At 53.4% G+C, this 283,529-nt stretch overlaps 4 protein-coding genes and 2 long non-coding RNA genes across 17 annotated transcripts; 4 read left to right on the top strand and 2 right to left on the bottom strand.

Annotated features, from left to right (window-relative positions):
- Nucleotides 1–44,746: 44,746 nt before the first annotated feature.
- Nucleotides 44,747–54,355, top strand: LOC123385780. Its single transcript, XR_006598781.1, has 4 exons — nucleotides 44,747–45,347; nucleotides 49,127–49,201; nucleotides 49,518–50,873; nucleotides 51,486–54,355. It is a non-coding gene; the product is annotated as an uncharacterized LOC123385780 (long non-coding RNA).
- A 3,148-nt stretch (nucleotides 54,356–57,503) lies between these two features.
- On the top strand, nucleotides 57,504–98,931 carry TMC3 (transmembrane channel like 3). The gene is made up of 22 exons (XM_019831793.3): nucleotides 57,504–58,163; nucleotides 59,423–59,569; nucleotides 63,002–63,077; nucleotides 68,726–68,807; nucleotides 72,068–72,174; nucleotides 73,383–73,481; nucleotides 73,582–73,724; nucleotides 74,959–75,106; nucleotides 75,968–76,011; nucleotides 79,268–79,415; nucleotides 81,018–81,127; nucleotides 84,558–84,636; nucleotides 85,993–86,238; nucleotides 86,903–87,031; nucleotides 87,536–87,603; nucleotides 89,419–89,547; nucleotides 90,669–90,779; nucleotides 91,437–91,562; nucleotides 91,904–91,982; nucleotides 93,104–93,146; nucleotides 94,725–94,980; nucleotides 96,001–98,931. Exons 1-22 carry the CDS (start codon nucleotides 57,676–57,678, stop codon nucleotides 96,842–96,844), a joined length of 3,702 nt encoding a protein of 1,233 aa, XP_019687352.2. The 5' UTR covers nucleotides 57,504–57,675; the 3' UTR covers nucleotides 96,845–98,931.
- A 5,865-nt stretch (nucleotides 98,932–104,796) lies between these two features.
- On the top strand, nucleotides 104,797–112,902 carry STARD5 (StAR related lipid transfer domain containing 5). Its single transcript, XM_011282714.4, has 6 exons — nucleotides 104,797–104,988; nucleotides 105,635–105,684; nucleotides 106,035–106,167; nucleotides 109,648–109,765; nucleotides 110,679–110,772; nucleotides 112,229–112,902. The coding sequence occupies exons 1-6, from the start codon at nucleotides 104,890–104,892 to the stop codon at nucleotides 112,374–112,376; spliced, it is 642 nt and encodes a 213-aa protein (XP_011281016.2). The 5' UTR covers nucleotides 104,797–104,889; the 3' UTR covers nucleotides 112,377–112,902.
- Nucleotides 112,903–115,746: 2,844 nt separating this feature from the next.
- On the bottom strand, nucleotides 115,747–210,184 carry IL16 (interleukin 16). 7 transcript variants are annotated; one of them, XM_023254819.2, is made up of 19 exons: nucleotides 210,055–210,184; nucleotides 185,575–185,987; nucleotides 157,354–157,462; nucleotides 153,666–153,808; nucleotides 152,147–152,257; nucleotides 149,492–149,606; nucleotides 142,624–142,697; nucleotides 141,675–141,891; nucleotides 141,168–141,285; nucleotides 138,303–138,435; nucleotides 134,192–134,279; nucleotides 131,723–132,201; nucleotides 128,409–128,553; nucleotides 125,179–126,274; nucleotides 123,636–123,804; nucleotides 121,022–121,123; nucleotides 118,576–118,834; nucleotides 118,235–118,357; nucleotides 115,747–116,216 (listed from the first exon to the last, which is right to left on the bottom strand). In XM_023254819.2, the coding sequence occupies exons 1-19, from the start codon at nucleotides 210,092–210,094 to the stop codon at nucleotides 116,023–116,025; spliced, it is 4,128 nt and encodes a 1,375-aa protein (XP_023110587.2). In that variant the 5' UTR covers nucleotides 210,095–210,184; the 3' UTR covers nucleotides 115,747–116,022. The 7 variants fall into 7 exon arrangements, with proteins under 7 accessions (XP_023110587.2, XP_023110586.2, XP_023110585.2 ...); XM_023254818.2 differs by lacking the exon at nucleotides 210,055–210,184 and adding an exon at nucleotides 204,199–204,668 and having other exon boundaries at nucleotides 153,666–153,787; XM_023254817.2 differs by lacking the exon at nucleotides 210,055–210,184 and adding an exon at nucleotides 204,199–204,667.
- Nucleotides 210,185–216,616: 6,432 nt separating this feature from the next.
- On the bottom strand, nucleotides 216,617–248,558 carry CFAP161 (cilia and flagella associated protein 161). Of its 6 annotated transcripts, none has more exons than XR_006598779.1 (11): nucleotides 248,420–248,554; nucleotides 246,245–246,419; nucleotides 245,922–246,013; nucleotides 245,076–245,165; nucleotides 243,352–243,584; nucleotides 242,294–242,378; nucleotides 237,916–238,074; nucleotides 235,980–236,053; nucleotides 235,187–235,388; nucleotides 218,345–218,494; nucleotides 216,617–218,158 (listed from the first exon to the last, which is right to left on the bottom strand). XR_006598779.1 is itself a non-coding variant. In XM_045058722.1 (10 exons), exons 3-9 carry the CDS (start codon nucleotides 245,988–245,990, stop codon nucleotides 235,193–235,195), a joined length of 906 nt encoding a protein of 301 aa, XP_044914657.1. In that variant the 5' UTR covers nucleotides 245,991–246,013; nucleotides 246,245–246,419; nucleotides 248,420–248,554; the 3' UTR covers nucleotides 216,617–218,494; nucleotides 235,187–235,192. The 6 variants fall into 6 exon arrangements, 4 of the variants coding, with proteins under 4 accessions (XP_044914657.1, XP_044914658.1, XP_023110582.2 ...); XR_006598778.1 differs by having other exon boundaries at nucleotides 218,394–218,494; XM_045058722.1 differs by having other exon boundaries at nucleotides 216,617–218,494.
- A 169-nt stretch (nucleotides 248,559–248,727) lies between these two features.
- On the top strand, nucleotides 248,728–258,146 carry LOC111560772. The gene is made up of 3 exons (XR_002742755.2): nucleotides 248,728–248,789; nucleotides 248,991–249,134; nucleotides 257,306–258,146. It is a non-coding gene; the product is annotated as an uncharacterized LOC111560772 (long non-coding RNA).
- Nucleotides 258,147–283,529: the final 25,383 nt, after the last annotated feature.

Genomic DNA, 283,529 nt, shown 5'->3' with positions numbered 1-283,529 from the left:
TTCCCTTCAGTTTTTGGCACACGATGACATTTTCCCTTTGTAAGGACTTAGACTGGTTTTCCCCTCCCGTTTTCGTATTTCTTTGGTCATTTCAGTGGAAATTTGGAAGGGAGAGGCTTTACCCAGGTGGACTAAATTACCTCTCTTGAAATTCTCTGCATTACCTTTCCCCAATGTCATCTCAACTTCACTAAGTTAGTAAAAAGGTTTTGAGGTTTCTAGAATTCCAGTGATGGTGCAAACCTTTGCTCATCTATGGTCATTTTAAGAGGAATGTGTGAGAAGAATGTATTTGTGAATCTATGGCTTCCAATCGCCATGTTTTTCCGATTCCATAGATTTTTTTTTTTCTTTTTTTAAGTCCAGCTCCAAGTTGACGAGGGGTACAAAACATCTGTTCTGGGATTATTTCTGCTGTTTTAGGTAAGACTCATAGATGCTTTATGGAGATTTTTGATGTTGATAGAAAGAGAAAGAAAGAAAGAAAGAAAGAAAGAAAGAAAGAAAGAAAGAAAGAAAGAAAGAAAGAAAGAAAGAAAGAAAGAAAGAAAGAAAGAAAGAAAGAAAGAAAGAAAGAAAGAAAGAAAATGTAGAGAGTTAAGAATGCACTTAAGGATCTTTTCCTCTGCCAAATTTGCTTGCAAATTTTGCTCCCGCTGGAGGATAAAATGGAACCATCTTGACATTGCTGATGCTCCTGACTGTAAGATCACTTAAGATATTACTTTCCGACTTTAGCGATCCCTGAAAGTCGTTCGCCTCCATGATTTGAAACAGACCTTTGCCAAAGTGCTCTCTCTTTTTTTTCACTTTTTTTTTTTCAACATTTATTTTTGGGACAGAGAGAGACAGAGCATGAACGGGGGAGGGGCAGAGAGAGAGGGAGACACAGAATCGGAAACAGGCTCCAGGCTCTGAGCCATCAGCCCAGAGCCTGACGCGGGGCTCGAACTCACGGACCGTGAGATCGTGACCTGGCTGAAGTCGGACGCTTAACCAACTGCGCCACCCAGGCGCCCCTCTTTTTTTTCACTTTTAACATAGTCGCATGCAACATACAAATGCCCGCGTGCAAATTGCCCAGAATTATTCTCGTGTCCTAAAATAAAAATTCCTCCCCCCAACCCTCTCCCCGTGAGATCGTGAAGCTGAACGCAAAGTTTAGGAGAAACAGGAAAACAACCAACCAACCAACCAAACCCAAATGGATTGTTTTCATTCGTCCCCCGTAGCTTCCTAGTACGAGCACCTTGATTCAGTGGTAAGACAGGCAGGTTGACCTTGGGCAGGACACTCAGAGGGTCATTTCTAAATGTTGGCATGAGTGGCTGAGATGCTGATCATGAGTTCGGTTGTTAGGGTGGCTGTTCCTTCCTACTCCCTGACAGGAAGAAGTCCCAAAGGAGACTAAAGAGACTCTTAGCGGGTTGAGGGGGTGGGGAATTGGGAACCTCAATAGGGCCGACTGCCACTGGGGGTGTAGGGGGAGGGGACACCGGCAGAGCCTGGTGCCCACCTCTGAGTATCTCAGAATCTGGGGCAGACACAGGAGGCTCAGACCTGGAAAAGCTCAAAGGCAAGAGCCAAGAGCAAGAGGTCCGAGGTTATGGCCTTCCCACTGGGGTCAGCTCTCTGCCCCCCAAAACTCCCACGCAGTCCTAGGTCAGCTCAGCCCCAGACTCGACTGAGCCAAAAACGTAAGTCTTGGCTGCCTTCCTATGGACCCTGTCTTTCTTCTCCTTTCTTTCCTCATCCTATAGTTTCCAAGATTCATCGCTCCAGACTTATCATAAGCTGTTGTTGAGAGCTGACCTCCGTCGGGCGCTGTGCTAATTACTTACATTCCTGATCTCATCCGATTCTCACAAAAGACCCCAACCCCAGGGACCTTCGCTGCTCCCACATTACAAATGGGGACCGTTGGAGACACGTCCCGCAGCCAGGGTCCCTGACCGGGGAGGAGAGAGCTCCTCCTGAGCCCTAAGCTTCCTGGCTTCTCGGTGTGGACGAACACGTTTCTCTGAAAGTGCCTTCATGGGTTCTATCTCATTGCAACCTTTTTCGCTTTCAGGATTTCGGCATCCTTTCTGTCTCTCATAAATCTCTCACATGATCTCTCATAAAATCATTTCAAATTTGTGTCTATTTGTTCCTTAAATATTTTAGATCGTATTATTTACCTTTGAATAATTTAACACAGGCATACTTTTCACCTCCTTTGATGTTGGAGCTCTAATTACCAGGAACAAGCACTTTTCCCCCGCACAGAAAGATCCACATTAACACTTTCTGCATAATGAGGGACCTTCTGGCTTTTCCTAGTTTTGATTTGTTGATCTGCTTTATAAGTGGCCTTTTAATTATTTATCTTCTTTTCATTCTTATTAGTCACCCTTTTGTAGTTGAACTTCTGACGTAATTAGGTCACAGTAAGTTCTGAGCTAGTGCGTTGATCTATTGTGATTGGTTTAATGTGTCTATTAATTGTCCATATGTTTTAAAATTTCTATTTTACCTTTCCAGGTGCTGACTGATATTTCTTTTGCTTTAGTCTCCCTCTACTTAGCCTCTAAATTCTTAAATTTCTGGTTTTCTTAAACTTTCGGTTTCTTTCTTTTTCCGGGTTACCATGCATATGTCTCATCTTTTTACGTACTCATTTTTCACTGATAGTTTTAATTATTTCGCTCTGAATACGGCCTTTCAGGTCATAATTTAAGGTAGAATGGGAGATGAAATGTAAGACCTTTTCACGATCTTTTTCGTACATTCTCCCAGCCCCTTGAATTCTACTGAATCAAAAAGGAAAGAGGGAAGGAAGGAAGGAAGGAAGGAAGGAAGGAAGGAAGGAAGGAAGGAAGGAAGAAAGGGAAGGAGGGAAGAAGGGAGGGAAGGAGGGAAGAAGGAAGGAAGGGAGGGAGGAAAGAAGGAAGGGAGCAAGGAAGGAAGGAAGGAAGGAAGAGAGGGAGAGAGGGAAGAAGGAAGGAAGGGAGGGAGGGAGGAAGGAAGGGAGCAAGGAAGGAAGAGAGGGAGAGAGGGAAGAAGGAAGGGAGGGAGGGAGGGAGGAAGGAAGGGAGGGAGAGAAGGAGGGAGGGAAGAAACAGAAGGAATTATAATAACAAAAGAATAAGGAGACAACAAATATATCCATATTAGGATGACTATTAAACTCACTACCTATCAGACTAGACTCGTGCACCGTGCTGGTGTCTGCTCCCCACCCGCCAGGCTGCCCTGATGGGAACTGGCGGCCATTCAGGGACATGGGATCTGACTCAGTTTACCAGGTGCATGTGCGTTCTTAATATATTATTTAGTGTTTCCACTTTAAAAACAACTGTTTGTAAATGGATTTATAGTCTATGCATTTTCTGACTACCTTTAATTGACCAAGACCAAGACATCCTTGTTCCTGCCCATAGCTGTGGTTTATATCTGTTTATTCCTGGGTCGTATTTCCCACTGTGCCCCTACTCGACCGTATATTTACCCAGTCTGTTTGTAATGTGTGTATGGATTTTCCTCAGTATTTTTTTTTTACTAAGTTATGAACATTCTGATTCTTGCGTCCTGATGCCCGATCTTGAGGGTGTCTTTCTCATTGCCTAACTAAACAACCGGAAATGGAGACAGAATGCCAAATTGTGTTCAAATTGTGTGACACCGATTTACACGTCCTCCAGCGCAGCAAACAGTTCCTATTTTCCCGTGTCCGCGTCGACATTTGATTTTACACATTTAAATATTTTTGCCGGCGCGATGGGGGGGAAATGAGACATCATAGTTTTGCTTCACTTTTCCTGACTTACAAATACTATCGGGTATCTGTTCGTAAGACTTGTTGTTCATTCATTTTCTTCTTCTACATGATGCCTGTTCACGAATTTTGCCTAGTTTTCTATTGAGCCATTTTCTTTTTATGAGTCATCTGTTAAAATTATGTATATATTCAGTATATTATACATTGCCTCTTCACTTTATTTATGGGCCTTTTGTGAAACATAAATTCTTACGTAACGCAGTGAAATTTATCAGTCTTAGTCTCTGGAGTATGCTGTATGTGTCTTGCTTAAACATTCCCTCCATATGCCCCAGTCGTGAGTATATTTTACATCTTCCTCTAAAAGTTTTGTAACTTTGTCTTCCACATTTAAGACTTCATCCATGCGAGATCTAACTTTTGACCTTGTTCATCGCCTCTATTATATGCTTTATTTCTACTACGCGAAACTTCCCTTATCTGGTAAAGAGACTGATAATCCTAACATATTTAGGTAAAGTGAGCATGTGCGTGCATAGAAATTCTTTTTGCCAACCTCCCAGTAGTCGTTTGTTAGAAGACATAAGAAGGCTTGTCTTAACACACATATGCACATAGGTGATACATCTGTCTTAATTCTTCAGACCTCAGGAAACTCTCCAAACCTATCAAAGCTTTTGATGGTCAGAACCATGGCTGACGTAGGTGAGATCATGGAATTCTGGATGATGTCACCGACAAGAGGAATCCCAGAAGAGGGGTTAGCTAGGTCTTACCGGGCGTGGGGGATGCCAGAGAAGTGTCTAGGGTCAGTGTTCAGTTTCAACCTTACGTGGTTAGTGACTATCAACTGAGATAGGGAGGATTATGGGCTGAATGTTTGTGTCACTTCCAAAATCCATGTGGAAACCCTGTCCCCAGGGGGATGGTATTTGAAAGTGGGACCTTTGGGGTGCTTAGGTCACGAGGGCAAATGGGATTTGTGCGTTATGAAAGAGACCCCAGAGAGTTCCCTGGTCCCCTCTGCCCCACGAAGTCACGGTGAGAAGTCAGCCCACCTATCTCATCAGACCCCAGATCAGCCAACACATTGGTTTGGGGCTTCCCAGCCTCCAGAATGGGAGAAATAAATGTCTGATGCTCATACCAGTCAGTCGGTGGGACTTTTGCCATAGCAGGCCAGAAGGGACTGCTATGTGGACGTACAGTGATAAACACAGGCTCCGTGGTTGAGGATGGGGGTGGGCCAGTCGGGATCCCAGTAGGAAAAGAGGACACACAAACCGGCTAATTCGGGGAATCCGGGGAGAGCTGGGTCTGGCGAAGGCCGCCTGGCAGGAGCCATAACTCTGGCGACGGGACGTGGCCAACCCACTGGGACCCGACAGTTGCGGCTAAGGAGAGACATTTCCAACCTCCCTCTTCTCCCTCCTTCCCAGCTCTGGCTAATGCTCGCCGCCGTTTGCCAAATGCAGTTGGAAGCCAGAAGCCTAAAGCCAGCCTCCTCGGACCCCTAGCCGAGAGCTGGAAGTTAGGGAGTGCTTTGGCAGAAGCAAACAGATGATAGGCAGCACCAGAGGGCAAGTTCAGGGGAAGGAAACAGGATGGAAACCTGAAGGGAACAGTCTGGCGAGACGTTTGAAGCCACAGGGTGAGCTCTTCCCGAGAGCTCCTGATGTCATACCCCTCTCTCGGCACTCTTGTGTGGGTTTGAAACTTTTAGAACCGAAAAAGTAAAGGAAGAAGGAGAGGAAGAGAAGGAGGAGGAGGGCGCTGGCATTCTAGAGGTGCCAGTCGAAGTTAAGCCTTACATCGAAGTCATATGCGTTTTGCTTTCTTGTCGTGGGAAGCTCCTATTAGAGCACAATAGAGGGGCCGCAATAGCTGTGAAGACAAGAACCGGGCTCGGAAAAAAGGGGTGGGGAAGCAGAGACACAGCAGAAGACCGCCCGCGAGGCCGCTGGACAGCAGGCAGGGGCAGAGACGCCCGCGCAGGGGTGGGGATGACGAGCAGCCCCCCTGAGCGGCCGGCCACGCTCAGACCACGTCGGTGGGAAGGACAGTGACTGCCAGGGCAGGGAAGAGGGGAGGAGTAGCAGCCACAAAAGGCACCCTCCAGTGCTCCGAGGGGAGAGGTCCTGTGACCCTGGAGCCACAGTCCCTCTGGTAAGACTCCCCAATGTTTCCTGCCTCCTCCAAGCCCTTGATACTCACCCTCACAGGGGGAGCCTGGAGCATCCTGGACTATGCCATCATTTGACATTTCCATTTTTTTTTTTTTAACTAATATCTCCAGTGATCATTCAGTTAGTACATTTGGGGACTGTGGTTTAAGCCTGGGTCTGTTTGATTCCGAAACAGTTGGGAATTTTCACATCCTGGGGTTGACTTGTGTTTCAGACGACCCAGAGAATTTCCGTCTGAATAAAACACAGCGCCTAGATATGGGTCAAGTTCTTAGGCATTAAGTTCAATTTCTGTCTGTGTATTATTAGCTTTGCTGCTTTGGTAAGATAATAAAGACATGTATTGTTAAAGTAAAAGTGGGAAATTGGGCAGCAAGAAGAAACATATCATGGACTAATAAACAGGTTGAGTGAATCTAAACTTAATTCTTCAAAATATATTCTTTTTTTTTTTTAATTTTTTTTTGCAACGTTTATTTATTTTTGGGACAGAGAGAGACAGAGCATGAACGGGGGAGGGGCAGAGAGAGAGGGAGACACAGAATCGGAAACAGGCTCCAGGCTCTGAGCCATCAGCCCAGAGCCCGACGCGGGGCTCGAACTCACGGACCGCGAGATTGTGACCTGGCTGAAGTCGGACGCTTAACCGACTGCGCCACCCAGGCGCCCCTATATTCTTACTAATTTTCCATAGTTTTTCTTTTTTTCCCCATAGTTAAAAAAAATAAGTTCATGTATTTATTTTGAGAGAGAGAGAGAGAGAGCATGAATGACGGAGGGGCAGAGAGAGAGGGAGAGAGAACTCCAAGCAGGCTCCACACTCGCAGTGCAGAGCCTGAGGCGGGGATTGAACTCACGAACCGTGAGATCATGACCTGAACTGAGATCAAGAGTCAGACGCTTAACGGACTGAGCCACCCGGGCGCCCCTCTGCATATTTTTTTAAGAAGCAAGCATTTCCCATGGAGTCGAAGCCCTGTCCCATTGTCCCTCCCACTGGCCCACTCGAGTGGCAACAATTCCTGCCTGGAAGTTAGTACATATCAGGTTTCTCTTTGAAGACACAAACAGTATAGAATATTGTTTCCTTGATTTTAAATTTCTTATCAGCTCTATCGTACTGTACGTATCCTACAGCTGGCCTTCATTTGCTCGACAGGCTTTTGTGGTCCATGTATGTTCTTATATGTAATTCTAATGTATTCAGTTTTTACTATAGTATAATAAGCGTACAAAAACGTAGTATATTCGGACATCATGTTACAAATTAATTTATCCGCTCTCCTATTGTTGAGTGGCACTGAGGCTGTTTCCAACGTTTGCTGTTGGGAACAGTTGCGGCAAAGACTTTGGTACCTCTCCTTGAGCATGCGTCGCCAGGGGTGGGATTCTGGAGTGTTCCTATCCTCAGGCTAACTGAGCCTGCCCTGGATATGGCGGCCGCGTTCCAGTTTTCATCCTTATAAAGAGAACTGGCAACCTAGGTTTCCATGCACCTTTTCAACGAGTGTCTTGAGTTGTTGACTTCCTTTCCTTCCCGCCTCCTAACCTCTTCCCAACTGCAGATCTGACTTACTCTTTTTATTAGCTAATAATACCCCATGCCCCCACCGTACCACAGTTTACCCAACCACCCCCCTCTGGATGAGAAGTTCGCTTACCTCCGTGTTTCACTCGGCTGCTACAAACACCTTTGCAGCGACGTTTTCATTCATATACCCTTGCCTACTGGGTAGGCAAAAGATTGGATCATTGGGTCACAGGTGAAGGGACTTTGACGTATCAATACGATCACCAACCAGAAAGGCTGGAGCCATTTTCCTTTTCCATTCGGTCTCCATTGGTTCTCCCTCCACCTCTCCTTGCCTATTTATCTTCTTTACTGAGTCTTCCATCGGGCTTTTCCACTTACCAACTTGAAGGAGCTCTTTTTCATACGAAGAACATTTACTCCATCTGTTTTGGCAAACGCCGCGGCCGTCCTACGTGGCAATTACATCTCCGCTCACCCTGTCCCCCTTTGATAACAGAACCCTGAATTTCTTCGACGTCAGGTGAGAACATGTTCACGCCCAGGAAAGGACGTAGTGTAGGTCCCCATTCCAGTGATGGACATCCCACTACCATTTTCCAGTGACCGGTAGGGAGGTGGCCTTATGTCCTCATGTGCCCAATAAGATACAAGTGACATTCATGGGAGTGGAGGCCTTCCTAGGAAGGGGTGCCGCCTCTGGGGAAAGCTGACAAAGACAGCTCGGGGACCGAGGTAGCCATTTTGCAGCTGGAACCATCCTGATCAGAGCAGTTACACTCGCTGAAAATCTTCCCGTCTGTTACCAGTGAATGTTGATTCTGCTTCTATCTTTTGTTGTGTAGAAATAATGTTTGTCGCATTTTCAAAGAGGGTTATATTTCTCTTTAGAGATGGGAAACGTTCTGTGCTAATTAAGTGGTTCCTGTAACATCTAGGCCATAGAACGGTTGCTATTACCGTTTCACGCGTAAGTTTTACAGGGTTTGGAATTCATCTCTTATGAGAGAGGAGGTAGGGATTCTTTTTTTTTTTCCCAGATGAACAGCAAATTGTGCCAACATCACTGAGTATTAAATAACCTATACTTTCCCATAGTTTGCACAGTGAAGTCATGGGGTTTTTACCATGTCACGCGATAAATATGTGGATTGTTTTGTTACGACGTAGTCTAAGTAAGAGAAGGACACAGGGGGATCCCTGTGTCCCTTTAAGAGACGCCCCACTGACCGGGGGATCCAGCGTCCCTTTAAGAGATGCTCTCTGAGTGGCCCACGGGTGGCTTGGTCAGTGAAGCGTCCAACTTCAACTCAGGTCATGATCTCAGCTGGAGAGTTCGAGCCCCACGTCGGGGTCTGTGCTGACAGCTCAGAGCCTAGAGCCTGCTTTGGGTTCTGTCTCCCTCTCTCTCTGCCCCTCCCCTGATCATGCTCTGTTTCTCTCTCTCTCTCTCTCTCTCTCTCTCAAAGATAAATAAACATTAAAAAAAATTTTTAAAAAGAGATGCTCTCTGAGCTCTTGGTGGGGATGAGCAGCCCCGCCGTCCCGCTGAAGGGTCCTGAGCTGGGTCCCTCCTGGAAAGAACACGCTGTCCTTCACCCTTTAGAAAAATTACCGCGTTTAAATCCGCCGATCTAGCTGATCTTCAAACAGTTGCACGAAATTTCATCTGAGGAGAGTGGAATCTCTCTGGTGGGTAAAGGAGCTCAGAACGCATCACGGGCACACTTTTTCCCAAGCCGGCGTCATCTGTGTGTTGTTGAACATACTCTAAATTGGGCCAAAGTCAAAGGAGACCCCCCGGCGTGAATGTCCCCGTCACAGGCAGCCCAGCAGCTCTATCCCAGCGCCCTTCAGTCCTCTGTCTCCTCCCCGGGGCCAGCCAAGCTTGCTAATAAACACTTTCGACTTTATTAAGAAGTGTCACTTACCAAACAAAAGCTTTTCAAAAGCAGGAAGATCAGGGGTTTTGCTTCCCTCTGACTCCTGCAGGCTGGCGAAAGTGGACCCTGACTAATTACGTTTCTCCCACATGTATTTCTTGGAAACTTCGGCAGGGGTGTGTCAGATTTATAATGGCTATTAACAAGAGTGAGCACCCCGTGTCCATCCGCATACATAATTTCTGCTAATGGACGCATTTTCTGTGCCTGCACTTGAAAACAAGCAGGTTGAATTGTGTTAGTGGAATGGGTGCAATCAGGACATCACACGTGCGGCATTTTCCTGTCCTGCAACTTCAAGTTCGTCATCGAGAGCACCCAACTACCTGACAAGGACTGAATGCACGCTACGGTTGCAGAGCTAATTGCTTTTACATTTCCTCTGCTATTCGCCAGCATAGACTTCTTTATACGTGGATTTCTTACCAAATGGCTTCCAAATGAGTATTTAAAGTCCCCGTGTGGGATGAACTCCGAGCTCCCGCTTTGATGCAGTCAGGAGATTCTGGCACATTCTCTGCCTGTTTGTTTCCCCCCGGTCCGTCCGTCCCTGACTGATTGCTTTGGAAAATACAGCAAAAGTAAACTGTTGCAGATATGAAATTTCAAAAACACAAAACATAGTCGGTAGGATTCTTTCACATGTTTAGACTAGACATACATAAAATTACTCACTGTCAGGTCCATGTACAAGCTCTAACTCCCGGGGCGCCTGGGTGGCTCAGTCGGTTAAGCAACTGACTTTGGCTCAGGTCACGATCTCACGGTTTGTGGGTTCGAGCCGCGCATCGGGCTCTGTGCTAACAGCTTGGAGCCCGGAGCCTGCTTCAGATTCCGTGTCTCCCTCTCTCTCTCTCTCTCTGTCTCTCAAAAATAAACATCAAAAACAAATTTTTTTTTAAAAGCTCCCTCAATTCCTTTTTGTATGTCGTTGCAGACCAGTGACAAATAGTTCAGGAGGAAGGAACCCCTCTTCACAGACCCATCCTGAGTCTCACTGCCCCAGACAACAATTCATAAAGGAACGTGTGCCACTTTCAAGTTCGAAGATGCCTAGAAAGTTAATGAAAGCGTACCCTGACTTTGCCTAAACTGCGTGGGTTTATGGGAGCTGCTAACGTGCCCTAGATTTTATACCCGAAGAGTTGGCCCAGAGCAGAGGACCCATGAGCCCCGGATTTTCTTTTGAATCACATTTGGTTAATCACCGGACCATGTGGCTAAATGTCTTTAAGACCCCGTTAAAAAATCACAATTTAGGAAGTAGCTTCCTGAGGACGGGTGCTGCCCGGGTGCCCGAAGGACTTCACTCTGGCCTCTTCGCCGCCTCCCCGCTGCCATCACTGGTCTAAACCGGCACCTTCGTGCTGTCATCCAAACTTCTGCAAAAACTCTACCCGCGGTTCCTCTCTGCTTCCTTCCCCCTCACCCCGTGCTCAGGTCCCTTCCATGGCTCACCACCACCTTCGGGACCTCGAGGCGGCTCACCGTGGCATGAAGGTCTCGTCTCCCCAGCATCTTTGTTTCACTCTCTCAACCCTCCCTGAACACACAGTCGTGTCAGAAAAACTCCGAAGTCTGAGCAACCCTAGATCCACGCAGGCCAGACATCTTTAAACCCAATACTTTCAAAAAGCATCGGTCGTCTTTGGCAGAAGCTAGGGAGCAACTCATTATTCTGCAAATCAGTAAGGAAAGGGAAGACAGGCATTTATTCCCCCTGGGCTGTACGGAGCTACACCTCAGGACCATCCAACAGTTGATGGGGGACAGGGGGAGCAGGGGGAGCTTCTTTAAAGAATTATTCCAACCAGTGGACAAAGAAAATGCCATCTGCTCGCAACCCCCCAGTGGTGTAAGGGCTCTAAGCCATAGTCAGCACTGGGAGTATCTCACCACCTGAATCCGAGCAAGCTTCTAGATCTGGCTACGTGTTTCAGAAAGTCCGCCAGGTGGTGAAGTATCCTCTGCACGCCCCGAGGGTGCAGCTGGCAAAATTGAGACCATGGGGACTCTGCCATATTCCAATTTCTCCCCAGATAAAGGGCCGGGGGGAAAGAGAGACAGGGAGACGGAAACCCATAGACGAACGTGCGCGTAAACGGCGTATCGACCGGATGTCATCTGTAGACCGTCTTTGGCTTTCGACTTGGATTCACCAAGTTACCTCCCTACCCATCTATGAATGAGACAATTGAGACAGTTTGGACCTTTAATATCGGGGTTAAGTTGTGCTGACCACGTATTAGATGGATAGTGGTAGTGTGGCCAGTGTTTTAAGAGCTTCTCTCCTTTGGAGACGCATAATCAAAGGCTGCAAATGAAATTATGCAGTGCCTATGTTTAATTCAAAATACACCGGTTGGGGAAGAATGTAGATAAAACCAGGTTAAGAGTTAATAACTGACACTGGGTCCTTTATTCTGTTCTTTATAATGCTATGTTTGAATTTTCATAATAATTTTTTTTTAATTTTTTAATCTTTATTTTTGAGAGAGAGAGAGAGAGAGAGAGACAGTGTGTGAGCGGGAGAGGGGCAGAGAGCGAGGGAGATGCAGAATCCAGGCTCACAGAAAGCAGGCTCCAGGCTCCGAGCTGTCAGCACAGAGCCCGATGTGGGACTCGAATTCATGAATTGTGAGATCACGACCTGAGCTGAAGTCGGACGATTAACCAACTGAGCTACCCAGGCGCCCCGAATGTTTATTTATTTTTGAGAGAGAGAGAGAGTGTGAGCAGGGAGGGGCAGAGAGAGGGAGACACAGAATCCGAAGCAGGCTCCAGGCTCCAAGCTGTCAGCACAGAGCCCGATGCGGGGCTCGAACTCACAAACCATGAGATCGTGACCTGAGCCAAAGTCAGTTGCTTAACCGACTGAGCCACCCAGGCACCCCTAAAATATTTTTTTAATCACCTATAATTTCTGGATCTAGAAGAATCACCCCTTATAACTTTTTAGCCAGTATTTTTCTATGAATATGTATAAATATATGCATATAATACATCCATATAATTCATATCTAATTTGACTTTAAAAAGAGGCAATTTTATACCTATGCTTCTAGTCTACCATTGGCACACAACAGGACATCAAGATAATTTTTCGTATCATTAAATATTCTTCTACAATATTATTTTAATGACTTCAAAGGGTCCTGTTACACACGATAATTTTTTACTATGTGTACTCTATATTTTTTATCATTTATATTATTTCTCCTATGTTGCTATTATAAATAATGCCACATAGAACTTCCTTGTTTGTTGCCTGTTGGTTTTTAAAAACATTTTCTTAACATTTATTCATTTTTGAGAGTAAGAGACAGAGCATGAGCAGGGGAGGGGCAGAGAGAGAGAGGGAGACACAGAATCCAAAGCAGGTTCCAGGCTCCCAGCTGTCAGCACAGAGCCCGACGCGGGGCTGGAACCCACGAACCGTGAGATCATGACCTGAGCCGAAGTGGGACGCTCAACCAGCTGAGCCCCCCGGGCGCCCCTGTTGATTTCTTTTTTAATTATCAATTTTCTCAGGAAACAGTTCAGGTCGAGCGAAATGAAAGACACAAAGGTTTGCAGACTCCGCACACGGGTTTCTGCTTCGCCCCAGCGCGCATGCACGTGTGCCCATGTTGTCCACCACACACCCACCCACCTCCTCCCTCCTCCCTGCGCAGTGGATACTCTCAACGTTACGAAAGTGGATGAAAGCCTTTTTACACTGAATTTTCATCTTAATCCAGGGCAGCGCATCACCAGTGAGCAACCTTCCATCTAGAAGGGGGGATGTCGGTGGCCAACTGTTCTCAAAGCCGACCTTGCCACGCAGAAACTGTTGGGCCACGCGCCCTGGAGCACTGAGAAGTAAGTGAAACGGCCGAATAACCCGTCGCGTGCCACCGACCGTGACACGTGTCCTGATATCTGAGACCAAACACGTGGCCATTGTCGCGTCTTACATTTCAGGAGAGTTCGGGGCCTGCTTCCTCTCCTTAACGTATTTACTTAGCCACTTACTCAGTATATCATTTCCTCACTTGGAAATATTTTTCCAACCGCCTAATATTCAAGGAGCTGTCGGGAACTGACTTGTAAATTTGAAATGAGAATGGATCCGGCCTTCGGAAAGGCTGGGTGTAGATCTGTGTAGCCAGCCACACCACGTGTATCTTCATGCTAATCAGAGGGACACAGGAGACGCTACGGGGACAGAGAGATGCACACAATTGGTACTTTTCTGGGGAGATTGGAAAGCATTAGTGAAGGGCATGCAAACCCCACGCCCGTGAAGTAAGAGTCTATTTGCCGGGGGGGATGGAAGCAGATGTGCAAAGGCCCTGTGGTCCCAGCTCCGGTCACCTGCTCCCTTCACAGATGTGTGCCTCCGTCAGGTGGGGTAGTGAGGACTACACTTCGGTCTTGTTTCCAAAAATTGCAGAAGCAGGTTTTTTAAAAGGCTTCTGAGGGATTCTGGACGGCAGCGGGTTGTCTCTGATGCCGGAGACAGAACCCAAAATCAGTGCAAAGGTTTGAAAAAGAAAAAGTGTGTAGCTAAATCTGCCCTGGGGGAGAAAATTACATCTTTTTTTTTTTAATGACCGGGAGGATCTGGGCCTTTGAAGTTCCAAAGACGTGACTTTTTTCCTTCATTGTTCTATGCGTTTAAAGTGACGGCTTTTTTTTCCTTCTGACATTTGAGGAGGAGTCCTGGGGAAGGGCAAATGAGAAGATAAAAGGCCTCTCTGTGTCTCTGTCTCTTCTCTGTCTCTCTGTCTCTCTGTCTCTGTCTCTCTCTGCCTCCGCAGTCTCATGGTTGAATTTGCCCGAGTGAGATGCGCAAATATGACGCCAGTCCAATCACCCGCAGAATTTAAGGCAAGGAATAATTTAAAACGCTTAAAGGCTAGACAGCAAGTAATCCTGGGAGACGACAAGTAAAAATAAAACCCATGAGCCGCAAGTCAAGCCAACAAGAACCCTGAAACAATAGCCGTAAAGCAAAGGAAAGATACATTCGAAACGAACAAAGAACAAGATGAAAACTTAAACCAAGGGTCTGTTTTAAGTAATTGCTGGGCTGGAAGCTGGAAGCCCTGCTTTGAAAATATTCAGGTGATACAATGTTAAATTCAGTTAAAAATGCACATTCCCGAGGGGCGCCTGGCTGGCTCAGTCGGCAGAGCATATGCCTCTTGATCTTGGGGTCAAGAGTTCGAGCCCCACGTTGGGGGTAGACGTTTAATTAATAAATAAAGGCGGGGCATTTTAAAAAAAACTACAGGGGCGCCTGGGTGGCTGAGTCGGTTAAGCGTCCGACTTCGGCTCAGGTCATGATCTCACGCTTTGTGGGTTCGAGCCCTGCATGGGGCTCGGAGCCTGGAGCCTGTTCCGGATTCTGTGTCTCCTTCTCTCTCTGCCCCTCCCCTGCTCTCTCTCTCTCTCTCTCTCTCTCTCTCAAAAATAAATAGATGTTAAAAAAACAAAAAAAGAACGTTCCTGCATTCCTTTCCGTAGACACAAGCACCGTGAACAGTGCTTGGCATGTATGTAAGAGCATTTAAATGTGCTGACACGCGTTCCCTGTTTTGTTTCCTCTCGTGTGACTGCCCGCTTTTCTCCGGGGGAATCAGGATTTTCACAAAACGGGCCGGGAGAGCACGTATCCCCCTGCCACGCATGAGGAATTGGGGCAGGGTTTTGAGTCTGCAGCAAGATAAAGGTTTTGAAAGCCGGAGTTTGTCATTAGAGAAAGTATTTTCTCAATTAAAAAAAAAATGTAGGTGTGGCCTACTAATTTGGCAGTTAAGCGTTCTAGAACAGAAAGGAAACACAGGCGGGTGTGCACGCGGCGGAGGCCCTTGCCCACACCCGCCTGCAAAACCCTCTTTTCTCTTCCCAGAGGAGAGAGCTCAGACTCCTTCCCGTGGTCCCTCGGTCCCTCCCGGGGGACAAAGACTTGCGGGCTGGGTCACACATCGTGGCCACAGAACGTGGGAATCTAAGGAAAGTGAGGCTGATACCCCATCTCCGTGGCCCCGTTCACGAGTGTCACTGGGCTTGCAGTCACATCCCAAACCCCCCGGGGGCGTTACTAACACTGCACAGCCAGGCCAAGCCTACACGTGGGGGGAAGGCAACTAGTGACTTCCTTGTGACCTGGCCTGGGGACTCTGCCAAGGGGACAAAGAAGCCACAGGGTTAGGGGTTGTATGGAAGGACGTCACTGGCCAGAGTGGCGCTAGGCCTGGGATGAGGGGCCCGTGTCACGTGTGGCCCGCACATCTGGGGAAATCGGGGCGGGCCTTCTAGAAGACGGACAGCAAGCTCGCTCCCCCACTCCGCTCCCGATCATCAGGACCCTCCCACCGTGGGGACGAGGCACGGCTCCTGCTCAGCCCTGAATAACAGACCTCACTTCCCTGCCAGCTCGTGGAATGAGTCAGACCGGCGCATCACAGCCTCTCCAGGAACCCGGGGTCCCGTCGTTCCCCCGATCCCACAGAGCCTGCCTCCTACAGCCCCTGATGGCTCACTCGGGTCCTGAAGACAGGGTGGCCCAGGTGACATGCGGTGTCCCCCTCCTGGGAGCCGTGAGTGTATGCGATCAGTAGACCACCGTTGGTAACCTCTGCAGGCCGTCGAGTATATGTATTCAGCCAAGACGGGGTGTTGAAACAGCCCAGACGGCTTCTTCAGCACAAGGGCCGTACAAGGACTCCACGCCAGGCTCGGGAACTCTCTCTTGCCCCCCCCAGAAGCCACCGCAAGAATCTGAGGACAGTCCTGTCTGTGAGGTCATAGAGCCCCTTCTCCCAGAGCTGCGCAGGGAGCTGGGGAGGCGTTCTGTCCCCCCCGCTACTGAGTGAGAGTGGGGCAATGATACAAAGACCAAAGAAGCCACATTTTTTGCGCTGCAAATCTGAGTGTCATCGAGGAATTTCGAGACCTAATTCACACAGAGGCCTACCTAGCCAACCTTTAAAAAAATTTCAGAATAACAAATGTAAATGGATGAAAAGTTTTCTAGGAAAGACTTAACCTCATGGAGTGGGCAAAACAAAAACAAAAAAAAGTCCAAGTTGAGGCTATTTAAAAATGAATGGGGGGACCTCTGGGGGGCTCAGTCGGTTGAACGTCCAACTCTTGGTTTCGGCTCAGGTCACGAACTCACAGTTCGTGATATCGAGCCCTGCGTCAGGCTCTGTGCTGTTAGCACGGGGATTCTCTGTCTCCCTCTCTCTCTCTGCCCCTTCCCTGCTCTCTCTCTCTCTCTCTCTCTCTCTCTTTCAAAATAAACTTTTAGGGGAAAAAAACTAATAAAAAATAAAAATAAAAAACGAATTTTTAAAACCAAGCAAGATGAAACAATTTAGGTTAGACACGGGTGTATTACATTTGACAATTGATGTGAAAAATATTGAACAACACAAAATGAAGTCACATTTACAAAATGGAACTATTGGCATGAGGAACTATTGTCACAGACCTTTATGTGATGAACGATATATTCTCAAAATTAAAAAAAGCAAAAATTTTTTTTCTCCTTTTGTGAAAAATTCACAGCAAAATTTAATGTCTTGATTTTCCTTTTCTTCCCGGGGGGGAAAAGAAAATCCCCAAGTGTGTTTCTTTCCTGACATTTGCATGTCGTGTGTATGTTTACGTCCTGGTATGTTTTTGTCATTGCCATGTTCTGTTCTGAAATGCGTTCAGCCTTCGATCCGAGGCCAGGATTTTCTCGAGGAGCAGGTGCATCACGTAAGCACGGTTGGTGATCTCCGGGCTCGGTGCCATCTGACTAACGCCAGGGAAGGAGAGGGAGCTGGCACGCGGGGAGATGTCACCAGCAGCAACTCTTTGGGGGCAGTTTCCCCTCCCTTTTGTGCTACCCTTGGAGTGGCCAGGCCCCCTCGGTGCAGGAATGGTCTCCCTTCATCTTGGACCTGTGCCCCCAGGTGCCAAGCTTTGCAGCAAAATGTCTCCTAAGTGTCTGTCCATTGATGGATGAAAATGTGAGACACACGCACACACATACACACACACACACAGGAATATTGTTCAGCCATAAAAAAGAGGGAACTCTGGCCGAGTGCCACAACCTGGATGGACCTTGAAGGCACCGAAATAAGACAGAAAAAGACCAACGCCATATGATCTCACTTATGTGTCGATCTATATGTAGATAAAAAAAAAAGACGAAAACAAACAAAAACCGAACTCATAGATGCAAGAACAGATGAGTGGTCCCCCGAGGTGGGAGGCAGGGGTGTGTGAAATGAATGGAGGGGGTCAGAAGATACAACCTTCAGTTCAAAGATCGACAAACCCTGGGGGCGTAACTCCCGGGGGAGATTATAGTTAATAATACTGTCTCGTGAGTACAGAAAGTTGCTAAGAGAGCGGATCTTGAAAGTTCTGATCACAAGAAGAAAGTTTTCATGCGTGTGTGAAGTGAGATGCCAACTTAGACCCACCGTGGTGGTCATTTGGCAGTAGAAGCCAACCCTGAATCATGACGCCGTATGCCAACACTAGGATAGCATTATATGTCAACTATATCTTAATGAAATAAACAAATAAAATAAAATTCCAGGATCCCCAACCCCAGGAATTCTTATTCCAGAAGGGGCTGAAGACACGGCATTTTTGATAACCACCCTAGGGTCTAAGGCTCTCAGATACTGCTCCTCAGCCCCGGCTGCACATCGGGATCAGCTGGGAAAGTCTGGGGGAATTTTTACCGCCTGTGTCTTTCTCCCAGACATGCTGACGTGTCCGTGTGCTTGTGTGGCCCGGACACTGGGAGTTTTACAAGTTTCTGGGTGACACTGATGTGCAGTCAGGGGCTGCACAGCCCGGCAGTAAGCCAGTGTTTCTCAGAGTGTGGTCCAGGGACCCACAGCACCAGTATCCCCGGGAACTTGCTGGAAATTAAAATTAAAAAAAAATTTAAAAAAAGAATAAAACAAAGCAAAAGAAACCTGAGTCTCCTTGGAAACCATTCTCAGGAACCACTGTTTTGGCTTTGACTAGTTCTGTGCTATTGAAGTCAGAGTCCTTTGACCCCGCCCACAGCAGTAAATGTAAAAGATCAAAGATACCATGTAAAAGACAGAACCTCACAGAATGTAAGAGTCATACAAGATTTAAGGGGAAAAAATTAAGCCTTTTACTGGAGGACATAAAAAAAGATGGGCGGCAGGGGGAAAGGAAGGATTTTGATATGGGTATAGAAAAACACCCATAATCCTAGGTGGGGCTAGCCAATATTTTTAATCAATTCCCATTAAAAAAAAAAAAAATCTATCAGGGCGCCTGGGTGGCTCAGTCTGTTAAGCATCCTACTTCGGCTCAGGTCATGATCTCGCAGTTCGTGGGTTCGAGCCCCGTGTCGGCCTCTGTGCCGACAGCTCAGAGCCTGGAGCCTGCTTCGGATTCTGTGTCTCCCACTCCTCTGCCCCTCACCCTCTCTCTCTCTCTCTCTCTCTCAAAAATAAATAAACATTAAAAAATTTTTAAATCTATCAATTAATGCAACTCCAATTATATTCACAGGTATAATTTCTTTGGAGGGTAAGGATATAAAGGAGAGAATGTAGGGAGGTTGAACACAAAAGTTTTTACAAGTGATGAATCGCGGGAACCTACTCCCAGAACTAAGAGCACACTGTATACATTGTATGTTAGCCAACTTGACAATAAATTGTATATTTTAAAAAAATGGTTTTAAGTTAAAAAAAAACCGAAAGGTTTTATAAAAAGCAAAAATAATTATAGAACTGTTAACCAGGCAACGAAAAGAGTGTAGAAATTTTAAACTAAAGGAATTGAGAAAGCTATAACAAGCAAACACAAAGAAAAGAATAAGGCTAGCAGGAGGTAAAAAAGATTTCAAGAGAACTTAATTTCCTGACACACACTTGCAGTTGCAAATGTGCTCTTTACGAATCTTTGAATTAAATGGACTCCCTCTCAAGTGCTCGCTCCTTGAGATTGCTCCCCAGTCATGGCGGTCGCAGGTGTGGGTGTGTGGCGAATTTCGGGCACGCGGTCACAGGCAGGCTTGGGTTTCAATCCCCTTGCTGACTAGCGATGGCGGGTACAGGTGGGCTTTTGACCGGTTCGTATCCAGGTGTTGGAGACGGCGCCCCATTTTCTCTTCCAGTTCCAGACAACAGGTGTCGAAGTATCTGGGTGTTTTCAGAACCACGTTGCCCTAGTGGAATGGATCGGTCAGTCAGTCGATCAATAACCGATCTTCGAATAGCATAAACCCAGGCTGTGTGGCCCCTACGTTGCTGTTCTGAGCGGGAAGAGAGGAAGCCACAAAGAGGACGTGTTACAATTCACTTTCCCGGCTCCGCGGTCAGGGCCGCGCTGAGAGGGGCCAGAGGGAGTCCAAGAGAGAAAGAACAAAGAATTATCTCGGATTCACTGGGGGATGGGGGGCCGGTTGCAGGCAGCTGGGTCGACTGTGCAGAAGACAAACACTGTCTTTAGCAATGGCCACAAACAGTCCTCTTTTGCGCGATGGAAACACACTCACACCGTTGTTATCGCTGAAGTATTTTACAACAGCGGGCGACAGTTCCTCCAGGGAACATAAGCCTGAAAAGGGAACAAAACCCACCATATCTAGGTTAGGTGATCACTTAGTTTTTCAGCACACAAAAAAATTCAGAACAGTGAAAAAGAATCATGCTGGTCTTTTCATCCGTTTTCTCCCTTGTGTTGATTCCACCAGCTCGAAGAGTTATTTCGAGAACTGTTTTCACACATCCACTGATTTTGTTTCTTTTTTTAAGCTTTCTAGCGGCAAAACCCAAGCTGTCGATTGCAGCTATGGAGATAAACAGAGATCTGAAAGCCATCATTTTGAAGTCTTCTTCTCTTTTACCTTTTCTTCACAGGATGAAGCTACCCTAAGTGCACGATAGATCACCTGGGGGGCTTTTCAAAAACTCCAGATGCTCGGGACACATCCAAGGCCAATTAAATGTGAACCTTGTGAGGCGTGCACCAGGCATGGCAGAAGGGGATGCCTCCTGGCAGCAACATTGTCTTGGGACCCAGATTCGTGGGTATTTTCTAGGTCACCATGATAAGCCTTTATGCTGAAATAGCTTTTCCTTCTCTCGCCAATATTATCTCATTTGGTCCTCACCGGAAGCAGTGTGGTGGGCTTTGTTCCCTCTGTTTTACAAACGAGGACATTAAAGTTCCAAGGCACTGGTAAATGCCAGACCCAAATGTATTGCCCAGTGACCTGAATCCAAGGGAGAAGTAGATCTTTCTGACCTAGACCCTTCACCAGTCTCCCCAGTGACCTAACTCTCTTTGCAGAAATCCTGTAGAAGAGAATGGCTGGGTCCGAGGAGCACTGGTGAAGGCCCCCTTGCCATCCGTATCATTTTTCTTCTTCGGAGAGTCCTGTAGCTGGCGGTGAGTGTTGAATTCTTAGCACGATTATAACTTTTCACACAGTGGGAATTGTATGGGAAATTGTATAGGAAACACACAGACTCGCACAATCCTATGAGATGCTAGAAAATGTGTCTCGATTTCTGCCCCTGGCTCCTGACCTGGCGCTCCGAAAGCCCCTGTCATTTGCCGGGTGACAGGGACATCTTTGATTGTAGAGCGGTGACTCTGGGTGGCTCCCAGGCGGCTCCTGGACGGGAACCGGTCACGGGCAGACCCAGCCCTGATCAGAAACTTGGAGTGTCCAATTCTACCTTCCATTCTCTTAAGAAGGGAGAGCGGCTGGAAACGGAGTTCATGACTGATCGTGCCTCCATAGAAATCGATCATCCAGCCTCCATAAAAAGCCGCCAAGTACAGTACGCCCTTCCCCACACCTCGCCCTATGCACCTCTCCCATCTGATGTTCATCTGTATCCCTCATCATATCCTTTAATAAACTGGTAAATGTGAGTGAGTGTTTCCCTGAGTTTTGGGCCACTTTAGCAAATTAGTCACCTGGAGGGGCTCTTTGGAACCTCTGGTCTATACCTAGCTCAGGTGACAATCTGGCTCTGGGTAGACAAGTGTCAGGATCGAGTTAAATTATAGGACACCCAGCGTGTATGGCGGAGAATTGCTAGGAGGGGGGGAAAGCCCACACACGTTGGGGAACCACAAGTGCCAGAAACAAGGTGTGGATGTAAAATTAAAGGTGACATAGGAAAGAAACGTGGGTGGAAAAACTTGGATAAGTTTTTCCTTAACAAACCCATAATTTGGGGGGGGGAGGGAAACACTCGCAAAACTGGGGGGTCTTCAAATCATCACGTGGTTAGACAGGGTCTCGGTGATGTGTATCACTACCTCTTATGATAAAGCAATATGAGCCCTATAGTGTTTGGTCTATTTCAGAAGCTATGAAACACTGTTAACTTCATTATGATAATAGGTGTGGAAATTACCTGGAGAGGGTATCCACTCTTTCTTTCATTGTCAGCATTGATTCCATGATTGGCCAGACGGGGGGAACTTTTCTGCATAACCAAGTGCCTAGCTGCAAGATAGAAGAGTGTGCCCTGGGTAGAAGAGGACAGTTCATTGGGCCAGAATGTTAAGATTGAAAGCGATCAAAAACTGTGATGACTCGTAGAATTAGGATATTAAGACACGAGCAGGAACGGGGTCCTCTGAAAATCCTCGCCCTGAAAGGCAAAGGCAGTATTGACAAAATGGCAAAGTCAACTTCTTTGAAACTCTAGAAATTAACCAAAGGCTTGCAATGGACCGTTGACGCAAGAAAAATGGCGGATGGATGTTACACTGAATGTTAACTAATCGGGACTCAAATTAAAACTTAACAATTTTTTTAACTTTTTGGTAGAATGGTGGTTATGTGGTGGAATCGTGATTAAAAATAGTGAGCTTTGTGACATTTTAATTGGCCCTATTACTATGACATTTGCCCTATTACCGTGATCTCCTAAACTCCGTGGTACCCTTGAAAACGAGCACTCCGCAATCACAGTGAGACAAACAGCCTAATCAGGCACTAGAAGGGTGGAATCTCTTTCAAACACCATTCTCAGAGAACTATCACTACTTGGCCCATCTGGAAAACAGCACACGCAAGGCTTGTCTTTACTTGACCTGGCTCAGCGGTCACCCAGTGCTACTAACCTTGTACCCAGTGGCGTTTATTTTTTTAATAAAAGCAACAATTGTTTAATATTGCTGCTAATTGTTTAACATTATTATGGCCTCGGGTGGCAATAAAAACTAAAGCAAACAATAAGCAGGCCGAAATTTTGAAAGGAAAAGATAAGGAGTAAGAGATTTTCATAGGATGCTTTGAAAAGCTGCATCACATTCCTGGGAATCTGGAAAGCGACACTTACATGTAGGGCTGTGCCCGAGCCCACAGCGTGCACCCGCTCAGGAAAGACCTAAGAAGGTTTTGGGGCGCGTGGGTGGCTCGGTCGGTTAAGCGTCTGACTTCAGCTAAGGAGATGATCTCGCACTTCGTGGGTTCGAGCCCCGCGTCGGACTCTGTGCTGACAGCTCAGAGCCTGGAGCCTGCTTCAGATTCTGTGTCTCCCTCTCTCTCTGCCCCTCCCCTGCACATGGTCTGTCTCTCTCTCTCTCTCTCTCTCTCAACAATAAATAAATGTTTTAAAAAAAAAATTGAAAGAAGGTTTTAAGCTCTCGCATCTGGCTTACATTGAGGCTGTGTGCAAATAGGAGAGAAGACTAAGGCAGAGTTGTGAGCTATGTGGTTGCCCTGACATACACACAGAGCTCACAGCAAAGACAGGGACACTTACTAACTCTTGGAATTTGAGGAAATCTGTGTCCAATCACTAGCCGAACACTACATTAACTAAGCAAAGATGTCAGTGGTCACACATGAGAAAGCACACAGACTTTACAGAATTAATTCAGGAAAGAGATTTAAACACACACACACACACACACACACGCACCCATGTCAACAACAACAAACAGCAACAATAATAAATACACAGAAGGGGAGATTCTCTTTTCAAGAATTGCCACATTATATCATTTAAAACGTCCAGTTTTCAACAGCAAAAAATATGAGATATACAAAGACACAAGAAAGTGTGACCCATACAGAGGGAAAAGAAAACAGTCGATGGAAATGGTTCTTGAGAAAGTCCATATGTTGGACTTACTAATCACGTTAAATATTTTATTTGAAATGCATTAAAAAACTAGAGGTCAAAAAAAAGCACAATCTATCAAAGAAAAAAAAAGTTGATACATTGGACTTTGTTACAATTAAAACCTCCTCTGTAACATACATTTTTGAGAAAAAGAAAAGACACATCACAGACTGAGGAAAATATTTGTAAACTACATATCTGCTAAAGGACTGGTGTTCAAGATACAAAGTGATTCTTAAAACCCGACAGCAAGAACACCCAATTAAAAATGGGCAAAAGATATGAACAGACACCTCACCAGAGAAAACACACAGATGGCAAATAAGCATATAAAAACATCATATGTCACAACACCGAGATACCATTGCACAGCTAATATCACACTTACGGCGAAAAGCTAATACGCTCCTAGTAAGATTACAAACAGGACAAGGATGCCTGTTCTCACTGCTACTCTACATTGGGCAGAGTCTCTAGCCAGGGCAGTTAGGCAAGGAAAAGAAGTAGAAGGCATTCGGATTGAAACAAAAGAAGCAAGCCTACCGCTGAGATGACACAATTTTGTTTGTAGAAAATCCTAAAGAATCAAGAAAAAATATGCTAGAGCTAATAAATACATTCAGCAGGCTGAAGTTACAAATCAATATACAAAAATCAAATGTCCTTCAATACACTAGCAACAAATAATTCAAAAATAAAACAGAAAGCAGTTCCATCTAGAATAGCATCACAAAGGATAAAATACTTTATAGTGAATTTTTTTAAAGTGTATTACTTACACTCTAAAAACTATAAAATATCACTGAAAGAAATTAAAGACCTACATAAATGGGAAGCTATCTCACGTTCATGCATCTGAAGATTTATTATTAGTAAGATGGTAATACTCCTCAAATTGATCTACAGATTCAAGCCCTATCAGAATTCCAGCTGTCTTTCTTACAAAAAGTGACAGGGTGATAATAAAATTCACATGGAAATTCAAGGGACTCAGAGTAGCCAAAACAATCTTGAAATAAATACAAGGATAAATTTGGAGGACTTCCTGTTCCGTATTTCAAAACTTACTGCAAACTTACAGTTAAACAAGACTGTGCCACTGGCATAAGAATAAACATATAAATCAATAAGGTAGAAGTGGGAGTCCAGAAATAAACCTTTATATTTATGGTACATTGATTTTTGATAAAGGTGCCAAGACAGTCCAATGAGGAAAAATTCAACAAAAGTTTCTAGGTTAACATGCAAGTGCGTAAGTTGGATCCCTACCTCACACCATGTACAAAAATGAACTCAAAATAGGTTTAAAAAAAAAAACAAAATGTAAGAGCTAAAACTACAAAAATCTTAGAGAAAACATAGGTGTAAATCTTCACGACCTTACATTAGACAAACGGTTCCTTAGATATGATACCAAAAGCACGAACAACAGAAGGGGGAAAAAATTGGACTCCAATTGGACTTCTTTTTTTAACTGAGTTGTACACTTTACAAGAATTAATTATATGGTACGTAGATTGTTTCCCAATTAATTAAAAAAGAAAAAAATTATACTGTTGACCAGAAGAAGCCAAACCTGAGACTTCCATTTGTATAAATTTCAAAAGGCAAAACTAAACTATAGTGCCCAGGATGTATACTTAGTTGGTAAGACTACTACCAAAACACTTGTGTTTCAGAGGGCATTATCAACAAAATGAAAAGACAATGCACTGAATCGGAGAAAAGTATTTGCAAACCATATATCTGATAGGGGACTACAACCCAAAATATACAAATAACTCTTACAATTCAACAATAAAAAGACAAACAACCCAATAAGAAATGGACAAAGAATTCAAATAGACATTTCTCCAAAGACGACATACAAATGGCCAACAAGTACACGAAGAGACGCTCAACCTCATTAGCCATCAGAGAAAGGCGAATCAACTACAACCGTGAGTTACTGCTTCACACCCGCCAGAATGGTTATGATCGAAATGATAGACAACAATAGGTGTGAGCAAGGATGTGAAGAAGTTGGAACTATCACACCTCACTACCCAAAATGGGGTATAAAACGGTGCAGTTGCTTGGAGAAACAGTTTGGCAGTTCCTCAAATGGTTAAGCATAGGGTTACCATACGGTCCAGCCATAGACGCGTTGGTTAACATCTAAGAGAAACGTGAACACATATGCATCCAAACACTTACATGCAAACGTTCACAGCAGGATAATTTTCAACAGCCAAAGAGTGGACACAGCCCAACCGTCCCTTGCCTCATGAAGGGATGAGTAAAACGTGACTCACCTTGACACTGAAATGTTAGTTCGTCGTAAAAAGAAATGAAGTTCTAATGCATGCTTACTACATAGATGACCTTGAAAACAGTATGTGTCATGAAAGAAACCAGACATGAAAGCTACGTGTCATATGATCCCACTTACATGAAATACCCAGAAGAGACAAATTCGTAGGGACAGAAAGTCAATCAGTAACTGCCAGGGGTCAGAGGAAGGAAGGAATGGGGAGTGACCGCAAATGGGACAGGGCTTCCTTTTGGAGAAATAAAAATGTTCTGGAATTAGACAGTGGGGATGGTGCACAACTCTGGGCGGATACTAAAAACCCCTCAATCGTACACTTTAAATGGGTTAGTTTTGTGGCATGGGTATTATTTTTCAATTTTTTCAAAAAAGGAAAAAAACAACAACAACCATGTTGAGCCAAAGGAGGCAAACACAAGAATTCCACTTATATAAATTTCAGAAGACCAACCTTCACTACGCGTCTCAGGATTGCATGCTTAGGCTATAACAAAGATTTTAAGTGATTATTATAATATCTAGGATAATGATTACTTTGGGGGTTTTGGGTTTGAAGGGAACCCACGAAGAGAGCCAAGGGTTGTGGGTAATGCTTTATTTTGGGGGGTGGGGGGTGGTGATCTGGCTGTTCGCTTTATGATGGTGTCATAAGCTGTACATTACGCAGCGTGCACGTTCCTATTATACGCTATATATGTAATAAGTGTTCTTTTACTTTACTAGGAAAAAAACCCATGAATTAGATGCACTACAATTTACTTAATCATCCCCATATTGTCGACATTTCGATTGCTTCCAATTTTTCATTATTCGTAGCAACATTGCAATTAACATTTTTGTGCAAAAATCTCTTTCCATGTTTTTATTAACTCAGAATAGATTTACATGGGGGGGGTGCTCAGAGTCGAGGGATTCCAATATTTTGTCATTCATACGCATATTTGAGCCATCAAATACAGTTTGTTTTGTTACATGTGGTTTATTTCAACCCAATGTTCCAGTTTTCCAGGCCCTTTCTGGGTTCTAATTCTGCCTCTGGATGTGTTAGCTATCCCCGAGCCCTCTGAGACTTCTTCCTCTCAGTCAGGCTCACCGATCTCTCGCTGCAAGCCTAGATTTGTGCAGTGAGCCTTGCTCTGCTTCCTCGCAGATACCCCATCAATGTCCGGCACCGTGTTGAGAGCCCTCATGATAAGGAAGGAGTTGCTGGGCTGGAGATTTGTAGCCTGTGACTGCCAGGCTCTGTTCGGCATCACACTCCTGATGCAACGCGTCCTTACTGGCAAGTAAGTGTTCGTGACTCTCGCGCAAACGCAAATGAACTCGTGCCAAATATTTTATTCAACTCCATTAAAGGGGGATCAGTAGGATGGTCACAGGGGTTCAGAGGACACCCGAACGTGTCATTTGCATCATGTGAAGACGTGTTTAACATAAAGCTATTCCACCCTGATGGTAGATTTCGCTCTCCTGTGTGTGCTGTGAAATAAAAGTCCGAAAGCCGACTCGCGGCAGCACCAAGCCCGTGGGGCGTCACAGGTGTAATAATCAGCACTGTCATTTGTTCAGTCCTCAACAAATACCACGAGCAAAGCCAGTAAAGGCCACTTTCAACTCACCGATTTCACTCCAGTGAGAGATGGAGGTTCCTGGTTGCCGAAAGTCTCGTGTCCACGAAAGGCTTTATATTTAAATACACCCTGAGATGCTATTTTTACCGGAATGTTTTTTCCTTATTTGAATAAGAGGGACAAGGTCGCAGGGGACAAGGAGAGATAACAGAGACAAAAAGCCAGATTTGCAAACTTCTCTCCAGCGATTGATAAATAACATTTCACAGTTTACTAATGGATGCTGTTTACCGAACACTTACTACACGGCGATCACGTGCCGTAAGCCTTACAGATACTTGTTCAGGTAAGAACGCTGACATGAGCTCTACCTTTTTGGCAAATTTCTAAGTACGTAAAACAGTATCAGTAACTACGAGTGCTGTGCCCTGCAGTAAACCTCTAAAATTTGTTCATCTTAACGTAACCGAAAATCTCTACTCTTTGACTAATACTCCCTTGGCCCCTGGCATCCGCCATTTCACTCTCAGCATCTCTGAGCTTGACTATTTTGGATTTCTCATGTAAGTGCGATCGAGCAGTATTTTCGTCCTCTTGTGTCTGGCTTCTTTCACTCAGCTTAACACCCTCAAGGGCAATCCGGGTTGTCACACGTGGCAAGATTTCCTTCTTTTTTAAGTATTCCATTGTATGTACGCATGTACCACATTTTCTTTACCCAATGGTGCATCCATGGACATTTAGGTTGTTTCCACATCTTGGCTATCGTGAATAATGCTGAAGCCAACATGGGAGTGTGGATATGTCTTTGAGATCCTGATTTCAACCCTTTGGATGTACACCCAGAAGGAGGATTGTTGGAACACGTAGTAGGCCTAAGTTTTTGAGGAACCTCCATACTTTTTTCCATAATGGCCGCACCAATTTATACTCGTCTCAGCCGTGCACGAGGGTTCCCTTTTCTCCACGTCTTTGCCAGTGCTTGCTATCTTTCGGATTTTGGTTAATAGTCATCCTAGAAGATATGAGGTGATACTTCCTAATGGTGGTTTTTTGATTTCCATTTCTCTGATGATTAGCGATGTGGGGCACCTTTTCATATAACTGTTGGTCATTTGTATGTCTCCTTTGGACATATGTCTATCTCATTTCTTTGCCCATTTCTAATTGGGTTATTTTATGTTATTTTAAGTGAATTGAATTTTATTTTATGTTTGCTATTGAGTTGTAGGAGTTCCCCCATATATTTCGGATATTGACTCTTTATCAGAGTTTTGCCCTGGTTTATTTTTGTATGGTTTGCCAATATTTTCTCTTATCCTGTGGGTTGTCTTTTCATGCTGTTGGTTTCTATTTTTGATTGTGCAGAACCTTCTTTCGTTTGATGTAGTCCCACTTGCCTATTTTTGGGTTTATTGTATGTGCTTTTGATGTCATATGCAAGAAACCGTTGCCAAAGCCAACGTCAAGAAGCTTTTCCCCTGTGTTTTCTTCTAGGAGTTTTGCTGTTTTAGATCTTGCGTTTGAGTCTCTAATCCATTTGCAGCTAATTTTTGTGTATGATGTAAGATAAGGGCCCAGTTTCATTCTTTTGCACATGGCTGGCCAGTGTTCCCAACACCATGTATTGAAGAGGTTGTCTTTTCTGCGTTGGGTTATCCTTGGCACCCTTGACTATCGGATGCACGCTTGTCAACACACATTTGCATATTTAATTTTAGAACCTGAAACAAGCCTTGGAGAAAACAGGCTAATAGAATACAGAGGTAACCAGAGTGAGCTGGGGCAGGGCTATTTCGGCCAGATGGCCAAAGGTGTCTCCAAGGCAGCCCCACGAGGAGGCCTGGGGAAGAACTTTCTGAGCAAGCCTTTGAGCTTGAGTGGAGTTTGGCATGTTTGAGAGGCTCAGAAAGAAGACCAGGGGTCATATTGGATGAGGACAAAGACGGGAAGCAAGGAAGAGGCCGTTTCAGGGTTTAAGTAGGAGAATAACGTCTCTGATTCATTTTTCAAAGATCGCTCTGGAGGGATCGGAGAGGAATGTTGAAGCCACATAGAGCCTCTGTTCTCTCTTAACCCCTTTCCCATAATGGAAAAGTGGGCAGAAGATGATATCAAAAATTCACCATACCAGCCAATCAAGTGTCCCAAGACACTTGACTTGCCCAGACTTGTCCCAGACTTGCCTCTGGTCACGGTCTTTTTGTGATTTAAGTGGGAGTGTTTGAGTGGTAGAGTTAATTCACTGAGCCCAGATCACATGTGAATGCATTAGTAGCTGGGCATCCCATATCGGCCAGATTCCCTCACACCAGCAGGAGGAGAACAGAGGAGGCACCGTCTAGGTTACGGAGACTCGAGAACGTCAGAGCGCCGTTTTAGGGGAGTCGGGTACCCTTGGTTTTGCCACTCTCTCTGGGTTATCTCACTAAACCCGGGTGCCTCTTTCTCTAAATATGCATAAGGCTAAGAAACTAATCAAGCAAAAGGCACGTTAGCAAAATGTCCTGTCACAATGGCCACATTTAGCCAGTTACAGGAACACAGGGACGGCTGAGTAGTTGATATCCAAACAAAGACCAAACAACAAAGACCAAATTTTCAACCCATTTCGGAGACACAGTCAGACTTACAGGATCGTGAATGTTACGTTAGGAAGTTTTCCCAAAGGCTGTCACATTCAGTGACTCCGATCATCACTGTACCGATTTGCCAATTTTATTTAATTCTACTTTATTGAAGTCCTTTATGGAAGACGTTGCTCGCGTGAGTGTTGTGTCCCTTGTGGTGGTTGTGTGGTTTTTGGAAGAGAAGCAGTCTTACGGAGAGGTGGTCGCTGCGGGGCAATTTAATCAGCAATCTCATAAATTACACATGTCTTCTGTCTGATTTGCATAGAGGGAAAAGTCTTAGGGCAGAAAAAGTGTCTTCCATAGTTTAATTTGATTTCCAGCCCTAATTACATTTGCTTAAACTCAACACACTTGTGATTTTACAAGGAGGACGATGTTTCGTGATACTATTTCAGCTTTTTGAAATGTCTAAAGTTGGTTCTCTTTCCTGAAAATTAAGCCCCCCTGCAGTCTAAAGACACAAGCGTCCACGAGACCTTCTGTTGATTGCACATTAAAGAGACGATTGAATGTAAAGTTGATACATTCACGAAAGCCTCTGCAAAAAAACTGATCGTGTAAAAGGTAGCTAGAAGAATTATCAGAGAGCAAAGGGGTACAAAGGTGCCCTCTGTCGATTCTTCCAGATGTGCGAGCTCACCCAGCTCCCTAAATGCACCAGCTGTACCAAAACAGGTTCTCAAATCCTGTCTGGTTTTTTTTAACGCTTTACACAATTTTCTAGACCAAACTTAAGTCCTTTTTTTGGACAAGTCTGAAATATCACAGTATCTCTCTCCCTCTCTCTCCCTCTCTCTCGTCTGCCATCTACTGATCTCTTCAACACCCAGCTGTCACTTTTATTATATAAAATACCAAATTGAAATATTCACAATTATCTCTTCAAACTCAAACCCTCTTCAAACCCTTAGACTGATAGGAACTTAAAAATAACAATAACAATAATTATATATTAATAGTGGCTAATTTTTACTGATCACTTATGTTCCAGACACTTTTCTAGATGTGTCGCCTGGATGTAACTTTCTAGCTCTCACAGTAACCCCACGGGGTGGGCGAGACGGTGACCTATTTGCCAGACATGGGGACAGAGGGCAGAGGTTGAACTAGAGGACGCAGGCCAGCACTGTGTGGGAGTTTCAGGCACTGGAATTCTGGGCGAAAGCTGGGGAGTGAGACCGAAGGAGGGAGCCTGGGTGCTTAGGGCCACACGTTGTCACCCAAGTACTTAGTGTGGGCGGTTGTTGAAGTAGAAGCCAGTGGATAGTGCTAGAGAAGCTTTCAGAGTCTTTATTATAAAACGTTTTTTTAACATTTATTTATTTTTGAGAGACAGAGAGAGACAGAGCATGAGCAGGGGAGGGGCAGAGAGAAAGGGAGACACAGAATCCGAAACCGGCCTCACGATGGAGCGGACACTGAGCCGCGCAAAAGGAAGGAATGGAAGAAATCCACGCCCGCGAGCATGTTTTCCAGGCCGAGAATGTGCTGCGCCCTCACTGTTTCTCCAAAAGACAGATTGTGGATTCACTGTTGTGGAAACGGACGTCTAATTTCAAAACTTCTAACAAGAAAATGATAATACTACAAGAGTTGTGTGCAAAGCCATAACAGGGTGACTGTATTGTGATCTTACATAGTATAGGACATAATGGGGTTTCATACCTATGTTGTGCATGTTGCTGACAACCCAATTCCGGCATCTACTAGCTGTTAATTTTTTTTTGAATTTTTTCCAGTTTTTATTCTAAAAGTCCAGTTCGTTCACATACGGTCTTCTATGAGTTTCAGGTGTGCAATCCAGCGATTCAACACTCCCCTGCGACATCCCAGATTTAAACTAAAGATAATAGCTCTGACTTGTGATCGGCTGCAATGCTACGTTTCCAGACCACTTAAACTTTTAAAAACGGTTTTATACACACGCATTTATTGGCTGACTGTCTCACGGCCAGACCCCTTCATTGTAAAAAACGAGGAACCAAATGTATCCCTGGCGGAGTGAGTGAAAAAGAGGATGTAATCGTTGCTAGGTTATTCTGCGGTTTTAAACGTGGGCTGTTGGGGCGCCTGGGTGGCGCAGTTGGTTAAGCGTCCGACTTTAGCCAGGTCACGATCTCGCGGTCCGTGAGTTCGAGCCCCACGTCGGGCTCTGGGCTGATGGCTCAGAGCCTGGAGCCTGTTTCCGATTCTGTGTCTCCCTCTCTCTCTGCCCCTCCCCTGTTCATGCTCTGTCTCTCTCTGTCCCAAAAAAATAAATAAACGTTGAAAAAAAATAAAATAAAAAATAAAATAAATAAACGTGGGCTGTTTAGTACCTCCATTTTTATCTACCTGAAACGGATCATCTCTTTTCATGAGTGTCTGTGAGGACCGACCCCCAAGTTTGGAGGGTTTGTAAGGATCTGAGTCAATGTTGCCATCTGAGCTTTCTAGCATGGAGGTGAAGAGACAAGCCCATTTTATTCCTTACCTGAACTCGCAGGCTAAATAATTAAAAAATCATATCGCGATATATAGAGTTTTATTAGTATTCAATGCTGATGGGCTTGCATAGTTTCATTTCTTTATATTTGATTCCTGGGTTTTTAAACCCCTAAGCCCTTGGCGCATTCTTCATTAGCATTCCACCATTGCTTTCGAGCTTAAGTGCCCCACGGTGAGAAGGTGTGTCCTGTGTGGAAACAACGATTTCAAATGATTTTAAATACGTGGAGGCCCGCCTTGCGGCTTAGGGCTTATCCGAACGTTACAACGGTCCGTGTGTATTTGAGAAGAATCGTGTTCTTTAAGGGCTAGGTGTTGGTTTCATATATATGCTTTACATCTTTCTTATTAGCCATGTTATCAAATCGTCCGGCGTGTCGGCGTGTGTGTTTGGGTGTCTGTGTGTGTTTCTCCTGCAATTCCCGAGATGAGTGGTAAATACAAGAACGAATTGGTCACCTTCTCCTTGTAATTAGTTTTATAAATTTTGATGCGATTTGCGGTGATTATGTCGAGCCCTGATGAAGTGATGCTTTCATCGTAAGTTAGTAATTTTACACGCTCGTTGATGATTTGCCTCAAAAATCATTTTGTTTGATACTAATCTAGAGACATCCGCTTTCTTTTGGTTGGTATTTGCCCGGAGTATCTTTTTCCAGCTTTGACTTCTGGCATTTCTGTCATTGCTGTGTCCTCATACAATGCATCAGTCTCTCATAACCAGCACATGGTTACATTGGCGTCTTTTTAAATCTTAGAGCACAATTTGTGCCTTTTAACAGACGTTAAAGACCCTTTGCCTTTTTGCGTCATCAATTCACTTGATTGTATTTATCTTAAGTTATTTTGTGCTGTTTTAATACTTTCAAAATATTCTTTCTCTTTTTTGGCTTCCTTTTGGTGAGTTGCACACACATACACACACACGCACACGCACACCCCTGTTCTATCATCTTTTGTCTACGATTGGCAGATACGTACACTGTTTTTCTTCTTGCCAGAGTTCTACCAATCCTCGAGCTCACAGCGTTTGGTTTGGAAATGTTTAGTTTACGAGTTACTCCGTGGCCGCACTTACTATCTGGGAACCCCAAGGGCCCTGGGTGGAGGATCCTTTTCTCGAGAGAGTATCTGCATTTTCTCTGTGGTGTCAGGGTGCTACCAACCGGATTCCACGGCATTTTCCTAACTGGGGATTCGCGTAGCTGTGCAGCCGTTCGTTCACATCCCGGACTCAGATGGGTCCAGCCTTGCGTTACAGCTTTTCTCCTTGCAAACGTTCGGTTTTGCTTTGCTCTTTGGTTTCTTGACGGTCAGCTCGTTCTCCCCAGTCCGGGGCCGTGGGGAGACTGACGGGCTTCCTTGTCGATGCCCTACAACAGCAGGCACACATCTCCTCAACCCCCTGCTATGTGGGAACATCCTCGCTAAGGGTTGTGACTCGCTGGACTATCTCAGGTGCGGGCCCCCGCCTCCTGGTGCAACGACCTACGTTTTTACCCTCCCGCTGGCGATCGTGACTCATATCACTAGTTTTCTGAAACCCGCTGCTGCCTTCTGGGAACCTCTGGTCTGTGCGTTTGCTCACTCTGGATTCACCTCCCCCACCATCGTTGTAAGTTACCCTTTACCTTCTGGAAAGTTCAGCAAGGCACGTAAGGTCTGCTTGCTCTCATTTTTCCCCAAGTGGTCATTCTGCAGGGGCAGAAGGTCTCAGAACACCTAGACCACCACCGTGGTGGAAATAGAAGCTGAGGAGGTACGTTTGATCATATTGAATATCAATTTGATCAGATATGTTCTCATCCTCTATTGAGAGACGCTCTCTCTCCCTTTTCACCTGCTAAGTAATGCTATTTATAGAAAATTGGCAATATGCAAGGCCCTGTGCTGTGTGGTTTATATGTTTTGTCTTACCTGGTCCTCAACACCACGCTGAGAGCAGGACTAGGATGTTAGTCTCCGGTGATGCGAGATGCTTACAGACATTCCTTGGCCAAAACTTCTCTCTCCCGCAATAATTCACACAATTCAGTGACATATCACTTCAAACGGGCAACTCGTTATAGATGATATTGTTCAATTACTGTTTAACCACAGTACGTATTCTTTTTTTTTAATGTTGATTTATTTTTGAGACAGAGGGAGACAGAGCGCGAGTGGGGGAGGGGCAGAGAGAGGGGGAGACACAGAATCCGAAACGGGCTCCAGGCTCTGAGCCATCAGCCCAGAGTCTGACGCGGGGCTCAAACCCACGAACCGTGAGATCATGACCTGAGCCGAAGTCGGACGCTTAACCGACTGAGCCACCCAGGTGCCCCAGTACTTAATCTTTTTAAGCCTCAGTGTTTTCATCTGTAAAGCGGGGGTGAAACCAGTATCTACCAGACCAGATTGTGAGAGATGAAATGGGAAAGATGAGAAGTATGCAAGAATGTGTTATAGTTCCGGGAGCATCATTAGTGCTCAAGTACCCATTCATTCATTCAACAAATATTTGATTGTTTGTTTTTTTTTTTAAATATTTTTTTTCAACGTTTATTTATTTTTGGGACAGAGAGAGACAGAGCATGAACGGGGGAGGGGCAGAGAGAGAGGGAGACACAGAATCGGAAACGGGCTCCAGGCTCCGAGCCATCAGCCCAGAGCCTGATGCGGGGCTCGAACTCACGGACCGCGAGATCGTGACCTGGCTGAAGTCGGACGCTTAGCCGACTGCGCCACCCAGGCGCCCCTGATTGATTGTTTTGATTCACCAGGAATCACGCTAAGGGCTGGAAATGTAGCATTGAACAGGTGCGCACACAGTCCGCACCTCCGAGACGCTTACGTTCTGAGAGAGGTGACCGAGAGGCCAGGTGACAAATCACACGGCACATCACCTCATTACAGTTTTGATCACTTCCACGAGGGAGAAGTACGGCGCGAGAACACAGAGGGACCAGAGCTAATCTGGAAGCCTGAGAAAGCTTCCTCGAGGTCCTGAAATGATCTTTTTCCGGCTCATCTGGAAGTCGGTTAAAGATAATGCAATTTGCAAGTACAAGACTATAAATGTAGCGAAAATTCAAGGCGCCTCCCCACCCTGCTGGGTTGGTGGCTGAGCGGAGGTCCCATGTGGTTGTGCAACTCTGGATAAGATAGCAGGTACACTTGAGACTCTGCCGACTTCATTCTGCCCTGTTTGAGCCAGGCTGTCCTCGTCCTCCTAGAAATCGTACACCGGTAATACAATCGTCCAGCAGCAGGACTCCTGTGTTTTTGAGTTCTCTCTTCATCACTGTTCCAAAAATGGCCCAGTGCTTTCTCACCGCGGAGAATATATTCTTTTAGGCTATCCGTAATCCCCTCTTGTAACACCCCATCTTTGGCAAAGACATACTCAGTTATCTGTGTTGATACAATATTCTCTGGTAATGGCTCTGCTCCCACACTCCATTTTCGAATTCGATTTCAGAACCAGAAGAAAACAGAGAAACGGACCCGCCCATCGGTCACAATTCACCCACCCATTCGACCCACATCGAACCTTCTGCAACGGGTCACACGCTCTTCTGAAGGGTATACAGTGGGAGCCAGACTGAAAATGTTTCTGCCTTGACCATAAACTCGAGGGAGGGAGGGAGGGAGGCAGACGATAAGGATAAGAGGAGGTGATTTTTTACTTTGGAAGGTGCTGGATGTAAGTGAGCAGGGAGATGAGAGAGAGTGGCTGGAAATCTTTGTAGGAAGAATGATCAGGGAGGTCTCCCCACTGGAGAGGGAAAAAAATTTTTTTGAGAACACACACCAAGTTTCATTGGGGGAAGGGGAATATTTACAGGGGCAGGTAGAAGAGAGGGGAGTCACACAGGGTAGGGGCGGGGGAGATTGTGGGTCCAAGGCAGACAAGGGGATACAGAACGGCCCCTGCACCCACCCCAACCCAGGGAGGGTAGGAGAGCAGCTGGGGCCCAGGAAGACGGGTGGGAAAGGACAGCCCCCCTGGCCTGGGGGGCTCAGGGGCTTGTAAACATTGACCACTCTCGGAAGGGGCTGGGGGTGGGACAGGGCTCCCCCTACACTTCCTTACAGGGTAAGGCCTCTCCAGGTTCAAGGGACCCCTAAGTTCAAAGTCTCTTTAGCTGGCGGGGGGGGGGGGGGAAGGGAAGGAAGAAACAGGGAAGAGTGTCACCCCCCTCCCCTGCATTGGCTGCAGCAGGGGTGGGGCGGTTACATTCAGTCACAACAGTACTCCCCGATACCTCTAATGCTGTCAAAAACTGGCCTGAGGAAGGGGGGAGCTGAGACAGAGCCAGGAGGTGAGCCAGGAAACCCGCATCCGTGCCCCCAGGGGCGCACAGGGCTCCAGGGACAGCAGGTGCCGCCCTGTTGCAGAATGAAACCACCAGTTGCAGGATTAAAGGTGCTGATGGTGCTGGAGGGCTGTTGAGATATGACCCGAGCTTCCCTAGGCAGCGACGTCCCTTGCAAGGCTCCGGTGGGTCGCGTGACGGGGGGGCCGGGCCTCTGGTTTCTCGAGGCAGAATCTGTGTCTCTAAGATAAGCTGGTAACTGGTGAAGAAGTCAGGGTAGGTGACAATCATAGGTTAGAACGGCCAATCTCCCTGGCATCCAAGGAGCATCTTGTCATTTATTCGTTTAGGGGACAAAGATACCTTGGAGGCCTCTGGTTGCAGAAGGACGCAAGCAGACGAATCATCTCTTAGGTTTTGTGTATTTAACAGTTCGACGGGCTTCGGGTTTCAGTCTGGTTGTTTTCTGTCGCTTGGGAGCCCGAAGCAGGTCTCGGCGTCTTCAGACAGAGCGAGCCACCAAGCCTAAGTTCACGGAGATCTTTTACTTTCCTGCTTCTCCAGCAGATATTTTTGTATATCCGACCACTTTGCATCAAGAACTTTAACAAGTAAATTCTGTGAGTAACCCATCTGTGAGCACTCGCCCAAATTCCTTCTAGAGAGAGCCAGGGGCATCGCCCTCTGTACCTGTAGGGCCTCTGCGAGAACACAGGGCTTGTGTGTCTGCTTGAGAGATTTCCACGGTCGCGGGTCTGTCATGGCGCGGGGGCGTTGCGAGGGCATCCACACCTGTGTCCTGGAAGGGGTGTCACAGATGGTGACTTAGTGACCAACAGGGGCAGCTTCCCTCGGCCCGCCTGTCTCTCTTAAACAACACAAAGGCTCTTCAGAAATGGAATTTTTCTCAGTTCTCTGGTGCCATCTGGAGGTGGGATGTCAAATTCACATCCAATAATTTAATTCTGCAAAACCAGTCCAACCGTGTGGCCAGGAGAAAGGGGTACACGGTTCATAAATTAAGACTCCTGTCTACACACAAAGACGGAGTGACGTCCGTGTTCTCCACGGCTGTTATAGAGGAACGAGGTCGGGCCAGACAAGGGCAAGTGGCTTTGCTTCTGAACGCAAACTCCCGGAAGTCGCAGGGGCCACTGGTAATCGTGCCAATGCGGTTCTAGATACTTCAACCCACGGGTCCTCAATGAGTGGGGTGCTGGGTGGCGGACGAGACCAGGCCCTCGCAAGGAGAATTGTTCTTGTGCTTTCCAATCTAACTGGGGACACTACCCAAGCACATGCAAAATCCGGGTTTAGTATGGAGGATTTGGTCATGGTCATAGATGCACCAAGAGAGCTTTCTGGACACGCACAGGAGGGACACTTCCAGACCGGCATAACTGGGTTTCTGGAGCAGTCTGGTCTGAACCCAACGCAGCGGGGGAGGGATCCCGTTCCTCTCTAGTCTTTGCTTTCAAACTGGTAAGTTGTGTCTCTCCTTTCCATCACTTAAAGACGGTTTGGGCAAGCCCCATAGCTTTTGCTCCCTGTCTGGTAGCCAAGTGACTCGGGAGAGGGCACCCTGTCCCATTCATGGTAGACCTCGATCGGTTAGGGGATCTCATACGGCGCCCGCCGCTCCCCAGAACTAGCCAGGCCTCCGAGCCACGCGTGAACAGGATGCGCCTCTCCTGAACCCTTCTCCCCTCTCCTCTCTGCTCCCTCCTGGCAGGAGAGAGGCATTAGAGAAAAGGTACGAAGATGTGCTTATTTCATTGGCTTTCCCGCACGTCCCGGCAGCAAATGTGCCCTGAGTAGGAGGCGGGCGACCTGGTGAAGCACAGGTGTGTGCTGTAGGGGACCCTGTAGGCGGCTTCCCCATTCGCCCTGTGTTTCCTTGGGAGAGTGAGCCCAGCTCAACCCCCCAGGAAGCCCCCTCCCCAACTCCTGCCTGCAGAGGGATCCCCTTGTCCTTGTGTTCTCTGGTGAGCCCACGTCTCCTCCCACCGGACTGACAGCCCTCTCTTTGGGGAGGTGCCATCAGAGTGACTCATGCCTGACGCCTTGCCGTGAGATGCAGGAACCCACTCATCCCGCCGCACTCGATTCAGGGGACAGGGCGGAGGGTTCCGGCTGAAGCCCCTCTCTCTGCTGTCTCTCTCCTCTCTTTTCCCTGCCTCGTGGCCACAGATGGCACAGAGAAACTAGTCCCTGCCTACGCAGATGTCTTAGCCACGGATTGAGTTTCCCACTGCCCCCGCCGCTGCATAGACATTGAAAATCCACGTCTCTGAAAGAGGCTCTTAGAGCATTTCCCATATGGCCCAGAGCAGAAGAGCAAAAACCCCCAGCCGGTGACTCTGCAGGGTCCCTTCTCTTCCTGGGTCCTGTTCCTACAGACACTGAGCAATGAGGTAGGCGTGTTCCTCCTTCTCTTAGCAGCTCCGGGGCAGCCCCTCCGCCCTCAAGGCCTCCTGACCTCTGAGTTCAGTCGCTAGAGATTAGTTTCAACACAGTGATTTAAAACCACAGTTGGACTCAGAACTAATTAAATACAAATCACGGGGGAAACATGGCACTCTCTAGCTGAGTGACGGCCGGGACACTCATCAGTGCCACTCTCTGAGCGCTGGAACGACATTTAAAACACAACAGTTAGCGGGGGCGTGCGGGTGGCTCCGTTGATTAAGCGTCCGACTTCAGCTCAGGTCATGATCTCGAGGTTGGTGAGTCTGAGCCCAGCACCGGGCTCTGAGCTGAGTGCTGGGCTCTCTCTGCCCCTCCCCTGCTTGCTGGCTCTCTCTCAATATAAATAAATAAAGCCAAGAAAATTAAAACATGCAGTCATTAGGAATGCAATGGAATGTGTAGGTTATGACTAATATTACATTTCAAATTTATGAAACACACGGGAGTACGATTGGTTTATCACTGCTTATCATGCTAAGCAGTCATGTCAGTGGGACCCAGGAATAGAGTCGGGATTGCAGCAGCAGAAACACCACCAGCCGGGACTCGGAGACAGAGCAGGGTGGGGTGGAGGCAGGCTTCGAACATGCGTTACTCAAGACGAGGGGAAGAATGACCATGAGGACAGTTCGGAGATACCCCGGCCGCGGCCTCAGCTTTAACAAGCCAGCCAGCCTCTGACCAAAGCCCTAGGCATGGGGTGTCCTGGATCCATGGGGGGGGGTGCCACCCAGGGCCTCGGGTGCATCTTTGAGGGTTTCAATCTTTGGAATGGGACCATCCACGACTGTTCCAGCTTTGCATTTCAGAAGCATGAAACCCTCGATGACGTCACAGGTTAGCAGCAAGGGTTGGGAGGTGAAGGGGGGAGGAATTCGGCCTCAGGATGAGTCAGACCTCGAGTCTCACCTGGATCGGACGTAAATGATATTTAAATGAGCCTCTGGGCTTTAGACACGAGGGTACATGCTGGAGTTAAGACTTTGGGGCTACTGAAGGCAGAATGGATGTATTTTGCAGGTAAAAATGACATAATTCGAGGGTTGGGGGGCCGGGGGGTGCACTGTTAGGAACTGACTGTTTATGCTCCCCCGGAAATTCGTATGTCGAACCCTAATCTCCAGTGCGACGGTATTTGGAGGTGGGGCCTTCAGAAGGTCATTGGGCTTAGCCGAGGTCATGAGGGTGGAGACCCATGGTGAGGCCCTTACGGCACCCCATGAGGACACAGCAGGAGAAGCCGGGAAGAGAAACTTCACCAGACCCCCCACATCTGCGGGGGCCTTGATCGGGGACTCCCAGCCTCCTGCACTGTGACAAACACGTACCTCCCGTCCAGGGGGTCTTATTATACAGCAGTCTGAGCAGACTAAGATAACAGTGGGCATGTGGGGAGATGGGGGGGTGCATATGTGCCTTTTTCTGGGGAGAAGCCATCCCACGCATACACGTCAAGGTGGTTGGAGAACCGGATGGGGGGGGTGGTGGTCAGTGCAGCACAACTGATCTCAAATTTCAGCGAAGTGAAGAATCATCTCTTCTGGCCCGGGCATGGACTTCATCCCCACAGAGTGCAGTTCAGCGAGTAGAGGGCCCCAGTTTCAGAGTCTTTTTTTTTTCTGTATTTTTGAGAGGGAGAGAGGGAGGGAGACACAGAATCCAAAGCAGGCTCCAGGCTCCGAGCTGTCAGCACAGAGCCCGACGCGGGGCTTGAACCCACAAACCGTGAGCTCATGAGCTGAGTCAAAGTCGGACGCTCAACTGACTGAGCCACCCAGGCACGCCCGGGTTTTGCAGTCTTAAACATCCCCAATGACTCTGATGCAAGTGACCCACTGACCTCACCTTGAGAAACACTCCCTTCCGTCATTTCTAAGATCTTTGATCCTAAGAATCTGATTCTGTAAATTTCAGTCCTGACTTTCCTGTAACTGGAAATACTTCGATCCAGGACGGCGACATGTCAGGGGTTTCCTGCCAGGTGGTTCCTCGCTCGGTCAGATGCTGGACTCGCCAATCTCTAAAACGCTTTCCGATTTTTAAAGTTTGTTCCTTCACGGTACACAGCTGTGGGCACTGTTTACCTCGGACCACTGGTGTCCCTGGAGAGAGATGAGCTGACAGGTGGAGACACCACTGTCCTCCTCAGGAACAATCTGTCACTCCACAGTGACGGAACCGGGGGACAAGACAGCAAGAACTAGGAGAGAGATTTGTTTTTCAGGATAACGAGGAAGACAGAGGATTGTCCCTCAGACCCAGACGGCTCCAAGGTCAAAGCCGGGGAAATGGAACATGACAGGTGACGGTCTGAAGGCGATTGGATGAAGCTGGTCCCCAAGAGATTCTGGGTTGGAGCCCATGACGTCATAGCAGTTTCTGAAAAACACAAGTCCAGCGAGGACGCCCTCGGGCCCTTACGAGGAGGCTGGAGCGAATAGAAGCCGCTCCCGTTAGTGCTAGAAAGTGTCCGATAAAGAATGTTATGTCACAAATAATGACAGGAGCTCTCCAACCAGAGTCACCCAAGAAAAACACAGTTTTGTCAAGTGTAACTTTGCTACTTGCTTTTATAAGAAGCCTGAACTAGAGCTAAACTGAGCCAGAAAGCATCCAAAATGAGCAGAAAAAAAACAAAAAAACAAAAAACAAGGATGGCCTGTACTTTCCCACAATGATGTCCTCAGAGTATCCCATCGAAACAATATTTGTTGGAGTCCACATGCGTTCGAGACAATGCACTTTGAAGTCAAATAAAAAATAAGAATACTAAAACTAAGGATACTCTGAAGAACACATAGTCCGTACTCCGACGTGACACTTCGTTTGTTAGCTGTATCTTTTAAATCAGGTCATCTCTTCCACTTCGGTTTTAAAAAAACTCTCCAAGTAATTCACGCACGTGCTTGGAAAAGTCAAATAGTTGGGGCACCCGGGTGGCTCAGTCGGTTAGGCACCGACTTTTGATTTCGGCTCGGGTCACGGTCTCACGGCTCGCGAAATTGAGCCCTGCGTTGGGTTCTGTGTCGACAGTGTGGAGCCTGATTGGGATTCTAAATAAATAAACAAACAAAGTTAAAAAAGAAGCCAAATGGTGCTACCAGGTTTGCAATGGAAAGACGTCTACGATCCCTTGGGCTTGTCCCCCCCCCCAATTCCACCCCCCCAGGAGAGCTGACGAGGTCCAGGAGAGAGCGACCCTCTTTCTGCAAGTGTGGAGATAGAATTGTAGGCCCTGAGCTGGTCTGGATTATGAGTCAGTTCAAGTGACCCTCCCTGAACACGTCACTAAGATCGGGGGGTGGGTGGTAACAGCAACGGACTTGCACCAGGGAGGGCCCAGCCCCGGTCCTGGAGGAAAGTCCCACGTCTCTGCTGCTATCCCGTCATGGCAGTGGAGGAATAAATGCTGGGCAGATCTGTGACGGTGTCCACTAAGCCCCTGGTGACACTTTTCTCAAATCCCCTTTGTGTCCTCTCTGGAGCGAGCTGTGTGATCGTCACAGAATATCCAGATCCTAATCCCTGGAGCTGTGGGTGGCAAGCCCCTCGCCCTTCTCTGGACAATGGATTTTGCTGGTACGATTACGTTAAGGATCTTGAGATGCGAAGATTCTCCCGGTTTTTCGGGGGGGGGGGGAGCCCGATGGAACCACAAGGGTAAAGTGAGGCAGCGGGGGATTTGACATGGAAGAACAACGCAGTCTGTGGGCCGGAGCCGGGTGCCGCCCTGCTGGCTCTGAAGGTGGAGGACGGGGACAGGAGTGGGCGAATGCGAGGAACTGGGCTCCGGAAGCCGGAAAGGGTAAGGAAGGGCCCTCCCCCGGGGGCCTCCAGGTGGAGTGTGGCCCCACCAGCACCTTCACTGGGGCTCGGAGAACCGACCGTGGACTTCTGACCTTCGGAACCATAAGAGAACAGATGCGGTCGTTTGTTACAGCAGCCACGGGAGACTGATACGCACCCCCCCATTCCTTGATTGTTTTTAATGTTTATTTATTTTTGAGAGAGCGAGACAGAGCGTGAGCAGGGGAGGGGCAGAGAGAGAGGGAGGCACAGAATCGGAAACAGGCTCCAGGCTCCGAGCCATCAGCACAGAGCCCGACGCGGAGCTCGAACTCATGGACCGTGAGATCACAACCTGAGCCGAAGTCGGACGCTTAACCGACTGAGCCACCCAGGTGCCCCTCCTTGATATATATTTTTTTAACCAGAACATACTCAGATCTCTGCTTCTTTCCCCACCCACTACCTTCCTGACACAGATTGTCATGCTGCTTCCGCAGCAGGAGAGTCTAGGCCCCGGGCCCACGGGGAGGGGAGGCGGGCTTTGCCAGTGAGGATTCTCTTTGCACACCGAGGTGAGCCGCGGGCCCGGAGATCTCCGTGCACCTGAAACCTAATGCTTGTATCCTGCCCCCAAGAGCCAACAGCACAGAAAATAAAAGCAAGTTGCCCGGATAAAGAAGGAAATACAAAATGAAGAAACATAACTGGCTGATGAACATAGAAGAGGTTGTATGTTTACCTACTAATAATCAGACAAATGTGAATTTCAATCACACCGTGATCGCGTTTTTCACCTAATTGTCCAAGATTGAGAGAGCTGCCTGGTGTTCGGGAGATAAACGTTCACTCTCGTGACGTCCTTCCCGAGGGGCGAATTGGGGCAGTCTGTTCCGAGGATAATTTGCAACTCCAGAGTGAGTCTCTGCGCAATACGCCTCCGGCTGACTCAGCGATCTCCCCTTTAAGAGTTTATCCTAAATCATGAACGTCTGTAGCATCTGACTTTAGCTGTAAGGGTGTCCTCGGCAGGATGTTTAGAGTAGCAAAAAAGAAAAAAACAAAAAAACGAAACAGTCGAACGGCAGAGCTCATCTATGTGTGGAATAATTTATGCCGCGTCCTCACGGTACGCTGTTTAAGTCTTGTGCAACAAACGACGGAACAACACCGTTTTCCTCACTGTCCCTCCCTTGGGTATGATTTACGTTAGTCTTAATATCGGGTATGATTTACGTTAGTCTTAATATCGGGTATGACTTACGTTAGTCTTAATATCGGGTATGACTTACGTTAGTCTTAATATCGGGTATGACTTACGTTAGTCTTAATATCGGGTATGACTTACGTTAGTCTTAATATCGGGTATGACTTACGTTAGTCTTAATATCGGGTATGATTTACGTTAGTCTTAATATCGGGTATGACTTACGTTAGTCTTAATATCGGGTATGATTTACGTTAGTCTTAATATCGGGTATGACTTACGTTAGTCTTAATATCGGGTATGATTTACGTTAGTCTTAATATCGGGTATGACTTACGTTAGTCTTAATATCGGGTATGATTTACGTTAGTCTTAATATCGGGTATGACTTACGTTAGTCTTAATATCGGGTATGACTTACGTTAGTCTTAATATCGGGTATGATTTACGTTAGTCTTAATATCGGGTATGACTTACGTTAGTCTTAATATCTCAGTTCCCCACTTTTTCTATTCTAAATCAATCATCCGGACGCAATCGAGTAAACTTTCCAAGTGTTGACCTCATTTTCTAGGAAAGACTAAAACCAACTGCCTCAGCCCTTGGCCCCAGGACTGCCGCATTTTAACACTCCCCTGAGCCTCTTTTTCCTTTCTCCTGGGACCGGTGTCACTTGTCTGTTCTCTCACCAGGACCGTATGTCACAACGAACACGACTCGTCACTTGGTGGGACCACTCTGCTCGCAGTGAAGAGTCTGTTGGGAAAGTTGTCCAGACAGCAGGCGCGGGGCTGTGCCAGGTTCACGGCATCACGTGGGCGATCCGGTCCCCCGTCAACTGTGCACGTTTCACACCTGTGGCCTCGTGGAAGGTCTCACGGCTGACTGCCACCTTGTCAGGTGACCTTGACCGCAGCTCCTATTGGGTTTTGTCTGGATTTGCCTTGGGGGTATGTGCCCATCTCTCTGCCTCAACCTGTCCGTCTCTCACGAGCGTGACAGCCACCTTTGCTCTCGATCTGACGTAAGTTTTTTTCTCCTTATAAGTTAGTTAAGCCCACATATTTATGGCACATTTCGTCTGAGTTCTGTCGTCTTATTTGATGGTACAGTTTCTGTTCAGTAATTTTAAAAGCCTCTAATATGGGGTGTGTGTGTGTGTGTGTGTGTGTGTACTTGTGTGCTCTTTCCTGATATCTGCGATGGCTTGTGCGTGAACTCTCCTGGTTATCAACGCAACGTCCTTTAATACTCCTACTTCTTGATTTCTTTGCGCAGTATCACCATAAACAGTGATAAATTCACCAGTTTCTTTTTCCCTTGCCTGTCCTACAACCCCACTTGAACTTATAATATTATGTCTCTGGGTTGCTCTTGAACTTTTTTTTTTTTTTTTTTGGAAGTAATCTCTACGCCCCATATGGGGCTTGAACTCACATCCCTGAGGTCAAGAGTCACATGCTCTCCTGACTGAGCCGGCCGGGTGCCTGATTTTGAACAATTAAGTGATGTCATTACCTACTTGAGACTAAGATTTGAATTTACGCCTTAAGGGGCGCCTGGATGGCACAGTCGGTTAAGTGTCCGACTTCAGCCAGGTCACGATCTCGCGGTCCGTGAGTTCGAGCCCCGCGTCGGGCTCTGGGCTGACAGCTCAGAGCCTGGAGCCTGTTTCCGATTCTGTGTCTCCCTCTCTCTCTGCCCCTCCCCCGTTCATGCTCTGTCTCTCTCTCTCTGTCCCAAAAATAAATAAAAGTTGAATTTACGCCTTAAGTTAATCCCTTTCGCTCCAACTTTTACAGAACAGGTGACAAGTATACTTCTTTTCTTTCTTCTTTTAACATTTATTTATTTTTGAGAGGCAGAGCATGAATGGGGGAGGGGCAGAGAGAGAGAGGGAGACACAGAATCTGAAACAGGCTCCAGGCTCTGAGCGGTCAGCACAGAGCCCGACGCGGGGCTCGAACCCACGGACCGCGAGATCGTGACCTGAGCCGAAGTCGGACGCTTAACCGACTGAGCCACCCAGGCGCCCCTCTTACATAGTTTTTTAATGTTTATTTATTTACTTTGAGAGAGAGACGGAGAGAGAGAGAGTCCAGGAGTGGCGGAGGGACAAGCTCTTGTATTTATTTATCGAAGGCTTACTATCGCTCTCATCTCTGCGGCGTGCGGACACGGCTGCATCCTGTGTCCAAGGGTCCCCCGAGTGCCGCCTTGAAACCCGTTCCCTCTGCTTCTCTAGAGCAAGTCAGTGCCGGGCTGTGTCCCGCCACCACCCCGCTCCCTGCAGCCCCCACAGCTTGCACAGACGGTGCGTGCTGTTCGTCCTTCAGGGGACCCCGCGGACTCCCGGGAGGGACGTCACGCCGCGGTCTGCGGTCACGGGGCTGCCTCACCAATCCCTCCAGTCCTTCTGCTTCTTCTGTGTGTGTGTGCGGCTTCCGCACGGCCTCACCTGCTCCCTAGATTCAGTGACGGCGGACGCGGTAAACCCTGCCTTGTTTTCCTTTTCGTGGGGTTATCTCCACGGAGAGACTTCACAGCACAGGAGTGAAATTTCTAGGGGAGGGGGAGGAGTCTAGTTGGAAAAAAACAAAGTTGTTCGTTTGTACAAAACAGCATTTCACATAGCGCATTCCAGAGACGACTACTTTATAGGGCAGGGGGTCGCTCCAAGTAATTGGTCGGAAAAGTTCGGAAGACAGGGGGCTAAAGTCACGTAGAGAGACTTCTCTCCTATAGATCGGGCTCAGAACGTTTTGCGGGCTAATGAATTTGCCACTCCCCGGCAGGTGCTGCAAGACTTCCCCTCGCACACCGACGACCATTAATAAACCACTACGTACGATCTGGGAAGCCCTGACCCAAGACGTTCCCCTCAGACCTCACTTGACTTGTTAGCCTTCGACACTGTTGCTGGGGTATCTGCTGACAGGGGAGTCGCGGCCTGAGAGCAGCCCCCTCCACCAGGCTCACAGCCTAACCTCAGAGGAGTCCAGCAGGCGGGCACAGGATCCGATCCGGGGGGTCGGGCGGCAGGGACAAGAGTCTTCTCTGGGAACAGCAAGTCCTGTGTTGGGGTAAACAGACCCAAGGAAGGGAGCGATGGCACGGACGCAGGCCCGGGCGGCCTCTGGGGAGATGTGATGTTACGCTGCGTGGACAGGGCCGCGTTGGGATCTGAGGTCGAGATCAAGGAGCCACGAGCAGATTTCATGAGGTGCCTGAATGTCCTAGGTCCTCGCAAACCTGTCTCCAGCCGCTGCTCCCACCAGCGAGCATCGAGACCTGACTGTCCACAGAGAGGAAAAGGCAGAAAGACCCTGAGTCTTTTGTTTCGGAGGCTCCCAAGCCCTAAGATGTCTAGCTTTCGACGCTAGAAATGTCATTAATGTGGCTTAAAGCTTCACTTCACTTGTGGGGGCAGAAAACGTCCACATAAAAGACACAGGTGCTGATATAAGAGATAGTTTCTGTTTGGAAAGAGAGGTGGCGGGAGGTGACAGACAGCAGACCTGAGCTGGGGGGGGGGGAGGTCACCCCGAACGGTGGCGAGGTGTCGATGGGTGCGGCTGGGCGGAGGGACAGGGCTGAGCGGCACTGGGACTTCTCCCGCGATCCCCGTGCCACGACATCCAGGACCCCCTAAAAGAGAACAGCCTCCAACCGCCTTGCTCGCTTCTCCCGGAAGTAAAGTAGAAATCGTACAAACCACCCCCCTCCGCCACGATTGCACTTGGGTCCTCGGCACATGGGGAGGCCGTTCCCCCGGACAGTCCAGGGAGTCCTGTGACTGCCACCTCTCCCCAGCCGTCACCTGGGGATCTGCCCCCTCCTGACCTTTGTGGCGAGCAGAACTCGGGGGTGGCCCCCCAGAGTCCCGCCTGCTGGTGCACACGCCTGGACGACCCTGGCCTTGAGTGTGGACAGACCCTGTGGGCATGTGTGGCCACAGCCCGGATCGCATCACACCGTGTAAGCCCCCATCCCAGCAGACGCGAGGGAGAGAGTGGCCGGCTGACCTCCCAGAAACTGCCTGGGGAGGGGCCACCCGGCGGGGGACTGCCCAGGTGGCCGCCGGGAGCTGAGCCCCTCCATCCTCCGACTGCCAGGAACAGGATTCTGCCAGAAACCACGAAAGCCGGAAAAGCCACCCCCCAAGAAAAGAAATAATTAAATAGATGCATAAATATAAAGGGCCCCAAGGTCCCCAGGGGAGACCACCGCCAACTGGCACCGTGGCTGGCACCCACTGGGTTTGCGGTCATTTGTCACACAGCGGTAGGAAGCTAATGCGCCTGTGATTGCCGGCTTCGCCCACGTCCACAAGAGCCACCCTCCCACCACCCAAACTCCCGGTCCCTTAGGACCGTCATAACCCCAGTGACTTCATAAAATCTCTGTTCCACGAGAGCCACCGCTATGATGATGACACCCGGGGCCCCCTCACATCCTGGACCTAAGCCCCTCTGCACACTTTTCTTCAGCCTCCCGCCCCCTGTCCCTGCAGCCACTGTGACCTTCCAACCCCCCTTTCTAGTCCCTCTCACTCGTTGCTTCAATGCTTCAGGTGACCCCAGGACAAAATCCAAGCTCCGGGCGGTAACTTCCTCTGTGCTCTAAGATCTGCACCTTCTCAAATCCTTTTAATGATCAGCCACCTCCTCCTCTGCCCTCCCCGCTCTTCCCTTCTCCTTCCCCAAGGCAACTTCTGCACCTGCCTCAGGTGTCAGCTCAGAGACCGTCCTCTCTAGAGCGCCCGCCTGACCCCTGGCTCTCCCCCGTGATCCCACGGCACAGGTGTCTGCAGAAGCGTCTCGAACGTGCACGTACCTGCCCGCCTGCCCGCCCCGCTCCACGGTGACCTCCTCCCAGGTAGGCACCGTGCCTTGTCCACCAACAAACCTTCACTCCCCAGCACGCGGGGGCCCTCTCTCCAGGAAAGGAACAAAGGAATACCTTTGCGCAGTTCATTGTCAAGTTGAAACCCCCTCCGAATGGCCGCGAAGGAAACAGACCTGGTTTGAAGTGAAGAAGTGGGGGGGGGGGGCCTACGGGGACTCAGGGTCACGGGGAGAGGAAGAGTTCATTGCAGAACTGAATCCAGCCACAAGGGGGCGACTTTGCCCTAGTCCTGGAATTTCTGGACTCCGCCTTTCAGAATGAAATACCTCCAATCATTTCTACCCAGCCTCTGGCCCTGTCTGTAAGGCCGTTGACCTGCGTCCCAGAGAGGTCACAGAATCCGTGGTCAGCGGACGGGACAGAGAGATTCTTCGGCCGAGCTGGAGGAAACGAACAGCTGGAAGGTGAAGCGTTCGTGAGGGGGGCCCCGCAGCAGAGGACCGGGCAGACCCAGCCTTCCTCGGGAGCTCAGACGGCATCTGCAGGCACCCCGACTCGGACAACGCCGGCCATTCAGTCTCCCACGCCGGCTCGGGTCCTCGGGACGTACCCTGGGTGAGACGGGGGGTAGGCTCTTCTCTTGAGAGGGGTTGATTTCTACGTGCTGTGGAATTAAAGACTAGGTTGGAGATACCATTCTGAAGGACCGGCCTCCTGTTCCAAACCACGGAAGCATTTCGTTGCTCACGTAGACAAATCTCTGACTGGCCCACGTAACTAGCCCTCCCAATATGCCTGGTCACAGCCCCACGGTCGTGGGGAGATCTTGGCTGGAGACTAGGTCTCCGGAGACACAGAGATGAGGGAGGTTATATTGAAAGGGCTGCCCTGGCCTGGAGAGCCAATGGATTATTCACTGGGAAATCAGAACGCTGATAGAAATTTATAAAAGCTCCGTTCCCAAAGGAGCTTGGTTTGTGTTGACTGGTCACGTCCATTCGAAACGGCTTTGCCGTGATCCCTGTTCTCCAGGAGGTGAGGCTATCGCTGGAGCAAGGCCGAGCTGTGATTGATGGTTCATCCTTTCTGTTCTCAGTAAGACCCAGGCGGAGGGCTGAGGGTTGCCCTGGGGAGGCACTGGGCGAGACTTCCACATTTATCTGCATCAGGGCCGGCAGACCCAGTAATTTCATTTGCTCCATTTCCTATACAATTTATAGGACGGTCATTAAGCAGCAGGAAAGGACAGAGGTCAGAATATGTGAGAACGTCAGTGAAAGTTCTCGGCTGGCCAGTGGGATCAAAAGGAATCCGAAAGGTCCGCCGCAAGGACTTACGCAACGGTGTGAAACAAGGCCGTAAACCCCTCCGTGATGCGTCATCCTTTGAGCCAATGTTCTTCAGGAGATTTTGTTACAAAACCGAGACGTCAAGCCCGTCAATAAAGACTGCCTAATCACTCTGTCGCCACGTGGTATATATCACACGTTTAAGTCTCAGCCTCACAGGAGTCCGCATCGAAGAGGTTACGTCCAGCACAATCAAGATGAATGTCTGGCCCGTATCGGACGCTGATGCGTTTCCAGTGACGTTCCAGGAAGCTCTCCTCCGTGCTGACTTAGAGACCCTGCTTCCTTCCTTCCTTCCTGTGGCCCTACCATGTCAACCCGTGACCCCCACGATCATGGCCAGAGGGGACAAGGTATGCGGATGGGTTGTACCAACCGGTGAATGTCTTGCTCTGCGCAGGACACATGTTACTTAACCGGGCGCAGGACCTGGCCTCACCGTAAAGGTAGCTAGAAAATATCGTTTTCCCCACATATCCAGGAAAACCAGATATGAGTGAGCCTGGTTGTCCCCTTCTTATTGTCCGGCGTTATTGTCAGGGTTATAATGGAGACACTCTGCGTAGTTAGTACGTGTAAATAGCACACACGAGGTGGTCGGTAAATGCTAGCTTTTGTCTTTATTAATTATTCCGTGTCACCGGAGTAAGCGTGTAGTTTGAGCAAAAGAAAAGGCATACAGGTAGAAGCAGGAGACATTTAGAAAGGCAGCTTAGAGCTCTTTTTGTCTGCACTTGACACTATTATATTTTTTTTTAAAGCCCCTCATTTTAGAATATGCCCCTCACCCAGCCTCCACCGTGCTTTTGGAAGAGTGATTTACCTTCCGGGGCCCAGACCAGGCAACGTTCCCTTCCTCTCCTCTACCCTTCCATAGCTCCAAGCATCCACGTAGCTGAAGGGGTTCAGGACCCGTCACTCCGAAATATGCCACTCTGGGCTTACGGATTGTTTTTGAATTACAGGTACTTGGGAAACAGCAGGTGCAGGAAGGACACTTTGCACCCGCTTTGGCCCCAGATAAGACAACGAACCATGTCACTTCTTCACCATTTACTACCCATAGCCCAAAGCCCTTTGTCTTATCAATTCTTCACAAATTTACTTTTGGTTTTTGTTTAAAAACGGATTTGTTTAATGACAGACGAGCAAACACATGAGGGGCACCCGGGTGGCTCAGTCGGTTAAGCGTCCGACTTCCACTCGGGTCGTGATCTCACAGTCGGTGAGTTTGAGCCCCGCGTCGGGCTCTGTGCCGACAGCTCGGAGCCTGGAGCCCGTTTCAGATTCTGTGTCTCCCTCTCTCTCTGCCCCTCCCCCGCTCATCCTCTCTTTCTCCCTCGCTAAAAAAATAAATAAACAGTAAAAATAATTTTTTAAAAAAACAACACATGAATGGATGTGCTAATTCATTCCATACCATCCTAGCACATTTGCTTACGCTCCCTGGCCCTGCCCTGACAGCTCATCCCGGGATAGGTCAAGTTGGGAATTCTAGTCTGGGAATTCTACATTATGTTGGCTTGGAGGGGACAGAGCAGAAAGGCTATGGACAGCAGGAGAGGAATAGAAAGGTTTTAAATGAGGATGGCCACGGGTTTCTGCCAGGAGAGAGGAAGAACAGGAAAGGGTCAGCACAGCTTTCAGAATAAATGATCCCAGATTTTCGCCAGCACAACGTGGTTCGTGTTATCCCCACATCTCTGCCGATGGCCTTCTCCACTTCACGGCCATTTGGACATCATTTGAAGCCCATTCCGTAATTGTTCTTGTGCGAAGCTTCCTTTATGCAGAAAAACGATAATGCAGTTAGGATGCTCTCAAAAGTCCTGGGGGAAATTAATTTGTTTACAGGATTGTGTTTCATCGTATGGTGAAACCAACAAGGAACGACCGGCCCTCTCTGAAGGGCCGAGTGGAGCCACCAGGCAGGCGACGTTTGCGGGGTCCATCTTCAACCACGGCCGCCCAGACTCGTCATTCTTTGGAGCGCTGGGTGTCGTGGTCAAATCCTCCCACGCTGCTGTTCTCGGTCACACGCGCTCGGCTCTCCGTTCCGGAGTCTGTTAGCCTTCCCGGGCCCGATGCGTGCCGCACGGACAGACACCCTTCGGCAATCAGTCCCTGCCGTTTCCCTGTCCACGTCCTCGTGGAGCTTTTCTCTCTGTTTTGCCACCGCCCAAGTGGTTTCCTGACGCTGGGCGTTATTCCTACTCCCTGCGCCTTGCTCTGGAAGGGAATCGGGGACAGCATTCAAGCGGATGGCACAGGGGGCACCGAGGTGAGATACAAGCTCAAGTCAGCGAGAGGCCTTGTATCCCGTGAGAGCGCACCCAACAGGAAAAATCTCCAAGGGACGGCACCTAATGGCACCTCGTCTCCTCTATCACGTAGTCCGCATTATCACAGTTTCCAAATTAGCAGCGTAGAAACGTAATAAGACGCTATCATAATCAGCGACGGTTTGTCTTCCTTTTTTAACCCCGGGAAAAGTACCGTTTAACAAATTTCTTCTCTCCTGCAGTTGGGCTGGGCCCGCACGTTCAATTCCACGGCACCGCCCGGTTCAACGATCAGCCGGCTTCCCCGTGAGCTCTGGGAAGGAATCCCTGGATCTCTGGGCCTTGGCAGGCTTCTTCCCCCACCCACAGCCGACTGCGGTGAATGCACACAGTTAGATGCTGTACGGGCGATCGGCCACTGCTCAAGCTTGTTGTGGCTCCTTAGGAAGAAGGAAGGCAATTTTGAAGTTTTATTTGTATTTGCGGCAATGTTAGAGAGCACACAGAGCGTGTCTATCGGGCAGTTAAGAAATAGCCTTGCAAAAAAAACAAAAAGAAATAGCCTTGCAGTATACCCCCTTTGCAAATTCTTTACATGAATCAGGTCAGTCATCATGAAATAAACAGTTCTGAAACCACTCTAATCACACTTTGATGCTGAAGTTACAATAAGGTTAATGATCGCGGTAGTAAGGGTCATAACACTTGTTCGTATAGAATCGCTAAGCTCGAACCATTCCGGCCACACTTTCACAGTGAGATTTAAGTCGCAAGACGATTTGGAGCCCCTGGCGGGGGGAGGTGGGGGGGTTGCTCTGTCGATTAAGGGTCCGACCTCAGCCCAGGTCATGATCTCACAGATCGAGAGTTCCAGCCCCGCGTCAGGCTCTGTGCTCACAGCTCAGAAGCTGGAGCCTGCTTCGGATTCTGTGTCTCCCCCGCCCCCACAAATAAAATAAATAAATAAATAAATAAATAAACAAACAAACATTAAATCACAATACAATTATAGACATAATGATAAAACAGACTTGCCAGTTTTGAGCTCCTACTACCCTCCAGGCACTGTGCTAAGCCCATCACACACAACGGCACATACAACCCTTCGAGGTTACTTCTACTCTGTAGGTGGAGACCTAAAGGCTCGAGGACGGTCTGTGACGGCTCCAAGGTCACCCAGCCAGCAGACAGCACAGCTGTGTTTCATCACTAGACTATCCAACTCCAAGGTGGTCGCATATTATCGTGGTTGATGAATTCGATTCTTAGCGGAAACAACAAATGATAGACCCAGCGTTTACTGGTCACACAAGTTAGAGTAAGCCGTGTCTTTCTTAGAGAAAGATGTAATATGTAAACCATTTTTTTTTTTAGCTTCTATAGAAAAGTGTAAAATCCCAGAGTTGTAAGAAAGAACTTCACAGCATTCGTGTGATGGTATTTAAGATAAGAATAGAGGGGCGCCTGGGTGGCGCAGTCGGTTAAGCGTCCGACTTCAGCCAGGTCACGATCTCGCGGTCCGTGAGTTCGAGCCCCGCATCAGACTCTGGGCTGATGGCTCAGAGCCTGGAGCCTGTTTCTGATTCTGTGTCTCCCTCTCTCTCTGCCCCTCCCCCGTTCATGCTCTGTCTCTCTCTGTCCCAAAAAATGAATAAACGTTGAAAAAAAAATTTTTTTTAAAAGATAAGAATAGAATTCACGTGGGACACCCGAGTGGCTCAGTCGGTTGAGCGTCCGACTTCACCTCAGGTCATGATCTCACAGTTCATGGGTTCGAGCTCCGTGTCGGGCTCTGTGCTGACGGCTCGGAGCCTGGAGCCTGCTTCGGATTCTCTGTCTCCCTCTCTCTCTGCCCCTCCTCTGCTCTCTCTCTCTCTCTCTCTCCGTCTCTCAAAAATAGGGGCGTCTGGGTGGCTCAGTCTGTTAAGCGTCTGACTTCAGCTCAGGTCGTGATCTCACGGTTTATGAGTTCAGGCCCCGCGTCGGGCTCTGTGCTGACAGTTCAGAGCCTGGAACCTGCTTCGGATTCCGTGTCTCCCTCTCGCTCTGCCCCTCCCCCACTTGCACTCTGTCTCTTTCTCTCTCAAAAATAAATAAACATTAAAAAAAATTATAAAAGGAAAAGGTTTTATGTGTGAATACTGCTTCTGGGCACACACAGGCAAATGTGAACTCTTCTCATTGAAAAATCAACAGAGATGGGGTGGGCCCACGAAAATATGCTTTACCCTCACAGAAGGAGACAGAACACTACAAGAAAAGAAGGAGAAGAGGAGGGCTTGTCCATTTTTAAGTCTGGAAATGTCAAGGGAGAAACTGCTTTGCATTTTCAGAAAGGATTGTTAAAGGTCGTTATAAAGCAAGAAACGATGGGTCAAAACAAGATGAAAAGGACCGTCAGTGAAATTGAAGGGGGGGGGGGGATGAAGATAATTTTTTTTTTAAGAGAGGATTTAAAAAGATCACCCATGGACGGAAGCAGGAGCACGGCCAACCTGGGGGTAGGGCAGTAGGTCCATATACGACGAAGACGCTGTGTCCCACACCTGCTGTGCTCTGTTCGCTCAGCCCAGCCCCAGATGCTCCTGGGGCTTGCGTCCGTTGACTGATGCACAGTGCCTCTGCAGGGGTGTGGGGGAACCGCTCGCAGGAGGCTGTCCCACCCCCAGAGACAGCTCTGCTGGACTTTCTCCAAGTCCCCGAATATCCGGGTAAATACAATCTAAAAATCATTAGAGGAGAAACCGCAGCCAACGATTAAGTGGCTGCTTGACAAGGAATCTATCTCAGCCTTGGAGAAAGTTCGATTTCCTTTTCCAGGTCCGAGGGCGGTGGATATGTTTCCATGCGGTCCTGTGCAAAAATGCACGTCTGTCCTTGAGAAAGCACATGAACCGAGCAGCCCAGGGCGACTCTATAATTTGTGTCTCAAGGGCATCCCACCCGGTGTTCAGCTCCCCCTCGGAAGGGCTTCCGTGGGCCGCTGACAGTCCCCCCTTAGCTTCCCGCAGGAGCAACCGTCACGTGACCCCCGATGGAAATCTCAGGGTGTCTGCTCAGTCTCAAACTTACGGGCAGCTGATGATGTCATGAGGAATTCACCACCACCAAGAACACGCACCCTCACGTCTCAACAAATTCAGCCGTGACTCGGAAAATTGGAAAACATCTTTTCCAGGGCGTCCACCCCGAATGACGTTTCCCAGACCCCAAAGGCATTTCTAGACTTCAGACAAAAGGCCTTAGACTCCCTAGAACAATCTCCCGGGCGTGCAAACATGTCTCAAAAACGGAAAAGTCTCTCTTGCAAAATGCAAAGGTGAAAGAAAACTTGCTGACCTCAAGAAGGGGGGGCTGGCATTGCCGATTCTGTGTGTCCCTCTCTCTCTCTGCCCGCCCCCCCCCCATGCTCTGTCTCTGTCTCTCAAAAATAAAGAAACATAAAAAAAAGAGGCTTAGAGTAAGAAGCTTGTCTATGTTCACGCAAAGGAGTCCGGGAGAGGCAGCTGTAACATCTTATATGTTTTTTTGTTTTTTCTGCACTTTGAGAAAAGTCAGATCTACAGAAATGTTGAGAGAACAGCACCACGGATATCGCTGACCCCCAACCTGGACTCACTAGTCGCTAACATTTGCTTTCTATCTATTTACTTTTCCCCCAACACCATTTACAAGTGTGTTTGAGAAATAATGACACGTTGCGCAGAAATATTTCAGCGTGATGTTAATAATCATCAAATTAAGATTTTCTTACATTTTATGCTTCGTAAATGTGGCCACATCAATCGGCATGATAATGCTGGGTTGGAGAGAGGTTAAGAGGCTCCCTAGAGTTTCATAATAAGGAGGTAAGAATTGGAGGGGCGCCTGGGTGGCTCAGTCGGTTAAGCGTCCGACTTCGGCTCAGGTCACGATCTCACGGTTCGTGGGTTCCAGCCCCGCATCAAGCTCCGTGCTGACGGCTCAGAGCCTGGAGCCTGCTTCCGATTCTGTGTCTCCCTCTCTCTCTCTCTCTCTCTCTGCCTTTGTCTCTCTGTCTCTCTCAAAAATAAATAAACATTTAAAAAAAAAGAATCTTAAAAAAAAGTAAGATTATTGTTAGTCCCCTGGCTTTTTTTTTTTTTTGTGGCATTTTTTGAGAGATCTTTACCTGTAGGTATTATTTCTGAGCATTTCAAAGATTTTTTTCTATCCTGCTTTTTCTGAAGCTGTCTGTGCAACTAACATTTTGATCATTTTGTCTCCTCTTTGCATATATATGTGTGTGTGTGTGTGTGTGTGTGTGTGTGTATTTATGTATTTATTTCTATATTTATATGTGTGTGTGTGTATTTGTGGTTTTTTGGAGTAGAGACAGAGGTAATAGCACATCTTGAGGTTCCATGGGGATTTATTAAAACAAATTAGTGCAAACCAGTGATTTGCTTTTCAGATTTATTGAGATCACTTTGCTTAACTGTACGGCGGAATAAAATGGATTAATCTGAACATATTACCTATTTCTAGTATCTAATCATATATTATGACAATTAGATAGGAGGAATTACTACTTTTGATGTGAATCATTCGTCGCAATTTTTGGACTAATTTTTCAAAAATGTTGATTTCTAAACGTTAAAAAAAATTTTTTTAATGTGTATCTACGTTCGAGAGAGGAACAGAGCACGCGCAGGGGAGGGGCAGAGAGAGAGGGAGACACGGAATCCGAAGCAGGCTCCAGGCTCCCGGCCGTCTGCACAGAGCCCGATGTGGGGCTCGAACCCGGGAACCGCGAGAGCACGACCCGAGCCCAAGTCAGTGCCGGACCGACTGAGACGCCCGGGCGCCCCTCTGAGCCGCTTTCTCGAGACGTAAACACAGAAAGCCCTAAGCCATGCCTTGCCTTCTCCCTAATTATTTTGTGGACACCAGTCATGGGGATGGAGACGAAGCACCGTGCAAACCACTGCGGCCCGTCTGGGCGCGAGGGGTCGCAGATGTGATCACTGGGGGGGGGCACCTAATGAGCCCTGGCTCAGCCCGGCCGAGCCACCCGCCTCTGCCGGCCCAGACTCCGGCCAATCGCGCTGCGGCAGGCGCCTTCGCATCACACACGCACAGCTGGCCTCCTCGCCGGGTGCCAGCTGCACGGTCGCAGTCCTGCTCCGGAGATCAGGAGGCAGGGCAAGGAGGGGCTCCCCTCGGGAGACCTCCGTGGCCCAGACCTCCCCCCCTCCCTGCTTCCCTGGGACCCTGCCGGCCCCGAGGGGTCACTGGCAACGGCTCAGCCCCCATGAAGCCCGCCAGGGCGTCCCAGCGCTACAGAAGCATCCGGAGAAACACCGGCCAGCGCTGCCTGTACCAGGAGTCCCTGCTGCTCGGGTGAGTTGGTGTCCCCCACCCGCAGGGAGGAGGACGCAGGTGTGCTGAGGAAGGGAAGCCTGGGTCACCCCGAGCCTTGCCCGCGTCCGACCTGAGGGCCAAGACCCCGCTCCGTCCCCCTCTCCTGGAGAGTGGACTCCCAAACTCCTTTCTCTGGGCTCTCCACACCCGGGTTAGCCATCTCGACTCCGTGCCCAGAGGGAGGCGACCGTACCTGCCGGCTGACCGGGGGACCCGAATCTGGCGTCCCCCAACCCGGCCGAACCCACGGGCGTGCGCCCTCTGTTTTCTGTCTGTTTACGCAATTATGCGATGTCAAGAGGGAGTGGGCAATACATCCATCATAATAAATAAGGTGCCTGTTGGCACAGGCTTCAGCCCAGGGAGAAGTGAGGGAGTGCCGTTGGAATCTGTTAAATATTTATAAAGGTATATTAAGACCTCCATCAGTTTGTTAAATATTTATAAAGGTATATCCAAACCTCCATCAGTTTGGAGAAATTGAAGGAAATCCTCCTGGGGGTAAATGAAAACCGTCGGAATTAGCGAAAAGCAAAGGAATGATTTTCTCTTTACTTCTAAGCGCATCATTGATCAAATAGCTGTCGCAGAAGACTCTTTGCCCTCCTCCTGAGAAGTCACCTCGGATTTAATTGTTAGGGGGAATAAGCATTGCTACACGTTGACAAATTGTTCTCCTCCGGAGTCACCGTTTCCCTGAAAGATTTGCCCACGTAAATCCGCTTGGCTAAACTCTTGCTTAAAGAAATCGCTGACTGTCCTGCCTCTCCGTTTTAAAGAGGCAGGAACGCGGGGAGGGTCTCCGGATGACGACGTTGGGTTTCTCTTTATTTCACCTCCAGAGTTGGGGGACGAGGAGGAGCCCCGTCTTTAAAATTAGCTATTTCAATCAGCCTGAAATAGAAATTGTTTTGCCCACAACGATGGTGCTCTTCAGGAATTGTTCATAAGCACCCTCTTGTCTCTTGGTGTGACGTCTTCTGATAATAGATTTCACGTTGCGAAACCGTCTTCTTTTCCCAAGCCACTAAAGCCACAGGCTCCACTGCATGCATTTCGGTGGCTGCCAGGACCACCACCTTCTCTCTCTGCCTCCCTGGGTCCCTCATCCCTCCACGCATAGAAACTTCATACAGATGACCCCGGGGCAGCGAGATGTGGAATGTACCCTGGGCAAGGTCCTTGCTGGAAGCAATTCTACTAATCAGATTTCCTCCTTAATGTCCTGATCCATTCAGCAAGTTGGACGACAGCTTTAATGCTGATGAAACAGGGGACAGCAATGATCCAGAACAAATCTTCCAGAATATTCAGTTCCAGAAAGATCTCATGGCAAACATTCGCTGCAGACCCTGGACCATGAGGCAGAAGCTGGGAGCACTGAGGTAGGGGCTTCCCTTCTCATTACTGATTATTGTCGGTGTGTTTTCCACGAGGCCGCCCGGTCCCGCCCAAGGGGATGAGCACTGAGACCCACTTGACGGTGGTGACCAGGCGTTCCAGACGTGACTCTGAGAAGCCACGGGTGCCTCCAGGTGGCCAGTTTCTGTGTGTGTGTGTGTGTGTGTGTGTGTGTGCGTGTGCGTGTGTGTGTGTGCATGTGTGCGTGCTGGTGGAGAATCTGTGGTTTTCTACCTCCCTTGCAAACGCTAGATCTTAGCATCGTGTGGAGACGTGAACAAAATAGCCAGACTCAGCAGAGACAAGTGTATGAGCCAGACTGAAAATAGACATTACTTTCACCGGCGTGGCCATGTGGACTCGTTTTTTATATACTTTCTACTTCTTTGTCTCCCGTATATGATCACACACACACACACACACACACACACACGCAGCCTGATTAAGTGGCCTCATGTTACAAGGTCATGAGGGAGGTTATGATGCAGGCACAGAGCCAGGTTACCTTGAGATTTTTTTTCTTCCTTAGGGAGGGGACCCTACCACGATGGGAGGGGCCCAGGACTTTTAACAGGCATTCTAGCAGATTCTGTCACATACCGAAGGTTAAGATCCACTGACCCCTGTTCCGGGGTTAAACGAGGTGAACCGGGCAAGCGACTCGCATTGTCTCTGGTCCCCGGCGGTCAGGCCCCACCAGTGAGGACTGATGGACAATGCCGATGCCCGGGAGCACAGCAGAGGGGGTTAATCGAATGGCCTTAATGAGCTCCCCTGACCTGTCAAGTGGACCTTCCCGGAGAAACAGACAGTAACCCTGACCAGCAGGCACCCTGCGTGGACAGGATTAGAACCTTCTCAGTTCTAAGGAAGGAAGGAAGAAAGAAAGAAAGAAAGAGAGAGAGAGAAAGAAAGAAAGCAAAAGAAAGAAAGAAAGAAAGAAAGAAAGAAAGAAAGAAAGAAAGAGTCATGTGTTGTATCACAATTTTTAAAGTTATTTATTTATTTATTTATTTGGAGAGAGAGAGAGAGAGAGAGAGAGAGAGAGAGAGAGAGAGAGGTGGTGGGGGGTGGGGGGCAGAGAGAAAGAATCCCAAGCAGGCTCCATACCTTCAGCGCACAGAGCCTGAGGACAGGCTCCAGTTCGGGAACTGTGAGATCACAACCCGACCTGAAATCAAGAATCAGACACTTAACGGACTGACTCACCCAGGCGCCCCTTCCTCACCCCCTCTTTTTTTTAAGTTTATTTGTTTATTTTGAGAGCGTGTGCGTGGGGAGAGGCAGAGAGAGAGAGGCAGTTGTATCCGGATTTTTAAAAATCGTACAGAAACGCTGTTAAGGATTGATGGCTGATGGTTAGTGGGAGGAAGTAGTAATTAGTAATCAGTAATTCATAACCATTAATTACTAGTAAGAGCCTAAGCCATTTTAACCTGCAGGCAGAGCGCAGCAAATGATAACTTTTTAGTCGATACACTTCCCGAGCCAAAGGGCAAAATCCGGGCCCTCCGCCCTGACGCCTGGCCAGCGGCCGGGCCACACGGCGCTGCCTGGGGCGGAGGCGGTCAGGCTCTCAGACGGGCTGGTCCTCTGAGCACCTCCATAGATCATCCCCTGGACCCGCGCGTCTCCTCCCTCGTCACCTTCAGGAGCCACCAGAGCGATGCATGCCTCCCTAATTGGACCCGCTGAGGCGTCTGGAAAGCACAGAGGCCACCGAAGCCTGACCGCGTGGGGACCCAGGGAGCGAGGCGGACGCGGAAAAGGGCCGGGGTCCCGGCTGGGTCTGGGGCAACAGCCACCTGTCAGGGAGGACGGGTCTGTTCACCTCGCAGGGGAGCCAGCGGCCGGCGCCCTAACGGGGCCGGGCTAGCTCGGTCCCCCCTGGTTCCTGAGTGCCCGGCCCACCCTGTCGCCCTCCGTTACTGTGGCTTTCGGTCTCTTTCACGCTATTAGAGAGGGGGTGCCTTCCAGGACAACAACTCCGTTTCACGCGCCTGTGTGCCCCAGTCTGCTTGCCCCAAGGAAGTGTGCAGAAAATGTCTGCCGGAAGAAAATGATAAATGATTAGATGAGATAAATGATGTCACTTGCACAGACCTCTATCTTTTAGGTGCTCTGCAGAGCCGGGCGTCAACCCTCACCCTTGCCTGCTTTTCTGGTCCTGACCGGAATGAAGCCAGGGCATTGGCTGGCGGGGCCGGGATGATGGGGCGATCGCAACAAGGGCACCGGGCTCCAGATCCCAGCAAACGCTCCAGTTCGGTCACGTTTCGCTCGGAAAAGGGAGTCAGCTAGTTCCTGGGGTCTCAGGGAGGGACTCAGGACCCGGGAGGGGGCCGCTAAACGGCTGTTGAGAGGCGTGTGCGAGACCTTCCTCACCAGCGAGCCGGGCAGACTGAAGGTCGAGGGGCTCTGAAGAGGCACCGAGCACAGTCAAGGGGAGGGGGCTGGTCATGGATAACGAGGGTCTCATCAGCGCAGCGTCAGACGAGGTGGCCTCGAAGGTGACCTTCATCCCCAAGAGTCCTCGACTCCCCTCCGCCCCATCAGCGCCAACGGGGATTGTCTAACCCCACTGTTCATTTAGGTGTGGGTTTGCAGGGATGAATCATGTAGGTGGAGACATCAGGTCAACCCACCACACCGGTCAGCGTGTGTCAGTAGTTTGTGGGAGGGAAGACACAGCGGTAACCAGACACCCACGACCCCCTCCCTGAAGCGGGCTCTCCGAAACTAAGTCTGACCTTCAATTCCAGACGCGAGGGCTGCAGGGACCGGCCGCCGAGGTTAAGTGAGGGGCCGAGGCACTAGCACCCGCTGCCGGGACTTCCAACGCTCACGATTCCCGGCCAACAACCGGAATCAGGGGAGGGCTTTAAGAATTTCAGTTGTAGGGCGCCCAGGGGGGTACCGCCCGTTAAGCGTCCAACTCTTGATCTCGGCTCAGGTCGTGATCTTGCGGTTCCTGAGTTCGAGCCCCATGCCGGGCTCTGAACCGACAGCCTGGAGCCTGCTTGGGATTCTCTCTCTGCCTCTCTCTCTGCCCCTCCCCTGCTCACACGCTCGCTCTCTCAAAATAGGTGAAATTTTTTTAAAAATGTTTAAAAAAAAGAAATTCAGTTGCAACTCATTTGGGCATTAACTCATCATTTTCTGTAAACGTATCCTTTTAAATTGTTTTGTTTTGTTTTGTTTTGTTTTGTTTTGTTTTCCGGAAAATATTTGGTAAGGGAGCCCTCTGGTCGCTGGACTCCAGGAAATGAACGGTTTGCGTATTTTCATAGCCGGCTCCCTGCCACAGTATCTTGTCCCTCACCTTTGGCCACCCGCTCCTGTCACGCTTTCACACGTTTCGCCACGATGCCAGCGGGGCCAAAATTGTGCTCACTGTCATCGCTCTCTTGTCTCAGGCGAGCGAAGGAGATTGTGCTGAAGTTCGAAGGGAGGCTGACCAGGACCCGAGGATACCAAGCGGCAGGTGCAGAGGTGAGAGCGTGTACGCATGGCGATCCCACCCCTCCCTGTGGCCTCGGGGCCAGGAAGGTGCGTGACACTGTGCTCGCCATTACGCATCGGCTGTGCGCATCAGTCGTTACAGCCGTAGAGCGATGCTGGTCCCTGGAGGGTCTGCATGTCCCAGAACTTGGACTTTAGTCCCTGGGGCCAACACTCACCATTTGTACATGACCCTGGGTAAACCTGACTCATCCCAGAAAGGCTATCTTCCCTCGAGAGAATGATCTAGCATTTTTCCTGACTTCCTCCCATACGTGTAAGTTTTATTTACAGCGTGTCTTGTAATGGGAACGTTCTAGATCTATCCCAGCGCTTATTTGAGAACTCAGTGCTATGTTTTTTGTTTGTTATTTTTCCCATTCAGCCCCTTAAAGCTAAACTTTAGTATCTAATTGCAGTGATCTGTTTAGAGAGACGTTGCGATCATTCCCATAAATGTTCAGAAGCCAAAGAAAAAAATCATCCTCGTATATAGTATCTTTTTCTAGAGCTCACATTTCAGTCACTGAGTCTATAATTTTCACACAGAGTAATCACAGCGTACAAACGTTTTTTCACTCAACCCCATAACACAAGGATTTTTCCGTGTTGTTCTGAACGTTTTACACATGTTGTCTCCCGTGACAGACAAGTACATTAACTCAATTGGTTATTTGTCTGCTGTTAAATTAACTTAATTTGTTATGTGTCTGTTGGTGTATATTTAAATTGCCTTTAATTTTTCATTATTATTAGTAACCCTGCAAAGACTATCTTTGCACATAGTGCTTTTTCTATCCTTTAAAATTCCTCTCCTCGGATAAATGCCAGAAAAATTTGTTTTTTGGCTCTTGATAAGTATTTTTTTTTCCTAAAGTTTATTTATTTACTTTGAGAGAGAGAAAAAGAGTGTGTGAGCAGGGAAGGGGCAGAGAGAGAGAGGGAGAGAGTCCCAAGCAGGCCCCGCACTGTCAGCACAGAGCCCCGTGCAGGGCTTGAACTCACAAACCGTGTGATCATGACCTGAGCTGAAATCAAGAGTTGGACACTTAACCCACTGAGCCATCCAGGTGCTCTGGCTCTTGATAAATATTAATAAATTATTTTCCAAAACCCTTGATAGTTCCCCTTGCCATGCATGACAAGTTTTCCTGCCTTCATATTTTTTGCCAATATTGGATATTGTATTTTTTTAAGTTGGCTATATTTTAACAGATAAGAGTTGACAAATACACTCTTTTCAGAGTCTCTGAAACAAACCAACAAAATCCTTAATGAAGTTTAAATTAAAGCTGGTCACGGAACACCTGGGTAGCTCCGTCGGTTGGGCGTCCAACTTCGGCTCACAGTTGGTGGGTTCGAGCCCCGCGTCGGGCTCTGTGCCGACAGCTCGGAGCCTGGAACCCGCTTCGGATTCTGTGTCTCCCTCCCTCCCTGCCCCTCCCCCACTTGTGCTCTGTCTCTCTCTGTCTCTCAAAAATAAATGTAAAAAACTTTTTTTAATTAAAGCTGGTCCTAAATTTTACTTAACTGAAAAATTAGATAAAGTCGCGAAGGGTCCTCAAGGCTCTGCCTTGGCTTTCTCCTTCCTTTGCACAGACTGTGCCTGAAAACTCTAATCTATTCCTAGGACGAAAATTACCCCTGAGTGCTTATGCCTGTCAGGCGATGATGGGGCTCATGCAATAAATACATTTAACAAAATTATCTTTTTAATGCTAAGCATATGTGCCGCCCGGCTCCCTCATTTTCCCTAAACAGATGGCCTGCGATGCAGTGGGAAGTCTCTTGGAAAATGCTAGAAGGTCCTATTCAGACAACCTGTAATGTACATGAGCGAAAAGCACAGCAACTTTTAGTCACAGTGACATCAGTAAGGATTAAAGGTGTAATTCGACCAGGGGCTGACTTACTAGACTCAGGGTTTCCAGAATGAGAAGGAGAACCGGAAGTCCCAGCCTCACCTAGAGACGGGCTGCCCAAAGGTGCTCGGTGGCACCTTTGTAGGAGCAATGGCCCTGCAGAAAGGGGTTCAATCCAGTTCAGTTTAATCCACGTGCCACGCTTTGTCCCAGGCCCTGGGGTCACGTCCCGACTGGGTCACTTCCGCCTTCTGGGGGGGTGCAGTAAAGTGTCAAAGACAGGTCCCCCTTTCGCGTGTCTTCCTCACGCTTTGGTTCCTCCCCTCCCTGTTCGGAACAACACTCCTCCACCTTTTTATGTGTATTTCTTTTTTTGTATTTTGAGAGAGAGAGAGAGTGGGAGTGGGGGAGGGGCAGAGAGGGAGAAAGAATCCCAAAGTAGCCTCTGCACTGTCAGCACAGAGCTCAAGGTGGGGCTCGAACTCACAACCGTGAGATCATGACCTGAGCCGAAATCAAGAGTCGGCCGCTTAACCGACGGAGCCGCGCAGAAGCCCCTATAATTTTTTACAGTGGAAATTTTGACATGAACCACGGAGGACCAGCACCCACTCCAGCTGCCGCGGAGAGAAAACAGAAGCCATCTAGCCCGCAGCTCATCTGTTTATAGTCCTTGGTTTGTCCTTCGAAGATGCGACTGTTTTCCAAATAGTACGTTTTGTGTCACGGGCTACCCATTCTCTCGTGACTCCCGGCACTGAGATCCGGTCACCACTCCCAGGGGCTCCACCCTGTCCTGTCCTGGGAGTCCCGGCTGCAGAGCACAAGGCATCCTGGGGGGCCCTCCCCGGTGTCCGGCCTGTGTCCTCGCCCCCCTGGGTCTCCACCTGAGCCTGCTTACAGGCAGTCCTCCTTCAGAGCCAGCAGGTGTCCCTGTTTCTCACGGAAGCAAGGTCTGAGTGGGTGGGGCCTCTGGGACCCGAGAAGTCACTGTGGCAGGAGGGAGGACACCCAAGTCTCTCTGCCATCGTTTCCCTGCCCTGACTTTGGTTTTCATGTGTGATTCTCAAGATTCCTTCTGGTTCTAATAGTCTACGTCCTTCGTTTTTCACGCAATACCCACCAGGGAGGTCACCCTTCCCTAGAGCCTGCATGGCATGATTTGGCACCTGCCTATGATGGTATATAGGCTGATTGGCCTCCTGGAAGGCCCTACTGCTTTCGCACACGTCCCCCTATAACCCACTCTCCTCCGTGCAGGAGCCCGGGCAATCCTTGAAACAGTAAACTGTTTACTTAAACTGTTTAAACTGTTTAAACTGTTTCCTTACTTAAAACATAGATAGTTAGATAGATAGATAGATAGATAGAAGATAGATATAGATAAATAGATGGGTGGATGGATGGACAGATGATGGAGAGATGATAGATAGATAAATAGATAGATAGATGATAGACAGACAGAGAGACAGATAGGCATTCATTACACTTAGAGTTAAATCTCACTCCTTCCCATGACCCAGCTGATCTCGCCATTGCCTACCTGTTGGATCTACCCCACCTCCCCCCTCCCATCCTCTGCTGTAAAATGTCCAGCACGTGCTAACTCGCGGATTGCGTGCTGTCCTGCCCTCCTAGAGAGCTCCTCTACCGATTTCTCATTTTCTGAAGTATTGGTTTCTTTTCATTCAAGTCTCAGCTCAAGTATGACCTCTGCAGACAGACCTTTCCTGACCCCCTTGTCTAAAAGAGCTCTCTCCTCCAGTCCTAAGGGACCACGTCCCACGGTGGCGTTGACTCTTTCGTTGCCTTCCCTCCATCTGGATGCAAGCTCGGCGCCAGCTGACGTCTCACGTGTCTTGTCGACTTGCATCCGCTGTACGAGAAACACACACAGTGCTCAGGACGTGCTCGGGATGAATGCATTTTTCATAAACTAGCATTCGTGTGGTTAGAACGCCCTTATTCCAGGTGAACTTACAAGACTTCCCAAAGAGGCAAGAATGAACTTATTTGGTACGGAGTCTTACCAGACTCAGTAACCCAGGCCCACAATTAAGACCCATTTCTTCCAAGTCTGGCTCCTGGTTTTGCTTTGTTTTGTTTTCGCTCTGCTCTTAAAATCTCAAATCATTTCAGAGTTTCAGGCTTTCCATGGAGATTTGATGCACATCATCAGAGAATCAGGTGTTTTTTCCCATGCCTTATGGAATCTTGGTCATAACAAATCACATGTTTCAAGGAAGCTCCTTTAGGAGGCTAGGGCAGACCGTCGTCACCAGAACGAGCGTTGAGGGTCTGGCGGCCTTGAAGCTGAGTTCGGGGCCCCTGACTTGCCACATGAGCACCAGAGGCGGGGGGGGAGGAGGGTTTGCATCTCCCACTTAGAAAAATTGCTCTGCGTTAGTCTGTTTCATGCACTGAAATTCTCACTGGAAGAGTAACTCTGAATACCGCTGATCAAAGCCCACTTCTTGGACCGATGAGGACCTTGAAAGAAAACGCCTTTCCCAGGAGCGCGCGGTAGGGTAGAGGTTGAACTGGAGCTGGCATCAGGTCTGGGGCCCTCCTCCAGGGCTGCTTACACCGCAGGACTTTACCGCGGGCCAGAGGCTCAGATGCTTTCCAACACCAAACCCTCCCCCGAGGATGTGTGAGCACCCTGCCTCTGCCTGCTGCAGGGACGACAGAGCGAAAGCTTTGGTCTTCGCCTCCGTGCCAAAGGACATAAGCCACGGGGGGGGGAGAAAAAAATAGAAGGGCAGCACGAGGTAGGATGAGCTGGGCATGACGAGAATGTCGATGGCCAGGAAGTTTGCAGGGAGCAGGGTCTGCCTCTCTCCAGAGACCCTGTGCGGACGCATCACGGGCGTGGTTAGGTCTGAGCCGCGTCTTGGGCCATGAACAGAAGACCAACAATTACAACGTCTGGTGAAGCTCGAACAGATTTGTGTTTCACGTGTCTGGCCTTGGCAGGCACGACCCGAACGGCACGGTCGTGCGTTCAAGCATCAGGACCGCGCGCTGTCTCGGACTTCAGGATCCTGTAATTGCATTTGGAGCCCTTCTTTCCGCGGTGATATCATTTGCTTCCCACACAAGCCCAGATTGTTTGTGTGTTAAAATGGACAGCCTGCCAACATCGTGAGGGAGCGGCCGGAGTCCCGGCGCGCTGTGCTTTATTCTCCTCAGAGGAAAGAGAGAGAGGAAAGAAAAAAAGAGAGAGAGAGAGAGCTTGAACTCTTGGCAGCTGCCTCTTAAACACACAAGACGAATTTGCACATCTCCCTGCCGGCGGCCTCTGCCAGGAGAGAGGGCAGGAGACCAGCACAGGTGCGGGACGGGAGGCACACGGCGGGCAGGGCTCGTGCTCGGCGTATGTTCTAGACTCTCATCCCCCAAGCGGGGAATTGTGGTCACCGGGGCAGTTTGCTGGCCATGCGGACTCCTGGGCCCCAGCCCCAGAGTGGACATCACTCCTCAAGGGATTTCCACTGTTGTTAGTCCCCAGGGCGGGAACGATAGGAATAAGGCAGCCTGTGACCCTGGACCATACGCACGTCGATACAGACGCCAGCAGCTCAGGTCCCAAGCAGGTGTCGTCACCCTAACAAGAGCGGACAGGGGCTGCTCTGGTCCTAGCGTGGCCTCAAGTCCTACGACGTCATAATCACAGGCGTGTCTGGGAACCTCTCCTCCACCAGGGACCTTAGCGTCACGATGTCACTGCCATCCTGACAAATGTGAAGCCCGCTAACCCTGCTCCCTCCTTTCCAGCTCTGGCGGAAATTTGCTCGCGGGGCCTGTAACTTCATGGTCACCTTCATCCCCTGGGAAATGAGGATAAAGAAAATCGAGAGTAAGTGTGGGCGCTCGGGGGGTGGGGGGGGGGCAGCGGGGAGGCCCTGCCAGTGGCCAGACGACAGCGTGGCCCGAGAAGGGGCTCCGTGTCCTGGTCCTCGCCCCGCGCGTGGTGAGGCGCCGGGCTGGACGCGGGACGGTGGAGACAGAAGGCATCTGTCCGCCGCTTCCCTGGACGACAGCCGTCCCACATTCGCTGCGGCTCACAGGTCGTTGGTGACTCGGACCCGACACAGACCCAGAAGGAGCAGGTGGAAAACTGCACAAGGTTAATGTGAGCATTTGCCAAACCAAAACTCAGAAATCTGCATTTTCTTAGGGGTGAGTGGCACCATTTAGAAAACATATTCTAAACTCGTTCACACAACACACACCCATAACACAGAGCACACAATGCCAGGAACAAACTCAACAGTGGGTCTGAAATGCAGGAAGCTGTAAAATTGGGCCACCACATATCTCAAGAGTCTTGTGAGAGGCACAGGTGACTTCACGTTTGGAAGATGTGGGCCTTCTTAACGTCACTTTACAGGTTTCCAGCAATTGCGGCAAAAACCTCAACGCAGTTTTTTAATTTTCTGTACTTAACAAGATGATCGTGAAACGTTTATGGAAGAAAACCACCCAGAAGACGCGTCAAAAAAAATTTTTTTTGACGATGCACATGAGCTTGCGTAACCAAAGGGTTCAAGGACATGAGGAACACTACCGCCCTTGAATCTGTAGCACAGCACTGCAGATACACTGGATTCTTACAGACTTCTGTTAGATCCTCCACTTAAAGTCCCATTAGCTATTAAACATAAAATAGGGAAACCACGAAAGAATTAAGAGAGAGCGTGTGATCTCCGAATGGATCAGGACAGAAGCCCGTCCAATCCCGAAGGTGAAGAAGGAAATCATCAAGGAAGAGAGGGCTGCGTTTGGTCACCTATGAAGGCAACCTACATCCTTGAGACAGCAAAGCTGAGAGTCAAAGGGAGAAAAGCCCATTTTCGGCATTTCAGTGGAATTTAGCACCGGCACACGCGATGGGCGGGACTGCCCACTGGGAAGGCGTCTCCGGGGGAAAGTTAAAATTTGTAGCAAAAACCTTCATGCTGTTTGTGCCCTTCGATAAAACTCCCCCATCCCTTAACGGCAGAAAAAACGAGAACCACGACAAAATCAGCGCGCAGGCGGATAAAGTCGGTGCCCCACCCGGATTTCTCGACTTGGCTGGTCCAGCTTTTTTCCCAGCAGCTCTGGGTGTGGATGCTGTGACTCACGGCTGCCCCTCCCCCGCCCACCCCTCCACCCCACCCCCCACCCCAGGTCTCCGCAGCGCCGCCCTGGGCCAACGCTGTTCCAGATGCGGGGCACACATCACCTGCCCCAGCCGAGGGCCCAGAGGCCGTGATGGACGAAGTCCAGCTCCTTGTGCCAAGTGGGGCCAACCCACCGTGTTGTGCAATCTACCTTCCAGGATCCGCCGGGGGATCGACGGAAGCCAGGCTCCAGCACCGTATCCTTGCTTGGCCCTTTCCCCTGACCTGCCCTGACCCCCACACTCCCTTTCTCCAGAGAGCACTTGCCCAGTGTGCCCTGACCTTGGACAGAAATGGTCTATGGCCGACTTATTCACCCCAGTGAATCCCCCACCAAGTGAAAAGTCAGAAACTTCCGAAATGGTCGGGAGTGGGGCGAGGTTAAGTAAACTACGGAAAATTCAGCTGACAAAGCAATACAATTTATTTCATGGAAGAATTTTTTTTTTTTGCGTGAGAAAATGCTGATAATAATTAATAACTCAAGATGCATGTTGTAGACAGATGCCAATTTTATACAAAAAATCTATACGTGGAGAATAATAATGAGGGGTCACACGAAAAGCTTGTTAGAAACTCTAATGGTAATTAAAAAAATTTTTTTAACGTTTATTTATTATTGAGAGACAGAGACAGAGCATGAGCCTGGGAGGGGCAGAGAGAGAGAGACACACACAGAATCTGAAGCAGGCCTCAGGATCTGAGCTGTCAGCACAAAGCCCGACGCGGGGCTCGAACTCACAAACCGCGAGATCATGACCTGAGCCGAAGGCGGATGCTTAATCGACTGAGCCACCCAGGCGCCCCAGAAACTCTAATAGTAATTTTAATTTAGTGTTCTAGAATAGGTAATGTTTTTTTTTTCTTTGTGATGTTTTGTGTTTTCCTATTTATTGTGACCAACGTAAACTAAATTTGAAATACAAATTCAGGGGATTTTTTTTTTTTTAAGTATGGTACAAATCACACACACCCTTATCTTCTTAATAGAAATTAGGTTTTGAATACACTTTTTATTTAGAATAAAATATGTAGGAAAGTGTAGGTATATAGGAAAGTTGTAAGGAGTTTCTATAATTCCTTTACCCAGTTTCCCCTAATGTTAACATCTAGCCAATTGCTATATATCTTGAAATTAAGACAAAAGAATTCTAAGAAAAATCCTGGGAATTCTCAAAACTGTAACAAATGAAATATATATATATATATATATATATATATATACATATATGTGTATGTATATATGTATATGTATATATATACATATATATGTATATATATATATATCAAATTCTCAAAAGATGTTGATTCTTTTTTTAAAAGAGTTGGGTTTTTTTAATTTTATTTTTATAAGGAGAGCGCATGAGCAGGGGAGAGGAACAGAGGGAGAAAGAGAATCCCACGCAGGCTCCCAGTGCAAAGCCAGATGTGGGACTCGATCTCACCACCCTGGGATTATGACCTGAGTAGAAGTCAAGAGTCAGACCCTCAACCGACTGAGCCACCCAGGCTCCCCTCAAAAGATGCTGATTCTTCTGAACATACATGAAATGTTGTAAATTTGACGAGTATTTGAGAAGTATTTTGACATAATGAATTTGAAGTATAATGACATAATGAATATGTCATTAGGGAAATTATGAAATTAGGGATTTTTTTTTGTGCTTATAACTGGAAATACCAGGGAACATCTTGACCCACGTAAATGACTATTTTGGGGGAACACCCCAGTTGGCCTTCTTGGTCTGTGCCCCGATACACGAACAACTGCAAGGTTGCTTACAGAGAACTTTGCACCGTGAGGGTTTTATGTTGTTCATCCTGTTTATACTGTTTTGTTTTTTGGTTTTTGGTTTTTGTGTGCGTGTGGGGGTTTTTTGTTTGTTTGTCTTGGGTTTTTTTGGTTTTTTGGTTTTTTCTTTAATCGTTCTTATTATCTTGTCTTCTTTAGGTCATTTTGGATCTGGTGTTGCCTCCTACTTCATATTCTTGAGATGGTTATTTGGAATTAATATTGTGCTCACAATTATGACAGGTGCTTTTATCGTCATTCCAGAGGTAAGAAATAGTCCGGGAGAGATAAAAATGCCAGTTGTTAAAAGCAAGAGATGTCAGAGCAGTTCCATAACACGACTCCCCTCACCATCCTTGTATTCAAGCAAACTTTTTCTGTGGAGGGCCAGCTAGTAAATAGCTCGGGCTTTGCGGGGCCACGCGGCCCCTGTCACACCCCTTCTGTCTGCCCCGCGGTGTGAAAGTGGCCACGGACGGCACATGAACAGTGTGGCTGTGTTACAGTAGAATTCTATTTTTTTTTTAATTTTTTTGATTTTTGTTTATTTTTGAGAGAGCGAGAGTGAGCAGGGGAGGGGCAGAGAGAGAGGGAGACACAGAATCCGAAGCAGGCTCCAGGCTTCCAACTGTCAGCACAGAGCCCTGATGCGGGGCTTGAACCCATGAACCTCAAGATCACGACCTGAGCTGAAGTCGGACGCTCAACCGACTGAACCACCCAGGCGCCCCCAGTCGAATTCTATTTATGGATACTGAAATTTGACTTTCGGATCGTTCTTAAGTGTCACAATATATCATTCTTCTTTTAATTCTTTTCCAACCATTTAAAAATGCAAAAACGCTTCTTAGCTCTTAAGCTGTTCAAAAAGAGGTGACAGGCCAGATTCGGCTTCTGGGCCAGGGTGCAGACACTGTTCAAATAAAACTCACTTCTCAACTAACGTTTGTCCTCCCAAAGTAAATGGGGTTATTTTCCGTGCCATCAAAGAAACCCGGTGACCTCAAAAACCCATCTGTAGGGGCGCCTGGGTGGCGCAGTCGGTTAAGCGTCCGACTTCAGCCAGGTCACGATCTCGCGGTCCGTGAGTTCGAGCCCCGCGTCGGGCTCTGGGCTGATGGCTCGGAGCCTGGAGCCTGTTTCCGATTCTGTGCCTCCCTCTCTCTCTGCCCCCGCCCCGTTCATGCTCTGTCTCTCTCTGTCCGAAAAATAAATAAACGTTGAAAAAAAAAAAAAAACCCATCTGTAGAAGCCCCGTCCAGCCCAGCGACAGAATACCCGGGCGGGCTGATCAAGCGAAGAGAAGGTCTGCCCACCCAGGATTACCTCTCCATCAGTGAGAATCAACAGAAATCCAGCCCCTAGAGAGCTCACACGTGCAACGCCTTCACAGGCCGTGGGGATCGGCCAGCCCTTTTCTTCTGGGCCCCTCCCCTCACTGAGGATCCCACGACGTCCTGTTCTCTCCCACCAGCTCATTGCGGGCCAGCCCTTCGGGAGCACGGACAGCAAGACGATCCCCAAGGAGAGTGTTATGTCTGCCCAAGACCTGGACACCGTCTGGTCCCTGGGGGTGAGGTGGAGGCTGGGTCGCCCTCTCATCTTGAGGGAGGGCCGAACGGGGGCCACGGTTCTGGAGCCCGGAAGTGACGCTGAGCGCTCTCTCTTTGCAGGGTTATCTACAGTACTCTGTCCTCTTCTACGGCTATTACGGCAGGGAGAGAAGGATCGGGAGAGCGGGCTACCGGCTGCCCCTGGCGTACTTCCTGGTGGGCATGGCTGTGTTTGCTTACAGCTTCATCATCCTCTTAAAAAAGTACGGCTGCTCAGTTTCTCCAAATACATGCCAAGAGTGATACGCGTGATCGCAAGCTGGCCAATACCGTGTAACGTTAAGGCAGAACTGTACCCACTTTGTAGGTGGGGGGACCAAAGCTTAGGAGAGATGTGCTCATTTTAACCAGCAGCTGTGTGCCAGGCTCCGGGTTGGGTCTGGAGAGACAAGAATCCCACAGACTTATCAGTTAACATAATTTCAGGCAATTTAGTAAGTGCGGTGACAGAGATAGGAACAGGATGGTCTAAGTGACCAGAGCTTGCAGAAAGCCAAACACTCTCCGTTGGCCGCACGTCGGCCTGTGACCGAGCTACGAGTTCGGTAAGGGACAGGCTCGTCCGCGTCATGATGCGGTTGGCTCACCCGGTCCATCACTGAGAGGAGACACGGTGGGAGGAAGACAAAGTGGCTGGGGGTGTGGCGTCCCGCACCGTCCCCACCGCGAGACCCACAGCCACTCACTTCCCCTCCTTGGGCCTCATTACTAAAATGGGCGGGTTGGCTCCCAAGACGGCCGGGTTCCCTGCCAGCCTTCACACGCCCCGCTTCTGTATTGGGGCCAGACACAGCGGACTGACGGACGGGCTGGGAGTCCAGGGAGAACCCGGCCCCACCCTGCGTGGCTCACCGGCAGCTTCTGTCAGCCTCGTGGGCACCCTCACCATCACCATCAAAAAACAAAAGCCTAAGGAGGTGCACAGTGACCCAGGGGCCTCCACTTGGCAAGGAGCTTTCCAGCGTGGCTTCTGGGGGGTCCTCAAGACCCCCACCTGGAGGACAGGCCGTTGGCTCGATGTTACAATCTAAGAGACGGCTGAGAGCAAACTCAGGAGCAAGGGCTGTGGAGAGAGAACAGATAGATAAAAGCTTATCACCAGAGACAGTCTGAAGGCAGAGGGACTTTGACCTTCAGTCTGAAGGAAGAGGGACGGCGGCTCCCGCCTTCAGAGGCATCTCAAGGGTGTCACGGGCAGGAGGCACCTGACAGGCTCCCTTCAGTGGGCAGGAAGACGAAGTCAGCTCCAGGGAGAGTTCGATTTCACAGTCACACTGCCCGGCCCCGGGCACACATGCGTTCAGTGCCCTCCCCGGCCACCAGAGTGGCCAATGCCATTGGCACAAGAGGGGTGCTGGACCCACCGGTGCCCCCCAGGGGCGGCCGGGGCCCATCTGACGCTGCCCTCACACGCTCGTCCCGGCTCCTCTCTTGCAGGATGGCCAAGAACTCGCGCACGAGCCTCGCCAGAGCCTCCAATGAAAACTACACGTTCTGCTGGCGGGTGTTCTGTGCCTGGGATTACCTCATCGGAAACCCGGAGGCCGCCGAGAGCAAAACGGCCGCCATCGTAAACAGCATCAGGGTGAGTGGGGCGGCGCGGGGGGCGCTGAGGGGGGTCAGGGGTCCTCCTCCGACCTCGCCCGCAGCCTTGACCGCGGAGCCCCTGGGCCTCCGCGAGAGTCCGAGTCCTCCTCGGCGAGGGGACCGGCCCCGTGCACCCACAGTCCCGTGGAATACAGAACGGGGCATTGAAAAACTCTTTATTTTAATTTTCTAAATTTCATCCCCCGAAAATTTCAGTTGGTGCATTGCTGGTAATTTGCATAAGGGATTGCCGCCATATTGCAGGTAATTTGTGAGTGAAAAAATACACGCGTGTTGGCGACGTGAGCTTTAGCGGTAGCTCAGGAGAGGAAGCAGTTAGAAGCTCGCAGGGACTCGGGTCTACTGAGCAACCCGACAGCTCCATGCTGCCCCTTTCGGGAAACACCATTAGATCATTTCATTTATTAAATAACATGCTCTGCCCCCTCGTCTCCCCAAGCCCCCATCTGCATTTATTTTAATTTAATTATTTTTTAATATTTATTCATTTTTGAGAGAGAGAGAGAGAGACAGCGTGCAAGCAGGGGAGGGGCAGAGAGAGGGAAGACACAGAATCCGATGCAGGCTCCAGGCTCCGAGCTGTGAGCACAGAGCCTCACATGGGCTCGAACTCATGAACAGCGAGGTCCAGACCTGAGCCAAAGTTGAGCAATTAACCAACCGAGCCACCCAGGCGCCCCTCCGTTTTCATCTAATTATTATACAAAGCACTGATGTCAACAACGTCTCACAGAGCGGTTCCAGATACTGACTCATCATTTCTTATCATGAAATAATTCTAAGGACTTATGATTAATGGTAACGCTAAGCTTCTAACTGAATGTGTCTTTCCTTAAAGGAGGCCATCCTGGAAGAACAGGAGAAGGAGAAAAGTAAAAACCCGTACGTATGGAGACTCCCCATGCTTCATTCGTTGAAATGCTACTTTAATTTGGCACAAAAATGATCCAACTATCTGTATCTGATTTTCACACATCGTCAGGTAGCTCTTCTTCGTTTTTAAAAATATTTTTAAGTTTATTTATTTGTTTTGAGACAGAGAGAGAGAGAGAGCAGGTGAGGACCAAAGAGAGAAGGGAGAGAGAATCCCAAGCAGGTTCCCTACGGTCAGCATGGAGCCCGATGCAGGGCTCGAACTCACAAACTGCAAGGTCATGGGCTGAGCTGAAACCAAGAATTGGACATTTGACTGACTGAGCAGTCCAGACGCCCCTCTTCTTTCTTCTTAAAATCCGTCTTTCTAGTAATGTGACACGTGGGAAGCCTGTAATCTAATCGGTCAGTAGCAGTAGTCAAGAGTGGCTCCTTCCTCCTTAGATCAGGCCACAGGGTGAGAGTTCTTTTACTTAGGTAATAAAGGAGGTATTTTTAGCACCAATTTCTAGCTTGCTAAATTAAGCAAAGAGTACTTTATTCTTTTTAATGGTTATTTATTTTTGAAAGAAAGAAAGAGAGACAGAGCATGAGCGGGGGAGGGGCAGAGAGAGAGGGAGACAGAACCGGAAGCAGGCTCCAGGCTCCCAGCTGTCAGCACAGAGCCCGACGCAGGGCCCAAACCCACAAACCGCGACATCACGACCTGAGCGGAAGTCGGACACCCAACCTGCTGCGCCACCCAGGTCCCCGAGCAACAAATCCCAGAAGTCACAAGACGCAAATAGTATCCAATTCTTGTCGACAAGCCTTCCAAGGTGATGGCTCAGATCTGAACTTCTCTGGGATTTGAGGGCTGTCTGGGTGAGGTGAGGCCCTTTAGCCAGAGAGTTGACACGGAAGGGCCAATCCCCCAAGGGACAGTGACCTGTCCTCATGGGACAACTCTCTGACATCCTCCCTGGGTCTTTAGCCCCTGGATTCGTTTCCGTGACACAGAAAGCCTGTCGGAGCCATGCCGTGGACATGGGGAGGTGTGCAAGCCCACGCAAGCCCCTGAGGAAGCAGGTGGGAAGGATTCCCCCCAGGGAGGCGGGGGAGGGGCGCCTACTCTCCCTTCGTCCTTAGCTCCCACGACCCGGGACGGTCCCCTGGCCCTTCCGGACCTCCACTTCCTCCCCTGTGAAACGAGAATGGGGCTCCATAGAAGCTTCTCAGAGGGCAGAGAGCACCCACCCATCACAGTCACCCCCCGGGCACAAAACATGCCGACCACTTTGGGGCCCACCCCGATTCCCTGAGTTAGACCGTCTGGACGTGGGGCACCACGATCCACATTCTTAGCAGGTGATTTTGCTGTCCCCCACATTTAAAAACCGCAGCGTCTGACTGCAAGATAACGCACGACCCGTCACGATAAGCAAATACATCAGCAGCAAGAATAGCCTGTTCCCCAAGTCTCTTCCACAAGCGACTCCCGAATCCTCCCTCGGCTGCCAAAGCCTGGGGAGAATAGGCCCGCGATAGGCCTTCTGGGATATCCAGGATATTATCACAGGACGCGGAAGGATTGGGTAGAGACAGGGGAAGTGAACCTTTGACTGGCGACCCCAGCCTGTGCCCGTCATGTGCACTGTTGGGCGCAGTCAGCACGGGGACCAACAGGTTGCTCCCCCCCCCCACCCAATGACCATAGCGTGGCCTGGGTGCCCTGGTTGGCCCCCACCCAGGACGGCAGCGTGGTCTGGGCACAGGAGCAGGTGAGAAAGCACAGGACGCTATGAACGGACCTCACCCTCTCTCAGATCTTCCATCGGCAGTGTTCTGACTCTTCATCTAAAGTTCTGCACAGAAAGACAAGGTGACGTTCATCAGATCATTTGTACAGATGATGAAGGGCCACCACTGATGTGGAGGGGGCTGTCGTGACCAGCCCGAGGTCATCCGGAGGGTGGAATTATGCTTTACAGAGAGGCTGGTACACCTCTTCTGTGCCCTTCACGTCCTCCTTGGCCACGCCTCTTCCTCCAGCACCTGCTGCGGGGCAGGGCCGTGGGGGCGCCACAGCTGTGTGCACACAGCCCCTCGCACCCCTCACCCCTCACCCCTCACCGGTACCCACTGCTCGGTGGCCCCCACGGCCCCTCTGAGGCTGCAGCGTGGGGCACCCACCGAACCCCGGCCAGCCTATGTGCACGGGAATCTGACAGGCTAGGGGCAACGCCGGGGGTTCACTCTCGGGGAGCCACCCTTGACCAGCAGGGAGGAGAGCGATGACAGAGGCTTCCCTACTTCTCGCCGGGCAGACCGTCCTGAGACACAGCTCGCAAGCCCCTCAGAAGGCCCCGCCGTTGCCGCGAGCTGTGGCCAAGTCTGTCACGTACCCTCCTCTGACTGCTCTTTCTCCCGTCTCCCCCATAGACCTCCTGGGATCACATCCCGAGTAAAGTACTTGCAAACAGGCCTTTGCCTGATGCTCTGTTTGCAGGGAAACCCAGGCTAAGTCTGGCCCCAAAGTTGGAAGAAGACGCCTTCAAAATAAGCCAGTTGGTTGGGGCGCCTCGGGGGCTCAGTCGGTCGAGCGTCCGACTTCGGCTCAGGTCGTGATCTCACGGTTCGTGGGTCCGAGCCCCGCGTCGGGCTCTGGGCTGACAGCTCGGAGCCTGGAGCCTGCTTCGGATTCTGTGTCTTCCTTTCTCTGCCTCTTCCCCTCTCATGCTCAGTCTCTCTCTCTCTCTCTCTCTCTGTCTCTCTCTCTGTCTCAAAAACAAGTAAACACTAAAAAAAATTTTTTGTTTAAATAAAAACATAAAAAATATATATAGAAGCAGTTGGAATCAGTGAGTTTGCCCCCAGAGTTAGCAAGGAAAGACCAAACCCCTGTTCCATTCCTTGTTCATCATCTAGAAAAGAGCTAGGATGTGTTTATACGCGCTGGGCCCGTTCCAGGAGCTGAGCATACCACGGCGAGGAAGAGTAAACCATCTCAGAGCGTATGTTCTCGAGGGAAAGACAGCTGATCACCTACCACATGGACCTGTGCACAGTGTCAGATTTGCAAGACTTGTCTCGAGTCCCCGAGGGCAGTGGGGTGGGCTTAGAAGTCCTCGTTGATCCCTCAGGAGAGGAGGAGTTTGGGGGTGGGTAGGGAGAGCACCGACGCTTCAGGGCAGAGGGTTCACACGACACGAGGTGGGTCCCGTCGTTCACGCGGCGCCCGGAGCGCGGCCCAGCGCCCCGTCCTCACGCCCGCCTCTCCCCGCAGGGCAGTGACCGTGTGCCTGAGGGTTATTGCCAACATCCTGGTGCTTCTGTCGCTCGCCGGGAGCATCTACCTCATCTACTTCGTGGTGGACCGGTCCCAGAAGCTGGAACAGTCAAAGAAGGAGCTGACGCTCTGGGAGAAGAACGAGGTACTCACCGCCTTCCCCGCAGGCGCCCTCCAGGAGAGACGCGAGAGCAGCCTGCCCTCCCCTTCCCGGCTGTTGCTTAGGCAGGTGGGCTGGAAATATCCCCCCGGACAACCTAGTCCCCCTGTCTGAGAACACCGACTGCACGGGCTCTGAGCCACAGGGGCCACACCAAGACCTGGAGGGATGGTTTGGTTGGTCGCTGTCGGGAACGGTTCCGATTCAAGGTCACCTTCAAGCGTTCGTTTCCTTCTTCGCCTTTGGGTCTCTCGGACTGTGGTTTGCTGCTCTCTCGTGGTGGTTCTTCGCACACACACGTTTCCAGACACAGACATCCCCCACAGCCTCGCTTTAATGACCAAATCACAGTCCGTGGCACCTGTCATAGCTGACCACACGCCAGCTTTTAAACACTTAGGTTGTTTCTCTATGTCTTTTTTTTTTAACGTTTATTTATTTTTGAAAGAGAGAGAGAGAGAGCACAATTAAACGTTTATTTATTTTTGAAAGAGCAGGGGAGGGGCACAGAGAGAGGGAGACACAGAATCCGAAGCAGGCTCCAGGCGCTGAGCTGTCAGCACGGAGCCCGACGCGGGGCTCGAACCCACCAACCGTGAGCTCATGACCTGAGCCGAAGTCGGCCGCTTAATGGATGGACCGGCCAGGCGCCCCCTCCGTATTTCTAAATTAACAAACAGGGATTTCTAAATCCCAAACCAGGCTTGTTTGCTAAAAGGTCTCTTCTCTTGGTCGAGGTGAATATTCCCATGACGGAAGCGGCCGAGAGAAACGTTACGACCACTCTCCTAATTCTTAGTATCTGTTGTGAGGCCGCTGCCTCCCAAGCCCCGTTGGCTTTTCCCACCAAGGTCTAAAAGGCAGCTGCGGAGACTGTCCCGCCGACTGCTGTTGTAGAAACGAGCGCCATCCTTGGAATTTACGGAGCAAAGTGCGTAGGGGAGAGGCCGTTCTCAGGTTTTCCTCAAGCGACCCTCGTTGTTCAGAACCTGAGACGGCATCAGGTCAGGTTTTCTCAGGCCTCTTATTTCATGCCAGGTGAGTGGGTTACCTGTGTTTGCAGATAGACCAGGTTTTTAAAGGCATATTCAGATATGGCACCTTTCCTTAGCTCACACCGCCCGGGTACCAGCTAAACGTCCTTCTTTCGTCGTCAGAAAGGCAGATAAACAGGACCCAGGCGTGACCCTCGAGCTATTTACTCTTCCGTGTGCAGAAAGCGTATCCGATCACCTGTGGGCACCCCCCTTTCCTGTGTGTAATAGTTGGGTCGCCTCCACCCGCCACCCAAGTGACCAGCAGGGCAATTGGGAGACGTGGCGGGACTGCTCACAAATCCCCGGTGGCAAACGGCAGCATCTCGGATTAAAGCCGGCTCCTAAAAGGAGTAAAGCCCGCGACAGGGTGGCAGGGGCCTCTCCGAAACATCGAATCGGCAGGGATCTGGGGGAGGGTTTCCACGTGGGAACCGCACAGCCCTCCGGGTGCCCAGCGACCGCACGGAAGGCCAGGAGGCCAGCGGGAGGCACGCGAGTCCGGGCCGGGGGGGGACTGGGGACTCACGGCCGGCTCGCGCTCTCTCGGCAGGTGAGTGTGGTCGTCTCCCTGGTCACCATGCTGGCGCCATCAGCCTTCGACCTCATCGCCGCCCTGGAGATGTACCACCCGCGGACCACGCTGCGTTTTCAGCTGGCAAGGTACGGGAGCCCCGTGGGAAATGCCACGCGGGGGGCACCCGTGTGCCCCCCACACGGGGGACCCGCGTCCCTCAAGAGCCCAGCTTGTTCGCTGCCCTTAAAGCTTAGCACAGAACTTCCCCGGGGGTGCCTCTCAAGGAAAGAAGGATGCACAGGAGAGAAAGGGGGAAGGAGGAGGAAAAGGAGGCTGGGAGAGAGGGGTGGACAGGGCGTGCGAGGCTGGTGGCTGGACGCGACGGCTGGGGGTGCTGGAGGCCCGAGGCGTGGCAGCTGCTGGGTCTGACGGGGTGTCCCCATGGGGGCAGGGCACCCACATCCGTTTCTAGTGCTGGCTTCACCCCGTCTCCCTGAAAACTCCACGGCCCCCAGAGGGCAGTCCCCTCGTCCATGCGGTAGACCAGGAGCAGCGACTGTTGGCCGAGCGGGGCCGGGGAGGCGCCACACAGCCCCGCCCCTCATCTGCCTCTGCGTCGTCTCTTGTGCCGCTCGGTGACATTCTACAGAACCAGTCGCCCGCCAGCTTCGGGCAAGGTTGCTCTCGTTCAGGGGTGGCGAAGGTTGTCCCGAAAGACCAGAGGGTGAACGGTTTGGGTCTTGCGGGATAGGTCTCTGTGGCTTCTGCTCAGCCCCGAGGTTGTTACATCAGGACAGTGGCCAGGGGCCATTTGCAAAGGAGCAGGCGGGTGTGGCCGTGTCCCTCACAACTTGACTGACAACAATAGGTGAGGCTAGGATTTGGCCTGAGGGCTGTTTGCCTCTTCCTAAAACCCAACTGTCATCTCAAAGGCAGAAAAACACTACCAGAAAGATCGAGGGGTCTCGCTGTGGTTTCGATCTGTATTTCCCTGATGATGAGTGATGCGGAGCATCTTTTCATGGGTCTGTGGGCCGTCTGGATGTCTTCTTTGGAGAAGTGTCTGTTCATGTCTTTTGCCCGTTTCTTCACTGGATTATTTCTTGGGTGTTGATTTTGGTAAGTCCTTTATAGATTTTGGATACTAACCCTGTGTCCAATATGTTATTTGTAAATATCTTCTCCCATTCCATCGGTTGCCTTTTAGTTTTGTTGTTTCCTTGGCTGTGCGGAAGCTTTTGTATCTTTTTTTAAAAAATGTTTATTTATTTTGAGAGAGAGGGTACATGTGCGTTAGCGGGGGAGGGGCAGAGAGAGAGGGGAAGAGAGAGAATCCCAAGCAGACTTCTTGCTGTCAGAGCAAAGCCTGATGTGGGGCTCCATCCCACAAACTGTGAGATCATGACCTGAGCCGAAATCGAGAGTCAGACGCTTAACCGACTGAGCCCCCCAGGCGCCCCAGAAGCCTTTTACTCTGATGACGTCCCACTAGTCCGTTTGTGGTCTTATCTCCCCTTTCTCTGGAGATTGTCTAGTAAGAGGTCGCTGCGGCCTGTTTTCTCCTGTAGGATTTGGATGGTGTCCTGTCTCACATTTAGGTCTTTCACCCATTTTGAATTTGTTTCTGTGTATGGTATATATAACAGAATACTACCCGGCGATCAAAAAGGAGGAAATCTTGCCATTTGCAACAACGTGGATAGAACTAGAGTGTATTACGCTAAGCAAACTAAGTCACTCACGTGTGGAATTCGAGAAACATAACAGATGAACATAGGGGAAGGGAAGAAAAGTAAGATAAAAACAGAGAGGGGGTTAAAAACCGTAAGAGACTCTTCAATACAGAGAACAAACTGAGGGTCACTGGAGAGGGGTAGGGGGGATGGGCTAGATGGGGGATGGGCATTAAGGAGGGCACCTGTTGGGATGAGCGCTGGGTGTTGTATATGTTAACTAAGTGGAATTAAATAAGAAAGAAAGAAAGAAAAGAAAGAAAGAAAGAAAGAAAGAAAGAAAGAAAGAAAGAAAGAAAAGAAGGAAAGAAAGAAAAAAGGAAGGAAGGAAGGAAGGAAGGAAGGAAGGAAGGAAGGAAGGAAGGAAGGAAGAAAATAAAGAAAGAGCCCACAAGGGGTCTGCAGAAACCTCCCCACCCAGGGTGGCTCCAGGATGAGATTCCAAACCGGCCCAAACCCGGTCCTCCTCCTGTGCCCAGCCCCGATCTTGACCTGAGAGAGAGAAGTGTCTGCCTCAGCTCTGTCCTCACCAGCAAGCATTGGGGAGGATCAATTCTATTACTTCGTTGGTTCTAACAGCAATCGTATTATACAGATCGGTCTCGTTATTCACGGTCAAGGCTAGAGAAAGAGTCATCAAGAGACTCGCCCGAGACAAATTAGGGCTAATTCTGGTCAGAAGAGCAAGACGTGTTGTTTTGGTCCCATTAACTCACCACAGCAGATCATGTCACCTTTTGTCCAGGGCCCGGGGAGGCCCAGAGCAAAGGGGGACCAGGAAAGCACGTGTTAATCCTCTGTTCTCCTGTCGGGCAGCACTTCTGAGCATATTCGGAGGGTCCTGCCCTGTGCAGGTGCCCCAAATGCAGAGACAAACGGGTTCTGGCTGGGTGCACCGGGAGTCGAGGGAGAGCCAGGGCTCCTCTGTGCAGGGAGTGGAGGGGTGAGCCAGGGCCGGTGGCAGTGATGCCCCAGACCCCCCTGCTGGCTCCCACCCATGTGTCTGAACTGCACCTGTGAACAACTGGGCCTTGGGGACCGAGGGGCGACGCCAAGCATCAGCTTGGAGTCTGGTCCTCGGGATAAAGCCGTTTCTCTTCTTCATGCACCTGTACCGGTTTCGTGACCCCCTAAGTGCCAGTCAGGGTCCCCGGGAGGAGCTGGTGAACCCATCGCTCGCCTGTCTGGCCTCGTTGTCCCCGACGCGCGTCTGCCAAGGCTCAGGCCGTGTGCTGGGAGATCCCAGGGCGTGTTTGCCCGGCCGGGAGCGCGTCTCTGATCGGTAGCCGGCTGACCCCCCGCTCACAGCTGCCCAGAGTCCCCTGAGCGGCTGGCGGCCTGACCCGCGTGTGGGAAGCAGACCCCGCGGCGCTCAGGTGGTGTTCCGCCTCTGGAGAACTCTGGACCTGAGCCGCTCACTGGGCCCCGTGTTGCAATCCACTTGTCCCTTCAGCGCGCGCCTGACCGGTTGGGAAGCTCGAATGAGATCCTGCCTGGAAAATCACCTTACGAACCAGGAATAGGGACACAAGAACACGTAATTTACACGACCCTCCAGAGCCCCACCTCCTCAGCTCACACGCTTCCTGTGACACTAGCGGCTTTAGTATGCTGCCCCCAGGACGGGGCCTGAAGGGGTCCCCAGGCCCCATCCAGACCAGCTGAAATTTTTATTTTTACCGCTCTAGAATTTTTATTTCCCCCCCCCCATATGATTCTGAAGGGAACCGCGTGGGGCAGCCACTGTCTCGGGGTGACCATGAGATTCCCTCCCAAATGGGGCACGTCCAGAACCTCGGGCTTGTGTGTGGGGCTGTGTCTCGAGGCGGGCATGTGTTTTCAGGGTCCTCGTGCTGTACCTGGGGAACCTCTACAGCCTGATCATCGCTCTCCTGGACAAAGTTAACAGCATGAGCGCTGAGGTGAGTGCCATCCTCGGCAGAGGCCCCCGTCCCATCCTCGCTGCCACGCCTGCACGCGCACATGCACACACACACGCGCACACACACACGCATGCATGCCCACTTGTGCACACACGCACATGCACGCACACGCATGCCTGCACGCACACACACAAACACACGCACACACGTGCAGACACGTGCACACACACATGCATACACACATGCACATACACGCATGCATACACACATGTAAACACGCATGCACGTACACACATGTACACATGCATGCGTGCACACATGGGTGTGCGCACACATGTGTGCACACACATGCCTGCACGTGCACAAACACATGCACGCACATGCAGCACACATGCACATGCATGCACACATGCATGTGCATGCACACAGATATACACGTGCACGCACGCACACATACACATACATACACGTACTCACACATGTGCACACGTGTACACACACGCACACACACGCACACCCACCGGGGCCATCACCCTTGCAGACATTGTCACCACTTACTCTTGCCCTCCATTCGTCTCGTTCACCACTCAACTCAGCTGTGGCCTTCTCAAGGTAAAGAGAGCAGAATTAGCCCCGTTTCCAAGCTAAAGAAACTGAGGCCGGAGCTTATGGCTGGCGAGTGACCCAGCCGGGAGAGGGGAGCGGGGCGTCTCGACTCCCGCTCCCTTGCCCGGGGTGCCCCGCCTCTGTGAGCTCCATCCATCGGGACGAGGCGGGCATCTGCGGCGACAGCGGACGATCCCGGGAAGGGAGGCTGGCCGTGAGACTCGCTGAGGCGCTGGGGAGAACGCGAGCACGCGTGGGGACAGTTCAGAGGGGGCCCCCATCCAGGCCCCGCCCAAGGCAGCTCCGGCGCCCCTTGTAAGCCCGCGACACCAGTGAGGCGCCCCACGTGGTGGGGGAGGGGGGAGGGGGGAGGGGGCGTCGGCCGGCGCCACCTTCCGAAGGCTCCCACTGGCAGAAGCGGCCGTGGCGCCACACGGATGGGTCCCTTACTCGCGATGCGCCCGCACACCGCCCCGGAGCATCCCCGTCAGCCTCAGCCTGCTCCTCCGTAACACGGGGTGACGACTGTCCCGACGCGCTCGCGGGGGCGAGAAGATGCGCCGGGTGTTAACCTGGACGGTGTCTGGAGGCCGGGGCTGAAGGGGCCAACCACCCAGCTAGAGAGAGAGAGAGAGTGGACAGATAGACGGAGACGGACAGGGAGACAGACACAGTGAGAAAGAGAGAGGCGGAGGGAGATCTTTCCCAAGCAGCGCTGTTCTGGGTGTCTACGATTCTTATTTACAAACACGCAGCAATCTTTTTTGCTTCCTTCCGTCGCCCCCGCAGGAAGCTGCCACCAGCAGTAATGCGAGCCACTGGACGGGGTCTACTGTCTTCTTTGCCGCCAGTGCCGCCCCTGAAGGGGAGAAATGGGCCACGCGTGGGCCCGGGACCGGGCTCGGGAGAAGCGGAATGTGGACCCCAGAGGAGGCTGGCCTGCCGACTCCCCCCTTGCCCCTCGCGGGGGCCAACAAGACCGCCATCCACACCCAGAGTCTTCAGGACCAGTGCTGGGAGACATACGTCGGCCAGGTGGCTCCCTCGGTCCCTCGTAAAGCCCCTCCACAGCCATTCATCACTTCGTTCTGAAGGGTCACTACCTCTGTTTCATAGGAAAGGAAACTCAGGTTCAGTGAGCGTTTGTCCGATTCGATTTTCTCCGATTCGATGGTAACAATCGGCACAAAGACCCGTGCAGTGTTGGCTACGTGCCGGCCCCGTGTTAAGCGCTTAGTCCTCATGAGACCCTATCGTGACCCTCCTTGTAGACACACGCGGGGAAACTGAGACTCCAGGGGTGAAGGTACTTGCCCGTGGACACAGACAGTAAAGAGCAGAAGGCAGGTCTGAACCCGGGCATCCGCTCCAGGCTCGGCCTCCCCGTACGGGATCTCATGCAGAGAATCTCAGCAACCCCCCCACACCCCCCAGGTTATTGTCTGTCCTGTGAACTTGAATCACTGGCCCCAAGTGGTCTCCAGTGCCTCAGAACCACAGACCTCAGGTTCTGTCCTGGTTTCGTGTCAGGTTGGACTCAGATACCAACATTCAAATTCAGATGCACAAATATTCGTTGAACGCCCATTAGGCACCAGACGCGAAGACGCCACGGTGGGGGGGTGGGGGTGGCGTGGGGACCGGCAGAGGTTGGGGGCCCTGCAGGAGGAGGTGGCCCCAAGGACCCCCTGTGTTCCAGGAGATGCTAAAGCTTTCCATCATCGACATGCTTTTCACCGTGGCCAGCATTCTGCTCATCGACTTCTTCCGAGGACTTTTCGTCCGGTACCTGAGCGACTACTGGTGCTGGGACCTGGAAAGCAAGTTTGTAAGTGAGATGCTGGGTCCGCGGGGAAGCTCCTATGGCTGCACCCTCCTCTCCTGATGTGGCTGAAATGGGAGGGAAGAGGGGAGGGTGCACGGGGCTGACTTGCCTTCTCGTTCTCAGCCGTACTGTTTCCTGGGGTGGCCACGCAGACCGCGATCTCTCTCTGCCTGTAACACCAAAGAACCCTTTGCACGTGACTATCGTGAACTGGTTCGCGCAAAGAACTTTGGAACCGTTTATTTATTTTTTTAACATTTATTTATTATCTTTGAGAGAGAGAGAGACAGAGACAGAGTGTGAGCAGGGGAGGGGCAGAGAGAGAGGGAGGCACAGAATCCGAAGCAGGCTCCAGGCTCCGAGCTGTCAGCCCAGAGCCCGACGCGGGGCTCCCACTCACGAACCGTGAGATCATGACCTGAGCCGGAGTTGGATGCTTAACCCACTGAGCCACCCAGGCACCCCTGGAACCGTTTTTTTAATGTGAAAGTTCCTTTTCTCTTGTAGCCTGAATACGGGGAATTCAAAATAGCAGAGAACGTGTTACATTTAGTCTACAACCAAGGAATGATTTGGTAAGTATCGAAGCTCCTTCTTACCTTTGTGTACCTCTCATCCAGGCTAAGATTTTTTTTTTTAAGTTTATTTATTTATTTTGAGAGAGGGAGCGTGAGCGGGGGAGGGGGGCAGGGAGAAAGAGACAGAGACAGAATCCCAAGCAGGCTCCGTGCCGTCAGCGCTGAGCCCGACGCGGGCCTCCAACTCACAAACCGTGCGACCGTGACCTGAGCCGAAATCAAGAGTCAGACGCTTAACTAACTGACCCCCCAGGCGCCCCCGGACTAAGATTTTGCCTTACTCGGTCTGGACAGGACACGATTGTAACAGTCATAAGAATTAAAAGCGACGTAAACAGTTCCTAACTAGACCATCTTGCAAGTGTAGTTAATTTTACTATGGCTTTTTAGCAATGGCTTTCTAAACATTTTGCAGAAAGGAACGAGAAAAGAAATAGTCTGTATTTAGGCCACTATTAGTCACAGCCCCCCCCAAATATATATATATATATATATATATATATATATATATATACACATATATATATCTGCACAGGACCCATTAGAATAAGCTGCTAGGAGGTTGAGGGACGGCTGGGAACACAGTCTGCTGAGCCCCCAAGAGTTCCAGGAGTGGCTGTGTCACAGCTGGGTCCAGGCCCGCCCTCAGCCCCCCACTGTCCCTCCCATGTGCCTCTATATTTTCACGGAGACACTGAGCCCAGAGCATGGCCATCGTCCAGACAGAGAGACCCATCCTGGCATGAAATCCATTCACGCGGGGCAACTCCCGGCCAAGGCAATCTTTTTCCTAAAGACACCGAAGACGCAAAGGGACCCCCACATACGCGCGTGTCTGTGGGAGCACGGCGGGGAGCTCCCCGAGTCAAGCCTCCGCCTCTGGCTTTGCCTGTCGGACCACACGCGGTGCTGTCTGTTCAAACACAGGCAAGGAAAAGAAGTTTCCATCCTTCTTTTCGGAGGCTCCGTGCATTCAGAAAACACAATCTCTCTCCCTAATCATTCAGTAAAAGGCATGAGGCATAGAGAAGCATCGAGTTACGTTTTCTCAAAGTCTGTACCCTTATAGTCTGCTCCCTTTTGCAGTTTTCACAAATGCAGTATTTAAGGCCACACCCGACGCTTATTTAATATTTTGCTCAGCATCAGGCACTTTTATAACTACAGTAATCTCGCATCATGGCAAGAAGGGTGAGTGCAGTTCATAAGATAGTTTGAGAGGGAGGCCACTTTCAAAGACCTTTTGTGACATTATCTTCTAATGGTTCTGTTTTACTGGGAGTTCTTGTTAATCTCGTAGTGCCGACCTTGCAGGTTAAACTTCATCACCTGGGCCGGGGGGGGGGGGGGGGGGGCGGGGAATGTGTAGGAAAAGCCAGTGTATGCAGGGTTCAGCACTCTCCCCCAGCGCGGGGGTCTTGGAACAGAGCCCGGCAGACCAGGAGGGGACTGCCGTTTGGGCAATTTCGTCAAAGCGCGAAAGCAAAGATTCTCTTGGGATTTCTATTCGCGACAAGAGGTACTAAGGCGGGTCTCTCGGGAAAGCGGGGTGGCCCGAGGCCGACTGTCAGGTGTTGGGGCGAACGTGTGTGCCCCCCCGCCGCACGAGGAGGCAGACACAAACGCCGAGCACACCCGCGCGGCCGGGGCGGCGTCACAGGGTCACTCCTCGCCCGCGGGGGTGACCGGCCCTGTCCGCGAGCCGGGCGGCCGGGCTCCCGGCCCCTCCGGGGTGTCTCCGGTTCCTTAGGCCTCGCGGGGACGCCCCAAGCGTCCGAAGCGGCACAGCTCACCGCCTCCCCTGTGCTGCAGGATGGGGGCCTTCTTCTCCCCGTGCCTCCCGGCGTTCAACGTGCTCAAGCTGATCGGGCTCATGTACCTGAGGAGCTGGGCCGTGCTCACCTGCAACGTGCCCCACCAGCAGGTGTTCCGAGCCTCCAGGTGAGTGGGAACCGCGGCCGCTGCACACGGAGGGCCCGTCGGGCCTCCCGCCCCCGGGGCCACGTGCCGCAAGGGGTGTCCCAGCGGCCGCCTGGCCCGGGCCCGTCCGCCCTCCGGTCGCACGTCCCCTGAAGCCCCTGCCCGTGCCCCGCCCTCAGATCGACTCCGCTTCACTCCTCCCCAGCTCCTCACATTTGTTTTGAAACGCCTTCCTGGTCTAAGAACCATCTAGAAAAGGCACAAGGCGTAAGCGTGCACGAACCGGATGCGAGTAGGGAACCAGCACCCAGATCAAGAAGCAGACCCAGAGTCCTACCCGGAAGCCCCCCTTGCACTCGATTCCCCTCGTTACCGACTCCTAAGGGCGCCGCGTTTCCCGGTTTCTTGCTTTGTGTACCGTCAGCCCTGTGCTCGTGCGGTGCTTCCTAAGGAGAGCACCCCAGGGCCTTTATCCCTGATCCTGTCGGTGGGCGCGTGGGGTGTTCCCCACCCTGCTAGGAACAGCGTTGCCTTCAACAGTCCCCTGAGCGTCCTTTTAAACTTTTTAAAAAATGTTTCTTTGTTTTGAGAAAGAGAGAGCGAGCGAGCAGGGGAGGGTCAGAGAGAGAGGGAGAGCGAGTCTCGAGCAGGCCCCGTGCAGCAGCACAGAACCTGACGTGGGCAGAACCCACGAACCTTGAGATCATGACCTGAGCAGAAATCAAGAGTCAGACGCTTAACTGACTGAGCCACTCCTGCGCCCCCCCGAGCATCTTTTTTTTTTTAATTTTTAAAATATTTATTTATTTTTGGAAGAGAGACAGAGACAGAGTGCAAGCAGGGGAAAGGCAGAGAGAGAGAGGGAGACACAGAGTCCGAAGCAGGCGCCAGGCTCCGAGCTGTCAGCACAGAGCCCGACGCGGGGCTTGAACCCACAAACCGTGAGATCACGACCTGAGCCGAAGTCGGAGGCTCAACCGACTGAGCTCCCTCCCCCCCCCCCAATGCCCCGGGAGCCTCCTGCAGGAGGAGGATTTTTCTGTCTAAAGAGTCAGGGCCTCGGTGTGGGTGTCGGTTTGGGCATATCATCGTGTCAACTGTCACAGAAGGGACTCGGCACGCGGCACGCGGTTTCTTCGCAGATCCAACAACTTCTACCTGGCGATGCTCCTGTTCATGCTGTTTCTGTGCATGCTGCCCACCGTCTTTGCTATTGCTCGGTACAAGCCGTCTCTGAACTGCGGGCCCTTCAGGTAAGTTACTTCGGTTCTGTCTCCTCTGCCCTGAGCGACTGAGCTCTAGAGGAAGGGCCCCTGCCTTGAAGGGAATTCTCTTCCTGGCCGACGGAACAGGTCAACAGCAGAGAAGGGTCTCGAACCCACAGCCTGGGAGTCCAGGACCGGTGAGCGCCCTTTCCCTGACGGCAGGCTGGGAAAGCATCTCCGTGCTCTTCTGGAAAAGATAGCGCCTATCGAAACAGTACAGCCTGCTGTGCGACAGAGGAGGTCACCTGGGCGCTCGTCCCTTCCAGAGCTCAGGAAGCCGTTATCAAATGCTAACCCACGTCCCTTTTCATTCTACGTTACTTCTCTAACTGCATCAGGGTAGCAGGGCCCAGAGCGCTCTGCCTAGCTTTCCCTTCAGGTCGGGTTCAAAACTATCGGGGACATTTACCGTCCTTAAAACGCACACGCACACACGGTGATCGCTGACTCCACCTTCAAATCTCCCATCAGTCGGACAAGTCATACAAAAGCTTAGGAATGTTGCATGTCTTACACCTTGGGGTATCTACCCTCCCTTGGCACCTGACTCCGAGGACGGGGCTCCGGCCATACGGCTGTTGCTTGACGGTCCGTAGAGTCCTCCTGCCAAAAGCAACGCCATCTGGGGTTCTGTCTTCCTCGCAGCGGACAAGAGAAGATGTACGACGTGGTGTCGGAGACCATCGAGGAGGACTTTCCCGCGTGGTTCGGCTCCATGGTGGGGTACGTCAGCAGCCCCGTGGTCATCCTGCCGGCCACACTGCTGCTGTTGTGAGTACCACACGCGACGCGCACACCCCCTCCCCGCCAGGCTTGGGGGACTTCTGCAGCCCTGGCCACCGAGAGAGCGCTGCTCTCCAATAACCCAATAAAAGCCACGAGTTCATTGCAAAGTCCCGCGTAGAGCCTGATGACCCAGGCGGGAGCCGCGGAGGGAGGGACGGCGGGCTTCGTTCCGCCGAGGCCGCTGCGATGGGGCCGAATGCCGCTATCGTCGTCTTGTCGGACAGACGCTGAAATCATCCCGCACCAGCTGGCCGCCAGCGCGCCCCGGGCGGCCGGCAGCGGGAGGCGAGGGGGGCTCACGCGTGGCCTGTGTTCTTCCGTCCCAGCATGGTCATCTATTACCTTCAGAGCATCGCGAGATCCTTAAAGCTCAGCAACCAGCAGCTCAGAATGCAAATCCAAAACGTAAGCACCGCCTCGTCTCTGCCGTCGTGACTGCGTGTCCGCCGCGGGGCAGCTCTCGCCCGCAAGGGACTACCGGTGAGGTCGCGTTTCCGGATTCCGAGGACTCTTGGCCACCTCCGGGGCACAAGGCCACGCCTCCCCCAGGCTCCAGCAGAGTTCTTTCTAAGAAATCCCAGGGACAGCTCCCATTGGCCCAGGAACTAGCTGACCCCCCCCCCCCCCACCAAGGCCTTGCTGATGCCCTGAGCGCGTCAGCGCCCTCTTGTGGCTGCCCCAGGGACTCAGGGTGCAGGGCTCTTCTGTGGGCCGCGACCCACTCAGAGGAAGGAAAAAGGGCCCCTTTCCCGTTCTGTGTCAACTTGGACTTCTGAGCCCTCGCACTCTGTTTGGACCCAAAGACGAACCTTTTTCATGACTCTCAGGCTCCGGGTGTCGTCACCCCCTCTCCCATCTGGGACTTAGCTCTCAGGACGGTCAGAAGGAGACTAACAGGTCCAGCGTGGGCACGGTGTCCCCTCTCTGCACACCGCCCCGGCCAGGACGGGGTGAGGCAAGGGAGGCACGGGCTCTCGGGCTCCCGCTGACCCTGCCCCATGCAGCCGAGAGTGGGCGGTGCCTCCCTACGATTCCACTCCTGGGTGTCTCCTCGCCCCACCCCAGTCCCAGAGCCCCACGCAAAAAACATCCGCCTTTTTCAGCTTTGAAAACCGTAACTCCTGTGAGTATCGGCTCAGGCAAAGAAACAGTTCCGTGAACAATCATAAGAAACGGATGTGGAGCTACAGAAGGCGTTTTGGGGAAACATACACGTCCGATGTTGATCTGTATTTTCTCATCTGTGTCTCAGGTTGACCATATTGGCAGAATCGACACCCGGTCTGTCGAACAGCTGGCCCTAAAAATAAAACCCGCTGGGTAAAACTTCAGCTCTGGGGTGTCGGCGTTTATTCATTTAAGCAAGGCCCGAGTCCCTGAGTACGCTGTCCCCAAGTGATAGCAGTCGTAGGCTCTTGGCCCAAGGCGTGAGCCGTCACACGTGAATTCCCCCCCTCCCCCACAATAGTGTTCATTACTTCTTCCTGCTAAAACCAAAACAAACATGCTTATTATTTGTATTTTAGGCCAGATCTGAAGACAAGAAAAAGGTTGCCCAGATGGTAGAGGGTAAGTAGAAACAAAAAGGCCTCATGCCTCAGTTGGGGCGGCGGGGCGGGGGGCATTTAAAAATACAGCAGTTCGGGGGCACCTGGGTGGCTGAGTCAGTTGAGCGTCCGACTTCGGCTCAGGTTGTGATCTCACGGTTTGTGGGTTCAAGCCCCGCACTGGGCTCTGTGCTGACCGCTTGGAGCCTGGAGCCTGCTTCCAATTCTGTGTCTCCCTCTCTCTCTGCCCCTCCCCTGCTCGCACTCTGCCTCCTGCTGTCTCAAAAATAAACAAACATTAAAAACAATGTTTGAAATACAGCCGTTTACGGTGTGCTACCAATACAAATGCCTGATAAACTGTGGTTTTCACAATGAACTAGGCACAATAAAATAGGGCTATAAATATTGGTTTAAACTTAGAATTTTTCCGTCATACCCAGGCCTGTGAATAGCACCGAAACATGTCTGAAATCAGAAGGGGAGTTTGAGTCGGGAGAGAAAAAGTAGCAGAGAAATCTGGAGCAAACCCATACGGACGCCCTTGTCTTGTTAACTTTTCTGTACTTCTCGATGGCCATTTGCTCCTCGCGAGACCCCCCTCCCCACGTCGGTGCCCCAGGTGCAGCCTTCTGAGGGCACCCCTCGTCCCACTCCCGCAGGGCAATGCCAGCTGGGCCTGGCCTTCCCTCCCCAAATTCTCCAGGGGCCCCGACAAACTTGTTCCCACCCAGGCTCCCCCTCCTGCAGAGAGCTGGTGTGGCCGGAAGGAAGGAGGTGAGCCCCCGGGGCCCCCCGTCTGCCCCCGGGGCCACGAAGAGACCACGGAGGGATCACCCCGCAGTGCTGAAACGGCACAGGCCACGTTCTCCTGCAGAAAATGAATGAGATTGAGGCCCTAAAAGGCTCCGCGGGCCGGCTCTGTGTCTGCTGTGCTGCAGAGCTAATTAGATCCGTCCCCCTTGTGGGGGTGTGGGGGGTTGGGGGGGCGCTGAGGAAGAGCCAGGAGGCCCAAGGGTTAGCCTTGCCCCTCCCGCTTTTCAGAAAGCACCCTATGTATGAAAATCCGCTACAGAAAGAGACTGAAGCTCACACGATCAAACCCCACTGAAAGTCAAGGACTACTTGCCAACGGGACATAATTTAGTTCGGGTGGTCCTTAAAACCGAGGGCCTCGGGAGCTCTCTCGGGAGGGCAGTGGCTTTGTCCGATGGCCCTCTTTCAGCTCCAGGCTACGTCTTCTTCCAGAATGCTCTGCGAACTGCTTCCAAAAGCTCTTAATTGTCGTATAAGCTTTATGATATGCATTGTGTAGGTAAACGACCAGAGCCCTAAAGCTGGGCAACGACCCGCTTTGCCTCTGGGGGGGGCCTCACATGATGCATCTATAAAGCCTCGGGGTTCATGGGAGTCCACACTCCCTCCCAGCTCCCCGTGAGGATAGGATCGGGGTTACGAACGTTGGCTGCCCGCGGGATAGGTGTGTCCCCAGGCACACAATGGTTTGCACACCCAGCAGCTGGAGGTCCTGACGTTCCTGCAGCTAAACCAGCCCGGACGGGTCACCCCTGCCTTCTCACGTCCCACCCTCTTCCCGCAGCCCGAATCCAAACCCAAGACGAAAGCAGCAAGAGGCTTCCCAAGGACGGCGACCTCAGCAGCCAGCTGTCCTCAGCTCACTCGGGGACACCCCAGAGCAACGGCGCCGTGGTCAATTGGGACTCATGCAGCAGTGAGAGTGGCAGGGTAGAGGCCGCTGCCCAGCACACACCCCCGAGTCCCCAGCCAGGCCCCCGCGGCCCCAGCTCGCCTCTTCCCGGCACGTCCAAACCCAGGCCGGGGCAGGACGCGAACAGGTGAGCTTATCTGCGGACCAGCTGGAAACCTGCCTCCCTGACCGTGACACCTGCCGGTGATGGCCGGGGCCGTGAAGTGCAGGTTGAAGAACCTTAGGGATCTTAGGGCCTCAGCAGTTTCAGGAGGCCAGGCCGTCGAATTCCAGCTCTGCCAGCCGGCCACGGGGCCAGCTGGTACTGAGAAGAAATGGGGGGACAAAGTGGGTCAAACAGGACACATTCTGCCCCCTCCGCCTTTTGCCGGATCACCTGTAAGCAAACATTCCTGCCAACCTAGGGTAGGTGTTTCTACAGCCTCAGGGGAAAAAAATGCCTTTTATAATTGTTGGTTCTTTTATTTTTTTAACTCCACACTGGCCATATTATTGGCAAGATCTTTTATATTTCAGTTCCGGGCTGGCCAAGTTATTGGCAAGGTCGTTCTGTGTTACCTGGGGTCCGTTGTCGTTGTTTGAGCCTTCCTCACACATAAGACAGCAGCGGATGCGCTCTGGGAGTGCGCACTGACCCCAACTCACGGAGGATGTGGTTGGAATTGATCGCGACAACCGTGAAAGCAATTCAGATAAAATGCTGGGGGGAGGGGGTGGGGTTTGTTGGGGTTTGGGCTTTTTTTTCTTAAAGACGGTGACCAAGTTCACGGAGGACTTGAAATCTTGCGATAAGAGAGTGTATCTACGGGGCCTTGACAGGGAGGAGTGTTCCCGACACGCGCTGGCCTAATATTAGCCCCACTGTGTGCTCCTGGACAAAACGGGGGCTCAGGGTGAGATATGTTAGCAGAGCGCCCTCTGCCCTACTCCCTCCATGGAGATGCACCGCGCACATCATTCCGGTAGGTGTTCTAGAATTCCAGGAGCAAAGGCTTCTGTTTCTCCCGGGTCCCCAAACCATCCTGTGCGTGCATCTGCAGAGGACATGTTAACACTCTGGAACGTGGTCAGGGAAAGGCCGAGAACACGGCCTCCCTGGCTGGCGGCGCGCTCGGGAGGCAGGCGCTTACCCACCTCTGTCTTACAGGCACCCGCGTGGTCCTTGTGTGAGCACCGGTGACCCGCGCAGGAGCAGACCCCGCTCACCTGTGATGCTGACAAAGCCCATCGAAGACGCTCACTCAGAACCTCTTTTCCGAAAAGGCTTTCAGCACATCAGCCCTCCCCTTGGCGGACCGGGCCCCTCAGCCTGGGCACCTCGTGGTCGCAGACCCCAGACCCCCAGCTACTACATCATTAATGAGCAAGACTCTCACAAAAATTCCCATCCAACTTTCTGGCCAGAGAGACATTTCCGGATGGATGCCCTGGGGGACCTGGTGGAGGTGTACCCCAGGAGCACGCGACAAGCTGTGTCCCGGGGCCCCCGGCAGGGTGGCTCCCCGCAGCTGAGTGAGGAAGACGAGGATGCCCCGCGGAGGCAGCTGATGGAAGGTTCTTTCCACCCACACGCCCCGGCGGGCCTCCGAGGGCCTCCTCACTTCTATGTTGGCGAAAGGTCAGAGAGGCAGACCCCGGCCCCCAAGCGCCAGGGAAGGGTGCCCCACGGGTCCTGGAGTGACGGCTTGGAGACTCAACTCGACAGGCCGGTGTACGTGCACAAGAAACCACGCTCCCGGGGCTCCCGGTACCCACAGCACCCCCCGAACCTCAGGGACAGGCCCGAGTTTGAGCCGCCCCTGACGGAATCGGACTCCGTGTCAGCAGCGTCCAGCAGCGATCAGCGGGACAGCAGCCGTGAGCGATACTTCTGGGTCCCCCACGGCCAGGGCAGGTTCCCAAGGCCTGCACTCCAGCTCGGCAGGAGAAAGGCCACATCCAGGCAGGAGCTGATCGCGGATCTGAATGACCTGGTTTGTTCTAACGTCTAGAGACTTTGTCCTGTTGGTTCGGAGCCCAGTTGGAGTGCTGGTCTGCTGGTCTGACGGCGAATGGTCCCCCCCCCCCCACTTCTGGAAGGAGACTCGAACACACAGCCCCAGGACAGGGCTACAGTTCCGGTTTCTCCAGCAACTGCCTGCGCTGGGCTGCGTCCACGGGTCTCTTTGTGGCCAGCACGTCCGGAGCTTCAGGCTGTCGTTTCAAAAACTTCCATCCCCTCCTTCCGTTCAGGGCACCCACAGGTCACGGGCAAGCCAGACAGCTCAGCCTGACGGCAGAACCCCTTGTGAGATGTCTGTGTTGTCCTTACTCACGCGTGTGCACCGTTTGAGCCGTGACGCCCGTCACGTCTGTCTCGGCACACGGAGCTCCCTCCAGGCTCCCTGATGACACCCAGGAACGAGGCGCCTGCCCTCCAAGACTTCACGGCGCTTAATTAGTTCATATGAACCGTCAGTCTAGGAATGGCGGGAGTGAGTACGGTGTGAGAAATTCTGCCGTTTACCGGGCTGCGTGAACGTCCGTATTAACGAGGACGCAAGGCTAGGAAGTAACGGGATCCCCGGGGTTTATTGGTTCCTTTAACTGGGAAGGATGGGAATCAAGCCGGCTTCAGGCTCAGCTGGACCTGGGTGTCGAACGTCTTCAGGATCCCGTGTCTTTTTACCTCCCAGCTCTCCCTGTGTGTCGACCTCATTTTCTCCCACTGGCGACAGGCTTCCTCCAGGTTGTAGGTGGAAGAGGAATTCGCGGAGGCAGAAAACGCCAGGTGGAGACCAGCCAGCCGATGGGCCCGGGGGAAGGAAGGGAGGTGTCCGTCCCGTCACGTGATCTGCACCTGTGGTGGCCGACGCCGCATTCGCGGGCACTGCACAGGGCTCTGTAGCAGTGGGGGTTCAGTCGGCCGTGGCCAACCGGAGGCCACCCCCTAGTCCTATCTCCATGACCCCTCTCGCCACTCCAGATTGTGTCTTTCAACTTCTCCGCCGCCTCCACCAGCCTGTGGAACAAAGTGGTGTTTGTTCATTTCTGGGCCCTCCCCCCGCCCCCAGAACCGACACGTGACAGGGCTTGTCCTCCTCTTCCATTGCTGTGTGACACTTGGTGGCTTAAAGCAGCACACAGCTTTCATCCTATGGTGTCTGTGGGCCGAGCACAGACGCAGCTGGGTGCTCCGTCCAAGGTCTCCGCCAGGCTGTCCATCGCGGCTGGGGGCCTTTTCGGAGCAGCTCGCGTGACTGTTGGCAGAATTCATCTGCTGGAGGCTGTGGCCGGCCCTCCGCTCCCGGAGGCCGGACACACGTCCCCGCTGCGTGGCCCTCTGCGCAACGCGGCCGTCTGCCTCACCGAGCAGCAAGAGGAAACCCCATCGGCTCTGAATCTCCTCCAGAGAAGTCCCAGACGCTCTTGCCAAAGAGCCCACCTGATCGGGTCAGGCCCCCCCAGAGGGATCTCCCTTCTCATCACGTCAACGTTAACCGGTCAGAGACCTCCATTACATCTCCAGAACCATCTTTACCGTGGAACAGCACCTGACGGTGGGAGGGAGAGCTCATCATATTCGCGAGTGCCGGAAACGTACAGCAGGGAGCGGGCGACACAGTTGACCTGGGAGCCCGCACTCAGTATAAGATATAGATTAATACAAAGCCCCGTGTGGCGAGCACCCCCACCCCCGCTGGGTCAACGACCGCTACGATTTTGCTTGATTTCCATCTATCACCGTGTTATCAGTCGTGAGAAAATATTACAGATACAACCAGAGTGCATTGTAATCCCTACACAGAGGTCCACGTCCACACCCCTCTCGCCCTGCCAAGAATTTGGTATACGTCCATAGTTGTTTACAGCTACGTGTGGGGTGTGTGTGTGTGTGTGTGTGTAAATATGTGTGTAGAAACATCCGTAACCATACGCAAGCGCGTTTTGCTTAAGCAAATACTATCGTATTGCCTGTATCACTTTACATCTTTATGTGTTTGAGGCCTATCAACAAAACATAAAGATCAAGTTCAGTTGTAACTTCTGCCTAGTATTTCACCGTAGGAATAAACTCAGTACCGTTCCATTTCCTGTCGATGGGCGTTGAAGTCATCCCCGCGTCAGCTAAAGATCGTGCGGCAATCAACAACATCTACACGGTCGGCTGCCCCCCGTGCTGATGCTGAGTGACGGGGGTGCTGGTTCTCCCGAAGGGCAGGTCCCTGGTGCACAGGGCAGGTGTGTGTTCACTTTCACCGGCTGCTCCTCTGTGAATCCCCGTGCGCCCCGACCTTCATGCCAGCCCCCTCTGTGGATGATGAGGGCCATTTTACTTACCGTGTCACCAGAACTTGGTATCGTCACCACATGAGGCAATTTTTGCCACCTGCCGGAAAAAAAAAAAAAATTCCAGGTTAATTAAAAAAAAAAATTTTTTTTTAGTAGTTACATATTTTTTTTATTTCATTTTTTTTTTATTTTTTAAAAAAAATTTTTTTTAACGTTTATTTACTTTCAAGACAGAGACAGAGGACGAACAGGGGAGGGTCAGAGAGTGAGACACAGAATCTGAAGCAGGCTCCAGGCTCTGAGCTGTCAGCACAGAGCCCGACGTGGGGCTCGAACCCACGAGCCGTGAGATCATGACCTGAGCCGAAGTTGGACGCTCAACAGACTGAACCACCCAGGCGCCCCAGTGGTTACATATTTTTGAGAGAGAGAGGACAAGCGGGGAGGGGCGGGGAGAGAGGGAGACACCGAATCCGAAGCAGGCTCCAGGCTCCGAGCCGTCGGCACAGAACCCGACGCGGGGGGTCAGATTCACAAACCGCGAGATCGTGACCTGAGCGGAAGTCGAATGCTTAACCGACCGAGCCGCCCGGGAGCCCCAAATTCCAAGTTATTTGAATTAATCCGCATTTCTCTGGTTGTTAGCCTCTTTCCCTGTGTTGACCGGTTGCTCGCATTTTTTCATCTGCGAACGGACAGCCTGTCCGCCTTTTGCTCGGTCTTCTGTTGTCAGAGGCCACCAGCTCTGGCCCTTACCTGAGCCGCAGCCAGCAGAAAGCCCCAGTCCACGCTACCAAAACACCTTCTCGTAACTGACCCTTCACAGCACGGCTTGGGCTTTCGGGGACGGTCCCTGCGGGCGGTGGGGGGCAGGGGGCGATTCACATCCACCCTCCAGTAAAACTATCACTGAGGACATGGTCCACACCGTTATTAAAAATCTCTCCTGGGGCACCTGGGTGGCTCAGTCGGTTAAGCGGCCGACTTCGGCTCAGGTCATGATCTCACGGTCCGTGGGTTCGAGCCCCGCGTTGGGCTCTGGGCTGATGGCTCGGAGCCTGGAGCCTGTTTCAGATTCTGTGTCTCCCTCTCTCTGACCCTCCCCCGTTCATGCTTTGTCTCTGTCTCAAAAAATAAATAAAACATTAAAAAAAAAAAAATCTCTCCTAACCATGTCTATGCAACAAACTCCTCTCAGGTCTCAGAGATCGGGACAACGGTATCCACTAAATCGAGGTGCGTGAATTCCTCTTGATGGGAACAGTCTGGCAAATGTCTTAGGCCCCTAAAGGCGCCTCCCTCGGTCACTGCTCCTGTCTCCCAATTCGCGAAGGCCAGAGTATTTAGAGAGCAGTTTCTGTGCATCTCGAAAAGACTGACTTCTGTAGGCTCGGGTGGCCCTCCTGTTTGCCGGCGACTCCGCGGCCGTGTTTGCGTGTTTTCCCTCTTCAGGATTGCCTCGGTTTGGATTTTACTCGTTAAGTAAACAGAGCCTGGGCGTGTGCCACAGCTCTGCCCCTTACTAGCTACGGGGCCATGGACACCCTAGGGGATTCTCAGTTTCTCGACCTGTGCAATGGGACGGTAGTCAGCATCGCCCAATGCCGTGAGGGCTCAAAGGCACCACCCAGAGCAGGTGCTGGGGACAGTGGCAAGTAGGACCCGCCCAAAACAACCAGCTGCGGCTAAGAACAAGCAGGTGCGTGCTTACAGGTGACAACTCGCCTGTGGGGACAGCACCTGCCGGAAGGAACGTCAGAAATGCACACCCGATCCCTCGCCCTCGTCCAAGTAGAAAGCAAATACCCCGTTCGGGAGCTCTTAGGGTTGGAGGGTGTGCACACAGGGGCCCACCCCTCCGCGGTCTGGAGCTGGGGTGGGGTGGAGGCCGCCGGGCTCCCCCCACCCCACCCCCCCCCCACCGCGCCATCTACACTGATTTAATATTCAACTGGGATTCCAGCACGATCTGCTCTCACAGCTGGGTTACTCAGAGGCCTGAGGACGTGGTGGGCGGGGCTCTGATCAGTGGGGACGGCAGAGGGGCTCCATCCTCCTTCCCATCAGCCCCAGGCCCCGTGAGCGGCTAGTCCTGTGGGTCGACCCCCGCCCCTGCCCGGCCCCCACAACCTCCACAGGTCTCCGGGCTTCTTGTTTTCTCGGAGCAAACATTAAACACTCTTACAGTGTTAACTCTTTTTTTAAAAAAAAAAACCATGTTCCATTTATATAAGAATAAGTCTCTTAAGTGTTTGATGTCTACTTTAAGCCTGGGTGTCTCAGTCGGCTAAGCATCTGACTTCGGCTCAGGTCGTGATCTCATGGTTCGTGGGTTCCAGCCCCGCGTTGGGCTCTGGGCTGACAGCTCGGAGCCTGGAGCCTGTTTCGGATTCTGCGTCTCCCTCTCTCTCTGCCCCTCCCCCAGTCATGCTCTGTCTCAAAAATAAAGTAACACTAAAAGAAATTTAAAAAAAAAGAAAGAATCCGTAACCTTATGGGGCACCTTGGTGGCTCCGTTGGTTGAGCATCTGACTCTTGATTTTCACTCAGGTCACGATCTCACAGCTCGTGGGTTTCAGCCCCGCATCAGGCTCTGTGCTGATGGCTCAGAGCCGGGAACCTGCTTCGGATTCTGTGCCTCCTTCTCTCTCTACCCCTCCCCCACTCATGTTCTGTTTCTCAAAAGTAAATAAACATTAAAAAAAGAAAAGAAAATCACTTTCTACAGAAAGACTGACTTTCCCCGAGCTATGCTTTCACTGCGTTTTATCCCCAAACAAAAAATCTCTGACAGGTCCCAGCTGACAAGGTCTCGAGTTGCAGCTTTACAGAAAGTCTACACTGAATTTGTCAAGAGGCTTTTATTAATTTAAAAAGGCTTACATGTTAGTAATTAGAATAATTGCACACAGTGTATGAGGATACAAAATAAAAAGAGTAACGGCCTTTGGCATCACGCCCTCCTGCTCGCAGTTTGTATCTTTCTAGAAGCCAATCTTCTAAACACATCGATGTATAAACATACACAAACATCTCTAGTTATTTCTTTTTTCTCACTCAAGACGCATATGATATGTTACACATGAACATTCATGGTACGCCAGCCGCCATTCCGACTGCCAACCCATCCGTTAAAACCTTCGGCTCCTATGTCAACCCCCGGAGGTAGCGCTGTGATTTTTCTCATTTTCCCAATGAGGACGCTAAAGTCTGCAAGGGTCAGTGACTTGCCAGGGTCACAGCTAGTTACGTGGCGATGCTGGGATCTGAATCCAGGCAATCTGAGCTGTGCGCTGACTCTCCTACCTACAATACCCTTGTCTTTTAATATATATTTTTGGCAAAAAAAAAAAAAATATATATATATATACATATATATGTATATATATATATTCCCTGTCAGTGCACATTACACATATAAAACATTCATAGGGGAGAGTTAAGAATTTAAATAATACTAAGCCAATTCTTAAACTGAGTTTTTAAAAAATATATGAAATTTATTGTCAAATTGGTTTCCATACAACACCCAGTGCTCATCCCAAAAGACGCCCTCTTCAATACCCATCACCCACCCTCCCCTCCCTCCCACCCCCCCATCAGCCCTCATAAACTGAGTTTTCAACACCATTTTTTTCCTTCGTAGAGAATAAATTGCTCTTGGTTAGAACAGCCGACTTCCCATCAACCATTTCCAGCCTGCTGCCTGTGCTCCAGAGAATATTTCCTGTCCCAGCAGGGCTCCCCTTCCTCTGTGTCTCACTGTTTTAATGGCTACCTAATAGTCCACTGAATGAATACCCTGTAACTTTCTTTACTCTGCCAACAAACAGATTTGTTTCCTGTTGCATGATCAATCTTTGGCTTGTGCAGGAGTTTCTGGGTCAAAGCACAAGTAAACACATTTTGATAGGCTGTTCTCCTCCCAGAAGGTTACATAAATTTAGACTCCTGCCCGCAGCGTATTAAAACATACACTCTCCTACCCGGAATTAACAGACCTCTTTATCTGCCGGGCTGATAGGTGTGAAAGTGGGCACTTGTTTTAATGTTTTAGTGACGGATTCCCTATGAGGGAGGTCCTGCAACTTTTCACTGCCTTCTTAGCCCTGTTAATTTTTCTGCAGAGTATCTGTTCCCATCTGATGCATTCGTTTTGTCTGTTCGGTTGTTTGCAAATATCCTAGTAATTCGTAAGAGCACTTTGTACATGACAAAAACTTACTTTTAGATAAACAGTGCTCCAATTTTTCCTTCAGATATTTTTGTGGCATTTTTGATGTGCTTAATTTTTTTAAAACATCTTTTTTCCCTATGTTTAAAAATTATTTTATTTTTAGAGACAGAGCAAGAGAGTGGGGGAGGGGGCAGAGGGGCAGAGGGAGAGACAGACTCTTAAGCGGGCTGCATGCTCTGCACAAAGTCCAAAGCGGGGCTGGATCCCAAGCCCTGGGATCATGACCAGGGCCAAAATCCAGAGTCCCAAGGTCAACCGACTGAGCCATCCAAGCGCCCCTGTGCTTAATTCTTTTTAATGTGGTTACCTCATTGGTCTTTCCTTTGCTGCCTCCTAGGAATATCCATGTGTGACTTCACTTGGCACGGAGACATTGATTAGTGTCTCACTTCATCTTGGAACAAACTGAGGCTCAGAGAGGTTAAGTGACTTGCCCCAAATCACACAGCCACTACGGGGTGAAGCCGGGTCGGGAACCCGGGAGTCCCTAAGTCCCCAAGTCCCCGTCCAGGGCTTCCTTACAGCCCGGCAGCCCATCACAATCTCCGAAAAGGATTTTCAAGTCGTCTTTTGGTTTACAACCATTTTTCACACCTTTACAAGAAACAACAGGCACAGGGACGCACGCACACACAGACCTCAGTGCTGACCTCTTCACACATTTTGGTTGGTTCCAGAAGAGGAGAGACCGAGGCTGCCCTTGCCATTCGCACCAGGGGTATGTGGCCCCACTCGCTTCCCAAGATCGAGGCCACCCAGATGCGCAGAAGCCTGTGCCTCTTACCCGGAGCCCCACTCTGCCCCAGATGCCCCCGCATCCCACGCCTCCTGGGCCCCTCCACTTAGGTCGTTCAGCCCTCCGACCCCAAGTGCCCAGAACTGAGGGCACCACGGTCCCCAGGGACTCAGGCCGCAGGGGCGGCCGCCGTTCTGCAGCCCCCACGTCACTGGCACAGACCTCCAGCCTCCCCCGTCTGGGCACCGGCTGCGGAGCCCTCTCCTCCCCGGCCCCACCGTCTCCCCTCCGCGGCTGCGGCCCCTACCCCGCGTCCCCGCGCACCCCCCCCCCCCCCCCGCGCCCCCGCAGCAGCCGCCCCAGAAGCTCATCTCCCACGCGAACTGCACGGTCGCCCGGCCCGGCTGCAGGCCTGCGGGCGCTCCGAGCACCGGTGCGCGCTCCCGGCCCGCCTGGGCCTCCGCGGGGCCGCCCCGAGCTCGGGGTGCAAGGCGGCTCCCGAGACCCGGCGGGCGGGAGGCGGACCCGGCAGGTCTGCGCCGCGCTCCCCGGACCCGCCCAGCCGGGCCTGGCGCTCGCGGGCCCTGCCGGTCTCCGGCCGCCCGTCTGCCGGCCTGGGCCAATCCCGAGCGCGGGGCGGGGCCCGTCTGCCGGCCTGGGCCAATCCCGAGCGCGGGGCGGGGCCGGGGCCCAGGTTCCGCCCGGGCCCGCGAGCTGCGGCCTCCGGGACCCGGCGCCCGCCGCCGCTCAGCCGGGACGCGACCCCGCAGCCACGCGCGGCCCTTGGCGCTATGGACCCGGCGCTGGCCGCGCAGATGGGCGAGACGGTGGCGGAGAAGATGCTCCAGTACCGGCGAGACAAGTCAGGATGGAAAATTTGCCGGGAAGCCGTGAGTGAGGAGCTGGGCAGGAAGGGGTCGTGGGGCCTTTGCTCCCTGGGGCCGGGGTCTCCGTAGACCCCAGGCTCCTCCTCTTCCCGCTCCTTTCTGCCTTCCGATACCCTGGAGCTGGATTGGGAGGAGATTCCCTTGAGGGTTGTTTCCTTAAAAAAAAAAAAAAAAAAAATCCTAGGCCTGTTGTGCGCACTATGACCCCGGGAGATAAGTGTCTGTCCCTTTCCTTGTGTGACTTGTCCAAGGCCACCTGGCTAGCACACGGTGGTTTGGAGTCGAGCCAAAACACCAGGTTCCAAAGCCTGCACCTCTGTCTGTGTTCCCGGGAGGGCGGCATGGGAATAGTGTTTGCCTGCGCAGCTCATGAGTTTTAAGGGGCAGACTGACATTGCTGGAGGAAACAAAATGCGAGGTGATTTGGAGAGGCTGGAAAACCGACCAGAGCTCTTGGAATCCAGTTAAGAGCCCCTGCTCCATCTCGTTCAGCTTGGTCCGGGACCCCCGCCCTGGCACACGAGTGGGGTCACGCGCCTTGGAGAATCCCACCTCTCGAGGCTCCAGACTTCCAGACCAGGGGAAGGGGCCGGGTGATCCCCCAGAGCCCTTCTAGCTCTAAATTCTGCGATTCTGTGCCTTTTGACAGAATGGAGTCTCGGTTTCCTGGAGGCCATCTATGGAGTTTCCAGGGAACCTGTAAGTGCCTTGTCCAAGTTCATCAGAAGTGCCACGCCGTTCTGGATGTCTCTGTGGGTTTGCTTCCTAAAATAATTCCAGTCTCCCCTAGCACCCTGGAATCAGCTGGCCAGTTGTCGTCCAGAAAACCTTCCTGTTTTTATCTCGACCATTTCCAGCAAACTCTCCCGCGCGAAAGTCACTGTCCATTCCTGCAGGCCTGAGGGGAGGCGGGCTGGTAAACCTCAGCCCCCAATCTGCGAGGCTGTCTCAAAGAGCGGTGACAGATGTGGCACCGAGTCCTTGTGTACGATCCCAGGATAAGAAGGGTTTGGTTGATGCCTGGCCTCACCCTCCTCCTTGTGCTCCAGGTACCGGGGAGAAGGCATCGTGAATGGGACGCCAGACAAGGTGTGGGGCTGCGTTAAGCCACTTGCTGGGACCCTGAGAGACCAGTGGGATGAGAATGTGAGCAGCTTTGAAATTGTCGAAAGCATCACGGATGTAAGTCTTTGCGAGCGCTCTTACCTTGGCAGTCACCTCCCTCTGGAGCTGGTCAGCGGCAGCTCTTGGCAAGGGGAGGACCCTGCAAACCCCTGGTACCCAGCAAACACAGGCTGCCCGCTGGCCAGGTCCAGGTAGGAGACGGCGTGACTGGCGCGAGACGGAGGAGCCCTGAGCAGAGTGCAGAGAACGCAGCAGCTGATGAAAAAGTGGGTGTGAATGTGGGCCCTGCAGCTGCCTGGATTTGACCTTGACCTCCCAGCTCTGGTTTGAAATATCGCCCTCTGATGGGGCCGTGATCATGAATCCAGAGTCCTGGCCCCAGCGTCGGGGTTCCCTGCCAGTTGCGGGGCTATGCCAGGTCGTGGCTCTGGATTACAGTTTCTCCGTTGGTGAGACGTGTGTCCTCTGAGCTAGCCCCGCCCAGTAGAACTTTCCACCATAATGGAATTGTGCTGTAACCACGCCTACTACAGTAGCCACTAGCCCCGTGTGGCCACAGAGCCCTTGAGACGTGTCAAGAAAGTGAAGGAAATGAATTGTTTGAGGAAGTGAATTGCTCATTTTGTTTGTCGGTCGTTACTCTCGATGTCAGTTTAAACAGCCACAAGGAGCTATCAGCCACCATAGGGACACCATTCTAGATGGTTGTGTCTTCAGAACATTAAGCCTCAGGAGCTTGTAAGCGGGAAGAACCCACCTCATCCTGATTATGGAAGTTAAGGAAACAAAGTCGTAGACAAAACTAATAAGCCAGTTGCCTTGGGGGGAAATGTTGCCAGCCGGTTTGATTTTGCCATCTGTGGACGTGACCGCCTCTCGGCTGTTTACACAGACGACGCTGTGAAACCTTCCAGACATAGTGCGGTGTGTTGGTCAGTCGGTAGGACCCAGGTGTTCTCTGCCTCGGCCAAAAGTCACATTGCAGTCCCTTGTCATAGTGTATGTCCCCGTTTCCTGAAGGGCGGGGCACACACCCCTGGGATACAAAAGACGTCAGGCCAGAGCTGAAATTGAATCCCACATGGTGAGATCGCCCCATCTCAGTTTACTCTCTGACAGTCTGAAGAGGGGGGTCTCGGGGACTAATGTGCCTTTGACCCCCGTTTGACATCTGCTAGTCCCCTTAGAATTATAATCCAACAATCCTTTGCCTGTATATTTTGCGGGGGCCTTTATGCCAAGTGATATTTCCACCCCCCGCCCCCCATCTTGGGATAAATAGCTTCATTTTATCTTTTTTTAATTTTTTTTTAATGTTTATTTATTTTTGAGAGAGACAGAGACAGAACGCGAGTGGGGGAGGGGCAGAGAGAGAGGGAGACACAGAATCCGAAGCAGGCCCCGGGCTCCGAGCTGTCAGCACAGAGCCCGACGCGGGGCTCGAACCCACGAACCGCGAGATCATGACCTGAGCCAAAGTCGGACGCTCGACCGACCGAGCCACCCAGGCACCCCTAAATAGCTTCATTTTAAAATAAATTTACCCAGGGATGCCTGGGGGGCCCAGTTGGTTAAGCATCGGCTCAGGTCATGATCTCACAGTCTGTGAGTTCGAGCCCCGTGTCGGGCTCTGTGCGGACAGCTCAGAGCCCGGGGCCTGCTTCGGATTCTGTGTCTCCCGCTCTCTCTGCCCCTCCCCTGCTTCAAAAATAAATGAACGTTAAAAAAAATTAAAAAGTACATTAAAAATTTTTTAAATATGGACTGAGGATAGGATTATAATTTAGTAAAATAACATGATTAGATTACCATGTTGATGAAGGACTATAAACTATAAAAGTAAACTATTTTACATCTCTCATGAGAGGAACAGGGGGTCTTTTCTCCTTGAATTAATTCACGTGTCCGTGAAAAGATAAGACTTGCCACTTAGAAAGTTAGAGGGGACGCCCCTCTGGCTCAGTCGATGGCACGTGTGAGTCTTGATCATGGGGTTGCAGGTTCAAGCCCCACGTTGGGTGTAGAGATTACTTAACAATAAAATCTTCAAAAAAACCAAACAAACGAGGAAGAAAGAGCCTTTAGTGGACAATAGCTACAAAAGAGGGGAACACGCGGGCTGCTGGTGAGCTCAGCGGGGGAAGCGGCTGACCACGGCACCTCCTGACCTCTCCGTGAAGCAGTGAGAATGGGGGGACGGAGCCCTCCCCTGCAGGGCGGTGTGGATTAGCCTGATTGTGACGAATCTCCGAGTTGATAGGTAGATGATGGATGGACAGACGGATGGATGAGACACAGGGCCACGCCGCGAGCTTGTGGCATTGAGGACCCGTGCCGACACCTTCAGGGTCTCTTACCCGTGTCCTCTTTATCTCCGTCCCCAAACACCCTCCTTCAGGGACGAGGCATCCTGCGGCAGGAATCGGGAGTAGAAGCCCGCCGTCTTGTTACTAACTGTGCTGGCGCAGTATGAGGACTCAGACAAGGCCGGACTGCCTTGTTTCTAACAGAAGCTTTGGCCTTTAGAAAGAATATGTTTTAAAAAAAAAAAAAGAATCTGCTCAAGAGAGGGGAGGGCAGGACATTCTCACTCCTGCGTGCCCTCCTTTGCTGTTGGAATCAGCATCCTGACGTGTCCCTTTGGCTCCCTGGGGAACTCGGGCGCGGGGACTCGGGCGCGCGTGACAGGATTCCAGACGGGTCGAGCGTGCTGTGCCCGTGTCTCCAGTGGGGAGGGAGGGCCTGCGTCGAGGTGAGCCCGTTCTCGGGCAGGTGGTTTTAGGAGGCACACGGGGGAGGCCGGGTCATCTGGAAAAGGATTCCCGGTGCCCCCCAGGGATTGCCTGCCCGGCTGCAGACTCAAACTCTGGGGGCAGAGGTGGCTGAGAAAACACCTGCCAGTCGTGCTGTCCCTCGCCCCCAGGCGGCCCGCCCCGTCCTCCACCTGGTCTCCTTTGTGAGCCTGAGAGGGCGGGGCCCTGCCTCACCAGGGGAAAGTGGGCTAGAGCCCGGGTGGGTTTAGGGTGACCTTGGCTTACAGGGTGGGAGAGAGGACTGGTGGGGTGCTCTGGGACGGGGTGGGGTTCCCAGGGCATGTCCTCCAGGGCCGGGACGTGGGGAAGCAGAAAGCTGCCTGGCTCAGCCTCTCAGGGTCAGGCAGGTGCAGGGTTAGCCTAAAACCGGCACCCCTCCTGCCTCTCAGGCGGTTCACAGCTCCCCGCCTGAGCTTAGCGGTGAGCTGCTTCACCTCTCCCAGCCCCCGTGTCCTCACCTGTCAAATGGGTTCATGACACCCAGTTCTCAGAGCTCGGTTGCGGGGGGGGGGGGTGCCCGAGAGCTTTGCCCAGCCTGGCTCTCCCTGGACGCACAGTCAGTGGCAACTCTGGGGACCCTGAGACTTAAGCTCAGAGTGGCCCTGATCTAGGGCCTGCGGTCCATGGTCAGCGCTGCCCCCTCCCCAGTTTCCCAGACCCCGGGGTGTGGGGTGGGAGCAGGGAGACCTCCGGCCGGCAGCTGGACTCCCCTTGGCTTTGACAGACGCTGTGTGTCAGCAGAACCGCCACCCCCTCGGCCGCCATGAAGCTCATTTCCCCCAGAGATTTCGTGGACTTGGTGTTGGTCAAGAAGTACGAGGATGGGACTCTCAGCTCCAACGGTGAGTGCCGGCCGGCCGCCCCGGGATCACGTCCTGCATCCCTTGTGCGTGGGCCTCTCCTCGTCGCCTTGGGTGGGATCGTGTGCCACGGAGGGCCGAGGGGGAGGGCCCACATGCTAGTAATTTCACATATATGTATGTTTTCCTTTAATAAATGTTTATTCAAGAGAGAGAGATAGAGTGCAAGCAGGGGAGGGGCAGAGAGCGAGGGAGACACAGAATCCAAAGCAGCTCCAGGCTCTGAGCCATCAGCCCATAGCCCGACGCGGGGCTGGAACCCACAAACCGTGAGATCACGACCTGAGCTGAGGTCAGACACTTAACTGGCTGAGCCCCCCAGACGCCCCGTAATTTTACGTCTGAGTCTCAGATGTGGCCAGCGCCCCGCTGGCCGCCAAGGCTCATCGTCCACACCCGACACGTGCTGCCTGGTTTGACTGCACGGAGCCTCCGTGTGCAACGAGTCGCTGGGCCCGTGGGGCCGCATCCCCGAGGGGCTGTGGGTTGTCCCCTCCTTCCCAGCGGGGAACAGAGTCCCGCCACGGCGTATTTCACCCGGGGAACCCGCAGCCCCTGCCGTTCCTCCGGATCCCGGCGGGGGGGGGGGGGGGGGGGGGGGCTCGAGGGGGTGCCTCTCCTACCACCGTGCCTCAGGCCGTGCAGTGTTCTTTTCTCTAAGAAGCTGGCAGGCTTGGGGAGGCTGTGCACGTGTGTGGACGCCCATGAGCGTGTGTGCACGTGTGTGTGTGTGTGGTTGTAAAGGACACGGGTTGGGGGGACGCTCAGGGGCAGGTCACGGGGCGCCCGTGCTGACTCCTCGGGCCCCAGATGGTGGGGTCTGCGGGCAGGAGGGGCCACGGTGCCCCGACTGTCTGAGGTCACGGCTCACTGACCGCTTTGTGCTGTCTTCCAGCTGTCAACGTGGAACATCCGTCGTGCCCCCCGAGGCCGGGGTACGTGAGAGGATTCAACCACCCTTGTGGTTGCTTCTGTGAACCTCTGCCCGGGTGAGATTAATCTCCTGCATGGAATTACGTGCCCAGACCCACGCGTAGCTTAATTGTGGACCTTTCGTTCACGGGGCACGTTAATTACGATTTGCAGTCATTAAAATGCCTTATGGCTCTGTAGGCTTTGACATTACTCGTCAGTGATGCAATGTCCCAAAGCACCAGGCCCAGGGGAAGGGACCGTGGGAGGCCTTGTTCTTGCTGTTGAATGTGGACTGCTCCCTCCCGCCCCATAAGACAGGCTGGGCAAACGTCATGGTCCCATTTAGCAGATGAGGAAACTGAGGCCGGAGGAGGTCAAGTCATCTCTGTCGGGTGAAAGGTTTCAGAGACTGGCGGTGCAGAGTTGGAGGACCCGGAGTGGCTGAGCGGCTGGCCGTCCCCACCCCGTGTCCCACACAGGGCTTGGGTCCCCTCAACACGGAAGAGGCTGGCAGTGCTAGGGGCTGACGGGCGATTCTGAGAGCACACGTGAGCCAGCCCTGACCCTGCACTCAGGGGCAGTTCTGTCCCATTTTCTCATAGCTCGGGGCAGGTTTTTACTAGAACTTTCTGGGTAAATAATAACTGAAGGTCAGTTGACAGTGAAAGAAATTGCACCCGAGATTGTGACCCACAGTAACGCTTCCATTGGGGACGGGCGGCAGGATGGGGTGGGGGGGGGAGCGTGCCTTCACCACACAGTTCTCGAAGGGCCTTGCCACAGGGTTTTGCTAAAACTCCTTCCGGGAGTTTGAAAATCGCTTAGTCACACGCCCCGCGACACACACCTGCATGCGGTTTTGGTCCCCCGCATGCACAGGTGCCCTGACTGAGACCATGAACTTCTGCCTTGTTTTCTTGTCCTTGTTTTCTTGTCCGTGGCCTCTGGGGGCTGCCTCTTCCCGCCCGGCCTGGCGTGCGTTTACCTCCCTCCACGCCCAGCGTCCCCCCAGAGGTGTCTCCTTTACCTGCTCAGGTTTCCAGGCAAAGAGTTCATGCGGAGGGATGCTAGGGCTCAGGCGAGCCCCGGGAGGAGGAGCAGACAGAGGAGAGGGGTGCCACCCGGGCTCAGCGGGCGGGGGGCGGAGGATGTGAAGCTTTGAGACAGAGGGAGTCGTGGCCCCAGACTGGATGGTCCGCGCAGACCGGAAAAGCCACAGCCCAGAGCAGCACGTGCTGGCCGACATTGCTTGTCTGCTCAGCCCATCTGTCTCCGGGCCTCACTTCCCTTTCTGTACATCTGGGAGGAGGGCAGGGTTTTAAAGGGTCTCCTCCTCCAGGCCCTTGACCTACATGACGTTGGAGCAAGTCCGATGGGCAGGCACAGAGCTGCGTGGGGTTCCTGAGGACGAATCTCCACGTCCCGGCTGTTTCTCCGGGGTGGGGGGGCGGGCCCTCCTCGCCGGCCCTGCCGTGCGGCCCCAGGGCCCTGCCACGGACACGTGACGTGACCCTGCTCTGGTTTCTCCAGGGAGCCCGACCGGACCCACCTGGTCACATTCTTCCAGACTGACCTCAGCGGGTACCTCCCACGGAGTGTGGTGGACTCCTTCTTCCCCCGCAGCATGGCTGGCTTCTACGCCAACCTGGAGAAAGCCGTGAAGAAATTCTACAGCTGACGCGCTCGCCCGCTGGCCCAGAACTTGCGTCGCCCGTCACAGAGCTCCAGGTGCTGGGGTACCGCTTTTCCCTCTGTGGAAGCCGCTTGGGGACCGCTCGTCTCCCAAGAGGCCGGCCAGAGAGGCCCCCCTGTCCCGCTCCTTCTCCTCCCACTCGGGGCCCTCTGGGGGGACCCGCCCCGGCGCCCTGTGTGCCGGCTGTCTGCACACCTCCTCCAGCCGGCGCACCCAGCCCTCCAGCCGCCGCCCACAGGGTGATACTCCGCGGTCCAAATTTCCGTGCCAGTCACTGTCTGAGACTTCCTGTCCCTGTTGGTCAGAGGGAACCCCTGTCGGTACCGGAAACCAGGCTCTCCCGCCTCTTCAGCGTCCGGGACTCTGTCCGACCTGTTGCCGCAGACCTGACATCTGTTTTCCTGATGACACCGCACCAGGGTCTCCCCTTTAAAAAGATGTCCCTGAAAAAAAAGCTCTGAAAATACTGCTTTAACGATGAGATGAGCGTTAAGGAAAAATACGTCCAATATTTCGTTTGTGGTATCTTCCATTTGAACGGGTTGTTTTCTCTCTTTCCCCTGAGTTAACTTCTCTTACCCTCCGTGCTAGAGGCCCGGGTCGGGCCGTGCCGGGGTCAGCAGGAAGGCTGAGAGAGCGGGTCCCCTCCAGCAGCACCGGCCAGAGTCCCCGCACGGGTCTTGCCCACCGCGGTGGGCCGTCGGACCCGGGGAGCCCGGCCTTGCCACCTGGGAGGGGCCTCAGCAGCCCCACGAGGTCCCTTGCTTCTCCCCGGTCAGGACCACGCAGTCGTGTGGAGTTCTCCAGCACCCCCTCCCCTGCGGTCCCCCGCCTTGTTGGCGCGGAAGATCCCTGCGTGTCTGACCAGAGTCCCCTTGTGTGGCAGCTGGAAGTGACTGCAGAAAGTTTCCAGAGTCCCGCGCATCGTGTCCTCACATCTGCCTGGCCCGCCCGTCCCCTGAATGTGCCGAAGCCCGAGCAGCCTTTAAAATGGGAGGCTCCGTGTCCGGGGCTGAGAAAGCCCCCTTCTCCCTGGGTGGTGATGCGACCACAGATCCCACGGTCGTGCCGTCAGGATCACCCCGCTAGCTTCCCGGGAAGTCGTCATCAGACTCTTGACTTTATTTCGATTCCCTTCCTTCGTGAAGAACTGCCCGGCACTGTCCTGTGTCAGCGCCTCTGAGTCGCCTCCGCAGGTGCAGCCAGGTCTGGGCGCACCGGCTCAGGAGTCCCCGGGAGGCGGTGGTCTTAGCGAGACGGGGCTGCCTGTGCCGGGCCGTCCAGCGATGTGGAGAGCCCTGCTGCCTGGCGCACGTCTCACGGGGCCCCCCGGGCATACTGCCCACCTGCCGGCGTCGGGGTAAACTGAGCACTGGACTAGGAGTCTGAAAGCACGCGTCTGGTCCCGTGCCTGCCACTCAGACCCCTCGCATCCCTGCGCGTCGACTTCCTGTCTCTAGGACGACACGGGGACACGAACGCCAGCCCCAGCCCGCTGCTCGGGAGTCCGTGTGGATGGAGGGACGGGCGAGGTCACTGCGCAAAGCGGAGGGCCGGGGCAGCCGGGAGAGGCCCTCGGGGAGGCTCGTTTCCGTGCCGCGTTGACGAGGTTGGGAACCGTGACGCTGGGGTCCCTGTGGGTGGCTGGAAACACCGTCTCCAGAGGCTGTTCTGGGCCAGGCCTCGTGGCCGTTCCTAACGAGCCGGGGGCCCTTCCGACACCCACAGCCGCACCCCAGCCCCGAGACCAGCCTGCCCCTGTCGCTCACTTGGCTTGTCCGGCCCGGCGGGAGGCTTTCTGTGTGTCCCTGGCCCCGGCCGGCACCGTGCTCATGCGTGTCCCCCCTCCCAGTCCCGACGGAAGGCCGCGTCCTCCTTCCCTGCGCTGGTCCACGTGCCTGACCTGGCCGCTTGCCTGACAACGGCCCGATGATCGGGATCATCTCTGCGCGAGGTGGTGGGGGCGGGGGTGTGCCTCCGGGTCCCCGTGGCCTCGTCACGCAGGTGGGACCCCGCGGATGGCTGCAGGACTGAGTCACGCCTTCCGGGGCTGCGTCTTCAGGGTTTCTATTAAACCAGAAAAACTGGTCCATGTGGCGGCTCAGCTCCTGCCTCCGCCCGGGGCTTCACGGGATTCACAAGGGGGCGCACGGGGGCAGCAGGCAGGACACGACCACGCCGAGCCCAGCGGCTTCCCGGGGTGAACGGGACGGTGAGCGGACAGCCACTGCCGTGAGGTCACTGCAGCACTTGTGTGAAGAGGAGGCCCTGGGGGCTTTTTCTAAGAGTTCACTGCCCCTGAGAAGCCACCAGGTCCCGCCGGCATGGCCCGGTGCTCCTGGCCCGGGAATAACTAGTGTTCCTGTTGTCCGTGGTTTTCGCGATAGACGTGGGGCTGGGACGGGGCTGGAACGCCGCCCGGGGTCGCGTCAAAGAGCGCGCTGGCTGCTTGTAGGCATTTCTTTGTCCTGAGCTTGGCAATCAGGCGTGAAGAGGTGACTGAACCACATATCCCTCTGGTTATGGACCTCATCGTTTACCAGCGTGGACAGGTTACCTGCCGTCTCCGCGTCCTGGCGCCCCCCCCGCCACCCCCCCGTGAATACGATGGCACAAACCATGCTCTGGAGGCGTTACTGTCATTAGGAAGACAGGGCCCATTTAACACCAACCCAGTGCTGGGCGCGTGGTAGGTTGGTAGCAGTTTCTTCTACTCTCTCTTGCTCGCGCTGGCCCGTGCTCTTGGTACACCTGCCCGTGCTCGGAGTTTCACCTGTCCTCTGCTACCCTGCCCCCCCCCACCAGGCGGCACCCTCGCTAGGATGAGTCTCCAGCCCAACCCAAACCAGTTTTGCAAATGCCGCGAGTGGTAGACGGTGTTTTCCCCAAAGAGCCCAGAAGCATCTCCCCTCCCCTCGCACCCGGGCCGGCCCCCACGGGTCAGGGACTGAGGAAGACACCCGTGTGGCTGCACAGCCAGCGGAGCGTGTCATAGAAGGGACACGACTGCCACCTGCCTCTCACTCTCCGGGGACACTCACCCTGGCACCCGGCCGCCGTGTTGCGAGGAAGTCCGGGCCACGGGGCGGGGCCGCCTGTGAGCGTCCGGGCTCACGGCCCCCACTCGGTTCCCGGCCACCAGCCAGCGCCAACGGCCAGGTGTGTGAGACGACGACCCCTGGGGGGGCTGTGGCCCCCAGCCTTTGAGTTGCCCTGGCTCGTGCCCAGTAGGACAGGATGGCCTGTCCTCTCCCAGCTTGCCTCGAGGCAGGCTCGCAAGAAACGCAAACGCTACTTGGGGAGTCGGCCATTCTGCCGTTCTAGGACGTGGGAAATCTGCAAAGCGGGACACGGGTTTCATATCAAACTGTAACGTGTCCGTTTTATTTATAGCACCACAGTATTACCGTTACGCTCTCTGGACATAGTCTGTAGACGGTGTCGGCCTCCCCGGTGTGACCGGGCCCTTCCCCTGGCTGGGCGCGTCCCAGAAGGTCTGGACCAGGGCGGCAGCGACCAGGAAGCGCGACTCTGCTGCCTCCCCCCTCCAGGCAGGGGTGAGCAGTGACCCTGAGAATTAGCAGTTGCGAGGAGCTGTCTGTCCCCGGCTTTGGTGTCGGCGCTGGCCTGCCTAGGGGTCCCCAGCCGCTGTGGTCCCCGAGGACTGGACGCTTCTCCTCCTGATGACGATCGTGATGGGGCCGTCAGGCAACGTCTTGATAACGTTCCAGGCTTCAAACCGCGTGAGCCCCTGCACGGCAGTGCCGGCCAAGTGTAAGATTTCATCTCCCGGCTGGATCGTCTCGCTCTGTTCCGAGGCTGCCCCTGAGAGGAAGAAAAAGATAACAGGTTGCTCGGGTGACAGGGGAACAAGGAAGGTTACCTCCTAGCCTCGGTCTCTGGGGAGCCAGGACGGCTCAGAAGGGAACAGGGGGGCCCATCCCTCAGGGGCTCCGTGCTGGATCTGGAATGGGGCAGCTCATCAGTTGGTGGCTTTGAGGTCGGCATGCCAGGCTCCTGCTCTGTGGCCCTTGGGAAAGGTGTGGCCCGTTGTATCCCCAGAGGAGGGCGGCCGCGGGCAGCTCCGAGCCCAGAGCCCGGCCGAGGAGACTTCCGTGAGTTACAGAGCCCTCTGGGGGGCCGATCCCCTCCAACCTCGATGCACACCAGCCCAGCAACCTCCTTCCGCATGTGGTCTCTCCCTTCCGACGAGCTCGCCAGGCATTGGGTGGCGTGGGGAGGGGGCCGGTGAACCCCCCCGGCACGCTGCCCCTGAACGGCCTGGAGAAGACCCCTGCGTCCGTGTGAAGAGGGATGTAATCCTATGTGGCTCCCACTCTCAAAGCTGTGTCCGGGAGGAGCGTTACCGTTCATATGGAACGCTATTCTACGGTATTCAGAAATACTGAATAAAAGATAATAGTAATGACAATGATAAGAAGTTGCTGAGATGTGCCGGGCCGTTGTGCACATCAGGTTCTGCGCTGACGGCCCGCGAGCGTGTCAGTAGCCCCGTTGCGCACGCGAGGAAACCAAGAGTTCTGCAGCCCAGCCGAGCGTCAGAGCCGCTAGGTAGCGGGGTCTGGGTTTGAGCCCAGACTTTCTGGCCCCGGCGTCCGCATCTCCCAACAGCTGGCCGGCCCGGCCCCACGGACGCAGACAGGACGAGGGTGGAGAGCGGTCTCCCTCGGAAGCACGGCTCCCACTAGGATCCAGGTCTCTTGACTTTGAGCCACACACTCAGCCCAAGTCGACCTCCAAAGGGTCTTTCCCAGAGGTGGAGTAAACACGGGTTCCTGGGGGAGCCCCCCCACAGTGACCCTCGGTGCACCCCGGGGCCCAGCCGCCACTGCGGGGCTCCGTCTGACAAGCCCAGACACACCCCACACCTCCGTGCGGACGAGGAGCCTCGGGCCCTGGGGGGCAGCGGTCACTCAGCAGGTGAGAGGCAGAGCCGGGACTAGAACCCGGGTCTCCAGACTCCTGCCCAGGGCCCCACAACGCGGGGACTCCAGCTAGAAAAGCGGTGAAGACCCGGGGGGTGGGGGAGGGGGTTCTGTGGTAGCTGCGGGCCATTCACGCTTTTCACAGGGAAACCCGAGCGACCCCCGCTCTAGTGCACCTCGACCCCGTGACGAACGAAATGTCGAAATTTTTAATAAAGGCAGAAGCTGACGGGACCAGGACTGAAGGGAGCCCAGGGAGGCCGAGCGTGTGCAAGTAGAAAGTCAAGACTGTGTCCTCATTTTAAGCTCTGGTGCTTTGTTCATTATGGATTTTTAAAAAATTAAAATTAATTTTAATTTTTTAAAAACATCACATTGGGGGCGCCTGGGTGGCTCAGTCGGTGAAGCGTCCGACTTCGGCTCAGGTCACGATCTCACGGTTCGTGAGTTCGAGCCCCGCGTCGGCCTCTGTGCTGACAGCTCGGAGCCTGGAGCCTGTTTCCGATTCTGTGTCTCCCTCTCTCTCTGCCCCTCCCCTGCCCGCTCTCTGTCTCTGTCTCTCTCCCAAAAATAAATAAATTTTTAAAAATTAAAAACAACCATCACATCGATTACTGTGGGTTTCGGGGCCTCACCTTGGCCCAGGCCTGCCCAGCTGAGCCAGGCCCAGGGCTCAGTCACTGGCGAGGACCCAGGGAAACAGAAGTAGTAAGGGGACGCCCGAGCCAAGGAGAACAGGCGGCAACCGCAGAACCGAGTCCCTAAATGGCCTGCCTGCCTCCTAGAGGGCGTGGACTTGGAAACGGCCATGGCCCAGAAGGTGCTCAGAGGCCTTTGGGGGCCTGGCCCGCCACTTGCGGCCGGAGGGAACCCCCGAGAGCCAGACGCACAGCTCACCTTTGAAAATCCTGTTCACGGTGAGAGGCTTGTCCCCGAGCAGGGAGCCCTTGCCGCCTTCCAGGCTGAAGCCCAGCCCCGCGGACGTCTTCTCCAGCGTCACCGTGTGCACCGTGGCCTCCGCTGCAGGGGAAGCACGGGGACCGTGTTAGGGACACCCTCCTCTCCAAGCCGCGTACGCCTGGGCGTCACGCCAGCCCCGCGAAGGCTGCCTGCCGCCCTCGCACGTGCACGGGTAGACACAGACGCGTCTCCTGCAGCCCACGCGTTCTTAGGGCCGCGCGTCACTGAGCAGCCCACGTGGCCAGGGGGCTTCCTCCCCCGGGCTGGGGGGCACTTACTGGAATCCCCAGAAACGTCGCTGGCCACAGAAGCCGAGTTTGTAGAATCTGTGGATGAGTTCAGGTCGGGCGCGGCCTCCAGAGCCGGCTTCCGTGTCACAATCACAGCTTGCCTGGGGTCCCGAGCTTGGCGGAGGATGGCCAGGGCGTCGTTGTGCGTGGCCCCTTTGAGGGACTTGCCGTTGATGGAGAGAACCTCGTTGCCCTTCTGAATAGTTCCTTCCTGGGAGGCCAGCCCGTTGGGGAACACTCTGTGCACCTGAAAAGCCACAGGAAGTCAAGACCCAGAAGTCCCCGGCGTCAGATCCAGACCCTTCCGGCAGGAAGGTCCCAACCGGTCAGTCAAGGCCTAGAGGCTGCTTAGGGGAAAGAAAATTAAAATAACCGTGTCTCAAACCAGGGCTGCCGGCTCAGGACCTCCTTCGGCGGCCACCCCGAGCAGAGATCACTCAGTGATGGCCAGCCTGGTCCTCAGAACCCCTCCTAACACAGCGTCCTAGACCACATCACCACAATCCCAGTTCCACCTTTCCTTCCCTGCAGCATCGCCCCGAGGGGTTTCCCTGAAGCCCCGGTTCTGTGCCACGTTCATAGGCATTGTATCCGAAAAAACAAAAAAGATTTCCAAGGTCTGACAAAGTGAAGAACGCTGGAGAAAACAAAAGTTCTGAAAAACGTCTACACAGCTTAAGAAGGTATTGGAGAGCTTGACACCTCCGTAAGAACGGGCAGCGGGATGCAGCGACCCCCGACAGTGTTTCGGTACAGAATCCTCTTCTTCCGGGCAGAAATCCTCGGGCCTCCACCTTCCGCAGAATACGCTTTTTGGAGAAACGCTCACCTGGGAGGTCTGGACATTCTCAGAGCTCCTCCCCCAGAAATGCTGATCCAGTTAAAAGGGACAAGCCAGTGAGCGCCCAGCATGGCCTTGGCCGTGGACGGAGCTCAGGGTTAGTTCTTTCAATGACTCGGGAAAGGTACAGAAGTGTCCACACCTGGCCCGCGTGAACCGCTTCCTCCTGGGGTTTGAGTGGCCTCAGCGTCTCAGGCTCGCCGGCCACGCGGGGCGGGGAGACGTCGCGACTCGGCAGACAAAGATCCCCAGTGCTATTCCCGCGGGCCGGCTCTCTCGTCTCTTCCAACAGACAGTGGACTGCACAACCAGGGATCACGGTTCTCTGCTGTGTGCTCAGTGACAGAAATCGGGCCTCGGTGGTCCTGTGTGCTTTCGTGTGCGGTAGAGGGCCTGCTGGCCAAGAAGGAAGTCACCGTTCACACCCGGGCGACTCCGAGACGACCAGCAGGACCCGGCCGAGTCACCTGCCGGGCGGGGTGCCGTGTTTAATGCTGGCTGATGCTGAGCTGGGGGGGCCGTTTCCAGCCGGATGAGGAAGTGCACGCGAGTCCGCATAAAGACCACGCTGAGACGACACGGCCGTCGGGCAGGAGGGCGCTCGGCTTTGGGGCCACGGAGCAGCCAGAATAACGGGGCCGGCGGGAAGGGGCGCAGGGGGTGCCGGCTGCCGTCTCGGGCTCTCCCCGAACAGGGGCGAGCCCCCAAGACCCGAAGCCTCGGGATGCAGCCGGGGGCTGTGCTCTGCGGATCTTGCCCAGGAACCGCTCTTTCTCCTTTCCAGCATGGCCCCAATGCCCCAGCCAACCATCATCGGCCTCTCTGGTGTCCAAGCCAACAACCCCCAACTCTCCAAGTGGGCACAACCGGGGAAGCAGCGTCCTCGACAGAACGCGCCTTCTTCCCAAGGCGCCTTTCCATCCAGGTGAGGCCCCCCTGCCTCGTGGCCTGGGCTAGGTATCACGGCCAGGTCGTCAACCTCGAGCCCCGGCGGTGCGGCCTTCCAAAAAGGCCCGGGGTCATAAATCATTCTCGTCTCGACGTTTAGTAGTTGGCACCTTGCTGGTCTGCTCGCCCCACACGAGAGACGTCGGACAAGATTTGCTTCGAATTTCTGCTGTTGTTGTTGGCCTGAAATTCCCATAACGTGCAACGAAACATTTTGAAGCGTCCTATGCAGTGCCATTTAGCGGGGTGGGAGGGTTTTTTGGGAAACGCTCCTCCAGACAGAACCTGCAACAGTGCAGGCGTTAAACCTTGCAAGATTCCGATCCAGCAGTCCTGGTGGGGCCGAGACCCCTGTGATTTTCTTAAGGTGATTCCGAAGCCTTTTGGCATGTTCACGTTGCCCGGGGTACACGGAGCCCTTCTTCGTTAAATTAAGGATCGAGACGAAGGTAGGCTATGGGGCCACACAGGCGATCGTTACTATGCTTCCTGGGAAGGGTGGGTCCTGACAGCCCCCCTTCGGAACCCCGCACGGTGGCCTGGTGCCAGGCACTCCTCCGGCCCCCTGTGTGAGCTGGCACGTGTTCTCCCTCCGGGGGCCACTGCCTCTGGCTCTCACGCACCCCCCAGCGTCGGGCCACTCACCGTGATCACCTTGTTTTCTAGATCCGCTCCTCCCGCCAGGCTGAACCCAAGGCCGGCCCCTTCCTCTTTGTGCAACACGGTGACGTGGATGCTGTCCAATTGCTGTGGAAGGAAACACATACGTTGAAAACGTCCACCGCGCCAGCCTGAGCAGTTTAACGAGCGTGGGACCTCGGGCTGATTTGATCTCGAGCCCCGTGGGGCTTCGCCACGTGCCAAGTGATGTCACCTCCTCAAACCTGTTCTATCGTGTGGACAGAGAGGACTGTGCTTTCTGGAGCCCTAGGAAGCTTAGAAGAGAAAAAGCGTGTTATGTCAGGTGCAGTTCCGTCTCCTCCCCTGGCCGCCCCACCCTCACCCACACCTGTTCCAACCCGGCCGGGGGCCACTAAGTCGGGGAAACCCCGCGTGTGGGGTGACGCAGCTCTACCATTGCAGCGTGGGGCCAGGCCGGCCCCTGGGACGCTGGCAACCCCAGAGGTCACGGCTGTTCTGCAGGGAGCGCCTGCTCCTCTCTTCCTGCTCCTCCTGGGGGTAGAGCAGCACAGGAAAGAGCCCAGCGGACTCCCGGCTGCAGCACGCGCGCACGCCCACGCACACACGCGCGCCCACAAGAGCCCACTCACACCCGCAAGAGCCCATACACATGCGCGCGCACAAGAGCCCACGCACACGCACGCCGACGCACACACGCGCGCCCATAAGAACCCATACACACGCGCACCCACGCACACACGTGCGCCCACAAGAGCCCACGCACACGCGCACCCCTGCATGCACACGCGCCCATAAGAGCCCACGCACACACGTGTGCCCACACGTGCGCCCCCACAAGAGCCCACGCACACACGCACGCCCACAAGAGCCCACGCACACACACCCACAAGAGCCCATACACATGCGCGCCCACAAGAGCCCATACACACTCTCACCCACGCACACACGCACACCCACAAGAGCCCACACACACGCGCGCCCACGCACACACGCGCGCCCCTAAGAGCCCACGCACACACGCGCGCACACACACGTGTGCCCCCACAAGAGCCCACACACACGCGCACCCACAAGAGCCCATACACACGCGCGCCCACGCACACACGCGCACCCCTGCATGCACACACGCCCACAAGAGCCCACGCACACACGCACGCCCACGCACACACGCGCTTCCGGCCTGCACGTGGGCTCACAGGAGCCAAAACAATCCTCCTGCGCTGTCTGGAATCAGAGAAGCTCCTTCTGGTCTTGACCCGAGGCCCCAAGCTGAAATGCATACGGGGGGCCGGGCAGACCGCTTACAGGAGCAAACTGTGCAGACGTGAGAGATTTAGGGGTGACGGGAACTGCCGAGGACCAGGCAGCACGTCCCCCCGCCCAAAGGAGCCTGCTACGTGGCCACGTAGACCCAGCGCTACCCGACCGGTCCCTTTAAGCAAAGAGAGAAGCCGGACAACCGGGTATCAGTTCAGGTTTCAGAATATTCAGACTATGATGATTTATAACATCCCCACGCAGATCAACGAAAATACACCTGCGCTTGCACGTGGCTCCCGGCCCACGAGTCAGCCCTCGCTGTGAGGGAACGACCTCACGTGAAGAATTCACTCGCTCTGGCACCACCGGGGCACCTGTCGTGCAGCTGACTCTGTGACCCTTGGGTTTGGAGCCCCCAAGACCCAGAGGAGGAAGGGATCTCACCACCCACCTCCACCCCAGCACTGGCCCACATCTCCCCACCTTGACCCAAGTATCAGGTTACTGGCCCTGTAAGGGGCCCTCGTCCGGCAGAAAAGCAAATGGTCTCCCGGTGACACCCTGCACAAGACAGCTCTCTGTGTTCTACACACTTTTGCCTGAGCTATTTCGTGTGAATAAAGCCCCGGGGGACCACGGTGCCAGGGTACTACGGGTGATGGGTGAGTCGTAGCCCAGGGCGTCTTGTGCGGCTCAGGCTAAGCCACACCCTTGACCTGGAGAATTCCGACTATGATGCCTCCCTAATCGTTGCAGAATCTTGGATGATTCTGGTGCGGAAAGCCTTTGCAGATCTGGGGCAACGCAGGAGGGGGCAAGCCCTTGAGCGCCTGAGCTGAGCGGACCTCAGCTCTGCCTGGCCACTTCCTCTCCACACATCTTGCGGTTGTGCTCAGAAGCCTAAGGGAAGTGGCACTTTCGCAATGACTTGAGTGACTTTGGGGGCGGGGCCTCACAAGCCCTGGAAGGAGCCCCCTCTCTCTGTGGGCAGGAGAGGTCTCCCGGGTCAGAGCTCGGAGATTCCCGCGGCTTACAACAGCACGGTGCCCTGAAGCATCTCCTGGACGTGAACGCCAGGCCAGCAGGCCGTGGGAGATGCACGAGGCACAGAACTTGGGGACAGAAAACCTCTGTGACCTTGAGCTGAGCTCACCTGGCTCCTTTATAAAATGGCTCAAAAGATGCAAGGAGCCAATGATCGCAAGCACTTTAGAAGCCACCAAGCTCCGTTCGAGTGGCGGGTCGGGTCTCGGGGGTCCAGCGAGGCCCTGTCCCGCCCCCATGGGCTCCGACCCCGCTCCGGCCGCGGCTCGGAGTACGGCCTTGGTCCCTGCGGGCGCTTGCAAAGAAAGCCTACCTTTAAGGTCGCTTCATCCAGAACCTTCACTTCCTCGATGAGCTTCTTTAATTCCTCGGCGCTCAGCAGGGAGATAACCGATTGGCCAGACTGAGGGGAGCAGTGGTCCCGGCTGTCGGCTTCCGTGGGCTCCCCGAGCCCCTCCGTGTACTCTCTCAGCTCTGAAAGGCTTTCGTACAGACACAGCGCGCGGGACGGATCAGAATATAGATGGGAGCTCACATTTAGCGCATGATCGCTCCGCGGCAGATACGGGGCTGAGCACTGATGTGCATGCTATTATTTGGCGCAAGAAATCCGAGCAGATGCCGGCACCCCTCCACGACAGCCGTGAGGAAACTGGGGCTCCCGGAGGGTCGACGCCTCGCCTGTGGTCACACGGCTACAGAATGCCCAGATCTGGGACTCACAATCGCAGACCGTGGTGCGTCTGACTCCAGAGTCGGTGTCTCCAAACCTCGGCACCTCCCCCCGGAGCGTAGGGGACGCTTTGGACAATCTGCCCCAACGCTGGCAGCCCCGGGGCCTAGAAACACACTCCCCGCCCTCCGTGACAGCTGCCCTCAGCACCTGCGTGTCCCCCATCGGCACCTGCGTGACCCCCCTCGGCACCAAACGACCACAGACAGCGCCCACGCAGCCAGCATCTGGCCTTCCGTTTTCTTCGGAACTCGTTTTGATATTTGTAGCCGGGTTTTTCCAACTACACCTCATATTTTGCAGGAAACTGTGGTTTCACTGACAGGCAACTACGGCTCCCTCTGGCTGGTAGATCTTCACCGCCAGCAGGGGGAGACAGGGGGAGACGTCCCGCGGCAGTAAATTCTAACGGGGAGCCTCGGCGAGAGCTCCCGGCCGGGCACCCTCAACGTTACGGGGTACCTCCACAGCTACCCGCTCTGGCTAGCGACCCGTGCGTCGGTCTGGCCGTCTAGACCCTGCTCTCAGTGTTTCCAGGGTCACCCCTGCTCCTTCCCAGGCTGTCTGCAGCGGCTGCCACACGAGACGTCAGGGTCAGCGGGTCCCAAGCGCTCCCGGGCGGTATCAGAATAAGAAGTAAAGCCGGGCAAACGCAGACTTGTTCTGATCCGGGACGGGACCGTGGGGAGACCCCCTCCTAATCTCAACTGAAGAGCGAACTGAAGGGGCCAGGGAGTCAGCGCTGGAGCCAGACCCCCCCCGGCACCCGGTTCCGGGGGCCTGAACCCCCGTGCAGGGTGGGCCTGGATTCCTTCCGGGGCGGGGAGGGGGGCGGTCGTCACCTCCCGGCTCCAGTCTGGCCTTCCGAGCAGGAGCATTCGCTTTCCAAACCTCCCTGGGCCACCGGCGCCTCCCCCGACCCCATCCCCCCCAGAACAGGTGCCGTGAGACTCCTCCTTCGCAGGGAACGTGTAACGCTTACGCACACGCACAGAAAAGAGCAGGCAGAACGGCCCTTCGGTACCCCCGCGACCAAGTTTCAAGGACACGCGCAGATGCGAGAGAAAGGACGATGGGGAAGCAGAGAAGACGGGAGGGTGGGGCGGGCACCGGCCGTACTCACTTGAGGGAGAACCCCATGTCCGAGGCAGGCGGTTCTGCAGCACTGCTCGCGGCCGGGGCGTCGCTGGCCGACGACGCGGGACAGCCCCCGTCCTTGGGGGTGAGGGCAGCCTGGCCCCAGGAGACAGAGGACGGGAGGCACAGCAAGGACTTCATGACAGCCGACGACACCCGGCTACTGATGGAGTAGAGCTGACTGGTCTCCTCGCCCGGCGGCTTCACCTCGCGGGACTGGGTCCTGGACAGCGGGAAGCTTCGTGCCCGCTGGCCGGGCACCTTGACCACCGGGCCTCGAGGTTCCTCCGCGTGTGTCGACAGCAGCCTCAGGAGAGGGTCGGGGTCAGGGAGGGGGGCTTTCCGGCTGGACTGCCGTCCCGGGAGAGGGGACCCCGACGCGCCCGGGTCCCCGGGCTCGGGGTGGGTGGGGGGGCCCCGTGGCACCTGCCCTCGCTCTGGCTGCTGCTGCTGCTCGGAGGTGGGGGCGGCCCCTCGCCCCGAGAGGCCAGAAAGCCGACCTCCCTCTCGCTCCCCCGGGGGCCGTGCTGCCTCCCCGACGGAGGCCTCGAGGCTCGCCCTCTGGGCTCCTCTGCTGGGCAGCTGACAGGAGCCGAAGGTCTCAAAAGAGCTGATTCTCTGCCTGATGGAGGAGAAGGCCCGCGTGGGCGGCCCCGGGGGGCGCTCCCTGGAAGCAGGTGCCGGCTGGGCGGGGGAGGCCGGGTCGGGCGGCCGCCTCGGGTCTGCAGCACGCGTCCTCAGACTTTTCAAGCTGTGGCGGAACCAGGCCGGCTTGGGGGCCACGGGAGGACCCTTCTTCACGGTGCCGCTGTCCACCGACTTGCAGACCTTGGGGGCAGCCCCGGTGGCGCCCGGCTCCGGCGGGGTCCCGTCCGGGCGGCCCTGCACCCTGTCTTCTTCGCCCAGACTGGCACCGGGCTGCGGCGGCCTGTGGCCGTGGCCGTCACTCATGATGGGGCTGAACAGGTTCTTGATGCAGTCGGAAATTCTCACCCAGGGCTCTTCGGCCGCGATGTCGAGGCTATAGTCCATCCGGGCCTGCCTCTTGAGGAGCGGGTGTTTCACCGGGGACGTCGGGACCCCTGCAGCGCGGTAACGTTGCCCCTGAGTTCTAGTCTCAGAGCGAGACGCCAAGGAGGCCTCGGGGGCTGGGAGGGACGGTGAGTACCCACGCTGGGCCCTGGGGGGTAAGCCCCCCCTAGCAACCCCTTCAGAACCAGAGTTAGCTTCTCAGCATTTCAGGGCCGGACGCGTTTGCAGGGCGCCTCTGGGCCTCTGTCTGGCATCTCACAACCGAGGAACCCGGCATTCAGGAGGGTAAGGGACCGCCTGCTGGCCCAGCCAGGGCGAGACCCCAACCGCTGGTTCCCTGTGCCCTATCTGTGGCTCCAAGCAGCCCGCCAGCAAGCCGTCACAAATGGAAAAGCCGAAGCAATTTCCCTACCTTCCCAGCTTTTCAGCCCCAGCTCACGGATTGGTGGCCGGATCCGGTTTGGACCGCCCGCCTCGTTAAGAAGCAGCGAGGACAGGCCTTCAGAGGGGGCGCACCCGGCCACCTTGGTTCTCCGCCCCCCTCGCCGGTCAGCGTCTTACATATTTGCGCATCCCTTCTGGAAGGCTGGGGACGCTCTCTTACCCAGGGACAGAGGGAGGCCGGCCTCCGAGCCCCACACAGCAACAAGGCCAAGTGGACGGGTGACCCTTCCGTGGCCCCCCAGGCCCGCCCTTTCCCTGGTTAATTTGCACTCTGGGGGCGGGGGGTGAGGGGTGACACGGCCCAGGGTGAGGAGGACTGACCCTTGCTCTCCCCTCGTCCCAGTGCCCGGCTTCAACGAAAACAGACCGTGAGAGCATTAGTTGAGCCCCAAAGATACCAGAGGCGCCCCGCACAGTCGGGAAGACGTGCGTGGTTACTGCCGACTCCAGGGCTCTGCCGAGGGGGCCCGGCCCTCCCCGCCCGGTTCGGGTTCTGCTTTTAAAAGTCGCTCTGCTGCAAAGGGCTGTCAGAGGCTCCGTGGTCAGAGTGTCCGCCCGCAAGCCCTCTGCACGCTGGGGTGAGGCTCTCTTGCAGGCAGAGCACCGAGGCGTTCCCTACCGTGTTCCTCTATCAGGGTGACTAAGGGAAGGCGGAGTGCGGGGGGAGCCGGCAGCCGTGGGGCACCTGCTCCGGGCGAGACGGGCCAGACGTTTCCACCCATAACGCCCCCCGACCCTCCAGGAGCCCATTCGTGTACTTTTCACGTAGCGCTTCTCAGACAGGGAAGCCATCTGTGTGGCTTGTAGCCTACAGATTTGTTTCTCTGCCACTACCGGGGGCTCCTTGGTGGCAGGAGCCGGTCAGCCCCCCTGTCTCTGTCCCCCCCGCCCCTCCCTCCGTCCAGCACCTGGCACTGAGCCGCACGATGCCAGCGTGCAATGCACGTCTTGCTGATGAGTGGTTGCAGCTCAGAAAAGCAAAGAGGGCTGTCCGGAGGGGCAGAGCCGGGTGTCCCACGGGGGTCTTCCTGACCCCAGGTCCTGTGCCCATTCTAGCAGGCTGCACAGGCCACCACGCACACAGCCCACGTCTCAGCAATGGCAGGGCCGCCACGCGAGCACAGCCACCCCCACGGGCACAGCGCCCAACAGCACGAGCCATGCTGCCCTCAGCCAGGACGGGCTGGACGCTGTGTGTGACAGCCGGTCACCGTCTGTCCCCCAGCTGACTGCCCACCGCATCATCGGCCTGACCACGAGCTCCCCAGACCGGCAGTGACCCCCTGTCCTGCCGCCCGGGCGCCCAGGGCTCCTGCCTGCTCGTCAGCCTGAGTGCAGCTGCTGTGTCCATGCTCAGGGTCAGAACCCTATGTTTCTGGGGTCAGAACCCCCCCTCCCAGGGTCAAAACCACCCTTCCCCGGGGTCAGAACCCCTATCCTCGGGGTCAGAACCCTACATCCCCGGGGTCAGAACCCTCATCCTTGGGGTCGGAAGCCCCCCCCCAGGGTCAGAACCCTCCCTCCCTGGGATCAGAACCCTACATCCCCAGGATCAGAACCCCTCCTTCCCAGGGTCAGAACCACCCCTCCCCAGGGTCAGAACCCTACATCCCCAGGGTCAGAACCCCCTGTCCCTGGGGTCAGAACCTCCAACCTCAGGCCAAACCCACAATCTTACCTCGTTCCCCGGACCTTTACTCGAGAGGTCCTTCCTTCCAGAAGACCGAAACGAAAGCCTACCTGGGCTGGCTCCTCTCCTCCCCGGCTCGGCCTCCGAGGACGGGCCCGCCGCGGGCCCCTGGCAGCAGGCGAGGGCGCGGGGGGCTCTCCCTGCCGTGTCTTCCTGCCCTGGCGGCCGAGGCGCTGGCGGCAGCCCGCTGGTTTCCTGTAGCGTAAACAGGAAGTGAGGCCACGTGGAGACGGTGGCCTCCGGCCGTCAGAATGCAAGGTGCACCCGGGCTGGAGAGCCCCCCGAGGTGCTCCCACCACAGGCTCCCCGGCGCCCTGGGCCGCCCGCATCGTCGGAGGCCCACCTCCAGGGCACACCCCTCCTTACGGACCGTGAGGCCCCCCGGCCCCCGGGACAGGGACAAGAAGCAGGGGTGTGGAAGGAGCCTGGCCCCGCCGCATTTGCCCCTGCAGCCAGCCGGGCCACGGCCCCGGGAGGGGAGGGCGGTGGGGGGACCGCCAGTCTTAGGACAAAATGGGAGTCGATCGCCTTCTGCACCGTTATGCGCAGTGATGTTTCGTAGGCGCGTTGGGAGGACGGCGGAGCCTGGGGACCCGAGCCATCGCCTGCCCCTGCAGCACCGGCCCTGGCCCCGCGTCCGCCCAGGCAGACGTGTTGTCCCCACTGAGCCCAACGCGGTCCCGGGCTCCCTCATGAAACAGCCTCGGGACGAGGCGGACGGGGCCCCACGCGCCCGTCTACCACCTGCCCGGAGTTTGCCTGTCCGCGCGGCACCAACGAGATGCTCCTCGGGCCCAGAGGAAGCAGAGAGCTGAAGGAGGCTTCCCAGAGAACTGCTTTCTGTCTGGTTCTCGAACAAAGCGTGAGAATTTTCCAGGCAGAGAAGCAGAACAAGAGCGCTCCAGAGAGCTGGACACCCGCGGGGAGAGCAACGGCAAGATGCCAGCCGCGACAAGAAGGACAAGAGAGGGGTCACCAGGGCGACGCCGTGGCCGCCTCTGTGTCCTTTCGGTCCCGAGTCAGGCGGATGGCCAGCTGGCTATTGGACAAGGCCACGGGCCTCCTCCCGGGACGAAGGACGGAACAAACGCATCGCTTGGGACTAAAACAGGAACGGCAAACGTCCGGGGCCCGAGACTAACACCTACGTGGGCAATGAACGGTCTTCGAGAACGTGAGGGCTACCAGAGTGAGAAGTGTGTTCGCAAAGCATCGCCCCCGCCCAAGGTCCCGGCCGGAGAACGGAGCTCGGGGAGAGACCAACCAACCCCGGAGTCAGTGCGCTCCTTGAACTAGACCTTTGAAGGAGCAAGGCTTGGCCATGGCGTTCAAAGCTTTACGTACTAGGCGGGTGGCTAGAACTCAGCTTTGCTCCTCTGGGGGCTCCTCAAGGTGACACTTGTCCCCGTCCACGAGCTGCTGACAGTGTTACAGGCTGACACTCAGGTACCGAGCCCAGTACTCAGAGCAGACACAGACCTCGTCTGTTGTTTTCATTGTCCCTTCTGTGAGGGAGGTGATTTTTTATTTATTTTTTCTTAAATGGCCCCTGAATTCAGTTCAGTTTTACTCACGTTTTCCTCCGAGGGGTCTTCCCTAGCACGGTGCTCGGCAGGCGAGGGAGAGAGAGGGGAAGGGAGGAGAAAAGCGTGGGCTTACAGGGGAGACGGGGGGCGGGGATTTCAGTGATGGTTTGAGCTCATTAGATAGGAGAGAATTGGTCTCCCCGAGGTCATTTTGGTTGTGGAAGTTAAGTCCCCGTGAGTTACAGGATGGGTGAGGTTTGGGGGTCGTCCTGGGGAGGACGGACTGCAGGGGGGCGGGGCGGGGGAGAAAAGGACAGACAGATATTGTACACTGGGGCCACGGAGGGACACATCCAGCGAGAAGTCCCCAGAAACCGTCGAGGGAACTTGAAGAGTGACATCCAGCTTTGCGTCCTGGTTTTGCCATTTCTCTGCGCCCTGCCCCTGTCCTGGCAAAGCCGCCCCCCTCTTTTCTCCAGGAACAAAGCAAAGAGCCTGGCTCCTCAGCCTGTCTGTCCCTCATCCGCCCTTCTGGACCCACAGGGAAATGTGACATTTGCCTACGGGGGGCGGGGCGGGGGGGGGACCGGACCCACCTGGACAAGCCCACCAGGTGTGGCTAGGGCAGCCACATCCTGCAGCTCTCCGCGGGACCGTGCTTCCTCCTTCCGTCCCTGTCACCCGCCCTCTCAGAACCTTCCTCCCCCACCTGCCCACCCCACCGCTCCGGCGGGGGGGGGGGGCCCTTCCCTTCCCGGAGTCTGTCATCAGCCCCAGTCACAGACGGGCGGAGGAGTGTCCCGGGGCCCCACGCCCACCTGCCCGGCCAAGGCGGGGATGTGACAGGCAGCGTAGCTGGGGGTCGACCCACTGGCGGTGGGAGCTTGTGCTCGGTCCACTCTTTTCGTGGTTGGGACCCTCCCCTCCGGGTGGGGTAGGGCTGAACTGGGGCGAGGCACCCGCAGTGCTCAAGGGAGGAGAAAAGTGTGGGCTTACAGGGGAGACGGGGGGCGGGGATTTCAGTGATGGTTTGAGCTCATTAGATAGGAGAGAATTGGTCTCCCGGTGCTCGACGGTGCTCCCGGCCGTCGGTCCGCCTTCCCCTACGGGGCGGCGAGGGGCAGAGGAAGGAAACTGAGGTCCCGAACAGATGTGATGGAGGGACAATCACAGCGATGACGCTCGTGCACCTGAGGTTTGCTAGGTGGCTCCGTTTAATGGGCACCACAGCCCTCGCCGGGAGCCGCTATACAGCCCCAGCGAACAGCTAAGGAAACTGAGGCTCTGAGAGCTTGGGATCCCCCCCAAGCCGCACCTACGAGGAAGTGAGTGGGCAGAGCTGATTGGGAAAGAAGCCCGAAACAGTTTCTCGCCGTCACATGGGTCGACTCACTAATGACGCCAGCTAGCTCTTGGCCACTTCGAGCCTCACGGTAGGCCAATCTCGCAGCAAAAGCACCACGCCTGAAGAAGCGTGTGCGAAACACCCCCTGCCCGCCCGGCACGGAACGGCCTTCTGGGGGCGCTGCTGGACTCCATCGTAAATTCCAGTATATTCTGGAAGGGAGCCCGGAGGCCAGCAGCAGGAACGGGGCTTCAGTTCTGGGCCTGGCAAGCCTCGAGTCCTTGCACAGGCAGCCCTAGGCTTGAGCTGAGCCCCTTCTGTCTGACGGAGCAGGAGAAACCTTCCCTCCCCACGGCCACCACCGCTGCTTGGTGCTCGCTCGGGAACCACCGTGCAAAAAAGCGAAATTGAAACAACCAACAACAACCACAAAACCAACCGCTCCTCCCGACTCTGGCACTCGAGAGAACATTCGACGCGTCCGGCCCCTCACCTGGCCACACGCCGGCAAAGTGGGCCCAGAAGGGCATGGGGAGTTCTCTCTCTCTTCCAGACTCTTCTGAGTGTCGCTGTCACTTTTAAAGTATTTTCTGGGCGGAGGCTTGGGCTTGGAGGTCGTGGGTTTTCTCACCAAAATCTCGAAGGATTTCTTCAGTCTCAGTGGTGGGTGGCTGTGCGGGACCCCAGGGCGGGGCGGGCTCTCCTGGGGCGGCCGGGACGGAGCCACGGGAAGCGTCCCCGGCTCCTGCACTGGGGACAGGCTCGGGCTGGGCGTGTGGACTTCCGGGTCGGAAGGCTGCTGCTCGCTGCCGCTGACGGGGCTTCCCCCGGGGGACCCGGACACGTAGCTGCTGTCGCTGCTGGAACGGATCATGACCTTCTGAGCCCTGCGATTAGGGGCTGCTGAGTTCCTCTCTCTCTCCTTCTCCAAGGTCGGCCGCCCATGCCAGCTGCTCTCCAGCCTCGGGACACCTGCAGGGGAAGCACGAGGAACCCCCACAGCTGGGCTTGGGAGGCAAACGCACCCTTGGCCGCGCTCCCGACCGCCCCGGGCTGCACGCTGCACCCCGGGCTGTCTGCTTCCCATCTGAGGTCACTGGGGATTTGGAGCCCGGCCGTCTCGGGTTTGTCCCAGAAAAGCTGTATGACTCCAGGGAAAATCACTCAACCTGAGTCTCCGTGTGATGGGCACGGAGACGTGTCCCCAACTTGCCCGTCAAAGAAGGGCTTGCTCTCCCATCTGTGGAAGGGCTGGTGGCAGATGCCTGCCACTCTCCGCCCCTCTAGGGACTGCCTACAGGAGCTGTCTCCCCAAGGCGACCTCGCGTCCGATGACCGACGGAGATGGGCTGTAAAGGGGGGGTGGGCGGGAGCGCCTGCCACCAAACCAGACAATTCTAACGTGTCTTTTAGCTCCACAGTTCCAGGGCTGAAGCTGGCATCTCAGCTCACCTCCTCCCTCTGCCCAGCCCTCTTCTCTCCTCCCCTCCACGGGCTCCGACCCCTTGGACCCCTCCGAGATAGCACCCTGCATGCCAAGCTGGCCTCCTGGGAAACCCAACCAGCAAAAGTCCATCTTTTCACCTGTAAAATGGGCATAATAGTTATAGGGTCACCGAGCTTGTTTGGGGGGCTCAGCATCGAAGAGAGAGAGGACGCCGGCCAGTGTGCGTTGAGCCTTGTAGCAAGAAGCTACCATTTCCTCCGGCTGAGGACGAATCGACAGCTTCAGGACCACACTTTCTTAGCCATAGTACCCTCTCTCTTCCCTCCCATCCAGCCTTTCTTCCTGGGTCACCCCCGCACACACACCCATTCTCAGCACCGCGTCCGTCCACACAATCCTGAGAGGCCCTTTTCTGTAGCGGCAAACCGCCCCCCGTGTGTTTCTTTTCTACAATCAGAGCTCAAAGGAGTGGGAGCAGACTGAGACCCAGCCTCTTGCTCAGATTCCAGCTCATTCCGGAAGGCCAGGAGAGCGAGGAGAGCCCCGTGGAAGAGAATCCTAGACCTTAGGAGAAAACCAAAGTCAGCCAAGCTCACGGTTTGAATCCTCGATGAAGAACAAGATTTCTTTTGCTCTTTCCTGGTCATAAAATAATGCAGCCTCATTAGAAGGAACTCGGCCCCAAAAAGAAAGAAATGAAAGTCAAGATCCACCTGCCGTCCGATCCACTGGAGAGAACCACCGTCCAAATATGTGTGAGTTTCTCAGTGATATTTTCCCGAGCATAAATGTTGAGTGGGTAGGGAGGGTAGAACCTTTTCTCTGAACGCTTTCAGCCTGTGTAGCCTCCTTGTCAATATTTGCATGTTGTTCTATCACACACTCCACGATGGCTTGGCCGATGCCTCTCAGCCGAGCACAGAGGCCGCTAGCACCCAGGGACTGAAGTCAGTCGACCTGGTTCCCGTCCAGATGCTCTGGGCACCACACAATGTGATTTTGGGTGAGAGAGCCTCTCAGCGGCCCGCTTTTTCCTTAGAAACGTGCATAAAAACTATATGTAAGGATCCAGTAAAATAATGCATGAATTAGTTCCAGTGTCTGACATGACAAGGCCTGAAGAAAGGTTAGATGTTATATTATTAGATATTTTTTCTAAAGAGTCTGTTATTATGAACTTGTGATTGAAAACTCAACTGTGTGTAGGGGCAACTGCCAATGACAACCTGATATAAGATGACAGGGGATGGTGGGAACAACAGAGGCCAGAGGAGTGCCGGCCCAGTGAAGAAACATACAAATTCAGATGCTTCGAACATCGTGTGCCTCCCCAACAGAGCAAACACGTGAGCCGAGCTCAGCCGGTAGGCTGCTAGCTTTCAGCCTTTGTCCACGTTGCGGGCTCGTCGGTGATGTGACAGTCACATCGCTGAGGTAGAAGGCAAGTCAATGGCTCAACCCTGAGCTGTCTGAGAAGGCAAAGACGTTCAAGTCAAAGTTCACTGTTTCTCTTACCTTCCAGGCTCCACTGATGCCTCTCCTTTCCAAACTTGACATTCTCCACAGCCTGGGCCACAGCTTCTTTGAGTTGCATTTCAGACACCTAGAAAATACCAGTCACCTCCTCAAGTAAACGGCAGCAACGTCTGCATCAGGCTCTGAGTCCTCTAGCAGCTCCCAAGCGTGGCCCCCGGATGCCAGGATCTGTCCTTCCAACCCACTCTGCAAATAGCTGACAGCGTCCACTTCTGGAAACACCCTATTGATTCCAGGGCATCAGTGGTTCTCTAGTATATTGTCAGTAAAGTCCAAAGTCTGTCAATAAAGGGGATCCTGAGGTGGCCACTCTCGACTCTCCAACCTTCTCTCCACAGCTTGCTGAAAACCTCCAGGCAAAGCTACCACTTGACAGTTTACCTCTTGGAGCATTCCACTCTCGGCAATGCTGCCATGACATCATCATCACTATCTTCATCACCATCATTGCCATCATCACCATCACCACCACCATCATCACCACCATCATCATCATCATCACCATCATCATCACCAATATCATCTTCATCATCACCATCATCATCATCATCACCATCATCATCACCACCACCACCATCATCACCATCATCATCACCACCACCATCATCACCATCACCACCATCACCACCATCACCATCATCATCATCATCATCACCACCACCATCATCACCATCATCATCACCATCACCACCATCATCTTCATCACCATCACCACCACCATCATCACCATCATCATCACCACCACCATCATCATTACCATCACCACCATCATCATCATCAACATCACCACCACCATCATCACCACCATCATCACCACCATCATCACCATCATCTTCATCACCATCATCATCATCATCATCTTCATCACCATCATCATCACCATCTTCATCATCACCACCATCATGACCATCATCATCATCACCATTACCATCATCACCATCATCACCATTTTGCTGTAACAGGTCACTAACAGTTAAGAGTATGACTTTTGGAGCCACAGTATATATAAAGAACCCCTACAAACCAACAACCAAAACCAAACAGCCCAACTAAAAAATGGGAAAAGAACTTGAATAGTCTTTTCTCAAAAGAATGTATACAGATGGCCGGCGAGCACCTGAAAAGGTACTCAACATCACTAATCACTGGGGAAGTGCAAATCAAAACCACAATGAGATACTGCCTCACACCCATAAGTGCTATCAAAAAAACCAGGAAACAATATGTGTTGATAAGGATGAGAGAAATTGGAAGCCTTGTGTGCTGCTGGCGGGAATGTAAAATGGTGCAGCTGCTGTGGAAACGGTGTGGCGGTGCCTCAAAAAATTACAAATATAATTATCACTTGGCCCAGCAATTTCACTTCTAGATACATGCCCAAGGACAATGGAGAGCGGGGATTCGAGTAGGTACATGTACACCCCTGTCCATAACAGCATTATTCACAATAGCCAAAGGTGAAGCAACCCAAGTGGCCATTGACACACGAGTGGATAAACAAAATATGGCACGTACATACAACCAAGTGCCATTCAGCCTTAAGGATATGCCGGCGTTCGCTACAACGTGGAAGGACCTTGAAGACATTTTGCTGAGTGAAATAACTCGGTCACAGAAAGACAAGTCCTGTACGATCCCACTTACAGGAAGTACATACAGGCGTCAACACTGTAGAGACAGAAGGTAGAATGTTGGTTTCCAGGGGCTCGAGAGAGGGCGAATGGTGAGCTGTTTAATGGATACAGAATCCCAGCTTTACAAGAGGAAAAGCGATCTGAAGGCGGCCGGTGGTGCTGGTGTCCACCCCCCTCATGCCATTGAACTATATGCTTGCGAATGGGGAAGATGGTCAGTTTCACGTTAGATGTATTTTACCACAACGACCAGGTAATAACAATACGTGAATCACCAACAGCACTGGGCATGTCGCCCGGCAAGCGGTAAACTCTCAGTACAGGAGAGTTAATATCGCCGGCAGTTCTGCAAGGGCAAAGACCGCTCCCCAGTTTCAGAGCTGAGACACCAGGGGTGCTGGGAGATCAGATGAATGTCCAAGAGGTCACTGCGAGTGAGACAGGAGCCCGGCGTCCCTCTGTGTGCACACTGGTCGTCCCCACCTGCGACGCCTTCCAGGCTTCCAGACCCGGCTCCGTTTTCTGGGTCGCCGGCACCCTGACTCCCTCAGCCTCCGTGGCCTGTCTGTGTGCGCCCCGCCCCACCCCTCCAGCCGGCACCAAGCTCCTCAAGGCCAGGGCTCCGGCCTTGGCCCCACACCCTGACTCCAACTCCACTGCCCTCTCCACACGGGACCCCAGAGTGGCAAGAGTCGTTGAGCCCGCCTCCTTTCCTTCTGTCGCCCAGAGCTGTAGACGAAGTCCTTGTTCACCTGAGTGCGAAGCTTGCTTCTCTCTCGGGTGCTCCTCCTTCGTCTAGTGCCACCACGGAACAGAGCTGGGCTCGAGCCCCACTACGCCAGCTGCGTGTAGATCTGCTTGTCAATCTACCTCTGTCCTGTTTCCGCGGGGAGTTGGGAGTCTGTTAGCTACAAGCGCAGGCTTTGAAGCCTAGCGTCTTCCTGTAGAAGCTCCACCACGGGGCGAGTTCCTTTTTCCTTTCTGAGCCTCGGTGCCCTCCTCTGTGAACTAGCAGGGAGCATCATACTGACTTCAGAGGGTTCTTCGACAACTAAACGCTGCTGCGCTTGTCACGTCTTTCAGCAAATATGCCTGATACACTCAAGGATTCCACAGTGACTATCACCGCGTCCCCAAAGGAACCCCAGCAATGCCCACAGTGTCCACTCCCAAGGCTCCCTCCAACCTGGGCTCCACTTCTCCGCCATCATCAGCCCTGAATCTCACCGCCTACTGGACACCCTGTGGGTACCTCAATCTGCTTACGCCCACACGAGACCACTTCCTCCCTCCCAACCCCCTCCTCCTTCCCTTCTCGCCACTGGGGGGTGCTGTCGCCATCGCTCGGTCTTCCGATCCCCAAACACCCCAGTCATCCTAGACACCCCTGTGCCCCAGGCTAATCAGCCAACAGTACGACCAATTCTTCCCCAACTGCCTCCATCCCTCTGCCCACATCTACTGTGAAGTTCAGGCCCTCACCATCTGGTTCCTTCCTCTTCCAAACTCCAGGATATACCCACCGTCCACCCCGTCCTCCAGGGCACAATCAACAGTTAAAAAAATAGAATCTTGCCTGTTTCCGATTCTGTGTCTCCCTCGCTCTCTGCCCCTCCCCCACTCACGCTCTGTCTCTGTCTCTCTCTCTCTCAAAAATAAACATTAAGAAATTTAAAAAATAATAAAATAAAATCTGAACATTATTACACGAACAGCCACACACCCTCCCCTCGCTCCTCACCCCCCGCAGAATGCCACGCACGCTCCTAAGCATCCCGCGTGACTCCCGTGCCATGCCGACCTGTACCCTTAGCCTCTCCACCTGCGCCCGCACCCCAGCCCCACACTCCTTCCTTCCATGGCACGTCCCTTCCTGACTCTGTAGCTCCACGGAACGACCTTCCTCAAATCCTCTGCCTGGAGACAACTAACTTCTGGTAATTCTTGCTTCATGAATTACCTCCCTACCTTCATGCAACCTTCCTTTCTGTCTCCCTCTGTTCCCAGAACACTTCCCACCCTGTATGGTAATTATTTGTAGGTCATCGTCTCCAGCCAGACGCTGAGCCCCAGAGGGCAAGACCGTGTACCATGATCGTGTTCATCCCTGTATGCTGGGGTGCGCAGCTCCCGACAGTCGCATAGTGAGCGGGTCCCTACTCGATGCACGGATGAATTGGCCCCTGGCCTCCACGTGCAGGGATCCTGGGTCTGTATTTTCCTGCCCGAGAGCTTGTAACCAGCTGTGAGAGCTTCCCTAAGCTAATGCCAGTTGCCTCTGGCGTCTAGGAGTCGGCCAGTGGACCCCCGCTGCGTTCACTCGTTATTACACTTGGAACAGGTTCCTGGGAATTCGGGTCCAAACCCAGAGGGCATCACCCGCGTTCATCCATTTCTTGTCCCAAGTACGGAAAGAGTGAGCCTGGGAGGAAGAAGACGTCCCGGTGGGGTGTTACCTGTGGGTCTGGATGCCGGCTGACGATGATGGGGACGGGCCCAGGACTGCAGTGACTCAGGATCGCGTAGACTTCATTGAGCGTCAGGCAGTGCACAGGGGAGTCATTGATTTCCACGATCTCGTCCCCACACCTGGGAGAGCATACACGGGAAGCCGTCAGCGAGCTAACCCTCGTGGCGTTCGGACGCTCCCTTCCCTGACGCCCCACTCAGGGACTTCGCTCTCTGACGGGACCTAAAACTTACACCAATAAACAGAGCTCCTTAGCCACCCGACTGACATTCAGAGCAGGACGGACCGAGGCAGTGCACGCTCACTCCTCACTGCGCGGCCACAGCATGGGGGACGTTTCATACCCATCTCGGGGGTCAACGTGAACAAAAGTTGGTCTGAACTTGCCTCTTCGTCTTCCCCATTAAACTCTGTCTAACCGAGATGGGGGGGGTGTAGGTTAACCCGATTTAAGCGATTAACCAATGAACTGTGATATAAGCAATCACATCCTCTCCTCGGGCCTCAGTGTTCCCGTCTGTAGAATGGTTGGGAGGAAAGATGGATGCTTTGCGCTAACCGGTGAAGAAGATATAACTGGGCTGGGAGCAGCAAAAAGAAGGAAGGAGAGAAAGCATGGAGTTCATTCTCGTTGGAAGATGGGGATCGAGTTATGGAAAATTTAGGTGTGTCCTGTTACCTACCCAGAAAAAAAGAAAAAACACAAGGGAGGTAGAAAACATAGGGATGTATCCGTACTTGGAGGATTTGGGCAATCCAACCCCCTTGTCTCGGAGCTGGGGAAACCGAGGCACAGAGGGTGAAATATTCTCAATAAGACCTAGCTTAGAGTTTAAAAAAAAAAAAGGCTTTTTCTAGAAACAGCCATGTAGTAAATGTCTTAGGCTTTGCAGTTCACACCCTGTTGCAATGACCAAACTCTGATGTTGCGGCGCAGAAACAGCAGATGTAGACGACGTGTCAACAAACGAGCGTGGCTGTGTTCCGATAAAACTTTCTTTAAAAAAACCAAGCAGGTGATGGGCCCCAGTTTGCTGACCACTGGTCTGGCGGGTTATCAGCCCAGCGGGGATCGGAACGCAGGTCTCCAGGGCTGAGTTCGCCGTCCCTCCCGCTGTGGTCTGCCGTCTCCCGTCACAGTTCCGCTCAGCCGGTCCCCCTTCCCCTTTGCTAAGAAAGCACGCATTTTGGGGGCGCCTGGGTGGCTCAGTCGGTTGAGCATCCGACTTCGGCTCCGGTCATGACCTCACGGTTCGTGGGTTCAAGCCCCGCGTCGGGCTCTGTGCCGACAGCTCGGAGCCTGGAGCCTGCTTCGGATTCTGAGTCTCCCTCTCTCTCTGCCCCTCCCCTGCTTGTGCTCTGTCTCTCTCTCAAAAATAAATAAACATTTTGGGGCGCCTGGGTGGCACAGTCGGTTAAGCGTCCGACTTCAGCCAGGTCACGATCTCGCGGTCCGGGAGTTCGAGCCCCGCGTCGGGCTCTGGGCTGATGGCTCAGAGCCTAGAGCCTGTTTCCGATTCTGTGTCTCCCTCTCTCTCTGCCCCTCCCCCGTTCATGCTCTGTCTCTCTCTGTCCTAAAAATAAATAAACATTGAAAAAAAAATTTTTTTTAATAAATAAATAAATAAATAAACATTTTAAAAAATTAAAAAAAAAAAAGAAAGTGCACATTTTCTATGATGTAACTGAAGACCACCGCAGAAGCTTCCAGAACAATCCCTACCCAGCTGCAGGTCTAGGGGGGAGGACTCTCTGTCTGAAGGGATTAGGGCGAAGGCCATTGTGGTGACTGTGCAGTCACGTCCCAGGTGACAACATGGCAGCTCAGCAAACGGCTGTCGCCATGCTGCACGTGACAACAGCAAATCCGTCTCGAATCTAAAGCACCGTCGAGACGGCATCCCGAGCAGGCCTTGCCCTTACACGGACTGCAGTGGTGGGAAAACCTTCAAAACTATGACCAAACTCTCCGGAGTTAGCAAGCCTCGAACCCAGTGAGAGAAGGGACACGCGAAGATGCGTGAACCGGAAACATCGTGACAGGTGAAACCGGGGTCAATGGCACCGAAACCCAACTCGCTTGCTGGAAAGGAGATTCAGGCTCGGGCATCCGTTAGAAGTTATCTGCAGGGACGTAGGTCTGGGGCGTCCGCAAGGATCTGGTTTATACCGTCAAGAAACTGAGTTAACACTACTGATTTGCTTCGTAAGTGAGCGTCTTTCTCCATCCAGGGTGCACAGGCAAACCTCCTCGGGGTTCCTATGTATGTCACCGTAAATTCTGTGCTACTTAGATCTGAATCAAGGTGTGTTCACTTCCTGTTTCCCATTCTGGACCGGCATTCCCTGAGGCAATGCCTCTTCTTCCCTTTTTTCTTTTTTCTTTAAGGACAGCGCAAGGAGGAGAGCCAGAGAAAGAGGGAGCGAGGATCCCAAGCGGGCTCCGTGCCGTCAGCACAGAGCCCCACGTGGGGCTGGATCTCACCAACCGTGACCTGAGCTGAAATCAAGCGTCGCACGCTTCACCAGCCGAGCCCCCCAGGAGCCGCGACAACGCCTCTTGAACCGCAACGTGCACACAGATCCCCGAGGGTCTTGTGACAAGGCGGGTTCCGCCGTGGCAGGTCTGGAGAGGGGCCCGAGACGCTGCATTGCTAGCAAACTCCCGAGGGATCTCGCTGCCACTGGTCCGGGGACCACAGCTGGAAGAACGAGGCTCTGAGCCACGCTTGGGTCATTCTAAATATCTCGTCTCCAAATTAACCTGCTGCCTTCTAAGGAATTCCTTCCCCCGATGGAAATCAGGGCTGTTGTTGTTATTGTTGTTTTCAAACAAGAAATGAGGACATACCAGAGCCGTCCATCCAAGTGTGCCACAGACCCCGGAGAGAGCGTGTGAACGAAAATGCCGGAGATGCACTGGAAATAGGGCACACTGCACAGGCCGATGCCCAGACCGACGCCAGCCTCTGGAAGGCAGAGCAGGAGGGAGGGCGGGGGGCTCGGGACCGAGCGCGAAGGACCTCGGCTCCCCTGCCACGGTTAAGAACGACGGTGCTCAAGGAAGGGTCCCCGCCCCAGACCTCACGGCATATTTTGCTGTGCCCGCAGCCCTGGCCCCGGTTCCCATGTGTGGTGTCGCCTTGTTGGGGTATGCTCTGCCCCTCGCCCCACAACCCCAGGCTGAGCGTGGACGGTGCGTCCTGGGCTTCTGCAAACAGAGCCGCAGGCCTTGCTGCTCGACGGTGGCTGCAGAATGTGCTTGTAGGCGACGGACACCCTGTCCTGTCTCGGAAAGTCTCGGGGGGGCCCCCCGGTGGCGGGAGACCCAGGCAGGAGGGCAGGGGCGCAATCCCACCTTTCTGCAGAGAGACCTCCACCATGACTCTGTAGTTGGGCTTGGCCGTGCTGGGGGGGGCGGCGGGGCTCCCCAAGCCGAAGGGCCCGCTGTCCTTGGTGGCACAGGTGCCGGAGCTCAGGGAGCGGCACAGCGGGGGCGACAGGTGGCTGCTCGGCGAGTGGGGTGCCGTCAGGCGCGTTCTCACGGTGAGGGTCAGGAGCCCCTTTTTGGCTTGCTGAAAGGAAGGGGCCATGTGTCGCAGCGCTCGGCAGCTGTGTGAGCGTGCGTGTGCGTGTGCGTGGTGTGGAAGTGTGTGTGCATACGTGTACGGTCTACATCTGCACGTACACACAGATACGAAACATCGTATACGGAACATACACACGTGCATACATGCGCCGGATGGGATTGAACTGAACCGATTACCCAGAGACTTAAAGCATCTTTTAGTGACTGCCTTAAAACTTAAAACAGATTTGGGGCGCCTGGGGGGCTCGGTCGGTTGAGCGTCTGACCTCGGCTCGGGTCACGATCTCGCGGTCCGTGGGTTCGAGCCCCGCGTCGGGCTCTGTGCCGACGGCTCGGAGCCCAGAGCCTGCTTCGGATTCCGTGTCTCCCTCTCTCTCTGCCCCTCCCCCACTCACACTTTGTCTCACTCTGTTTCTCAAAAATAAATACATGTAAAAAAAATTTTTTTTAACTCAAAATAGATTTGCAAATATATCGGCATAACTACGCTGAGTGTCTTCAAACAGTTCTATAAATCTTCAGTGGTTGAGACACGCCCGCAGCAATCCTGATAACATTCTTATTTCTAGAGCTGGGCCCTTTTTCTCAACCCTGTGCCCAGATGAGCACCAGCGGGGCGCCCCATGAGAAGGACCCCACAGTTTGAGTCTGCGGGTTTGAATGGAGGAGGAGGCCCAAAACCCCGGGGTCTGGCCGTGTACCGACAACGAGCGGTCACCTTGAACTTGCGCAGGGCGTCCTGGTGTGTTAGTCCGGCCATCGATTCTCCGTTGAGCTCCAGAATTTCATCCCCTGTTGGGAGAGGGAGAAATCACAGTAGAGACACGTGTGGCCCACGGGGGACAGGCGTGTATGCAGCCCGTGGGGAAGCCTTCCTCGCCCGGGACTCTCCCCCCGGAGGCAGGCGGGCCCCAGCTCTCTGAGGCCCCTCCAGGGTCCTCGGCTGGCACACAGGCCTGGCCTGACCCGTCCGGCCTGCCCGCTGGCTTTGCCCGCCTCCCCCCTGCCTCCCTGACCCTCCCGCCAGGTGTTCCCATGGCTCATTTCCTGATGCAACACCGCCCGCCTTTCTCAGGATGTTGTCTGCCTTCAGGGCCCTTCTCCCACCTTGTTCACCTGCCTCGCTCAGTCTTGCGGTCCTGCCGGCTTAATTTCCCATGTGTCCTCACGGCATCTGTGTCCACCACTAACCATCACAGCTCGGCCCCGTGGGTGGGTGGTGACCAGTGACCCGGGGAAGACTCTCCTCTCCGGGCAGGTCGCTCCCCGGCCAGGGGATTTGTCTGATCAGACGGTGTGTCCCCAGGGCCAGTTCTGGGGAGGAGGGGCCTGCCCGGTGCTCAGGACACGTGAGAAGGAGGTGATGCTTCCAGAATGCAACATAGCCCCGTTTTGCAGAAGAGGAAAGTGAACCCAGAGCCGTCCCAAGCCACCCGGTGAAGAGAATTCGGAAGCTGGCCCTGTCACCGCGAGCCGCTCCCTCACAAATATGCCTAATAGACCCATTTTTTTCTGTATCCTGAAGTCCATCTTTATGGGGACAGAAAACCAATGTCTCCCCTTTACTGAATGTGCTCAACAAACGGGGAGCGTTTGTTCTGCGTTCAGGGCTGTGCTGGGCACGTCGGACGCCCTGCTCGTCACGCAGCCGTGCGGTCTGGTTGTTAGTAGGTGTGTCTGCGGTCACCTCACTATGGTCCCCTCGCAGACAATCCAACCCTCTTCCCCGGTTGTTCGAAAGGTGGTTCTGCCTTTGCCTCTGAGAGTCGGAGGCTCCACTGCGATGCCCCTGGGTGCTTCCTCACCCTGAAATGTGGTGCCTTAAAATGATTCCAGAAAATTCTTAGCCACTGTCTCATTGCCCTTTCGCTCCCCTCTTTCACGCTGTTCTTTCTTTCTAGAACGCGTCTCCCCTGTGGGCCTTCTCGCCCACCCTCCCTCTTTCTCTAACACTCCTATTCTTCTCCACGGCTCCGTGCAGCCCGCCGGACCACTTCCAGCTCCCGACTCCCCTTGGGGCTGTGCTGTGTCTGCTGTCGACACGTCCACTGAGTTGACAATTTCAATCACGTGCCTTTTGTACAAGTTGCTTTTTTCACCACGTTCCGTTCTTTCCTTGTCGTTCATATGCCCTCTTTTGCCTTTTCAAAGCTCTCTTTAAACACAGTGATTCTAGGGGCGCCTGGGTGGCGCAGTCGGTTAAGCGTCCGACTTCAGCCAGGTCACGATCTCGCGGTCCGTGAGTTCGAGCCCCGCATCAGGCTCTCGGCTGATGGCTCGGAGCCTGGAGCCTGTTTCCGATTCTGTGTCTCCCTCTCTCTCTGCCCCTCCCCTGTTCATGCTCTGTCTCTCTCTGTCCCAAAAATAAATAAAAAACATTGAAAAAAAATAAAAAATAAAAATAAAAAAAATAAACACAGTGATTCTAAACAAATACAAAAATTCTAATGCAAAGGGGTAGGTGTATTTACAGCATTATCTACAACGGCCAGATTGTGGAAGTGGCCCACGTATCCACCAATAGATGAATGGATAAAGAAGATGTGGTGTATATACGATAGAATATTATTCAGCCATTAAAAAAAACCACGAAATCTTGCCATTTGCAACGACCTGGGTGGAGCTGGAGTGTATAATGCTAAGCGACATAAATCAATCGGAGAAAGACAGATACAGAAGCATATGATTTCGCTCACGTGCGGAATTTAAGAAACAAAACAAACAAAGAAAGAAAAAGAGAGACAGGCCAAGAAACAGACTCGTAACCGTGGAGAACACACTGTTGGTCACCAGAAGGGAGGGGGGTGGGGGCGGGAGAAACGGGAGACGGGGACTAAGGAGGACACTTGTCGTGACGAGCACAGGGTGACGTATAGAAGTGCTGAATCACTGTATTGCACACCTGAAACTAATATAACACTGTATGTTAAATGCACTGAAGTTAAAATGAAAACTTAATTAAAAATTGCATAATACAAAAGCATAGTAATTCTACAGTGTCTTTTAGACTGCTCTGTGATCTCAGGGTTTTGAGGGCTAGTGCTCGGGTGGGTTATTCCTGCCAACACTCATCGACAAGGGATATTTCCTAATGTCCTGTGTGCTCTTTGTGTCGAACTCCCTTTCCGGGGGCCAGTGTTTCTCTGGGGGTTCCCAGAGAACCCCAAGAGGCAGTCCAGAGCTTTCACTGCTTCGGGACAAGTGTTGACATTAGGTTCTCGGCTTGGAGCGTCCTGCACTCAGTAGAGACTATAAACGTGGCCAGAACACTCCCACACGACACGGGTCCTTCTTTTCCTGTGGGAGATGTCTCTTCCTCACACCCAAGAGCCACAGGCAAAGGTAGGTTTGCTCACTGCTTCCCTGGGGCCCGATGGCCTTCCAAGAGGGCAGCTCGTGAGGCTTCACATGGACCCACGGCCGTGTCCCCTGTCCCATGTGGGCAACTAAGTCTGGGTCCCTGGCCCTTCAGCCCTTTGGGCACCAGTTCCACGGGCCATCACACCCTCAACTCCTAAGACTGCCATACTTATATTTAAAGTCTCCATGGGGCGCCTGGGTGGCGCAGTCGGTTGAGCGTCCGACTTCATCCAGGTCACGATCTCGCGGTCCGTGAGTTCGAGCCCCGCGTCAGGCTCTGGGCTGATGGCTCAGAGCCTGGAGCCTGTTTCCGATTCTGTGTCTCTCTCTCTCTCTGCCCCTCCCCCGTTCATGCTCTGTCTCTCTCTGTCCCAAAAATAAATGAGCGTTGAAAAAAAAAATTTTTAAGTTTCCATGTGCCACGTTACCCAGCATGTCTACGTGTCGAAAATCAACGGTGGAAGTGGGCTGGGGACAGGATTCAGATCAGCGTCACTTGTGAGGTTGCCAGAATTGGACCAAAAATGAAAGAATCAGTCCTCGCACCTACGACAGTCCAAGCTGAGTGGAAACGGACAAGTTTTAAAAATAACTAAAATATAACTATTATGTCGGAAGGAAGAATACACAGAGGACGTATTTCAGAAGTGGTCATCCTTCCTCTCCTCCTCATGGGCAAGAGATTGAGTGATTGGTTACAGAGGGTGGAGCCTAAGTGATCGCTGGGTGTGCCATCGGTTACAGGCTGGGTGTGCAACGTAATGATTTGACAATTACATACATTACGAAATGTTCAGCAGGGTGAGTGGACTCACCCTCTGTCATCACCCAAGGTTACTACGATATCATCAACTACACTCCCTAAGCTATACTTTCATCCCACGACTTCTTTCTTTTGTGGCTGGAAGCGTGTCATCTTCCCCATCACCTAATCCATCCGTCTGACCTAATCCCGCCCCTCTGACGGCCACCACTTTGTTCTCTGTGTTTACGAGCCAGTGTCTATTTTTGTTGTTATTGTGAATCACGTGGTACTTTGTCTGGCTTCTTTTACTTAGCATAACACCCTCTGGATGCATCCACGCTGTCACGAATGGCAAGATTTCATTCTTTTTGTGGCTGAGTAACAGCCCACTGTAGACATACACCACACCTTTGTTATCCGTCCGTCTATCGATGGACGCTTGAGTTGCTCCCATAACTTGGCCGTTGTAAGTAATGCTGCAACACACAGGGTGCTTATATCTCTTTGAATCCGTGTTTTCATTTTCTTTGCATAACTACTCAGAAGTAGAGCTGCTGGATCACAGGGTACTTCTATTTTTAGTTTTTTGAGGAACCTCCGCACTGTTTCCCATAGCGGCTGCACCAGGTTGCATCCGCAACCACGGTGCACGAGGGTTCCTTTCTCTCCACATCCTCACCAACACTTGTTTCTTGAGAAACGACCATTCTCAGTGACGTGAAGGGCTGAACTTCCCTCGTGAGCCCCGACAGAACTAGTCTTTGGACAGTCCTGGTCCTCGTTGGGCCATATCTGGTGGGAAGCGATTAAACTAAATCTTACACAATCGTTTCTTTCGCAAGCAGAATACAAATAAAACATCATTAGCCTTGATCTGTGCTCCAAACTTTTGTTGCAGCTGGATGTACCTCCCATCCAATGGCAGATTCTAGAACTTTACTTTGAAGGAGTGACAAACGGTGATTTTGTTAATCATTAGAGGCTAGAATCAAGGACTGCGGTAGATTCGCTGAACGTCTTTCCCACCGAATTTTTATGATTGGTATTAACGAAAAGGGGAGGGGAGAAAAAGAAGCTTGACAGGGCAGGTTTGCATTCTGGAAAGAAAACAAGACACAGCACACTGTTTCCTGCCACCTCCACTCAACTCCCTCATTTTTTGTTGTAAGTAAAGAGAAGTCCAAAACATAACCAAACAAAATATAGTACATTCTCAAGATTCTGATGCCCCGTTTCTCCCTTTGTCTCGTTGATCCCTTTTCTTTCCCTGCCTCTTGACTTAGCTACTCCCCCCTAGAGCCTGCCTCCGCCCTCCTCTCTTCCCTCCCTCCTTCATCGGCCCTATAACTCAAGTGTTTTCCAAGCGTCCACAACCCCCAGTCTACACCCAGCCCTCCTCCCTCCCTGGGCTGGAGACAGTGACACCGCCTGCTGGACAGCGCCACCTGGTGGCCGCCAAGAGCCAAGCCTCTGCCTTGGCCTTGTTCCTCCTCCGTATGTCCTGCTCCAGGTTAAGTTCACTAAGACCAGGAACACTTTCTCGGACCCAGGGAGGCTGTCTCATCTGCACCTGCCTCCTCCCAGGAAGACAGGCTCAGGCAAGACCCTTAAGAGCTGGAGTCCGGCCCTTAGGACAGCCTCTCAAAGGGCTTCACAGCCTCTGGGCTCTTGCTGGCCCGTCTCATCCTGCCTTCTGCTTCCCGAATCACCTGAGAACCCTGGTCATAGCTGGTCCCTCCCAAATTATAAAAACATTCAAAGGTTCCCCACTGCCTCCCCGATAAAATCCGGAAGCGGAAGCGTGCATGAGGTTGGGGTCGGCAAACTTTTTCTATGAAGGGCCAGGTAGTAAATACCGTAAGCTCGGCCGGCCGCAAGCCCTCTGCTCAACTAGGCAACGTTGCACAACTACGCAACACGGCTGTCGTGAACACAAAAGCAGCTTCAGACAACAGAATGAGCCGCGAGCATGGCTGGGTCCTCGTAGAGCTCGTCTCTGGACCCTGAAATTTGCATCTCATTCGGTTCTCTCTCGCCACAAAGACTTGCAAATTCCTCTGACTTTGCTCAGCCACTTAGAAATATGGGGTCCAGCACGTACGCTTTTAGGGATGCACCCAAAAGATACAAAACGACAGAACCGAAGGGGCACACGCACCCCAGTGTTTACAGCAGCGCTATCAACAACAGCCAAATTATGGAGAGACCCCAAGGGTCCACCAACTGATGAACGGATAAAGAAGATGTGGTCTGTGTACACGACGGAATATTACTCGGCCGTCAAAAAGAATGAAACCTTGCCACTTGCTACGATGTGGATGGAGCCAGAGAGGAGTATTATGCTAAGTGAAATCAATCGCTCAGAGAAAGACCAATGCCAATTGATCTCGCTCACGTGTGGAATTTCAGCAACAAAACAGATGAAAATACGGGAAGGGGGGAAGGAGAAGAGAGGGCAACAAACCGTAAGAGACTTCTGAAGACAGAGAACAAACTGAGGGCTGCTGGAGGGGGGTGAGGGGGGGACGGGACAGACGGGGTATGGGCATCGAGGAGGGCACCCGTTGGGATGAGCACCGGGTGTCGTGTGTAAGCGACGAGTCACTGGGGTCTACTGCTGAAGCCAGCACGATACTGCGCGTTAACTCAGTAGAATTTAACTTTAAAGAAAGAAAAGACACACAAGAACCAGTCTCTATTTGTGAGCAGGATGAAGATAGGCCGTGGGCCTGAGGTCCCCAGAGTTTGCTATCCCTGCCCTAACCAAGGTGGGTCCTTACCGGTGGCTAGGCTCCCAGCGCGACTCACAGAAACTGTCCTGACAGGGAGGGTGGGGACACCGAGGTCACCTCTCTTAAGCATCCCGCGGGCCCCCCCAGTGTCTGGCCTCGCCTGCCCCTGAATTTTGACCCCTAGTTGAAGTTTGGGAGTGTCCCCGGGCCAAGCCTGTTGGCCAATACTCCCAGCATGATGGAGGGGCCCTCAGGAGGCAGCTCTGACCCCCGGGGACGGCCAGGGGCCTGTCCCAGACGGGAGAGCGGGCGGGCCATGAGCTCCTCAGAGGAGGGATCATATCTGATCAGCCTGTTTCTGGAGCCGAGAACACAGCGGGCTTACAGAGGACGTTCATCAGACGCATTAGAAGCACAGGGCCTGTCGCCCCGTGACTGTGAGTCGGGAGGGCAGGAAAGAAGGGAGAGGGTGGCGGGGACACCAGCAATGGAGGGGGGGGCGCCTTGGACAGGAAGGGAGGGGAGGCGGACACCTCGGCCTTGTGTCCCAGGCTGGCTACGGGACCTGGGCCATGGGCAGACACACCCAGCACCGTGCCGGTCACGACAGAGCCGTCGGGGACGTGTGCCGCGGACCCCAGAATCCACGCCGGCCGAATTCCGTAGGCTGAAGACACAGGCTGCCCTGCGCTGTCTTCTGTGGGCCAGTGACCCCTCAGACGTCACCCGGCGAGAGACGAGAAACCTACCTTCTTGCAGCCGTCCGTCCGCTGCCGCCGCTCCCCCCGCAAAGATGGTTTTGACGTAAATTCCGATGGGGCCGTAAATGCTGTCCCTTCCCCCGACGATGCTGAAGCCCAGGCCCTGGGGGGAAGAAGAGGAGACTGGCATTAGGGACGTTCCAGGCCGAGCGCCTGCCCCAACCCCCAACCCCCAACCCTCAACGAAGGAGCCGGGGAGGAGAAAGGCACCCTTGGTGTCAGACACCTCGGGACCTCACAGGGGAATGGGGAAAGCCATGACCTCCAGGCCGGACCGGACCGTGTGGGGCCTGGGCTCTCACACAGAGTCGTGTCCCGACACAGAACTTGTGCCATGGCCGGAGAATCCCAGACGGGGCCGAGCCCGGGGTCTGCCCGTCTGGCTGGCAGCTCGGGGCACATCACCTCCCGTCTCCGAGCCCTCGCTTAGCCCCTTGTAAGATAATGCTCATAACCTCACTCACAGGATTGTGTTAGAAAATCCAGTGAGGGGCGCCTGGGGGGCTCCGTCGGTTGAGCGTCCGACTCCGGCTCGGGTCACGATCTCGCGGCGCGTGGGTTCGAGCCCCGCGTCGGGCTCTGTGCCGACGGCTCGGAGCCTGGGGCCTGCTTCCCATTCTGTGTCTCCCTCTCTCTCTGCCCCGCCCCCGCTCATGTTCTGTCTCTTTCTCACAAGTAAACAAACACTTTAAAAATCTAAAAAGAAAAAAAAGAAGGAGGAGGAGGAGGAGGAGGCCTGGGGGTCAAGAAGTGTTGGGTCACTGTCCGAGTTCCACGGCCAAAGAACCAGGCGCCCCCGGGGAAGTCCTGGGGCTTCCCAAGCCCTCAGTGTCCTCAGCCAGAAAACGGAGATGCTAACAGGCTTTCGTGAGCATCAGAGGAGACACTGCTTGCAAAGCCCTCGGCCCAGCACCTGGCCTTGTGGTAGCTGCCTTCTTGCCTGATTCGATTTTGACTCTTCCTCAAGCACTTAGGGATCCTTCTGGCTCTGCCTCGTCCTCCTCCTGAACTCCCCCCACCCCCGACCCCACTCCAGGTTGCCACCCGGGACACGCGGCCTTCCTTCCGTGGCTGGGTCATGCGGGTGGACGGTGGGAGGCCCGCCCGGCCTCTGAACCCACCGCCCTGCCCTGCACGCGGGCCTCCCGCACCGAGTGGCTCGCCTCGCTCGGTCCCCGGCCCCCGCGGCCCGGCTCAGTCCGCCCAGAGACACGGAACGTGGATTTAGTGAATGTGCCTCTACAGACACCGAGATACGTTAAACTGTCTTCGGTGCTCTTTGCGCTCTTCTGGGCAGGGCCGACAATTGAAAAGCCAACCATGTCTTAAATACCTTCCACCGAAATCCAGGCAGGGGTGCGGGGTGGAAAGCGCTGTGATTTACTAGCCAGAAAGTCGGGCCATTAGGAGAGAAGTCAGCACCGGAGAGGATTTCTCCTTTGTAGGGAGAGGACCGGTCGGGTCAGCATCTTGTGCTTCGTCTTACTCACCGGTCTGCTGTGCTCCCGGGAGCGGGAGGCGGTGAGGGCCGGGGAGGAAAGACCCAGCGTGAGGAGACCCCCTCCTCTGACCAGAGCGGAAGTAGCAACAGCCCTTTCCCCCCAGGCCACGTGCCAAAGTTATATGAGGTGGGTTTGAAAAAAAAAACAAAAACAAAATCAAAAACAAACCATCTGATTTACTTGGGCTCGTCTGGGAACTTTGCAGCAACTGCCCGCGTCTATTCCGGAATGTTCCGGAAGCAACGCAAAAGCCATTCGGGATGCCCCCACCCCCCCCACCTCTGCCTCGTCCCTCCCTTCAGGATTTCTCAGTTGTGGGGCGGAAATCGGCATGAATATATCCACCTGGGGGACACACGTGGCCTGGACGTGTCCTCCCCAAACTTCAAAGACTGCAGCCGTTGGGAGGTGAGCAAGTCGCATTGGTGGTGCCCTCGGGATGGATGAGGGGCCCTTATAAAGGAGACCCAGAGCGCTCCCTCGGCCCCCCGCCATGTGCCCTTGCAGACACAGAGAGAAGACCCCGTCCACGAACCAGGAAGCCGGTCCTCCACGCACAGCAAATCTGCGGGCACCCTCATCTTGGACTCTCCAGCCTCCGTAACCACGAGAATGTGCTATTTAAGCCACCTCGTCTGGGTTTTTATTACAGAGGCCTGAACCGACAAAGACACGACGTCAATGATTTGAATTTAACCGTCAGGTAAAACTAACTTCTAAATTGTTTTTGGTGTTTACTTATTTTTGAGAGAGAGAGAGAGAGAGATCACAAGTGGGGAGGGGCAGAGACAAGGAGACACAGGATCGGAAGCAGGCTCCAGGCTCCGAGCTGTCGGCACAGAGCCCGACGCGGGGCTCGAACCCCTGAACAATGGGATCATGACCTGAGCCGAGGTCCGACGCTCAACCGACTGAGCCACCCTAGAACTAACTTCTAAAAACATCATCCCAAAACCAAGTTGGCGAGCAGTTGCCCTGCGGTGGCCCACACAGGGTCCCCCCCAACCCCCCACGGGTTCATCTCGACTCTCACACCCGCAGCCAGAACCCCCGTCCCTATCTGCCTCCTTCCCTGGACGGGACGGCTCGTCAGGAGCCGGTGTCCATCCAGCAGCTTCTGTTGGCAATGGCCCTCGCTCACCTTGGCCTGGCCCTTCATCAGCACGATGTTGGAGATGACGGAAGCCTGGAGGCCCCCCGAGGGCTGTGCCAGCTGAGCTGTGCTGAGCGACCGGGTGGGTCTCGAGCTGCCCTGTGGGAAGGAAGGGGGTGGGGAGGCGTGAGCCGGGGGAACAGCAGCACCCACCTCAGGGGGCAGGGGGGACCCCAACCCTCTCTCCGGGGGGCCCACGGCACCAGCCCCGAACTTGGTCGATGAGGCACGGTGGGAGTCTGGGGGGGCGGGGGGCTGCCTTCAGTGGTCTGGGGCTTTCAGCCTTCTCCCTGCAGCTGGAAGCTATAGAAGGCTTGTCCACACAGCAGGTGCAGACTACACGACAGACCACAGCGGCCGAGAACGACGCGTCCTAGAACCAGGGTCTCCAAGAATGCCCTCCCCAGACTGTGTCCAATTCAAGACACGCGTACCGAGCACCCCCCTTGGGCCCGGCATGGGGTGGTGGGCAAGGAACCTGAAGATTTTCAAATGCGGGGCATAAATCCCCGGGGAGGCAGACAAGCGACTTGCATAAGAGAAGCTGAGTGTGCCAAGGAGACGTGCACCCCGCGTGCCTCGGGAAGTCTCCCCCGCCCCCCACGGTAGGGAGGGTAGACAGCCCGGACCATCCATCAGACTCTGGGGCCCTGCCGCCTGGGTTCCTTTCCTGGCTGGTGACCTTGAGGAAGCGACTCAACCACTCTGTGCCTGTTGCCTCTTCTGTAAAATCACCTGAGCCCACACGGTGCTGGGGACAGAGGCGCCGGGTGGTCTTGGGGGCAGCCTGAGTCCCTGCCGTGCAGGGCCCGGGGCTCGGGGACACAGCAGGAGGGGACGGACACTGCTGGGCTCCCGGCCCGCACCCCGCGCCCGACGTGGGAAGGACGCGCGGTGTGGGGCCCGCGGGGCTTGGCTCGAATTCCGCCTGGTCCCTTAGCTTCTGAGACGTGTGAACTCAGGCAGCCCCTCGCCTTGGCCAGCCGCCAAGTTTCGTCGGCGTGAAACGGGGCCGACGCTACCTTGGTTTCTAAGCCTGTCTTATGAATTAGAGGCACAGGGTGCAAGGCAGGTCCCGACACCACGGGGCTAAGAGCGCGGGTGTTGGCGTCCTGGAGGTCTGACCCTGAGCCCCCGGGCTGCCCGCCCTGGGCGATGCCCCCTGGCACGCGTGCCCTAACCTGTCCGGGAATGGCTCCTCACCCACCTGCTGGACCCCCGGTGCAGAGGGAGTAAAGGGCCCACAGAAGGCCTCAGCTTCCGCTCACGTGGCTCGTCAGCTCCCAGCAGCACAGACGGGCAGTGGCCGCAAGGGCCGGCTCGCGGGGCGCTCCGCGATCACCGTTCCCGGTGAGGGTCTTTCTGTGCCCGGAGCTGCCCGCTCCCAGCAGCCAGCCCCTCTCCTCGGTAGTGCCGGGACAGGGACAGGACCCCACCGGCTGGCCTCCGCAGCCAAGCCCGGGCCCCTCCCGCGTCCCCTTCCCCGGCTCCCTCCCTTGGTTCTTACCGCAGACTTTCCCGCTGGGCAGTCCAGCTGCTGAGAGAGGGACTTCCGGCTGCCACACAGGGGGTAAGGCTGCCTGTCCGTGCAGGCCGCAGAGCTCTTTATCGTGTGAAAGTCGATCTCCCCTGTGCAGTAGGGATTAACGCCTAAACCCCGGGGAGGAGGAAAGGAAGAAGCCGTCTGTGCTCTCAAAGCACAAAGGTCAGCGGAGAACACCCTTGGGTCCACCCCAAAGCCTTGGCCTCTCCAGCCCCACCCCAGCCCCACCGGCAGGGCGGCCCCAAGGCCCTTCTCGATCCCCCTGTGAGTTCAGATCAGCATGCACGCAGGCCCCCAGGTCGGGACAGAGCGGGTGCCCCGAAGCACGGGCTGGTCTGAAAATGACTAGTGGGCGTGCTCCAGCCACAAGGACATCGATGAAGGTCAGCATCTCAAGTCGATGGGGAGGTGGGGGGTGCTGAACGCAGTCAGACACACAGCCATCGATTGAGTTCGTTGACGATGCGGTTACGAGAGCCAATGCAAAAGCCAAAATAACTTTTGAAAGGGAAACTACATATTGTGGTGCTTGTATAATAACATGAGTTTGTAATTAACGGTTCAGTTGAAATATGGAATGGAAAAATCGGCGGGGAGGCAGACTAAGGGTAAGTAATTCCACTTTTCCGGGGGAGGTCGGGGGAGGGCGACTTGGAAAATGCCGTCCCAAATATTCATCAATTAATGACACCCAAATGATTAGCTAATTGATCTTGTGTTAAGGAAACCGGAAGTGCAGCTGGAAATTGAACACATCTCCCAAATCACTGCAAAACTCGAACACACACCCCGAGCAAGAGGCAGGGAACAAGGAAGTGACGAGTGACCAAATAACAAAGCGTAGAAAGCAGGTAAGGGAACGCAAACGTTATCCGTGAAACCAGCACCGATGGCGGGGCATCTCTCTCTAAAAACGTTGCCCCCGTTTGTTTTCGAGATCTTACTGCGTATTCTTTGCAGGACATGAAACAAACGAACAGTGAAATGAAAGGCAGGCAGAGACTGGTCACCCATAAGCGGTGCTGGAACCAAGCAGCCACTTAAAATAGCATTTGTCTCGGGGCCCCTCGGTGGCTCAGCGGGTTAAGCGTCTGACTCTTGATTTCAGCTCAGGTCATGATCCCAGGGTCTGTGGGATCGAGCCCCATGTCGGGCTCTGCCTGTGCTCACAGCGTGGCACCTGCTTGGGGTTTTCTCTCTCCCTCCCTCTCTCTGTCCCTCCCCCTCTGGCACATGCCCTCTCTCTCAAAAGAAAGAAAAAAGAGAAAAAAGCTTTTATCTAGATTCTTGCTTCACGTCAAACAACAAACATTACTGATGGGTATAGTAGGCATTTTTTTAAAAAAAAAGGCATATCGTTTAAAAATGAGAAGGAAATACAGCCCAATATTTAGTAGTGATTTCAATAGTTCTCTGGATGTGGAAGAAACTTTAACATGATTAGGAAGGAAAAAAATATATAGATGTGATTATATAAAGGTGTCCTTATCTTTTTTTTAAATTTTTTAACATTTATTCATTTTTGAGAGAGAGAGGGAGGGAGCATGAGCAGGGGAGGGGCAGAGAGAGAGGGAGACACAGAATCAGAAGCAGGCCCCAGGCTCTGAGCTGTCAGCACAGAGCCCGACATGGGGGCTCGAACTCACGGACCGCGAGTTCATGACCTGAGCCAAAGTCGGGCTTAACTGACTGAGCCTCCCAGGGGTCCCCCAGAGGCTCCTTATAAACTAACAATATTACTGATCACACCAATAAAAAAAAAACAGGTAGACTCCCCAAAAGCAAATGAATGAACCAAGAGACGCTTAGAGTCGGCTGTGTGGAGGGACTCCTTCCACCTGCGCTTGGGGCCAGAGCACCGGGCAGGTCAGGTGCCAATTGAGGCGGAGGGAGAGGGAAGAAACACTCAGGAGCGTCTCCTCCGCCTCCAGTCCCCTGGTGGCGCTCCTCGAGGACTGGGCTCCCCCAGCAACCTCAGGGCCAGGGGCAGGGAGCAAGCAGGGCTGGGCTCGTGGGCATGTGGCCTGTGAAGTCAGCCACGCAGACCCCCAAACGTAGAGGGAGCCTTGGCTTGATTTCTAACGCATCCATTTTGAAATTCTTAATATTTGAACAGGGGTCCCACGCTTCCATTTTGCACTGATCCCCACAAATTGTGTGGCCCTTCCTGGGTGAGAAGTGGGCTAGAAAAAAAGCAGAGGAAGCAGGAAAAATCTGCAGAAAAATACACATTTATAAATTTTAACACAGTGTGGGCTGTGATTGAGGAAACAGGTGCTCGTACACGTGACTGGAGTATCGGCTACTTAAAGCTGGCAGCACAGATCAAAATCTAAGGTGCGTTTTCCTTTCGAAACTCCGTTTCTAAGAAATTATTCTAGGGGGCGCCTGGGTGGCTCAGTCGGTTAGGCGGCCGACTTCGGCTCAGGTCATGATCTCGCGTTCCGTGAGTTCCAGCCCCGCGTCGGGCTCTGTGCTGACGGCTCAGAGCCTGGAGCCTGTTTCGGATTCTGTGTCTCCCTCTCTCTGACCCTCCCCTGTTCATGCTCTGTCTCTCCCCGTCTCAGAAATAAATTTTTAAAAAGTTTTAAAAAAATTTAAAACAATTTAAAAAAAAAAGAAATTATTCTAAAGGAGGCAATAAGCAAAAATGTATGATTAAAAACAATGTAAGTATCAGTCCAAAAATAGGAATGAGCTTGGGGAACAACGTTTTAGATGGTGCATCCTGCGGCAGAATTATATGCGACAAGAGTTTAAGGCACTTGCCCAAGGTCACATAGATAATGAGCTCTGGGAGCAAGTGTGAGCTCCAAACCCTACAACGCGTCCACTGCCCTCTGTGTTTCCCTCAGAAAATCATCACAGACGCAAACAAAATTTGCAGTGCAGACTCAGCAATGCTGATAATCTTAGTGGAAAACTGAGAATAACTTAGCTGTCTAACGGTAGGGAGTTAGTTACCTAGATCGGGTACATCCGTACAATGAAATACAAGGCACCCACTGAACATGGTGTGTAGGAAAGAATTTCCAGGGACTCGAAGCCACGTCATGCTGTGCGTGAGCACGCGTGTGCGTAGTCTATAGGCATACGCGGGCACAAAAGGGAAATAACGAAAATGTTAACATCGATTATCTCTAACGGCGGCGTTTGGTGTGGCTTTCGTTTCTTCATGCCCTTCTGCGTTCTTCAAACGTCCTCACTTTGGATTACGGCTATTCCATTTATAGCAACCAAGAATCATGGCGGCCACCAGCCTCAACTCCCGCCTTGTGACAGATGAGGTGATGGAGGCCCCAGGAGAGCAAGTAGCCTTCCTGAAATCAAGGAGCCCATCAGAGTGGGAGGAAACCCTTTGTGTTTTATCCCCTATAATGGGTCTCCCCAACACGGCGCTGGAGTCCAACTAGAGGCAGAAGTGTCAAAACCATAGAGAGCCCCCCCCCCGCCCCACCACCACCTCTGGCTGGCCAGGATGTGCACGCGCAGTGACAGGTGGTCTCAGAGAGGCAAGCTGACCGCAGCCGGGTTCACCCCAACCGGACTAGCAGAGACCCGCCCTTCTCCAGATCTCCCCGCGTCACTCCTATTCCCGGTCCTCAGCGACAGCGAGGCTCCGCTCCTGAGGACAGTTCGATGACGCACTTACTGGTCGAGTTGCTGCGTGTCCTTTGGTGACAGGCTTTGGGAAGCTGGCAGTTACTACTTTGCGGTTCTACTTTCCCAGACTTTTCTCGAGAAGAAGTTGTGGAAGTTTCCTGCAAAACAGTTCCCACCGTTTATTCAGCGAGTTCGCCAGAACAGAAAAAGGTGCACAGAACACCGAGGTTTTGACACTGACCATGTGGACGGGCTTGTGGGGTTGTCTGTCTCCCCCGGTAAATTATAGGGTCTATGATGGCAGACGTATAGACTCATTGCCACCCGTTCATCAATAGCTTCACCCATCAATTAATAAAAATTGAATGATAGATATACCGCATAGGTACTGGACAAAGGCAACCGATGTCTAAACACCATGTCAGCCATTACGTGTCCTTTCTTTGTCAAGTGTTGGGGAAACAGGTGTGAATGAGCCAGACAGGACAGGGATCCCAGGGCAGTGCTGTCCTCGTGAAGGAAAAACAATGGGAAATAAACAAACGAGAGTGACAGATCATTACAGAGAAGGGCAAAGGTGGTGGAGGAGAGAACTCAAGAGAGACCCAAAAGGGGAGCCTAGAAGGTGGTTTCAGAGAAGAGCTCAGGTCAGATCCTGTCGAATCCCGTCCAATGAATGTTACAGGAATAGGTTTTTAAATGTGGAACCATCCATGCATTCTTGAGAGTATTATGATTTTCCCATATTGCTGATTTCCATCTCCGAAGATTTAACTGAGGGCTTTTAAAATCAACATTCTCAAGTTAAATTCGGTTATGGCTCTTGCCATATTGGTCACACGTTCCGTGTTCCTTTCTTAAGCTAATAATTTGGAGACCCTCCCTTTGTGCTGAGTTTATAAGCAATATGTAAAACAGTACATCCTTGGACTCATTTCTCCGTCAGGGTGAATAATGAAACCGAAAGCATAAGAGTCTGGGATTTTAGGGACAGAGAGATAGAGGTTGACAACGAGGTTAATGGTATTAATGATTTCACTTCCCTTCCTAAGTGTTTTCATATTAACGTTATTACCCACAATGATCTTGACTTAATTCTTGACTTATGCTGGTTTCATTACTCGGTACCATAATTCTTGAGTGCGTGCGTGTGTGTGTGTGTCTGTGCGGGTGTGCTTTTTCTCAAGAAAGTTACACAGATGGAAAGCTCTCGGAATATTTGCGTGTCTGAGAATGTTATGTTGTGGCCGTCACGCTTAAACGATCGGCTGAGTGTAGAATCTTCGGGTGTTTGTTATTAGATCTGGAAACCACAGTTGGTTCAAATGCTCCCTGGGATTTAGTGTTCCAGGGTGGGGACCTGTTAGGGGCACCTGCCACCTCTCCTACCTGATGTGCCCGCCGTTCCTCGAAGCCAGCCCTGTCAGCGCCTGGCTAATGTCGCGTGTCCGGTGTGTGCGTGGACTTCCAGCACCTGGAACATTTCCCAGGGTGGAAGGAACACCTACTGTTTGGTGCCTCTCGCTTTGGACCCAGCGACCCAGCCTCCCCTCCAGCCCCTGGCACCGTGAGCTGGCGGGCTCTGGGGATCTGCCTCACTCACTTTCCGGGTGTTTTCCTCCCACGTGGTCAGCGGCAGGCTAATGAGCCCTTCCCCCGATCCAGTGCCACCTGTGCTACGTCATCCAGAAAGTTCTCATGGGTTCCAGAACACGGTGGGCCCCTTTCCGTGGCTTCCTGTTCTGACATGCATCTCTCCCTGTTTGTATGTATATTCTTTGAATTGGGGTACAAATTTCCAAGAGGTGGGGAAATTAATAAAATGTACTCTGCAGCCCTTTGGAGCCAGAAGTCCACTCCCGGCCTTTTTGATGTTTAAAATTGAATTCGGTTCTCACCCAAGTTGGATCCTGTAAGGGACCACCTACCCGTTCCCCGTTGTTTCTCGTACCCGTCGGTGTATAATGCCAGACCTCCCCTCCGTAGCTTTCTTTTTCAGCAGCAGGTGGTGCTATACGAACCCAAACAAAACTGCCTTCTGTAATGAGGCTCCCCTGAGAATTTTCCGAAGGAGGCAGAGCACCGCTTCTATGGAAGGTGGCTCGTGCATTCGAAGTTTTGAGACTCTGTATTTCTAGGACTCAGCATAACGGTCTGTTCTTTGAATCAATTGCTTCATGCGATAGAATGTTCTAAAGAATATTTCTTAATTACAAGAGTCCCTGAGGCTTCATCCTAATTCTAATAGCAAGACTCCCTTCCTACATTATCCCCCCTTCTCCATGCTCCCCAGTGAGACTATGGAAGTAAATAATAAAATGTGACCTCAGTAGCTCTCTTGGCTTCGCTGAATGTAGAGAAGCCTAGTAAAACAGCCGATATGTCTCCTTGTCCAAAGCGAAGCCGTATTTGCAAAGTACCTTTGTAATGTGGGTTCCCCCCCAAATTTCTAGTAAAATGGAGATAAGTAAGTAAGTGAGGCATATACAAACACGAATCCTAATCGTCTTTAAAAATAATGTTTACATAGATTGGAAGAACAAGCGTTGTTAAAATGCCTATCCTCCCCAAAGCAATCTACATATTTAGTGCATCCTTATCAAAATAGCAACAGCATTCTTCACAGATCTAGAACAAACAAACCTAAAATTCGTATAGCACCAGAAAAAAACCCTGAATAGCCAAAGCAATCCTGAAAAAGAAAACTGAAGCTGGAGACCTCACAATCCCGGACTTCAGGCTGTATTACAAAGCTGTAATCATCAAGACAGTGTGGTCTTGGCACGAAAACAGACGTAGAGACCAATGAAACAGAACAGAAAACCCAGAACGGGGTCCACAACTCTATGGTCAATTAATCTTTGACAAAGCAGGAAAGAGTATCCAACGGAAAAAAAGAGTGTTTTTAACAAATGGCGTTGGGGAAACGGGACGACGGCATGCAGAAAAATGAGCCTGGACCGTTTTCTTACACCAGACACAAAAATCACCTGAAAATGGATGAAAGACCTAAATGTAAGGAAGCCATCAAAATCCTAGAATCCTAGAGGAGAAACTCTGCCTCCCCCGACCAGAGCTGTCTCAGACGTAGGTGGCAGGCGGTCGGTCCCTTCCCTCTGCCACGGAGCCAGGCTCTGAACTAGCCGGAGGTTCTCACAACTTGCATCTACCCAGGCACCTGCCAAGCTCCCCGAAGTTGTGTGAACTTGATGTGTTTCGCTCTGACGCGGTTGTGGGAGTAGCTGACTCACTGGACAGCTACTGTGGGGAAGAATGGAAATGTGCTACCACGAACAGAAGGTGACGCCCAAGAGACAATTTTCTATCAGACGTGTGAACAAACCACCAACAACCAAAAACAGAAACGACACGGCCCCTGAAATTCCCCCAAGCAGAGGCAGTGTATAAGTCCTGCGGACTTTCTATCTCCTGGATACCAACAGGGATCCAGCGCTCATCCACACTCTGGGATTATTCCAAGGTTTTGTTCATTCTTTTTCATCTGTACAACTGTGAGCTTAGTGGTTTCTTGAACAGAAATGCACTGTGGGAGAGAGTGGGTAGAGCGTATTACCCTGGGCTTGTCGTCTAATTGTTTGGACTCAGTTTCCCCCTTTGTAAGCCAAGGAGGTCAACTCAACAGCCTCCATAATCGCTTTCAGCTCCATGCTTTTGAACGCAACTGATGGCTATGTTTAAAGATCTAAAGGGCTACTGTCCTCTCAGAAATGATCACATGTTAGAAGGTCGCTCACAAGAACAAAATATCTTTCCTTGGCTCCCAGGGGCGCCTGGTCACTCTTGGGCAAGGATGTCCTGGGTGGAGTGGTTTCTCATCAAAGGAGTCTCTGTGGGATCCCCCATGAACATTTGCTCAGTACGGCGCCCTTCCAACACACAGAACAGAGCCCTTTTGTTCCTGCTCCCACGGTGGGCCTCCCCTTGGAGCTGAGGACTTGTCACTGAGGTCAGGGGCTAGCAGAGACATCTCAGACACATTTCCCCTTGTTCCCATCAGAGACGGCAGCATCGAACAGCAGCTCTGTGGGTAGCGTGCCCATCGTTAGCTGGCCTACAGTCTCTACGTTGACCAGTCCCACTGGCGCCTGAGTGCGGAATGAGGTAGACTGGCAGCTACCCGTCTTTGAGGTATTTTTCCCAACAATGAAGATCAGCCGTGTAACTTCAAGAGTTAAGCAGCCAACCCTCAAATATGGAAATACCCCACGACCCCCAGAAAGTAAACCCAGGATGAATTTGCAGAGTTCTGGGACACTGTGTCCTATAAAGCGAGATTATTCTGGAGACGAAACTCCTCCCCAGGGGCTAGAAGGGTCCGTTGCTCTCTTAGGGTCACTGATCTTGTCTGTAGATCCCTGATTGCTGGCAGAAGGTTCATGCTTCTGGAGTTTTCTGACCGCCTCCCACGTAAATATGAGCCTTTCCATTTTTTCTTTGAACTGAAACACCATAGTGGTTCCAGTCCAAGGCAACCACAAAATATAACCCTACTGTCCTCCAGATCTGAGGCTTGCTTCCGGTGGTTGGGCTGATGACAATTCAGCAACAGGCTTTGATCTGTATGTCACAAGGATGAGCAACCAGGCCTGGCACAACAGTTCTGGGATGGTCGTGTGGGATGCTGAGGTCACACACCTCCTGACATGGAGAGGAAGGGTAGGAAACAAAAACCTAGGGGTCCTTCTCAAGCCCTCCTGTCCCTGTGACCTCAGTCACCTGTATTTCTACCTTTCCAAACACCCCAACATGCCCATTCTTGTTGGCTATGCCCCAGTTCAGAATACACCCCCTACATTGGAATATACAAAGCCCTAGGGACTAGAAAGGGTATATTTGAAGAATATTTTTAACAAATGGGGGCATCTGAGTGGCTCGGTCAGTTAAGCATCTGACTCCCTCTCAGCTCAGGTCATGATCTACTGGGTTTGTGGGATTGAGCCCCATGGTGGGCTCTTCACTGATGGCACAGTCTACTTAGGATTCTCTCTCTCCCTCTCTCTCTCTCCCCCCCTCCACCCCTCCAATACTTTCTCTCTTTCTCTCTCTCTCTCTCTCTCTCTCTCTCTCTCTCTCTCTCATCTATCTATCTCTATCTCAAAAAAAACTAAAAACATTTTTAAAAGAATATTTTTTTTAATTTTTTTAAATTTTTTTTCAACGTTTATTTATTTTTGGGACAGAGAGAGACAGAGCATGAACGGGCGAGGGGCAGAGAGAGAGGGAGACACAGAATCGGAAACAGGCTCCAGGCTCCGAGCCATCAGCCCAGAGCCCGACACAGGGCTTGAACTCACGGACCGCGAGATCGTGACCTGGCTGAAGTCGGACGCTTAACCGACTGCGCCACCCAGGCGCCCCTTAAAAGAATATTTTTAACAAATAGCTCTGGGACAACTGGATATCTACATGAAAAAGAATGAAGCTGGACCCCTTTCTTACAACACACACAAAAATTAACTCCAAATGGACCATAGACCTATGTATGAGCTGCAACTAAAAAACCTCTTAGAAGAAAACACAGATCCTTATGACCCTGGGTTAGGAAAACACTTCTTAGACATGAACCAAAAGTAAAAGTGACAAAAAAAAAATGTAGAAAATGGGCTTCCTTGGAATTACAAAATTTGTGCTTCAAAAGACGCCGTCAAAGAAGTGAAAAGACAGCCCACAGAATTGGAGGAAATATTTGCCACTCATACCTATGATAAGGGACTTGTATCAAGCATATATAAAGAACTCCTACAACTCAATAATAGAAAGACAAATAATTTCAATTGTTTAAGTGGAAAAAGGGTCTGAATAGATATCTTCCCAAAGAAGTTACACAAGAAGCATCTGAAAAGATATTCAACATCATTACCCATCAAGAAAATGCAAATCAAAACCACCGTGAGGAGGCGCTGATTCAAGCTGGCAACTAGAAGGATCCTGAACTCACTTCCCCCAACAGACACGTGAAATCTACTGCCACATGTGGACCAAAAACAAAAACCTAAAAACTGGCAGAGACACCGCTTTACATCAGACAAATGAGGGGGGGGGGGCGGATAGGAAAGTCTGAGACACAGTCCCATAAACCCACTCATGAGGGGGCGACCCACAATCAGGAGGGGGCCCAAAACTTTGAGCTCCCCACTGAGGAGTGAAGAGCTTATACCCGCCACATCGGACACCCCAACTTTTAAGGCTCCTGAGAGATAAGCCTTCAAAACACCTGGCTTTGAAGAGCCCTGGGGTTCGTGTCCCCTGGACCCCCGGGGTTGTGGTGAGCTGAGGACCAGCTGCCATCAGGCTGGCACACGCCCATTGCCCCAAGGCCCAGACTTTACGCGAAAGACACTCATTTTTTTATTTTAAAGCGTTGGCCTGAGGGTCAGGGGTCTGTGGGAGTCCAATCAGGGGACAGAACTGGTGGGCGCCCTCTTCCCACCCCATCTGCCGGCGGGCACTATTTTTCCTTCTTCTTTCTCTCTTTTCTCTTTTCTTTTCCTTCTTTTTTCTTCTCCGTTTTCCCTTTTCAGCAGGTGTCACCTCTGTGCTCCCTCTGTGCAGAGAGAGAGGGAGAGACAGAGAACCCCAAACAGGCTCCACGCTGTCAGCATAGAGCCCGACATGGGGCTTGAACTCACGAAACCTCGAGATCATGACCTGAGCCTAAACCTAGATGCTTAACCGACTGAGCCACCCAGGCGCCCCAAAAGTACGTTTTAATTGGGCGAATTGTATGGTGTGTGAGTTATATCTTAATAAAACCATTTTCAAAAGACTGTTCATTTATTCATTCGTAATATCCCTGTCCTCCACGGCTCCTCCTGCCGGCGTGATGTCGTAAACATGCAAGTGCTATTCATGAGGCTGACTGAATGTCTGGTGGGTCTGCCTCTGACAGCTCAAGGTCAAACGTGAGCTCCCCGGCGCCTCGTCCTTGCCCCCAGTGAGCCACACTCCCTGCCGTGGACCCGCTGCGTCCTGTCCCATCTTGCTGCTGCTTATCCTTGCTCCTGGTCCCTTTTCAAGAGTAAGTTTAGGCGTCACGCCTCCGTAGTGACGTCTCCATGCAAAACAGCTGCCTCCAGAACAAATCCAGAACTCTCTCTGCGAAGCAGACCCAAGGAAGTCTTCAAAGCAGGAAGGCACTGAGGTGGTTGTCGGCCATTGTTTTAACGCCTGGTAGGACAGCCCTTCATCACATGCTGTTTCACATGATAACACTATGTTGTCTAGTTAACAAGTGATGCCTCCCTGCTAGCTGTGTAAGACCTCTCCTAAATTTAAAAACTCCCCCCCCCAAATTTGAATATTCTTCTCCCCAAACAGGGTTTATATTTCCTCTCACTTAATAGAAATGCCCTTCCGTAGAGTGTTGTCGTATCAGGTCTAGTGGGACGGTCCAAAGAATTAAATGAACTAATGTAAGCAAAGCACCTCCGTCGGTGACCAACAAGCACCCCAATGTTCCAAACAGTCACCGAGTAGTGCCAATCTGTTTCCCAGATAGTCCTCCGTTCACATCCTCTTCTTCAGAGACTGGAAATACGCTACGGGAAATAACTGGGAAAAATGCACGAACGTGCGTAGAGATATGTCCACCTCGCTGTCGGTGGGAGAAGGCGATGGTGAGGTGGCACCGAGGGTGTTTCGGCAGTAACTGAGTCACTTTGATCCTTCTCAGTCACTTTGATCCTTCTGCTAAAAACAAGTCAAAGGGTTGGAGGGGATGGGAAACAGCAAATACCGGTGAAAATAGCAAAGGAGTAAAAACACCCAGGGGCCACGCAGTGAACAGAGGCTGCCCCTCAAGTTTCCTGGCAGGTAAGCAGCCCAGAAGCCGGCTGAGGCCCTGCGATCATTTTATGAACCGGCTGAACTTGAACTTCACCTTCTAGAGCTTTATGGGATATCGGGAGCAGAAGGGAAGTCCCGGCTTCTTCTCAAGATGTGAAGCTTAAAAGGACGCAGAGGGAGCTTCCCCCCCTCCCCCACATATTTACATCCTCAGTTAAAAGGTAAACTGGAAATAAGTCCGTGCCCCGCCTCGGGAACTGCACGAAAACTGCCGGTCTGGAAATGGCCGTGAACGGAAGAGGGGGAAGCCTTCCTCATTTGCTGGTGATTAACAATTACCAGACGGCCCTCGCAAGAGCTGGCAGCCCGAACTCGTACCACATGTGTCTTGAAAGAAACCTCTAGACCAGAATTTAGTTTAAAATGGTTCCAGGCTGGTGGTGCCCCAGCCACCTGGCAGGAACAAAATCGAAACTTCTCTGGAAGAATGAGCTTTAACTTAAGTCACAAAGATTCCCACCGAGACACGAACAAGATGTATAAGCTCTCAGAGAAAAAGGTAAAAAAGAATAAAAATAAAATAAAATAAAATAAAATAAAATTACATATATATACATATATACATATATATGTATATATACCTATATACATATATATACAGGTATACATACATACATACCTATATATATACATATATATATATATATATATATAGGCAAATGGATGAATGAATGCATAACTAACTAACTAAATAATACATACATACATAAAACACATACTAGAATAGGGGCGCCTGGGTGGCTCAGTCAGGTAAGCATCCGACTTCCACTCAGGTCATGATCTCATAGTTTGTGGGTTCAAGCCCCACGTCAGGCTCTGTGCTGACAGCTCCGAGCCTGGAGCCTGCTTTGGATTCTGTGTCTCCCTCTCTCTCTCTCTCTCTCTCTCTCTCTGTTCCTCCCCCACTTATGCTCTGTCTCTCTCAAAAATAAATAAAAACATTAAAAAAAATTTTTTCAAAACACATCCTGGAATAGGCACCCTGAGAGAGAGTCAGAAGGAATAAGACACACAAAATCAAACCTAGAAAGACTTCACAGTGTGGGAAAAAACAGACACAGAAAGCAAAGTAAATACGTTTATATTTTCAAAGAAATAGAAGAGACGATAGAACAACTTAAGGAGAGAGAAACCATGAAAATGTTCTCAGCAGACTTGAAAAAGTACCAAGAAATTTAAAGAAATAATGATAACGTTATTGAGATTTGAAAGTAAATCGGCGGGTTGGACAGTGGATGTGATGGCACCGGAGAGGGGCAAGAGGACTGAAATACAGACCTGAAACAGATGTCCCGACGGCCACCAAAAGGGACCAGGAGCATCGAGGAGGGTTCAGACCATGGAGGAGGAGTGGGGAGCCTAGCATCTAATCCGCGTTCCAGGAGGACAGTCCCTCCCTGCACGTGAGCCTGGACGAGCTTCCTCCCGCCCCGAAGAAATCATCCGTCCACAGGGTCGTGAAACCCGACAAATCCCAAATAAGATGAATAAAAGAAAAAGCGTACTTAGCTCCTAGCTGAACCACCGAACGTGGAAACATAGAGCGGCTCTTTAAATCAGCCAGAGAGAAGACAGATGGTCTTTAAATGAGCAATGATTAAACCGGAAGCTCCCGTCTGGGGGGCAATTGTGAAATAATTAGTCCCATGTGGCAAGAGAAAGCGACCATCGGCGTAGACTCAGAGACCAGGTAACAAATCTTTAAGAGTGAAATGAAGTTCTTCCGAAGAGAAAACCTGAGGGACTTTGCCACCAGTGTGTCATCACCAGTGCAATTCCAGAGAAGGGGGAGGGGGAGAGGGAGGGCAGGGGGAACGGGGAGGGGAAGGGGGAGGGAGGAGGGGGAGGAGGAGAAAGAGGGGGAGGGGGAAGGGGAAAGGGGTCATAGGGAGGAGGAGGTGAAGGAGGAGGGGAGAGGGGGAGGAGAAGAAACTCCACGTTGAAGGCCTGTGATACAAAGAAGTCAATAAAAAAAAACCTGGATATTTGGATAAATCCAAACAAAAATGGCTGCGTGGAATAATAACCATACCTTGTGGTTTCGCAAACGAAAGCAGAGCTAAGTTACCTGAAGATAATAGGATGTAAGCCGAGAGAGTACTGTTGGGATGAAAATATTCAGTGGTTTTTTGTACCGTTCGGAAGGTAAAGACGGATAAACTTAGCACTTCGAAAACCTGAATGTGCGTGCCAAATTTTCTGGGATAGTCATAAAATTACAGAAACAGAGTTATAAACAGAAACAATAGAGGAGAAGAAGAACGAGAAAACATAACCAACAAAAAAGGCAAGAAAGCAGGAGGGAAAAAAAAACAGGAAAAGTAGAAAAAATATTTAAAATGACATAATTTTACACGCATATGTGTGCGTAATTTAAGAGGCCCTATGATCCAGCTAAAAGAGAAGGATTGTCTGGGGCACCTGGGTGGCTCAGTCGGTTGAGCATCCGGCTTTGACTCAGGTCATGATCTCACGTGCCACGGGTTCGACCCCCGTGTCGGGCTCTGTGCTGACGGCTCAGAGCCTGGAGTTTCAGATTCTGTGTCTCCCCTCTCTGCCCCTCCCCTGCTCATGCTCTCTATCTCTCTCTCAAAAATAAATAAACATTAAATTCTTTTTTTAAAAAAAAGACAAGGATTGTCAGGATAGACGTCCTTTAAAAAAATTTTTTTAAATTCACTTTTAAATAAAAACTTAATTTTTTGGAGAAGTTTTAGGTTTACACCGAACTCGAGAGGGAAGTACAGAGATTTCCCACACGCTCTCTGCCCCCACACGTGCACAGCCGCCCCCATCGTACGCACCTGCCACCAGAGGGCATGCTTGTTACCAGGGATGAACCCGCGCTGACGCATCATCATCGCGCAGAGCCCACAGTTCACCTCCGGTTCCTTCTTGATGGTGTACATTCTGTGGGTTTGGACAAATGCGCAATAACATGCCCCCATCACTGCAACCTGATGCAGAGGATGTACGTCACTGCTTCTGTTGATGCGCTCATTTCTCCCTCCACCCGCCCCACCCGGGGCAAACACTGATCGTTTACTGTCTCCATAGTTTGTCTTTTCCAGAAAGCCATGTGGGCGGAATCGCATAGAGGTAACCTTTTCAGACTGGCTTCTTTCGCTTAATATTATACATTTAAAGTTCCTCCATGCGTGTTCATGGCTCGGTGGCTGGTACGTCTTCAGGGCCGGATAACATCGGTTGTCCGAATGGTCCACAGTTTGTGTTTCCATTCCCCTCCTGAGGGACCTCTCGGTGACTTCCAAGTTGGGGCGATTATGAACAAAGCTGCTGTGCCCATCCGTGCGCAGGTTTCCGTGTGGGCACGAGCGTTCAGCTCCTTTGTAAACGCCAAGAGCCCAAGCGTTGATCGGACGGTTAAGAGTATGGTTGGTTCTCTGAGAAACCACCAAACTTGTCTTCCAACGTGGTGGCGCCATTTTGCATCCCCACCGCAGAGCATGAGAGTCGGTGCTGTTCCCCATCCTCGCCAGCAGGTGGTGGTGTCCGTGTTCCCTATTTTGGCCATTCCAATACGTGTGTGGCGGTCCCTCATGCTTGTTTCCCTTTGCACGTCCCTGACGACGTAGGAGCATCTTTTCATGTGCTTACTTGCACGTGTAGGTCTTTGGGGGGGGGCGGGTACCTGCGAAGGTCTTTGCCCACTTTTTTACATGTGGATTTAGTTTTGAGAGCGTGCAAGCAGGGGAGGGACAGAGAGAGGGAGGGGCGCAGAGGATCTGAAGCGGGCTCTGAGCTGTCAGCACGGAGCCTGGCGGGGGACTCGAAATCACAGGCCGCGAGATCACGACCTGAGCCAGAGCCACCCAGGCGCCCCAGTCCTTGCCCACTTTTTTAATTAGGGTTGTCGTCTCAGCGTTGGGTTTTAAGAGTCCTTTGTATACTTTGGGTCACAGTCCTTTATCAGATGTGCTTTCTGCAAAGACAACAGATACGGAGCTGCCCCACCTCCCCCACACCCCCCTACAGCTGTAGTCACACCCAGCCTCCTACTCGGTGGCTTGTCTTCTCATTGTCTTGACCGTTGTCTTTCCCAGGGCAGCCTCGTTTTCCTTTTAAAGAAGTCCAGCTTATCAGGGATTTATTTTAACAGATGCATCAGACGAATGCTAATCAAAATAAATCTGGCCCCAGTTTATGGAAAAAGCAGATTTGAGCAAAAATAATTAATAGAACCCAAGTCACTATAGAATGAGACCTGCTTTAAATCATGAAAAGGATACAATTCCAAGCTTGTTGGCACCTTCAATCAGCGCCCTCTGTACTGACATAACAAGGGACATGTAGCCTGGGCAGGCGCCCCAGTGTATAGACTTTTTAAAGAATGCAATTAGCAGGAGACGGATACAGTGTTTCCTCAAACAGACATGAACTATTTACCAAGAAGAATCAATCGTAAACAGGGCCATCAAGCCACCTGCAACAACCACAGTGGCCTGGAACAGGACCACAGGTTCTGACAACAGCACCGTTAGCCGTAAAGCCCGATAAAAGGATAACCGGAGAGAGAGGAGACAAACTCGTGTTGCCCGAGGTTAGGGGTGGCTGTAAAGGGACAGCAGCAGGGGGGCTGGAGGGAAGGTGGGGCAGCTCCATATCTCGACTGGGGTGGTGGTTCCACAGAGCCACACGGTGGGACAGCATAGCACCGAACTGAACACTTGTAACAAGGTCAGACGTCTGGGGTTGATGTCCTACAGTGGCCACGCAGGGTGCAGCCACGGGGAAAGTGAGGCTGTGCTACCGGGGCTGTCCTTGTAACTCTGAGCCCATCTACAATTATTTCAAAAATAAGCCAGGAAAACTTTTTAAAAGAGTAACTGGAAAATACCCATGTGTTTGAAAAATCAAGAATCACGCCTCCTACATAACTCGTGGGTCAAAGAAGCAAACGATACCGGAAATTTTAAAGCGTTTCGAGCTGAACGATAATGCGAATTTAGATGTCAGATCTTGTGAAACGCGGCTAAAGATAAAGCAATACTTTAGAGAAGCTATCTTAAATGCTTCTATTTAGAAAGATAAAGGCTGAAATTAATTAATGAGCTAATCATCAAAGGAAGTAGAAAAGGGACAACGATAGAGGTAAGAACAAGATTTATGACACATGTAATAGGGGGACTGACAAAATTAAAAGTTGGTTCTGGGAAAACACTGGTGAAACTCCAGCGAAATTAATCAAGAAAAAGAAAGAGAGAGAGAGACAGAACACACATAACAGGAAAGGTTAAGAGGGGACATGATTACAGATTTAAAAGGTAAGAGAATGTAATAAACAACTTTATAGAATAAATATGAACAACGAAATAAAATGAAAAAATTCTGAGAGAAAAAAAAATCTTTATCAAAATACCACCAAATAAAATTCACCAATTCGTAAAAACAATCATACATGATGACCATGTGGGATTATTCCAGGGATGCAGGGAGAGTTCATTCAAAACTCAGTTATGGTAATCTACCGTATTCACAGGCTAACAAAGAAAAATTACATGGTCCTATCAATCGGTGCAGAAAAGCATCTGACAAAATTAAACACTGAGTCATAATGTAAACTCTCAGTGCACTAGGCCTAAAACAAGAACATTCTCAACTTCATAAAGGATGTTGGCAAAAAACCCATAGCTAACAGCTCTCTTGATGAGGAGAACCGAATGCTTTGCCTCTGAGGTCGGACACAAAGCAAGAAAGCCTCATCTCAACACTCATTGGACTTGGTGCTGAAAATTCTGGCCACTGCAATAAGGCAACACAAGGAAATAGAAGGAGTTCAGTTGAGAAAGGAAGAACGAAACCTGGTCTTTATTTACAGATGACACGATTGTCTACATGGGACATCCCAGGGCATCTTTGAAAATAATTCATAAAATGAATAAGTGAGTTCAGTGATTTGCAGTAAACAGATGTGCAGTATGTTTATTTGCAATAAACATAACAAAAATCAATTAGATTTCTTTCTACTGGCAATGAACACACAGATACTAAAATCTAAATTTAGTATTGTAATACCATTTACAACCGCTCAAAAAAAGAAAAATCCTTAGGCATAAATCCAGGGAAACATAGTCGGGACCTGTACAGAGCAAACTACGAAACACTAAGGAGAGAAGCCAAAGATCTCAGTAGAGAGATACACCATATTCATAGATTGGGAAACTCGGTAAAGATTAGTTCTCCCCAAATCTATATATAAAGTTCATGTGATTCCTACTAAAAATCCCAGTAAGACTTTTTAGATAGATGAAATTATCCTAAAATCTATACGGAAATGCTAAGAGACTAGAGTAGCTAAAACACCTTTGGAAAAAGAACAATAAAGTAGGAGAAATGAGCCAACCTGATTTCGAGAACTGTTACGTAGCTACAGTAACCAAAAATGTGCGGTATTGGAGGACGGATATACATATGGACTAGAGAACCCAGAAATAGACCTACACAAACATGCCCACCTAATTTATAACAAAGGTGCAAACGCAACTCAATGGGGGCAAGAGAGCCTTTTCAGCAAATGATGCCGCAGCAAGTGAACATCGATGGGGGTGGGGAGGGAGGTGAGAGACGAGGAGGCGTGGCCCGCATCTCTTAGCTCTTACAAAAATGAACTCAAAAAGGACCGACCCATAAAAGGTAAAGTTATAAAACTTTTAGAAAAAATAGTAAAAAATGGCGGCATCGAATATTGTCGAGCTTGCAGACAAACTGGATCACTCATACTTTATGTGAACGTAAAACGGACAGCCACGCTAGAAAATTGTTTGGCAATTTCTTTAGAAATAAGACATACAGCCATTGTAGAACCCCAGAACTGGACTCCTGGGCGTTTATCCCGGTGAGATGAAATCATATGTTTCAGCTGCACAGGAGTGTTTGTATCAGCTCTACTCACAATGGCCAAAAAGTGAAAACAACACGGAGGTCCTTTCATTGCGAGTGGGCCATCCATACAAAGCAACCCTACTCAGCAATGAAAAGGAATTACTGATACACACAACAGGCTGAGTCGACCTCCAGAGAATTCTGCTGCGTGAACAAAGCCGGTCCCCAAAGGTTACACACTGTCTGATGCCATTTATACAACCCTCTTGAAATGGTGAAAGTTTAGAAATGGTGGCCATGGGGGAAGGTGGAGTGGGGGTGGGAGGGAAGTGAGTGCGGCATAAAGGGGCAACAGAAGGAATCTTTGCCGTAATGGAAATACAGCAACACCTTGGATTGAGAGTAACTTGTTCTGCGAGTGTGCTGCAAACATTTCCAATAAATTTGAACTTGACAAACGAGCGACGTCTTGCAATACGAGTAGCATGGGACGCCGAATCTCACACGATCACAACGGAGCCAATGGTTCTTTGAAATTCACTTTGACATCCAAGTGCTTTGGATTACGAGCATGTTTCCGGAACGAATTATGCTCGCAAACCAAGGCGTTACTGTATTCCGTACGTTGATTCCATCAATGCCAATAACCTGATTGTGATATCATACTAGAGTTAGCCAAGATGTTACCATTGGGAAAAACTAAGGTATACGCATCTCTTTGTATTACTTTCTTACAACTTCTACGATAATCTTGAAGTAAAGAATTTAATTTTAAAAACTATTTAAAAATTGCTTTATCAATACCCCAAAATAGCAGTTAGAAGATGGAATTATTTTAAAAGGTTACCTTCACAAAGCTCATGAAAGATATGTAAGCTCCTTCTGAAGAAAATTACAAAACTTACTGAAGGGCATTAAATAAGTCCAGAATAATGGAGAGAGAAATCATATACACAAAAATGGGAGACACACAAAAAATCATATGGATGTCTGTTCTCCCCAAAGTCTTTTAAAATTTAAGGCGGTACTAACCAAAATTGCAAGTGTTTTTTAGAACATCACAAACTGATCCTTAAATTTTTATCAAGAATCAAATGGCATTAAATAGACACATACTTAACTAAGCACAGAGAAACTTCCATACGAAAGAAAAATAATTATTTTTAAATGTAATGATTAAGAGAGTAGAGTTTGACATTAGGATAACAAACTGACAACAGAACAGAACAGACAGCCTGGAGTAGCTTCACGTTCATACGAAGAAACCCAATTTGTGAGAGAGCGAACACTGTACACGGTGGGGGGGGGGGGGACAAACACTAATTGAGGTGTTGGGACGATAGGTCAACCGTGTGGAAACGATGTAATGGACCAGTACATTCACAAATATCAATTCCAAGTGGATTAAATACATACATACAAAAGTCAAAGCTATAAGATGTTCAGAAGACAATGGAAGAGGATAGCCATGATAACAGAGCATGTTTAGCAAAGGATAAAAGTTTCAAACCAGATGCAAAACAGCACAAACTGTAAAGGACTTGATTGGTAAACTCCCACTACAATAAAGAACTCCTACTCGTTAATTAAAAGAGTAAAACGCCAAGTTAAGAGCTGGAAAAAGAAAGAGACCAACAACCCAGAAGAAAAACAGAAAAAGTTCGGCTGGGCGTATCACATAAGAGGAAATTCAAACATCCCATAAATATGGAAATATGTGCAACTTACTAGCAATTAGGAAAATACAAAAATAAGTTATTGTGAAAAATAATTTAATAGGCGCCAGACTGGAAAAAAAGTTTAAAATCTTGATGATACCAGGAACTGGTGAGGATACAGACCAACCGAGAAATTTACACCTGCTGAATGAAGGGTAGGTTGGCGTAGCATTTTTAAATTCTTTTCTTAATGTTTATTTATTTTTGAGAGACAGAGAGAGAGCACAAGTCAGGGAGGGGCAGGGAGAGAGACACACACAGAATCCGAAGCAGGCTCCAGACTCCGAGCTGTCAGCACAGAGCCCCACGCGGGACTTGAACCCACGAACCATGAGATCATGACCTGAGCCGAGGTCAGGCGCTTAACTGACTGAGCCACCCAGGAGCCCCTCAAGCACTTTAGAAAATAATTCAACAGTATCTAGTACAAATGAAGATAATGATGATGTCATACCTGAGACTCACTGATTTCACATCTAGCTTTATACCTATTGAAACCTGCAGACGCACACGGAGACAAGTACAAAAATGTCCACAGCAGTACAGTCTCTAAGTTAAAGAGGAGTAGAGGCAAGTAACCCAAATGTCTATCAATAGTAAAATGGATAGTGAAGTCACACAATAAAATACCGTAAAGCAGTGGAAAAAAAATCATTGAGTTACAACAAAATGAAATGAGAGGCGCCTGGGTGGCCCAGTCGGTTAAGCGTCCAACTTCGGCTCAGGTCGTGATCTCGCGGTTCGTGGGTTCGAGCCCTGCGTCGGGCTCTGCGCTGACAGTGTGGAGCCTGCTTGGGATTCTCTGTTCCTCTCTCTCTTTCTCTCTCAAAATAAATAAACTTTAAAGAAAAAGAAGGGCACCTGGGTGGCTCAGTCGGTTAAGCGTCCGACTTTGGCTCAGGCCATGATCTCGCGGTTCGTGGGTTCGAGCCCCGCGTTGGGCGCTGTGCTGACCGCTCAGAGCCTGGAGCTTGCTTGGATTCTGTGTCTCCCTCTCTCTCTGCCCTTCCCTCACTTACATCTCTCTCTCTCTCTCTCTCTCTCTCTCTCTCTCTCTCTCTCTCTCTCTCTCAAAAATAGATAAACATTAAAAAACCAAAGAAATGACATGAATGTATTTCTGGGGCATAATTTGAGTAGCAGAAGCAAGCCTACCAAAAGAGCAATCACTGTGCAATTGCATGTGTATTATCGTCGAAAATAGGTAGAGCTGAGGCCTCCAAAGTTCCTTGACGAGATGGCATTGACTCACTTTCTTCCTCCCTGCTAAACACAGCTAAATACCCCGGAAATTATTCAAGATAGCAACGAAAGGATTCTGAAAGCCAGAAAAAAAGATGGCTAGGTGGGTAGGAGACTCAGGACTTGCAGAATAGCAATATGGTGAGTTCCCGGGCTTTCTTTTTACCGACCATATACCCGGGAGAGCCCTCTAACCCAGAACTGCAGACAGGCAGACACAAGGAGTGAACAGAAAACAACGTTCTCTCTTGCCTGGCCAGAAGGCGGGGAAAGGGGGGAGATCAGCACGACCCAGCAGAAGCCCCAGCCCCTTCCCCACCACCAGGGCACCAGCAGGTGGTCCGATCTGCAGCCCCAGGCTGACCCAGCCCCCACTCCAGAACTAGGGCACGAGCAGGAAGTCCGTGCACCTGCGGGGACGGCATCAGCTGAGCGCTTCATTTTCCTGCCCTCCACCTACTGGCCAAAAAGACGGAGGCCCAGCCGCTTCTGCCCATCCCACCCTGAGTGGCAGATGGTCACCTGTGATCCCAGGCAGGCCAGAGAAGCTCTTTCCACCCCAGGAGGCAGAACTGGAAGGAATATGTACCAGCAGGGCCAGAAAAATCGAGCGGGACCAGAATAGCGCTGCAAGGACTCTGGAAACTGAAGTGTCCTTACAACAGAAGCCCAGAAAAATAGCCCAGAGCCACATGCTACGTGGAAGTAGGTATTGCCTGCTGAAACACGCGATTTAAGTCGGACCAAGAGACTCTGAACATGATAATGAAAATATCCGAGTTACAATTAACAGTCACTTTAAAATTTTTTTTTTAATGTCTATTTACTTTTGAGACGGAGAGACGGAATGTGAGCAGGGGAGGGGCAGAGAGAGAGGGAGACACAGAATCCGAAGCAGGCTCGAACTCACAAACCACGAGATCATGACCTGACCCGAAGTCGGACGCTTAACCGACTGAGCCACCCAGGCGCCCAAGATTCATTCATTCATTCAAAGACAGAGCACAAGCGGGGTATGGGCAGAGAGAGGAGACACAGAATCCGGAGCAGGCTCCAGGCTCCGAGCTGTCGGCACAGAGCCCGACGCGGGGCTTGAACTCATGCACCGTGAGATCATGATCTGAGCCCAAGTCGGATGCTGAACCGACGGAGTCACCCAGGCACCCCTAGAACTTTCCTCTTTAGTGGAAGATAAATAAACATTTATTTATTTTTGAGAGAGACGGAGACAGAGTGAGAGCAGGGGAGGGGCAGAGAGAGAAGAAGACACAGAATCTGAAACAGGCTCCAGGCTCCCAGCTGTCAGCACAGAGCCCGACGAAGGGCTCGAACCCGCAAACCATGAGATCAGGACCTGAGCCCGAGTCGGACACTGAATCGACTGAGCCACCCAGGTGCCCCGCCAGATTTGTTTCTTAAACTTGATGATTGATATGCAGATATTTAGGGCAGGTTTCTCTTTTTTTTAGAGTGCATATACATTTTATAAATTTCTTTTTACATTCCCAATATTTACTAAAATATGTTTTCAAGATCGGGGAACAAAACAGTGACGGTACGTCCCTGTGGCGGCTCCTCGGGCAGCCGTCGTCATTTTTTCAGACCCTGTCCCAAGCCGGTGGGGGAAGGGCAAATTGACACAGTGAATCCTTCCCGCCTGTAGCTGGCGCTTACGATTCACTCTGCGGCGGGAACTTAGACATTTGCGTAGCTGGGAGAAATTAATGCAGAGCAATCGGGAGGCACAGCCCAGATAAAAGCCCCTAAACCCAGAGGGCGAAGGCTGTTTCGAGCCGGGATGGCTGAGGCTCCGGGTGGGGGGCAGGGTCAGGAAAAGCACCCTGCAGATAACCCCCAAAGCTGACGGAGATGTGGGCTCTTGGGCCCGTCAGGAAGGTATTCCGGACAGGGGTGAGTGCGAACAGCACGGAGAAGCCTCCGTGCGTTGTAACGGACACGCCAAGGGCCGTATTGACAAGGATGAACCGCGAAGGCAGGTGGTTCACCTCTTCCTCCCGATCTCCCCTATTCTCCGGCTTCTTCCCGCCAAACCCCTTCTCACGAACCAGACGGGGTCCTCGCAGGACCGAGATTCCAAAGACCAGCTTCCAGGCAAATGTCTTCTGAGCATGGAAATGGGGACCAGAGCTCGCGTGGAGTCCGGAGGCCGGAGCAGGGGCATGTGATCGCGCCCGCGGGCCTGCCCTCCCAGTCCCTCCACGGGGACCCCCCTGCCTCCCTCCCACCGTGCCCCCTACACCCCGGGGCTCCGTGGGAGTCCCCCAGCCTCCCTCCCGGCGGCCTCCCCGAGCTCCTCTTCTGTGCGGCAGGAAGAGGCAAGCGGCCAAGGGATTGGGTTTCCCGCTCGTCGAGGAGGCCTGGGCCTCAAAGCCGCAGCAGAGCGAAGGGGCTCATCTGCTCGCCGAGGCCCCGGCCACCCTCCCTCCACGCACAGCACAAGCCGGCGATTCAGACGGTTGTTCTGACCTCATCTATCCTGAGTCACCCTGCAGGAGTGCTGACTTAGCCTCACCAATATTTTGAATTTGTAGAGAAAAGCAGGACTTTCCACACTCCAGCGGCCTTTCCCATGCGGATCAAAGCATCCTGCACTCTTTGAGGAGGGCAGCCCCCCGGGGAGGACCTCCCACGCGTCTGGTCTCATCTGCCAACGTCCTCGCGGACCCAGGGCCATGACCCCAGACCCCTGCGGGAGGGAACGTCCAAGTCGGCGCCCCGTGTAAACCCACGTGTTGGCTCAAAAACCCTCTGCAAGGTCAGGCTATGTCGATAGGCTCTCTGCCGTAAGGGTGGCCTCGCGATACTCATTTATGCAACCGTTGTCTCCACGGGTATCTCTAGAGCCATTACTAGGGGCCGGTCCCCGATCCCTCCCCCCCCCACCACCACCACAGTGCCATGAAAGGAGTGCCAGCTTCCGAGTGAGTAAATACAGTGCTTGAAGCCTAGGTGGCAACCTGCTAATATTTAGCTGGAGAGAAAGTAAGAAACAAATCAGAGGGCATCCAGGGGCGCTCGGGCCCCAGCCCCAGGTGGCCCCTCTGTCTATCCCATCGCTGGTGTGCGTGGCCCTGGGCTGGAGGGCTGGTGGGGTGGCTGTTTGGGGAGGGCAATGACTAGAGAGCCGGGGGTGTCCCCAGGCTCGCATGCGGGGCCCCTGTGTTCAGGAGCAGGAAGACAGAGGGACTTGTGGCCAGTGGCCGACAGCCAGCAGATGGCTCTGTCCACGGCACCGTGTCCCCGTGCAGATCTCCGAGAACTTGTCTGAACTTGACTCTCCAAGTCCTTACAGAGGGACATTTGTCCAGGTAGGAGGACAGAACCTCTGAGCTGTATGTGACCTTGACTCATGACTCTGAAATATCTAGACGTTGGGCACGTGGAGCTCCTCTGTGCTCCTGGCCCGTCCCGTCTGGACTAGAGGCGGCCCTGAAGGACAGTGATCGCCAGGAGAGACACAGAAACGCAGGAAGGGGCACGCCTCGGAGGCTCAGTCGTCGGTTAAGCATCCTTGATTTGGCTCAGGTCCTGATCTCACCGTTTGGTTGGTGGGATCGAGTCCCGCATCGGGCTCAGCGCTGACAGTGTGGAACCTGTTTCATATTCCGTGTCTCCCTCCCTCGCTCTCTGCCCCTCCCCTGCTTGTGCACACGCAGGCACTCACTCTCAAAAGTAAATAAACTTACAAAAAAGGAGTGCAGGAAGGAATCAAGAATAACGGAGAGGGTTAACGTGGGAATTAATGTCAATGAATATTGACTCTACAGAACAATGATTATGATCTATTCTTGGGATCTGCTCATAAATAGAATTAAAATGCACAACGGTAATATCAAAGAAGTGGGCAGGTGCATAAGGAGTTGTGTGTTAAGGTCTTAGTATTGTCTGAGAGCCTCTAAAAGTACTAATTCATATAAGACTCTAACACAGAGTTAGGTTGTATATTTTAGTGATTAAAAGAATAATAAAAAAATGTATAACTAACAAGCCAACTAAAAGAGAAATGGAATAGTAAAAAATATATATTAACCTGAAAGAGGGCAAGAAAAGAGAGAAAACCGAGTTTTAATAATACCCATAATTATAAGATAAAGATTGTAAGCCGGAAGAAAATTAGCCTAATTCTATGCTAGTTACATGAGACACTCCTTAAATTTTTTTTTTTCAACGTTTATTCACTTTTGGGACAGAGAGAGACAGAGCATGAACAGGGGAGGGGCAGAGAGAGAGGGAGACACAGAATCGGAAACAGGCTCCAGGCTCTGAGCCATCAGCCCAGAGCCCGACGCGGGGCCCGAACTCCCAGACCGCGAGATCGTGACCTGGCTGAAGTCGGACGCTCAACCGACTGCGCCACCCAGGCGCCCCAAGACACTCCTTAAATATGTGAATGCAGGTTGGTGATCAAAAAAAGAGGGGAAAAGTAACCAAAAGACAGTAGATTAGGCTTTACTAATAGCAAAAAATTTTTAAGCGAAAATTTTAAGCAAAAACTAGACAAAAAGATAGAGGTTTCCCAATTACAAAGGTGATAGCCCACCAGGAAAATACTTATTTTAATTCTAAATGTCTATGCAAATAATATAGGCCTTCAAACTGTAGAAAGCAAAAGTGGACAGAACTAAAAGCAGAAACAGATCCACAATCATATTTGGAGACTTTAACACACTTCTGTCAGTAACTAACAGAGGAATGGGATCAGAAAAGAGGAAAAGATCTGGAAAATGTGATTATTGAACTGGATCTAACAGGACAGACACGCATAGAACACGGCATCCAGCAACAACATGTATATTCTATTTCAACAAATTTCCACTGTTAACGTTATTCACGATACATTCTCTTCTCCGACTGTAGAATAACCCATCTAGGAACCAATACAGAGACAGAGAAAGTAGAAATTCCCCACCTGCCTGAAAGTTAACCAACACGTTTCCAAATAAACCGCAGGCCACACAAGAAATCACGAGAGAACACGTACGCTATTTAAAATAACGAAAATATGGAATATGAGATTTTGGAGGCAGCTGCTAAATTTAGAGGGAAGTTCATAGCCACAAATTAGGAAAAAAATAAAAGCCATAGATCGGCGATCCAAGCTCCCATCTCAAAAAGTTAGAAGAAAAGAACAAAACATTAGGCGTGAAGAATGGAGAAGACAGGAATAATAAGGATAAGGGCAGAGGTTAATTAGACAGAAAACACGGAACAGAAAAATCCAACGAAATCAAAAGCTGATCCTTTGAGACACCGTAGACTTGATCCCTTTCTGGAAATGGCAGATCCATTAAAAAGAAAGAGGGAAAACAAAGTATCAGTATCAGAAAAGGACAATGGTTCCTGCCATGTCCAAAAATGACATGTACATGCACAAATGAGTGTAAATAAAACTGGGGAAGTCACAGTAACCTGACTTGTCACTGTCATGTGCGGGCTGTGACACTGGACCGCAGTTTGGCAAACACTATCTTCGGGAGAAACCGGGAGAGTTTACCCCAGGATCTCTCTGTATTGTTCTTTACGACATCATGTGAATCTATAATTATCTCAATAAAAACTCCAATTAAAATGTAGATTAGATCGGATTTTAGGAACAACTTTGTGCTCATAAATTCAGAAACGCAGATGAAAAAAAAATTCCAGAACAAAAATGTATGTTACCGGAGCTGATACGGGAAGAAATAAAAATCTCAAATATTCCTGTATCTATTAAATGGATCCAATGATAATTCGAGACCTCCCCACGAAGAGATATCCAGGTCCAAATGGTTTACAGGTGAATTCTCCCAACCATTCAAAAAAGCATAGCTCCAGGATTAGTCCAACCATTCCAAAAGATGGAAAAGGGGAAATGTTTCCCAAATCATTTCGTGAGGCCAGCACACCCACAATATGAAAACCAGACAAGGGCATCACAAGAAAAAAAGTTGAGGCTAATCTCTCCCACAAACACAAATGGCAAAAGTTGTAAGCCAAATAGTAACATACCAAATCCATAGTTATATCGAAAGGATAATAGACCTTAACTAAACCGGGTTTATTCCAGGACCACGTCGTCTTAACATTTTAAAAAGTCTATCAGTGCAATGCACCCACGTTATTAAGAAGAAAGCAGGAAAGACCCATATGATGGTCTCAGTAAATGCAGAAAAAAAGTCATTTTGAAAAAACTTGACAATTGATGTGGGGAAAAATAAAACCTCTCTTCCAAATGCAAATAGAAAGACACTTCCTCAATTCAATAAAGAGTATCTGAACAGAACAAAACTACAGCAAACTTCAGACTTATTGGCAAAATAATGAAACTTGCCTCTTGAGACTGGAAGGAGACACGGTCGTCTCTGCAGAAAAACAAACCCAGACGCTGGAGTCAAACTCTGGAGAGCTCTATCGGGCAAATGGACCAGAGGATTCAATATTGGAAAGGTACCAGTTCTCTTCAAATACACCTACAGAGTCGAGGCAATCGCAATGAAAATCCCAACAGCATAACCAAGTCTCGTTTGAAGAACAAAGCTGGAAGACTCACCAGAGACCAAAAATATATATATTATGAAACTATCGTAATTAAGACTCTGTGGGGCGCCCGGGTGGCTCCGTCGGTTGAGCATCTGACCCTGGATTTCAGCTCAGGTCGTGATCCCAGGATCATGGGATCGAGCCCCGCATCAGGCTCCGCGCAGAGCACGGAGCCTGCTTGAGATTCTCTCTCCCTCTCCCTCTGCCCCTCTCCCCCCGCTCATGCTCTCTCTTTTCTCTCTAAAACAAAACCAAACCCTCTGTGATATCAGTGCAAAGAAAAAAGAGACTGATGGATCATAATGGGAGAACAGAGAGACACAGCTAGGGACGTGAGACGTAATAGACACATAGACAGCAGAGAGGTATGGTGGTTCTTGAGTTTTTTATGACACGACTTCTGCTCAGTAGAGCCAGACAGGCTCTTCAAAAACTGTTGCTGGATCAATTAGATATCCACATAGGAAAGAATTTTAAACATCTATTTCACAACGTGTACAAAATCAACTTCGTATGAATTAAGGATCCAAATGCGAAAGGCAAAACAACACAGCTTCCAGGAGAGACGCGGGGGAAAAATCTTTGTGACCTCGCGGCAGACAGCGATTTCTTCGAAAGGACCCCCTTGCCCCCACCCCCTGGGGGACCTGGGCCGTTTGGTTTTTTTCGTGCTTGACTTGCTTTATGGATTCTGACACGTGTGAAACTGTAAAGTCAGCAGAAACATCAGAAGACTGAGAAACGCAAGTCAAAACCACAATGAGCTATCGCCTCACGCCTGTCAGAACGGCTAAACTCGACGACACACGAAGAAACAAATATCGACGAGGATGCGGAGAAAGGGGGACCCCCTCGCACTGTTGGTGGGAATGCAGACTGGCACAGCAAACGACGGGGTTCCCACCAGAGTGGGCGGGGCCTCAGCCCCACCTGCCTGAGCTTCCTTGCCTCTGACCTCACACCCTCCCTAAAGGGCCTTTAAAACCCCCTTTCCCTTCAAAAAACAGTGGGTCTGGAGTGGCCAACGAGTGCGTGCATTTCCTCCTCTTTCAGGGTCTATCTGACCCCCCGAGTGTGGTTAGGTGAGAGAGTCTGGCTTTCAACATCCTTCCACGTGAATTCATCCCCAGGGGCCCCGGACGCGCCCCCCCGGAGAAGGGGGCCCGCAGGCGCCTGTACGGCCCCCACAGGTTCTCTGTGCGTCCCCGCGTGGCTCTGGCACGACCCTGGGCAGTGACTTCCTCAGTCCTCCTCGTGCCAAACGCAACGCAGCCAGAATGGCTTGTTTCTCATTTGGCTGTGTATCGAACTTCCTCTTCTTTAATTTTTATATTAGGCGTTTCTAGAGCAGAGGCTGATGTCACAGGAACTCTTTCCAGATGTTGTTTTGAAATCAGTGTAACCATGGCATTGCTGGAGGCTGAGACGTCCATCGGGGCCAACGGAGCCGCGCCTGGGTGCAGGGCGGGGCAGGAGCTGGGGCGGGGACGAGAGTGTCCCTGGGAGAAGGTGGGGAGCGGGGGTGTTATTCGGTATTGAGGTTCCCCCAGGAAGGACCCTGGGACAGCTGCCACCTTTGACCTTTATGCCCTGGCACTTTTCATATGAAACCCTCGCTTGCTTAGAATGCGCTCGTGGATGGTTTGAGATCACCTGTGCTCCTGCGAAAGGAAACCGAGAAAGCTCGGGTTCCAAGCTTGTCCTTCCCAGTTCCCTTCCCTTCCCTCTCTGCCTTCCCAGTTCACCCTTGTCTCCAACGTGACTCAACTGTGCACTTCACCCCATCCCCGCCTGCAACAGGTGCACCCCTTCCCCACCTCCCAGCCTCCGCTGACGCCCCTCTGCTCACTCACACCACGCCCTGCGATCTCGACTTCCTTACTTGCATATCCTGCCTTCCACAGACACCTCCTCCAGGGTGCCCGTCTACAGACAGAGCCGCACATCCCGTGACCCCCCCCCCCATGTCTGCACCCACACCCTGAAGCAGGACACATGTGTGCCGTCCCTGCCTCCATGAGCACCGCAGAAGCTACGACTCTTGCTCACTCCCCCCACCCCGTTCGACCACAACCCGCCCCCCCTCCAAGGGACACTCTTCTCACCGCTGCAAATCACGCTTTCCTTCGTGACTTTGCGCATGCTGTTCCCTCCGCCTGAAATGCTCTTCCCTGCCTGAAATGTTCATATGACTCACTCATCCACCTCTCCCAGGTCCCTGCCCACATGTCACTTCCTCACAGAAGCCTTCGTGGGCACCTTCTAGAAAAGGACAGTGAGCTCCCCTCGTCACCGTCTCCTGCTCCCGCGTAAGGTTTCTTCAGGGCCCTTCACTGCGTCACGTCCTATCACAAAGGTGTTAACATCTGTCCCCTCCCCACCCCCCGGGCCAGAATACAGTTGTGTGCGGCCAGGGACTGAGCCTGCTGGTCTCCCCTGCCGCCCCCCGGCAACGGCCTGGCCTAGTGGGTGCTCTGCAAACACCGAATGTGCGATTCCAGCTCCGGGGACGCCTCCCTCCTTGGGAGCCTCCTTACAGCCCTTTTTGATCCGCTTTAAACACGATCCTTGAGGGCGGCGACTGGATCCCACAGGGCCGGGCGTGCAACAGGTCACAGGAAATACTTGTGCGATTAATGAGAAGCACAAGAATTCATTCATTCTAGGAGCCTGTTGGAATCTCAAAATGATGTCTGAATTTCACTTATCTGGGCTCTCACCTGGCTACCGTGGTATCATCGTTAATAAACTTGACGCTTAGGGGCGCCCAGGGGGCTCAGTCCGTGAAGCGTCTGACTCTTGCTTTCGGCTCAGGTCGTGATCTCACAGTTTCATGAGTTCGAGCCCCACGTCGGGCTCTGAGCTGACAGCGAGGGGCCTGCTTGGCATTCTCTCTCCTCCTCTCTCTCTCTCTCTCTCTCTCTGCGCCTCCCCCACTCTCTCTCTCTCTCTGTCTCTGTCTCAAAACTAACTAAGTAAATAAATTCTTGGCATCATTCATGGCAAACGAGGAGCCTGGCCAGGCTCCCCCAACCCCAGTGGGACGCTGGTCGCTCCTTCGGCCCTACTCAGGTCGCACCTACAGAAGTCACATCGTGGGTGACGCAGCAGGACGGAGCATGCCGGGCTGGGCGAGGCCTTTGGGGAAGCAGCTTACGTCTGGACATCCCCACCACGGGGCCGGACCTGCTAGCCTGCCATATAATGTTCCGTGATCCTGTTTATCGTATACACGTTAAGCTATCACTTTCCTCCTCAAGGAAGCAAGTTGTGCAAAGGTCCTGGACCCCCTCCGCGGGGAGTGGAAGGCCTTCCCTGGTCTCTGTGGACAATCGTATGACCGTGCCCGGGGGGACTCAGCAGTAGGCGTGGGAGAAACCCTTCCGGGCTGGGTGAGCCGCACGAGCTCCAAGGTTCAGGGCCGCCTGGACCCTTGGGAAAGGCCACCTTCGATGGAAGGCTGAAGGCACAGTCCTGGACAGAGTAAAATACCTCGAGCAGCCTCCGTCCCCCACAGTTTCCATCTCGCTGGGATAACACGACTTGAAATAGGGTCTAACAGAAGAGAAGACATTCTGAACTTTGGCGGGTCTGCGAACACCACCTCGCTTCCCCCTCGGCCTTCACGATGGGCCCTCTGGCCAGCTCCAGTGCTCACGCCCGCGTGGGAAAATGCTCACGCTCCGCACCCAGGGGGCGAGCGCACTGACCCTCTCCTCCCTGCCCTGTGACCCAGGTCTCCTCTGCCCTGGCCCTGGGAGTCAGTCCCCGTCAGGTTCTCTACTGGGGGTGACGGGAGCCGACCAGCACACGCCAGAGACAGAGAGGAACCCTTCCAAGCGCACTGACCACGCGCTTTGCGATTTCCAGCAGGGACCCAGGCTCCGTTACTGCCCCCTGACACAGCGTCTCCCCCCATCGCTCAAGCGAGAAGGTTAACTGAGCCCGATTCACTGCCACGCTCATTGTTCTCGTTCCAGTGAGCCCTGGTTCACAGGCTTTAATTCGGAGCACCCAAAGCCAACCACAGAGCCTTCCGGCCCCGCGGGTCCCGGGCCTACCTTCAGGAACAACATCCTCCTACAGTTCTTGCCTCGATCGCCCCCAGCGGCGTGGAGCTGAGCCGCCTCCGAGGCCGGCGTTAGATCAGGAAGGCTGCCGGGCCCGGCCTCCGATGTGTCCGCCAGCTGCACCGACGAGTGGAAAATCCGTTCCCTGCCCTGGCCCAGGGGCATCTCAAAGGGATCGGGGTACTTCTCGTCGGGGCTCGAGCCGTCGTCGCTGGTCTTAGCGTGACAGAGCATCAGGGAGCGGGAGACAGACCGCAGTTTCGTGGACTTCCTGCTCCTGCCAGCGCGGCCGTGCGGGTCCATCCTCAGAGAGGCCGCAGCGCTGCCCTGCGTTTTCTCCTGGCCCGCGGCCCTCGGCTGGCGGGCGCTGGCCGGGCTGGGCTTGGCCACCGCTTTGTCGCGCCCTGGAGGAAAGAGGAAGCGGAAAGAGGCCGTGTGACTTGCCCGTGACAAGCGGAGCCAGACGAGGGCCCTGGTACGGAGCCGTGGGTGCCGTGCCCGTGAAGCGGGGCAGACCGTGGCTCTGGCCTGTCCACGTGGCCGGCCGGGTGGGGGCCCCGTGACCCCGCGTGCTTGCCACGCCCTCCATTCCCAGGACCGTGGAGACCAGGGCTTCTCGCATCCACACCCTCACTCTGCAGGTGGGGAAACTGAGGCACCAGAGGGGAAACGCAGCCCCCAAGCCGCCGGCGGAAGAAGCGGGGCCACGGGACGGTTTTGGAGATGACGGAGGCCCGTGTGTTGTGACATCTGCACTTCCGACGACTTGGCAGGGGCTCGGGTCTACAGAGCGGGTCGGGGGACGGGGTGGGGGTGCCGCTGCCCGTCCCCTCTCTCTACCCCCGGTGAGTCCCGCAGCACCTCTGGAGAAAGCCCAGATCCAGGAGCCCAGTCTGCTGAGCGCTGCTGCCTTGGGCGCCCCCTTCCCGGACGCAGAGCCCGGGACCCCGTTGGGAGCACCGTCCGGGGCCGACCCGCCACGGTCGATGTGAGCGTCAAAGAAGGTGGCTCGAGGGAAGGGCCGGGGCCTCGCAGGCAGCAGGCACCTGGCAAACCAACGTGCCCTTCCCCCGCCAGGGCCCCAGCTCCATCAGCGCCCCCCCCCCCCGCCCCCCACCTCACAGCCTGACGGGCCAGGCACCGGCTTCTTTTGCGCCATCGGTCAACACGTCTGGCCCGGCCCGGCCCGGCTCGGCTTGGCCAAGGAGGCGCCTCCCACGGGCTTCAGTTTCCGGGAGGCAGGTGGCCAAAGGGGTCCATCCATCCGAACAGGTCCCGACTCGGGTCCAAGCCACAGAGCGGAGCTGTCGCCAGGGCAGCGTGCTGGGCCCCCGCTGTTCGCGCACAGCCAGCATCCAGTAAGGAAAAGTGGAGACCGTGCAAGCTCTCGCTGAATACAAGCCTTTCAGAGCCCCCGCAGAGGGGTCGCTCTTCAAAGAAGGCTGTTGTCCGACACCCGACTGGCACAAATGGACTGTTTTCTGTATTAGCCTTTTAATTGTACCGAGTTATTCACCAGCCATTTCTAGCAACCCACAGCAGCGAATTAAAGCGGACGGAAGAATGCATCCGGGGAAGATTGCTCTGGAGGCCGGAGTATAGGTCAACTCAACACGGGCGCGTTCCGTCTCGCAGCCTCGTGCCAGGATCTCAAAGCCCTGTGCTCTGCGTCCTTCTTTCTTTCTTTTTGGTTCAATATTTATTTATTATTGAAAGACAGAGCATGAGCAGGGGAGGGGCAGAGAGAGAGGGAGACACAGAATCCCAAGCGGGCTCCCAGGCTCCGAGCCGTCGGCGCAGAGCCCGACGCGGGGCTCGAACCCACGAGCCGTGAGATCGTGACCTGAGCCGAAGTCGGAGGCTCAACCGACTGAGCACCCCCAGGCGCCCCACGCATCCTTCTATTTTAAGCGATAGAGAGACCTCAGAGCCAGACCGTTGCTGACCCCCATCCTGGCCGCAGGATCCCGAGCCCTGCAGGGGACACCCCCTCTCCTGAGCAGCCCGGGGCTGTGAGACACGTGCGGCCGCCCCCCAGACCCCCGGCTCCGGCCGTTTCCAGAGTCAGCCTGATGGTCCCTCGTCAACAATGACTAGAGTCCCTCACTCCCTGTCACGAACAGATGAGGTCGCCTGCCATTTCACGGAAACGTAGAAGCTGCCATTGAGCGATGCCCACGACGTTCTACCGTCTACAAATGCCTCTGCCCCCGTCCATCCACCGCCTACACGCCCTTGGCAGCCAGACCTCCACCCGCCTCGGGAGGCTGGCCCGCCGTCCGTTCCCTGGACCCCCCTCCCACAGCGGGTGGAGGCACAGAGAGGTTAAGTCACTCTCTCAAGATCACGCAGCTAGGACTCGGTGAGAGCAGGACCGAAACCAGGCAGTGGGACTGTCACGGGCAGGTCACCCGATGTCTCCTCCGTGCCGGGTCTCCAGCAGCAGCGTGCGAACACAACCAGGTCGTTTCTGCCTTTGAAAAACTGCCTGTCGACCCTCAGCCTCTCTTTTTCTTCCTCTGTCTTTTGCTCAGGTGAGGATACTAAACGCGAGACCTACTATCCTAACAGATTTGTGAGGGTCCCCAGTTATCCTCGGCACCACGGTGGCAGTGGAATATTATCGCTTCTTATCTTCCTGAACAGACGTTTCCCTCTCTGCACTTTCTTTCCTAACACTCACCTCCCCGCGAGCCCCCGGCCCACAGTCTGCTTCCTTCCCCTGAAACCGCGGGAACTCTCGCTGTATCAGTTCTGCAACCGATGTGGCCCAAAGTCACGAACCCGGGTCCAGGGGGCACAGTCTGCTGGCCTGGAACCTGCTTCATTTCGCGAGGGAATTACTAGAACCAGAAGTTCAACGCTCAGATCTGTTGGCTGAAGAATGCATAGAATTCAAGCTGTTTAGTGGGTTTTTCCCCCCTTCTCTTTACTTCCAGACAGCACCTTTCGAGTCCCAATGGAAGATGCTCTCCTTCCGGCCACCGGCCCCCGGAAACAGGAGCTCCTTCCGTTCTGTCAGTTCGACTTCCCAGAACTAGCAACTCGCAATGCAAACCTTGCGGTCAGTATTTATATCCTTATGCCCAAACTCCTTTGCATTTTGTTTGACTTTATTAGGACCCCCCACAATCCACCTGGGCCTCATGGAGGAGGAGGTTGTGTGTGTGTGTGTGTGTGTGTGTGTGTGTGTGTGTGTGTGTGTGTTTCATAGGCAGCCCCGGTCCATCAAGCGTTTGAAAGGCCGAAGGATAATCAAAGCTTTGTGTTAAAGAGCCTTCTGGACTTGCACTGTACTAAACAGGGAGGGTATAAACACGGAGTTACTGAGGGCCACTGCGTGAGTAGAGCTGCCGAGAGTTGAGCCAACACAGAAAGTCCAGAACTCACAGAGGTTGGGGGACAAGAAGAGAGGAAGGAAGGAGGACAGAGAGAAAGAGCAAGAGTGAGCAAGAGGGAAGAATTCAAATGATATACTATGAGCACCTGGATCCAGCCATGCCTGATGCCATCCTATCTAATTACTTACACAAACTAATAGACTTCTCTTTTTGCCTAAAAGAAAAAACTCCTCCTGGAATGGTTGTTCTTCTCTCTGAGACTAAAAGGAAAGCAGTGACATCCAGGGACCAAGAGGCTTCTCCAAACGTCTTTTATCCCACCCCAAGCCTAGGAGAGGAGCCAGTCATCCGCAGTCAAACCGAAACTCTCCCCTCCGGTGCCGGGCTCTGGCATAAAAGCCTGTGCGTTTTTCTCCCACCGAGCTTTGCCACCACCCGCATGGATTCTTAGGGTGCAAACCCAATTCTCTTCCCGTCCACATTCTCCCCCAACCCACCATAAGCTCACCCGCTGTGCACTTTCCAGGACACAGACATCTAGGGACTTCGGGACCAGGTGAAAGGCTGTGTGTTTCACTCACCGGGTGGAAAAGCTGGCTGCCTGTGGGATTTAGGAGAGCAGACGGCTCAGACCCCTCGGTGGAATCTGTGCTGGGCCCGGCGGGCCGTTTGCAGGAGTGACACATGAGTACCGTCCGTTGTCAAAAATAAACTTTTCCAGAGGGAACCGTGACCCTCTGCAGCCTTCGCTCTCGTGTGAGGTGGCCGTGGCCATGGGACGGGAGGCTGGCGATGTGCTGGGGGCAAGCGGGGGGAGCCCTTTGGTCCGGAGCACAGACGGTTTTCAAAACGAGCTTTGTTTTTATGGAAAACATAAAACAGGGAGGGAATCATTGCAAAGGGTTGTAGTGAAGCGGCCAGAATTGGACTTCTGTGGGAGACTGCCTTCCCCCTAGGCCTGGCAGCGAGGGACCGAGGGAGAAAGAAGGGAGAGGGAATAATTGGAAACACAGTGCTGTGGTCACATGGTTCCTCTTAGCCTCGGTAACTGTGCTCAGGACACGGGGACCAGCTACTGCTCCCAATGGGACCAGATGCTTTCACTTCCCGCAGAAGAACCCAGAGGATCTGGCTTTGCCCCAGGAAAGGGTTCTCCGGCTCCCTGAAGGCCTTTCCCTCTCAACCGTGATGGCACTCGCTCCTCCCTTACATCTTCCACAGAACCCCCCCCCCCCAGGCAGGGTGCCCCCAGGCAGGGTAAGGACTGACACAGCATCACGTTCTCAGCGGCCCTTCGGCCAACAGCGACTGCACCGTCATCCCTATAGAAAATGCAAAGCCAGGGGCCCCTGGGTGTCCCAGTCTGTTGAGCATCCGACTTCAGCTCAGGTCACGGTCTCACGGTCTGTGAGTTCGAGCCCCGCACCGGGCTGTGTGCTGACAGCTTGGAGCCTGGATCCTGCTTCGGATTCTGTCTCTCTCTCTCTCTCTCTCTCTCTCTCTCTCTCTCTCTCTCTCTCTCTCAAAAATAAACATTAAAAAAATGTGTTTTTTGAGACAAGCAAAGCCAAAAGGTTAGAGCCAACGTGCAAAGAAATGGCTAGTTCCTCCTTTAAAGGAGTTTGAAAAACTTCTACACGGTGCTGGGGAGCAGGGTCAGCCCTCCTTCCCTCCCTCCCTCCCTCCCTCCCTTCCTTCCTTCCCGTTTGTTCCATTCAGCAAACACTTGTTGAAAATCATGACGCATCTGTCACTACGCTGGGCACAGCTAACTTACTGGACGAAAGGCCACAGTGTCTCCATCTGGATAAAATACACTGAATTCACTGGAGGACTTTGTGAGGGTAAATCACCATATGGAGAAAGGGGAACTAGTTGACTAAATGTGTTTCGAATTTCTGAATTCCCCGACAGTGTCTTCTATCAAAGGCAATTTTTCAAGTGTGGTCACTCTGGCCCGGGGGGTATTTTCTGTCTTGAATTGAAGAATGACTCAGAGATAAGATGGGGGGTGGGGGGTGGGGAGGAGACATTTATGGTCCTTCTCTTTCCGGCCTGTGGCTGGGACCCGTTGTGGGTGTGGGGGGCACGGGGAGGGCACGGGACTGGACAGACAGCGAGGCACCTCTGGGCCCGTTTCCCGGCCGGGGGCAGTGAGCAGGTTCTACACCTGTGCTCGTTCACCCCCCGCCACTGTCACCTGCTGGAGGGGATGGCTCCCTAATACCATGCCCCCCGGAGCTCTGCTGGGGCTTGGCCGGGTGGAGGCATCCGCACGTTCGGTGAATGAATGAGTGGTAGGTGAGCATCTCGAAGGTCCCTTCCAACAAAGCTTCCCTACGCCAGTCCAAGGCCAAATGTATGCTGGTGAACTTTATGTGTCAGCCCAAGTGGGGTAAGGGATGCCCGTGCAGCTGGTAAAACATTATTTGTGGGTGTGTCTGTGAGGGTGTTTCCGGAAGAGATGAGCATTTGAATCAGAGACAGAGTAAAACAGGTGGGCGTCATCCAGTTCCTCAGGGGCCTGGAGGGAACAAAAGGCAGAGGAAGGCAATGTCGCTCTACGGGACCTCGGACGTCCCTCTTCTCCTCGGGCACGGGACGTCCATACTTCTGGTTCCTGAGCTTTTGGACTCAGACCAGGGCTTACACCACTGGCTGCCCGGTTCTCAGGGGCTGTGGGCTTGGACTGGACTACACCCCCGGCTCTCCTGGGCCTCCAGCTTGTGGGTGGCAGATCGTGGGACTTCTCAGTCTCCATAATCAGGTGGGCCAACCCCTCAGAATACATCTCTTTCTTAATCTGTCTTTCTCATCTATCTCTCTGTATCAACTTTCTATCTATCTATCTATCTATCTATCTATCTATCTATCTATCTATCTAATCTATCTCTCCACCCATCCATCCATCCATCCATCCATCCATTCAACCATCCATCCATCCATCAATCTGTCCTTCCAGCCATCCATCCATCCACCTATCCATCCATCCTTCTTTCCATCCATCCTTCCATCCATCCTTCCATCCATCCATCCATCCATCCATCCATCCATCCATCCATCTATCCATCCTTCCTTCCTTCCATCCATCCTTCCATCCATCCTTCCATCCATCCATCCATCCTTCCATCCATCCATCCCTTTACCTATCTATCCATCCATCTGTCCGTCCATCTATCCATCCATCCATCCATCCATCCATCCATCCATCTGTCCATCTATCCTTCCATCCATCCATCCATCCATCCTTCCTTCCTTCCATCCATCCATCCTTCCATCCATCCATCCATCCTTCCATCCACCCATCCCTTTACCTATCCATCCATCCATCTGTCCGTCCATCTATCCGTCCATCCATCCATCCGTCTGTCCGTCCATCCATCCACCTATCCATGCATCCATCCATCCTTCCTTCCATCCATCCTTCCATCATCTATCCATTCATCCATCCATCCTTCCATCATCTATTCATCCATCCATCCATCTGTTCATCCATCCATCCACCTATCCATACATCCATCTATCCACCTATCCACCCATCATCCATCCATCCATCCATCCATCCATCATTCCTTCCATCTATCCTTCCATCATCTATCCATCCATCCATCCTCCATCCATCCATCTGTCCATCCATCCCTCTGTCTGTCCATCCATCCATCCACCCATCCATCCATCCTTCCTTCCATCGATCCTTCCATTATCTATCCATTCATCCATCCATCCATCTACCCACCCATTGGTTCTGTTGCTCTGGCGAACCTTGACTAATACCAGGGAAAACATCCCACCTAGGACCACAGAATGAAGGACCCCATATAGCTGACTAATATCATAGTGACATGGAGCTCACAGTAGGTTCTCCCCCTACCCCCACACAGATATTCTGGAACGTGCTTTGCTGGAAGAGCCTAGAACATGTGTAAGAAGCAAGAGAAGCCCTTTACCTTCCAACAGCCTGGAAGGCCATCTCATTCATCCATGTGTGGGCACAAGTGGGGTCATCAGGATGCCCTCCCCAAGACCCAGGCCTCTAAGATAAAGGACAAAGCAAGACAGGACTTTCCCTCTCAGTGTTCACTCCCTGTAATGTGGTAAAGGCTGAAGATTTAATTAATCTCAAGAAGGATCTAGATACATTCAAGAAAGGCACATCCACCGGTCACTCTTTGGATGGGATTGGCTAAGGTCTACTCCCCATTAAACCCAGGTGCCTGGAACAGGGCTTCAAACAGGGACACACCCAGGAAATGCTGTTGCACCTGAAGCGGGTAGCCAGCGGCACAAAGCCACACACGATGGTGTTTGTCATTGGCCAGAGGCACAGGCAGGAGCACAAATGTACCAGCTGAGGGCTGGGACCCGCAGGCCACCTTAGTTTGCACACCCAGTGTGCCGCTCACCTGTGCAGCCTCAAGCCCGGTGTTCAACGTCTTTGCAGCTTAGCCGACGGCCCGCGGAGCAGAGACGACCATGCTAACCGCCCAGAGCCCCAAAGAAAATACCTCCAAGAGGTACTACCTAGCTTAATGCCTGACATAGAGTATGGACAAAAAAAAAAACAAACCCAAATCACTCAAAAAAAGTAAAACAGTGGAAACAACCTAAAAGTCCATGAGTGAGAGACCATGTTAGACACTTTCCAGAACATTCCCACCCAGTAAGACGGCTACGACAAATCTCCATAGGTGGACGTGGAAAGAGGTCCGCCATATGTTCCGATGTAAAGAAACACCATAAAATAGGCCTCAAGACTAGGTTTATTTACAGAAATGGACTTGGATTAGTGAACACTGAACTGTTAATAACTTTTTTGTTTTGGAAGGTGCATAAAGTGCTGGGGGATGGGATATACAGACAGCCTTTCCTTTGTACTTAACTAATTTCCTAGGGCCTATTTCCTTTTACAGCCATCATGTATCAGACTTAAAACCAGAAAAATAAAGGTTCCTATTTGGAGGAACAAAATTGAAATTTATGGCTGATTTTTGTCAACAAGTAGTTCTGGGGAACCTCACAATGATTCCCTCAGGTTCTAAAATGTCTGCTTGAAGTTTTTATGAAGATTGCCTTGGGTTTACAGACAAATTGAGGGAGGACCAAGAACCGTTCTTAATTAGTTTGTCTTTTTTTTTTTTTTTAATTTTTTTTTTTCAACGTTTATTCATTTTTGGGACAGAGAGAGACAGAGCATGAACGGGGGAGGGGCAGAGAGAGAGGGAGACACAGAATCGGAAACAGGCTCCAGGCTCCGAGCCATCAGCCCAGAGCCTGACGCGGGGCTCGAACTCACGGACCGCGAGATCGTGACCTGGCTGAAGTCGGACGCTTAACCGACTGCGCCACCCAGGCGCCCGTCTTTTTTTTTTTAATATTTGCTCAGATTTTCTTTTCGGACCTTCAAACAAATTTTATATTCTTCTTTATATAGGTTCTAAATGTCTCTGATTATGTTATTTCCCCAGCCCTTTTGTTTCTTTTTTGAACGGAACCATTTGTAAAATGGTTACTTATTATGTAAGTGATGAATCTTACATATTTATCCCATAACTGGCAAGATCTCACATGTAAAAATAACATAAATAAAATAATATAAAATAAAATAAGTAAAAGGAAATAAATAAAACAAAATAAAATAAATAAAAGAAAATAAATAAAATGGAATAAAATAAATAAAACAAAATAATAAAATAAAATACATAAAACAAAATAATAAAATCAAATAAAATAAATAAAATCAAATAAAATAAACAAAATAAAATAAAATCAAAGAAATCAAATCAAAGAAATCAAATCAATCAAATCAAATCAAATAAATAAAACAAAATAATAAAATAAAAAATAAATAAAATAAAATAAAATAAATAAAATAAAAAATAAATAAAATAAAAGAAATAAAACAAAATAAAATAAATAAAATAAAATGGAATAAAGTAAATAATATAAAATAAAATAAATAAAATAAAATAAATAAAATAAAATAAATTAAACAAAATAATAAAATAAAATAAAGTAAATAAAACAAAATAATAAAATACTGGATGTAAATCCCACTGGATATAAATCCCTTAATACAATTTATTGACTATTTGTCATTGCCGTTAGTGGCATCATCATCATCATTATTATTTAAAGCTAGAAATTCTCCTCTGAATACCTCTGGGGCCACAACCCCATGAATTTTGAAATATGGCGCTCTAATTGTTATTTTTTTAAATGGTCTATAACTGCACGTGTGATTTCCAGTTTCTTCTGAAGGTCGCTGTGGTCATTGTTAATTTCTTATGGCCGAATTCCCAAGATTTAGCCTTGTTTCTCTTATAATTTTTTGATTAGAAAATTCCAGTTTAATTGCATCGTGGCCACAGGATGCGTCCCGGACATTTTTTATTCGTTGGAATTTACTGAGGTTTATTTTGTGAGCCCATGTGTGGTGTGACTCAGTGTTTTCAACGTGGTGCACACATTTCCAAAGAATCCGCAGTCTCTCTTTGGAACTTCAGAGATGTATGTATCCACATAGAGCCTCATAGACTCTGTGCAGTAACTTCTCCTGGACAACCTCTAGTGGGAAACACTTAGCAACCCCAGGCCTGGCACAAGTCTGGTGGGTTGTCCGTGCGTATTTGTGTTCTATTGTGGGTGAGTGTGAAGAGACACGGGGTACTCTGCAGGTGTGGAGAAGAATGAGGTAGATCTTTCTGTGCGTGTGTGTGTGCGTGTGTGTGTGTGTACGTGCGTGTGTTTGGAAATAGAAAAATTCAGAGTCCTCACCAAACTGTCATCAGGATGGTCTCTGAAGAACAGGCCGGGGGATGGGGGAAAACCGGTCACTGTGCATTTTACTGACCAGAACATTTTTATCAAAAGCCAATTTTGTAAAAAAACTAAAATACAAAGCGGCAATACGATAAATCAGTAATAAACGGGTGCACCTTACTTCGTTTCGATCTAAGGAGGGAGAAAGATAAAAGACAGGAACAACGCAAACATTTTAAATGAACAAACCCAGAGTCCAAGCTACTTGGCAGAAGATCTGGATCAAGAAAGATGCTCAAAACACGCCCGCGAGTGAACAACCGAGGCCCCTTCCTGGGCAACCGACTGCAACGGCGTGAGATTGACATCAGCCATCTCCAGGCAGGAGACACAGAGAGATGCAAAACCACCCACAGCTCTACGTCGTCACGGAGTCTTTGCCTGCAAGAACTTCCCAGACTCTGTGGTGCTACAGCTGCCAGTGTGTGTGTGTGTGTGTGTGTGTGCACACGTGTGTGTGTAAGGTGACTGGTTTTGGTTTGCATTTTGGTAAGAGATTATATATCCTCTCAGGATTATTTCTCTTTCTCTCAACGCACACATGAGCAGGCACACACACGCACACACACGGGCACACACAGTCGTATTATCTGCGTTTCCTCTTTGCACAGGGGGTGCAAAGCGCGTCACCCAGGACGCGCCTGGGGAGGGGGGCCCCCTGCTCCAGGGGCTGGAACTGGCTAGCGCGCACACTCAGAGAGCGAGCGAAGGCACGGGGGCCGGGGGCCGGGGGCCGGGGGCCTACCCACCCCACCCAGCCTCCCTGCTGCTCCAGATCTCCTGACCCATTTAAGAAAAGGCAAGAACAGAAAGACGTGAACCCATAGCCGACTTAGTCCGGGGTCCCCGCCTCGGGCGAGGGGGACAAGGCCACCGGGTTGGAAGGCAACATCGGGAATATTTGCGGCTTAGGACGCTCTCCCTAAGCATCTCCCTTCCAAATCCCACCCACTGTTTCTCGAAACTCTGTAAATCTTCTCTCACTGTAAGAGTTTACATTTTACCTCATGATACGTACCACGTAAACACACGTAAGATGTGTCTGTACGCAAATGTTGATAAACGTAAATGTATTATGTACACAAATACATGTATCTAAGGCAAGAGTTTCGTGAAACACCACCCTTACTACGGTGCGATAAAGCACGAACACAGATAACACGGAAGACGATCGGGCGTCTGAAGTGTTCCCGGATTTCCCACAGCCGCTTCCTACGGGGGGTGCTAGCTTTGATTTCTCGCTTAGTCCCGTTCTTCTGGGCCCCTGAGGCTCCCAGTTCACCACACCTGCTTGTCCTTACTCCGATTCAGGAGCTGGGACGGACCCTCAAATCCCCTGTGTCTTCCACGTGGAAGGAAGAGGAAGGGGCCCGTGTTTGCTCTAGCCTCGCCTCGCCTGCTGCGGTGGGCCACAGGGAGCGCGCCCCGGCGCCGGCTGTCCCCCCGCAGCGAGGACAGCTCCTGCGCAGATCCCCGCCTGGGGTGGGCCCAGCCCCTGGGGCGCCGTCAGCCCCGAGCTCCACACCCGTGTGCACCCTGTCCTCCAGCATCTCCACGGGTGGCCAGCAGAGCGGCTCCCGGCAGCCCACGGGTCCTGCTTGGCCCCTTCTCTGCTCTGCAGTCTTGGCTGCAGGGACCCTCAGCGTTGCCACCACACGTGGGCAACCTTGCCTAGTGTACGGGACCGATGTTCAGTTGTCCTTCTTCCAGCTGGAAGCCGAGAGAAGAACTTGAAATCAATTCCTATTGCTGGCTGCCTTCTTGACCACACTCGAAGCTCTCAGAACCATCATACCCTCACTGGATATTTCTGTGCCCGTGTACGCGAGCGTGGTCCTCTCCGCACCGATCTGGGTCTCGGGATCCAAAAAAAAAACGTCTTCCGTGTGAAAATCTGTCACTGGCCCACGGGGACAGTGCCAATGCCAGCTACTGTTGTTACAGTTAAGGCTGCGGTGATGTTGGTATTCACTTATTTGGGCCACAGGTCGTTCCCGGAGATTCACCTTGTGCCAGGCACTGATGGGTGTCGAGGGGGGAGACACGATCTTTTACGGCCCGTTGGAGAAGACGGACGTGTGAACGGAGAATATTCCCAGCGTGGGGAGTTTAATCATACGGGTTTGAATCAAGGGCCACAGTCTGAAGTGACTTGATAAATGGCCTCACTGAGGAATCAGCCCGTGAGCTGAGGCTGGAAAGCCGGATGAGGGTTTTCCACCCGGAGAAAGGAAGGCAGGAGGTTCCAGAGAAAGCACTTCACATCCACAGAACAACATGTACAGAGGCAGAAAGATTTAAAAGACCCTCCTGTCCTCCCATCAGAGCAGATCTCTTGGTGGCCCTGGAGCCCGGGGGTGTGAGCTGGGAGCAAAGGGACCGAATCGCCAATTCGGGCTGATGAAACTGAAGAGTCAGCTGGGAGCAAGGACCCCATCCGGCTGGTGAGTGGATTTCCTTTCCGAGCGCACCCTCCCCACCTCACCCCCAAACGCTGGGGCCACTGCTGGCCCCCCAGAAAGGGATGGGGGAGGCTGGCAAAGGACGGGTCCCACACCCCTGCCCCCCGCCCCCTGCCCCCCGCCTGAGCAATTCGGCTTTTGACGGTTTATAATGAGTTCTCAGGAAAGATTTCAATTCCGGGAAGGTTCCCATGCATGGAAAGAGCCAGCAAACACCTGCTCTCGGCAATTATAACCCAACCTTCTACCCAGGAAAGATAAATCTTGGCGATTAGGAAATGCAGACATTTGCCGAGCCGTGTAGCAATGACGGGTGTAGATGTGGGAGTCGGGCTGGGGTGAGGATCCGGAGTGCCCCCTTTCTAGACGGGAGATCCCGGGCAAGTGGCCTCACCTCTCTGTTCTGGAGACACAGGACCGAAGGGGGGGGGGGGGGGTGCCGAGAGGCTCATACAAGATGCCATGTGCAAAGGCTTTAAGGCAGCACCTGGGGCAGGAAGCGCCTGGCAGACTGAGTATCACCGATGAGCACCACTGGGGCTGAATAAGCCAACAGACAGCAGGGGGCACCGGCTCCCCCACCCCCGCCAGCTCCTGTCCTTGTCAGGTGCGGAGGGTAGGAGGGGCCCTCCACGGCGGTCGTAAATGCTGACGGCCACCTAACCACAGGACAAGCAGGACGAGAGCACGAACGGAGGAGAAGAGTAGACCTCTCCTCTCCTTCCCGAGCGCCAAGAGGAAGGGCAGGAGCCCACGGACAGTGGCTCCCCAGGCTGGCCCGGAGCTGGGCTCCAGGGACAAAGGTGCCGCCTTTGAGGGGCTCCGCCGGGAACGAGAAGGAGGGGGGACGCCTCCCTGTGTCCACAGAGCGCCAGGGCATCTGCGGGGACCGCATTCTCCGGCAGAGACAAGCACGTTCCTCAGCCGAAGGGTCGCCCACCCTGGGACCCAAGCAAGGTGGGGAATTAGTGGTGGGAGCCCGCCCACGACACCCGCGTGGCTGACACGCAGAGACACTGCCCTCCCCACCCCGGTCAAGGTCAGAGACACCCGTCGGCCCCCGTGCACCTGGGGAGGAGGAAGCTGGCCGGCAGCCGGGAGGCCTCCCATGGTGTCCCCGTCCCACACCGAGGGTGGGGTCTCGGCCGCCGGTCGGATGTCCCAGAACCAGAAGCCCCAGGAACGCGGGACGTGCACAGCAGACGCAGGAGGTCACCGGCCCGTCCCCTCCCCACGAGCTCCGACGCGGCTTCCTCCTCACTCACTGCGCCCCGCGGTGGCTCACGACTCCCACCCTAAGATTCGTCTGGCTTCTGCTCCTGCCTCCACCCCAGCACAGCTTCCAAAGATGACGTCAGGTTCCAGCAACCAAGAGCCTCCCCCACGCCCGTCAGAGGGGCCAGCCTCCCGGTCAGAGCGGCCGGCGGAGGGACCGTCACTCACCTGGGCCCACCTACCTCCCTGCACGCGGTGCCCAGGGCATCCACCTCCCTCAGTTTTCTCTCCGGCTCCCCAGCAGAGGTGAAGGCACCATTGCCCCGGGACAGCCTGGGGCCCCAGCCTGGGTCAGAGCCGGCGGAGGATGGGAAATAGACTTCCGTCCTCACCCAGAGGCCGCTCTGCGGGTCCCATCCCAGGCCCCGCCGCCGGCTGGGATGCTCTGAGTCAGACGCTGCCCTCGCCACCTGCTCTGGACAGGTGACTCAGGGCGAACGCGTCCAGCCTGGCGCGGGTTTGCTTAGAGACTCCCGACCTGAGCCATCTGATTTCTCCCCGTGAAAAGCCTTGGTCCGAAAGGGAGGCTGCCAGCGCTGGGAAGCTGAGCCCCGGAACAAAGGCCACCATCTGCTGGGCTGCGGGGAACACCGGGAGGGGGCGGCCCCGCCCGGAACCCCCGATCCCCAGCAGGCCTCCTCGGGCCTGACACGCTGCTAGCCTTACGCAAACGTCGGCTCCCACGACCTGCCACCAGTCCAGCCAATGTTATCATACCCGTCCTCAAAATCACTGCACAAAAATTCGTTGAGCACCTGCTATGCGCAGACCTGGTGACCTTGGGTCATAGCCCATCCCTGGCTCGCCAGAGTCTGGCAACTTCCCTGCAGTCACCCAGCCTGGAGTCTGATCCCGATCCGCCCAGCACCAAAGCCCAGGCTCTTTCTACGGCACCACACTGCCTCTCTGTCCCTAGAGTAAAAACTGGCTCTCAGGAGCTGAGGCAGCCCAGCGGTTCTCCGAGTCTGGCCCCCAAGCCAACGGTGTTAGCACCATCTGCTAGAAATGCACGTTTCCTTTCTTTTAACTGTTTATTTACCTTTGAGAGAGAGAGACGGACAGACAGACAGAACGTGAGTGGGGTAGGGGCAGAGAGAGAGAGGGAGACACAGAATCCGAAGCGGGCTCCGGGCTGCGAGCCGTCAGCACAGAGCCCGACGTGGGGCTCGAACCCGTGAGGCAGGAGATCACGACCTGCGCCGAAATCGGACATTTAACCGACTGAGCCGCCCAGGCGCCCGTAGAAATGCAGTTTCTGAGGCTCCTGACTCAGGACCTGGGCAGGCGGGGCCTGGCCCTCTGTTTCGGCAAGCCCTCCAGGTGGTTCGAGTTGGAGAGCCAAGGACATGACTTATAGGAGCGCGTCAAGGGCCCCAGCAAACAGGGACAAGGCGCCTCTGTTTCCCCCGTCGGGATGATTGCCTTGTGACCGGGGTGCTTCCCCCCGCCCCGCATGTCCCCTTGGAGAGCTTAATCTAAGGGTGGCATTCAGCCCATCTGCCCCCTGAAGAGCTTCCCACACGTGTCCCCTAAGCACAGCCTCGTGAACGCTTGGCACGTGCCGGGCGGGGGCTTCTGTGGGGCCCTGTCTTCTGAAAAATGGAATGCGCTCCAAGCGCCCATCAACAAGCCCTTCAGGGCTTCCTGGGGCTTCCGAGGCTGTGGGTGCCCGTAGGAGGCCCCTGCAATTCCGTGTGGGGCTGCAGAAGTCCAGCCACTGCCCGGCAGCCAGGCCCACGGTCACAGGGAGACGCACCGGAGACAAAGCTGTCTTTGTCAGTGGGTGTGGGGGACCGTCCCGCGTCGCAGGGCTGAGTCTGGAGGGCCGCGGAGGAAATTCTCAAGAGCAGAAAATGTAGGCCTCGGTCAGCAGGCACAGACTCTCCCCTTTCCTTGGGGGTGGGTGGGAGGGGGGACAGCGCAGCCGGGGCTCGGGTCCAGCGTCCAGGGTCCAGATCCTGGGACTGTCTCAATCCGGCAGCAAGGCTGGGACCGACGGAGTCCCCCCGGCCTCTGGAGGTCGCTTCACCCTTCGCAGACCCCCAGCTTTCTCCCTACGCCAGGCCTGAATCCAGCCCCTGCCTTCCCCTCCTATCAGATGGCCCGCCCTCCTTGACTATCAGAAAGCGAATTCGTTCCGAAGTGTAGGGGACATCGCGCCCAGACCCTTACTGACCCAGGGTGCTTTGCACCTCAAGGTGGAAACCGCACGGCGCCTGTGCCCCCCGGGACCCCCTCCAGGCAAAGGACGGGCTTCCCTCCGCGGCCTGACACCCCGTGGGCCGGCTCCCCGCGTGCCCGTGGGAAGGGAGGGGGGAGCAGGCCGGGGGGCCCCCGAGGCCTCACGACGGGATCTTGGTCGCGGCTCAGCTTTCGTTCGCTCATCGGCCCCACGGGACTGAGGGCTCAGGGCGCAGAGTCCCTGAGCGGTGGGGCGACGGGAGAGGAAGCCCCCCTTAGCCACCCCGCGCGCGCGCCTCCCATCACTCATGTGCGTTTGAGTCTCCCCTGAGCACCAGACCCAAAGTTCACTTCCGTGGGATCGCCCCCGGACACCTGCACACGCACACGCTGACACGCGTACACGCTTTCGCGCGCACACGCGCACCCGTCCGCGTTTCCAGCTACGGAAAGACCGGCAGGCACCTGCAGACAGCTGGTAGACCCCGGCGAGCACCGGATTTCCTGTTACCCGCCCAGCCCCCCAGGAAGTACCTTCGCTCCGCGCACCGCGGACACGCTGTGTGATCAGGGCCGGTCCCGCCAGCGTGCCGGCCACCCACGTGTCGAAAACCCCCAGACCCACGTCGCCAGCCTTGGGGCTTCTCAGTTAGGAACTCCTTCTCCTGCTTCCTGCTTGGGGTCGCTACCTGAGGACCGACCGGGGATCCCCAGGCCCCACACCAGCGGTCCTCTTGACTTCCCAGGTGGGACCTCTCCCTCCCAGCCTCCACGTTTTGGTAGTTATTTGCACACCCCAAAACTCGACCCCAGGGTCCAGGAGCGGAGACCGTGGGCCCTGAAGCAGGCTTCCTGCCCCTGGCCAGGCACATGGTCCCGGACGGGTGAGGCATCCCCTCCCTGGGGACTGGCCCACTCGGCCGCGGGATGGCTTTGGTCCTCGGACCCCTCCGACTGTGCTGCCGGAGATGTGCCAGTTCTTACAAAGTTCTGAGCAAAGAGATCATGACCTGAGCCCAAGTCGGACGCTCAACCGACTGAGCCACCCAGGCGCCCCTAAGGCAGCTTCAAGTTAACAGAAAAACTGCACAGAGCGTGTCCCCTCCAGAGCATAAGCACCCCGAACAGAAATCGTCACTCTTGTTCACAGCAGGGTCTCCGGCTCTGGGACATGCCTGGCCCAGAAGGTCTCAATAAACATTTACCGAGTGAATCAACCCACAACCGAACGAATAAATAAGTGACTAATGCCGTGTAATGAGCTCCCACATTTGTTTGCGCTTTAGAGCCTACACAGGGCTCGCACAGACGTTTTCTTAATCAGATGAATCTGATTAGGTACAGATTTAAAGGGAACTTCAGAAACCTAGTGACACTCTCGGTCCCAGCTCCTTGAAGGGCACAGACCGGGACCCCGTGGGGCCCTCCAAGGGAAGAGAGTTCATTTCCCGGGGCTCTGATAACCCTTTGGGTTGGACCCACGGAGGCACGTGCTTCCAGCCACGGCCACAGCCCGTGAGAAAAGAGTGCTGGGAGACCAGCACGACGAGACCGTGTGCGCACACGCCGTGCCAGGTGCTGTCAGCACGGAATCCGGCTCCGCGGTCGGCCCGGAGGGCGGGGGGCTGCTGGTTGCCCCTGTTTTCCTGCCCGGGGCAGGGACAGTGAGGACGCGCGGTGGTAAAACCACTTTCCCAAGGCTCAGAGCCAGGACCTGAACCCAAGGGTATCTGACAACGAAGTCCAGGCCGCGCGTGTCCGAGGAAGGCCGCTGAGCGACCTGGAAATGCCTGCCCCACGGGTCAGCCTGGGACGGGACGGGACGGGACGGGCTTAGAAAGGGTTAACGCCAGAGCAGGAGGGAGCGGTCAGGCTGGTGAGCTGCGCTTCCAAGGCCCAGATTAGGACTGTTGGCACCGCATGCCTCCTCTCCACCTGGCCGCAAAGGAAGGCCAGGTATTAATGAAGGACACACGGGGCCCCTGGGGTCAACCGTGTCCACTCAGCAGGGCTTGGGCAGGAGCAGCGTGTTCTGTGTTCGCTTCGGGGTGTCGCCTCTCACAAGGGTGTGGGAGCAGCTGAGTCCCTGTCTTGGCCCTCTCTGACAGGATGCCAGAGGTCCCCCAGGCGGGATGCCTGTCCCCTCCCCCAGTGGAGCGAGGGGGCTACTCCCTGCTTTCCTCTTTCTGCCCGCACAGCTATCTGACGAGCGCCCCGTCCTGCCTGGCACCAGAAAGCAACGTCTGTGAAGATGAACAAATCCCCACTTTCTTCTCTTAATTTGTTATGATCACGACACGACTGACTCAATACGCAAAAATTTCAAATCCCTGCCCAAGGTCACTGGCTCTCTCCCCCGGGCCTGATGTTCCCCCAGTCGCCGCTGCTTCCTCCCACCTCCACACCTCCGCGCACGCACGCGCTGCCCTTTCCAACTCGCAGGCGCCGGCCTCCTGGCCAGCTCTTGTAGGGTTTTCAAGGTTTGGCTCAGAGTCACCTCCTCCAGGAAGCCCTCCCGGACACCCCTCCCAGCTCACCGGAACGGGAGCCGTCCTCCTGTTCTCCCAAAGCACTCCACGCCGACTCACTCCTGCACGTCCCATCCAGTAAGCGTGAGCTTCTCCGTGCTGTGGACTGAGTCTTACGCCTCTCTGTAGCCCTTACGGTCCCCCAAGCAACTGCCCAACAGCTGTGAGAAGAAAGGGGGAGGAGAGGGAGAGACAGAGGAAGGAAAGGGCAGGGGGGAGAGAGGGAGAGAGGGGTCTTTGTGGGCAGACGCATACACTCAGAGAGAACTCGGACAGAGACAGAAGAACGGAACCAGATGCACGCCCAGCTACGCGCGTGCACGCTCCAGGCTCGGGAGGCCGGAGTGGGCACTGAACGAGCACTGGCCCAGGAGTCCGGGGCTGGTTCTTACCAGGCTGGGCTGATGCTAACCGGCTGTGCGACTTGGGTAAGCCACTCCCCTTCTGAGCTACAGCCTTCCCCTTAGTGAAAGGGTTTTCCTTTCATGGGGGGAGGGAAGGGGAAAAAATAGTTTCGAACAGAGAGAGAGGCAAACCATAAGAGACTCTTGAACACAGAGAACAAACTGGGGGTTGGTGGGGGGGGGAGGGGAAACAGGTGATGGGCACCGAGGAGGGTGCCTGTTGGGATGAGCACTGGGGGTCGTGTGTAAGCGATGAGTCACGGGAACCCAGTCCCGAAGCCAAGAGCACACGGCACACGCCATACATTAGCTAAGGTGACGATAAATATTTTCTTAAAAAAGACTTAAAGAAGAAACGTGCTCACCGCCTGACGGGTGGTGCGGGTTCAGCAAAGAGCATCACTGCCTTCCCCCACCCCAGGCCACCTCAGTGCCCCAGCGCCATCCGCGAGGCGAAGGACCCGAGGGCCGGGGCAGGACGAAGCAGGCACTGTTAAATTTAGCAACACACGATAGATTATTGGTAACAGCGGAACCCAACTGAGAAGGGGCTTGGGGGGCGGGGAGCTTCCTGCTTTCTGGGGTGGATGTGTCTCATTGTGCTGAGAGTCGGCCTCGCAGAGGTGTGTCCATTTCTCAAAATTAATTCAAGGGTGTACTTCCTGTACACACATTTCAGCGTATGTACATTTTACCTCAGAGGAGAATAAACAAATACTGCGCTCAGATTCATTTACGTACGTGCTGAAGTGTTTAGAAGTGAAGGGTCGTGATGCCTAAAACTTATTTGGAAATTATGGTGCTCCCGGGTGGCTCAGTGGGTTAAGCGTCCGACTTGGGCTCAGGTCCTGACCTCACGGATCGTGGGTTCGAGCCCCGCGTCGGGCTCTGTACCGACGGCTCGGAGCCTGGAGCCCGCTTCGCAGTCTGTGTCTCCCTCTCTCTGCCCTTCCCCTGCTCATGCTCTGTCTCTCTCTGTCTCTCAAAAATAAACACTAAAAAAAAAAAAACAAAAAAAAACGTTGCTCAGGGGGCACCTGGGTGGCTCAGTCGGTTAAGCAGCTGACTCTCGGTTTCAGCTCAGGTCACGATCTTAAGGTTCGTGAGTTCAAGCCCCGCGTGGGGCTCTGTGCTGACAGCTCGGAGCCTGGAACCTGCTTCGGATTCTGTGTCTCCCTCTCTCTCTGCCCCTCCCCCGCTTGTGCTCTCTCTCTCTCTCTCTCTCTCTCTCTCTCTCTCTCTCAAAAATAAATAAACATAAAAGAAACTTATTTGGAAATGCATCCAAAAAGTAAGATGGGCGTATGGACGGACAGACGGATGGAGGGATGGACGGACGTGCGTTAAGGCAAACAGAGTAAAATGTCACTTGTGGCATTTAAACGCGGGGTATGCTCATTGAGCACAATTCCTTCCACTTTTCTGTACGTTTGAACAGGTCTCATCATCCTGCTTTGGAAGGAATACAGTGGAAAGCAGGCTGGAGAATTAGTAATTTGGGGGACGGTTAAATCCGTCGTGGCACAGCCATCTGATGTGGGTTTCTGAGGCCCTCGGGTGGGGGCTCTGCTCCCCTTGCGGGAACCGACAAGCCCCACGCTCAAGTGGAATCGTGCGCACGTGTGAGGGTCACCCTTGGTCTCGCTCAGCCACGGCGCAGCGTCGAAAACCTCGGGCTCTTGGATGAAACAGACCCGCCCGGGTTCAACTCTGCCTTGCCGCTCGCTGCGGGGACAAGCCCCCCACCCCCGGGGCCTCGCTTCTGTTCTCCTGCAAAGTAAAGAGAATCGCGTTTGCCTCCCGGGCTGTGCAAGGTCAAAGGAGTGGGTGCCAGGTGCTGAGGGCAGCTCCGGGGGGGGGGGGGGGGGGGGGGAGGCTGGTATCACACTGACGCCCCCGGCTGCACACCTGGCCGGCCACCAGGTGTGGGGAACGTGGTGACTGTCTGATGCTCACAGAGGAGGGTCTCGAGGCCTTGCCCTCCAGCAAAAGCTTGTATTTCCTGAGCTAACAAGTCCCCTTGAGCAGTTTTCTTAAACCCTGCAAAGAGCACAGACGGGCGAGGTACACTAAAGACGCTCACGGGGGCGCCTGGTGGCTCAGTCGGCTGAGCGTCTGACTCTTGGTTTCAGCTCAGGTCATGCCTCCGGGGTCGTGGGTGGAGTCCCGTGTCAGCCCCCTGCCCCCGCGCTGAGCGTAGAGCCTGCTAGACATTCTCGTTCTCTCTCCTTCTGCCCCTCCCCGACTCACACGCGCGCTCTCTCCCTCTCTCTAAAATTTAAAAAAGAAAAATTAAAAAAAAAATTTTTTTTAATGTTTATTTATTTTTGACACAGAGAGAGACAGAGCATGAACGGGGGAGGGTCAGAGAGAGAGGGAGACACAGAATCTGAAGCAGGCTCCAGGCTCTGGGCTCGAACTCACGGACCGTGAGATCATGACCTGAGCTGAAGTCGGACGCTTAACCGACTGAGCCACCCAAGTGCCCCGAAAAAAATTTTTTTAATGCTTACAGTGGCTCATTAGCTGGTGAGATTTGTGACAGTTCTCCTCCCTCATCTCTGCCCTCCAATGTTCTGTTCCCTTTACCTACAGCTTGCTTCCCCCTGCCCCCATGTAACCACCCCCCGTTCAGAGCTCGGCTCAAACAGCCCCACCTCAGGGGAGCCCCCCGACCCACCCACTAGGTCAGTTCCCCGTCAGAGCACCCAAGACACCCGGCACCCCGTGTCCGATTTACACACGTGTGTCGTTCATCTTGCGTGTCCCACTCCGTCCCCGGAGCCCAGCCCGGTGCCTAGAATGCTCTAAATAAATGGCTGAAAATGAGTTCCAAGTGTTCGAGAAAGTGACTTCATTCTTTGCGGATTGAAAAATAAGTAGAAAATGGGTGGTGGGGCGAGCGGGCGATAAAACAGACCCGGTACATCCGCGTGGTCCTGGGCAGCCCCATGCAGCTCTTAACCACCAAAGGAGTATGGTGACCCTTCACGTGGCTCTACTGTTTCCTCGGGAGAAACACCAGCTTGCAGGGGAGAAGGAGTGCAGACCCCCACTCCCCACGCTCCAGCCCTACGCGGAGCTGCCCTCTGCGTCTCCAAGGCCCAGCCCTCCTGCTGACGGCTGGCCACGGGGAGTCCCGAGGGCCCCCGGGGAACTGGGGCTCCACTTCCAGCAGGAGTCGTGGAGGCGCCTGGGGAGGACGTCACGTGACCTACCATTGGGGATCCAAGCGGCCACGAGGTCACACGCTCAGAACGTGCACGTGTGAAACGGCACAGTTGGGAGTCTTCCTCGAGGCCGACGCTGCTCCGTCAGTCCCTCCGCCGTCTAGACGGGGACAAGCGACCCCACCGTGGGAAGGGGTTTTCCCGGGTCACGCTACAGTGTAAGGGTTTAACTGGACAGAGCCTGATGCATTTAATCCCCAGTTATCCTATAGCGGAACTCAAGAGAAAAGGGGACTTAATCATCACTATTTTTTTTTTGTTTTTTTTAACGTTTCTTTTTGAGAGAGAGAAAGAGAGACAGAGGGTGAGCAGGGGAGGGGCAGAGAGTGAGGGAGACACAGAATCGGAAGCAGGCTCCAGGCTCCGAGCTGTCAGCACAGAGCCCGACGTGGGGCTCAAACTCATGAACTGTGAATTCATGACCTGAGCTGAAGTTGGACGCTCAACCGACCGAGCCACCCAGGCGCCCCTAATCATCACTATGAAGTGATGTTGTAGGCTGTGCCCCAGAGAAGCGCCCAGACCCAGGACCGAGGCACTCCTTCCCACAGCTGAAGAAGGGTCACCCCCGTGATGGTCATAGCTGAGTCTCTCTCCAAGAACTACCCTTTGCTAAAGACAGCCACCTCGTCCAAGGTCGTACCCCGGCCGTAGAGCAGCCCGGAGGCAATGATGGGTCATCGCGGGAGTATAGAACCCGTGGGATCCGGTGGATCACCATGCCTTCCACCCCCCAGCTTTCCTTCTGGCCAGTTCTGCCTCCCTTACCCCTCACAGGTGGTGTCCCCAAGCACACTCCCCAATGACCTTCCTACGCAAATCTCTGTTTTCTTACCGGGACACCCAACCAAACAAGGCGATGCAGGAAGTGGCAAGACGTCCCCAGAAATAAAATGGTTTCACCAAATTGTGAGCACCTACTGAATACCAGGTCAAGCCCAGCTCTTGAAGACTCCCCAGTAAGTGCATCCATATGGTCCACAGCCAAAGGGAGACATTCTGAGGGCTCGGCCCACTTGCTGTAAGAGAGGGAAGGCATGGCGGCCTGGCCCTCGAGCGCTCCCTTTATCCCCAAGCCCTGGGTGCTCTGTGAGGGCTCCCGTGTCACAATAGGGCAGGAGCCTGCATCCAGACACTCCCGAGTTCCGGGCACCACGCATATGATGCTCGGGCCATTTCACAGGCGTTATCTCCTTTATTGCTTCTGTAGTCCTGTGAGGTAGGAATCCATGGCCCTCGTTTCGCAGGGGAGGAAACCGAGCCTTGGAGAGGTTACACACCCTGCCCCAAGTCAACTAGCCTGTTCACCTCAGCGCCAAGACCGCACCCCAGGTGGCTGGACCCCACAGCCCGGCTCTTGGTCCCTACGTGCCACTGCCTCTCTTCAGACCCCAGCGACGCTTGAGTGAAACCTCACCAAGGGAGCCCAGGGCTCCAGCCGTATCTTCCATATCTTCCTGGAGCCGGAACAGTCAGAGTGTGCCTTTGACTTGCCTCATTCCCCTTTTTAAAGAAAACCATGTGTTTACTCTCCGATGCCAAAGTTACAACAGAACTGAAGTTTTGCCAGTGTTGACTTTAAAAGTTGAGCAGAGGGGTTCAAATCCTTTCCCCTGGTGCCTGTTTATTCATGTTTCCAGAGCAAACGGAGGTGGTCAAAGAAACCATCTATCGGATCTATACCTGCAGCAAGGCAGGGAGTCGGGCCAGGGCGCTCAGGCCCCTCCCAGCCTCACCTCTCCCCTCCCCGCGCCCAGCCCTGCAAGACTCAGAGGGCCCCTGCTCTGTTCTCCGGAGACACCCAGGAGCTCCCCCTTCTGTTCTGTTTCCTGCTAGGACCAGAGCTCAGCGGGTGGGGACCCGGACTGCTCCGATGCCCCTGCTCCCTGAGGGTTGCCAGCAACGCTCACAGAGGAAGTGAGGGCACCAGTCAGGGCTCCCTCTCCTCTTCTGGGGGGGGCAGGGGCGCTGCGATACCCTCGCCCCTCTCCTCTCTGCCCAGCAGACTACTGAGCATCCAGCCGGCTCTGCAAAGACAACGCGGACAGACGGGGATGCGTCCTGCTCCACACACGTGCACGCGCGCGCGCGCGCACACACACACACACACACACACACACAATACGGCGTAACCAAAATCATGCTCAGCGGACCCCTCCCTGAGGATGTCAGGAGAGTCAACCCCTCCGTATCCAGCTCCCCGGGACCCCCTGAGAAGAAGCTGCACTTACCGGTCTCCCTGCGGGGGAAGATTCTCTTCTGCAAACTCATGCCGCGGGGCTTCGAGGAGGAGGCTGAGCCGGGAAAAGTCCCCGGGAGCCCGAGAGCCCCAGCCGGCTCAGCTCACTCGACAAGCCCGGGGGATCACCGGCAGCTTCTGGGCGGGGAGTATTTGAACAGGAGTTAGAAGTACGAAGTAAGTCGTCGTTAGAGCTGTTTCTCCCCCCCCCCCCGGCAGGGAGGGAGGGAGAGAAGCCCTTTCCAGCTGCCAGCAAATCTTGAGCGTCTCAGAACGGTTGCTTCCCACCCCTGCCCTTCTTGCGAAGCAACTGTGCATGAAGGCGATGTTATTTCACTGGATCGAGCCCTCAGATCATAAGCCTTTTCCTGTACCACAAACAGAAATGTAAAACCTCAAACTTTCCTTTGGACTCAGACTCTGCTGGGAGAGGACTGAACACAACCCTCTCTGAGGTCGAACGTATGGAAAATGTGCTAAACTGTTTCGATCATCCCAAGGGCTAGACTGCTCCCCACTACAAGCTCCCCTCCCCCCGGACTTTTTTTGTTTTTTGTTTTTAATGAGTTCTGGTGTGTTTATGTAATTGCAAGGGACAAACACAACACCTAAAATCTCTGCCCAAAGTTGAAGTGATTCATTTTCTCCTTCACACACACCACACACAAACACAGCGCCTGTTTAATCCAAGTGAAAACGCCTTTCATAAAATCTGCAAAGGGCTGGGGCAGAGCGGCTGCTGGTGAATGCAGCCTGTGTCCCCAGAAGGGCAGTTGGGCTCCGGGGAAGGTGGAGGCTGACTTTAATCAGGACAAACAGAAGGCGCTCTGACTCCCGCCCATGCCGGGACAAGCAGGGATAAAAGAAAAGTGGGCGCGAGCCCCGGCTGAGCGGGCTGTAGAATCTGTTCCGCCGACTGTACCCAATTCCCCCCACTTGTCTTCTCATACCAGGAGATTTTATTTTTAGACTTGGACAAGATGTACTATTATTTTAAGTGACCAACTTGATTGCTGGGTTATATAAATCCTTGGATTCCCCCGCCGAAAAGACCAAAAGAATATACAATAAGTAGGCAAACAGTCAGAGCTGGAAACTGGGGGAGAATGTGACCGTTTTGGAGACGCCGCAACGGATGACAGGACCGAAAGGCAACCCTGTTCCATCCGATAGAGAGCAAACCTCACCAGGAACCGAGTGGCACAGACCGCGGTCCGGTCCCGGGGTGACCCACCCCTGCCGGGAGCCCCCACTAGACCAGACTCAGTGCCACCACCACTCAGGATCTTGAAGAATCAAAGCCTGCTGAGTGAGCATCGCTCTGCTCGAACCACCTCCAGGTCACTGCGGTCCCTCTGCAGACACGCACGCCCCGCACACACCCGAAAAAAACCGTTTCTCAGGCCCGTGCTGCAAGGTTGACAGAAAAACCTTTGCTATCAGCACCTAGAGCGGGAACAGCTCCCTGAGAGTCATCCCCATCCTGGGCTGGGGGTTGGGATCCAGAGCTGGCACTTTGCCACCACCAGGCCTATCTTGCTCGGAATAACCGAGTGACCGCCCGGGGCCGCGAAACTGCAGGACCCTCGGCTCGGCCGCCAGCAGCACGGGGGCCAGAACCCTGGCCTTCGTCCTCGCGGGACCCGCTGTGGCAACGATGAGAGACGGGGCCACGTAAACGCGGAACGCTTTGCGGAAATCAAAACGGTGTGATAAGTACAGAGCGCTGTCATGGAAAGACGTCTGCACCACGTTACCGAGGGAACAGATTGGTTACAAATTGCAGAGTGATCGGTAGGATCTATATGCTTGAAGGAAGATGCAATTCGGGGAGTCGAATTGAGGGTGTTTTCCTCTACGAACTTGCCAACGTCCGTGGTGATTTCCCCACAATGTAGGCAGTGGAAATAGCTTTGCATTCATACCATCTAGAGGATGATAGAAAAAAAAATTTTTAATCGAAAAGAATTTTTTTTTTTTCAGTTGAGTCACTGGCTTTAGAACTCCTAAGTAGATCTGGTGAAGTCGACAGCCAGATCGATCATTTCGGAAGTCACGGCTTTTGATCATAGGAATTCAGCCTTTGACAAAGGGATTTTTATTCGGTGTGGTAGGCGGGATATGGGCCGCTACGAAAAGGTCCGAGGCCCGTACCGGGAATCTCTGGGCAGGTATGTCGTATTAGGACATGAGGGGGGAGTTAAGGCTGCGGACGGAACAGACCTTGCTAATCAGCGGACGTTAAGATCAAGGGATCGTCCCAGATTATCCAGGTGGGCGCCAGGAAATCACAGGGGAGGTGGAAGAGGAGGTCCGAGCCCACGAAGTTGCATCCCCGGCTGTGATGACAGAGGAAGGGGCCACGAGCCACGGACACGGGTGGCCTCCGGAAGCTGGAGAAGGAAGGTGATGGGGCCTCCCCTCCCGTCTCCAGATGGAAACGCAGCCCCGCCCGCACTTTGGCCTCAGCTCCGGTGAGACGCTTTCGCACGCCTGACCCCAAGAAGGAAAGATCACGCTTCTGTGCTGTTTTAAGCCACTGTCTCTGTGGTGATTTCTTACAGCAGCAACGGGAGACCAACACGTTTGAGTTTGTTCTTATTTTGTGTGTTTCCTCGAGGCCAAAAGCTTGCCTTCGACCACAGGCAGCAAAGCCCAACATTTATCAAAGCACGACATTTATCCCGTCAACTCACAGGTCCGGGAAGAGCGTGTGATGATAAAAGAACGGTTGTCGTCCTATCCGAAGGGAGATGAAAGTCTCTGCCCAAGTGGGGGGAAGTCTGGGGCTCGAGGGCCGTGTGTTGGGGGCCTGGCAAGGAGCCCCCATTCTGTCCCTTGCTGGCTGACAGGAAGACGCCAGGGCAGGACGCACAGGGGACAAGACAGGACACACGTCCTGCCCGAGATGCCTGCCCGGTGGACACGTCCTCCCATGGAGGGAGTGTGGCTGCAAGTTCCCGGTGCTTGACAAGGTACCCAGGGCGGCCTGAGCGTGTCAGCTCAGCTGGGGAGCTCCGGACAGGTGGATGCGGAGGGAGGAGAGTGAGCTGCGTGGCCTTGAGAAGCACATACCCGGTGCCCCGCACAAGGAGAGGCTGGCAGGCTCCATCCGCGGAGAGGCGCCCCCCCCCACCTCGTGTCACTCAGCAACCCCGTGGGGGGACATCGGAAGTCACGGAGTAGGTCCCAGAGGGGACTGAGTGGCATCAGGGGTGAATCAGGAATGACTGAGCTCACTTTGCATTGGCGAAGTTAATATTCCATCACCTGCAGAAGTGAGGGGTTACGAGTAAATTCAGTTACAGAGAAACAGGAAAAGGCTGGATGTTGATACGTCACTTTTTTTTTTCTGTAAATAGCCTATCAGCTACATGTCAAGATGCGAACAGAAGTTATCTCTGGCCAGCGGGATTAGGAGCACTTTTTATTTCTTTCAGTCTGTATTTCCTGGTTTGCTTTTTTTCCCCCCTAAAAAGAACAAGTTTATTTCTTAGCAAAACCAGGGGGCGATATCCTTACAGGAAGCCCTATTTGTTGGCTGACTTCCTCAGCCAGTCCTCATGGCTCTAAGACGAACTTGGGGTCGGCTTTCTGCCCCGATGACCAGTTTTCATCTTCTTCTGTGTCCCCGGGGGCTCCGTGGAAAGCTCAAGAGGCTGCATAGGGAGCAGCCGGGGGCCGTGGCCTCTGAGGTTAACATTTCCAAAGTGTGCGGCAGGGGAGAAGCTAAGACCCCCACGGGGGGGCCCTGACCCTGGTCCCTGGCGGGGCGGGGGGGGGAGTCCGTCCACCACCAGCCCCACCGGGAAGCCCCCAAGCCTCCAGACTTCCTCACACGGCAACGTGTGCTCAGAAGGTGCCCGAGCCAGGAGAACGAGGGGGGCCACACGGCACAGTTTCAGTTAGAACCACAGATGGTGAGAGAGGAGAGGGGATGTCGGGGGTGGAGGGGGGGTGTCTCACATCTGGGGCGGGGCCTTCTCCGTGTCCTCGGTTCTTTCCATGTAGTCACCTCCCGTGAACAAAGTCGCCTCCTTGGCCCTGTTCCCTGCTATGGGGGCGACTGAGGGAGTCTCTGTTTGTCACACGACGTCTGGTCTACGGCCGTACCACCCTCAATGCACCTGACAAGGTCTGCAACAAAGAACGGGGGTCCCGTCTCTGACTTGTCAAACCACCCGGGGGGAGAGGTGACCTCGACCGCCCACATTCCGACCCTCTGTCCTCTCTCAGCCTCTGCCTCTGCTCCGGCCAGCAGAGCTGGGGTCGTAGGACGGGGAAATGTGTGACACTCCCACCTCTGTAGGCCCCCTGGGGTGTGCCTGCTTCAGAGGATTGGATCCCCTTCCTTGGCTGGTCCTGTGACCCCAGCCCCTCAGAGGTGTAGACACAGACTATAAAGGGGGCCCTACCCGGTCCTGAGCCAATCCTGCCCAGACGGCCAAGCGAGAGTGGCTGGTGAGCCCCCGGTGACGCTCACTGCGGTGGGCGCACTCGGGGCCTGCCCTGCCCCCTGGGAGCCCTGGGCCTCCTGCCCGCGGGTGTCGGTCCGGTCCGGAAAGCCTGCCTCCTGCTTCCGCAGACTGGCCTGTCCCCTCCCTGTGGGACCTGCCCTGAACACTCCCTCGGGTTCTCGCCCTCCGACTCGGACACCAGGCCATGCGGCCTGCCCTACTCCTCTCTTCCAACCCACATGCCACCTGCTTCCTGCATGGGCACCTTCCGGGGCCACGGCCCCATCACGACCAGCTCCTCAGCTCCCCGCGACACCGTCCGCTCCCACTGCTCCCTGGAGCCGGGTCCCCAGCAAGCTGGGACCACTTCTTCCCACTTCCCTCTCCCCTCCAAGTCCCCCACTGACTGTGTCAAATCCCGGGTGGCTCAGTCGGTCGAGCGTCCGACTTCATTCAGGTCATGATCTCGAGGTTTGTGGGTTCGAGCCCCACGTCGGGCTCTGCGCTGGGAGCCTGGAGCCTGCTTCGGATTCTGTGTCTCTCTCTCTGCCCCTCCCCTGCTCATGATCTCTCTCTGTGTGTGTCTCTCTCTCTCAAAAATAAATAAACATGAAAACAAAATTAAAAACAAATAAGGCACTGAGCCTTGCCTACCAGCCTCACCCCGACACCACAGACCTCCCGGGCTCTGCTTCTTGGCCCTCCAGCAGTGCCCCCAGGAGCACGTGGCCTGCTGTGTCCCCCCAGGAGCTCGGCATTCCCTCCGCCACGTCCTCACAGACGGTGCGGCCACGCTGCGTAGAGGGACATGGGACCGCCGGCACGACAGTGACCCCAAGGGAGCCTGGACTGGCTCGGTGAAAGCCAGCAAACTCTTTTTTCAGCCTAATGTGTAATTATTCACCTGAACGCCTTCATCCCCGGGGACGGTAACTGTGCCCAAGGATGAAACGTCCCTGTCAAGCAGCCCGTTCATTTCGAAATGTTCACTGGCTTTGAAATTTACTTTTGTACTCAGAAAATTCTAGAGACAGGCTAATATGCCACTTTAGGGCATTTATAGTTTTTGGACATCTATTTTAGGGACAAAATAAGCCTCCTGTACCGTTCAGAGAAGGACAAAACACCCAGTGATCCTCCAGCCTGGAGCTTTGGGGCTCCCAAATACCAAGGGCAAGTCCCGAAATCCTGTCAGGTCGTCTGCCGCAGCTCTGGAAACCACACAGCCCGCTTCACTGTTAACCACAGGACGTGATGGCCGACTCCCCATTCTACAGGTGTGGAAATGAAGGCCTCAGAGAGGCGGGCGGGGGGCCTGCTGGGGTCCCAGAGGTAGGACACGTTGGGGGGAACACACCCATGGTTCTTCGGTAAAGACCAAAAAAGTGCCTGTCCGGTTCTCAATCACGAACGAATGGGCAGAGGACTTGCTCCTGGGCCCCCAGATGGGAACCCACTGTAAGTCCAAGAGAACACGCCGGAGGGACGAGGGACGAGCTAAGCTGTGTGGCTTGCTAACTTCTAGGAGGACCAGATCCCCGTTTCTCAGACGTCTACACGGAACGTTAGCAGATAAAACGACGGTGGACGTGAAGTTGGTCTGGCTGAGGACCGGATGGCTAGGCTGCATCTCTGGCCCCAGCCACCCCCCCTTACCACTCCTCAGCAGCCCCCACCCCGAGGCCAGCCGAGCACGTCTGCAAACCTCTGTCCTAAAGCGCCCCTCTCATCCACGCGTGGGACTCCGAGGCGGGAGGGAAAATGACGCGTCCAAAGACGAACGATCACGGCGATGGCCAGGGTTCTAAAGACCACCCGTCCCGACCAGTCCTCTGTCCCCAGGATCCCTTTCTACCACCCTTGGTGACCACTCTGCCGCGCGCTAACATCAGAGAGGGAAGCCCAACGATGCCCCGGTCGGTCTGCTTTGTTCACGGTCTCCCCACGCAGGGACACATCCCGGGACGTCGCGGAGACAGGCAGGACCCCGCTTCGTCAAGCCTTCACACGCTCTGTGCTTTTGAAAGCACATCCCGAAGTATCTCCCCACCTCTTACGTTTTTAATTTATCCTGAAATATTTTCTGCGGGCCCAGAGGTATACAAGCTTTCCTTTATTCTGGAAGACATCTATTGTTTTAATGGAAAAGCCTTGCCGTGTGTGTGTGTGTGTGTGCGCACGCGCATGATACACATTATAATCATTTTATCATCTGTCCGTGGCCATCACTAAGTTGGCCATGTGTGAGCCCCCAGGAGCAACCCAGAAGCAAGCGTAGGTCACAGGGAAGAAAGTCACAATACTGTCTGGCACCAGGACGTCCGTGGAAGGTGACAGGGTCTTCCCCACCAGACCCCTGCACCGAGCCGGGCACAGCACGTACCCGCAGCCCTCTCTCCCCTTCTCCCGGGTCTGACCCGAGTCGTCTCCTGCAGGACAGGAACTGCGCTCGTGAGGCCATTCTCAGGACCCCTGAGCTCTGCCCCTGTGGTCCCACGTCACTCTTTTCCCCCAACCTCTTCCCGGCTCCAGACTGACCACTGATGGCCCGAACTCAGCGACCCTCGGAAATCAGGGCTTCCCCCCACCGGACGACACAGCTTGTCTTCTCTCTTTCCAGGTAGGAAGCATGCTTCCTCCGCTCTGGAGGGGGAGCCCTTGGATTCTAGACGCACTTGTCGGCCACAGTGATTGAGTCCATATGATGGCGGGATCGTCTACACCGGGCCCGGACCGCGCGAGATGGAGGGGTGATAGACAAGTAGTTGTAATGAACGATGGTGGTGGTGGTGACGGTGGTGACAGTTACTTAGTGCCGAGTATCCGCTCTGTGCCAATCACTCCTGACCCTCACCTGTCTTCATTAAGCCCACGTGGTCAGTACCACGTGGCAGAACGCGTCCCTCGAGGCTTGGCTATGTCCTCCAACTTGGACCGGAAGGCAGGGAAGGAACAGACAAGTTATCAGCAGGTACCGGTGGCCGCTCTCTGGCTGGCTGACCGACCGTGGAGGGGCGCCCAGGCCATCTGTTGTAGCACAGGGAGCCAGAAGGACAGTGACTCCAGTCCCAGCCCGTGCAGGGGCACGGGAAGCATAGGGGACCGCAGAGAGGGGACGGGCACAGGAATGACCCGGGAGCCTGAACCGGCACCAAAGCGGCACGGTAAGCCCCGGGCCCTCACGTCCTCACGCTCCCTTGCTAGGATGCGTAGGGAAGGAACCGCCACCCAGAGGATCCGGTCGGTTCAGCGCCTCAAGTCAGTTTAGTCCTAAAGGGAGAGAATCCTCCATGGGCCCAGCCAGGGACGCCCGGGGGAGGCAGAGGCTTGGCGGGAGCGCTGAGATGGAGTTTGGACAGAGAATGTCAAGCCGGGGACACAGGACGACTGTGTGAGTCCCCCCCTCTCCAAGGGCAACTTCTCGTACTTGCATGGATGCCAACCCGAAAGAGGCCACCGGTCCCCCCGGGCCAGGTCTCCTCTCCAAGGTGATTGGAGCCAAAGGCCAGAGCTCAGTTCTCAAGGAAGGCCCAAGAGTCGAGTCGTAAAGCCCAGGGCCCGCGTCCCCGACACCTGTGTCTCCTCCTTCTGTCCTTGGCCTCCGCGAGGACCCCACCTGCAGCTGACATTCATTCTGCCCTGCTGACGAACAGAGGACGGCCTCACATCTGGGCTCCTTGCCACGGCCCCCCGTTGCCATTCCCACCGCTGCCCACGTTTTCACGGCCCTTCCCCCGCACTCGCTTCTGGAAGGCCTGAGCCTCCACCTTGGGTCACCGGCCCCTGTTCCAGGCTGCTGCACCACAGGCAGAACTCCCCGCTCACCTAATAGGCAGATAGGGCCCAGAGAGGTCGCTACAGCCCTACATCATACCAGCAGAAGGCCTGAGACCACGCTGGTAACAGGTGTCACAGAGTCCAGGCTCAGATGCCCTCCAGGGTGTCCTCGTTTCTTGAACGCATCGAATCTCCATTCTATAATCAGAAAGGACAATTTTCACCTCTTCCCAAGATGCATTCAGCAGACAGCCACTGAACGGCAGCCGGGCTGCGTCCTCAGGAGTTTTCGAAGGGAGAATGACGGGGCAGGGAGGGGTCAGAGGCTGCCACGTTGTCGTGGAGTGGGGTTTAGGATACGTCTCTCCCTGGGAGATTTGGGAGCACAGAAGCAGGCACAGACCCCACACCGTCAGGTCAGAGGAGCCCTGGGCTCGTGCGTTGATCTGAAGGTCAGAAGAGCTGGAAGGCGGGCCTGTCTGAACCGAGGGACTGAGTGCACCGCGGAACGGGGCTGGAAACAGGATGCCTTCAGGAGGCACCAGTCGACACGTGGAGATCCTTTCTGAGACCCCCGGTGCCTTCCCTCCCGACACCATCACTGTGCTCCCCATCACCCAGCCGAGCACCCTCAACTAACCCCGACTCCTGCTTTTCCTTATTTCTACTTTTTTTTATTTCTAATTTTTTTAATGTGTATTCGTTTTTGAGAGATGGAGAAACAGAGCATGAGCGGGGGAGGAACAGAGCGAGAGAGGGAGGGAGATACGGAATCCAAAGCAGGCCCCGGGCTCCGAGCTGTCAGCGCAGAGCCCCACGCGGGGCTCGAACCCACGAACCGCGAGATGGTGACCTGAGCCGAAGTCGGACGCTTCACCGACGGAGCCCCCCGGGGTGCCCCACCTTAATTCTACTTTTAAGTCAAGTCTCGCCAGTGTGTGTTCTGAACAGCTCTCAGGCACAGTGACTTCTCTCGGTTCCCTTTGCCGCTTCCTGGTTGAGGCTCCCCTACCATGGGGCCAGGGTACCCCCGGAGTCTCCTGGCTTCCCTACCTCCCTCTGCCCCAAGTATATCCTCCCCCACAGACACAGAAACTCAGCCTTTACACCGTGTACGTAACACTCCTCCGAGAGTCCACATAAGCTACCCGATAAAACCCAAACCTATGAACCGGGGACGTAAGACCTCCGTTCTCGGGCCCCTGTGCCCCCTGCAGCCCCACTAGATACCCCTGCCCAGGCCCACTCCCCCGAGCATACTACTCCTCACCTCCAGGATGTTGCACGGCTCCCTCCCCTCCACGCCACCCAGTTTCTTTACCTCATCCTTTCACCCACCACCTGGGCATCACCTTTCTAAATCCCCCCTGGGAACCCCTGGTCCCCCCCCACCGCCGCCCCACCAGTGTGATCTGGGCCGCGTGAGACCCGCTGTGCACTCCCAATGCCGCACTCCCCGTGTCCTATAATCGTTGGCCTCCATATCCACCCACCCCACCGGGTTGTCAGTATGTTGAGGGCAAGAACGAGGCGTTCTTCCCCTCTGTGTCCCCGTACCTAACTCCGTGGCTGGCACACAGGGAGAACTCAGACTTCTCTGAGCGAATTAAATAGTGGGGCCAGTGGCTGAATGATTGGTGCTTCCAGTTGTGAAAATAGCGAGCGCAGGGGAGCAGCTGGAATGAGGGCGGTTTGCATGAGGGGGTTTGGAGCTTCCGGGGGAGCGCAGAGGGGAGAGGTGTCTGGTGGGCACGTGGACGCAGGGACTGGAGGTCAGGAGCGAGACGGGGGCTGGGGGACAGCCATCCGACCATCATCAGTGTACAGACGGCAGTCAAAGCCAAGGGCTCAGGTGGAAAATACCCTAGAAATTCCACCACAGGGGCGGGGGAGGCGTGGAATGGACGAGACACACAACAGCAAGGCAGGAAAGACACTGAAGAAAGAGATAGAAACATTTTAGAAGTTCCAGCACAGAAGCCAAGGGGAAGGGAGGGTCCATTCTGCATCTTACTTAATCTTCACTGGCTTTGGGTCCGAACAAACCAACCCCGGGAACCTCTGGCAAATTCACTTGGCCTCCCTTCTTTCCCGGAGGCCCCTGGAGTTGAACAGCTGCCATTTCTAGGGTGCTAAGGAGGGGACCTGGAGGGGGGGGGAGGGACGGCAGATGGACACAAACGGACTGAAGATCGGGTCAGCCATTCAAACGATTTCCCAAAACCTAGCGCTAACTTGTGCAGCCCACAGTCCATTTCCCATAAGTTGAAATCCCCGTTCAACTTGAGCGGAAATATAATCCATGTGTTCATGATTCATTTGCACTTTATGTAACCAAATGTTGGGCTGTCGCCGCTTGATGTCCAAGAGACCATGTGGAGACTCTTTGCAGCCAGAAGTCATGCGTTGCCAAGGGACGAGAAGGGGACGGGGTTTGGCCCGCTTCGTCCGTGATCGAAGGCCACCGGCAAGGGATGAATCGGTGTGGTGCGAAGGCGGAGACATCCAAGCCACCAGCTGTGACATCGGATCCACGTTCTGTGTCCCGGCCGCAGGCGTCTGATCTAAACAAGCCACATCAACGAGCAGGCAATGGCCAGAGACAGGTCTTCCTTATGTAACTATTTGGCTACTGTTGCACAGTTAGATCCTTCCCAGCTTTGACATTATAAATAAAGCTAGAACAAAAATCGTCACCCATCCAGTGTTGCCCACATCCCCTGCTTCCCTAGAGTGAGTTTCCAGAAATAGAATTACTGGGTCAAAGGGGATACACAGGTCGTTAAGTTGCGTATCAGAAGAACTACATCGGGGCGCCTGGGTGGCCTCAGTTGGTTAACTGGCCAACTCTTGATTTCAGCTCAGGTCATGATCTCATGGTTCGTGAGTTCGAGCCCCATGTCGGGCTCTGTGCTCACTGTGTGGAGCCTGCTTCAGATCCTGTCTCCCTCCTTCTGGCCCTCTCTCACTCGTCCATTCTCTCTCTCTCTCTCTCTCTCAAAAATAAATAGACATTTAAAAAATTGAAAAACTACATTAAATTCCTCTTTTAGCGGCAGTGAATGAACTTGTCTTTCTCACCATACCTTCCCAAGCACGATACACGATCAATGAAATAACTCCGGGAAATACAAGGAAGCTATTAAAAGTCGCCTTTTCAAAGACCATTTTACACAGGACAGGAGCTATTAATGACAGATACAAAACTGTGTCATTGAATACCAATTGTCTACAAGTATAAACTCAATTTTATTTGAATTAGGACATGGGTGAGATGTACTCTCTACCAGTCAGAATGGCAATTTTGGAGAGAAATTAATCCTCAAATCTCAGCACGTAACCCCACAGAAGTTTCTTCCTCATCCCCACAGAGTCTGATGTATGTCAGGCTCCTCTTCAAGGCAGCACGTAGGGCACCAGACCGTCCCTTTCCTGTGCCCCCACCATCACGACGTGTCCCCTCCAGAGCTCCATGACGGGGACGAGACAGCATGGGGGACCAGACAGGGGCCTTTCAGTGTCTCAGGTTGAAGTGATGCGTGTCATTTCTACTCGTGACTTACCGTCTACACCGCCCCGCCCCCCCAACCAGGCCCAACCTCAAGGCAGCTAGAAAGAGCACATGATATTCAGTGAGCACCCAATGTCCCTGTGTCGGGTCACCGACACCCCTTTCTGCCCTCTTTTCCCCACAAACAAAACACTCCAACTCCGTGGACGACAACCCCCGGTCCCATCCAACCTCAGCGCCCTGCTCAGGAGATCAGAATCTCCGGCCGATGCATCAGGTCGACTGTGGCTCCTCCTGGTCCAGAGGCCTATCTTTCTAGAACAAACATCAGCAGGCTTCTCCTTACAGGGCCAGAGAGTCAGTATGTCAGACTTGTGGGCCAAAAGGTCTCTGCTGCAGACACTCAGGCCTGTCCCACACACCCGGTACTCAGTGATGCTGCAGGGACACAGCAATATCCAGAAAGAGTCCCTTTCAGAGCAGAGAAAACTAGGAGACCCCCAGCAATCACTGGTCCACAGAAATTCTGAAATCCTACCGGGCGGCCACCGGGAAGCCTTCCAACCTGAGGACGGAGAATGTTCCGGGATTAGCCCTTCATTCTGCTTTGGGGAGGGCACTGCCTTATTCACTGCTCTCCAAGGACACATTCTGGAAGGTTCTTCCTCTTCCTCTGCTCCCTCGGCCTCATCCGAGGCGGGCTTTGGAAAGCACGTCCCCCACGGGGGCCGCAAAGACGCCCCAGCCTGCGCGCTGCCCGCGGACGGCGGGGGTCTCGGGGCAGCTAGAGAGTTAACGGTCTCCAAGAATCGCAGGCTTTTGTAAGGAAGGATCTTTCTTTCTGGCAGTACAACTCTGAAACTCAGTGGTAGTTTCAAGTCCAGGAACCACACCCAATGTTCTTTCAAGACTTGGTTCCCAGATCGGCCTTATTCCTTCATGCCCGGCCCCTAAGCCTCTTCCCTCCGTGCGAGAGTGGCTGCTTTAAGGCAATAGGGGTGGGGGGGGGGGGAAGAGTTTCAACAGGTGTTAGAGCCTCACCCTTAATCTGAGCTCCGCCCTGGTTCCGACTGGGCACCACCCAGGGCACCGCACCCTCAATCTGACATTTCCCTTTGGACCCTCAAGGTCTCGCCTCATCCAGTTTCTTACTTTATGGCCGAGAGGCAGTTAGTTTTTTCCAATTTCCTTCATTCCCTTGCATTGCTATGGGAAATCAGTCCCTTCGGGAGGCCACGTCTCCCCAGTCGCACCTTGTTAAGCGGCCAGGGACAACCGGCTGGGACTAGCGGACCCCGTCCCAACCCAACCTCCTCCCCTGAATCTGCGAGCCCATCGGGAGCCCAAGCGCCTTCCAGGTCACCGCAGGCGACCGGTCTCACCGGCATCTGACCACCGCGGGCCGGGGCCCCCGGTCTCCTCGCGTGTGGAGGGCCACGTGTTTCTGGATCTTGTTACAACAGCATCTCGGTTCCGCTACTGATTTCTTTCTTTCTTTCTTTCTTTCTTTCTTTCTTTCTTTCTAATGTTTATTTATTTTTGAGACAGAGAGACAGAGGGAGTGTGAGCGGGGGAGGGGCAGAGAGAGAGGGAGACACGGAATCCAAAGCACAGAGCCCGACACGGGCAAGGAGGGAAACCGCAGCCCACGCTTCTGGTCCCAGAGGACAATGGACGTGAGGGGAGACGGGCCACAAAAGGGGGGAGGGGGCCGATAGGTTGGTCTTGAGGTTTGAGGGAAGATGAGGAAAGTAATTTTGCCCGGTTCACGCGGGACTCCTCCCGCGTCTGGCCATCGGGAAGTCACCGTCCGCACGGCCCAGAGGGAACCGCATCACTGTGAACGGGACCTGCCTCCGGACTAGCGACATGGTCCTCGAGCTTAGTGGTAATGAGCTGTTTCCCATTCCCTTGTGCTACGCCACCCAGAAGTCCCAATGTCCTGGGGCGCCTGGGGGGCTCAGTCGGTCGAGCGGCCGACTTTGGCTCAGGTCACGATCTCACGATTCGTGGGTTCGAGCCCTGCGTCGGGCTCTGTGCTGATGGCTCAGAGTCTGGAGCCTGCTTCGGATTCTGTGTCTCCCTCTCTCTCTGCCCCTCCTCCACTCACACTCTGTCTCTGTCTCTCTCTCTCTCTCTGTCTCTCAAAAATAGATAAACATTAAAAAATATTTTTTTAATTAAAAAAAAAAGAAAGTTCCAATGTCTGGAAAAGGACAAGCAGAAGTTGGCTGGTAGCCTGTACCTGAAGACGCGAGGACAGCCACAGCTCTGTCGAGATCTGAGCTGACGCTGGGCCAGCCGGCAAGGACCGTGACGTCCTGACCAGGCCAGCAGAGACACCAGATCACTAATCACTGTGGCCTCACGCTCCCATCGCCCATATCCGCAGGATGTCGGCGGGGAGGGGGGCGTCACCCCTCATCGGTCGCCAGCCCAGGAGGACCAGGTCCCCGGGGTAGGGCTCAGCGACGATCTAACAGGGCAGCTCGCCGAGGCGAGGACATCCAGTCACACCCTCTTGGTCCCTGCTGTCAGGCACACCTGGGGAGCCCCCGTGCACCCCAGATGCCCTCGCGGGGGTAGGGAAAGACGGTGGGGGCAAACCAGAGATCAACAATTTTACCAAAGGGGACTATCTGAATCGTTGCGTTAGAATAAGAATCCAGGGTTGGAGGCCAACTGACAAGCCCCTTCCTTGCCAGCCCTTTACGGGAAGGTAGGACTTGGTGAAGAAAATCACAGAAGCTGCAAAGTTCTCCAAACGGTACCACCGAGGCACCGCTCTCGGAATCCCCGTGGCCAGGAGCCCACGTTAAAGGTAGGCATCGCAGCCGGTGGTCCGAAGGGAGCACAGAGCGAGGGGGCTGTGGGAGGAGTCACTCGTGGGGAGCAAGCGTTCACTGTTCTGTCTGGTGCACGTGCGTGGGGCCAGCACCAAGTGCAAGTCCGAAAGGAACACGCCGGCCAGGGTCCATCTGCCTGACTCTTGTGTCCCCAACGCCTGGGCCACAGCCAGGGCCTCGATGAACGAGTGAGTGAGTCAATGAACAAGCCTCAAAATGAAACCATTTCGTTGAAACAACCGTTTTGTCCCCAACTTTTCTTTTCTTTTCTTTTAAATATTTATTTTGAGAGAGCGTGCAAGCAGGAGAGAGGAGAGAAACGGAGAGAGAGAGAGAGAGAGAGAGAGAATCCCAAGCAGGAGGAGGCTCCAAGCTCCAAGCTGTCAGCACAGAGCCTGATGCGGGGCTCAAACCCATGAAACGTGGGATCATGACCTGAGCTCAAGTGGGACGCTTAACCGACGGAGCCACCCAGGCGCCCACACTTCATTTTAAAGTGCCCTCCCCCGGTCCACGTTGACTTCTGCGGACAAGGGACACACAGCCCCGCCGTCCCGGACTCAAGGCTACTGGCCCAGCCCCGAGCCCCCGTTTCCCCTGAGTATGATAATCCACAAACACCGAAGAGGAGGCGGGGGGCTGGCCCCGGCCCTCAACACCAGCCTCAGTTACAGATTCCTCCGAGGTCCTGGTGCAAGTGTCCCGCTCAGTGGGCACACCCCAGGGAGCCCTCCTGGCCCCAGATGGCGCCTGGCCAAACCCGAAGGCCTCGTTCAGCCACTCAGCAAACACGTGCTGAGCCTCAGCTAAATACCGGGCACGGGGATGCTCTCCAGGGACACCGCCGTGATGGCTCATGGTGTCCCCTTGCTAGACCAGAGAGTTACCCTGGAGTCCTGGATTGGGTGCCAGGCAGGGGAGGGGCCCCTGGGGAGGGGGCACTGAGGAGAAAGCACCGCCTGCTTTGAGGGTAACGAGAGACAGCCACCCTGGGATAGGCCTACACTCCCAGAGTCCGAGGGACTCGAAGCATCCACGGCGGCCTGCGGGCCAGATGGAAACCACGCACGAAAACGGGGTGTGGGGTCACTTCGGCGGGGGTCCCAGAAGAGCACGCAGACCTCGGCAGGCAGAGCCCAGAAGAAAGGGGGGCTGATCGGGGGCTGAGAGTGAGCCTCGGTGGGAGGAGGGACACGTTTCCTTCAGCAGCAGCATCCCGGTGAGTCCCCGGGAGTGGGGGGGGTCCCCCAAAGGTCTCAGCAGAAACCCCAAGGCAGACGGATCCAAGGCGGAGAACCCGGGAGCTGTCTCCCTGCAGTGGCTCTCAGGGAGGGACTGTCCCTCGATAAGGAGGAGGAGAGGACCCCCCCAGGGCATCCCGCCAGCAGAGAGTGGGCAGGGATTGGGTGTGACAAGGGAAAGTAACACTGTGCCCGCCCGACTGAGTCTGCGTTCGAGTGGTCAGCGGTCGAAGGCCACTTTCCCCGCCCAAGAGAGCCTCGGAGTCTTCCCCCAGGGGACAGGAGGGAGGTAGCCCGCAGGACAGGATGAAGGGAAGGAGGAAGCCCCATCCCGGGGCTTGGGCTACGTGTGAAAGCAGAGGAGAGGCAGGTACGAGGGGCAAAGGAGAGGAAGACAGAGGCAAAGCCAGGCAGACAGGAGCGTACGTCCTGTAAGGGGGTGGGGGGGGCAGGAGACCGTGAATGGGGGGATCTGACCACAGGCCAACACCCCAACTACCCGATGGGCCTTTCCCCTCGCGGCACGGGCTGTCCCGTCCTGCCCACCGTCCCTGTGTGTCCCCACCACGAGCACCCTAGGCTCCTCCCCACCTGCTGCACGCGGGGCCAGGAAAGCCGGGAAGCCGATGCCCGGAGCAGCTGCCCTCAGTCGGTGGCAGGTGGGCGTGCGGGACCGTGCTCGCCCCCGAGGCGGGTCCCTGAGGCTCCCCCCGTCTCCCAGGTCCCTCAGTGGGAGGGAGTCCCGGTCGCCCTCCGTGTCCATCACCTGCTGACTCAGAGGCACTCGACCGACTTTCCGCTCCCCCTGCTTCCCAGCCCCGCGGATGCACGCACGTCAGATAAATGCTCACGCTCACATCTTTGTCGCAGGCTCTGCTTCCTGAGGAACCCACATTCGGGCACGCCCCGCGCCCACGCCTGTCCTAGGAGTAGGGGTGGGGGGCTCCGCGGCCCCTCCCGCCCACCCCAGCCACCCCTGTCCTCTGTCGAACGTCCCTGACACGTAGCCTCGTCCCTTCTGGGGAAGAGGGGAAGGATACGGAGCCAAGAGGGCTGTCCCGCCTCCCTCCCAGTGCTCCCCCCCAGCTCAGGGGATCCCCCCAGCCCCCCAGCAAGCCGGGCAGCGTCCTGGTGTGGCTGCTCCCCGGCCCTGGGGCTTCAGCTCAAGGGTGGTGACGCTTCCTGCCCGTCTGCTCGGGAGCACATTCAGGAGACATGAGCAGATGCTCGGCCCGTGTTCAACCCTGCTCACGTCAGCCAACAATAACACAGCGCAGAGACGTTGCAGGGAGGGGAGAAGGGAGGAGGCTCCTGCCCAGCAGCTGGGGACAGCTTCAGGACACTCCGTGCCCACTCCCTCTGGGGGAGGGAGTGCCCGCCGTAAGGTGGGGCCGGGAGCACCCGGGGCCAGCGTTCTGGGCTGGAGCCCTGGCTCGGTCAGCCTGCTGCTCTCGGCTCCCAGACGGAGCCCGCAACCCCAGTGCCGGGCCCCCCGAAGGCCCTACGGGGCCTGGAGGGGCTGCAGGAACTGGGGGTCTTTTCAGAAAGTCACTGGGACCCAAGTGACTGGCCCCCTCACGGATACAGGGGGCCACCTCTAACGCCCGCTCCACTGGATCGGACACACTCCCAGTCTTGCTGGGCACAGAGCTCTAGAAAGTCCCTGCCCGCCCCCCCCCCCCCCCCCCCCACCGCCACAGGGCTGGTGCCCAAGACGAAGCCCACCCGGCATCCGGTGTGCAGGTGCAACAGGTGACCGAGCTCCCGGGGCTGGGCCTTCTCAGAGGGCGGCTGCCCGTGGTCCCACCACGGGCTCCCGGCGCCTTCCAGTCCTCCTCCGTGACCCCTGCCACTGCACCCCGCTGCCCGGGACTGGACAGCTACAGAGCCGAGAGGTTCCCCTCACGGCCTCCCCCCTACTCATGCCGCCGCGCCCCACAGGCTCGGTTCTCCTGCCCCCTCGCCCACAGCACGTCTAAAGCAGGTCTGAACGTAGAACTTAGACGCACAGCCATGGTCGCTCCCCACGTACACCGTGGTCTGTACGGATCGATTTCCAATCTTCCAGGTTTGCGTGGAGCCAACAAAACCGCACGGAGCGCTTCCTGCCTGGGAGGCCGTCCAGCTTCCTGGTTACGTGCTCTGGTCCTGGGTCTGGGGCCCCCTGCTCAGCTGCTGGACGTTGAGTCAACCGTTGCATGTCTCCATTCCCCCCTCTGTCAAGTGCTCATGACGGGGCCCGTCTCAGGGGCTGTGTGTGGGAAACTGAGCGGCTGATACGCGAGAACGTGCTTGGAGGGGCGCCTGGGGGCTCAGCTTGGGTTCAGTTCACGTCACGATCTCACCGCTCGTGGGTTCCAGTCCCGCGTTGGCTCTGTGCTGACAGCATGGAGCCTGCTTGGGATTCTCTCTCTCCCTCTCTCTCTCTCTCTGCCCCTGCCCTGCTCTCTGTCTCTCAAAATAAATAAATAAACTCTTTAGAAAATGAGGCATGTGCCCACGCAACTTCTGTCTGAAGAGCTCACAGCCGCATGGGAGACACGAACTAGTCAGTAGCAACGCCAGACGGCGCACGAGACGGCGGAGATGCCCACGGGATGCCCAGGGCGCGGTGGTCAGTGTCGTTGTTACAGGCGGAATGCGGCCCCGAGCCTGGGCGCCTGGCACGCACCGGGTCACCTGAGGTGCACGGCAGGCCCCGGGGACGGCTGATGGGGGGCCCTTCTTTACCCCAGGAGCAGGCAGAGGCTCATGCTGACTTCCAAGGCCACCCGGGCGGGTGGTGACCAGGGTCCACATGGAGCTGACAGCCCCGGAGCCGGGCCCAGAACCACTCCCGCTCCTGGCTTTCCCACGTGCATGTAACCTGGGGGGCGGCTCAGAGAGGAAGTCCAGAGGCCCCAGAACTGGGCGAGGCTGAGAAGTAGCAGCCAGGCCTTGGGTCGGCTCCCGCGTCAGGCTGCCGTCACTCAGGGCCGTATCCGGAGTCCGCGGGCCTGGAGAGAACTCCAGACTTCAGACTTCAGAGGGAATGTCTGCCCGGTGTCCTGGAGGGGCTGGCTGGGCTTGGCCCTGGGTTGGGGGGGGGGGGGGGGGGTTGCAGGTGCCCGGGACGCCGCGGGGGAGGAAATGAACGGATACCCCGGCCACGGCCACGGGGCTTTTACGCTTTTTCCTCTCTTAAAATTACACGTTTAAAACTGGAATCTCCCTGGTGTTTCGAGATGAGGCTCGGGGTTGAGCAACGGCCCGGCCTTGACTTGTTTGCGGTTTCCACATTGACACCTGGTGGCCATTCCGGAGAACTGCAGGCGGGGACGGGGGCTTTTCCAGGAAACCCACCCCCAGCCTCCTCCAGTGGGGGGGAGGGTAATCCCTGTTACCTCCACTCCAGGGGCAGGGGCAGGGGCGGGGTGAGACTGACCAGCCCAGACCTGTCCTCAGTCACAGCACCCAGCCCTCGTCCTCCCCGCGGCCCGGGGCGCGTCCCTTCTCTGCTCTGGGCCCCCTCCCTCCCCCGTCAGAGGTCCAGGCGAGGCCGAACCAGCTGGGACCGCTGAGGCCACTGTCGCTCACTGCCTTCCGGTCGGAGGGAGACGAGTCGGCACCCCAGCCTTCAGAGGAACACAGTCTGCGGTGCTTGGCGGACCCTCGCGGGGTTTCTTCCATGAGCGCCAGGTCAAGCCCCGGGCCTGCTGTTTCTGCCGGGGTGTCTGTGCGTCCCCTTGAAGGACACTTTGCGTAGCGGGCAGCCGCCTCGCCTTTCCTACCACATGGTGTCCCCTCAGGAACCCCACTAATGCAGCCAGGCTCTCCTCACGCGAACTGAGTTAATGCTGAATTATTACCGCGTCTACGATGACGCTAAATGGTTATTCTTACCAATAAAGCGGCCACGTCCCTCTGCTAAACCCGTTAGAGGGCCGGCTCTGCCCTCCCCACGTTCGGGCCTTTGGAGACTCTCGGGATTGTGACTACAGACTCAGAAATCCCCTGGTCTTTGGTCTCCCCGCACCGCTCCCTCTGGGTCAGACTTCCTTTCTCGTCCGTCCCTCTCCTGCCCAGAGTCTCGCAGCGACCCCTCACCGCCCGCCGAGGGAAACGCAAACTTGCACACCCTGCCTGTCCTTGTCCCTGTCTTCTGTCCCTCTGCCCCTCTCTGGCTCCGCGTCCCAGCCACAGGCGGCCGCCGTCAGCTTGCCAAACACAGCCCGCGTTTCCCCAGGGCAGGCGCTCCGGCCGACGCAGGGCCAGCTCGGCACCGGGTGTGGGGTGCGAGCGGGAAGGAAGTGGGGTCCGGTCCCAGGTTGGAACCGAGCGGGGTGATGGAGACAAAATCACTTCCTGGCTTGGACGCCCCCCCTGACTCCCACACGAAGGACGAGGGGAGATGGGGGAGGCTCGCGCACACACGCACACACACGCACACACACACACACTCACGCGTGCGGAGCACCTGCTCTCTCGTAACCAGGCTGGTCCAGAGCTGCCATTACTCTCCTCGTGTCACAGGGGATACACCGATTCCCCGAAAGGTGGCAAGTGGCCGGTCCCAGCCCCGGGGCTTGCTGGACTTCTCCGTGCTCCCCGTGCCAGGAAGTCAAAGGTACTACTCAGTCCTGAAGTTGTATTTGCTACCAATTACTAAGCTCGGTTCCCGCGGGGCCGACCCCCAGCAGAGGACCGCACTGCGGCTGGGATGCGTCTACATCCACGGAAAACCCGCCTCCACTCGGGGTCACACACCCCAGGCACCTCTCCTGCCCGCCCTCCTGTGCTCTGAATCTCGGGGATGGGCCCCTGTCCAAACCTGGGCTCTGCCTTCTCGTCCTCTCTTGGCCTTAATCCACCCAAGTATGGAGTCCTCTCTCTCTCACTCTCTCTCTCTCTCCTTCTCTCTCTCCCTCCCTCCTCCACCCTGGACATCTCTCTCACCCGTCCTCCCTCCCCAGGCCTCCTGACACCTGCCTTAGTTCAGAGCCTCATCTCTCCCCCCCAGGACCCCTCTCCCTCCTTGCTGCTTCCATAATCTTTCTAAAGCAAAATCATGCCACTTTCCTCCTCAAAACTCTTTCAAAAGCGGACCATCGCTGTTGAGCTGCAATTCGACTTCAACAATTTGACACGCGCAGCCACCAGTGATACTCAAAATAGTTAACGACCTGCCCCGTTTTCCCTGAAAATCACGGGGCACCAAGCAAACAAAACAGACTCCAGCCACAGTGTCCTGAAGGCCCCTTGCTGGGCCAGACGAGAACCCTTCCTTCAGTTGAGGGGGGAGTGTAGTGAAGTGCAGGGGTCCCCTCCCCCCGCCAGGGAGACGCCGGGGTTGCCGGGGGCACCTGTTAAGCATCAGCTCCATACGCGGCCCGGCCCGCAGGAGCCACCTCTTGCCAAGTCCCTGCCTCTCAGCAAAGCGACAAAAGCTGCAACCCAGGGACACGGAATGCCACCCTCCCCCACCCCCGGCCCTGGAATGCTCCATGTCCTTTCCAGCTCAGATGTCATCTGGTCCCCGGGCGCCAGTGACCTCCCTGCTCTTCCAGGGCTGGCCGGGCCGGAGTGCTCTGGGCAGAGGCTGGTCTCCTGCCTCCCTCGCTGCAGGATCTTGTCCTGTTTTCACTGTGTCCACCGCCCCAACAACAGAGGCGGCACACCGGGTGTGGCCCACAACCACTGAGCCAGCGAGCGGTGGGGCTGGGGGAGCCTGGGGGCCAAGACTCAGGGCAACGACGCTAAGCAGCAGCCGTGAACCCGCGGCTCGTCCCGTGTAAAACCCCCACGTAGGCACCAAGCACACAGCCACTTCTCCACCTGCTACTGTGAACCTGCACAGGAAGTTCTGAGTTACACACACACACACACACACACACACACACACACAATTTGTGCTTCAAAATTTTACACATGCCTATTAAACTCCTAGGTACACTTTTTAATTTTGTTAACATTTATTCATTTTTGAAAGAAAGAGACAGAGCATGAGCAGAGGAGGGGCCGAGAGATGGAGAGACACAGAATCGGAAGCAGGCTCCAGGCTCCGAGCTGTCAGCACAGGGCCCGACGCGGGGCTCGAACCCACGGACCGAGAGATCCTGACCTGAGCCGAAGTCGGACGCTCAACCGACTGAGCCACCCAGGCGCCCCTAAACTCTTACGTACGTTTAAAAACTAACATTTTGAACATTAGAAAACACAGGTTAATGCACTTTAAAGAGTAAGAAAATGATAGGCATAGAAGTTCTAAGCTTTTCTTTCCACATCTCAATGGGCCGCCTTGTGTGTCCCACACTGGAAGCCACCGCTGAGGTGCTGTGTGCCTTTCGGACACTATAACTACATCCAGAGCAAGAGGTCACTCTGCACAGAAAAGTCTAGGTGTCCACCAAAGCCCAGATCAGATGCTGTAGATTACTCATACAGCTGGAAGCTACCTTTAAAGTCACACAGGGTGTCTTCTATAGAAAAAAAATAGCTTTGGGGCACCTAGGGGGTTCAGTCGGTTCAGCATCCGACTTCGGCTCAGGTCATATCTCAGGGTTTGTGAGTTCAAGCCCCACATTAGGATATGTGCTGGCAGCTTAGAGCCCGGAACCTGCTTCGGATTCTGTGTCTCCCTCTCTCTCTCTCTGCCCCTCTCCTGCTCACGCTCTGTCTCTCTGTCTTTCAAAAGTAAATAAACACACACAAAAATTTTTAATACATAAAAAAATAAATACAGTATGCTTTGAGCTAAAAGGCAGCCTATGGAATGGGAGAAGATACTTGCAAACGACATATCGGATAAATGGTTAGTATCCAAAATCTATAAAAAATTTATCAAACTCCACACCAAAAAAACAAATAATCCAGTGAAGAAATGGGCAGAAGACATGAACACACGCTTTTCCAAAGAAGACATCCACATGGCCAACTGACACGTGAAAAGATGCTCAACATCTCTCATCCTCAGGGAAATACAAATCACAACCACCATGAGATACCACTTCACACCTGTCAGAATGGCTCACATGAACAACTCGGGCAACAACGGATGTTGGCGAGGATGCGGAGAGAGAGGATCTCTTTTGCACTGCTGGTGGGAATGCAAGCTGGTGCAGCCGTTCTGGAAAACAGTAAGGAGGTTCCTCAAAAAATTAAAAATAGAACTACCCTATGACCCAGCAATGGCACGACTAGGTATTTATCCAAAGGCTACAAAAATGCTGATTCGGAGGGGCACACGCTCCCCAATGTTGACGGCAGCTCTATCGACGACAGCCGAATTATGGAAGGAGCCCAAATGTCCATCGACTGAAAAATGGATAAAAAAGATGTGGTATATATATAACTACATGAAATACTACTTGGCAATCAAAAAGAATGAAATCTTGTCATTCACAACCATGGCTGGAACTAGAGGGTATTATGCTAAGCGGAATAAGTCAGAGAAAGATAGGTATCACATGACGTCACTCATACGTGGAATTTAAGAAACACAACAGGTGAACACAGGGGAAGGGAAGGAAAACTAAGATAAAAACAGAGAGGGAGGCAGATCATCAGAGACTTCAATACAGAGGACACACTGAGGGCTGCGGCAGGGGAGGTGGTGGGGGGATGGGCTAGACGGGTGATGGGCACTGAGGAGGGCACCTGTTGGGATGAGCGCTGGGTGTTTTACGGAAGTGACGAATCACTAAGTTCTACTCCTGAAATCATTAGTGTGCTATATGCTAACTAACTTGGATTTAAATAAAATTTTTTAAAAAGTTAATTTAAAAACCAAAATGAGAGTGGGGCGCCTGGGGGGCTCAGTCGGCGCAGCGTCCGACTTCGGCTCAGGTCGTGATCTCGCGGTCCGTGAGTTCGAGCCCCGCGTCGGGCTCTGTGCTGACGGCTCGGAGCCTGGAGCCCGCTTCGGATTCTGCGTCTCCCTCTCTCTCTGCCCCTCCCCTGCTCACACTATGTGTGTGTGTCTCTCTCTCTCAAAAGTAAATACACACTAAAAAAAATAATGATAAACACTAAAACATTTTTTTAAATAAAATAAATACATAATGATAAAAATAAAAATATTGTTGCCTCCGCTCCAAATCACTTAAATGAAGATCTCTGGAGGTGGGCTCAAGCATCTGTGTTTCTTAAAGCCCCACCCCAGAAATGGTGCTTTGGTGGTCTGGCAGGCAGCTGGGCACTGGGCTTCCTCCTTGATCTTCAGGGGAGCCAGAAGTGCAGCCAGGCGGAGAACGGCGAGGAAAGCCTTCCCCGACCACCTCAAGGAAGCACTGCTCCCTCCCACTCCTCCTCACGCAGTGGGTCTCAACCTTGGCTGCATTAAATCCGAGTTTCCGGGCTGGGGCCCAGGCACCAGTAATTGCCAGAGCTCTCCAGGTACATCCACCACACAGCCGCGGAAGGGAACCACCACCCTGACTCCCAAAGCACTTGCTGGCAAAGGCCTCCCTAAAGAGCGTCAACCCACATCGGCTTGAAGGAGCGTCTATGTAAAACACGTCTACACCACCTGTGGCTTCCTGTCTGCCTCTTGGTAGATTTACGTGGGAGACAGCCTCCCGGCTCATCGCTACCCACAGGGCTGGGGGAATCTTCATCCCATTAAAACACCCCACACGTCACGGACCCTCCACGAAGGGTGAGGAGACGAGCAAACACGCGGAAGGCAACACGTTTATTTCATCAGGAACTTGCTGATCGCACGGGCGCCATGACTAAAGTGCCCGTTTCAAAGAGTAAAGGGGTTCTGTGGTTTGAAAATCATGACACTACAGCGTGACCAGGCAGGTAGAGGTCCTGGCCACCCCACCCCCCGCCCCCGAGTCAGAGGTAGAAATGAAAATACAAGGGGGAAAGCATTCGTTTCCAAGGGAAGGCCACGGCTCACAGCTCCACACTGTTGATTTCTTAGTACGTTGTTTGGTGGGGCCAGTGTTGGGGGGGTGGGGGTGGGTGACAAAGATCCCGTGTGGTTCTGATAGCTTTATCGCACACACATAGCTTTCAAAGGGAACACACTGTCTTCGGAGAAGCTGCCGCTACATGGGATCTACAGTTCTTCAGGAACTAATGATCAACAAAGAGTATCATCCGTCACCTTCAAATGCCACCTAGGAGCCATCTCCCCAGAGCCAGTTTCTTTCTGTGGCCCAGACCCCCACCACTAATTCAAGAATCTTCACACAGCCTTTGTTTTAATAGAGTGTTCAGGGACTTCTACACCTTACTGAAAAATGGCTTGGGGCACAGCCAAGATCATCAATTTCTAGCAAAGCTACGTTTTTCCAGAACGCACCTGGAGTCACTGCGCCCCGGGGTCCGTGGCCTGCTCCAGGGCTGGGGGGGCCTCGGCCGGTGGCTTGGGCAGGTCCAACATGGCAGACAAGTCTTTCCTGGGATTCCCGGTCACCAACATCCAATGGTTGCTCGGCTTTTCGACTCTGTGTGAATCCAGATGTGTGTGGACGGCCACCTCAGCTTCCTTCCCGAAATAGGTACTGGGGCAAGAGAGAAGGGACACGGGTTGGAAACGGGGTAACAGCCCTGGGTAAGCTGTCCACATCATCTTCAACAGCCTCTGCTCGGGGCTGCCTCTACAATATGTCTTTGCTGGATGTTTGACCTGCTCGGGCAACGCCGAAGCGCCTGGGGTCCCATTATCGCTAAAATCCTCTTGTCAAAGGGGCGCCTGGTGGTTCAGGGTCCAACTCTTGGTTTCGGCTCAGGTCATGATCTCCCGGTTCGTGGGTTTGAGCCCCGCGTCGGGCTCTGTGCCGGCCGTGCGGGGCCTGCTTGGGATTCTCTGTCTCCCTCTCTCTCTGCCCCTTCCCCACATGTGCTGTCTCTGTCTCTCTCGACATCAGCAAATAAACTTGAAAACAAAATCCTCTTGTCAGGGAAAAGCCTGTGGGACACAAGGGGCTCCGGTAGGATTTGCCACGCCACCAAGTAAGTCCTTGGTGACAATATTTCATCATCAAAGGACTTCTTGCGTGGTGGTGGGGGGGGCGGGGGAGCTGCCTTGCTCAGAGGCACAACCTCCACGCCCATCGTGGATGCGAAACCCTGCAGCAAAGTTCCTTCCGTACCTCAAGAAAACATGCCTGGACACTGCTAGCCCCCGATTCGTGCCGCAGTGATAGATGAGGATCTTTGCATTTGCCTTTAAAGAGAAAGAGACAGTGCTGTTTGCATTATGAATTAAGGCCTCCGATTCCTGAAAAGCAAAAATTTGGAAACATACTATATATTCATTTAAATTTCATTTAAAAAAAAAAAAAAAGAAGAAGAAGAGAGGGGTTGGGATGGAATAACCTAGAAGCCAAAGCATACTGGATCAGCTTCACACGGCGTTGCAGGTGCACCCACAGCAGAATGTCGTAGGGCATTCAGAGCCACGTGGGAGCAGACCTTCCCCCAACGCGAGAAATCATCAGGGGTGTTTTTAAGTGGAGAAGAAAAGAATACTCCTGATGTTCTATTGGGAAAAAGATTAAATAAAAACAAAAAGCAGGCATGGGCAAAGAAACCATAAACGACAGTGGCTTCCTCTGGGAGGTGGAACTTCGCTGGTTATGTTCCTGTTACTCGTTGTGCTTCTCTGATTTCTCCTTGAGGGAGCATATATTATGTTTAGAATCAGAAAAAATAAATAAATAAATAATGTTATCATTTCAAACTCCTGGCCGCCGTAAGCTAAACGCTGCGGAGGGAGACCCGAGCGGCCCCTGACCCCCGGGGGGACGGGCCCGGCACCCACAGCAGGGCCCTCGGCGTCACCGGCCGCGGGGTGCCCACGTCAGACCAGGCCACTTCCGCAACCCGGACGGTCGAGGCACAAACAAGACAGTCTGTGATCTCGTCTGAACACGGACGAGCCGTGAGCGCGGTCCGAGCCCCAGCACAGCAAACGTCCGCCTCTCCGGGGCCACCGCGGGCGGCTGCCGCTTCTGGACCGAGGTCGGCGTGAGCCTCGCTCTGGCCCGCCCCGTCCGTCGCTAAGATGCGCTGAGATGCGCCACGGCAAACAGCACGGCGGACGAGCTCCACCCCGGGGGCAGCGGCCGTGTGGGCTGGACGGCGTCGCCCGGCACGGTAGCCCGGCCAGGGGTGAGGCGCCCAGCGGGGTCTGGGTCAGCAACGGGCCGGGCGCCCCGCTTTCGCACGAGCACAGCCGGGACCGCGGCACGACCACGCGCGAGCCGCCGGCAGCCAGGCACTGCTCCCGCGAGCGCAGGGGACGCACCGGCCACCTACTCCTCCCCACACCTCGCCAGGCAGCCGCCGTCTTCACCCGCGCTCCACGGGGAAGGAAAATGAGACGCTAACGGTTGAGATCATGGCAACGGCGAGAGATTTCAAGGAGAGCAAAGCCGGGCCGGGGGGGGGGGGGGCGCGTCGCCGGGGACCCCGCGTGCATTCTCCGCGCTAGAGGAGAGACCCTGGTGAGCGCGGGTCCGCCTGCAGAGCCCGGCAGAGGGGCGCACGGGGCCGGGCGGGCGCAGGTGGCCCGTAGCTGGGGGCCCCCTCCCGCGAGGCCACCCCGCTGGTCACCCCTTCGAGTCCCTGCCCACTGGGGTTCCGCACGCTCCCAGCGACTCCCAGCAACCCCCACTCTGCGTCCGCGGGAAGCGTCAGGAGCCAGCAGCAAAGCGCCTGGCCCAGCGGACTCGCCTTCCCGTCAGGCCCGTGCGTGGGGCCCCAGTCCCGCAGGGCCCGGGCTCCCGAGAAAACGTCGGCAGTGGGAACAGGAAGGATGGCCCCGCAGGACCCAAGCTTCCAGGCCCTGCAGAAATTTTCTCCCTGGAAGGAAGCAGGTCATGACCCTCACCGTCCCGGGTCGGGGGCTCTCAGCCTGACTCAGGGGCGGGCGCCCAGCCTGTGTGTGTCTACAGCTGGCGGGGGCTGGGCGGAGAGAGCACACAAGTCGCTTTAGGCCCTGGCGCGCTGAGAAGCCCCGGTGTACAGACGGGAGAAAATCGCGTCCTCGGAACAGCGCCCGGGTCTCCCCCAGGCAGAGCTCACCGGAACGGGGGCGCCTTCGTATTCCAGGCGCAGCTGGGGGTCCAGGAAGGCGGCCTGCCAGCAGCTCAGGTAGGAGGCCTCATCCGTCAGGTACGCCTCCTGGAGCAGAGATCTCTTGGTCGACTTCTGGAGGGTCCTGTGGTCACTGGATAAATACAGCTGGAAAGGACAGCACACAGATGAGCTACGTCACGCTGCTCGAAAGGCTGGGGACACGAACAGCTAACTGGCCGATGTCAAGGGCGTTCAAGGGCAGCTTCGGAAAACCCCGTTCTTGCCGACTTTTGAGAACACTGTTTTCCTCTGCCTTCGAGACGCCATCTCAGAATGCTGAGGCCGCCCGCATCAGCTCCGCCGCCTTTCCTTCTTTCCTTCCTTTGAATTTTGTTCGTGTTTATTTATTTTTGAGAGAGAAAGAGACAGCATGAGCAGGGAAGGGGCAGAGAGAGGGGGAGACACAGAATCCGAAGCGGGCTCCAGGCTCTGAGCCGTCGGCACAGAGCCCGACGCGGGGCTCGAACTCACGGACTGTGAGATCATGGCCTGAGCCGAAGTTGGATGCTCAACCGACTGATGTGCCCGGGGTTTTCCTTCCTTTGAATACCAAACCCTCTGTCTCCTCCTGATCCCGCCCCCTCTCCTCACTCTCAGGACCTAGGCCTGGACCACTATTTTTCTTCTGAGAAATAATTATGCATGAAACTTATTCCATGAAGCCAAGTGTCCTTAAAACCGTCACTGTCACAGCTATGTTTACTGTGAGCCTCGGAGGGGGGCCCACGCCCCCGCGGAGCTGATGTCCACACTTGGGATTTATTTAGGCCGCTCTCTGGCCACCTGTAACTGGGTCAAGAAGCACGCCATCCTCCAGAAAACTCCAAAACGTTAGTTGTTTGTTAGTCCTTTACTGATTCCCCTTGACCCTGAACCTGGAGGCCATCTCTGCAGATTTCGGTAGGTTTTCATGTGCAAAGCTGTGCCGTGAGGCGCTACGGGGAAGGCAGCAACGGGTTGCCATCGTGAAGGTGTTTCCTGACGAGCAGGAGAGGGGACGGAGGAGGTGAAGGGGAAGCACCTGTGAGGCATGGTGGCCAGAAGGGACGTACAGAGCTGTAGGCGGGCACACGTGGGGACACGTGCTCTCCCAGGGGCTCATGAGAGCTCTGAGGAGGAAGCAGTGTGGTGCCGGGAGCCCGCGGGCAAGGCTGACCACGTGTGGACACGGGACATGTCACAGAGGGCCTTAAATGCCACCGTGGTGGCAGCACTTACCAAACCTGAGCCCCTAAAGGATCAATCTGGCAGCACGCATCTACTGTGGTCTGAAGTCAGGACAGACCGGAGGGGTCAAGCCACGGGGGGCCTGGATTGAGGTCCCAGCACCGGGGATGAAAAGACAGGGCCAGGAGCACTGCAAAGGGAGAACCGTGGGCTTGACCACAAGCTAGATGTGGGCAGGGAAGCCGGCCAGGCCCACACAGGCAGACAATGCCGACGTCAAACCACAAACCCCACTTTGTCAAAGAAAGATGATAACGACTCAGGAACAAGTCTAAAAGGTGGCGATTACCAGATTTTTTCAGGAACGCCCCGGAAACACTTGCTAATTCAAAGACAAGGTCCAGAAATATGAGAATTTGGGAAGAGAGGCAGTCGTCATCCCTGGAAAGAGAAACAACTGTCTGCCCAGAAGTCATAAGAGAACCAACTGGGGGGCCCCTGGGGGGCTCAGTCGGTTGAGCATCCGACTTCGGCTCAGCTCATGATCTCGCGGTTTTTGAGTTCGAGCCCGGCGTCGGGCTCTGCACTGACAGCTCAGAGCCCGGAGCCCGCTTTGGATTCTGTGTCTCCCTCTCTCTCTGCCCCTCCCCTGCTCGAGCTCTGTCTCTCTCTGTCTCTCAATAATAAATAAACGTTTAAAAAAAGAGTAAGAAGAGAACCAACTGGAAAACCACTGGAAGTGATAGGAGTGAGTGACTTCATCAAAGGCGAGCATGAACATCAATGACTTTGTCACATTTCTGTTGCAACTATGGTTAACACCCAGTGGCAGATACCAAGAGACAACCTTAACGGGGATAGGCATCAGGTCCACTTGAGGAGAACCACAAAACTTCACTGAGAGATAGGAAGAATAAATGAGTACGCGGTGGGGCATCTCAGAAGAGCATGCATGTCATAGAGCTACTAAATCCATGAACTTGCACAGTTTTACAGGCCAATCAAAACCGCCACGTGATCTTTCTCCCCATCTGGGGGCGGGGGGGTGGGCAGAGAAACTTGCAACAGTAGCTGCATCTAACTGAGACGTTCATTCCTAATGCGATGCAGACGAAGAGGTGTGACAAGAGAGAGACAGCCCTAGAGCTGTCCGAATGTAGAGTATACCCCTCAGGCAAAAATACACAACTTGAGCTCAAAGCGTCCAGATAGGAAGCTGAGAGAGCTCGTGGATGTATGGGGACTTCACGGGTGCTACTCAAGGCATGTGTCAGTGAGGAAAGAGTAATTATTTAAGAAATAACACAAATGTGGCTCTTTAGTCATTGGGGGGAAATCACATGTCTGCACGGAACCCTGTACCAGAATAAACCTCAAGCGGCCAAGGAGCACCTGGGGCGCCTGGGGGGATCAGTTGGTTGAGCCTCCAGCTCCGGATTTTGGCTCAGGTCACGATCCCAGGGTTGTGGGATCGAGTCCCACGTGGGGCTCTGTCCTGAGCACGGAGCCTGCTTGGGATTCTCTGTCTCTCTGTCTCTCTCTCTCTCTCCTGACCCCTCCCCCACTCTCTCTCTCTCTCTCTCTCTAAAATAAAAATAAATCCATTAATTAAAGAAGAAAAAACTCCAGGGCACCTGGGAGGCTCAGTCAGTTGAGCATCAGACTTCGGATCAGGTCATGATCTCGCGGTTCGTGAGCTTGAACCCCACGTCGGGCTCTCTTCTGTCAACGCGGAGCCCACTTCGGACCCTCTGCCCCCCTCTACCCACATGTTCTCACTCTCTCTCTCAAAAAAAAACATTAAAAAAAAAAAAAGAAGAAAGCAAGAAGAAATCCCAGCACAAGGTCAACTTGAGCCATCAAGTCGATGCAAGTTTCCCTTACTATAGTATCTCTGGGGCAGGGGCAGGAATTGCAAAGGGAAACACTGATCCGTTTACTCAAAAATCCGGTAAAACAACTACCATGTCAAAGCCAAGTAGCCAAAAAAGATAGATAAATAAATAAATTAAATAAAATAAAATAAAATAAAATAAAATAAAATAAAATAAAATAAAAATAAAAGCCACATAGTAGGTGGCAGGAAACATTACCTGCAAAATGACAGAACGTTATCGTCTGTGCAAGGGCAGGTAATAAACGCAAATCAATGCACAGGCGGAAAAGAGATAATTCATAGGAGACAAAGGAGTTGGGAGAGTTAAGGAGAGAGTGGAGGAGACAGAGGTAGGGAACAAAGGAGGGAGGGAGGGAGAGAGGGAGAGAACAGACTATAAAAGAAAGTAAGCCAAAATGTTGGGAATGTTAATCTCTGCATAGGACAACTGTGACTTACTCCCCTCCTTCAACGATTTGGTATTTTCTCTACTTTCTACGTTTCAAATCAGGCTGCAGCTGACCATCTGCGGTGTAGGGGTTCGACTGGCAACGCTGATTTTTCTTGGTAGCACAAGAGGCAATGATGCTACACGATACAGTGATGGAAGCTGTGATTCGGGGAGAGACGGTGCGGAGTACCCAGTCCGCCGCTTAACGGCTGAGCGACCCGGGGCAAAATCACCTGACCTTGTGTCTCGGTGTCCCCATCAGTAAAATGGGCGTAAAACGGTCCCTAGCTCACAGACTTGTTTGGATATCGAAGTGAGTTCACACAAGTGAGGCACTTAAGCATGTAGCAAGGTGCAACAATCCCGCGTTATAGACGACAAAGACTCAAGAAAGGTCAACAACTTTACCCAAAGCCCCACCCCATAGATCGACATTTCAGCTGGAGTTAAACCCACATGTAGCTGGTTCTAATCCCCAGGGGAAAGAGAAAAGTCAAGTTTAAAAAAAAAAAAAAGGAAAAAAAAAGTGATCAGATAATACGCCTTGCTGGCCTTGGTGACCTTGACAGGTGTCAGATGATTATTGATTAATCCAATCATTAACTGGAGCGGGGTAATTTTTGGTTTTGCGTCAGCTGCGTAGCAAAGGAGGGTTTTCTCCCTTCCTCCTTAGCGCCTGAGGGTATTCGCTTCGTAATTGGAAAAGCGACAAGGCAAGAAGTGACCCCCGACACCGACACCGCGTGTGCACAGCTCCAGGCTGAGACCGGGACGAAGCCAGAGACGCCTGCAGCGTTCCCTGTCCCCTTCAGCCGGCGGCCGCGACTCACCATTTTGTCTTCAAACCCTCCCGTGGTCGCGAGGCAGAAGTCCTGTCCGTATCTGAGGACTTGACCCGTGGCGTTTCCGTCTGCCCTGCGCGTCAAGAATAAGCATCGCGTCAAGTCTCTGCAGTGCGGTCCCTGCCACGTTCTAGTTCTGGCGCGTGCAACTGCTTATAACCACGTTCTCGCTAATGCGTGTCCACACTTTCGAGACGGCCGTTTCTGTTGGCCCTCAGATCCGGCTGGCACCCTGTCCCTGCGTCCCGCCACAGCCAGAACGCACAACGCCCCTTTATCTGTGGGCCCAGAGCACGTCACGCTGCCCTGCCCTGCCCTGCGGAGTTCTGGTCAGGTGCGCGGACAACTTTAGAAAGATCCAGGGTGACACGTTGATTTTGAACACACCTAACACAGCCTTCCCCCTCGACCCTCCGGGACGCGGAACTTGTGCTCGGCGTTTGGTTGTCTCAGCATGAATGAATTACCGGTATTCAAAAGAAATCTGGAGACTAAGAGGTCGGGCTACGTTTTCATAATAGAAACATTGCTATCCTTATTTCACGAGCAAAGTGAGGGCAAGGCTTTCCTACTGTAATCACGGATCTGCTCTCTGAGGACTTAATCGCTCATTTTCAAAACCTCAGGCACATTTTTGGTAAACAGTTCATTAAAAAGAGCAACTCCCCTGGCACCGAGCTATCTAGTTTCGCTGTAAAAGCAACAGAGTGATTAAAAGCCACAGAAACACCCATAATGAGCTCCGAGCACCCCGAGAAGCTGTTAGCAAAACCCAGTCCAGGCAGAGTGTGAATTTAGTTCTCTGGATCCAATACCTCGGAAGGAAGCCTTTATAAGCGAACACGAATTAGCAGTTGCCCTGAGGTTTAAGGTGAAGGGTGTGTAAAAAGGGCCCCAGCGGCGTCCTCGGGGGGGGGGGGGGGGGGGGGGACAGCAAGGCGGGAATCCCAGAGAAGGTTCCCACCGCCTTGGCCTCCAGGCACCCTGAAGCTCTGCGCGCAAACACATTTATGGCAAAAACGCGCGGACAACGGGAGCGTCTCTACCTCAAAATGGTGAAAGTGTTTCTGCCAACCGGGATCCTGGTTTGAGCTGCGCTCAGGCCGCACGGCACCTCTAACTCATCGCTCAGATGCGCTTTAATTTCATCGGGAGTCGCGCCCAGGCTCAGGTCCCCGCCCAGAAACAGGTGGGCCTCCACCTCCGCGTGGGCGGGGTTCACGAGCATCACCTTGTCGCCACAGCGAACGTACCCATCCTCCGACACCGAAAGCTGCATCTACAACGGAAAATGGGAGTTTTTCAGACTCACCTCACTGCCACGTGCACCTTCCTTCCTTCACTGTCTAGGACCCATTTCGTTGGCGGTAACACCACTCGGACCACTTAGGTAATAACCACTCTGGCTCCCTCGAGTTTTCCATTTCCTTCCTTTCCCTCCCACGTCGCCAAAGTCCCCCCCCCCCCCAAATCCCCAGTGAGGTAGAAAAAGCCGATGAAAAACCACTCAGGCTGACTCCACCACTAATGGATTCAAACTCACTGGAAATGCCTTCAGCACCAACCAAAGGGTGTTTTACATATTCCTGCACTGATGCGTTCATTTCTTCACTCGGAAAACGAGGGTAAACATAATTAAGGGCAGCTTTCTCCTCTGTTCCTAAAATCTTAGGGAATTTTAAACATGGTGGTTTTCAGATCTAAAGGAAAAAACACCACCTGGTATCTTCCAAATGATAATTCATTTATGGAACGTTTGCTTGCCTGACTCACACTTAATTCAGTAGAATTTTGAAAACAGTGCTTGAGTTTAAAATTATCAGTCTCAGTAAGAGACTTTTTTTTAATTGTTTATTTATTTTTGAGAGAGAGAGCGACAGAGTGCGAGTGGGGAAGGAGCAGAGAGAGAAAGGGAGACACAGAATCCGAAGCAGGCTCCAGGCTCCGAGCTGTCAGCCCAGAGCCCAAACGCCGGGCTCGAACTCACGATCGGTGAGATCATGACCTGAGCCGAAGTCAGACGCTTAACTGACCAAGCCACCCAGGTGCCCCACCATCGTTTTTTTGTTTTTTTTTTTTAATGTTTTAATTATTTTAGAGAGAGAGAGACAGAACATAAAAGGGGGAGGTGCAGACGGAAAGGGAGACACAGAATCCAAAGCAGGCTCCAGGCTCCGAGCTGTCAGCACAGAGTCCGATGTGGGGCTTGAACTCACGATCGGTGAGATCATGACCTGAGCCGAAGTCGGACATTTAACCAACTAAGCCACCCAGGCGCCCCAATAAGAGACTCTTAAACACGGAGAACAAACTGAGGGCTGATTGGGGGCGGGGCAGGGAATATGGGGGATGGGCCTTGAGGAGGGCACCTGTTGGGATGAGCACTGGGTGTTTGTATGCAAGCGATGAACCACAGGAATCTACCCCCAAAACCAAGAGCACACTTTATGCACTGTAGGCTAGCCGACCTGATGACAAATTATATTTTTAAAAAATTTTTAGGGGCGCCTGGGTGGCGCAGTCGGTTAAGCGTCCGACTTCAGCCAGGTCACGATCTCGCGGTCTGTGAGTTCGAGCCCCGCGTCAGGCTCTGGGCTGATGGCTCAGAGCCTGGAGCCTGCTTCCGATTCTGTGTCTCCCTCTCTCTCTGCCCCTCCCCCGTTCATGCTCTCTCTCTCTCTGTCCCAAAAATAAATTTAAAAAGTTGAAAAAAAAAATTTTTTTTAAATATAAAAAAAAAAAATTTTTTAACAAAATAAAATAAAATTACTGGTCTCAAGAGATTCTCTTTGAGTCTTCTGTTTCTCTGTATCAGAAGCTGTCCTTTATCTCTCTTCTCCAAGAAGTCCTTCATGAGCTCCTGGTGAAAGAGGGAGAGAACGTGACCCAGAAGGACAACAGGCCTGAACCATACAGATGCTGGTGGCCGGTAGGTCAGAAGCACATCAAGTAGAAAGAGCAAAATTTGACCAAAAGAAATGTGAGCATAATGGGGAAGGGTGGAAATTCTCTTAGCATTTTTAAAATATTGTTGCTTCATTGTAGGATGTTTGAAAAAAATGAGAAAAGCACAAAACAGAAAGAAAGAAAAGAAAAAGCAGCATCACCTTGAAGGACTCCAGCCAGAGACAGTCCTGAGTAACCTTTGGAGGCCGTGTGTCCCCCGCTGAGGTCTCAGCAGGTTGGTCGGTGATTGTCGCTGAAAGCCCCCCCCCAATCCCCCCCCCCCCATACACACATACAGCTAGATGGACACGTGATGGCCCAGGGCCTCTTCTGAGCCAGTGTCAGTGACAGGGACACCACGGGGACACCTAGGAGGCAGTGTGTGACGGGTGGGGGAGTGCCAGGGGGCAGTGCGTCCACGTAGAGCCCCCTCCCCGCCTGGACGGCGGCTTCTGGAGCCCCTGAGTCTGTAAGGACGGAGGGAGCGTGATGGGCTCTGGACTAACCCGGAGGCACCGAGTTCGGGACGTGTGACCGGGTAAGTGGGCGGCAGGTGAACTTTCTGGGCGTTCGGAGATGCGCGGGGTGAGGGGTACTGGGCGCCTGCGGGATGAGGAAGGAGCCCGGGACGCTGGACTTGGGGCGGGGAGGGGGGCCCCCCGGGACGTACCTCCTCCAGGTAGATGTCCTCGTTCCAGTTGCCCATCCGCACTCCAGGACCATACAGGTTCTGTGCCATGGCGCCCTCTCCTCTGTCGGCCCCTGACACCGGACACTGGCGGTGTTAGCGTGCCTCATAGTCATGGCAACCGCCCCCCCCCCCCGCGATTGGCCAGGCTCGGGGCCTGCTGGCCAATCGGTGACAGCACAGGAGCCAGGGGCGGGGAGGAGTGAGGGTTGGAGGCGTGGGCAAAGGAAGGGTGGGGGTAGGTGAGGGTTAGAGGGGTCGCCCTCCCCACCCCCTGCGTCTTCCACCCCCCAGGGGAGATCTACCCGAGCTGGGCTGCAGAGCAGGGGGGAGGAGAAACTCCAGCGGGCAGGCCTCGTAGAGTTAAACACGTCAAACCTTTTCCTTCTGCGGCTCTGGGCAGGCTCAGTCCGGGAAGGGTGGGGCTCTTGATCTCAGGGTCGTGAGTTCCAGCCCCACCTTGGGCGTAGAGATCAAGATCTTGAAAATAAATACGAAACCATTTTCTGATGTGGGGACCAAAGGCAGAAGGAAATGTAGATGAAATCAAATTGCCTTATAACCTGCAGCCCGCTGACAAATACTTGAGGCGGGCAGAGGAGGATTTTCCTTCTGGAACTCTCCGCTGTCCTAATGCTAATGCTTTGCCACAGGGGAGAACAGCCTTAGCTTGACAATAGCCAGGCCTCCTGGACCCTGTGAGTCCTTCTTAGCATATGAAAGTCCTTCTGGACGCTTCACCCTGTGTTTACCTCCCCCAACTCCCAAGTGTATAATCAGTCTCTCCTCAAGGCCCTGTCTGTCCCCTAGTCCTCTCCCTTGGATGAGGGAACAGAAAGCAAGCTGACACCCCACCGCACCCCCATTCCTCAGGGGGGCATTGTGACATTCCTCAGACACTCACGGATGCCCCAGGGCAAAGGAAAGGAAAAAAAAGCAAACAAAGGGTTAACTGATAGAGATCACAGCCCTGGGGAACCTGAGTCCCCATCAGTTTACATAGGTCTTGGTAAATTACAAGAAAAAGGCAACTTTGCCCAAAGCCTAAGCTCCAGAAACCTATAGGCCGTTGAGAAACCTGCAGGCCCTTGAGATACTTGAGGCAAATACGTAGAACCTACCCCACCCCACCCCACCCCCAAGCCCCTGCGGTCCTAGTGTTAACTTCTCAAGAGAGGGAAACCAGCCTCAGCTTGACAACAGCAGGGCCCCTGGCATCTTCCCCGTCCTCGTTAGCACGTCAAAGTCCTTCTGGAGGCTTCCCTTAGGCCTTCACCTCCCCAACTGCATAGTATACGAGGAGCCACTCTTCACCACCCCAGTGCAGCTCTCCCGCCCGCCAGTCCTGTCCCCTTGCTTTCATAAAGTCGCCTTTTTGCACCAAAGACAGTTCAAGAATTCTTTCTTGGCCGTTGGCTCCAAACCCCCACCTTTTCCACATCATTTTCCTTTTCCTTTAACTTTTCGAATCTGAAGGGAAAACCCAGCGCAGGTAAAGGACCTGTCACTCGTTGACACAAAGAGGAGCTTTTGGATGGAAACCCACCCCCCCCCCCCCCCCGCCCCTGCCGCCTGTCTTGTGGCAGCAGCAGCAGCAGCAGAGTGACCTTGACCCTTGACCCTCAAAAGATGCATCCTCAGTGCAGAAATTTGGAACCCAAATAACATCGAAGCGGGAAGGCAGAATTACAACGTCACTGCCTCAGAAGTAGGAAACGTGTCATGTTAGCCTATTTCCGTTCACGCGGTTCTGAGCCAGGACAGCGCTCCCTGGGCTTCACGGCATCCCTGCCTCCCCCCTCCCCAGTCTCCAAGTGACCGACAAGCCTGTGGTTTGCAAGAATTCCTGATAAAGCTAGAATAGACTGGAACCAACGTTTTCAAAGATGGTGACCTGAGCCGAAGTCAGAGGCTCAACCGACTGAGCCACCCAGCCCCCCCTCCCCCCCCCCCCCCCGTCTCCATGTAACTTAATGAAGTTGTAATGAGTCGGTTATTTTGGTAAGAACTTACCCCAGTGCAGCTGTGCCCCCCCCACCCCCCCACCCCCCGCCTCTGGGGCGCCGCTCTGGTCGAATATGCTGCGTCTCTGCACGTTATGGGTGCAACAATACACTATGTACATCCTGTTTGTGAAACTGCTTTTTAAATGAGCCAGGAGGGATGCCTGGGTCGGTTGAGCGTCCGACTTCGGCTCAGGTCATGGTCTCGCGGTCCGTGAGTTCGAGCCCCGCGTCGGGCTCTGGGCTGACGGCTCAGAGCCTGGAGCCTGTTTCAGATTCTGTGTCTCCCTCTCTCTGACCCTCCCCTGTTCATGGTCTGTCTCTCCCTGTCTCAAAAATAAATAAATAAAACGTTAAAAAAAAATTAAATGAGTCAGGAGAAGACCTGGGCCACGGACACAACTGGGTGATGATGGACGCAATCCTTGTCGCTGGTGCTCCCTGCTATCGCGCGTGGGTATGAAAGAGCGGACCTACCTCGGCCGACTCCATCTTGTTCCGTGTCCTCCACCTTGAGTGACTATGTCCCCGACTTGGCCCCTTTCCGGGAAAATCCCAGAAACCTCAGACCACGCCTCCTCCCCTTGAGTAACCTCCTGATCACCCATCAAATTTCCCAATCAAAACACGCCTGGCAACCTGCCTAACGGGACTCCGGCCCTTTCCCAGCCAATCGGCTGAGGCCACGACCCTTCCCCAGCCAATCGGCTGAGGCCACGACCCTTCCCCAGCCAATCGGCCGAGGCCACAGCCATTACCTCACCAACTGCCCCTAGACCCCTACAAAAACCTTTGTGCGTTTGAAACTCGCTCTCTCTCCCGGCATCTCACCACTGCGCCGGTGCAGGTAGGGGATTGAGCTCGAGCTAGCTCGAATAAAGGCTCTTTTGCTTTTGCATCGGACTGGGCGGTCTTTGGGGATCGCGAATTCTGGGCATAACAGGTACAGGTCGCTGCCTGGCGTTGCTACTGCGACCTGATCATCCGCTGTGTTTCTTGTAAGGCGGGTCTGGCCACACGTTCTCTCAGCTTCTGCTCACCTCCTTAGGTTGCCCTCTGTGCTGTAAGGGAGCTGACCGGATGTGCGATCGATGGGGACGCTTTTGTCTTTCATTCACCGCCTGCTGACCTCCACTGTTTCCAACGGGAAGTCAGCCGTCAGTCTTCAGGCTGTCCGTGTGCCATCGCTAAGGTTGGTGTGCGGGCTCCTCTGCTTTCCAGATGCTCTCTGCGTCTTTGGCTTTCGTCACTGATCGCGGTCTGGGGGTGGGGATCTCCGGGCATTCGTCCCTCTTGGAACGCACTGAGCTGCCTGAGTGTGTAGACTGGTTTCTTTTTGAATCAAATGTGGGATCTGCCATTATTTCTTTGAATTTCTGTCTCCTCCTTTTTACCTCTCCTCTTCTGGGACTCCCATTACGCAATGTGGGTGCACTTCGTGAAGTCCTACATTTCTCTACGGCCACATTCATTGTTCTTCCTTCTTTTTCCTCTCTGGCCCTCAGATTGCATCAGTTTCTATTGCTTGATCTCCAAGTCTGCTTACGTTCTCTTTTTCTTTCTTTTAATTTATTTTTGAGAAAGAGAGTGTGTGAGTGGGTGAGGGACAGAAAGAAAGGGAGAAGACACAGAATCCAAAGCAGCAGAGCAGGCTCCAGGCTCTGAGCTGTCAGCACTGAGCCCAACATGGGGCTCGAACTCGTGAACCATGGGATCATGACCTGAGCTGAAGTCAGACACTCAAGCGACTAAGCCACCCAGGTGCCCCTCTGCTTACTTTTTCTTATGCCAGCTCAGATCTGCTGTTCCACCTGCCCAGTGAATTCATTTCGGTCACAATGTTTTTCAGTTCCAGAATTTCTGCCTGGTTCTTTTTTTATCATTTCTTTATGAGTGTTATGGATTTGATGAGATATTGATGTCATACCTTCCTTAAATTCTATAATATGGTTTCCCTTAGTACTTTGAACATATTTTTTTAACGTTTATTTACTTTTGAGAGAGAGAGAGAGAGTGTGTGTATGAGTGAGTGCAAGTGGGGGAGGGGCAGAGAGAGAGGGAGACACAGAATCCCAAGCAAGCTCCAGGCTCTGAGCTGTCGGCATAGAGCCTGACACGGGGCTTAAATTCACAAACCGTGAGATCATGAGCTGAAGTCAGACGCTTAACCGACAGAGTCACCCAGGTGCCCCTGAACATATTCTTAATCACTTTGGAGAGTTTCCCTGATAAGTCCAACATCTGGACCCTCTCAAAGCCTGTCTTTTCCCCCCAAATATGACTCACATTTTCCTGTGTGTTGGCAGGTTTCATAATCTTTTGTTGGAAGCTAGACATTTTCGGCAATGTCCGATAGCAATTCTGTGCGTGACCCTACACACTTGGTGCCTATTGTTTGGCGACCTTGGTTGGACTGGCTCATTGAGACCTGTCTCCCCTCCCCCCAGCAGTGTGCAGTCCTCTGATGTCACCATTCAGGGGTACCATTCAGGAGGGCACTGACCCCCCCCCCCCAATGATTCTTAATATGATAAACAAAGTACCATAACAGGGCATCTCACAACTTACAACAGATGGGTTTAAAGGTCAGATAATAATAACAAAATGCTAAGGAGCCTGGGTGGCTCAGTCAGGTAAACGTCTGACTTCAGCTCAGGTCATGATCTCGTGGTTCATGAGTTCGAGCTCCGTGCTGGGCTCTGTGCTGACAGCTCGGCTTTGGATTCTGTGTCTCCCTCTCTCTCTGCCCCTCCCCCACACTTGCACTCTGTCTTGCTCTCTCTCAAAAATAAACATTTAAAAAAATAATAACAAAATGCTAAACAAACATGCAAGTTTTTTTCTTACTTTTCCAAATGTTTACTTTCATTTTTGAAACATTAGAAAATGCTTATTTCCTACATAATTATTTAACGTTTTTCATTCGTAACCCTCCAAAACCCTCAAAGCTAAGGTTAAAACAGAGATACACTCATGCCTTTCTGGCCACTATAAAATTGGCTCAGTTCTTATTTAGCCATAAATATCTCCTTGAAATCAGGCCATCACTCCTTCCCCTTTCCAGTTACTATGATTTTGACGTAGACCAGGTATATACCAGAAAACATATCTGCTATTTCTTTTCATGCTTTGATGAGACCCTTGGAAAAATTTAATTGGAACCTTTTGTTACTTACTTGTGAAACATCTGGTGGGAAAAGAAAAGCCAAAGAAATACTTGGACGCGATCATGTTTAGAAAAGAGAAGTGGGACAAAGTTCAGCTATTAGGAAAGAGAACTGAGTTATAGTCTTAGGAGCCAGTAAGTCCTGGGGTCCCAAGGATAAGCTTTCGAGTCCTCCCTGGATGACAAATATCGGAAGTCATCAAGGCATAGTAAAGAAAATCAGGGGTTGATGCACCATTCACTCTGCTCGTGTGAGCATTTCTGTCTCGGAGCCTCGGTTCTTTCACCAATAAAAACAGGTTAAGGCTTACCTCCCCGATAACTCTCCAGGAAGCATTTCCCAGATCCTCTGCAGTGTGTTAATAGATCAGAGTGGGGAAGAGCTCTGTTGTCAGTATGTTTAGGAAATGCGGGTCAGGAGGGATGTCCTCATAATAGCCTGCCTTGGAACCTCAGACATCATGGTGTCATAAACCCGCAAAGATGTGATGACACACAGTATTGCCCCGTGTGGGAAGCCTTTTTAAAACGTGGAAGCCTTTTTAAAATATTTTTAACGTGTATTTGTTTTTGAGAGACAGAGAGAGAGAGCATGAGCAGGGGAGGGGCAGAGAGAGAGGGACACACAGAATCCGAAGCGGGCTCCAGGCTCTGAGCTGTCAGCACAGAGCCCAACGCAGGGCTCGAACCCACAAACTGTAAGATCATGACCGGAGCAGAAGTTGGACGCTCAATCGACTGAGCCCCCCAGGCGGGCGCCCCTGCAAACATGGAAGCCTTTTTAAAAGGATCAGCTGGTAAGACCAATACTTTAAGACGGACTCAGAGATTTTGTGAGGCTCAAATGACATAATAATATGAAAAACAGGTAGGATTTGGCCATGCTCTTGAAAGAACCAAGGAAAGGTTGGGATGGGGGGAGAATGAGGAGAGGGGGTAGGGGAGGGGGTTGGGGGTGGGGGTAGGGGAGGCAGCAGGATGAAGCCAGCACAGAAACAGGGACTCAGGGAACATCTAAAGGACCAGAGAGGACCATGAAGCAATGAAGGTGGACGGAGGGAGATGGTGAGGGGCCCCCGGCACCACCGTGGGGGACAGGGATTTTCTTGCATAAGTGGCAGAGAGCCACCGCAAGGTCCTGAAGTCAAAGCCACCACCGGCAGAGGCCAGGCACACCTCAGAGACGTGTAGAGTCCCTTCCAGAACACTGCAATAAAGCGAATGTTGCAATAAAGTGAGTCACAAGAATTTTTTGGTTTCCCAGGGCATATAAAAGTCACGTTCACACCGCACTGCGGTCTATCAATCACGCAACAGCACGGTGTCTAAGAAAAACAACGCGCCGACCTTAATTTAAAAATACTTTATTGCTAAAAAAATGCTAACCATCATCTGAGGTTTCAGTGAGTCACAATTACTGAGCACAGACCACCATAACCAATATAAGAATGGTGTCAAGAGAACGTTGGAAATATGGCGAGAGTTACCGAAATGAAACACAGAGACACAAAGCGAGCAGACACTGCTGGAAAATGCAGCCCGCGGACTTGCCTGACACAGCGTGGCCGCAAAGCTTCAGTTCATAAGAAATGCGAGATCTGCGCGGTGCGGGAGAGCGAGGTGTGCCCGTAGAGCTGGTGGGGGGTTTGCTGGGGCCACAGGCTGTTGCACGGACTTGGGGCCAACAGGCCGGGCAGCGGGCAGGAGGCCCAGCCAGGAAACAGCGTCGTGATGAGCGCACGTAAGTGTGGTGGCGGCAGCGAGAACAGAGGCAGAACCGAACGAGGAAAGAGCCCGCGTGGCTACCGTCACCCCTCGGAAAATGCGCGTTGGGGAATCCGTTCAGTTCATCCGACCCAGATGCGTCGCGTGCCGAGCTCCGTGCTCAGCATTCGGGACACGGGGATAACAGAGACGCTCCTGCTAATGTGGCTATTGAGTCAGAGGAGACGACTCTGACCAAGTGCACACGTGTGAGGCACGCTGCCGAAGGCCCAGTGAGAGCAGACTCCTCGAAGGGGTATCGGCAGGTGTTTTCCCGCTGAACAACGTCCTTCCGTGAGCTAGGCAGGGCGACTGCGCAATCACTTTCTAATGCCTCGTCTTATCAGGCGTCTCCAGTCCTGTCCCAAGAGCGTAAGGTAGTGTCTGACCAGAAAGAGGTCTTCTGGTCTTTTTGTCTCCATCTGCTTTCCTCCTGGTTGCGCCAGACCCCTGTGGAAAAGACCCCCCCGCCAGCGCCCCTCTAACTCTCCCCAGCCGGACGTGAGCACAGAGCCCGGCGTTTGGCACAGGGAAGGATCCGAGGGACTCCTTCTTCTTGTCTTCTCCTCGTCACCCCTGTGCCAAAGGCCAGTGCCCCTCCGTTCAAGCTACCTCTTGGGTGATAGACTTGCGTGTAACCTGAAGTCCGGACAGCAGAAGAAATTTCCTTCCGTGTACAATCCTGGCTTCTGTAGAGGGCGGACCCTGTTGGTAGAAAACCCTTCCGTTCTACGCAGCACGCTGGTGGGGTTGGAAGTACCAAGGTGGACCCAGGGCTGGGTGTGACAGCAGGGGAGGGAAGGAGCCAAGTGGTCCTGCCTAGAAGAAGGGGAAGAAAGCAAGTTTCCCAACGGGGTGGAGCATTCTGGAAAAGCAGCTCGCGCCAGAGGGAGAAAAGAAGTCCCCCGAGACCCATGGAGTCTGGGGAGGACTTTGGGCTTCCCAGGGGCAGGAAGGGGGACGTCGAGCCACCTGTTCCACATCTCAAAGAGCGGGGATGCCTCTGATATTTAGGTTACAAGAGCATTCCTCTCTTAAAGTCACCAGAAATTTACGTCAAACTTTCTCCCCCTTTAAAAAAAAAAATGTTTATATATTCCTGAGACAGAGACCATGAGCGAGGGAGGGGCAAGGGGGGGTGGGGGACAGAGGATCTGAAGCAGGCTCCTCACTGACAGCAGGGAGCCCCATGGGGGCTTAAACTCTTCGCAGCCCTCAGCGCCCCACCCACGGGACCACTCGCCTGTGCCCCCCCTGCCCCTCGGCCTGCCTTCCTCGTCAAAAGAGGGGACCTTTGCAAGCCAGAAGCCAGTCATTCTGGAGGCATTGCAACCATTCCAACACTTTGGGCACAGAAAATGAGCTCGTTCCAGGAAATCCTCCAAGATACCGGGTAAATGCGCCCAGGAGGGAATCAGGACAAACGCACGTTTGCCCAGACCGGCCGCTTTTCCAGCGTCGTCCATCCGATGGGGAAAGACAGGGTGTGTCCTTTCACAAACAAGGAAACAGAAGTGCAGAGAGGTTGTGGGAAATTCCCAAGTTCGCATCAGAGCTGGAACTGAAACCCACCACAGAATGCAGGGAGAGAGGCGGAGGGGAGAACGGAGAGAAGACAGAAAGTATGGCCCCAGCGTAAGCTCACGGCGACCACAGGTCCTACACCGCTTCTATTCACACATCATCTCGTTCCGGCTTTGCCCTTACAAGGGCTTGGAAGATAATTCTAGGTTCTGGGGCCAGCTCTGTGATTTCAGACGCAGGCTGCGGAGTCAGACATTCTCAGTTCAGTTCCCAGAACCAACCCCTCACGGGCTGTGTGAGTGTCGGGCCGAGTCACGACCTCTCTGTGACTCAGTCTCCCTGCCTGTAATACGAGGAAATCGTAATGCCCATCTCGCGTGGTTCCGGTGATGCATGAGAAGATGCGTGAAACCCGGTAGATACTGCTGCTTACCGTTTTGCAAACACTGCCTTCTGGAGGGGCGCGACCGAGCAGTTTTCTGTTTGCCAGACTTGCGAGTTTCGAGTTCAAGGGAAACTTCATTTGGCTCATGGGAAAACGAAGACCCAGCCAGGGGAAGATAAGTGTCTAAGGTCACAGCTAGTGTTGTCAGAGCAGGCGCCAAGACCCAGAACTCGTCATTTCTTCCATTAACTATAAAGGTTCCAACTAAGATGCTGAAAGCTGAAGTGTGTCCTCGATGCAAAATTCACAAATAGTAATGGCAGCGACGCTGAGTACGAGGGCTCTATGCCCTCGAAGCACGAAGGAAAAATCCCGCGGGGAGTTCATGCTCTACAAAGGGATCATCGTCCTGGCTCTTGGGGTGATATCTGTGGCTCAGTGGGGAGACCTGAACTTCTCAAAAACATAAAGCCAGTGCCAGGCTATGGCGTGGCTCGAGCCCCAAGACGCTCGGACCCCAAGTCCAGGGCTCCCTGAATCCTCCAACCGTTAGAGCCCCAAGCTACAGGCACGGCCCTCCTTGAGTTCCTGAGGCTCACCTTCAAATACCCACCCAAGGATTACTGGCAACTCCACGCCCCGGTGACTTCAGCCAGGACAGGGATCTTCTGTTTATCAGCATCTGACAAATACCCTGAGAATATCCGGGAAGCCCTTTTATCCGCAGCTGTTGAGACAGGAAACCACGGTAATGATTCTGGAAGGCAGTTTTGCATTATGATATCAAACGCCTTAAAATTAAGTGCCTGTATCTCTCAATTCCACTTCAACCATATGAAACCAAGGAGATGTGTCCTTTAATAGAAAAAACAATTTGCAAAAAAACACAACCCAAATATCCAATACTAATGGGTTGTTTCAGTAAATTATGGAGCATTTATGTTTTGGAAAGTTATGCAGCTATTAAAAATCATGATATAAGAACATTATTGGGGCACCCAGGTGGCTCAGCCGGTTAAGTGACCGAGTTTAGCTCAGGTCACAATCTCACAATTTGTGACTTCAAGCCCTGTGTCGGGCTCTATGCTGACAGCTCAGAGCCTGGAGCCTGTTTCAGATTCTGTGTCTCCCTCTCCTCTTCGGGCTCTGTCTCTCTGTCTCTCTCTCTCTCTCTCTCTCTCTCTCTCTCAAAAATAAATAAACGTTAAAAAAAATTTTTTAAAGAACATTATTTAACGATCTGGGGACTTTTCACCATATATTAGACGAAAACAGGATTGCAAAATAGTTTATAATGTAAGACGTCTATTTTGTAAAAATGTGTATCCTAGGGAAAAACCTATATAGTTTATAAATTTGTGTGTATCATGTGTGTGTACATTTAGATATGTAACATGCATAGGTGTTATATAATATAATATCTAATATTATATGGAATCATATGCATGTATTATCTGTAAGTATATAACCTATATACATTTAGGATCCTGATACATGTAGCTGGTGGGGAGGGGACATCAGGCGTTCTGTATGAGCCTGCATTTTGTTGTAATCATAAACAAAGAAAATACTCTGAGAGCACTGGCCCGGTGCTAGTCCACACCTACCTAAACGGAAGCTCTGATCTGTATCACAGAGGCAGGAATCACAGACAGAATGTTTCAGGGGGGTGGAGACATTAGGACCGAGAATGGGAGCCAGTTTTCCTCCCAAATTCCTCCAAGCACCTCACTCAGCAGATGTCGGTGGCTTTAATATAATCAGGTGGGACAGTTTCATGCACTCCTTGGTCACTGTCGTGGGGAAGAAGAGCTTTTGAGGACAAGGTCTTTCCTGACCTTTCTTGGGGGGACTTTGAGTCCATCGTGGGGCAACTGTGCCCTCGTGTGGCTGGTCTTGAGTACAGCTTTCTGTCTGTACCAATGACACCAGGGTGAGACGGTCTATGGGCTCGGGACAGGAGACCCGGTTTACAAATGTTCCCAAAGGGAGATGTTGAGCAGGGCTTCTAGAAATTATAATGCATCTTCCCTCCAAATGACGAACACTGACGTTGAGAGCCAGCCACGTGTCAAAAGCCTCGTGAGCCATTATCCACTGCAACAGTCTTGTGGTAACACGTTTCCTATTAGATTCCAAGAGTGTCCGAATCTTTGAGGTTCCCAGCACAACGCTTTTCTGGCTTTGATGTTTCCTCGACTTGGATGTCCTTACTCAAGATGCACCTTCTCTGTGCAGTATCTACCCATTCATCAAGACTGACCCCAAGGCCACCTCCCCGACAGCATCCCCAGACTGCATTAAGCCAGGTCCCCACCTTGGGCTCTCATGGAACTTTGTATTTCCTCTACAGTCCCTAATGTACGCAAGTTTTCTTAGCAACGAGCGATTTGGACGAATGTGAGCCCCGGGGGGACAGCGGTCTTTGTTTCCGTGGCATGTCCTTAGCACAGTGCCTGACAGAGCAGGTGCTCAGAACACACATTACATCAGTGAGCGGCTCCGTAATATTCTTCCTTTCCAGCTCTCTTGGGACCAGACATGGCCCGGTCCCGTACCAGCATCTTGCCCCAGTCGTGGACAGAAATGTTAGTCCCTGAAAATACCCAGCTGCTGAGTAAACACTGAGAGTGTCTGCACGGGGACTCGACAACTTCCCATCTGCTGACAGCCTTTGAACACCTGCCCACTCAGGGCTCATGTGGACGCTTCAGCATTAGGCAAGCCTCAGTTTCCCCAGGATGCTGTCTTCTTCCTCTCGTATTCAGAGCACGCTCTGAACCCAGGGCGGGCAGAAAACCCTCTCCGGCTTGTCCCAGGCGAACTGCTGTTCTTCCAGTTCCGTCCCCAAGCTTCTGGAGTGACGGTCCTACATGCGGCTGCCTTCTGAGCTCCCCGGACTCACGCGCCCCCTCCACCCGTGCCTGCAAACCGAGGCTCACTCCCTCCCCCCCGGGTCTGGGAGCAGAAGGTGACCGGGTGTTGTCTGATAAGCGGATTCCTCTGTTCCCGTAAGCTGGGTGGGTGCCTCGGGGCAGGGATCGTGACCCCATCTGGTCTGAAAGCCGCGCAGAGCCCTCGATGGGTGTCGGCCGCTGCCGTCCTGGTCCGACCCCAGGCTTGTGAACCAACGTCACAGCGCAGCCTACTGCCAGAGCTGTTCCCTTGACCAGACATTCGTGCAGACGGTGGTTACGGGCCCCGCCACGACAGTGCCAGAACAGACCCCAGAAGCACCTGCTCCCCAACCCCAGCCCCCATGCATTTGGCATCCGAGGAAGAATCACTGCGGAACACACAGAAATCTCCTCTCTCTGCTCAGTGTGGCACTCAAATAAACTATTTGTTTTTTGCTGGGGAAAAAACGCTGTTTTTCATAAACACCCATATTCACTTGATAAAACTCTTTCAATGCCTGCCATGCGTCAGATCCAGAAGTCTCCTGTGGCCTTTTTTTCAAAAAAATTTTTTTTTCAACGTTTATTTATTTTTGGGACAGAGAGAGACAGAGCATGAACGGGGGAGGGGCAGAGAGAGAGGGAGACACAGAATCGGAAACAGGCTCCAGGCTCTGAGCCATCAGCCCAGAGCCCGACGCGGGGCTCGAACTCACGGACCGCGAGATCGTGACCTAGCTGAAGTCGGACGCTTAACCGACTGCGCCACCCAGGCGCCCCTCTCCTGTGGCCTTGAAATGGGCTTCCGGTGAGGCTCTGGAAATCCTCGGGAAACTATCCCAGTTGGTGTGTAACAGAAGAACCCCTTGCAGACTCTGACCCCACTCAGCCATTGCTGGGACCATCCTCCTTGGGGGTCAACAGACGTCAAGATAATAAAAGTCCAAGCCCTTTGGATCACCAACCCTATTGGTAGTTTTTCTCTAAGAAGAATACACAATCATAAAGTCCAAGTACAAGGGTGTATATCACACAGATGCTAAAAAATAGCCCAAAGATAAAATAAAATAATCTAGATGTAAATCCATAGAGATTATAATATAGATCTCCCGTGAAATATTATCCTGCCCTTTAAAAAAATGGGTGTCTACATGTATTTACATAAAGAGATGGCCAGGTGTCCTGGATGGAAAGCCATCCCCCCCCCCAAAAAAACACACGTTTACCTGGTTTCTATGAGTGTGACATTGTTTACATATAGGGTCTCTGGAGATGTAATCAAGTTAAAGTGAGGTCATACGGGATTAGGGAGGGTCCTAATCCAATGACTTGTGTCCCTATAAGAAAAGGGAAATTCAGCTATGAACACACAGGGAATACGCCACGTGAGGAGGGAGACAGAGTTCTCCGTGCAGGGACACAGAGGATTGTCAGAAACCTCTAGAAGCTGAGACAGAGGAGTGAAGCATGCCCGCCTCCGAGCCTCCAGGACGAACCCGCCCTTTAAGACCTTGATCTCAGACCTGCAGCCTCAGCGGTGTGAGAGTGAACTCCCCTGGTCGTTCCCTGGCTGGCAGTACTTTGTTTCACTGGGATGTGATCCCTGTAAAATGTTATGCAAATTGATACCCATGTATGGAAGCCCAGAAGGATGCCTGGGCAAATGTCTGGCAAATCCATCTTGGTGATAGTCTCTGGGTAGTGGAATCCAGAATGGTTTCTCCTTATTGCCTTTGTTTCATGCAACTTAAATTTTTTGCAACACTTCTTTTTTGAAAACAATAAAGCTGTGTTCGTAAGACAAATATAGAAACTTACCTACTAGCTTGGGCTGCTATCACAAAGTAGTGTGGCTCAAGCAACTGAAATTAATTTCTCATAGTTCTTGCGCCTGGGAAGTTCAAGATCAAGATGCAGACAGGTTTGGTTCCTGGTGAGAGCCCTCCTCCTGACTTGGAGACGGCCGTCCCCTTGCTATGTCCTCACGTGGCAGGGAGGGGAACCTCTGGTGTCTCTTCTTCTAAGGACACTAATCCTATGTTGGAGCTCCACCCTCGTGGCCTCGTGCATAGCTAATTATCTCTGCAAGACCCCACCTCCGAGTCCCATCACACTGGGGTTAGGGCTTCAGCATATGAATTTTGAGGGGACATAAACACTCAGTCTGTGACAACCTATGTGTCCAGCAGTGGGTGGCCGGAAGGCATGAAGATAATCTGGTGATTCTCCGATGCAGGAAAGAAATCCTACAGTTTATTCTATCCGTATTCTTCAAGCTACGACAGCTGTCTGCAGAAGACAGAGCAGCAAGGAGTAGGTGAGCTGAAGGGCTCTGCATGTAAATGGAGCTGGGTTCCAATCCCAGCGCACTGTGAACATAAGCCACTTCCGTCTCAAAGCCTCAGTACCCTCCTCTGCAAAATTACAAGATAAACATCGGTCTCCCAATGATGTCATAGCAGTCCAGTAAGTCAATACCGAGAAGACTTTGCCACGATCATGGGCAGAGAATAAAGTTCTGTGAAGGAACATTTAAAGACACATTATTTATTTATAGTTCTTAGAGGGATCAGCCCTAAGCAAAATTTCTGCATCTGGGTGTGACAATGCTTCTGGGTCCCTGACTCTGTTTTCTTGCTTCTGGGTCCCTGACTCTGTTTTCTCACTTCTGCCCTGCTTTGTCGGGGGAGGGGGGAGGGGGGAAGGGGGTTGTGTAGATATATATACACATACATGTATCCATGTATGTGTGTGTGTGTATATATATATATATTTCTATGTATATATATTTCTATGTATATATATGTCTGTGTGTATATATGCATACATTTGCTAAATATATACATATATATGCATGTGTGTATATATATATGTGTATATGCTAAATCTGACTTGTGAGTTTAGTGACTTTGCTGATGGTGTTCAGATGCCAAGAGAAGAGGCAGATGACATCAACACAAGCTGCCGCCATATTGCTCAGACCTCCTATCACTCTTCCACACCCAACCCGACAGATAACCCATCTGGACCCCCACGTAGGCTGGTGGACACGCCGGATGCCACTGTTTTATTCATGGTGAGCAGCCGTCCAGCCAGTCCACAAACCCAAGCCACCTTGGAATTCAACATTTAATGGCACCTTACACCTGACACTGAGAACCACCGACCCCTTGTGACTTGGGGACACAGAGAACTCTAGAGTTCGTAGTGAATCCTCTCAGTAGGTTTTGACTTTTCCAGACTTCCAGATTGGAAGAGTGTTAAGATTTAGGTATAAAGACATTTCGAAAGAATCCTTTTAGATGGTTCCTCAGTGTGTGATCTCCAAACGCAATCATTCTAGAACATTCCACAGAAGGTTAGACTCGTGCCTTGTAACTCACGGGTGCTACATCCCTTTGGCACAGCGTAAGGTCCACTTGTGGGAGAGGACACCTCCCTTGTGGCTGCTAGCTTCCCTTTGTGTGTCTCCTACATCTTGAGACTTCCCAGATGAGGGCTATCTAGCCTCATTTCCTCACCCCACCCCCGCGGGAGACAGACAACCGGTTCCCATCGTCCTCGGCCCCTATCTGACCTCAAGAGCTGGTTGGCGCATGAAGCAGGAGTAGGGAGCAGGGCTGAACTCAACTCCCAGCCTCTTGGCAACAGCATGTCTGAAATTCCGGCACAGTCTGGACTCAGCGACTCCTACCAGACCTTATACAACCATGCCCACTATTTGCCTCTCACACCTTGTCCAGAAACTCCAGCTTCCCCAACATGCACCTGCCCCGTAAGTTATGTCCAGGATCATGGCCCAGTCGTCTGTCGCAGGATAAGGTGGAAATGACCTCCTGCCCAAGTCTGCCTGGCAAGTGTCTCCACCCCTTCTGTTCTTGGGCCTTTGCCGGTGGCCTTGCCAACCCCAGTGGAAAGGGCTCCGCGTTCAGGACAGCTGCTCGGTGGGAGGAATCTAGAGCAGCTGCATGGGACTGGCCCTGATGGGGTGTGACTCGAGCCAGCCAGAGCCCTTGATCTGCAACGCTTTTCTAAACGACACAACTGACCCACCCCGAGGACGGGCCCTCCAAGGAGGAGTTCCAGTTTGCCATGTCGTGTCCATCTCTCCACACTTACTGTGGCGAGACCTTGAACTTGATCTCAACCTCCACCGGGCGGTCCTGGGTCCCCACTGTCTCTCAAGTAGGGGCCGGCACTTCTGCCTGCCTCTGTCCCGTTAGGCCTGCATCAGCCAGCAAGGCTTGCTAGGGGTCTCGGAGCAGAGGCCCCGCCATCCCCCGGCCTGCTGCCGTGCCTTTCCGGATGCCACCCCGGCTTCTTTGCGTTCGTGGAAAGTGAAAAACTGGGCGAAGGAGTTGGCTAAAATCTCCTGCCTGTGGACGCCTCCTGGCAACATTCGACCAAACCAGTTCCCGTTCCTCGTGCTGAAATTTTCCCCTTGTCGCGGAAGAATCCTGACTTCTGCGACTCGATTGGGAGTCTGCTGGCTCGCTCTCCACCCGCGGGAAAGAACCTGATTCCACCGCGCGCTTGCTGTGTGTTTTGAACAGGTTTTTGCTCTTCTCTGTGCCTTGCTTTTCTCGTCTATAAAATGGGGATGGTGATACCACCAGCTTTGTTCCCTTGCTGCAGCAAGTATGTGAGCGCGTGGATTTTCATGGCGTCAGGCTCCTTGCACTAGGTGCTCAATAGATGTCATCTGTCATCAGCACCGTCGTCATCGTCACCATCACGACAGGCTTCCTCCGTCCTTCCTTCCTCCGGCTGCCGGGCCTGCAGTGGCCTGCAATACTTAGCCTTGCAGCCCGAGCACCTCCCTAAGGGTCTGTCTGGCGCCCTCTCAATACCCTCCTTTATTCCCACCCCTTGGGATGCTCCATGCCCATAGCATGAACCTCTTGCGGTCAATCCCATCGATCAAGTTCTTGCCTTCTAAATTAACGACCCAACGCCATCTGTGTTTCTTGCCCTGTCACCTGCCCTGGCCCATGAGCCCTGGGTCTCAAGGTTATCTGCAAGCTAAGCCGGTCTTCCTTTGGGTTTGCCTGCCAAATACAGCAGCCGCTCTCTCCAGAAGCATTCCAAATGTCTACATGATTGTGAGCCAGTTCTGCACTGCACTCTCCAGACCATCGCCTCCCATGTTCCCCGAAGGAGGCCTTGCCCGGGAGCTGGCCGAGAGAACCTGGCCGTGGCCTAGTCCTACCCACTTTCCAGACCCAATCTCACCCCATGGCTCAGGTGCCAAGATCACGGCCACTGTTTTCCTGACCGCGCCCCCCCCCGACCCCCGACCCCGTGCGAGAATATTCTGAGTACGTCGCTGTTTGTGCTGATGGATCTGTACATCTTGGCTCTGTTCTCCTAACAGTTTGGCTGCCATGTGATAGAGCCGTTCTCTGGCTCGGTTCTAGGGGGTGATGAGATTTAGTAGCAGTTAAATGCCGATCTCGGTTCAATACGCATATGGTGGTTACCATCCCCCAGAGTACCCCCAGAGCTGTACCTTTCACCGGGGAGGGGGAGAGGAGGGAGCAACGTGCAGCGGTGTGGGGAGGGGAGTCCCTCAGGCACCTGCTGAGATGCCTGGAAAATGTGCTGTCGTTGTCTCTCCTTCTCCTGGCTTTGAAGGACGCCACTGACGTTCAAGTGACCTTGCAAAACATCCTTGCCAATTGGACCACGAGCAAGCAGACGTACTGATGGAGAACGTGGGGCACAGACCAGACGAATGGCCCCCGACGCTGGAGGCTGGACATCACTGGCATGGCTATTCTGTCTTCAGTGGACGATCGGCTTCCACAGCGGTTACAAACACTGTGGCCCCCGAACTGCCTCAGTGTCCCTCTGCTACAATGGCTTCCCCAGTCCCTCCCTCTCAGGTCACCCGACATCATCCCCTTCCACCACCACCATTCCCCAACAACTAAGGATAAAGACTTGGCACAAGAGGGGGTCCCTAACACCTCTGCCCCCATAACGACCTCTGCTTCTTTCTGATTGGCTGGGACAGGTGGTTAAATGTCATGGTTGCCAATGCCAGCTGGACCTATTCACAAAAGGAAAGCCAACTTGATCAGAAATTTGATCATGGAATGCTTGCCCCGGTCAAGTAGCATCATGAAAAACAAAACACACAGACCTAGGGATTTTCTGGACTCCTTCCTCAAGCCAACCAAGATGGTAGCCAGATTCCTGAGGTGCGAGCACAGACGTGACAGCCAGCCCTCAACCCCGGGGGGGAGAGAAAGAAGGCACTACCCACCTCCAGGACCTCCCAAGGAGATCGCGCGTGAACGTTTATGGGGGAGTTATCTGGCCAGGTCAAACCTGTTTTTGTTAAGAGTGAGAACTTTTAAGAGATAAAAAGTGGAGACATTTTTTTTTTAATCTCAAGGATAAAGGGAGATGCCTACCCTCATCTAGGCATATAAACATCAGGGGTGAGGGAAAAGCAATGAAACCAGCCTCAAGGAAACTGAGGGGCGAGGTCGGCAAAGTGAGACTTCAGAGCCCAGCAAGTTGGTGTTTGTGGTTCAAGCAGTAGAAAGACATTCTAAGGCATAAGTCAGCGCAGAACATGCCTCTTAGGTAACTTTCCTTGACAATATTGGGCAAATGGGCTGTAAACCAAGTTAAAGCACTCAGTAATAGGGAGACTGAATTATGGAAGGACTTGTTCTGTATAAATGGGGAAAATACGTATATTGCAGAAGCGTGGGAATACTTTGGGCACAGAATCAGACATAATAATCCCAGGGACAGACACTGACAACATCACCCACTTCAATAACTCTTGAAGAAAAAAGGACTTATTAATAATGAGCATTATTAAACCTCGTCCAAAAAAAAAAAAAAAAACCCAGACTTATACCCAAAACCTGGAAAGCTGGCTGAGGTGGAAGAGTTTAAAATGGGAGATTTTCTCCCCCCTCACGACAGCTTCTCTCAAATGTTTGCAAAGTGCTTTCCACACCATACTCCCACTGCTGTAGGTACTTGAATCCTGCACTCGTCCGCGGCCAAGATCACCCCCACTTCCTAAGTGACAAAATGGGTGCGGAGAAGTCAATTACTTGTGCAAATAAAAGGAAAAACCCTTTAGAAATATGACAGGCCAAGGAGGATGAGGGCAGCACAGGGAAATAAAGTAGGATTTAGAAACATTGAAATGACACTATGGAGAAGCTTGACTGAGTATCTATTTTGTCTCTCCGTCTTCGAGTCCCTTATCTGTAAAAGGGGCAGGGGTCCTTCCTGCCGCAATGTTCTGAGTGCGCTAAGAGGATGCCTCCTCTCAACAAACAGCCCGCAGGTTGGGGCGACTGGGGGAGCTTTCTGAATCTCCAGAACCTGGTTTCCAAGAGCTGAGATGATCACCCAGGGATCCGGGACCCAGTCGGAAGAAAGGACCCAGATTCCCCTGTCCTCTCAATTACAGAAGTGAACTTCGCTTCTCCGGCTGGAACACGCTGGAGGTCCTGGGAGGAGCTGCTGGGATGCCTCGGAGGGTCCCCAGGTCCCGAGAGAGTCTGGCAGGGAGAAGCCCTCCTCCTGCACAAAGGAGAGCGGGCTCTCCTGGCCGGTCCTCAGCTGGTCCCTCCCCTGGCCAACTCGTTCCCTCTGGGGTAAAGGATTGGGCAGGGCCCCTCTCTGGTCATCTGCTTCTGGAGATAAGTCCTTGATGACTCTCTGCAGAACCCCATTCGGGAGATACATTTCCTATTTGGGAGGAAATCACACCCCCTCTTCCCCAGGGGGGCCGCGGCAGGTCCGCCTTGGCAATGGTGGGAAGTGACCACACCCACCCTTCCCAAGCCGGGGGATTCCAGCATTTGAAAGTTCAGAGCTGGAACGATAAACATCACTGCTCACCCCTCACTCCCTCATTGTTCCTCTTCTGCAGCAGAAAAGGAACAGAGAAGCCGGCCGCGCAGAGATCCACCCGTGTGCAGGCGTTCTTAGGGGACCTGGGTTGCGACTGCACCCGGGGGCGCCTCCCTTCGATTCTCGCCAGCACCCCGCCCGCCCCTGAAGGAAACGCAAAGCAAACCTCTGAATCTCATCTCCGAGGTGGGCCCCCCTAGCCCGACCCCGCGAACCCCTTCCTCCAGCGTTTCCAGAGATGGAACAAGGCAGGGAAACCAGAGCCAGGTTTGGGTGTGGGGCCCCGGGTTTCTCGCTTCCGCGGGGTCTCTGCAAACAAGTGACTTAACGGGTCCGTAGCCCCAGCCCCTGACCCCAATGAGGGCACAATCAGTTTTGCTCTGCCTGCTTCATAGGGTGGTTGGGCAAAAGGATAGATCGGGCCCGATTCCACTTCCAAATTGCAGAGTACAAGAACGTTATCCTCAGCTCTCGGTGCCTCCGCCACGTGTCTGACCTGCCAGCTGAACTAGGTTCCCAATGTTTTTGCCAAACGCGCAGGGCAGTGTATTTTCCCCTTCACAAGACTTTGTGCAAACTGTTCCCCCGTCAGCAGTGTTCCTCCTCCGTTTCTGCCTTCGAAACCTGTCCCGCCCTTCCCCACGAGCCTCCCTTTCTTCCAAGAAGTCTTCCCCGTGCTGACGTCCCACGTCTACTTCTGAACACTGCCAGCCTCTCCCCCCCGCTGCCTGGTTTCGGCGCGGACCTGGCTGTCCCGCACCTTCAGGTCCGTTCTCCGTCAGCCTATCTGCCCCGTCGGCCAACCGCAAGCCACTCAGGGCAGCGTGGCCACCTGGCGCGCAGCCCGGACTGGGGACGTGGCGGGGGTGATGGTAAGAAGTGGGGACGTCTGTGCCTTGCACATGTGCATGTGTGCGTTGAGTGTCTCTGGGGGGAGGTGCATCTCACTCTTTCCCAAAACGTCCCAAAACTTCTAAGGAAATTTGACCAGCTGAACAAAACTCACAGAAGGACAAGGGAGGGTAAGAGAGAAACACTAGGTCTCGAGCCACCTGCAATGAGTTGTTTACTACAGCCCAACGCTGGATTTATCTCTGAATTTCCTGGATGAAGGGGAAACAGGCTGGCTCGTGTACTTTTCGTTGGACAATGACTTTGGAATCAGATGGGAAAGAGAAATTTTTCCTGGCACCGTGTTCAAGGAGAAATTTATCAAGCAAGCCCTTACATAACAGACATGAGGTAACACAGCAGCATCTCCAACGAGCTTTTTGCAAAAGCACCCAGATGTCTTCAGGCGGGCAATTCTTGTGTTCGACCGCGGCTCGGAGACCAGGGATTTCTGCAAGGAAATGAGACCACGTGGCCCATATCCAGGGCTTTCTCCGCAGCTGTAGAGACCTTGAGAACGTCGGAGGAAGAAACGTTGGTGTGAGTCTGTTTAATATCAGATCCCAAAGACCACATCTAGGTTCATCCCGGAGATGGTGGTGGCCAGCGTGCCCCAGCAAGGGGTGTCCTGGAAATGGGACAAGGGTCACCCTTCAAGGGGCAGACCACAGAGGGGCTGGTACCCACTGAGGCAAGCAGGGCTCTGTGTTCAAGTACAACCAGTGTCTGTCCCCCATGGGACCCCATGCTGAATGATGTCAAGGGATCCATTGCTCATCAGACTCGGAAGAGGTGTGGGAGCCTCACAGATGTCATGATGGGCAACGAAAAAGACTTGAGGAAAGACAGTTAGTTCGTGAGAGAAACACCAGGCCCCGGGTCTGGCTCACGACCGAATGCTGAGACAACCAAGATGGCGGACAAAGACGTCTAGTCCCACAGGTGGGGCTGAACCAGAATATGGGAGCCCTGGGCTGTCCAACTGTGAGCTCCACAGGCAGGAGAGAGATGGTCACTGACCATCTCAACCGACCTCCTCACTTACACTGGGAAGCACAGAGGCCCAGGGACAGAAACCCGAGCGTAAGCGCTCTCTTCCGTGCCTACCAGTGAGGAGATCCAGTGGGTCACTCGCCTCCACGGAAAAGATCCCTGTGGGGCCTCAAACGTGCCCGAGGAACAGCCATGCCCCCCATGAGTCAACCGCTGAGCTCCCTCCAGGGTTCTCAGCGTCAGATTTTTATGTCCAGAAGGAACCATCTCTGTCTTTTCTCCCTTTCCTTTTCGTGGCTTTTGCCACTACAGCAGCTCCTGAAATGCCAGCTCGTCCCTGTCACCCACCCGACTCCAGAGGCCCGTCCCCTTCTCTCCAGGTTGGGAGAGACCCCAGAATGGAGGTCCCGGTGCCCACCCCAGGCCTGCACACATCCGGCAAGATTGGCAAAGAGCCACTTCCCGCTGTCCTCAGCGGCAGGTGGCCACGGGAAAGGAGAGGTCAGGCGGAAGGAGGGACAGCCGGGATGGCCAGAGGGAAACATCGTTCTATACCCGCTCCCCGTGCGCAGGCTGTCGCTCCGTCCGGGGCGGCCCCGGTGTGGACGCGGTGCAGCCCGGCAGGGCGGTTCTGTGCAGCGCGTTCCCTGAATCTCGCTCAACAGGATCCAGTTGATGACTGAGTCTCGTCCCGTAGGACACGAGAGCCCTGCCGGTGCCTCAGCGTCTCATCCCCGCCCCTGCCGCCGTCGTCACTACCGCTGACAGCGACGATGAGAATGGCCTCGTGGGGAGGAGCGGCTGGGCCCCTGGGCGCCGAACTGTGTTGTCCCCCAAAGAAAGTATGCACGTTTTCGTTCAGCTGGAAAGTCCACAGCCTCAAAGGAACGAACTGGCCGATCAAGTGACTTTTTAGAAATTCTTCATCACCCACCGGAGTGCACAAGGACCGTGTTGGGTGCCTACTGCGCGCCCACCCGGCATTGGGCGCTGTGCCTTCGTGCCGCATGGGGCTACGGCGCTCGGGCAGATCCGCCCCTCGCGGTGGAAGACACGGCTGCGACAGCGGGGATACCGAGGCAGGGCGGCTCCCAGCGAGCTACTGTCGCCTTTCCGTGGTGGCCCAGAAAGGGGAGGCACAGGGGCCAGACGCCCTCTCCACGCGCCGGCCCAGAGGAAGGAAGTGGGGAACCCCCAGCGGCGCAAGATCCCTGAGGCAGGCCCCACAGACACCCGCGGACCCCGAAATCGTCTACACGTGTCCAGTGAGACCTGGGTCAGGCAGCCTGCTCGGGCTCCTCCGAGGGGCCCTCCTGCATGCCCCCCCCGCCCCCCCCCCCCACGGTCCCCGCATCCTCCCGGCACCCCACCCGTTATCTCTGTTCTGCTGATAAGGGAGAAGAGGCACCAGCCCTCAGGTGAGTCACTCAGGATCTTGGTCACTCGGCGACAGAGTTGGGACCCCGGCTCTCTCCTGGCGGGCACGGGGGTCTCGGCCATTACTGAAGACGACACCTGTGGAGAACTCACTTCCCTCTTTCGGGAGTGTCGTCTAAAAGTGGAATGGACGGCTGTCTTTGGGGGACAGCTGTCTTTGGGGGACGGACCCAGTAGACCTGGGCAGCCCTTCTACCTCCCCGTCCTGCCCCGTTCCAGGCCCAGGGCTGCGTTCCTTGTCCTCTTGCCTGCTTCCTTCCTTCCTGTTCCTTTCACCTGCTCTCCGGCTCCGTGTCTGAAAGGGTCCCCACGAGACCAGACACCCCCTCCCCCCTTTTCTGCCTTCGGTCCCCGGCCCGGGGTCATCTGGCGCTCACGTGACACGGGCCGCTGTAATCGTGAGCGTTTGCAGGGCGCCGGGCGGAGGGAAAAGTCAGCTCATGGAGAGGCCCGGGCGAGGAATGACCTTGATGTAAGCTGCAGCCTGCTTCTAATTTTAGCACCAGCGAAGCTGAACTTCCTGGAGGTTTCGGATTGCCCGGCCCTCCCCTCCCCGCGCCCGGCTGACACCACACATGTGGAAGAGATTCAGATCAGAAGAATCCCCAGATCAGGCCACACCCAGGGCTCATCCGGTCAGCCCCTGTCTCGGAAAGCGGGGACAGAGAGTCTCCGATCACCAGAGTGTAGCCGCCTCCTTGTAAAACTCCTTTAGTCTACAGACTAGGCCAGAGGTACAGAGAGTGAGAGACGGTGGTTGATAACGACTGGCCTGCACCTGGGTCTCGAATCTGGGTCTTCTCGCATTTTCTGCCAGTTACCTGTCAGGTCCCCCTGTCCAGGTTGGCACTGTGGCCTGAGGACATACTCTTTCCTTTTTGAAGTATGGACCATGCAGAAGTATTTCTTTTTCTTTTTCTTTTTTTTAATGTTCCTTTACTTTGAGAGAGAGAGAGAGAGAGCAGGGGAGGAACAGAGGGAAAGGGAGAGAGAGAATCCCAAGCAGGTTCCGCACGGTCAGCGCAGAGCCCAACTCGGGGCTCGAACTCACAAACCGTGAGGTCAAGACCCGAGCTGAAACCAAGAGTCGGACGCTTAACCGACTGAACCACCCAGGCGCCCCCACGCAGGAATATTTCTAAATAATCTCCCCCACCGTTTCTTTATTTTTAAATATCTATTTAAAACTTCCTTCACGGAGAAATGCACGTATCTTATGTGCACACCTGATCAATTTGGAAAGCACACACACACCCGTCAGGATAGGGAACTCTCTCGCGGCCCCGGAGAATTTCCCAGTGCTGCTCTCCCAGTCAGTCCCCAGTCTGTGCCCCCGGCAACCACAGCTCCGATGGTTTTTCTGGTTCTTAACTTCCCTATTTGAAGTGGGGTCCCTCCCTGGCTGGTTCCATCTGTCCTGCGGGAGCCCCTTCTCCCTGGGCTGAGCAGGAAGGACCCTCAGCTCTGGGTGTCCATCCCACGAGCCCACGATGTGGAAAAGGGACTCAAAAAAGAGGCCGCAGAGGTCTGTGTCGTGTCATCAGGTTACCAGTCACTCGTTCAGGCTGGCTCCCTGCCCCGAGTGGGACGAGCGTGTCGGGGGCTCCTTGATCCCATCCTTCCCGATCTCCAGGGACAGACCCTGCCAAACTCCGACCACTTCGGTGACGACCTCACCCTGCAGCCAGCCTGAACGGTTTTCTCATCGCAGCGCGTGTCTGTCCGGGGTCTCCTCCCCAGGGAAGGGGTCAGTCGGTAGACAGTTACTCGGTGAGAACGCGCCCTCAGTTGAGTGCTGGGCACCTGCTGGGCAGGGGTTTCCCGTCTCCTTTCTGAAACATTTAGCACTGAATGCGCTGGGTCTTATCACCTACGGAGCCTGGCGCACAGCTCCGCCCGTGACGGCCCCGTTCTTGAGACTCGTCACCATGTGTCCTTAGCAGCCTGGTTTTCCTCAGAGGAGAACGTGTGTGCATAAGCGAGTGGTACCTCCTTGATGGCCTCTCTCACCCGGCCTCTCCGGGGGTCTCCTGTGCTGTTTCCCCCCCATGTCCCTCACGCCCGGGTGCTCCCTTCCTGAAGGTGCTGACCCTCGGAAGACCCAGGACCCACCTGTCAGGCGATCGTGACTCTGTGCTCCCTGAGTCCCTTTTTACGACCTCCTCCTTTGTCTCTGTCACAGGCTTGGCTTGGGTACCCAGCTCGCCGGACGGTACTCACCACAAAACAAAGGAAGAGGCAGGTCCTTAAAGAAAGTTTTCCATGGTCTTTATGCTGTTTTCTGGAACTGTGATCCATCTGCAAAACACCCTGTTCCGTCCATCACAGGCTTTGCTGAACCCCCATCTTCCCCAACATCTTCGACGCTTTTCGCCTGGGCTCCCCAAATCTGGGCGAACGGTCTTCTCCGTTGCCTCGAGTAGGAGAAGGAGAAGGCTCCTTTCCTCGCCTGCCTCCTGAAGCCTGGCCCTACATCACCAGAGCCCTCAGTGGTTCCACGAACATGAGCTTTTCATCCACAAGCAGAGCCTGAGTCCTGTGCGTTCGCTCTGCGCTCAGACGCCGAAACGAATAACCACCCCTTGTAGGGAAACTGCGCCCCGGAGCCCGGGGCTCCAGGAGGCAGGAGCTCAAGCTCCCGACACTGCCGCCCCGAGAGCATCTGAGCCCCTCCCTGGGCAGCAGCAGCCATCACGTGGCACAGCGCTGTGATGGATCCCCAAATAGAACTAATGAGAAGGATTCATGGGTCATGAGTGATGGAACCAGAGCCAGGAGGGATCTTACAAATCTCCTGGCTCAACTCTTTCAAGATCGTAAAGGAAAAAGACTGAGGCGTAGTGATTTGCCCGGGTCACCCAGCAAGCAAGCGCCCAGACGCCCGTCAGGTGGATTTTACTCCAGCCACCAGGCCATCACTGGGGACTGTCCTGGGTCTTCCCAGGGTCAGCACCGTCAGGAAGGGAGCACCCAGGTGTGAGGGACATGGGGGGGGGGGGGAGACACGCAGTGATGCCACTAGACATGCTTGGTACCTTTCCGCTTAACCTGAAGTGAGGAACGGAATCTTCCGGAAACTTAGAGATGGGAAAAGGCAACTCTAGTGTATACAGACGCTCGGTGGGCGACAAGGCAGAGGTTCCCGGGGAAGCCAGTGTGGAAGTAGGTGCTGCACGGGACAAGGGCGTCCTGTGTCAACGTCCTGGGAAGGCCTGGCCTGGGCAATGCCCAGAAGGGCACGATTCGGCTCAGGCCAGAAAACTCAGCTTTGGCAGGGTTGGCGGGTGGGTGGAAGGGGTTAGGGCTGTCCCCGCCTCTCGTTCTGGAGCAAATGCTGTGGATGCCAGTGGCTGGGAGAGCAGAGGTGCTAGGAGGTGCACGCGAGTGGGCGTGCGTTTGGGCGTGCGTGAGCGTGCGCAAACGTGTGCGTATGTGCGTGTGACGGTGTGCGGGTGAGCACGTGCTCCTGCGTGTGTGGGTTGGGGACGTCAGAATGGGCGGGGGAAAGAAGGAAGTGAGCTGGGAGGTCCCAGGCAGCGGACACCCAAAGCACGCGGAGTCTCTTTCCTTTGGGAGCAAATGCGAAGTCAGCCTATGGCAGCACTGAAGAGAAAGGAAAAAGAGAGAGCAAAACCCCCTGTTCCCACCCTGTGTGTAGCAACCGTCCTGCCGCCTTCCAGGCATTGTCCAAAGGCAGACATGTTTGCACGTTGCTGCTCCCGTGCACGCATCGTTTTGTGATCGGAGATTGGTCAGCATGGCGCTCTGAGCGCTTTTCCTGCCGACGGACACACTGAGGACTGGTGCACCGTCGCGCTCTGACTGTGTCCTGAGGCCTGGCCGTCTGAGCTGCCCCACAGATGCTACGTAGTAAAGCCATCGGGAATATCCAGCTGCTGCTTCTTAGGAATTAGTTGACTAGGACAAATTCCCAAGAGTCGGGATCAAGACGGCTCTTGATGTATAGCCTCAAAAGAGTCAAACGCAAGAGAGTCCAGCCGGGGACACCCTCACCCGCGTTGAGGACAGACCCGGAGCCCTGTGGTTTCAACGAGGCCGTAAAACCTCGAGGATCCAGGAGGGTGGAGTCCAGCCCCACCAGCACGGCCTTGCAACAGCCAACAGCAGATGACCAAGGGTCATCTGCCAACAGCAGATGAGCCAGGCTTGTGATGCCACAGCTTCAGCCAATTAAGACACCGTCTTTAAGAGAAAGGAACACGGAGGCCCTTGGGTGGCTCAGTCGTTGAGCCTCCGACTTCGGCTCAGGTCACGATCTCATGGTTGGTGGGTTCAAGCCCCGTGTCGGGCTCTGTGCCGACGGCTCGGAGCCTGGAGCCTGCTTCGGATTCCGTGTCTCCCTCTCTCTCTGCCCCTCCCCTACTCACACTCTGTCTCTCCCTCTCTCAAAAATAAATAAACGTTAAAAAAAAACTTTTTTAAAGAGAAAGGAATACGATGTCATTAACAAGAACTAAGTATGAAAGTGAGCTTTTCGAACGAGGGAGGAGAAAAATTCAAAACAGATCACAAAAGTTTAAAAAACGTCAATGCCACAAATTCGCAAAATTGAACAGATAATTTTCACTAATGAACGGACGCCCCTCTGTAATACTTTTTCCTACCTCTTCGGTTCCATACTTTGCGATGTCCTGTTCACGTGATGGCCGTGTTCAGTATCATCGTATGTGGCAACAAGAGAAATTTAACTCAGTCTTTCCTCTGGCATGGCCAACCCAAATTGCTTATTACTATGAACAGGTTACAAATTTCCTTCCAGCTCCACAACTCATCGTTAGCAGAATCACATAGCTTTACAACTGCTATACAGTTTGGGAACAGCTCCGTCAGGTGTCTTTCGTATATAAAAGCAATTCGTCTTCCTAAGTTGATAACTGCGTTTATCATAAATTTATTTACTTATTCTTTATTTAATATCATTAGAGAGAGAGGGAGAGTGGGTGTGTGCACACGAGTGGGGGAGGAGCAGAGAGAGAGAGAGAATCCCGAGCAGGCTCCACACTCAGTGCAGAGCAGGACGTGGGACTCCAGCCCATGACCTTGGGATCGTGACCTGAGCCGAAATCCAGAGCTTGATGCTTAACCCACTGAGCCACCCGGGTGCCCGTCTCATAAATTTAAACCAGAACTGGCTTTCCTAATCCGGGTGGATCCCTTGGAATCTACTTTATGTTACGGTTGGATATAGGCAACCATCTAGGTGAGTCGGAATATTTTTCAAACCTTGTTTCTCTACCAATACCACGCACTTCCCGTGCTGGCCGTGCTCTGTGTCCCTACGGGTGGTGACAACACAGCACCGATGAGTCTTCCTGAAGGCCGTTCCTATACGGATGTGGGGAAGGACAGTTTCACTGGACGTGGAAGTGACTGTGAATCACGTAAATAGGTCCCACCAAACCCAAAATAGATGTATCCCTCAGCCTATTCCAGACCCAAATATACCTGCAGCCACTCCTATGCCCGCTGACACAAAACGGAAATGAGCAAGGGGAAGTCCGAGTGGAAAGACGCCGTGGTCTTAACCAAACGTGGTTAAAAATACCTTGTTTGTTCACATTGTAAAACAGCTTACGACCGTGGAACGCGTTTGGAGGGCCCCTCCCAGGGCCTTGGGAGGGGTCCACGCGGGAGAGGCCCCGACGAGCTCTGTGCACCGTCTAAATTAATTCAGACCTTGGTTTGATCCCGTGAGAATCTTTCATCACCTGAATCGCAGCAGGGTGTTGCATGGGGCTTTTCCACCTGTAATGGGTGGTCCCAGATAGCCGGTCACAGGGAGCGGGGAGCTGGAAAGAACGGGAAACGGGCATCTTACTTCCGGTTACATGGCTGCTTGCACGGAGTAAGCAGTGACACGCTTCCAGGATATGGCAGGGCAGGGGGGGGGGAGAGAACTGGGGAGAAAGAACAGGTGGAAAGTGGGGCAGCAGGGTCTGAATTCCCCAGTTTGAAGAGTCAAGGCCGCGTGAATTTCCCATGGGGAGGCGAACACCACAACAGTAGCCAGGACTGAGCCTTCTTACCCATAAGCCTCTCCGAAGGGATGGCCAGCAGGTGAGGAAGCCTCTCCCGTGGGAAGTTCTGGAACAGACCATCCAAGTGGGAGCTTCTGGGAACCACAAGAGGGCACCCCGGGCAAGAATGGATCTCCTACATCAGGGGAGTGTGCTGGGCAGAGGCCCCTTCCAAGAGGGCCCTCCTTCCACATGGCTCACACGTGGACCCCACAGAGGAGGCTCCGCCCGAGCACCTGCTACCCAGACGGCCGCGATGGAGACAGAGCAACAGAGGAGGGGCTGCATCAGCATCAACGCCCAGCGCGCCCGGAGGAGAGGGTGACCCCCGGGAGGGAGAGCAGGGCTGTAAAAGGCAGGCCGGACCCGGATTCAGTGAGCACTGAACTCAACATCATCATCAAGTTGTATTATTTTCTCAATTATTTTTTTTTGAGGGGGACATAAGTGAGCGATGGGACAGAGAGAAAGAGAAGAGGAGCTCACCGGGGCTCGTGCTCACCCGACACGGGGCTTGAGCTCACGAACCACGAGATTGTGACCTGAGCCGAAGTCAGATGCCTCCCCACCGAGCCACCCGGGCGCCCCATCACGACTCTGCCTGAGACGCCTCGAAGGGGGAAAGACGGGAGACTCGGCACAGAACGGTCGCGGGAAGAGTGTAGAGGTTTTAAAAAAACTTCGTCTCTGCAACAAGTTCAAGCTGTTCCATAAATTATTCGTGAGCTTGAAGAATTAGGAAACTAGATTAGGAAACTGCATCGTTGCCACGGGCTCCTCCGTCCCCTGCCTCATCCTGCGACGCGCTGGCCCAAAGCTGCCTCTATCATCCGTCCTCTAATGAATTCCCCAGTCGGTGGAAAATGTTTCTCTCCAAATCTCTGCTTTCTTCATCAGAGGGACAGTCGTGAAACATAATGCTCGTGAAAGTGGGTGCTTTTAACGTTTTATTTTATTTTTGGGACAGAGAGAGACAGAGCATGAACGGGGGAGGGGCAGAGAGAGAGGGAGACACAGAATCAGAAACAGGCTCCAGGCTCCGAGCCATCAGCCCAGAGCCTGACTCGGGGCTCAAACTCACGGACCGCGAGATCGTGACCTGGCTGAAGTCGGACGCTTAACCGACTGCGCCACCCAGGCGCCCCAGAAAGTGGGTGCTTTTAAATGCGTCGTGTAGAAGCCTTCCAAAAAGAAAGGAAGCTCAAATTTGCAATGATTTTCTTGCTGCACTTTGGGGATCCTCTGGGCCTTCTCCCTGGCGAGAGGCCGTAGGAGGGCCCAAAAAAAGGGACATTAAGCCGGACATTGGCACTCCTGGCCCCAAGTCCCACCCTGCCCACTGTCAGGTGTAGACGTTGGCCTCTCCCGGGAACCTGCCCCAGCCTTTCAGGACCCCCCTGGGGTTTCTGAATTAGCGACAAGGAGACCGAGGTCTCAAACCTGGGTCTTTTGCCTCCAGATTGACTTTGCAATACACTCGTTCAGACCCAAAACCACTGTGTGGGTCTCTCCTTTCCCATTCCGTGGGCTCTGAAGGATGGTGGCAGCATCTGTATCCCCAGCACCTGTCAGTGTCCTCGGCATCGAGTAGACGCTCGGAAAACGTTAAAGAAATGAATGTAAAAGCCATGTACTGTGAAATGGAAACCGCAGGCCCCACGGTTCTCTTAAGCGTCCCCCGTGATACCCAGTGATGAGCCCCACTTAACCTTCTAAGTAAGAGAAAGAGAGAGAAGGAAGGAAGAGAGAGAGAGAGAGAGAGAGAGAGAGAAAGGAAGAGGGAAAGTAAAGGGAAAGAAAAAAGGCAGAATGTGAGGCACAGGGTCTCTCGTGGCGCGTGTGACCAGGGACAGCAAGAGTGTCGTTGACAAAACTACCCACCACTGGTAGCAGGGAAGGAGAAGTTTGCTCCAAAAGCTGGCTGCAGCTTGAGCCATTTCTGTATGTTTGTTAAGGAGCCGATGACCGTGTGTGTGTGTGTGTGTGTGTGTGTGTGTGTGTGTGTGTATGTGTGTGTGTGCGCGCGCGTGTGTGAGAAAACACCGATGGGACTCCCTCTGCAGGGAGAGGTGGCCTGGGTAGGAAACCAGCAGGGATTTGGACTTGTCCCCTCGCCGATGGCAGAAATGGGCGCAGGGTCCCCCCGGCCTTGGAGAAGAGGGGAGATGGGAGAAAGGTCTCTTGCACAGACTGGGTCCCAGCTAGGAGGCAGCGATCCAGAACCTAGAAAAAAAATCTAAAACCAGAATCTAAAAGGGGCCCGGGTGGGGGTGGGGCAGTTATTGGCTCTCCTGAGTGTTTCCAGTTCGCATCCGATGTCCCCAAATCTCTCCGCACACGAGGGACATCAGTGCTTCAGGAGGTGTGAGGGGAGAAGCCGTGCCACTCTTCGGACAGAGCAGCGACAACCCCCCGGGGAGAACTGTTGAGGGGGGGTTGCATTTCGCCAGAGAGAAAAAAAAAACAGGGAAAGGAAGGGGTGGAAGGGGGGGACCCTGCAGGGCGGGCCCTGGGGAAGGGGCTCCTTTGGAGGCAGGTGGGTGGGACGGGCACTGGCTCGGATGGAGAGGGGTTCCGGGCTCTCGGTGCACGGTTTCGATTTCCTCGGTAAGTGGGGGGCCGGTGGGCCTCGCCTGAGAAGGGGAAGGCCAGTGGCTGCCAGATGGAGCCCACGGGGGACGCACTGGATGGCGGGATGGCCACAGGACTGCGTCCGGCCCCGAGGCGCATCCAGCCACGGCCGGGGACTTGAGCGGTCGGTCCTGTAACCTTAGGTGGCCGGAGGCTGGTGCAGGGAACACGGTGGTTAGAGAACCAGAGAGGCTGGACGGGAAGGCAATAGGGCCCCCCGCGGGGGGCTTTCCATCTGTGGTGCAGCCCGCTCGGTCCTTCTGCCCACTGCCCCTCCGGGCCCCCAAGGACAGAGACGAGCACGAAGAGGTCTCCAGAGACTCTTGGGATCTCGCGCCGGAGGAACAGAAAGGGCCAGGCTGGGTGGGCCTTGTTCTCCAGCCCCCGCGGCCAGTACGCAAGCCGTCGTGGATAAAAACATCCCGACTCCGTCTGGCTTCTTCTAGAGGATGCCTTAGGGGTCCCGCAGATGCAAGAAAGGATGCCCTAGGTCACCCGCAAATGGGCAGCTACTCCGACCCATGCACACCCGCGCGGGGTACTCCGAATCTTTTTTGCTGCGGATGCGGAGTGTGAGAAGGGTTTGCTGCGTCATCAGGCTGCCCGGCTGTCATCGGGACGTCCCCCAGCCGTCCAGCTTTGCGGGGTTACGCCATCATGGAACATCCGGCTTAGTTTGGGCTCCCCCGGAAGGAGGTCCTGCCACAAGGATTGTGTGCAGGTGTTTTACAGGGGAGGTGAAGAGAGGGCCTGGGGGACGAGGCCACAAAGGGCGGGAGCCTGCCCAAGGTGCTTTCTCAGGCCAGCGGTCACCGACAGTGGCCAGAGCTGGGGCCGGCAGGGCACGCCCCGAAGCCAGTGCGGAAACACATCTCCCTCCGCGAGGGGCTGGGCCCCGGGTGCTCTCCGCTCAGCAGAAGGACGGGGCTCCACTGACTTCCTCGGCCGCTTAACCGGCTCTCTGTCTGGGGCCTTCTGACCCCAAACCGGTGCCCATCGGAGCTGCCTTCCCCGGGGAAGAAGCTGGCTGGAGACGGATGGGACCACCGTGCCAATCGGCGTCCCACACTGCGCTCCTTGCAATGTCTGGGGCGTCCCTCTGAGCAGCCGAGCCAACTTCTTCATCGCGGCCAACTCTGGCTCCTTCTGTTCCGTACCCATGGCCGCAGCGAATGCACTCTTTGAGGGGCCCACGGATCCCCTCGTCCTGGAAACGCAGACATCGGAAGGGAAGACGCCACTGTTGCTCTTGGCGCTCAGGAGACTCCGGAGGTCCGGGGACCTGTGAGCCATGAGCACTGGGCAAAGACCCAACGTGGATCTCTTATGGGAGCCCCGCAGGGTCACAGAACCACAGAGAGGAAGTAACTCGCCCAGGGCCGAGCGGCGAGATGGGGCGCAGCTCAGACAAGGAGGCGGGGCTTTTGTCCCCGAGACACCCCCCCCCCCCCCGGCGCCCCGCTTCCAGGAGGAGCTTGATCTCCTCCTTAGAGAGCAGAGGTTCAATGGTAGTCACTTGGGGACCCAGCACATCTATTCGCATGTCCTTGTACTCATAAAGTGAGACCATAACCCAAAAAAGAAGTGCTCAGCGCCCAGGAAGGGGCAGAGGCGACTCCCCGTGTAACGCGCAAGCAGGACAAAACTCAGGTCAGGGCAACTAATGCTGCTACTCAAACCTCTTAACTTTAGACGGATCAGTTAACGCTCCTACAACAGTCTGCTGAGCACCTATTCTGCGCCAGGGGCTCTGCAGGCAGAGGACAAGATCAACACAGGGACCGGAAGGTGCCCCTTAGCCCTCCTGACTTCCTCCCTTTCTGGGGTCACCTCACGTCTCTCCCACAGGGTCACGTGGAGGAATTCTGGGGTCCCCTCAGCTCACCCGCCAGCCAGCCTGTGGTCGGATGGCATTGCCTTTCCCCACGTCGCCTCAGCAAGGCGCTTCCCCGACAAGAAACGACCACTTCTCGTGACAAACGCCCCTCTCTGAGAAGGCAGCACGAATGCAGACCGTTTCTGTCTCAAGTGGAAACGGACGTTGCCCCGTCTACCTGGGATTGGAGCAGCCCCGAGGGGAGGGGAGGATAGCACTTTGCGGAGCGTCACCAAAATGGGAAGGAGCGCGTGTGTAGACAGAGGCTTCCCGTCACTTTCCCAGAGTCCGATGGCGTGACTTTCCCGGGCCCTGGTGCCGCTAGGTTGCCATCTTGTACCCGGGGTTCCGTGGAGTCTGACCCACCAGAATGAACGGAACCCTAGGGCGCCTTGCTCTGCAAAGAAGGCCTGGAGGACGATCTGGGGACCCGTGACTCCTGGCCCCACAGGCTACCGATGTCAGCCAGACAGCAAGAAACAAACTCCTCCAGGCCCCGCGGGGGCCAGCTCCGCGTCCGACGAGAACAGAGGTTCTCACACCCAAGTGCTGCAAAGAGAAGGGTGGCCATTCTTTCCTTCCAAGGCAGCCCTGCCTGTCGCTCGCCTTCATCCCCAGCACAGAGTTTCCACCGTGACTCGAAAAGGCAGAGACCAGAGAGAACTCGGGGTGGGGGCTGCCTTGGCTTTGGACCTCACTCGACAGCTCTGACTTCTTCCCTCTTCGCTTAAGCAGATAACAGTATTGCCAATCAATAACAGCCCGGTGCGCCCTGTGCCGAAAGCTGGATTAGACGGGGTTTTAATAAAGTCCAAAATTATGTTCAGGGAAAGGACATCTTACGTTTCACATAAAATGAGAATCCACCGAGGGCAGGAAGCTGGGCCTCCAGCCAGGAGGGAGGGCAAGAGGGACACAACAGAGTAACTGAGCAGAATCGTTCCCGGCCGCGGAAAGCAGCCTTCGGCGAGCGAGAGGACGGAGCAGCGCTCCGGATGCGACCGCGGCCATCACTGGCTGAGGGAGCGGCCCTGGAGCCCCCCACCTCTAGAGAAGAGTCCTCTCCATCGGGGTCTGCAGACAGGAGGCCTCCTTTCCTCCAGACAAGTGATTCCGTTCATCGCAATCGCCCGTAACGGCGTCTGCCGAGACCAAGGTCTGAGGTTAGGTGTTGATTTCCCTGCCTCCCGAATGCCAGTGGGGATGGCCCAACCCCCACTTCCGCCTGGGAAACGCCACGCACGTGAGCGGTAGCAGCCGGGACAGGTGAGCTCTCAGCGGCACCCACCCCGCCGATCACGGCTGGTTGCTGGAACGCGGTCTCCACGCGCCTTCCGCAGGCAGCTGGCCAGCCGTCCTCCCCCTCCCGGCTCCCAGCTGGCCTCACCCTCTCTCTGACCTCCACCGGCTGGGGGGCCATGGGACTCCGTCCTGGGACATCTTCCCCGTCGATAGTCACTCGCTAGTGGACCTTGTCCAGTCCAGGGGCTGGATATGACCTGTCCATTCTCCCAGAGCGAGCCCTGTCTTCCTGGACTCCTATAGGAATCCTGCTGCTTCCGTTCTTGTCCCCCAAATCTCCACCCCTCACCCAGCTTCTAGAGTGCTCCTTTTCACCCTCAGCCAGGTTATCCCACTGGCCCCTTCAGACCATACAGTGGCTCTCATCCTAGTCAGGGTCAAAGACAAAACTTCTCCGGACGGTCCACCGGGCCTCGCCTGGTCAGACCTGGCTCCCTCTGTAAGCGTCTGCTGTGCCTCCCTCCCTCACCCCAGTCCAGCCACACCGACCTTCCAGAGGATTCTTGAACTTGCCGGGCTTTCTTCTGCCTCAGGACCTTTGCATATGCTGTACCCCTGCCTCGAACACCCTTATCCCAAACACTTACACGTACCACCCCTTCATTTCCTTCCAGTTTCTGCTTAAATGTCACTTTATCAGAAAAGCTCTCCCAGGTCCCTGTTTGAACTGACGTAGGCCTTCTTTCCCCACTCTCTACCCCTTTAACCTGACCTGATTTTTTCCCCCACTTAATGGGTTCCCACCCGTCATGACATCATGCACGTGTGCGTGTGCGTGTGTGTGTTACTTTGCTGTCTGAATACTGTGTCTACAACCGCCGGACCCACGCCCGGGGACACTGAGGCACTCAACAAATATGCGTGAGCGAACACGAGTCGGTTCATCTACAAGCCAATAACTACAGACAGTTTTTTTCCTTGCGACACAGAATACAGACAGGACCAAACCGGGTGGAACATGTGAGGGAAAAGCACGCCTAGCGGCAATGGACAGCACCTGCTGCGGACTTCGAAGCCCTCCACGCTTGCTCGCCAGGGGCTGCGGGACCGTCTGTGGCTCCGTGGCTCTTGGAGAGCCCCGCCCTCAGGACCGTTGCAGAGAACGCCTGATTCCCAAGGCGGAGAAGGGACGAGACAAGGGCAGCAGACGCCGAGATGCGCTGCCCACGTCCCCCTTCCGGGCGGAAGGACCGAGCCCCCAGCTGCCGGGTGTGCCGTCCGTGCTCAGCCCTCTTCTGAACGAGGCTGGGCTGAAGCCAGCCACTGTGCCCCAGGCCGCGGTGCTGGCCAGGGTGGCGCACACGGAGTGGTGTTAGATGCGGGGGCGGGGGAGGCTCTGATGCCCACGCCAACTCCCAGCAAGTCGAGAGGTCCTCCTCGCTTTGGACGCCTCCGGGGGGCTGGCAGGGGCTTCCTGAGGCTGAACCAATGCCCGGTTTTCCCCTGTCCACCTGCTTCCTTCCCTTCTCTTCCACCAGTGTCTTACCCCCCAGCCCCCTCCTGCCCGCTGGTCTCCTTCTCAGAGACCCCACCTTCGAAGACAAGCCCTCAGAGGCCCCGCCGTGTGTAGGCCGGGCTGGAGGCCAGCGGCTGGAGGTGCCCGGGTGCTCCCCTGGGCACAGAGTAGGGGACGGGGTAGACTCACGCGCCCGCCCCGCACACCGAATCCCATAAGCTACAGCTAAGTATCCCAGTGGATAAATCCCAAAAGCAGGATCTTGGGTTACAAAAAGAAAAGTTGCAGAATATATCCATAGAATAGGATTTCTTCATCTTTTCTTTTTTAATTTGTTTAAATGTTTTTATTTATTTTTGAGAGAGACAGAGAGAGAGAGCATGAGTGGAGGAAGGGCAGAGAGAGAGGGAGACCCAGAATCCGAAGCGGGCTCCAGGCTCTGAGCTGTCAGCACAGAGCCCGACAGGGGGCTCGAACCCACGAACCATGAGATCACAGCCTGAGCCGAAGTCAGATGTTTAACCGACTGAGCCCCCGAGGCGCCCCTTATTCATCTCTTCTTTTTAATACATGAAATAATACTCTATACTGTTTTCAGGGTGTAAAATAAAATAAAAGCGTAGAAACACGGCCCGGGGGCGGGGGGGGGGGGGGATGTCCACGGATTTCATGGTGGGTTCGCTCTGAGGAGACTAAGGCAGAACAGAAAGGGGGTTTCAGGGACCTTTGACTTCTGACATGGTAAAAATCGAAAGAGAATGTGCCCAGATGACAAAATCTGTTCAATTCCAGTAGCAGGCTATACGAGTATGCATTAAATTAGTCTCTGGACTTGCTCTGTTTCTAATTTTGTTGTCAAAATTACAAAAAAAAAATTTTTCAGAATCAAAAATGTTAAAAAAAATGAAATCATGAGATAATCAAAATACCATATAAGTAAAGTTTAATCCCTATAAAAGCTCTCTGAGGATAAACGCAATGAAACAAAATCACAGCAAAAGATCAATTTTGACTTTAAAACAGTTTGAGGGTAGGGGCACCTGGGTGGCTCCGTCAGTGAAGCGTCCGACTTCAGCTCAGGTCACGATCTCACGGTTCGTGGGTTCGAGCCCCGTGTCGCGCTCTGTGAGGACAGCTCGGAGCCTGGCGCCCGCTTCGGATTCTGTCTCCCTCTCTCTCCGCCCCTGCCCTGCTCGTGCTCTGTCTCTCTCTCTCTCTCTCCCTCTCTCTCAAAAGTAAAAGTAAACATTTAAAAAATGTTTTTAAACAGTTTGAGTGTAGAACCAAAACGTTCTGAATTGAGTTAGAAAACAGCCAATTGCAAACTTGCAATAAAA

Source organism: Felis catus, chromosome B3 (genome assembly GCF_018350175.1).
Source record: "Felis catus isolate Fca126 chromosome B3, F.catus_Fca126_mat1.0, whole genome shotgun sequence".
Taxonomy (NCBI): domain Eukaryota; kingdom Metazoa; phylum Chordata; class Mammalia; order Carnivora; family Felidae; genus Felis; species Felis catus.
The sequence above is the reverse complement of the archived record's forward strand: the minus strand, read 5'-3'. Positions and strand labels throughout refer to the sequence as shown.

Excerpts from the sequence above, each read along its gene's own strand:
- TMC3 (XM_019831793.3), top strand. The coding sequence starts at position 57,676 with ATGCCTTGCCTTCTCCCTAATTATTTTGTGGACACCAGTCATGGGGAT. Across the intron at positions 87,604-89,418 it reads TACAACCAAGGAATGATTTG|GATGGGGGCCTTCTTCTCCC; the intron begins GTAAGTATCGAA and ends CCTGTGCTGCAG. Across the intron at positions 93,147-94,724 it reads GGTTGCCCAGATGGTAGAGG|CCCGAATCCAAACCCAAGAC; the intron begins GTAAGTAGAAAC and ends CTCTTCCCGCAG.
- STARD5 (XM_011282714.4), top strand. The coding sequence starts at position 104,890 with ATGGACCCGGCGCTGGCCGCGCAGATGGGCGAGACGGTGGCGGAGAAG. Across the intron at positions 104,989-105,634 it reads GGAAAATTTGCCGGGAAGCC|AATGGAGTCTCGGTTTCCTG; the intron begins GTGAGTGAGGAG and ends GCCTTTTGACAG. Across the intron at positions 109,766-110,678 it reads TGGGACTCTCAGCTCCAACG|CTGTCAACGTGGAACATCCG; the intron begins GTGAGTGCCGGC and ends GCTGTCTTCCAG.
- IL16 (XM_023254817.2), bottom strand. The coding sequence starts at position 204,442 with ATGCGTCTGCCCACAAAGACCCCTCTCTCCCTCTCTCCCCCCTGCCCT. Across the intron at positions 141,286-141,674 it reads GGAGGTCTCTCTGCAGAAAG|AGGCTGGCGTCGGTCTGGGC; the intron begins GTGGGATTGCGC and ends TCTGCCTTCCAG. Across the intron at positions 126,275-128,408 it reads GAGGAGAGGAGCCAGCCCAG|GGGTCCCGACGTCCCCGGTG; the intron begins GTAGGCTTTCGT and ends ACCGCGCTGCAG.
- CFAP161 (XM_045058722.1), bottom strand. The coding sequence starts at position 245,990 with ATGGCACAGAACCTGTATGGTCCTGGAGTGCGGATGGGCAACTGGAAC. Across the intron at positions 243,585-245,075 it reads AAGAGAATCTCTTGAGACCA|ATGCAGCTTTCGGTGTCGGA; the intron begins GTAATTTTATTT and ends TTTCCGTTGTAG. Across the intron at positions 238,075-242,293 it reads GAGGGTTTGAAGACAAAATG|CTGTATTTATCCAGTGACCA; the intron begins GTGAGTCGCGGC and ends TGTCCTTTCCAG.